Source organism: Macaca fascicularis, chromosome X, assembly GCF_037993035.2.
Source record: "Macaca fascicularis isolate 582-1 chromosome X, T2T-MFA8v1.1".
In the NCBI taxonomy this organism is placed as follows: domain Eukaryota; kingdom Metazoa; phylum Chordata; class Mammalia; order Primates; family Cercopithecidae; genus Macaca; species Macaca fascicularis.
The window spans coordinates 112,302,462-112,590,819 of record NC_088395.1 but is presented as its reverse complement, the minus strand read 5'-3'; the positions used below and the strand labels follow the sequence as shown (position 1 = coordinate 112,590,819).

Genomic DNA, 288,358 nt, shown 5'->3' with positions numbered 1-288,358 from the left:
CAGCCCTCTATCTTTGCCTGAATCTGGATTGTCAGCATCTAAATGCATTCTGCTTGACTGGCAATTTTCCACTGGCCAAGCTGTTGAAAATTCAGCACTCCCTTTAAGATTTCCAAATCTTTCCATTTGGGTTCCTAGCCACTTCCCCTGAAGTGTCTTTGTCTCCTAACATGGGAAGTCTGTGTCTCCTAAGACTCTCCCTGGGGAAGTCTTTGTCTCTACAGAGTCGTAAGAGACAAAGACTTCGGAGTAGCCTTGAGAGAGTATATTGGAATTCCGTTCAGCTTTTCAGAGGACATCTCTACTTATATTTAGCCTCCAGTCCTGTACAGCTTTGGAAATCAGCAAATGCCTTGAGCAAGGTTCTGGTTGTGTGTTTGAGTCCCCCCGTGTCTTCGAATTTGTCACTCATTTTCCTGTGAACACCAAAAGCTCACATGGATTATTGATTCCCCAGGTGCTGCCCTCAGCTGGAACTGGCAAAATCTTCCTGGGGTGCTGGTGGTTGGGGGGTGGGGACAATAAATTACAGATTCTCAATACAGCTTGGAAAGATTTTTTCTCTGGAATCTTTTTCCCTTTTATACTAATTGCTTCTGCAGTTTTCAGATATGTTTAAAACTAGATTTTAGTAATCTATCTGACTTTTCTAGGTGTTCTTTATAGGAGCATTGACCTACCACGAACTACTCCATCTACATGAAATGAGAAATATTTATGCATTCTTTACAATTTTTCGATGTCATTCGAATATGTAGAACCCGTTGAGAACTACGGTCTTAGAAAACACTTGCAAGTGTATACTTAGAGACATGTGCCAGGAAGTTCATGGCAACAATGCTGTAAGGGAAAGCTGCAAAAACTGAAATATCCACCAATAAAGGAATGGATGACTAAATTGTATAATAGCAATGTTCATATGATGGAATAGTGTTTGAGCACCCAAATTGCTAAATTAGAACTACATGTCTAAATATGAATATATCTCAAAAACTCAGAAAATAATGTTACTTTGTTACTGGAAAAGGGCCCTGATCTAAATCTCAAGAAGGTGTTCTTGGACCTCTCTCAAGAAAGAATTTGGGGCGAGTTCACAATGCAAAGCAAAAGCAAGTTTATTAAGAAAGTAAAGTAACAAATAATGGCTACCCCATAGGCAGAGCAGCAGCCTGGCCGCTCAGCTGCTTATAGTTATTGTTATTTCTTGATTATATGCTAAACAAGCTGTGGATTATTCATGAGTTTTCTGGGAAAGGGATGGTGAATTCCCTTGAAGCTGAGCGTTCCTCCCCTTTTTAGAGCATATACGGTAACTTCCAGATGTTGCCATGGAATCTGTAAACTGTCATGACCTGGTGAGATTGTCCTTTCGCATGTTAATGCATTATAATTAGCGTATAATGAGCAGTGAGGAAGACCAGAGGTCACTTTTGTCGCCATCTTGGTTTTGGCCAGCTTCTTTACTGCGTGCTGTTCTTTTTTTTTTTTTTTTTTTTTTAATTATACTTTAAGTTCTAGGGTACATGTGCACAACGTGCAGGTTTGTTACATATGTATACTTGTGCCATGTTGGCGTGCTGCACCCATCAACTCGTCAGCACCCATCAACTCGTCATTTACATCAGGTATAACTCCCAATGCAATCCCTCCCCCCTCCCCCCTCCCCATGATAGGCCCCAGTGTGTGATGTTCCCCTTCCCGAGTCCAAGTGATCTCATTGTTCAGTTCCCACCTATGAGTGAGAATATGCGGTGTTTGGTTTTCTGCAGCTGAAAACCATCATTCTCAGCAAACTGTCGCAAGAACAGAATACTGCATGCTGTTCTATCAGCAAGGTCTTTGTGACCTGTATCTTGTGCCTACTTCCTGTCTCATCCTGTGACTGAGAATGCCTAACTTCCTGGAATGCAGCCCAATAGGTCTCAGCCTCATTTTACTCAGCCCCCTATTCAAGATGGAGATGCTCTGATTCAAGTGCCTCTGACAACCTTGTAAGAATAAAGTTGAAGAACAAAACAAAGTATGACACTATTTACGTCACTTAAAAAGCCATACAAAATAATACTTAAGTAGTTCTGGAGAGCTCTTGTACAGTATGGTGACTATAGTTAAGAATAATGAATTGTATACTGGAACATTGCTAAAAGAGTAAATTTTAAATGTTCTTGCCACAAAAAAATGATAGCTGTGAAATGATGAATATATTAATTAGTTTGGTTGTACTCATTTCACAATGCATATGTATGTCAAAACATTGCATTATATACTATGAATCTATATTTATTTGCCAATTTTAATTCAAAAATATTTTTAAAAACAATACCTAAACAATTCATGAATACACATATATGAAGTAAAAGTATAAAGATGTGAACTGGAAATACATGCATTAGATTTATGTTAATGCTTCTAGAGGAAGGCAGGTGATGATGAGATTGAGTAAAGGAATAAAGAGGAAGTCAACTATGTCTATAATTGTTTGTTTCATTTTTATTTATTTCTTAAGGAGGAAAATAAAATATAAACTTTTTTTTAGCACTGTGTGACTGGCATCTGGGTGTGGTTATATTATTCTTAGTACTTCTCTGCAGGCTTGAAATTTTTAAGCCTTAAGAAAGAAAACTCAGTTTAAATATAACCTTTCCCGTGAATGAGTCCCTCAAGAAAACTCAATAACTTGCGTCAAAAAAAAAAAAAAAAAAAAACCTCTCGTCTAGCTATGCCCACAGGTTTTTCTCCCTGACATTTATTTTTATAGCACTAATCACAACCTATTTTAATAACCTATTTGCTCACATGTTGCTACTTCTATATTAAAAATTGTATGAGGAACTATCTCACAATAAGGTGAGTAATTTAGGCCGGATGCAGTGGCTCATGCCTGTAATCCTAGCACTTTGGGAGGCCAAGGCAAGTGGATCACCTGAGGTCAGGAGTTTGAGACCAACCTGGCCAACATGGCAAAAGCCAGTCTCTACTAAAAATATACAAATTAGCTGGGGATGGTGTCACACGCCTATACTCCCAGCTACTTGGGAGGCTGAGGCAGGAGAATCACTTTTACCCAGGAAGCGGAGGTTGCAGTGAGCTGAGATCGTGCCACTGCATTCCAGCCTGGGCGACAGAGTGAGATTCTGTCAAAAAAAAAAAAAAAAAAAAAAAAAAAAGAAAGAAAGAAAGAAAGAAAAAGTGAGTAATTTAAGAGAATTAAATCAGAATAACAAGAGGTAGGGTCCAGACATGAATATTTTTTAAGCCTCCTAGGTGATTCTAAGGTGCAGCCAAGGCTCACAGGTAGTCCTGAAGAGAAAAAATTAGGTTGCCCTTGTTACCTTTTGTGTCTAATACATATTACAAGGAATGGCATAAAGCTAGTTGTTTGTCCTCTGTCATCTTGGAATAGCACCTGTGGTACTCCTGTTACTATTAACTTGCATTCATCCATTTCATAAGACAATTAAGGAACAAAAATAAGTCCCTAGCAGCTACAGACTTGGTGAAGGCAGCATGCTCCTCTGGAAGGTCATGTAAGTCACGGCTTCTCTCCTTGTTCCAGGGAGTTACATCCTTGAAAGATCTGTCCTGGTTCTGATCAGAGGTCAGCAGATCATTGCCTGCTTTGCATATAGCTTCTGCCTTGGAAAAGGTGATGGATTATAGCATACAAAACAAATGTGACTGTATTTTCTGAGGCCAAATAACTTTCACATGTAGTTCTCTGAAATTCTTCTCTCTTATAGTGAGTATATTGGCTAATTTTTTGTCAACTTGACTATGATACTGTTTTTTTTTTGTTGTTGTTGTTAAATACCAGTGTAGATGTTGCTGTGAAGTTATTATTTACATGTGATTAACACTTAAATCAGTAGAATTTGAGTACAGCATATTATCCCTCATAATGTGAGTGGCCCTTATCTAATCAGTTGAAGGCCTTAAGAGAAAAGATTGAGGAACTCTTTCCTGGGTCTCCACCTTGCCAGCCCTGCTGATTTCAGATTTGCGTACCACACAATTGCATAAGGCAGTTCTTTAAAATAAATCTCTCTCTCTCTCTCTCTCTCTCTCACTCTCTCTCTCTTTCTCCACATATGTTTGTCTCGAGCAACCTTAGTTTGGGGACATCTCCCTGAAGTAGCTTATGGAAGTTTAAAAAAATATTACTTTATTTTCCTATAACTGCACTGTACTTCGCTCTTGACCACACAACCCTTTTAATAGCATATCAGTGTATCTAGTGACTTCAAGGCAAAGTTAGTCGTTTATGAACTCTTCCTCTCTCTTTTGGATGATACATTGCCACATTCAAGGATTTCTCCCACCTTTTTCCTACTTCCCAACCCTCATAATGATTTAAGTAACATAGAAGGAGGGAACTTGTTCACGTATTGCCTTCATGTCAGGGGAGACACTTTTTGTCCAAAGTGGGTAGCCCCTGTCCACATTAACTTCTGCTGCTATTTCCTTTCTGTGCTGGCTGCTACCCATTTCTGCTGGCATTGGCTCAGTTGGTTCCTGTCCTGCCATGATCTTTAATTCATAGAGGCCCCCTTATGGCATTGTCCTGATGCCAATATCAAGTTTTCTTTCAATACTCTGGCTCTCCTTCAACCTTTGAGGAATCCCCTCCCCTAGAGACATGAAGACCATACCACATAGGGATGCCAGCATTTTTATGAGGTTGTTCTAATGTATATGCTCCTCAATACTTCCCTCAGCCATTGCTACTCTTCTGAAACACTGTATTGGATGTGTGGCTTATCCACACAGGTTGTAGATTTCCAGGATGACATTCTGGAATTAAAGCAAAGTCCCTAGACTTATCTGGAGTCTCTTTTGTCCTCTCCACCTGGAACTCAGCCAAGGCAGGTAAAGGAAGCAGGGTAGGAATAAGTTATAGGTTTCTTCCTCAAAGAGTGGTGTATCTGCTAACCTCTGCTGCCCACAGTGGGTATTACACAAAAGCAATTTATGCATACAGTCTGATGCTTCCTGGAATGTGGGAACATATGCTATCCTCAATAACTGAGATTAAGGAAATACTTCAGTAGACACCATGCCTGAGACTCATAACCAAAAGGAGAGGGTCCTTAGATAAAAACAAAGGCTTTTCAAAGATAATAGACCTGTCCTGATAAAAGATGCATTATAGATCATAGTCAACACTGTTGTGTACATGTGCCTTAGACACTGAGCTATCAGAGAAGCTACCAGGAGGGTATTTGGGTGAAAAACTCAAGGTCTCCTAGGACATCAGGGTAAAGGTGACTTTGGAACTAATAATCAGATCTTGGGTAATTAGGACTAAGGTTCTACAAGAAGGACACAAAGGCTTTACTGGCCACTGGTGGAAGGTCTCTTGGTGTATAGAGAACTCAACCTAAGTTAATGAATAAGGTAAATTATATCCTTTCTGAGGAATCACCTTGACTTGACTTTGTGTGATTCCTTCACAGTGCTTTTGAATCTGGTTCTTAGAAAATGTTTCCAAATTCCTTGACAGACTGGGTTAATTAAGCAGTCTGAGAAAGTGATATACCACGCTGAGGCAAGATCACCTAATGTGGGCAACAAGAGTGTGTTTTGAAAAGTATTTCCCAATATTAACCCTTGCCCCCAAGAGTCAAGAACAAAGCATTACAGGAAAAAGTGGATAAGTGGTAGTGGGAGAGAAATAGTACAAATGAACAGTAGGAATGACCAGAATAATAGATGATATGCTATATCAAGTTTTAACTATGTGCCACGCACTATGCTAAGCATTTTAAAAGTATTATCACAATTAATTTTATGAAAACCCTATGGAGGAGTGTGGCAGAGTCAGCTAGCTGTCCTGCTTCTACCTCCATAGTGAAGGATTGTCTCTGGGAAGTGGCAGTCCAAGGAGGGGCTACATTTTCCATCCACATCCATGCAGTTAAATGGAGCAATGTGATTGTTTCTTGTGATAGACTGAATAATGGTCCTCATAATTACTTCCTAATCTACAGAACTTGGGAATTTTAATTTACATGCAAAAAGGACCTTGCAGATAAAGAAAGTTAAGTCTCTTTAGATGAGGACATTATCCTGGATTATCCAAGTGGGTCCTAAATGCAATTACAAGTGTTCCTTTAACAGGAAACAGAGAGATTGGAAGATGCTATCTTGCTGGCTTTGAAGATGGAGAAAGAGGCTCAAAGCCAAATAATGCAGAGGATGCAGTACTAGAAGTTGGAAAAGGCAAGGAAATAAATTCTTTCCATAGCCTCCAGAGAGAGCACAGCCCTGCTGACATCTTGGTTTCAGTCCAATAAATCTCCTTTGGATTTCTGGCCTTCAGAATTGTAACAAAAAATACATTTCAGTTGTTGTAAGCCAATAAGTTTGTGGTAATTTGTCACAGCAGCCATCAGAAACAGACACAGTACCCACCCAAAAACTACGAGCCAAAATATCACAAAGCCCACATAGTGATTTGCAAAGACCCTAGGTATTCTGACTTCATGACCATTTTCCTCCATAAAGAAAAAAAAATATATATTTTTTTGAGAGGGAGTTTTGCTCTGTCACCCAGGTTGGAGTGCAGTGGTGCAATCTTGGCTCACTGCAACCTCCATCTCCTGGGTTCAAGCCATTCTCCTGCCTCAGCCTCCTGAGTAGCTGGGACTACAGGCATGCACCACCATACCTGGCTAATTTTTGTATTTTTGGTAGAGACGGGGTTTCACCATGTTGGCGAGGCTGGTCTCAAAGTCCTGACCTCAGGTGATCCACACACCTCGGCCTCCAAAAGTGCTGGGATTACAGCCATGAGCCACTGCGCCCGGCCCATAAAAATATATTTAATGACTACATTGATATACAGATGCATATAATCCTGGCTTAATCCACAATTATATGTTTGTTATTATTATGTTCATATTTTTCTTCTGTTTTTAACAGAAATTAAAATTAAAACCTTTTTTTATGGGCCGTTAAGACTCTCATGAGTTCTAGGTCTTATGAACACTGTACCTAATAAGGTAAGTCAGTACTGCATATCACTTCTGGACCATGGATTTTATGAAGCTAGTATGCCATCTCCAGTTTCTCTTTCTTGGAAGAGGTCTCTCCTAAGAAAGTCCAACAATGGAGTCCAGCAATTGGTGGCTGTCTTAGTCTGCTCAGGATGCCAGCATCATGCACAAGATTTTGTTTTCTCTGAATCGTCAGGTGGAAGAAATTACCTTCTGTCTCGGAATATCTACATTATACTGTTACATAAGTGAAAAATTAACTTTTGTTGCTCTAAGTCACAGAAATATTGTGGTGTATTTTAAACAACAGCTGACACTATGCTAAGGAATATAGAAATTTGGTGTTTTGAAGTGGAATTCACCCATAATTTAAAAACTACATTGTATGGCTTTCCCTTAGTAGTCAATTTGTATGAAGTAAGGAAGCTGACATTGGAAACTGGAGATATGGATACCCAAGTTGTACAGTGACAAATGCTGGATGAATTTATTATCCATGATAATTTGGAAGTCAGACAAAAGACCTACTAAGCCTGAACCTCTAGGAAGAGAGATTGAATAACAGAATGTCAGTAGTGTGTTTTGTTTGTTACTTGCTGCATTTAGCAAGGTGTGTCAAAAAAGGGATGCACACGGCCGGGCGCGGTGGCTCAAGCCTGTAATCCCAGCACTTTGGGAGGCCGAGACGGGCGGATCACGAGGTCAGGAGATCGAGACCATCCTGGCTAACACAATGAAACCCCGTCTCCACTAAAAATACAAAAAAATTAGCCGGGCGTGGTGGCGGCGCCTGTAGTCCCAGCTACTCGGGAGGCTGAGGCAGGAGAATGGCAGGAACCCGGGAGGCGGAGCTTGCAGTGAGCCGAGATCGCGCCACTGCACTCCAGCCTGGGCGACAGAGCGAGACTCCGTCTCAAAAAAAAAAAAAAAAAAAAAAAAAAGGGATGCACACAAGCAAGAATTACCTAGTTTGAGATTTAAAATAGAAAGCAATACAGACCAGCAATTGGTGGTTGTCTTAGTCTGCTCAGGATGCCATAATAAAATATTACAGACTGAGTGGCTTAAACCACCCAAATGTATTTTCTCACAGTTCTGGAGGACTGAAGTCCCAGATCAAGGTCTGACAGGGTTGATCTTTGGTGAGGACCCCTTTCCTGGCTCGCAGACAGCTGCCTTCTCACTGAGTCCCTACATGGCCTTTTCTCTGTGCGTGTGCATGGAGAGACATAAAAACTTCTTTATTCCTCTTTTCATAAGGCCACCAATCCTATTAGATTAGGATCCCATCATTATGACCTCCTTTAATCTTAATTACGTCCTAAAATCCCTGTCTCCAAATACAGTCACTTTGGGGCTTAGCATTTCAACATATACATTTTGTGTGGACACAGTTTTGTCCATAGTAGTGTCCTTGCATGATTTAAAATACCAACTATTGCTGTACTCAAAATAGAAAAACTCAGGCTGAAAGGTTATTTAAGCAAAAAGGCTCAGTAAAGCTCATCACTTAGAGTGAAAATGGCAGAATATATAACCCCAAAGCTGCATGTCTCCACAAAGGCAACTAATAAACCGGCAAAACCTGTCACAATCAATTTTTTCTGAACTCTGAAAACTAACCAAAAACTTGTAGCAACTAGGGGAATGCTTAATCAGGAAAAAATCAGTTGAATATGAATGGAAAGAGAGAAGTTTTTGGAATTTAAAGTTACCTTGATGCCATATCCCATTGCTTAGCTAGATGGTGACCTCAAAGACAACAGCCTACCTTCTAAGTAGAGACACTGGTGGTACCAAAGAGAGCAGAACAGACCTTTTTCTCAAAAGATTGTGGTTGTTTGCTTTGACATGTTTGGTGGCTGCCCAGAAGATAGGCTAAAAGGCTTTCCTAACTCTCCCACTGCTGAGGTGATTACTCAAGGAACACTCGTTGAAAACATTTAAAGGCAAACACTTTGCCACTGTTGCCTGAGAAAATAGGTAACAGCTGGAGCAAACAATAACCAAAAAGCTTGGGAAGAGTCTGGGGAATTACATGCTTTGGGAATAAGGACTTTCAAAACTCTGTTATATTCCTAGGAATACATAAGTCCACACACATGCCCAGGTTGGTTACATTCTCATGAAATTCCTGAGGACCTAAAAATCAGCTCTAGCTGACCATCCAGCTTTGTGCAAGCAGGAAGTGAAAGCTAAAGCAGAGTCGTGAATGGCCAGGCTGGGTATTGAAGACAGGCACCAATATATATGGTGAGCTCATTTGCAAACACTTTTTTGTTTTGGTTGCAGGCATATAAAGAAATCTGTGTCCATTTACTTGCTGACTACTAAGCTAACAGAGCAAAGATTTTATTGGTACATGAAAAAAACACAGACTTCACAAAATTAGTTCAGAAAAAGTCATTAAACAAACAATAACAACTACAACAAGCAGCATCTACAAATCCTGGAAATTGGAGAATATATGATTTCTAAAATTGCCACATTATGATAATTCTCAGGTTTTAACTATATTTATATGTATACATTTATACACACACACACACACATATATACACACATATATATGGTAATGAACTAAGAAAATGTAGCCAATATGTTATAGACAAAAAAGAATTAATAGAAACTGTAATGTGGAACCCAGGCATTATAATTACTACACAAAGACTTTGAAGTAACTGTTTTAAATATACTCAAAGAGCTAAAGGAAACCACGTAATAATAATGAAAGAAAACCAAATGATTAGAGAATATCAATAAAGATATAGAAATTATAAACGGGAAACCAATTAACATTTTGGAGTCAATAAGTACGGTAACTTAAGTGAAATTTACTAGCAGATTTGAGCTGGCAGAAAAAAATGGCAAACTTAAATAAAGGTCAGTCAACAATCAGAAAGTAAAAGAATGAAGAACGAAGAAAGCCTGAGTCTTTTAGTACATGATCAAGTATACCAAAATATGTATAATGGGAGTCCTAAAAGAGAGGAGGGAGTAAAAGGGACAGAAAGGATATTTGAAGATATAATAACTGAAAATTCTTCAATATGATGAAAGATATGACCACACATCTGAAAAGATTAATGAATCCCAAATAGGATAAACTGAAAGAGATCAACAGTGAAATATATTATGGTCAAATTATCAGAAAACAATAACAAAGAGAATCCTGAGAGCAGCAACGGAAAAGCAACTCATCAATTCTAAGGGATCTTTAATAAGAGTAAGAACAGATTTTTTATCAAAAAACATGGAGGTCAGGAGGCAATGTGATGACAATTTCAAAATACCAAAAGACAAAAAATTGTTGACAAATAATCTTATATCCAACAAACTATCCTTCAAAGTGAAGTAAAAATTAAGATAGTAGCAGAGTAAAAAAAAACAAAAACCTGAGGGAGTTTTTTTATTAGTCCACCTGCCATACAAAAAATGCTAAACAGTTCAGGTTGAATTTAAAAAAAAATCAGGTGGTAACCATGAAGAAATTAAGAATCATTAAAGATAACCACAAAGGAAAATTAAAAATTCAGTATTAATGTAATGTTTGGTTTGTAACTCTTCTGTTTTCCTATATTATTTAAAAGACAACTACATAAAACAACACTTATAAATCTATGGTGATGGACACACAATGTATAAAATAAAGATGCAAGATGTGGCAATAGCCTTATAAAATAGGAGACACAGCTATATAGAATTTTTTTGAAATTGTAAATATGTTGATATTAATCCAAACTAGATAGTTATAAATTAAGGTGTTAATTGTAATCCCAGCAACCACTAAGAAAACAAATAAAATATATAAAGTAATATAAATTACCAGAGAATTAAAATTATACACTAGAATATATCTGTTTAGCACAAAATAAGGCTATATCTGAGCAATTATGGAGCTAAAAAGCTGTAAGACATATAAAAAACAAAAACCATAATGGCAGATTTAAGTTATTTCTTATTAGTTATTACATTATATAAATGGATTAAAATCTACAATTAAAAACTAGAGGTGGACAGAATGGGTAAAAAATCACAAGCAAACCTTATGATGTCTACAAGAGACTCACCTTAGATTCAAATACACACATAGTTTGAAAGTAAAAAGGTGGAAAAACTCTTCATGTGAATAGTAACCTGAAGAGAGTGGGTATGACTATATTATTATCAGATGAGTTAGACATTAAAACAAAAGTTGTTACAAGAGAAAAGGGACATTATATAATAATAAAATGTCAATTCATCAAGAAAGTATATAAATTATAACCATATATATACACTTAACAAAAGAACTCAAAATATATGTGGCAAAAATAGAATTTAAGGAAGAAATAAACAGTTCAACAACAATATTGGAAAGTTTGATACTCCACCTTTAATTCTGAATGAAAGAGCTAGACAAAAGATCAGCAAGGAAATAGAAGATTTTAATAACACTGTAAAGCAGCTAGAACTAACAGACATGTACAGAACACACCATACAAAAACAGCAGAATACACATTCTTCTCAGGCCCTCATACAATATATTCTAGAATAGGTCATGTGTTAAATGACAAAGCAAGTCTCGATAAACTTTAAAAGATTGAAATCATACAAAGTATCTCCTCTGGCACAATGGAATAAAATTAGGAATCAATAATAAAGGGAAATGTGAAAATTAAACGTCACACTACTTTTTAAATTTTCATCAACAAAAATACTTATTACGAGATAATTGAGGGAGCTTTTCTATATCATGAGATTAAAATGATGTTGAGCCAAGAGCACTATCACCAGCCAAATCATTAAGCAATCATTAAATCAAAGACATTTTTAGTTTGCCCAGACAGAACCTTTATTTTCCCAGAATATTTCTGAAAACATTGCTTAAGGAATACATAAGCAAGCATAGCTTGAAAATCAAGAATGACATAGGCATGAAGTGACTACTCAATTAGAACGTCCATATCATCTGAAATTCCCTTTGCTACATGAAATAGGTTGTGAACTAATAATCTTTTGATGAAAATATGTTTTTCCACAGAATTTGCTTTCAGTGAAGTAGAAGACATTTTTGAATTCTTATGATTATAGCAGCACAAAACTAGTATGTACATTAGTATTGGGGCATTAGAATTTGGTCTCACATCAATTTGGATCTGATCAAGGAAGTGGAGCCACTATAAATGATATGGAATAAGGTATTTATTAGAGGATGTAAAATTTTGAAGTTGATTTAAACAAAAAGATTCTCTGGAACCCTATTACTTCTGTATTTGCAGGAGGGCCTAAAGTTGCTGTAGAACAGTGGGCTGGTATCAAGAGAAAAGCCCCAAGTGAAGCAGAGGAGAGTGCAGACAAAATGGAATACAAGAAGATAAAATGAAAGCTATATCCTTTGGTAACTCTCTCCAACATCAACAGTGAAGGGCGGACTGTAGTAGCAGGCATTCTTTGCTATGGTGCTACAAAACATCACAGTATTAAACAACCAACGAGTCAAAGCAGAAATCTCAAGAGAAATTAAAAAATATTTTGAGATGGGTGAAAATAAAAAGCACAACATATTAAAATTTATAGGAGGCGGCAAAAGCAGTGTTCAGAGTTAAATTTATCACTGTAAACACCATATTGACAGAATGAGAAATAAAAGCACATTATCATTTCAATGGGTGAAGATAAAGCATTTGACAAAATCCAACACTCTGTCACATTAAAAACCAGCTAGGAATGAAATGGAATGTTCTCAACCTGGTAAGAGGCATTTATTGAAAACCCAAATCTAACACTATGACTAATGATAAAAAATGACAGGATTCCCCATAAGACCTAGACAAGGATGCCCATTCTCACCACTTCTTTTCAACATTTTACTAAAAGTTCTTGCTAAAACAATTAGGCAAGAAAAAAAGAAATAAATGGTGTACAGGCTAGAAAGCAAGAAGTAAACTCTCTCTTTTCTTAGATGCCATCATCTTATGCTGAAAAATAGCTAGAGATACACACACACACACACACACACACACACACACACACACACAACCCTAGCAGACACCAGAAAGGCTTCAAGATGACTTACTAGTAGTATCTCGTACTGGGTTCCTGCACTAAGAAAAATCAAAATAGTAAATCGAAAATATTCCTTTGAATAGATAAACAGGAGAGAATACTAGTGTTCAATAGAAAAGTGACAGGAAATGCCTAAAGCAAAGAAGAGGGAAGTGAGGTAGCCTGCTTCACCAAGATTGGCTCCAGCCTGGGATAGACTCCTTAGTGCAGAAAAACGGTGAGAGACCCCAGTGGACTACATTCCCACAGTGGAGTTGTGCAGTTCTAGCCACAGAAGAGTCCCTTGACCCTTACAGGCCCTGAAACTAACATAAGGAGTTTCCTAAAGATGGTGCAGTGGCACTGCTACAGAAAGAGACCTTGCACTGGATCCCACACACTCTCCAAGTCCTAAACAGCCACAGCAAGGGGCCATTTTGAAAGCCTACCCCACAACAGACTGCACATTGTCCTGGGGCCCAGCAGTGCTGGGGCTGAGGCATGAGTGAGGTGCAGGCTGCCGTTGCTGGGGCTGAGGCATGAACAGAGTCCACATTCCTTACCTGCTGACCTAGGCTGCCACCACTAAAGGAGTTCCTTGCCTCCCCAGTAGCAGGGATACAGCATAGCCACTGCTGTTCCCAACCTGAGAATTCCACTTGGGGCCTCAGGATAGCCCCACTCCTGCACCTGCACACAACATTGAAGGGCCTGAGGATAAGTCTGCCTGGTCTGGCTCCCCACACCCTCAAAGCCAGAGCATGCAGTCTGGGGTCCTAGGAGCTGCCCACCCAATCCACCAATACTGGCACCAGAGCAATCCTCCTGGAGGCCTGAGGTTGGGCTTACCCACCTGGCCATTATCACCTCAGGTGCACCTGCCTGCAGGTGCCACATGTGGGTCTGGAGACTGGCCTGCCTAGCACATCACAGTCACTGCCAACACCACCACATACTACTCAGGACCTAGATGATTATCCTGCCACTGCTACTGTCATTGCCCACACCATACCAGCTTCCCAAGGGCCCAAGAACCCACCCATCCACCCAGGCCACCACTGCCACTATCAGCATCCAAGAAGTTACAAGTATCATCCCATCTACACTTGGTGATACTGGTGCCAGTATATGCTGCCCTGGGGCCCAACGACAGGCATGGTCAGTGCACTGTAGCTACCACTGTGGCCTGAAGACTGGCTATATTAGTTTGTTTTCACACTGCTAATAAAGACATACCTGAAACTGGGTAATTTATAAAGGAAAGAGGTTTAATTGACTAAGTTTAGCATGGCTGGGGAGGCCTCAGGAAACTTACAATCATGGTGGAAGGGGAAGCAAACATGTCATTCTTCACATGGTGGAAGCAAGGAGAAGTGCCAAGTAAAAGAGGGAAAATCTACTTATAAAACCATCAGATCTTGTGAGAACTCACTGACTATCAGGAGAACAGCAGCATGGGGGTAACCTCCCCCATGATTCAATTACCTCTCACTGGGTCCCTACCACAACAGGTGGGGATTATGGGAACTACAATTCAAGATAGATTTGGGTTGGGACACAGCCAAACCATATTATTCTGTCCCTGGTTCCTCCCAAATCTCATGTTCTCACATTTCAACACACAATTATGCCCTCCCAAGAATCCCCCAAAGTTTTAATTCATTCCAGCATTAATCCAAAAGTCAAGTCCAAAGTCTCATCTGAAACAAGGCGAGTTCCTTTTGCCTATAAGCCTGTAAAATCAAAAGCATGTTAGTTACCTCCTACATATAATGGAGGTACAGACATTTGGTAAATATGCTCATTCCAAACGGGAGAAATTGGCCAAAACAAAGGGGCTATAGGCCTCATGCAAGTTCAAAATCCAATAGGGCAGTCATTAAACCTTAAAGTTCCAAAATGTTCTCTTGACTCCATGTCTCACATCCAGGTCATGCTGATACAAGAACTGGGTTCTGATGGTCTTGGACAGCTCCACCCCTGTGGCTTTGCAGGCTACAGCCCTCTCCAGGTTGCTTTCATGGGCTGGCACTGAGTGTCTGTGGCTTTTCTAGGCACATGGTGCATGCTGTCGGTGGATCTGAAGGATGATGGTTCTCTTCTCACAGCTTCACTAGGTAATGCCTCACTGGGGGCTCTGTGTGAGGACTCTGATCCCACATTTCCCTTCTCCACTGCCCCAGCAGAGGTCCTCCATGAGGGCTCCACAACATGGCAGAAGTCCAGCAAACTTCTGCCTGGACATCCACGTGTTTCCATACATCCTCTGAAATCAAGGCAGAGGTTCTGACATCTTAATTCTTGTCTTCTGCAGACCTGCAAGACCAACACCACATGGGAACTGCCAAGGCTTGGGGCTTGCACCCTTTGAAGCAATGGCCTGAGCTGTACCTTGGCTCCTTTTAGCCACAACTGGAGCTGAAGCAGCTGGATTGCAAAGCACCATATCCTGAGGCTGCAAAGAGCCAGGGACCCTGGGCCTGGCCCAGGAAACCTTTTTTCCCTCTTAGGACTCTGAGCCTGTGATGGAAGGTGCTGCCACAGAGTTTTCTCACATGCCCTGGAGACATTTTTCCCCTTGTCTTGGGGATTAACATTCAGCTCCTTGTTACTTATGCAAATTTCTGCAGCAGGCTTGAATTTCTCCCCAGAAAATGGGTTTTTCTTTTCTACTGCATTGGTGGGCTGCAGATTTTCCATAATTTTATCCTCTGTTTCCTCTAGAATGCTTTGCTGCTTAGAAATTTCTTCCCCTAGATACCCTAAATCATCTCTCTCAAGTTCAAAGTTCCGCAGATCTCTAGGGCAGGGGCAAAATGCCACCACTCTCCTTGCCAAAGCATAACAAGAGTCACCTTTGCTCTAGTTCCCAACAAATTCCTCATCTCCATCTGAGACCACCTCTGCCTGGACTTTATTGTCCATATCACTATCAGCATTTTGGTCAAAGCTATTCAACAAGTCTCTAGAAAGTTCCAAACTTTCCCACATCTTCCTGTCTTCTTCTGTGCCCTCTAATCTGTTCCAACCTCTGCTTGTTACCCAGTTCCCAAGTAGCTTCCACAGTTTCAGGCATCTTTACAGCAGTATCCCACTCTGTGGTACAAATTTACTGTGTCAGTCCATTCTCACGCTGCTAATAAAGACATACCTAAGGCTGGGTAATTTATAAAGGAAAGAGGTTTAATTGACTAACAGTTCAGCATGGCTGAGGAGGCCTCAGGAAATTTACAATCATGGTGGAAGGGGAAGCAACAACATCCTTCTTCATATGGTGGCAGGAAGGAGAGGTACAGAACTAAAGGGGCCCCTTATAAAACCATCAGATCTTGTGAGAACTCACTCACTATCACAAGAACTGCAGCATGGGGGTATCCTCTCCCATGATTCAATTACTTCCCACTGGGTCCCTCCCACAATGTGGGGATTATGGGAATGACAATTCAAGATGAGATTGGATGGGAACACAGTCAAACCATATCACTGGCTCACCTGGCATCCCAGTCTTCAGCAGAACTTCAACACAGCCTCCACTATTAAAACAATTGAAGAAATCACAGATACTAGTAATGCTGTTTACAGCCAAAGTAATCATATAGAGATTACACTACTGCACTCACCCAGAATCGAAGCCAAAGTGCCCTACCCAACCAATAATATTGATACATCTTGAGGAAAAAGCCCTTCCGAAGAAAGCAAATTCAAAATATTGGAATAAGTGACTATTATACCAGATACACAGATATCAATATAAGGACATAGAAAATATGAAAGAAATGAGAAAATATGATGCCCTCAAAGGAATATAAGAATTCTCCAGTAACAGACCCCAGTCAAAACAAATTCAAGAAATCCTGGAAAAAGAATTCAAACTACTGATTTTTAGGAAGCTCAGTGAGATACAGGAGAATACTGAAAAACAATACAAAGAAATTCAAAAGACAATTCAAGATACGAATGAGAAATTTATCAAATAGATATCATAAAAAGAAGCAAATAGAAATTCTGAAACTGAATAATTCATTGAATAAAATATAAAATACATTTGAAAGCTTCAACAATAAAGCAGATTAAGCAGAAGAAAGATTCTCAGAACTTTAAGATAGGTCAGAGAAAAATAAAGAAATATGACAGAAAAATAAAGAAAAAGGAATGAACAAAACCTACATGTGGGACTCCCAAAAGCAACCAAATATTCGAACTTTCAGAGTCACACAAAAAAATCAATCTAAATAGAAAATGTTCAGAATGAAAAAGTTTGTGAATAAAAAAGGCTTATTAAGACTTGTCAGTTACAAAGATGGACTCAGTCCTTCAGCAGATATCAGATTAAGGTTCTTTCCTTCTCACTTGATCCAACTGTTTCAAATGGTCTCCATTAAGAAAAGAGAGAGCAAGAGGATGAGGAAGCAAAGAAATAAGGCAGACAATAATTTTATCAGGGAAAAAAGTTGGGTTTGGTTACTGGCACACAGAATTGAATATAAACTGACTGAAAGCTTTCTGAATTTGAGATAATTGCACTGCCAAAGAAACCACAAACTAGGTCTACAAGAGCCCACCAATGTATAGTAATGCCCTGGCCTCTAAACCTGAAGCAGCAGAAAGATGGCTATGGAAAATTATGTATCCACTAAGGAGGGAAAGCTCCCCTAAACCCACCTGAGATATAATCATGGAGAGGAATGGATAAGAAAGTTTCCCACAGAGAGAAGAATCAGGGTCTAATCAGAGAGTCTCCCCAACTGCCCTGCCAGGCTGTCTTCAGAATGTGTCTGACCAGTAAGATTCCATTATCGCCATGGGCCACCAATCATTGTATCTTTCCTTCTATTTTTTAATGGGTGTTTTAACTGGGGTTTTTCTGTAGCTATTCCACCATCATGCATTGAGGATTTGGGGGAGACAGATCACTTTTATTTCAATAGGAGCCGATAGATGTTGAGCTGGATGTAGCAACTAGATAGTACTTTGGCTTATCTCCCTTGGGAAGAGAGTGAGTGTACTCCAAGTATGAGAAGAAATGTGCATACAGACATTTGATGGCCAGAGGAGCAAACAAAGATAAATGTCCTCTAAAAATCTATGCCCTGCCCTCCATTGGATAAAATTTCTGAGAAACAGCTGGCTATCCAGGGACTTTATTTTACAAATATTTGACAGATATTTGTGGTTCTTAAAAATGTAATATGAGTAGAAGTGATCTGCGTTACTACTGAGCCAAGAAGCTTAACAGGCCAATATGCTCTTTCCATTATCTCTCTTCTCATTTTGCCATTTGGAAGTGGGTCACTCAAGAGCCTGAGGGTGTGGAGGAATCACAAGACATAGAGGAGCTGGGACCTCTGAATTACTATGTGGAGGAAATCACTTATCTCTCACAAACAACTACTTTGGACTCTGGTGAGAATGAAACAAAGTTCTGATGTATTAAGCCATGAAAATATTCAGTTTTATTTGATAAAACAGTAAGTGGGCTGGGCATGATGGCTCATGCCGGTAATCCCAACACTTTGGGAGGCCGAGGTGAGAAGATCACTTGAGGCCAGGAGTTTGAGACCAACCTGGGAAACACAGGGAGACTCCTGTCTCTACAATTTTTTTTATAGCTAGGCATGGTGGCACATACCTATAGTCCCAGCTACTCCGGAGGCTGAGGCAAGAGGATCACTTGAGCACAGGAGTTCAAGGTTACAGTGAGCCATGGTCGTGCCACTGTACTTCAGCCTGGGCAATAGAGGGAGGCCCCGTCTCTAAAAAACAAACAAACCAAATAAAAACCGTTTAGCATTACCCTTATGTAAAAATGTACCAATACTTTGTACAGATGAGGAAATAAAGGCTCAAGAGGGTAAGAATCTTTTACAGAGGTACATGGCTATTTACAGGTGAAACCAGGATATTTACCCAGGCTGTCTCACTCTTGTGTCTCTGGTTTTGGCTAGGATCTTACTTGCCTCCTGGAAAATGGTAGGAACAAAGGCAATGAAAGCAGCACTAGCCTCTTTGTTTTTTTCTCTTTTAGACTTAGGATTTCTTTTTTTATTAATTTTAATTTTTATTTTAAGTTCTGAGGTACATGCACAGGATGTCCAGGTTTGTTACATAGGTAAATGTGTGCCACAATGGTTTACTACACCTGTCCATGCAACACCTAGATATTAAGCCCACTATGCAAGAACTATTTTTCCTGATGCTATCCCTCCCCTTGCACCCCACAACAGGCCCCAGTGTATGTTGTTCCCCTCTCTGTGTCCATGTGTTCTCATTGTTCAGCTCCCACTTATAAGTAAGAACGTGTGGTTTTTGCTTTTCTGTTCCTGCATTAGTTTGCCGAGGATAATGGTTTCCAGCTCCATCCATGTCCCTGCAAAGGACATGATCTCATTTATTTTTATGGCTACATAGTATTCCATGCTGCATATGTACCACATTTTCTTCATGCAGTCTATCATTGATGGGCATTTGGGTTGATTCCATGTCTTTACTACTGTGAATGCACTGGCCTCTTTCTGAAGTTACATCCTGCTGCAGCAGGAAACTGCCTACAAGGTAAATAGTAAACAATAAACAAAAGCAGAAAGTTTTACCAGTTTTTAAGAAGGAGCCACAAGTTTCCAAGAAGCCAGTTGGAAAGTTGAAACTGGATATTAGAGTCCTAACATCTCCATGAGGAGGGGGCATCACAAATTCTTTTGATGACACATTCATTTATTCACATCCAATAAACATCAACAGAGGGCCTACCATGTGCTAGGGCATGTTCTTGTAAAACAAAACAAAAATCCTCATGGAGCCTACATATTAAATGAGGGGAGATAGACAGTAAACTAAATAAGTAGAATATACCACATGTTCCAAGGTCATAAGTACTATGGAGAATAATAAAGCAGGGAAGAAAGAAAGTACAGCAGTTCAGCTATAATGGTTCCTTTCTGCAGGCTGGAGAAACAAGGGTTACTCTTTCTGTTTGATGCACTTCACTTCCCAGAACCTAGATGAAACGCCCCCACAAGAGGTCTAAGTTGATTTTTGCTACCCCTATCAATTGTTTGTTTTATGTCCCTGCAAATGATTAACTTTGCAAGGTGAGATTTTGCAAGGGCTTGTCTGAGCATGCAACCTCTTCCCCCCACCCTGTTGTGGCAACTGTCTTATCTGCTTTCCATTTTGCTAATACCTAAACAACAGGCCTGCTCTTTGCTGATTGTGGGCCTACCATAGGAACAACTCTCTCTGATGTTGCTCCACCTTTTTCCTGACTTCTGTCTCAGTCTCTTCCTATGTTATCAAGGAGCAAGACTAGCATCATGAGCGTGAGTTTTGGAGTCAAAGGTACCTCAGTTCATACCTTGGTTCTACCACTTACTGGCTATGGGAACTCTGACAAATTACTTAATGCCTGAGTAGCATGAAATGTGTACAATGCTAAAGAAACATTCTGGAGTGTTACATAGATTAAGGAGTTGGCATCAGAATGTAAGTCAATGAAACTCTTCTCGGTCAGGACATTCAAGGGATCAGATCTACCAATAATTAAAGTTTGGGTATACCACTGAGCAAAGAACCACTACTGAGATACTGGTGAAAAGAAAAGCAGATATTAAGTGAAGAGTGGAGGAAGGAAGTCATAAATACTAAATATGACCTCGAGACCTGCTACAGTACTGAGAACTTTGGTCTTCACAAACTTGTCCTTCCTTCATGGTCATGGATATATACCTATATATTTTAAATAATATGTATTCTATTTTTCCTAATCTGTACATAAGTTGTGATTATGGTGGCTAAATTTAGTCTACAGGTTCAAGAGTATCAAAACATAATCACAATGGATCTAGAGGGGGTATGAATATTACCCACAGATCCAGGAATTAAAGCCCAATGAAGTGACCAATGAGTTATTGGGAAGTGGCAGGATTTGTTTTGGGTTGTCCATGAAATAACTGTGTATTTTTAGGCAGGAGCATTTTTCAGAGAGAGTCTATGGGAGGAAGGTGTGTAGATACTGGGCAGCTGTAAGCATGGGTTCTAGTTGACATGTATGGCTTTTTAGGAACTGGAGCATCATGTTTTCCCTTTTTAATGGTACTCCAATTTCCTTTTAAATAACTACTCCTTGGCCTTTATTTAAGTCTACTTAAATCAATGGCACTTCTCTTCTGTAACCAGGAGGCAGGCATATGACTTAAGTGAGGATAATGTAATGCTCTATGGCTAGATTTTGAATTTTAGTCATAGGGATAGAAAGACTAAAAGTGTCTGAGGTCCAGGCAATTAATGTGTCAGTGTCCTAATGAGACCAATTGTTCTACAACACCACTTTAGCTTGTCACTAACTCAGTTCTCTAGTTTCCCATCGGTTCTCTGAAGCCTTAATATCATTATGATAAATTTACTTCTGCTTGAGTTTGTCTGAGTTGTCCATTTTATTTTTCATAACAACTTTCAAGGAGTTTCATAGAATGGCCATATATAATATGCCAATGTTGTACGTGAGTACTAACATCAGAGCAATTGTTTGAATTCTGGCTCTGCTGCTTATTTATCCTCTCTGGGACTCAGTTTTCTCATTTGGGAAAAGGAGATGATAAAAGTGGCACCCACATGCTGGAATTATTTTGTGATAAGTGTCCAAAAAATCTTAACATTTAGTAGTAGGTAACAGCTACTTTAAAAAGTTAAGTTTTCCTCTTTCACTATCATGTTAAAAGAAGAATGCCCAGTTTCATGGGCAGTACCCAGACATTAGATTTTATTGTGCTGATTGGAATAATGGGTAGAAAGTAAAACTGAAAGACACTGAAAAGATCAGCTCTGTTTATATAGGATAGGGCTAGGAGCTACTCCTGGGGGAAAATAATAAATGTTTAAATTGCTTTTCAATGACTTTTGGCTACTGGCCTGGAGTCTTTTGTATGTAACTGTAACTTACCAGAGACAACAATGTTTACTTCGTATTTATTAAAATAAGTTAGGTGTGTATGTGAGGTGGAGGTGTGTTCTTCCCCTTATCTGATACTGAGAGCTTCAGCTGAAGCATTCTTGCCTCTTCCTCTAACCATTTCTTTTCCAGGAGATGCGGATCAATACTTCCCCTTTCTGGGTCTATTTTCCAAATGTTTTCTGTAATCAAATCTTCATCACCAACACATATATAGTTAAATTTTTGACCTGAATAGTTCCTACAGTTTATCACATTCCCATTGGCCTGCCTCAGAGTTCTAAAGCATTTTATCAGTATTTTTTAACAAGTGTTTACTTTGACAACACTGAGGACCTTTAAACTTTCCCCATTATCCACTTTCCTTTTTACATCTGGCAACTCCAAGTTTTGCTCCTGACAGTATTCAAATACCTCTTTTCCCTGGTGCTAGAGCAGGACTACCAGAGAAAAATCTCTGCTCTTAGTACAAATAACTAACAATTAGAAGGACAACTTTTCCAATTGCTTATTCTAATGTATTTTTCCAGAATTTGATAAAAGTGTGGGAGTCTGGATTTATTATTTGTTTTTTTATTTTTATATTTGTATTTTATATATTTGTATATTATTATTATTTAAAAAGCCACGAATCTCTTTTTATGAATGCAGTCCTTTTACTCTTCAAAAATGCTGTATTTTTAAAGAGAGGGTTTTTAAATCAGCTACATTTTTTACGTGTACATATATATGCAAAGCTATTAACAGTAGTTGGCCCTGAGTATTGTTGGGGTGGAGGTGGAGATGTGGACATTGGGCATTGTATAATTTGTTTTCTTTGAACAAGGAGCATATGAGGGTTTACAATTACACACTTTTTTTGAAGCTATTGATCCTTTATTCTTAAGGCATTTTTAAAGGAAGTTCATTAAAATAGTCTCTATATCTAGGTATTTTATTCCACTTAAGTTCCATGGTCAATCGTTATAATCATTTTCTTGCATATGCCCTTGGAACTCTTACCCTTCTCTCATTTTGTCACATTTACTTGGAAAAGCTGCAACCTTGATCAAATGCAACTGTCCTCCAAGCCTATACCTGAGATCATAACTGGGGAAAAAAGTGCACAATGCAATGATAAATTAATGACCACACACTTAAAAGAGGGTTGTAACGCTTCGAGAATATCTTATTATTTATTCCTAATCCATTAAATCTCCCATATCACACCTTCTCTGTCCTCAAACCTCCAATATCATCTCCTTCATCTTCTCTCTCAGGTGATGATTTTGCTTCCTTCTTTGAAGAGAAAATTTTTAAAAATTAAAGGAGACTTTCCACAGACTTGTTACCCACTTAGCAGCATCAATACCTGTATATTGTAACTTCCTGCTTCTCACAAAGATGAACTTCCTTCACTCTTCTCTAAAACCATTTTTTTTTTTGCCCTAGATCACATGTCCTTTAGCCCACTTTTGCCTTCAGCTCCAGCAAATCTCCCTTCGCTCTCCTATATAACAATTTTGATTTTTGCACTGTAGTGCATCATTCTGATAAACATACAGATTTCCTATTTTCTCCCATCATGAAAAAAAATATTCCTTGATCTCAATTCCCTGTTAAATCATACCAGATTCCTTTACTCAAGTTGCACAGCAAAACTTTAAAATGTGTCAACACTTGAGTTCTCCAATTCCCCTCATCCCATTCTCTGTCCCCTGCACCTCTGTATCTCTCTCTCTCCCTCCATCTCTTTCCCTCATGTGAGCACATGCACACATTTCATTATAATTTACAGAGTGAAATAATTATATTGAAAGTGTGTACTTCAATGAGTTTTCACAAATGTGCAGCCACAAAATCCATCTCAAATCAAGGTATGAAATATTTGCATCAATTCAGAGTTTCCTCATGCCCCTTTCCAATTATCACCACTCTCACATCAAGCAAACATTTTCATTTCCATTACCATAAATTAGTTTCATATGTTCGAACCTAAATGTAAATAGACTCAAGAGTCCATAGATGGATTCTTCTATGTCTAGCTTTTTAAAAATATGCTTTTTTTTTTTTTTTTTTTGCAGTTGCAAGATTTAATAGAGTAAAAACAGAGCTCCCATACAAAGGGAGGGGACCCGAAGAGGGTAGCCATTGTCAGCTATCCCTAAATCCTTGGGGTAAAACAGTCCAGGTGAGTTGAGACGTTGAGTTTGAAGGATCTTCAAAGGCAAACAAGAATTGAGAGTCAGGATGTACAGGGATGCAGAAAAAGGCATCCTTAAGGTCCAGGACTGTAAACCACTCTGCTTCCTCTGGTATTTGGGAAAGCAGAGTGTAAGAGTCAGGTACAGCTTGGTATAGAGGGACAACGGCCTTATTGATAATCCTGAGATCTTGCACTAACCTCCACTGTCCATTGAGTTTCTGTACTTCTAAAATTGGAGTCTTGCAGGGGCTATTGCATGGTTTTACTAGGCTTTGAGCTTTTAGGTCCTTAACAATCTTTTGGAGTCCTTGTTGGGTCTCGGTTCTAAGGGGGTACTGCCTTTGGTAGAGAAAGGAGGCAGAATCTTTTAGTTTAACTTGAACAGGACGGGCATTCCTTGCTCGTCCATATTGTACTTCTGTTGCCCAGACTTTAGGATTAACTCCTTCCTCAAGCAGGGGACAACAAACGGGTGTTCCTTCTCCTATGTTCAGGTGTATAATGGCCCCTGCTTTTGCTAGGATGTCTCTCCCTAACAAGGGAGTGGGGCTTCCAGGCATAATTAGAAAAGCATGTGAAGAGTAAAGTTCCCCAGTCTCAACTTAGTGGCTGGGAGAAGTATCTAGTGACTGACTGTCCTAGGACCCCTCGGATAATGACAGATCTGGAGGACAGTTGTCCGGGACAGGAGAGTAAGACTGAGAAGGCCGTGCCAGTGTCCAGGAGACAGTAAACTTCCTGGCCCTCAATGGTCAAGCATACCCGGTGCTCTGTGAGGGTGATGGCATGGGCTGGCGCTTGCCCAAGGCACCCTCAATCCTGCTGCTGGATCATCTGGCTAGTGGCTTCTGACTCAGAGGACCTTCCTTCCCTGGGGCAGTGGGCCTTCCAGTGATTCCCTTTTCTACGTGCCACCTTGACAGTTTTGAGCCTCACAGGGCCCCAAAGTCTTAGCTGTGAGTTTCCCTGTTCTTGCTGGGTATGCTTCTCATTCAAGCAGGAAAATTCCCCACCTGGCTTGTCCGCCTATCAGCTGGAACAGAGGCACCTCATCAGCTCCTCAATCGAATGGGCTTCATTTCCCTGCCAGCCAGTAAAACTAGTTAAATAAGTCGATCACATCCTCCTGTGGGAGCCATCCTATTCTTACTAAAAAGCCTCCCTGCCACAACCTCTTCTGGTTCACTCTGCTCCTAGGTGCAACCCCCCCCCCCCGCCCCATGCACACTCAGGTATACTCCTCCCCCAGACAGTGAGTGTATATGACTAATAAACTGCTGCCAAATGCATCTGTTAAGTGTCAGGTGTCTTGTGTTTGGCCATTCCCAGAACCTTAGGGCATGACTCCCTCCCTCACTGACAGAGTGAATAGAAGGTGATCACAACAAGCTGAAATTAATGTTTTTGCAAATCATTATGTTGTTGCCTGTATTATTAGCTTATTCCTTCTATTGCTGAGTAATATCCCATTGTATGAATATGACATAATTCTCAATCTTCATATTAATTGACCTAGTGACAGCATTTAACACACTTGATTACTACCTTTTCACTGATAGGCATTTTTTACTTGATTTCCAGGACATGGAACTCTCATGATTTTTCTCCAGCTTCATTGGCAACTCCTTCTCACTGTCCTTACTAGTTTCTTCTGTTCTCCCTAAACTGTTAACATTGGCATTCTCCAGGGTTCATTCCTTATTCCTCTTCTTTATCCATACTCACTCCTTTAGTTACATTGTCTCCTAGCTTTAAATACCATCCATGTGCTGAAGACAAGAAAATTTATATCTTCACCATACCCCTCTTTCAAACTCTGGATTCATATATCCAACTGATTCATTCTCTTCTTGGATGTGTTTTATACGCCTCAACTCAACTTACCCAAAGTGGAATTTTTAGTAATCTACCTGATACCAGGTGTACTCACAGACTTTCCTATCATAGTTAATAGTAACTCCAAACCATAAAGTTCATCAATGACTTCTTTATTTCACAGCCCATATTCAATCCATTAGAAAATTCTGTGGCTTTAACTTCAAAACATCCAGAATTCGAACACTTCTCACCACATAGACTGCTACCACCCTGGTTCAAACAAGCATTTTCTCTTCCCGAGTTATGGTTAACCCTTTTATGCCTGAGGTTGCAAATTTTTGAATTTTTGCAGTTGGACTTGAAGATGACCTTGAGCAGTGGGATATAAATATCTCCCACATGCTTAGTGTTCCAAAAATAGAACACTAGACATAAATAGTAGCCTCCTTATTTCTCCCTCCTTCCACTTTTACTCATTCTCCTCTACGATATATATAGCCTAATTTTAACACGACTTTCATGGTGATTTTTCTATACACACACTGGATTATGTTTGCTTAAAAACCCTTCAATAGATTCACATTTTACTCAGAAAAAGACAGTTTTTACAATTACCCACAAAGGCCTTTACCCACAAGGGCCTTTATATTGTGTTTGCTCCACCCACTATTCTTTATCTGATATTTTCTCTTGGTATTATCCTCTTTACCCTCTCTATTCCATCCACATTTGTCTCCTTGAGATTCCTCAAATATGCTAAGTACACTCTCACTTTTTGCTAAGTACACTCTCACTTTTAGGGGCTTTGCTCTGGCTCCTCCCTCTGCCTGGAAAGTTTCCCCAAGATACTCACTTGACTGTCTTTCACTTCCTTCAAATCTTTGTTTAAAAAATCACTTTTCAATGAGATTTATCATAACAAACTATTTAACATTTCAAACTGCTTCCTCAAATTGGCATTTTTTTCCAACTTTTATTTTAGGTTCATGGGGTACAGGTGCAAGTTTGTTACGTGGATAAATAGCATATTGTGGGGGTTTGATGTACAGATTATTTCATCACCCAGATAATGAGCATAGTAAGTACCTAATAGGTAGTTTTTCCATCCTCCACCTCCTCCCATGCTGCAACCTCAAGTAGGCCCTGGTATCTATTGTTCCCTTCTTTGTGTCCATGTGTACTCAATGTTTAACTCTCACTTATAAGTCAGAATATGTGGCATTTTATTTTTATTCCTGCATTAGTTTGCTAAGAATAATAGCCTCCATCTCCATCCATGTTCCTGTGAAGGACATGATCTCTTATGGCTCCATATTATTCCATGGTGCATATGTACCATATTTTCTTTATCCAGTCCCCTATTTATGGGCATCTAGGTTGATTCAATATATTTGTTATTGTGAGCAGTGCTGCAATGGACATACATCTACATGTGTCTTTATGGTAGAACAAGTTGTATTCTTTTAGGTATATACTCAGTAATGGGATTGCTGGGTCAAATGGTATTTCTATTTTAAGCTCTTTGAGAAATCTCCAAATGGTTTTCCAAGTGGCTGAACTAACTTACACTACCACCAACAGTGTATAAGCATTCCCCTTTCTCTACAACTTTGCCAGCTTCTGTTATTTTTTTGACTTTTTACTAATAGCCATTCTAACTGGTGTGAGACGGTATCTCCCTGTGGTTTTGATTTGCATTTCTCTAATGATTAGCAATGTTGAACATTTTTTCACATGCCTGTTGGCCACGTGTATGTCTTTTGAAAAGTGTCTGTTTACATCCTTTGGCTATGTGTGTGTGTGTGTGTGTGTGTATATATATATATATATTTTTTTTTTTTTTTTGAGATGGAGTCTCTGTCGCCCAGGCAAGAGTGCAGTGGTGCAATCTTTTGGCTCATTGTAACCTCTGCCTTTTGGGCTCAAGTGATTCTCCTGCCTCAGCCTCCAGAGTAGCTGGGATTATAGGTGCCCAAAACCACGCCTAGCTAGTAGAGACGGGGTTTCACCATGTTGGCCAGGCTGGTTTTGAACTCCTGATCTCAAATGATCTGCCCGCCTCAGCCTCCCAAAGTGCTGAGATTACAGGCATGAGCCACTGCATCCAGTCCCTTTGGCCATATTTTAATGAGGTTGTTTGATTTTTGCTTGTTCATTTAAGTTTCTTATAGATGCTAGATATTAGACCTTCATCATAATGCACAGTTTGAAAATATTTTCTCCCATTCTGCAGGTTGTCTGTTTCCTCTGTTGACAGTTTCCTTTGCTGTGCAGAAGTTCTTTTGTTTAATTAGGTCCCACTTGCCAAGTTTTGTTTTTGTTGCAATTGCTTTTAGCAAGTTTGTCATGAAGTCTTTGTCAGGGCCTATATCCAGAATGGTATTTCCTAGGTTTTCTTTGAGGGTTTTCATAGTTTTAGGTTTCACATTTAAGTCTTTAATCCATTTTTTGTTTGTTTTGTTTTTATTTATTTATTTTTTATCATACTTTAAGTTCTGGGATACATGTGCAGAACGTGCAAGTTTGTTACATAGGTATATATGTGCCATGGTGGTTAGCTGCACCCATCACCCTGTCATCTACATTAGGTATTTCTCCTAATGCTATGTCTCCCCTAGTCCCCCATCCCCAGACAGGCCCTGGTGTGTGATGTTCCTCTCCCTGTGCCCATATGTTCTCATTGTTCAACTCCCACTTATGAGTGAGAACATGCAGTGTTTGGTTTGATGTTCCTGTGGAAGTTTGCTGAGAATGATGGTTTCCAGCTTCACTCATGTCCCTGCAAAGGACATGAACTCATTCTTTTTTATGGCTGCATAGTATTCCATGGTGTATATGTGCTACATTTTCTTTATCCAGTCTATCTTGAAGGGCATTTGGGTTGGTTCCAAGTCTTTGCTATTGTGAATAGTGCTGCAGTAAACATACGTGTGCATGTGTCTTTATAGTAGAATGATTTATAATCCTTTGGGTATATACCCAGTAATGGGATTGCTGGGTCAAATGGTATTTCTGATTCTAGATATTTGAGGAAGCACCACACTGTCTTCCTTAATGGTTGACCTAATTTACACTCCCACCAACAGTGAAAAAGCATTCCTATTTCTCCATGTCCTCTCCAGCATCTGCTGTTTCCTGACTTTTTAATGATCACCATTCTAACTGACATGAGATGGTATCTCATTGTGGTTTTGATTTGCATTTCTCTTATGACCAGTGATGATGAACTTTTTTTCATATGTTTGTTGGCCGCATGAATGTCTTCTTTTGAGAAGTGTCTGTTCATATCCTTTGCCCACTTTTTGATGTTTTTTTCTTATAAATTTGTTTAAGTTCCTTGTAGATTCTAGATATTAGCCCTTTGTCAGATGGATAGATTGCAAAAATTTTCTCCTATTATGCAAGTCCCCTGTTCCTTTAATTCATCTTGAGTTTATTTTTGTATATGGTGAAAGGAAGGGGTCTTCTGCATGTGGCTAGCCAGTTATCACTGCACCATTTGTGGAATAGGGAGTCCTTTCCCCATTGCTTCTTTTTGTCTACTTTGTCAAAGATAAGATGGTTGTAGGCACCTGACTTTATTTCTGGTTTCTCTAACCTGTTCCATTGGTCCATGTGTCTGTTTTTGTACCAGTACCATGCCATGTTGGTTACTGTAGCCTTGTAGTACAGTTTAAAGTTGGGTAGTGTGAAGCCTGCTGTTTTGATTTTTGCTTAGGATTGCTTTGGCTACTGGGGCTCTTTTTTGGTTGTATATGACTTTTAGAATAGCTTTTTTTTTTGTAATTCCATAACAAAATTCACTGGTAGTTTGATAGTAATAACATTGAATTTCTAAATTTCTTTGGGCAATATAAACATTTCAACAATGTTGATTCTTCCTCTCCATGATCATGGAATACTTTTCCATTTGTTTGTGTCATCTCTGATTCCTTTCAGTATTGTTTTGGAATTCTCATTGCAGAGATTTTTCAACTCCCTGCTTAGCTGTATTCCTAGGTATTTTATTCTTTACTGTGGCAATTGTGAATGGGATTGCCTTTCTGATTTGGCTCTTGGCTTGGCTGTTTTGGTGTGTAGGAATGCTAGTGATTTTTGTACAATGATTTTCTGTTCTGAAATGTTGTTGAAATTGTTTACCAAGTCTAGGAACCTTTGGGAAGAGACTATGGGGGTTTTTCTAGGTATAGAATTTTACAGTCAGCAAAGAGTGATCATTTCACCTTTTCCCTTCCTATTTGGATGTCTATTCTTTCTCTTGCCTGACTGCTCTGGCTAGGACTTTTAGTACTATGGTGAATAGAAGTGGTGAGAGTGGGTATCCTTGTCTTGTTCTGGTTCTCAACGGGATTGCTTCCAGCTTTTGCCCTTTCAGTGTGATGCTGTGGGTTTTTCATAGATGGTTCTTATTATTTCGATGTATGTTCCTTCGATGCTTAGTGTGCTGAGGGTTTTTAACATGAAGGGATGCTGAATTTTATCAAAAACTTTTTCTGTGTCTATTGAGATGATTATGTGGTTTTTGTTTTAGTTGATTATGTGATGAATCACCTTTATTGATTTGTATATACTGAACAAACCTTGCATTTCAGGACATGATACAACATGGAAGAACCTTGAAAACATTATGCTTTGTGAAATAATGTGAAATAAGCCAGTCACAAAAAGAGAATTGTTACATAATTCCACTTATGTGAAGTATCTGAAACAGTCAAACTCTTAGAATCAGAAAGTAGAGTTATAACTGCCATGTCCTGGGAGGAGGAGGAAAAGGGGAGTTGTTACAGAATTTCAGTAGGTATAGGTTTAAGGTTGCAAGACGAAAATGTTGTAGAGATCAGTTGTAAGCAACGTACACATATTTAATACAACTGTACTGTACATTTATAAATGGCCTGTAATCACAGCACTTTAGGAGGTGAATGCAGGTGGATCACTTGACGACAGGAGTTTGAGACCAACCTGGCCAACATAATGAAACCCCGTCTCTACTAAAAATACAAATTAGCCAGGCATGGTGGCACACACCTGTAATCCCAGCTACTCCAGAGGCTTGAACCCAGGAGGCAGAGGTTGCAATGAACCAAGATCGCACCACTGCATTCCAGCCTGGGTGACAGAGTGAGACTCTGTCTCAAAAAATAAATTAAAAAATAAGATTAAAATAGTAAATTTAATGTTATGGTTTTTTACCAACATAAAAAATAAAGAAAAAGTTATCTTTTTAACATCTACCAAATTAAAGAGAAAAATATCAATTTTGACTTCTGGTTTCAAATCCGACATGTAAAAAGCTTAAAAGTCATCATTCTCATACATACAAAAAGAAGAAAGCTGGACAAACTAAAAATGAATTACTATTCTTGGACTTATCAGAGACCTTCATTTGTAGGGCAAATGTCACCCTTAAATCTGGAAAGACAGGAGAATCCAGTGAGTTGCAGCCAAGTTCTTACATGGAGCAGAAGCCACTAGAATCCAGAGAATTATAGCCAAGCTCTCCTTACCTGGAGCAGAAGCCAATAGAACCATAAACTGGTAGGAACTCATAAATGATTATTTTGAGTGTGCAAACGTGAGAGTGAGAAACTTCTGGAAGGCAACAGTCTTAGGGATGCTCTACACTTTCGAGAGTGTTCCTCCAGGAATTCCTTTAGCTTATCAGAGTGCAGATCTGAAAGACTCAGTCTTGAATGTGGCAGAATGAGAAGGAGGGGGAAGTAACTATTGTCGAGATGAGAGGAAAAGACTTTACCAGAGTTTTCTCCCACCTTGTGTTGTAAGAGCATTTGCCCTGCTTCTGCCCCTCTAGCCTTCCTGTCTTACCCAAGGGGAAGAAGGCTAAAAAACATTTCTAAAAGTCACAGCTCAGAAATACAGGCATACCAAAATCTGATATTAAATTATAAGATTATAGAATTCTATTTTTAGTTCTTTTTTTTCCCTTTGGAAACTCCATACAGTTTTCCATAATGGTTGCACTAATTTACATTCCCATCAATTGTGTACAAGGGTTCCCTTTTCTCTTGACGTCTCACCAAAACTTATCTTTTTTATACTAGTTATTCAGACAGGTGTTCAGTCATATCTCATTGTGATTTTAATTTGCCTTTCCCCAATGCTTAGTGATATTGAGCATTTTTTTCATATATCTGTTGGTCATTTGTACCTCTTCTTTTGAGAAATGACTCTTCAGGTCTTTGCACATTTTTTAATCAGGTTGTTTGGGGATTTTTTGCTATTAAGCTGTTTGATCTCCTTATATATTTTGGATATTAATCCCTTGTCAAATGATCCTTACATCCTAATGACTTGAAATCAGTATGTCAAAAATACATCTGCACTCCCGTGTTCAAGGCAGCATTGTTCACAATAACTAAGATACAGAATTAATCATTGTGTCCATCAACAGGTGAATGAGTAAAGAAAACATGGTATATATGCATGATGGAGTACTATTCAGCAATAAGAAAAATATTTCTGTCATTTGTGACAATATACATGAACCTTGAGGAAATTATGGTAAATGAAATCAGCCAGGCACAGAAGGACAAAAAACACTTCTTCTCACTTATGTGTGCAGTTGTTACAGTAAACTCATAGAAGTGGAGAATAGAATGGTGGTTACCAGAGACTTGGGGGGAGGGATGGGAAGATGCTGGTCATATTGTAGAAAGGTGCAGTTTGACAGGGGGAATTAAGGATTAGTTAATGTGATGGATATGTTGCTTATCTTGATCCAATCATTCCACACTGTACACATATATTATAACATTACTCTGTAACCCATAACTATATGATTATAATTTGTTCAAAAAATAAATGAAATAAAATATTTTCTAATAACTGAAGAAAAATGGTTTTAGAACTCTTCTGTTTTCCCACACCTTACCACTGCACCAACAGTACAACCACATAACACAATGGATTATATCAGAGCTGCAAGATGCAGACTGTACCTAAGAAAGAGTTCCTAGGAAAGCCCAAAGAAAACATGAGAGACAAAAACAAAGACACTAGAAGAGTTCGTAGCTTCTGATATCTATAGGTATTACATATAAAACACAGCCCAACTCCTAACCAAATTAACATAAAAAACAGATACTAAAGGCTTATTTATCTTAGTTTTGATTATCTGATATATCATGTCTAGATTTCTATAACAAAAAATTTTAAAAGGCATGCAAAAAAGTGAAAACACACAGTATTCAGAGACAGAGCAAGCACCAGAACCAAAATTGAATATGGCACAGATTTTGGAATTATCAAAAAATTTGAAGGAACTGTGATTAATATGTTAAGGACACGAAGGAAAAAAGGAGACAACATACAGGTACAGATTGGTAATATAAGCAGAGAGATAGAAATTCTAATAAAGAATCAAAAGAAAATGAAGAGAGATGGAAATTCTAACAAAGAAATTAAAAGCACTGTAACAGAAAAGAAGAATAGTTTTGATGGGCTCATCAGTTAGCTGGGTACGGCCAAAGAAAGTATCACTGAACTTGAAAATATGTCGGTATAAACTTCCTACACTGAAATGGAAAGAGAAAATAACAAAAAGAAATAACATCCAAGAACTATGGAACAATTTCAAAAGATGCAACGTATGTGTGTGAACCCCGAATAGATGAGACATGTGTCAGTTAATTTAGAAAGTTTATTTTACCAAAGTTGAGGACACATACCTGTGATACAGCCTCAGGAGGTCCTGACTACATGTGCCCAAGGTGGAGACATGAGACATCAATCAACATATATAAGATGAGCATTGGTTAGGTCTGGAAAGGGTGGATAACAGGGACTTCCAGGTCATAGGTAGACAAGAGACAAATGGTTGCATTATTTTGAGTTTCTGATTAGCCTCTCCAAAGGACAATCAGATAATGCATTTATCTCTGTGAGCAAGGGGTGACTTTGAATAGAATGGGAGGCAGGTTGGCCCTAAGCAGTTCCCAGCTTGACTTCTCCATTTAGCTTAGTGATTTTGGGGCCCCAAGTTTTATTTTCCTTTACCATTCATAATTGAAATATCAGAAGGTGAAAAAAGAGATAACAGATTGGAAAAAAAATTGAAGTAAGAATGTCCAAAATTTTTCAAAACTTAAAGACAGACCACCTACCACAGATCCAGGAATTTTAGAGAACAAGGAAGATGAATAGCAAAAAAACTACACTTAGGCATATTGTAATCAAACTGCTGAAAACCAATGACAGACAGAATTTCTTGAAAGGAACAATAGGACAAAAAAGACCTTACCCATAGAGGAACAAATATAAGACTTACAGTGGGCTTTGCACCATAAACCATATATGAGAGAACAAAGTTGGGTGAAATATTTGAAGTGTTCAAAAAAACCTACACCAATATAAATTTCTATATCCAGTGAAATTACGCTTTTAAAGTGAAGGAGATTGCCCTAGCCAGAACTTCCAACACTATGTTGAATAGGAGTGGTGAGAGAGAGCATCCCTGTCTTGTGCCAGTTTTCAAAGGGAATTTTTACAGTTTTTGCCCATTCAGTATGATATTGGCTGTGGGTTTGTCATAAATAGCTCTTATTATTTTGAGGTACGTTCCATCAATACCGAATTTATTGAGCGTTTGTAGCATGAAGGGCTGTTGAATTTTGTCAAAAGCCTTTTCTGCATCTATTGAGATAATCATGTGGTTTTTGTCTTTTGTTCTGTTTATATGCAGGATTACGTTTATTGAAATGCATATGTTGAACCAGTCTTGCATCCCAGGGATGAAGCCCACTTGATCATGGTGGATAAGCTTTTTGATGTGCTGCTGAATCCGGTTTGCCAGTATTTTATTGAGGATTTTTGCATTGATGTTCATCCGGGATATTGGTCTAAAATTCTCTTTTTTTGTTGTGTCTCTGCCAGGCTTTGGTATCAGGATGATGTTGGCCTCATAAAATGAGTTAGGGAGGATTCCCTCTTTTTCTATTGATTGGAATAGTTTCAGAAGGAATGGTACCAGCTCCTCCTTGTACCTCTGGTAGAATTCAGCTGTGAATCCATCTGGTCCTGGACTTTTCTTGGTTGGCAGGCTATTAATTATTGCCTCAATTTCAGAGCCTGTTATTGGTCTATTCAGGCAAGAGAAAGAAATCAAGGGTATTCAGTTAGGAAAAGAAGAAGTCAAATTGTCCCTCTTTGCAGACGACATGATTGTATATTTAGAAAACCCCATTGTCTTAGCCCAAAATTTCCTTAAGCTGAGAAGCAACTTCAGCAAAGTCTCAGGATACAAAATTAATGTGCAAAAATCACAAGCATTCTTATACACCAGTAACAGACAAACAGAGAGCCAAATCAGGAATGAACTTCCATTCACAATTGTTTCAAAGAGAATAAAATACCTAGGAATCCAACTTACAAGGGATGTAAAGGACCTCTTCAAGGAGAACTACAAACCACTGCTCAGTGAAATCAAAGAGGACACAAACAAATGGAAGAACATACCATGCTCATGGATAGGAAGAATCAATATCGTGAAAATGGCCATACTGCCCAAGGTAATTTATAGATTCAATGCCATCCCCATCAAGCTACCAATGAGTTTCTTCACAGAATTGGAAAAAACTGCTTTAAAGTTCATATGGAACCAAAAAAGAGCCCGCATCTCCAAGACAATCCTAAGTCAAAAGAACAAAGCTGGAGGCATCATGCTACCGGACTTCAAACTGTACTACAAGGCTACAGTAACCAAAACAGCATGGTACTGGTACCAAAACAGAGATATAGACCAATGGAACAGAACAGAGTCCTCAGAAATAATACCAGACATCTACAGCCATCTGATCTTTGACAAACCTGAGAGAAACAAGAAATGGGGAAAGGATTCCCTATTGAATAAATGGTGCTGGGAAAATTGGCTAGCCATAAGTAGAAAGCTGAAACTGGATCCTTTCCTTACTCCTTATACGAAAATTAATTCAAGATGGATTAGAGACTTAAATGTTAGACCTAATACCATAAAAACCCTAGAGGAAAACCTAGGTAGTACCATTCAGGACATAGGCATGGGCAAAGACTTCATGTCTAAAACACCAAAAGCAACGGCAGCAAAAGCCAAAATTGACAAATGGGATCTCATTAAACTAAAGAGCTTCTGCACAGCAAAAGAAACTACCATCAGAGTGAACAGGCAACCTACAGAATGGGAGAAAATTTTTGCAATCTACTCATCTGACAAAGGGCCAATATCCAGAACCTACAAAGAACTCAAACAAATTTACAAGAAAAAAACAAACAACCCCATCAAAAAGTGGGCAAAGGATATGAACAGACATTTCTCAAAAGAAGACATTCATACAGCCAACAGACACATGAAAAAATGCTCATCATCACTGGCCATCAGAGAAATGCAAATCAAAACCACAATGAGATACCATCTCACACCAGTTAGAATGGCGATCATTAAAAAGTCAGGAAACAACAGGTGCTGGAGAGGATGTGGAGAAATAGGAACGCTTTTACACTGTTGGTGGGATTGTAAACTAGTTCAACCATTATGGAAAACAGTATGGCGATTCCTCAAGGATCTAGAACTAGATGTACCATATGACCCAGCCATCCCATTACTGGGTATATACCCAAAGGATTATAAATTATGCTGCTATAAAGACACATGCACACGTATGTTTATTGCGGCACTATTCACAATAGCAAAGTCTTGGAATCAACCCAAATGTCCATCAGTGACAGACTGTACTAAGAAAATGTGGCACATATACACCATGGAATACTATGCAGCCTTAAAAAGGGATGAGTTTGTGTCCTTTGTAGGGACATGGATGCAGCTGGAAACCATCATTCTTAGTAAACTATCGCAACAACAGAAAACCAAACACCGCATGTTCTCACTCATAGGTGGGAACTGAAGAAGGAGATCACTTGGACTCGGGAAGGGGAACATCACACACCAGGGCCTATCATAGGGAGGGGGGAGGGGGGAGGGATTGCATTGGGAGTTATACCTGATGTAAATGACGAGTTGATGGGTGCTGACGAGTTGATGGGTGCAGCACGCCAACATGGCACAAGTATACATATGTAACAAACCTGCACGTTATGCACATATATCCTAGAACTTAAAGTATAATAATAATAATAAATTAATTAATTAAAAGAATAAAATAAAGTGAAGGAGAAATTAAACTTTATTCAAACAAACAAAAACTAAGAAATTTCATTGCAGCACATTTACCCTTCAAGGAATGTTAAAATATTTTCTTTAGAGAAAAGAAAATTGTATAGGTGAGAATCTTGATTTATGTAAAGACAGGAAGAGTGTCAGAGAAACAATAAATGAAGGTAAAATAAAATCTTATTTTCTTATTTTTCTTTTTCTTAATTGATCTAAAAAGAAACGGTTTTTTAGAGTAATAATGATAATAAAATATATTGAGAAATTATAGTGTATGGAGACATAAGATGGATGGTACCAATGACATAATAGGACCGAAGAACTGAAAATACTCTAAGATACTTATGCTACAAGTGGCATAGTGTTATTAGAAGGTAGCTATAGATCAGTTTAAAATGCATATTGCAAATCCTAGGGATACCACTAAATGTTTTTAAAATAAATAAAATTGATATGCTATCAGAGGAGATAAAATGACAAGCTGAATTAAGGCCAGGCATGGTGGAATGTACTTTCAGCACTTTGAGAGGATAAGGTGGGAGGATTGCTTAAGCCCAGTAATTCAAGGATACAGTGAGCTATGATGGCACCACTGTACTTCAGCCTGGGTGATAGAGTGAGATCCTATCTCTGAATAAAAGAAAAGAAAAAGTAGCTCAATTAAAATTAATGAAGGTTGCAAAAGAGCAGGATAAAATAAAGAACAAGTACAGTGAATAGAAAACAGTAACAAGCATAGTAGATTGTAATGTGACTATATCAATAATCACTTATAAATGTGCAAATATGCCAATTAAAATACATAGATGGTCATAGTGAATAAAAAACAAGACCTGACCAGGTATTGTCTATAAGAAACCCACTTTAAATATAAAGGCTCAGCTAGGTTAAAAGTTGAGTTGATGAAAGATATATACTCATAAAAAAGCTGGAATAGCTATTAATTTCAGACAAAGCATATTTCAAGATAAGGAAAATTATTAGAGATAAAGATGGACATTGCATATGATACAGGGGTCAATTATCCAAGAACACAAAACACCTTTAATGTATATTCACTTAACAATAAAGCACCAAATTACATGCAGCAAAACTGATAGAACAAAAATAGAAATAGAAAATTCACTATTGTATTTGGAGACTTGGCTGGGCCTGGTGGCTCATGCCTGTAATTCCAGCACTTTGGGAGGCCAAGGTGGATGGATCACTTGAGGTCAGGAATTTGGCACCAGCCTGGCCAACATGGCGAAACCCCATCTCTACTAAAAATACAAAATTTATCCAGGTGTGGTGGCACGTGCCTGTAATCCCAGCTACTCTGGAGGCTGAGGCAAGAGAATCCCTTGAACCTGGGAGGCAGAGGTTGCACTGAACCGCGATTGCACCACTGCACTCCAGCCTGGGTAACAGAGCAAGACTCCATCTAAAAAAAAAATAATAATTAAATAAAATAAAAGTAAATATTTGTAGACTTCATAAAATCCTGTCAACAACTGATAGATCAAGCAAGCAGAATATTAGTATGGATATAGTTCATCTGAATAGCACAATCATTCAACTTGATCAAATTGATATTGATGGAATGCATCTAACAACTATAGCACACACATTCTTCTCAGGCTCACATGGAATATTCACCACCATAGACTACATTCTGGGCCACAAAACACACCTTAGCAAATTTAAAATGATAGATATCATACAAAGTATGTTTTCAGAGCACACTAAAATTGAACTAGTAGTAAATAACAAAAATATAGTTGAAAAATTCTCAAACATTTGGAAATTTAAAAATACACATCTAAGTAAAACATGGGTCAAAAAGTCTCAGGAAACATTTTAAAATATTTTGGGCTAAGTTAAAATGAAAAGAAATTTTATCAAAATTTTGATATACTGCAAAAGCAGTGCTTGACAGAAATTATGGCATTAAATGCATATATTATACAAGAAGAAAGATCTACTATCTGTAATCCAAGCTTCCACCTTAGGAACCTGAAAAAGAAGAGCAACTTAAGCCTAAAACAAACAGAAGAAAATAAAAAATAAAAATTTGAGCAGAAATTATTATAAAAATTTGAAAGAGTAATAAAAATAGAAAAAAATCAATGAAATGAAAAGCTAGTTCTTGGAAAGGATGAGTAAAATCAATAAACCTCTAGCCAGGCTAAGCGTGAGAAAAAGAGAAAAGGCGTAAATTACCAATGCGATGAAATGAGATGAAAAAATGAAATAAAGTGAAATGAAATGAAATTAGAGGTCATCACTACTGGTCCAATGGACATTTAAAGATAATAATGGAACACTATGAACAACCAAATCTATGCCCACAAATTTGATAACTTAGATGAAATGGGCTAATTTCTTGAAAGCCACAAACTAAAAAAGCTCACACAAAGGGAAATAGATTACTTGGTAGGCCTGTACCTACTGAAGACATTGAATCAGTAATTAACCTTTCCCCCAAAATCACCAAACCCAGATTATTCTGTGGTGTATTCTGCCAGACATTTAATGGAGAAATAATATCAATTCTCCACAATATATTTCAGATAATAAAAGCAGAGGCCTTCAAATTGATACATACTCCTGCTCCCTCCAAATGCATACATTTGCCTCCTTCCAATTTCCTAGAAAGTTGTATGCCTGTTCAGCCCATCTTCTGGAATTGACTTCCACAAATTATAGGGCTACATATACATCAGATTTGGGAATAAGAGCATCCTTCCATTCTGTGTCTTCCTGTCTCTCAATATACAAACCATGCCAAAGCTATACTCTTATTCAGTGTCCTAATTGTATTAAAAAGTATTCTATATTTGCTGTTTCTAATTCCTCTCCTCCCATTTCTCTTGAACCAACTCCAATCAGATTTTTGTCCTCAAGATCCCACTGAAGATGCTTTTGTCAATGTTGCTAATTACCTCCATATTGCTGTAGCCAATGGTCAATTCCCATTCTTCATCTTACATGATCTATTAGCATTTGATATAATTCCTCACTCCCTACTACTGGAAATACTTTTTTTACTTGATTTCCAGGACGTCGCTCATTATTGGTTCTTCACCTATAACATGGTCACTCTTTCTTAGTCTTTTTTGTTCTTCCTACTAATTTAAATCTCTACAGATTAGAGAGCCCCAGGACTCAATTCCTAGACCACTTTTCTTCTCTATTTACTTCATCTCCATGTAATCTTTCTCAACTTGTGGTTGTATTACGATCTATACAACTCTTCAACTGTCTGCTTGACATTTCCTCTTGCCTGTCTGGTAGACATTTTAAATTTAACACATTTGAAATGAACTTACTGATCTACCCTTAAAGCAAACAGGAAACAAATTACAGCAACAAAAACCAGGCAAACAAATACCCTGCTGCATCGTTGATTTTCTTCATCTTAGTTGATAGCATTTTTTTTTTTTTTTTTTTCTGAGACAGGGTCTTACTCTATTACTCAGGCCGGAGTGCTGTGGCACAATCATAGCTCACCAGCGTCGATCTCCCAGGCTCAAGTGCTCCTTCAAATTCAGCTTCCTGAGTAGCTGGGACTACAGGTGCATGCCACTGCACCCTGCTAATTTGTTAAATTTATTTTTCTTAGAGGTAGGATCTTATTATGTTGCCCAAGCTGCTCTTGAACTCCCAGGCTCAAGCAGTCCTCCCAACTCGACCTCCCAAAGTGCTGGGATTATAGGTATGGGTCCCCATGCTCCTCCAGTTCATGGCAATTTAATCCCTTCAGTTGCACAGAACACAAACCTTGAAATAATCCTTGACTCATCTCTTTCTTTTACTCTTTAAATATAATGAATCTGGACATTCTGTTGACTCTACCTTCACAAAATATTTCAAACTTCTCACTCCTTCCAATGCTACTACCCTGGTCCAAGCCATCATCATCCCTCAACTTGTTCATTGTAATTGTCTTTAACTGATTTTACTCTTACTCTTCTACAGTCTTTTCTCAAAAATCCAGAGTAATCTTTTTAATGCCTAAGTCTCTCATATGTTTCTTCTCCACAAAGTCCTCTAATGACATCCATCTCACTTAGAATAAAAGTCAAAGTCCTTCAAACGGTCTACAAGACCTTGCCTTTCTGACTTCCTCTTGTGCTACTTATCAATTCAATCAGTTACAGCTCCTCCGAGCTCCTTGATCCTTGAATATACTGGACATGGTCCCATCTCAGGGTCTTTGTACTTGCTATTTCCTCTCCATGGGATGCTTTGCTTCCTCACCTCTTTCAAATTTTTTCTCAAATATCACCTCAGGGTGATTTACTCTGCCCATCCTATTTAAAATTGCAACCAACTACTCCAGCATCCTTCCTCTGCTTTAGCATGCTTTATATTTTTCATAATATATCATTAAAATAAAATAATGTATAATTTAAGTAGATTAATTTGGTTTCTTCAGTGTCTCACACTGCTAGAAAGTAAGCTTCATAAGGGCAAAGGATGTATCTCTTGATCGCTGTTATATCACCGGTGTCTAATACTAGAGAGCCTAACAAATAATATATACTCAAAAAAAGTTGGTGAATTTTAAATCATGTTATACCTGGACTGATTTCAGGACTATTCTTAACTAGACATATAATACCTCCAAATTCATTCATTTTTACCATATTTGTCTCACTGCCACTGAAGTCAGGTGATTGCTATTGCTGATTGACACTCTACCTATAAGTCCTAGTTTCTACTTCCATCATATAGGGCAAACTTGTCCAATACTCACCTTTATGGGTCTCTTATATGCTTGAATGCCACTGGTCATTTCTGCAACCTCAGAACTACAGACCACAACTCATAGTTTACCATCATAATGTGCCTCTAAATAATGTATCCCTGCTCCTCCTGTGAGGCTTGCTTTCTTATAATCATGTTTTAGGCTTAAGTTTCTAAGGTCTATTAGGAAAAGCCTTTTAATAATATCTGTATGCTACTTTAGAGGGGTCTGATAGTAAATATACAAGGAACTCTTGTGCTATAATATCACACATTTAATTTTATTCCTGCAACTACTCTGTCTCCTAGGACAAAAAAAAAAGTGCTTCTTGGGAGTGGGTTTGGGGTGAACTGAAGACCGTGGACTGAGTATGCCTTAATGTTTTTAGAATACCATGTATTGTACCAATACTTACTCTTCTGTAATCTCAGTCTCTATTGCATGGTTTGACTCATGTTGCTAGACTCTATATTCTACCATGTTGTATTCATTTGCAGGGCACTGCAGTCATTTCTATTGCGCTTTCATCATATTATTTGACAGATTTGCATCTATGCATAGCATGTAAAGTCTTAGTGTACAGATAAGCCAAGTTATTTTCTAGGAGAGGAATTGCATATAATGAGGGTCTTATAAAGGATGACACTGCTAAGGTCTAGTCAATACAGACAGTCTCCTCCACCTATGTGTCAGATATATCTATGAAAGTGTGTGACGAAGTGAAAGCAGCTTTATTTTCATGAAGCCAGGATTCTTTTTTCTCAGGAAGATTGTGTCCTAACAGTATGAAAGAATAATGAATTCTGGGGTATCTCTTCAGCTGTATCTGGGGAAATATTGTTCGTAAAAAGTCACTATACACTTGCAGACTGGTGGCACTGGGAAAGTAGTGTTCTGATATAGTCAATAGGCTCTGAGACCTGACTGTATTTCACACCTTTAGTTATCCATTTGAGAAACACTTTATCCTTATAATAGGATCAGGATCTGCTGCAAGTTTTAAGCTTCTCCAGCTCATTATCCACCATGCTGAGTGTGGCCCCCATTCCCAGGTTGGAAGTATCACCTGAATTCCAGGAAGTAGGATAGAGAGAAAGGTGAAGAAAAAGACACAAAGTGTAAACTCTAGCACTTTTAAGGAAAATGCTCAAAAGTTGTCACATAATGCTTCTACTTTTATCTCATTGTTCAGAACTTAATTACAGACAGCATGTAGAGATGTTCAGAAATCTATTCTTTATTTGGGCAGCCTCATTCCTAGCTAAAAGTACTATTATTTGGGTGATTGAATATAAGAGTCAGGGCTATGACTTGAATGACTGTGTCCCCTCTAAAGTTTACCTTGAAACTTAATCCCCACTGCAACAGTAGTAAGAGGTGAGGCAGTATTAAACGATTAGGCCATGAAGGAACCCTCATGGATGTTATTAGTGCCATATAAAAAGGGTTGTAGAAAACTAGCTAGGCTTTTTGCCCTTCTATCTCTTCTGCCATGTGATGACACAGAGTTAGTTCCCTCCAAAGGATGCAGCCAGAAGGCACCATCTTAGAAGCAGAGAGCAGTTCTCACCAGATGCCAAATCTGCTGGTGTCTTGAGCTAGAACTTCCCAGCCTCCAGAACTGTGAGAAATAAATTTTGATTATCTATAAATTACGCAGTCTTTGGTATTTGTCATAGCAGCATGAATAAATTAAGGAAGCAAGTAACACACTTAAGAAGAATGGAGCCTTCTTCTGCCACAGTCCTTCTCAATTAAGCTACTTTTTAGTCATATATGTGTAAGACAATGTCAGTGTGCATGTGTGTGTATATGTGTGTATGTGTCTCCAGTAGCCTTATGAGAGAGGCAGTATCCAATGAGATAATAGCTACAAGCATGGACTTGTTTCTGCTCAATTTTGCTGTGAACTTTAAGCTATTCTAAAAATAAAGTCTATTTAAAATTTTTTTAAAGCATAGACTTGAGTCAGCACACCTCAGATTTAAACTCCAATTCTTCCACTTACAAGCTCTTTGACCTTTGGCAAGTTATTTCACCTCCTCAAATCTCAGTTTCCCATCTATGGAGTAGAAATAATACTGCCAGCTCCTGGGATTACTGTAATTTTCATCCCAGTAATGTATATAAATTGCTTAAGCACATTGTTTAACATACAGTTCAATACATAGAACCATCTATTGGGGGGGGGCGGAGCAAGATGGCCGAATAGGAACAGCTCCAGTCTCCAACTCCCAGCACGAGCGACACAGAAGACCGGTGATTTCTGCATTTTCAACTGAGGTACTGGGTTCATCTCACTGGGGAGTGCCGGATGATCGGTGCTGGTCAGCTGCTGCAGCCCGACCAGCGAGAGCTGAAGCAGGGCGAGGCATCGCCTCACCTGGGAAGCGCAAGGGGGAAGGGAATCCCTTTTCCTAGCCAGGGGAACTGAGACACACAACACCTGGAAAATCGGGTAACTCCCACCCCAATACTGCGCTTTAAGCAAACAGGCACACCAGGAGATCATATCCCACACCTGGCCGGGAGGGTCCCACACACACGGAGCCTCCCTCATTGCTAGCACAGCAGTCTGTGATCTACCAGCAAGGCAGCAACGAGACTGGGGGAGGGGCGCCCGCCATTGCTGAGGCTTAAGTAGGTAAACAAAGCAGCTGGGAAGCTCGAACTGGGTGGAGCTCACAGCAGCTCAAGGAAACCTGCCTGTCTCTGTAGACTCCACCTCTGGGGACAGGACACAGTAAACAATAACAAACATGGCAGAAGCCTCTGCAGACGCGAACGACTCTGTCTGACAGCTTTGAAGAGAGCAGTGGATCTCCCAACATGGAGGTTGAGATCTGAGAAGGGACAGACTCCCTGCTCAAGTGGGTCCCTGACCCCTGAGTAGCCTAACTGGGAGACATCCCCCACTAGGGGCAGTCTGACACCCCACACCTCACAGGGTGGAGTACACCCCTGAGAGGAAGCTTCCAAAGCAAGAATCAGACAGGCACACTCGCTGTTCAGAAATATTCTATCTTCTGCAGCCTCTTCTGCTGATACCCAGGCAAACAGGGTCTGGAGTGGACCTCAAGCAATCTCCAACAGACCTACAGCTGAGGGTCCTGACTGTTAGAAGGAAAACTATCAAACCGGAAGGGCACCTACACCAAAACCCCAGTACGTCACCATCATCAAAGACCAGAGGCAGATAAAACCACAAAGATGGGGAAAAGGCAGGGCAGAAAAGCTGTAATTTCAAAATATAAGAGTGCATCTCCCCCGGCAAAGGAGCGCAGCTCATCGCCAGCAATGGATCAAAGCTGGATGGAGAATGACTTTGACGAGATGAGAGAAGAAGGCTTCAGTCCATCAAATTTCTCAGAGCTAAAGGAGGAATTACGTACCCAGCGTAAAGAAACTAAAAATCTTGAAAAAAAAGTGGAAGAATTGAGGACTAGAGTAATTAATGCAGAGAAGGTCATAAACGAAATGAAAGAGATGAAAACCATGACACGAGAAATACGTGACAAATGCACAAGTTTCAGTAACCGACTCGATCAACTGGAAGAAAGAGTATCAGCGATTGAGGATCAAATGAATGAAATGAAGCGAGAAGAGAAACCAAAAGAAAAAAGAAGAAAAAGAAATGAACAAAGCCTGCAAGAAGATGGGATTATGTAAAAAGACCACATCTACGTCTGATTGCGGTGCCTGAAAATGAGGGGGAAAATGGAACCAAGTTGGAAAACACTCTTCAGGATATCATCCAGGAGAACTTCCCCAACCTAGTAGGGCAGGCCAACATTCAAATCCAGGAAATACAGAGAACGCCACAAAGATACTCCTCGAGAAGAGCAACTCCAAGACACATAATTGCCAGATTCACCAAAGTTGAAATGAAGGAAAAAATCTTAAGGGCAGCCAGAGAGAAAGGTTGGGTTACCCACAAAGGGAAGCCCATCAGACTAACAGCAGATCTCTCGGCAGAAACTCTCCAAGCCAGAAGAGAGTGGGGGCCAATATTCAACATTCTTAAAGAAAAGAATTTTAAACCCAGAATTTCATATCCAGCCAAACTAAGTTGCATAAGTGAAGGAGAAATAAAATCCTTTACAGATAAGCAAATGCTTAGAGATTTTGTCACCACTAGGCCTGCCTTACAAGAGACCCTGAAGGAAGCACTAAACATGGAAAGGAACAACCAGTACCAGCCATTGCAAAAACATGCCAAAATGTAAAGACCATCGAGGCTAGGAAGAAACTGCATCAACTAACGAGCAAAATAACCAGTTAATATCATAATGGCAGGATCAAGTTCACACATAACAATATTAACCTTAAATGTAAATGGACTAAATGCTCCAATTAAAAGACACAGACTGGCAAACTGGATAAAGAGTCAAGACCCATCAGTCTGCTGTATTCAGGAGACCCATCTCACACGCAGAGACATACATAGGCTCAAAATAAAGGGATGGAGGAAGATTTACCAAGCAAATAGAGAACAAAAAAAAGCAGGGGTTGCAATACTAGTCTCTGATAAAACAGACTTTAAACCATCAAAGATCAAAAGAGACAAAGAAGGCCATTACATAATGGTAAAGGGATCAATTCAACAGGAAGAACTAACTATCCTAAATATATATGCACCCAATACAGGAGCACCCAGATTCATAAAGAAAGTCCTTAGAGACTTACAAAGAGACTTAGACTCCCATACAATAATAATGGGAGACTTCAACACTCCACTGTCAACATTAGACAGATCAACGAGACAGAAAGTTAACAAGGATATCCAGGAATTGAACTCATCTCTGCAGCAAGCAGACCTAATAGACATCTATAGAACTCTCCACCCCAAATCAACAGAATATACATTCTTCTCAGCACCACATCATACTTACTCCAAAATTGACCACGTAATTGGAAGTAAAGCACTCCTCAGCAAATGTACAAGAACAGAAATTATAACAAACTGTCTCTCAGACCACAATGCAATCAAACTGGAACTCAGGACTAAGAAACTCAATCAAAACCGCTCAACTACATGGAAACTGAACAACCTGCTCCTGAATGACTACTGGGTACATAATGAAATGAAGGCAGAAATAAAGATGTTCTTTGAAACCAATGAGAACAAAGATACAACATACCATAATCTCTGGGACACATTTAAAGCAGTGTGTAGAGGGAAATTTATAGCACTAAATGCCCACAAGAGAAAGCAGGAAAGATCTAAAATTGACACTCTAACATCGCAATTAAAAGAACTAGAGAAGCAAGAGCAAACACATTCGAAAGCTAGCAGAAGGCAGGAAATAACTAAGATCAGAGCAGAACTGAAGGAGATCGAGACACAAAAAACCCTCCAAAAAATCAATGAATCCAGGAGTTGGTTTTTTGAAAAGATCAACAAAATTGACAGACCACTAGCAAGACTAATAAAGAAGAAAAGAGAGAAGAATCAAATCGATGCAATTAAAAATGATAAAGGGGATATCACCACCGACCCCACAGAAATACAAACTACCATCAGAGAATACTATAAACACCTCTACGCAAATAAACTGGAAAATCTAGAAGAAATGGATAATTTCCTGGACGCTTACACTCTTCTAAGACTAAACCAGGAAGAAGTTGAATCCCTGAATAGACCAATAGCAGGCTCTGAAATTGAGGCAATAATTAATAGCCTACCAACCAAAAAAAGTCCAGGACCAGATGGATTCACAGCTGAATTCTACCAGAGGTACAAGGAGGAGTTGGTACCATTCCTTGTGAAACTATTCCAAACAATAGAAAAAGAGGGAATCCTCCCTAACTCATTTTATGAGGCCAACATCATCCTGATACCAAAGCCTGGCAGAGACACACACACAAAAAAAGAGAATTATAGACCAATATCCCTGATGAACATCGATGCAAAAATCCTCAATAAAATACTGACAAACTGGATTCAGCAACACATCAAAAAGCTTATCCACCATGATCAAGTGGGCTTCATCCCTGGGATGCAAGGCTGGTTCAACATTCGCAAATCAATAAACATAATCCAGCATATAAACAGAACCAAAGACAAGAACCACATGATTATCTCAATAGATGCAGAAAAGGCTTTTGACAAAATTCAACAGCCCTTCATGCTAAAAATGGTCAATAAATTCGGTATTGATGGAATGTACCTCAAAATCATCAGAGCTGTTTATGACAAACCCACAGCCAATATCATACTGAATGGGCAAAAACTGGAAAAATTCCCTTTGAAAACTGGCACAAGACAGGGATGCCCTCTCTCACCACTCCTATTCAACATAGTGTTGGAAGTTCTGGCTAGGGCAATCAGGCAAGAGAAAGAAATCAAGGGTATTCAGTTAGGAAAAGAAGAAGTCAAATTGTCCCTCTTTGTAGATGACATGATTGTATTTTTAGAAAACCCCATCATCTCAGCCCAAAATCTCCTTAAGCTGATAAGCAACTTCAGCAAAGTCTCAGGATACAAAATTAATGTGCAAAAATCACAAGCATTCTTATACACCAGTAACAGACAAACAGAGAGCCAAATCAGGAATGAACTTCCATTCACAATTGCTTCAAAGAGAATAAAATACCTAGGAATCCAACTTACAAGGGATGTAAAGGACCTCTTCAAGGAGAACTACAAACCACTGCTCAGTGAAATAAAAGAGGACACAAACAAATGGAAGAACATACCATGCTCATGGATAGGAAGAATCAATATCGTGAAAATGGCCATACTGCCCAAGGTAATTTATAGATTCAATGCCATCCCCATCAAGCTACCAATGACTTTCTTCGCAGAATTGGAAAAAATTGCTTTAAAGTTCATATGGAACCAAAAAAGAGCCCGCATCTCCAAGACAATCCTAAGTCAAAAGAACAAAGCTGGAGGCATCACGCTACCTGACTTCAAACTATACTACAAGGCTACAGTAACCAAAACAGCATGGTACTGGTACCAAAACAGAGATATAGACCAATGGAACACAACAGAGTCCTCAGAAATAATACCACACATCTGCAGCCATCTGATCTTTGACAAACCTGACAAAAACAAGAAATGGGGAAAGGATTCCCTATTTAATAAATGGTGCTGGGAAAATTGGCTAGCCATAAGTAGAAAGCTGAAACTGGATCCTTTCCTTACTCCTTATACGAAAATTAATTCAAGATGGATTAGAGACTTAAATGTTAGACCTAATACCATAAAAATCCTAGAGGAAAACCTAGGTAGTACCATTCAGGACATAGGCATGGGCAAAGACTTCATGTCTAAAACACCAAAAGCAACAGCAGCAAAAGCCAAAATTGACAAATGGGATCTCATTAAACTAAAGAGCTTCTGCACAGCAAAAGAAACTACCATCAGAGTGAACAGGCAACCTACAGAATGGGAGAACATTTTTGCAATCTACTCATCTGACAAAGGGCTAATATCCAGAACCTACAAAGAACTCAAACAAATTTACAAGAAAAAAACAAACAACTCCATCAAAATGTGGGCAAAGGATATGAACAGACATTTCTCAAAAGAAGACATTCATACAGCCAACAGACACATGAAAAAATGCTCATCATCACTGGCCATCAGAGAAATGCAAATCAAAACCACAATGAGATACCATCTCACACCAGTTAGAATGGCGATCATTAAAAAGTCAGGAAACAACAGGTGCTGGAGAGGATGTGGAGAAATAGGAACGCTTTTACACTGTTGGTGAGATTGTAAACTAGTTCAACCATTATGGAAAACAGTATGGCGATTCCTCAAGGATCTAGAACTAGATGTACCATATGACCCAGCCATCCCATTACTGGGTATATACCCAAAGGATTATAAATTATGCTGCTATAAAGACACATGCACACCTATGTTTATTGCAGCACTATTCACAATAGCAAAGACTTGGAATCAACCCAAATGTCCATCAGTGACAGATTGGATTAAGAAAATGTGGCACATATACACCATGGAATACTATGCAGCCATAAACAAGGATGAGTTTGTGTCCTTTGTAGGGACATGGATGCAGCTGGAAACCATCATTCTTAGCAAACTATCACAAGAACAGAAAACCAAACACCGCATGTTCTCACTCATAGGTGGGAACTGAACAATGAGATCACTTGGACTCAGGAAGGGGAACATCACACACCGGGGCCTATCATGGGGAGGGGGGAGGGGGGAGGGATTGCATTGAGAGTTATACCTGATGTAAATGACGAGTTGATGGGTGCAGCACACCAACATGGCACAAGTATACATATGTAACAAACCTGCACGTTATGCACATGTACCCTACAACTTAAAGTATAATAATAATAAATAAATTAAAAAAAAAAAGAACCATCTATTGGTATTTTATTATATACATGTATGGTTATTCACATAAAAACTTTCCCATATATCCATACAGAAGCTGTTCAAGCAAGATAATATAAATTGGCATACATTTTAGAGATTCTGGCAAGATGGCTGACCACATGCAGCCAGGTGGAACAGCTGCCACCAAGAGACCGAGAAGACTGGCACACTCTTTAGAGAGAAGGCACTGAGAGTCGGTGGAGGGAAGACACAGAAGCTGGGCTGAACGGGGAGGAAGCTGGGAGCTGCATGGGGCTACCACAAACCATAACTCCTTCTTGGCTCCCCAACAACTCCAGGATAATGGGTGAGGGTGAGTTGAACTGACAGGAGCAACCCACTTTCTCCAAAGGTCTCTGGAATCCAAGCAGAAGGAGACCCCTCAACCACCATGGACACTTGAGTGGGCAGGGATAGCTGCTTAGAAAAGTAGTAGGGGCAGCACACCTGCCAAGGAAGAGCCCAGAGGTTTTGCTGTGGGAGTGTCTGCAGCTGAGCATGGCCAGGGATGCCCATGCCCCCAGGCTCCACTTGCTCCCACAGGTGACTTTAAGCCTAGGGAAACTGTCAGACCTGAACTCTGCCAGGTGGTCTTGACCATTAAAGGCGGCCCAACCAACCTGAGCACCCCTTGGTCTGCTAGCCTCTCCTGGAGTCCCAGTCTAGCCATGCCTATTTGCAGTGCAGCCTCAGATGCTTTGGGGACTCACATGACAGCTCCTGCACTGGTCAGTGGTGCCTGGCAGGGGAGAGATACTGAAGCGTGGAGACCAGGGCCTCACACCAGCCCAGCCTCTCTCTCTCCCCACTTCATCTTCTCCTAGGCCCACCTCCAGCCCCCACAATACTTTGCCAGTGTGTGTGAGTGCAGGTGAATTTTTGCCTTACCTGCCCTACCAGGGCGTGTGTGCACGTTTCCCCTGCCTTGACTGCTGACGATGGGAATGAACTCTGCCGCATCTCCCCGCCTTACTACCATTGTAGTCTGAGCCATGGCAGCCACAGAGCCTGCCAGCCTAGACCAGCCAGAACCCCACTTCTGCCCCAACACTGCCGAGCCCGGAGAACAGCAGACCCTCCCCCATCCTGAGTGGCCAAAGAGGGCACACACAGACCTGAGCCTGCCAGGGCCCTGCCCCTGTGCTAACACCACCACCAGCACATAGCTACCAACTGGTTCCCTGCCTCCTCGAGCCATGGTGCCTCTATTGCTGCTGTGAATGCCTGGATGGAGGCAGGCACCAACTCCTACTAGTGCTCTCCTGTCATGATTCTGTTGCTGCTGCTATTGCTGGCATGTGCAAACGAGGAGAAACTTTGCTGCCATCACCCTACAAAATGCTTTGGCTGGCACCATCCATCAGAGTGTGGTGACCAGCACTCTGAGAGCATCTTGGCTCCCCAAGTGTGGTGGGTTTCTAACCTTGAGGAGCCAGAGAACAAAGATGGCCCTGATACTAGTCCAAGAAGTTAGAGCACACAGTATAGGAGTTGGTAGTTGAGCCTTGGTCCCCTAAAAACTTCCATAAACTAAGCCATTTGACTGAATACATCTTAAACCACAACCAAACCTCAAGGTCATCAAATAGTATAAAAGAAAAAAAAAATCCAAAGGACAGCAACTTCAAAGATTGAAAGAACACCAGCCCACAAAGATGAGAAAGAACAAGTGCAAGAAGTCTGGCAACTCAAAAAGCCAGAGTACCTCTCTTCCTTCAAACAATTGCACTAGATCTTTAGCAAAAGTTCTCAACCAGGCTGACATGTCTGAACTGACAGAAACAGAATTGAGAATATGGATAGAAATGAACATCATGGAGTTGCAGGAGTATGTTGAAACCCAACCAAGGAAGCTAAGAATCACAATAAAACAATACAGGAGCTGATAGACAAAATAGCTGATATAGAAAAGAATGTAACTGACATGATAATGCTGAAAAAAAAATACAAGAATTTCATAATATGATCACAAATATTAATAGCAGAAATTGAAGGAAGAATATAAGAGCTTGAAGGCAGGATTTTGATATATGAAAGTCAGACAAGAGTAGAGAGAAAAAAGAAAATCAATGAATCAAACCTCTGGAAAATATGGGATTATGTAAAGAGACCAAATCTATGACATATTGGTGTCCCTGAAAGAGATGGGGAGAATGGAAGCAACTTGGGAAACATATTTCAGAATATCATCCGTAAGAATTTCCCCAACCTAGCTAGAGAGGTCAATATTAAATTTCAGGAAATGCAGAGAACCGCACTAAGACACCACACAAGAAATCATAGCCAGGATGCATAATCATCAGATTCTCCAAGACTGAAATGAAAGAAACAATGTTAAAGGCAACTGGAAAGAAAGGGCAGGTCACCTACAAAGGGAAGCCCATCAGACTAACAGTAGACCTCTCAGCAAAAATCCCACAAAGCCAGAAGAGATGAGGGGAAATATTCAACATTCTTAAAGAAAAGAAATTTCAGGAGTCGGGAACAAGATGGCCGAATAGGAACAGCTCCAGCCTCCAGCTCCCAGCGCGAGCGACACAGAACACGGGTGATTTCTGCATTTTCAACTGAGGTACCGAGTTCATCTCATTGGGAAGTGCCAGACAATCGGTGCTGGTCAGCTGGTGCAGCCCAACCAGTGAGAGCTGAAGCAGGGGGAGGCATCCCCTCACCTGGGAAGTGCAAGGGGGAAGGGAATCCCTTTTCATAGCCAAGGGAAACTGAGACACACAACACCTGGAAAATCGGGTAACTCCCACCCTAATACTGTGCTTTACCACAGGTCTTAGCAAACTACACACCAGGAGATTATATCCCACACCTGGCCCAGAGGATCCCAGGCCCACGGAGCCTCCCTCATTGCTAGCACAGCAGCCTGAGATCTAACTGTAAGGTGGCAGCCAGGCTGGGGGAGGGGCACCCACCATTGCTGAGGCTTAAGTAGGTAAACAAAGCCTCCAGGAAGCTAGAACTGGGTGGAGCCCACCACAGCTCAAGGAGGCCTGCCTGTCTCTGTAGACTCCACCTCTGGGTGGAGTCTGACAGTTGTCTGACAGCTTTCAAGACAGCAGTGGAGTCTCCCATTATTATTGTATGGGAGTCTAAGTCTCTTTGTAAGTCTCTAAGGACTTGCTTTACGAATCTGGGTGCTCCTGTATTGGGTGCATATATATTTAGGATAGTTAGCTCTTCCTGTTGAATTGATCCCTTTACCATTATGTAATGGCCTTCTTTGTCTCTTTTGATCTTTGATGGTTTAAAGTCTGTTTTATCAGAGACTAGTATTGCAACCCCTGCTTTGTTTACTTCTCCATTTGCTTGGTAGATCTTCCTCCATCCCTTTATTTTGAGCCTATGTATGTCTCTGCATGTGAGATGGGTCTCCTGAATACAGCAGACTGATGGGTCTTGACTCTTTATCCAGTTTGCCAGTCTGTGTCTTTTAATCGGACCATTTAGTCCATTTACATTTAAGGTTAATATTGTTATGTGTGAACTTGATCCTGCCATTATGATATTAACTGGTTATTTTGCTCGTTAGTTGATGCAGTTTCTTCTTCATTTCATTCATTTGATCCTCAATCGCTGATACTCTTTCTTCCAGTTGATCGAGTCGGTTACTGAAGCTTGTGCATTTGTCACGTATTTCTCGTGTCATGGTTTTCATCTCTGTCAGTTCATTTATGGCCTTCTCTGCATTAATTATTCTAGTTATCAATTCTTCCACTCTTTTTTCAAGATTTTTAGTTTTTTGCGCTGGGTACGTAATTCCTCCTTTAGCTCTGAGAAGTTTGATGGACTGAAGCCTTCATCTCTCCTCTGATCAAAGTCATTCTCCATCCAGCTTTGATCCATTGATGGCGATGAGCTGCGTTCCTTTGGAGGGGGAGATGCGCTCTTATTTTTTGAATTTCCAGCTTTTCTGCCCTGCTTTTTCCCTATCTTTGTGGTTTTATCTGCCTCTGGTCTTTGATGATGGTGACATACTGATGGGGTTTTGGTGTGGGTGTCCTTTCTGTTGGTTAGTTTTCCTTCTAACAGTCAGGACCCTCAGCTGTAGGTCTGTTGGAGATTGCTTGAGGTCCGCTCCAGACCCTGTTTGCCTGGGTATCAGGAGCAGAGGCTGCAGAAGACAAAATATTGCTGAACAGCGAGTGGTGCTGTCTGATTCTTGCTCTGGAAGCTTCATCTCAGGGGTATACCCCACCGTGTGAGGTGTGAGGTGTTGGTCTGCACCTAGTGGGGGATGTCTCCCAGTTAGGCTACTCAGGGGTCAGGTACCCACTTGAGCAGGCAGTCTGTCCGTTCTCAGATCTCAACTTCCGTGCTGGGAGATCCACTGCTCTGTTCAAAGCTGTCAGACAGCTGTCAGACTCCACCCAGAGTTGGAGTCTACAGTGACAGGCGGGTCTCCTTGAGCTGCGGTGGGCTCCACCCAGTTCCAGCTTCCCTGCGGCTTTGTTTACCTACTTAAGCCTCAGCAATGGCAGACTTCAACACCACACTGTCAACATTAGACAGATAAACGAGACAGAAAGTTAACAAGGATATCCAGGAATTGAACTCATCTCTGCAGCAAGCAGACCTAATAGACATCTACAGAACTCTCCACCCCAAATCAACAGAATATATATTCTTCTCAGAACCACATCACACTTATTCCAAAATTGACCACATAATTGGAAGTAAAGCACTCCTCAGTAAATGTACAAGAACAGAAATTATAACAAACTGTCTCTCAGACCACAATGCAATCAAACCAGAACGCAGGAGTAAGAAACTCAATCAAAACCGCTCAACTACATGGAAACTGAATAACCTGCTTCTGAATGACTACTGGGTACACAACGAAATGAAGGCAGAAATAAAGATGTTCTTTGAAACCAATGAGAACAAAGATACAACATACCAGAATCTCTGGGACACATTTAAAGCAGTGTGTAGAGGGAAATTTATAGCACTAAATGCCCACAAGAGAAAGCTGGAAAGATCTAAAATTGACACTCTAACATCACAATTAAAAGAACTAGAGAAGCAAGAGCAAACACATTCAAAAGCTAGCAGAAGGCAAGAAATAACTAGGATCAGAGAAGAACTGAAGGAGATAGAGACAAAAAACCCTCCAAAAAATCAATGCATTCAGGAGTTGGTTTTTTGAAAAGATCAACAAAATTGATAGACCGCTAGCAAGACTAATAAAGAAGAAAAGAGAGAAGAATCAAATAGACACAATAAAAAAGGATAAAGGGGATATCACCACCGACCCCACAGAAAAACAAACTACCATCAGAGAAAACTATAAACACCTCTAACCCTAACCCTAACCCTAACCCTAACCCTAACCCTAGTTATGGTTAGGTCAAGTTATGTCAGAGCCACACTCTCTTACAGACTAAGAGTTTTTAAGGATTCAGGGTGGGAGAAATTATCAGAGGCTTGGACTGCTTCTGTGTCTCTTTGTTGTGCTTATCTGGGAGGGAGACTTGTGTGTTTGTTCCCATACATCTTTCTGCAGCTGTAGGCATATCCCCCAAGTCTGCTTTAGCTTCCCTATCTGCACCTGAAGGGAAATGAATGTGCTTATTAAGGCCCACTGTTTTAGTGGGGCCCAATGTATGAGAGTGAAGTTTGGCAGTTTCCCAAGAGACCTTCCCCTTACTTCCCTCCGTGCCGGAGCTGTCTAATCTGTGTTTTACTGTCTGCTCTTTCTGTCTGCTTGTAGTTAGAGGAGAAGTGATTTCCTTGAAATGCATGAGACTAGAAAGGGAGCTGGAACTTAAAGTGGCAGTGTTTGTCCAAGATGATGGTGCTCCTGCTCTGTCAGCTACAGTAATCACAGCAGCATGGAACTGGGAAAAAACCACATAGACAAATGGAACCAAATAGAAAGCTCAGAATTAAAGCTGTACATCTACAACCATCTGATCTGCAACATAGCTGACAAAAACAAGTAATGGTGAAAGGACTCCCTATTCAATAAATCATGTTAGGATAACAGGCTGGCCATATGCAGAAGATTGAAACTGGACCTCTTCCTTTCACCATATACAAAACTAAACTCAAGATGGATCGACGACTTCAGTGTCAAAGCTGAAGTGATTAAAACCCTGGAAGACAACCTAGACAATATCATTGTGGACATAGGAATGAGCAAAGATTTCATGATGAAGACACTGAATGCAATTGCAACAAAAGCAAAAGCAAAAATATACAAATAAGATCTAATTAAACAAAAGAACTTTTGCACAGCAAAAAAAAAAAAAAAAACTATCAACAGAGTAAAAAGACAACTTGCAAAATGAGATAAAATTTTTGCAAACTATGCATCTGACACAGGTCTAATATGCAGCATCTATAAGGAACTTAAAATAACAAGAAAAAAGAAACAATCCCACTAAAAAGTGGGCAAAGGATATGAACAGACACTTTTCAAAAGATGACATACATATGGCCAACAAGCATATGAAAAATAGCTCAACATCCCTGATCATTAGAGAAAAGTAAATCAAAATCACAATGAGATACCATCTCACACCAGTCAGATTGGCTATTATTAAAAAGTAAAAAAAAACAACAAATGTTGGTGAGGTTCTGGAGAAAAAGGAACATTTATACTCTGTTGGTGTGAGTTTAAATTAGTTTAACCATTGTGGAAAACAGTGTGGTGATTCCTCAATGACCTAAAAACAGGACTACTATTAGACACAGCAGGCCCATTACTTAGTATATACCTAATGGAATATAAGTTGTTCTAGCCATAAAGACACATACTCGTGTATGTTCATTGCAGCACTATTCACAATAGCAAAGACATGGAATCAACCTAAATGTCCATCAATGATAGACTGGATAAAGAAAATGTGGTACATATGCACCATGGAATATTATGCAGCCATAAAAAAGAACAAGATTATGTTCTTTGCAGGGACATGGATGGAGCTGGAGGACATTATCCCTGGCAAACTGCAGGGACAGAAAACCAAATATCGCATGTTCTTACTTACAAGTTGGAGCTAAATGATGAGAACACATGGACACATATAGGGGAACAACAGACACTAGGGTCTGTTGAGGGGGGAGAGTTGGAGGAGGGAGAGAGTCAGGAAAAATAACTAATGGGTACTAGGCTTAATATCTGAGTGACAAAATAATTTGTACAACAACCTCCCATGACATAAATTTACCTGTCTAACAAACCTGTACATGTATTCTTGAACTTAAAAGTTTTAAAAATCAGCATTTTATATGATTTTTCAGAGATTGTCAATTTCTGAAATGGCCTTAAAGTCAGGAGAGCAGAGTTTTAACTTAGATGTCATTGGGCAATTCACTTGCTACTTTTTTCTTTTTCTTCTTTTCCTTTCCTCCTTTTCTCCCTCCTTCCTTTCCTTGCTCTGTCTCTTTTTCTTTCTTTTTTCATTCCTCCTTTCTTTTTCCATTAATTACTACTTTGTAGTGAGGTATCAAGATCAAGTGCTCCCCTCTTTAGCCTCTACCCACTAGATGCCAGTAGCACCACCTCCTACCCAGTCACAACAACCAAAATTGTCTCCAGACATTGCCTAACCCCCTGGGAGGCAAAATTTCCTTCCATTCTCACCACTACTTTAGGCAATAAAATGTTGAAAAGTTAAATAGTAGATTTATCAAATATAAATGTTAACCATTTAACAAAAATTGTATTGAAAAACAGGACTACTATAAACCCCAGGCATTTTTTCTTTCCAGTCCTCGAGTATATAAAGTTATGATATAAATTTGCAATGATCACAGAAGCATAGAGGGATGACAAGTGAAATTCAGAAAGCTAGGATTTTAAATAAAAGGACAACGTTCTATAATGTTGCAATTGTTGTATAATCTATAGTCCTACAATTGTTGTAAATAACATGGTATGAAAAGAAATAATGAAACTGAATGGCTTCTACGTATCCCACTCCTTCTAAATGACCACACCCAACCCTTCAAAATCCCAGGTTCTGAATACTTCGTTAAGCAAGGAAGTAAAATTTTAGGAGAAAAATGAAGCTGCAATTTTTCATTATTCTTGGTGAACTCTCAGAACCTCATTATATCTATTTCCACAAAATAATTGAACTCATGCCACACATTTCTCATACTTGAGCCTATAGCTCCACTTAGTGGTTTGTATGGTTCATAAACAAAGGAAGTTTAAGTAGTTTTAAATGGTCCTTAGTCTAGTTGAAAAATAAATCCTGTTTTTATCTTCTCGATATGGTAAAACATTTTAAATAATCAAGTGTAGTAGAACTATAATCCAAATATAAAACGGTTTTAGTTTCCTTGATGCTTGGGGAAAAATCATGTTCCCTTTGATACATATAGCATTGAAAGCCTAATCTCAAGTATCCAAGTCAGAGAACTCCTTTTCTCCCCATCCTGCCCTTTCGACTCCAATAGCTGTGATTAGATCACAGTAGAGGAGTCAAAGGAAAAAAATCAACTGAAATAATAAGATAAAGAAACTTTGGCATTAAGTTTTGGATGAATGACATCCAGACATCCCATGCAGAGTTTATAAAAGGTATTTTTTATGGAGAGAGGCTTTTATTATTTTGTTGTTAATATATCCACATTACAAGTAAGACAACTATAAAGCAGAAGAAAATCATGTGTATTCCTATATCTATGTAGATATTCACTTTTAACATTTTGGTGTGTCTTTTTCTATGTATATTCTCTACATAACAAACTATTTTTCTACCTAAAACCAATAGTTAAACTGAAGATCAATCAATGGTGTTAAAAGTCAGAATAGTGATTACCTCAATACAAGGGTAAGTATTAAATGGAAAGAAGCTAGAGAGAAATTATTGGAAGCATTAGGAATGTTCAATATTTTGATATGAGTAATGGTTACACATACATATACACATATATATGCATGAGTGTATGTTTGTGTATAACTGATCCATTAAAATTAATATCTATAATTAGTGTATGTTATACATCAATAAAAATAAATCTAAGAAAAATAAATTGAAGATTAATTTCAATCCTAATTGAGAAACAAAGCTCATTATTTATTTTTTCATAATTAAAAATTAATACTTGCATGACTAAATATTCTAAGAGTACAAATAAATACAAAACAAAAATGAAATATTCCACCCCAGTCAGGCACTGCTTTCTTTCCTTATTGGCAATATTTATTACTGTTAAAAGCTACTGTGTAATATAATATATAATATAGACAATATAATTCTCAATTATATTGTGTACATTTTTGAACTTCACATTATCTCTTTAATAAATCTGAGGAATGTTTCTGTATTGACATACACAGATATGCTCTGTTTTTGTTAATGGCATAGTGTTCTACTGGATGGATTCACCATATATTTTAAAACCAATTGTTTATTGATGGAAACTCAGTGTTTTTTTCTCCTAGTCTGGTGCTTTACTACAATCAATGCTGCAACAAACATTCTTGGGCATATACCTGTCCACATGTGTGAATATATCTGTTGTATTTATTTCTGGAAGTAAAATCGCTAGATCAATGGGAATGTGTGTACTAAAAGATATTTTCAACTTGCCTTGCAATGGGATTGCAACAATAGCATATGTAATAGCACATTGCAAGTGGTATGATATAAAAATATGTAACCTTTGCTAATCTGACAGATGAAAAATGCTACCTTTGTTCTCATTCCCATTTATTTTGTTATGAGTGGGCCAAACATGTTTTTGTAAGTTTTAAAGTTATTTATATTTTTTTGATGATAAGTTTGTTCATATTTTTAGCTTACTTTTTTTTAAGTTTGTCTTAGTTTGGGTTCTACTGAAAACCAAGCCTGCTGCAAGAACTTGGATTCAGAGAGTTTATTTGGGATGTAATTTCAGAAAGTAGGAGTTGGAAAGTTGATAGAGTGAGATGGAGAGGAAGAAAGGACAGTTAAAGGATACATCATGTGGATCACTGCTATAGGCTAAATTCCACCAGGACCTACTGAGAAGTGTATACAATGTCTCCAAGCATTGTCCATCTGAGGGTTCAGAGGTTGAAAATATTTCTTTGTTAGTTTCTGTCCCCCACTGATTGAGCATTACTCATAGGTAGTGTTAAATCTGCCATATATTCAGGCTGTGCTTGCATCTCACGGCATTGGAAAAGGCTATGAGACAGAAAGTAGAGATAACTCTCTTTCCCTGCTATGCCAGAGACTTCAGTCCTGCACTGGGAGATAACCAGGGCAGCCTAGCAACACAAGCAAGGGGGCTCCACTCCAATAATCAACCCAGCGTGGGAAGCTTCTTTTTCTCCATGGACACGAGACACCCCTTCCTTATCCAGAGACACTGGTTGTCTGTGTGGCACCGGGAAGAGGCATTTCACCATAAGAAACATTCAGGCTAAAAGTCTCTTTACCCCTATAGTCCTGAGATTCCCCTTTCCCACCGAGAGAGACTAGGGCACCAGCAAATGAATAACCGCAATGTCAAGGGCTTAGCTAAAGAAGTGCTCTTCATCTTCCACAGTCAGGGAAAAGAATGCCACAGCAACCTCCTTGCCAGGGAAACCCATTTACCTTCACGGCCTGAGAATCCCTTGCCCCACCCAGCAACACTAGGCACCCAGGCCTAGGGAAACCTCTTCCACTCCACTGAGAAGTACGAGTGGGAGCTGTGGCAGCACCAGATAAACTAAGCAGATCATAATAATACTACAAAGTCTCTAAAAATTAAGCTGTCATTATAACCACAAACCACAAAAGTTGGCTAGTATCTGCATGCTAAACCTAGGCACGGTGACTGCCTGCTCACATCAAAGATATAAATAGAAGTCACAAAACACAACCAACATGTCTAGGAAGCAATAAAAAGCCTGTCATATCAAGAACTAGGGAAATCAGTAATTGAATTGGAAAAGACAATCAACAGAAACCAACAGCAAGATGAATCTAATGTTGTAACCGTCTGACAAAGATTTTAAAGCAGTTATGAAATACTTCAATAATTAATTATAAATTATCTTGAAATAAATGTAAACTTAGAAAATTTCAGAAAAGAAATAAAGTTATAAAAATTCCCAAAAAGAAATTATAGAAATAAAATATTAGAAATAAAAGGGAGCATGCTGGATTGGCTCAAAGATAAAGATGACACAAACAGAATTAGTGAACTTGAGGAAAGATCAATATAATTTATACAATCTGTATAATAAAGATAAAATAGATGCAATAAAAATGAACCAAATCTGAAGGACCTGTGGGAGAATAAGAAAAAGCTAACATTTGTGCCATCAGAGTTCCAGAAAAACAGGTGAGGGAGACAGAGAGAGAGAGAAAGAGAGAGAGAGAGAGAGAAAGAGAGAGAGAGAGAGAGAGAGAGAGAGAGAGAGAGAGAAACAGAGATAATTGAAAAAAGATTGAATTCTTAATTAAAGGAGAAGCCAAATGTAAAAATTTAGAAAATTCTCAGACTGGCCATGTAAATATATATATTTTTATTGCACTTTAAGTTCTAGGGTACGTGTGCACAACGTGCAGGTTTGTTACATATGTATACTTGTGCCATGTTGCTGTGCTGCACCCATCAACTCATCAACACCCATCAACTCATCATTTACATCAGGTATAACTCCCAATGCAATCCCACCCCCCTCCCTCCTCCCCATGATAGGCCCCGGTGTGTGATGTTCCCCTTCCCGAGTCCAAGTGATCTCATTGTTCAGTTCCCACCTATGAGTGAGAACATGCAGTATTTGGTTTTCTGTTCTTGCGATAGTTTGCTGAGAATGATGGTTTCCAGCTGTATCCATGACCCTACAAAGGACACGAACTCATCCTTTTTTGTGGCTGCATAGTATTCCATGGTGTATATGTGCCACATTTTCTTAATACAGTCTGTCACTGATGGATATTTGGGTTAATTCCAAGTCTTTGCTATTGTGAATAGTACCGCAATAAACATATGTGTGCATGTGTCTTTATAGCAGCATGATTTATAATCCTTTGAGTATATACCCAGTAATGGGATGGCTGGGTCATATAGTACATCTAGTTCTAGATCCTTGAGGATTCGCCATACTGTTTTCCACAATGGTTGAACCAATTTACAATCCCACCAACAGTGTAAAAGTGTTCCTATTTCTCCATATCCTCTCCAGCACTTGTTGTTTCCTGACTTTTTAATGATTGCCATTCTAACTGATGTGAGATGGTATCTCATTGTGGTTTTGATTTGCATTTCTCTGATGGCCACTGATGACGAGCATTTTTTCATGTGCCTGTTGGCTGTATGCATGTCTTCTTTTGAGAAATGTCTATTCATATCCTTTGCCCACTTTTTAATGGGGTTATTTGTTTTTTTTCTTGTAAATTTGTTTGAGTTCTTTGTAGGTTCTGGATATTAGCCCTTTGTCAGATGAGTAGATTGCAAAAATTTTCTCCCATTCTGTAGGTTGCCTGTTCACTCTGATGGTAGTTCCTTTTGCTGTGCAGAAGCTCTTTAGTTTAATGAGATCCCATTTGTCAATTTTGGTTTTGTTGCCGTTGCTTTTGGTGTTTTAGACATGAAGTCCTTGCCCATGCCTATGTCCTGAATGGTATTACCTAGGTTTTCTTCTAGGACTTTTATGGTTTTAGGTCTAACATTTAAGTCTCTAATCTATCTTGAATTAATTTTTCTATAAGGAGTAGGAAAGGATCCAGTTTCAGTTTTCTACTTATGGCTAGCCAATTTTCCCAGTACCATTTATTAAATAGGGAATCTTTTCCCCATTTCTTGTTTTTCTCAGGTTTGTCAAAGATCAGATGACTGTAGATGTGTAGTATTATTTCTGAGGGCTGTGTTGTGTTCCATTGGTCTATGTCTCTGTTTTGGTACCAGTACCATGCTGTTTTGGTTACTGTAGCCTTGTAGTACAGTTTGAAGTCAGGTAGCGTGATGCCTCCAGCTTTGTTCTTTTGACTTAGGATTGTCTTGGCAATGCGGGCTCTTTTTTGGTTCCATATGAACTTTAAAGCAGTTTTTTCCAATTCTGTGAAGAAATTCATTGGTAGCTTGATGGGGATGGCATTTAATCTATAAATAACCTTGGGCAGTATGGCCATTTTCACGATATTCATTCTTCCTATCTATGAGCATGGAATGTTCTTCCATTTGTTTGTGTTCTCTTTTATTTCACTGAGCAGTGGTTTGTAGTTCTCCTTGAAGAGGTCCTTTACATTCCTTGTAAGTTGGATTCCTAGGTATTTTATTCTCTTTGAAGCAATTGTGAATGGAAGTTCATTCATGATTTGGATCTCTATTTGTCTGTTACTGGTGTATAAGAATGATTGTGTATAAGAATTTACACATTGATTTTGTATCCTGAGACTTTGCTGAAGTTGCTTATCAGCTTAAGGAGATTTTGGGCTGAGATGATGGGGTTTTCTAAAAATACAATCATGTCATCTGCAAACAGGGACAATTTGACTTCTTCTTTTCCTAACTGAATACCCTTGATTTCTTTCTCTTGCCTGATTGCCCTAGCCAGAACTTCCAACACTATGTTGAATAGGAGTGGTGAGAGAGGGCATCCCTGTCTTGTGCCGGTTTTCAAAGGGAATTTTTCCAGTTTTTGCCCATTCAGTATGATATTGGCTGTGGGTTTGTCATAAAGAGCTCTTATTATTTTGAGATACGTTCCCTCAATACCGAATTTATTGAGAGTTTTTAGCATGATTGGCTGTTGAATTTTGTCAAAGGCCTTTTCTGCATCTAATGAGATAATCATGTGGTTTTTGTCTTTGGTTCTGTTTATATGCTGGATTATGTTTATTGATTTGCATATGTTGAACCAGCCTTGCATCCCAGGGATGAAGCCCACTTGATCATGGTGGATAAGCTTTTTGATGTGCTGCTGGATTCAGTTTGCCAGTATTTTATTGAGAATTTTTGCATCGATGTTCATCAGGGATATTGGTCTATAATTCTCTTTTTTGTGTGTGTGTCTCTGCCAGGCTTTGGTATCAGGATGGTGTTGGCCTCATAAAAGCAGGAACGATCTAAAACTGACACCCTAACATGATGATTAAAAGAACTAGAGAAGCAAGAGCAAACACATTCGAAAGCTAGCAGAAGGCAAGAAATAACTAAGATCAGAGCAGAACTGAAGGACATAGAGACACAAAAACCCTCCAAAAAAAATCAATGAATCCAGGAGCTGGTTTTTTGAAAAGATCAACAAAATTGATAGACCACTAGCAAGACTAATAAAGAGGAAAAGAGAGAAGAATCAAATAGACGCAATAAAAAATGATAAAGGAGATATCACCATCGACCTCACACAAATACAAACTACCATCAGAGAATACTATAAACATCTCTATGCAAATAAACTAGAAAACCTAGAATAAATGGATAATTTCCTGGACACTTACACTCTCCCAAGACTAAACCAGGATGAAGTTGAATCCCTGAATAGACCAATAGCAGGCTCTGAAATTGAGGTAATAATTAATAGCCTACCAACCAAAAAAAGTCCAGGACCAGACGAATTCACAGCTGAATTCTACCAGAGGTACAAGGAGGAGCTGGTACCATTCCTTCTGAAATAATCCAATCAATAGAAAAAGAGGGGATCCTCCCTAACTCATTTTATGAAGCCAACATGTAAATAATTTTTAAAAAATAGTGTTTAGGAGAATCAAGAGTGTGGCCAAGATACCTTTGATAATGAGGTTATTATGAATAGAAGAAAGCCTGCTGCTATCTTTTTTTCCTTCATCTTTTATTTTAAGATCTGCGGTACATGTGCAGTATGTGTAGGTTTGTTACATAAATAAATGTATGCTATGGGTGGTTTGCTGCACAGATGAACCTATCATTTTGGTATTAAGCCCAGCAACCATTAGCTACTCTTCCTGATACTCTCCTTCTCCTTACCTCTGACTGGCCCCAGTATGTGTTGTTCCCCTCCCTGTGTCCATGTGTTCTCATTGTTCAGCTCCCATTTACAAGTGAGAACATGTAGTATTTTCTGTTCCTGTGTTAGTTTGCTGAGGATAATGGCTGCCAGGTCCATCCATGTTCCTGCAAAGGACATGTTCTGGTTCTTTTTTATGGCTGCATAGTGCTCCCTGGTGTATATGTGTGACATTTTCTTTATGTAGTCTATCATTGATGGGCATTTGGCTTGATTCCATGTCTGCTATTGTGAATAGTGCTGCAATGAACTTATACATGCATGTATCTTTATAATAGAATGATTTATATTCCTTTGGGTATATACCCAGTAATGGATTGCTGGGTCAAATGATATTTCTGCTTCTAGATATTTGAGGAATCACCACACTGTCTTCCACAATAGTTGAACTAATTTACATTCCCACCAACAGTGTATAAGGGTTCCTTTTTCTCCACAACCTCACCAGCATCTGTTATTTTGTGACTTTTTAATAATAGCCTTCTGACTGGCTTGAGATGGTATCTCATTGTGGTTTTGATTTGCATTTCTCTAATGATCAGTGATGTTGAGCTTTTTGTCATATGTTTCTTGGCCACATGAATGTCTTATTTTGAGAAGTGCCTACTTACGTCCTTTGCCCACTTTTTAATGGGGTTGCTTTTTTCTTTTGAGTTTGCTTAAGTCCCTTATAGACTCTGGATATTAGACCTTTGTCAGGTGGACAAATTGCAAAAATTTTAACCCATTCTGTAGGTTGTCTGTTCACTCTGATGATAGTTTATTTTGCTGTGCAGAAGCTCCATAGTTTACTTATATCCCATTTGTCAATTTTCACTTTTATTGCAATTGCTTTTGGCATTTTTGTCATGAAATTTTTGCCTGTGCCTATGTTCTGAATGGTATTGCCTAGATTTTCCTCTAGGGTTTTTATACTTTTGGGTTTTACATTGAAGTCTTTGATCCATCTTGTTAATTTTTGTATAAGGTGTAAAGAAGGGGCCCAGTTTTAATTTTCTGCATATGACTGGCCAGTTCTCCCAGCATCATTTATTAAATAGGGAATCCTTTCCCCATTGCTTGTTTTTGACAGGTTTGTAGAATTTCACATGGTTGTAGGTGTTTTGTCTTATTTCTGAGTTCTCTATTCTGTTCCTTTGTTCCATGTGTCTATTTTTGTGCCAGTATCTTCCTGTTTTGGTTACTGTAGCCTTGTAGTATAGTTTGAAGTCAGGTAGCATGATGCCTCCAGGTTTGTTGTTTTTGCTTAGGATTGTCTTGTCTATTCAGGCTGCTTTGTGGTTCCATATGAAATTTAAAGTAGCTTTTTCTAATTCTGTGGAGAATGTCAATGTTAGTTTAATGGGAATAGCATTGAATCTATAAATTACTTCAGGCAGCATGGCCATTTTCATGATATTGATATTTATGAAGACAATAGTAAGATGACCCAGAGGCATTTCAGAGATCTTGGAGGCTGCCATGTTCATCACAGGCCCAGAGTGCCAGGGCCTTGAGGGCAGAATGGCTTCTAGGGAGAAGCCCAGGTTGCACGTAGGACCTCAGTGCTCACTTCCTAGGGTTATCTCAAGTCTCTGCCCCCTGCATTCATGCACAAAAGTCTTCAAATGCCCCAGCTGGGGCTCAGGTGGGCCCAGCTATGGCTTGGGTGACCACTCTGGAGGGTGCAGGCAGTGTCTTGGTGGAGTTCATGTAGTACTAGTTCTGCAGGCATACCAAGTACATGAGCTATGGAAGCATGGTTACCTCTACCTAGATTTCAAAAGAATGCAATGGAGAGCTTCAGGATCCAGGCAAAGAACTGCCTCAGGGTCAGGGCCACTGCAGAAAGCTCCCTCTAGGGCAAAACCTAGTGGAGATGTGAGTTTGGGGCCACCACAGAGAACCCCCACTAGGCCAATGCTTAATGGAGCCACGAGGGCAGGCCTATCCCAAGACCCGTAGAGCCACCAGGATACCTGCCAGTCTGGGAGAGCCACAGGCACCCGACCAGTCTGTAAGAAGTGTGGTGTGGGTTGCACCCAAGAAAACCATGGAGGCAGGATTCCCCAGAGTCCTGAGAACCCAACTCCTACCCTAGTGTGTTTGTAAGGCAGAACGTGGAGTCAAATAAGTTTATTCTCAATCCTTAAGATATAATTTTGTTTGCTGTATTGGGTTTTGGACTTAGTTGAGACCTGCGACTTCTTTCTTCTTGCTTATTTCTCCCATTTGGAATTGGAATGTCTATCCCATGCATGTCACAACAGTGTACATTGGAAGCACAAAACTTGTTTGATATTACAGGCTCTCAGCTGGAGAGAAATTTGCCTAAGAATGAATCATACCTTGAGTCTCTCCCCTATCTGATTTAGATGAGACTATGGACTTTAGACAGGTTTGTGCTAGAATGAGTTATGAGTTTTGGGGCTATTAGGATAGAATGTATGTATTTTACGTGTAAGAAGGACATGCATTTTGAGGGCCACGGCCGAATGTTATTGTCTTAACATGTTCCCCCAAATTCATGTGTGGAAACTTAACGGCTGATGTGCGGTCAGGCATGGTGGCCCACACCTGTAATCCCAGCAATTTGGGAAGCCAAGGCAGGCAGATCACCTGAGGTCAGGAGTTCAAGACCATCCTGGCCAATATGGTGAAACCCCGTCCCTACTAAAAATACAAAAATTAGCTGGGCGTGGTGGCGGACACCTGTAATCCCAGCTACTCAGGAGGCTGAGGCAGGAGAATCACTTGAACCCTGGAGGTGGAGGTTACAGTGAGCCAAGATCATGCCACTGCACTCCATCCTGGGCAACAGAGCAGCACCCTGTCTCAAAAAAACAAAAGAAAAAAAATCAAAGAAACTAAAATCTAGGTTTTTTTTTTTTTTAAACAAACAAGATTGATAAACTGCCCCTAGGGTGTGGGGATACAGCCCAAAGCCAGGAATTGGGCAAAGTATGGTGCGCAGCTCTGTGGGGCCCCATACCACCACTGCTGGCTGGACTAGCACTGTTGGGCATAGCATAGTCATGGGTAATGACAGGTGGAGGCTTCAGCCCACACCTGCAACCTGTGACAAGGAAGCACTAGCACAGCCCCCACTCCAAAGACCTCTACTACAAACTATTGGGGGCCCTATGACTGTTTGGGACCTTAAAAACTAAGGTAAGCTGTGCTCCCTCCACCCTATAAATTTCATTTAAGGCACCATATCCCTGATTGAGGAACCTTAAGAAAGTCTAAAACAAGTGGTCTCCAGACATAAGTTTCACTCAAAGAAGTTAACCCTATCACCTACATGCACACAAGACCAGAAGGCTGACAGATCTTTGTCCTTTGCTTCATTATAATACTAAAATCTCCACCCAAAGAGGTGCTCATCTGTCGTTTTCTAATCATGTGATATATGTATTAGCATGACTCCTTACTACACTTGTGCACCATGTATTCCATCACATCATGTTGTAAAGCTTACTTACCTCATGAATTATGCATGTCACCCTCCTTAAGGCACCACAATGCCCTCCCCTTGGGGAGGCAGCCGGATAACTTTAATTCCAGTGCTGGCTCCCTTGTATTTGAACAAAAACCCCTAAAAACAGCCTTGACTGAGAAACTTGATGGGCCTCGTGCCAATTTCCATTACATGAGAGTCTAAGAACCTGTGGTCTGTAACAGTATTACGGTTTGAATATTTGTGTTCCCTCCATAATTCATGTTAAAACTTAGTACTCAATGCAACAATATTAAGAGTTGGGGCCTTTAGGAAGTGATTTGACAATGAGGGCTCTGTCCTCATGAATTGTATTAGTGCCTTATACAGGGGTTTGAGAAGGTGAGTTCACCCTTTCCACCCTATTTTCCCCTTGCATCTCTTCTGCCATGTGAGGTCACAGTGTTCATCCTCTCCAGATGATACAGCAATGCACAATCTTGGAAGCAGAGAGCAGCTTTCACCAGACAACCAAACCTGCAGGCACCTTGATCTTGGATTTTCTGGCCTCCAGAAGTATGAGAAATACATTTCTGTTCTTTATAAGTTACCCAGTCTCAGGTATTTTGTTGTAGCATCCCAAATGGACCAAGGAAAGAAGGAATGGTGTGGGTCTATACAGGACAGCAACAAGGAGACATAATAGGTATTCTAGTCTGATAGCAATAAATTCAAAGGTGGGGGCTACTAGGGAGAAAGGAGGGACAGTGACATAAGAAGGGACAATTGTTTGGAAGCTGTAATGACACAGAGGAAAGAATAAGGGCACTAAGGAGATTATAGAGATGATAAAAGATGATTAGAAATTTTTGGCCTACCTCATCAATAGCAATAATGTCTCATCTTTTAAAGTTTTAATTTCTTTTATTACATTTACTTGATTTTTTTTCATGTGTAGGTGACAGCATAATTAATTGTGTTCTTCATTTGTTCTCACTAAATTTCCCCTCCTCCAATTCATGGAGGGTTTCATAGTAGAACTTAAAGCAAAAGTTTTCTAAAAACCTCCTGCTAGATTTTTTTTTTTTTTTGCACAATTATATGAGGCCATTCTCAAAGGATAAGGGAAAGAGGTAAATACGTTTTGTATTGAATGGAGTGGGACAGAAATACAAGAGCCTAGGGTAGAGAAGGAGATTCACTAGGCATGGGAAGGGATAGCAGGAACTATGGTTTTTAAAGCATCGGGGCCCGTGCCCACTCAGCACCCATGGAAGTAGTGGGACAATAGTGAATATAACCCTAAGTGTCTGGGCTCCCTGTCTTGACAAATATTTCCACGGCCACACATGCTTCAGAGGCCACTGTAAGAAACAGTGAGCAATAAATGTATCAATGTAGAGAAGTGTAAACTATAGGCCAGTAGGGCACCCCTGAATTATCTGATCCATAAAAGATACCCGGGACCTTTCTATAACCCTAGTGAATGAAAGAGGAATTATTGAAATTAAATTATTGAAATTAAAATGCTATCATATCGGATGGAAATTAGTGTTAAAAAAAAAAGATTCAGTCAATAGATTTGCAGCATGGACGTCCTTAGACCCCATTGCTCCTGCAAGTTACTAATAGTGAATAACTAATGACTTCTAGTCACGACCTATCCTGTCCCCAAGCTTTGGTAAAGAGTCCCCAGAATAATACCCTCTCTCAGCCTTAGGGACTCACCCTGTCTGAGCTAATTCCAATTTGTGATGATACTTCTATTCCTTCGCTCATAACACTGTCCCTTAAAGTAGCTGAAGTCAGTGTACCCTACAACAAAGTTGAGTAAAACAATTTGATTGTAATGAAACATTTTGAATTCAGCCCTTAACAACCTGGATAAGCATGATGTGTCCAGGTAGCCCAGCTCCAGAATGCCTGGCCACACAAGCCAAATTAGGACAATACCCAACAGGCTCTAATGAGTAAGCCTGATGAACACCTTTCCAAAATGTCCCGAGATGACAGGATGTGCATGGAACTATACTTTTAATACTCCTTTGTCAAGACCTGCTGAGGGAAGTTCTGTTCTTCTGGTCCTAAAGAAAGGACTCAGCTTCTTTTAAAACCTGCCATGATTACTCTGTCTTCTGTATTCCGCCATCAGCCTGCACTAAAACCCTTCTTAAATGAAAGACACTCTGTGGATAGAGTTCTTCACCTTTCCTCTCCTTGGGACTTGAAAATACTGGGGTGGGATGGGAGGGAAGGCAGCATTGAAACTTGCTTGAGTTTTACCCATACCATGTGAATCTATGCCTATGTGTAAAGTCCTATATATTTAGAGGAAAATTAATCAGCTTCTAATTTCACCACTGTAGCCAGAAGGTATTTTTAAAATCAGATTAATATATCCCTCTTTGGCCAGAATTCTGAATGCAACAAGCTGAACCCCTAACATATTCCAATCAGATCATTATTATATACTTTAAAAAAATGAATATTATTTGAACAAGTCCTAATTCCGTCGTATTAGATAAGTATATTTCAAAAATGACATCAACCGATGATTTACAAAACTTTATTTTTCAAGGTTTAACAATGATTCATTGTAGACTTTCAGACGAAACAATTAGCAGTCTTGAAGTACACATTGATTACAAATTAATTTGATTTCAGTAGGCATATTTCTTGAAACAAACTGAAGAGTACCTAAAAGATCCCATTGAATGCATGTGGCATTATTCCTAGTTTATGGATAGTGTTTCAACTAACTGAATCTTGGGAGATGGCACTTAGTAATTAATGCATCTAGAAACTGATAGCACTAAAATATTAAAACATGCATTCCAATGTTTACGTGTGTGTGTGCACATGTGATTCTGCTTTGCCTGTTTTACTGTCTTAATGATTATCCCTTCTTACTGCTTACTGTTTCTTCTGGGGCTCTTACCTTACTTTTACTGACAGTCACTCAGAAATTTTCTTGTTTTTTTTTTGGGGGGGGGGGAGGATGGAGTCTCACTCTGTCTCCCAGGCTGGAGTGCAGTGGCCCCATCTCAGCTCACTACAAGCTCCGCCTCCAGGGTTCACGCCATTCTCCTGCCTCATCCTCCCGAGTAGCTAGGACTACAGGCATCCACCACCGCACCCGGCTAATTTTTTGTATATTTAGTAGAGGCGGGGTTTCACTGTGTTAGCCAGGATGGTCTCGATTTCCTGACCTCATGATCCGCCTGCCTCAGCCTCCCAAAGAGCTGGGATTACAGGTGTGAGCCACCGCACCCGGCTCAGAAATTTTATCAGTCCTTTTATCCATCATTTTCTAATTTTCAAATATTTCCAATAATGCCTTTTGTTTTAGACAAGGGCTTTGTTGAAAAAACTAAATTACGCCAAAATAAAACCATACTCTATCTCTAGTGCTGCTCATGACCTGCCAGAACTTTCATGCTTCAAATCACAAGGCTAGGGAAATTGTCCAGTCAGGAGCCCCCCTCCACATTTCTGTGATGGGCTGGGGCTTCCAGGTGCTGCTGCTACAAGGTAATGTATAGATATAATTTCTTCTGTCTCTTACAAAATAAACTGACCATGAAATAGCATTGTCCCTTCACTGTCTTGTTTCAGCTGGCAAAGGATGTAAAGATTCCAGATGGATTTACATCTAAGTCGGAAATATTCATTACGTATGAGCCACTTTAAACATTTTCTGTCCTTTCTACACGATTACCTAACATTTCAATCTCCCTTTTTGACATGTGCCCAGCTTCCTTTCTTTATTAACACTTTATCCTTTAAAGCTCGGTTTATCATTTACAATCTCTCTTACTTGGTTACTTTGGGACATCTTTGTAGATTCAGGTCACTTTTGCCTATTTTTACTGGAATAACTGCCACAGAGCACAATGGGAGTTGACTTCCTAAAATAGTTTACTGTCTTACTGTCTTCAAATATTATTTTAAGATAAAACTTATTTTTAAGCTTAACTTTGAGTAAATATTATGAAGAAAAGAATGAATTATTAAAAGACTTGGTTCTACACACTACTTATATGAGGAAATTATCTGAAATTAAAACATAGCAAGCTCCATTTGCTCAGCGATGAGGTACTTGCACAAAGTTCCCCATGGCCTTTTGGTGTACAAATTTATAATAATGAAGACTACTTCTAAGAAAAAAAATTTGACATAAAATTTGTTTTTTTAAAAAAACTACTGCATTCAAAAAGTTGTTTGAGTTGTAAACACTCAAGGATAAGCCAGTTTAAGGATCACATTATTGTGTCACAGTAAAAGAAATGTGAGTCACATTTATTTCCTTAATTCATGGATTCAGGCTTTCCTAAATTCTCAATAATGAACTACACTACATTCCTGATGTGAGTTGTTAGGAAAATCCAAATCTTCCTTTCTGGCACTAAGTGCCAAGAAATGTGCTATTATGAAATCACACATAGTCAGCTGCTTTTGTATTTTGGTTAACCAGGTAGTTTGAAAATTATTTTCCCACTAGCACTGTTCTCAGATTTTAGAAGCAGAACTAGAGGAATTATATTGAGGTATACTTTGTGGCAGTTCTGTTGCTTCTCTATTGCCCCAGAACTTACCATGGTATTGAGGATGGATATGCAGAAATTATGCTCTTCATCAGGTAGCAGTTACCATAGGTGACCAAATATCACCTGTTTATGGCGTCTATAACATATTTGGGTGATGGACTAGCATGACTTTCACTACTCTAATTTTGCAGGCTTATATATATGGTGAAAGTTGTACATTTTGTGAATTTTTTTTAACCTTTAACATTAAGTCCTTACATATGAACTTATCACTGAATATGTTTAATTTCTGATTGTACAAAAACAGAAACCTGAAAAACACAGATATTAGCAAAGTTTTTTCATTGTTATGTTTAATTCCTTTTGTTTAATATTGGAAGGAAGCTTTTGTGTAGTCTAATCTTGGATTGGGAAAATATTTGATGCTGTCTGATAGCCACACTGTTGGCCAGATAATAATTTTGATAAATCAGTCTATCTGCTTTGGGGAGCAGAATTTGACGCCCACCTTAAGGTATTAAAAAGTACTCATTCTACAGTACATGTGTATAGGAGTTCAGTCCTGTATTCAGGCTCACAACTGTATTATTTGGTGGTTTGTAACAACAGCTATTGCACATCTTTTGGGGGTCCGAGAAAAACCAAGCATCTGGGGCTTTCTTCCTTTCTTCTTATCAAGAGAAACCAGCTAAAAATGGGTGAAAAGAACAAAACTGGTCTTTAACTATAGGCTTAATTGTCATGAATCAGTGAGAAAAAGGGTGGTGGCCTTTTTCCCTTTGTCACCATAGTTTTCTCTGGGCATGCAGGTTGTTCAACCTTAGTCTGGGTTAAAACAATCTTTAAGATTTTTGTTTCTTGACTAAACCTTTGGTTATTCATATAACTTTGGAAAAATCACATACAGTTTGTCGATATTTTTCTTTTTCTGAAAAATCTTATCCCAGTGCCAATTATTTTGAAGGCTGTTTGTAATCTAATTCATAACAGGTTTCTTTACTCCATGTTGTAAAATCTGAATACAGATACTGTCCAAACTGTCCAAAGAGTAATGTTTGAATTCACAGTAACAAAAGTTACAAAGTTTGTGCAAAAGTTATTGTACACCATTGGAGTACATAGAGCTTGCTATAGTTAATTTTATACATAAAGTTTCATTTCTCATTAAAACTATTCTGTGCTACATTAAAAGTTTTGGATTTAATCTTTACTAAAAATAAAACTGAATGCTCATTTAATCTCTGAAATCTGAAGATGCAAATTGCCTATACATGATGTTTATAATGTGGTAATAAATCACTGGAAACTTTTAGACACCATAATTGCTTTGGAGCTCTTCAAGTTTTCCAAGCGTCATGAAGTAAACCCGGCTGTGGCGATTGCGCAGGGTAGAGGTAAAGAACAGCTTGAAAAAGAAAGAAATACACTGTCAACAGATATTTAATACATTGCAACCAGATATTTGATATAACTATAATTTCATCTGCATCTGCTAATTAAAACATTAAGCCTTACTGTTTTGTGGAATAGTTTGTTTTTCAAATGAAAGAATGAGTTTAAATTAGTTTGGAGTCTAAATTATATATTTTTAAGACAATTTTTTACTATATTCTACATAATTATAATTTATATGGTTAAATAAAATTAGTAATTTTGTAGGTGACCTTCATTTGCTGAAGTTCTTGATAATTTGGGGGCAATAATTCTTTGCTTTTTGAAACAATCCTCCACTTATATTCAAGATGACTTTTCTTTTAATATAAGGAAACAAATTATTTAGGTGTTGTTTACCATTGCTGCTTGTATTTAAGAAGCCATTGATATTTTCTACTTGGTGTAGTTTTCTTTTTTTTTTCTTTTCATTATTTTTTAATATTAAAAAATTTAACAAACAGATAATACTGTATGTTTTATCACATACAAAATGATGTTTTGAAGTTCATATACACTGTGGAATTGTTAAATCTAGTTAATTAACAAATGTATCACCTCAAGTGGTTATCATTTTTATGGTGAGAGCACTTAACATCCACTCAATTTTCTATTTCAGCAAAATGGACTGACATCAGTAGATTGATAAAATGAGTTAAACCCAGTGGCTTAGAGAGGGACATGTTGTGTAAATGTGGGCTGTACCATAAAGAAAATTAGAATAAAATATGCACATAAATATCAAACAAAGGCCTCCTTGTTAAGACTAAGGCTTCTGACATCCACAGTGACTATATTTAGGAGACTTTGTGACATAATGATGATGATAAGATATACTAAGTGTGACAAAGGGAGGCAGGGAGTCTCTAATTTGTGATACTGTGAGCTTACAGTGTATGTAACTGTACATGTTGCTTGATAAAAGAAAATATTTGAAATTATTACAATTTAAATATTAAAAGTATTTAATATTAGACAAAGGCAGCAATCATAGTTACTTCGGTTAGTAGTCATCAATAAAACAAATAATCTTTTAAGAAAAAATTATATGACTATACTGAGTTAAATAAAATTTAAAGTGCCCTCGCTTAACTCTTCTAAGATCTGCTTTATACCTAATTAAATAAAAGTCTTCATAAACCTTTACAGAGTTTCACTGTAGCCTTACAGTTGAGGGGGATGCAGGGATTTAAGTGTATATGAAAACAGTATTTTACATTTCATAGTAAGTAATTTAACCTCATAATAAAGAGACAACATTGTAAAACTTTTAAAAATACATGCTAGTCATTCTTGACTTAACATATTTGATGTTACAGGCAATCTGTGAGATGCTTACGGATATGATTAGTTGTCACAATTGCTCCCAAAGCAGTTATTAATATTTCTAGTTTGGAGATGAAGGAACTAAGGATCAGAAAGATTAATCAAACTTCTCAGGTTCTCTAACCTAGTTAGTCCTGGTTAGAGACAGGACTGCATTCTAGGTCTCGCTGACCTGAAACACAGGTTTTTGCCATTGCATTTCTTTACATGTAAATTGGCAACTTTGCTTGATGTACAGTGCTTTATCCTGGCTGTTCTGATATTAACTCAAACCCTCTGCAATCTCTTCTCAATATGAATGTTTCCTAGTCCTATTAGGACTATTTCTTCACACTGTTATTTCCTATAATAGGTAGGAATGGTAATAGTCTTATACCACAAAATTTTCCATCTAAACTATTTGAATTAGTTGTTAAAATTGATCAAATAATACAAATAATTGCCAAATCTTGATTTTATTTTTATTTTTTGCAAAATAAACATCGTAACACCCACTTATGAAGACAAATTGAGATAACTGTTAAAGTACCAAGCACAAGGCCTACTATACAATTAGGTGCTCAGCAAACATAAGTACATTTTCCTTCTGTTATTGAATTTTGTTGAAAGCTACAAAAGATTTGCTCAAGGATTTTGTTTAAAAATATCATTTTAGTATGAACATGAAAGGCACTATGAATCAAAGACAATAAAGTATTTTGAACCAAATAAAATAATGGCTAAGCTTTGCTTAAGACATAACTAGAATTTTTTCTTATTTTTTCAAAATGAGCTTCTTTCGAAACCAAATTTCATTACTTACCATATTAGTGTTTTTACTGCAAAATATAAAATTGTTTTTTAATCAATAGTATGCTATTTTGAAAAATATACCACAAATATATTTATTGCCAGAAGGAAAAGGACATAAATTTCTTTTGTTCATTTTCAATGGTTGCGTTATTTTTCCTGTAACTGGAGGGTGTAAGCTATACCTTGTCACCCCGGGTGCATAGGAATCTCAGCTTCTTAATTGACCTGCGCTTCAGCTCACTTTCCAGAACCCTGGATTGCAAAGAGCGCACTTCAATGGCCTTTTGGCCCCATCCTGTGGTTCGCTGTGTACACTCAAAAGCTACAATACAAATGAAAAAAAAAAAAAAATCAGAAAAACACAAAATCTTTCCGGCAGTCATAGAAAATTATAACTACGGTCAGTGTTTGTTTATTAAGAGGCTCACTGTTACAGTTCAGGTTAGCACATCCTGTTTTTCCCGTCTATAGTCAGTTGTTTGACCATTTTGCTGCTCAAGAGTGGTGTTCAAACTGGCTATCTAAAGGCACCATTGTAATCAACATTTAATTACCAGGTCTCAATTATTTAATTCTTGTATTCATATCCTCTAAGACCACAGAAAAAGCTAAGGACTAATTCTATCCCGTTTGTAGACATTGTAATCTACTCACAGCCACTCTTTATTTTATAGTATAAGTGACATACAGCATTCTTAATAAGGGCTCCTAATAAGGGTGTATATTTGTGCTCCAGTGACATACATGAAAACCTGACTCCTAAAAAATTAAAATTGTTAAAAAATGACTTGCTCAAATAATGACTGTAGCAACCCTAATGCAATTCAATAAATTATCATGTTATAAGCAGAACCAAAGCTACTTTGATATTCTTAAGGTTTTTTTCCTGCTCAGGAAATATTTATTAAGATTTTAACTTTTTGACTCTATTTTATAATACTTTGTGACAAATATAGATTATGACAATAATTGCCTTAAACCTAATTATGTAGTCAGTCAGTCATTTGGTGCTGTAAAGTATTTTTTGACACAAGGAACAGCACTATTACTACATTTTTAACTTTCAATTTAATATTCTTTATGTACTTCAGGGGGAAAAATTCCATAAGTAAATAAAATCCTGACATGTAAAATAATATCAAGATTTTAAACTCAAGTTAAAATAGTCTAGGAAACAACAAAATAAGCCATCTTCATTCTCATGTTAACATGATTAAAATCAGAATTCAATTAATTACTTTGATTTTTCATTTTTTCTATTATAAAAGGAATAAATTGACTAAGAAAAATGGTTATCCCGGAAGAAGACTTTATAAGTCAAATTTCAGACTAGAATTAAAATAACTCCAGATATAAGGGAAATAAGGAAAATTAGTCTCTAGAGGGTTGGGAAGAAGTAACAGATTTAGTCTCTCTAGAGTTGAATTTCTTCACCTATGTGACTACTTTATTAAAAACGGTATTTTTGTCAACAACAACATAGACTAAAAATTCCAAACTTAAAACTCAGGCTATTTGCTGAGTCCAAGTACATAGTTCATATGGCATCACATAATTTCCACCTTAGTCCCAAAACACCTACATCTGCCACTTAATCTAGCTACTGAGAGCTAGCTTGCTTTCTAAGATGAAACACAATGATTTGGAAGTGGGAACACTTAATAATACCTGATGCAATTGTTAAGCCTGTATATATTTGTTTGGAAACGGAGAGTGATGATTTGAACACATTTACTATAACTTAAGAAAACGTAAAATTTAAATTGGGGAAATCTTGATCTGGATTAGTTTTAAATAACAAAGCAGTTGTTTTTAGACAGAAAAATATGGTAATTGATTTCCTTAATATCAGTGTTATATGGTAGTCTTTAGCATACTTTCAAAATATCCTTAATATACAAACTAAAATATCATGTTCTTATAGTACTGTAATTTATTTCACATGTAGCTGTCTTTCAAATTCTAGCAACTTAAAATAGCTTTTTTTTGTTTTAGGTCAGAAGTTGTGCTGCCTGAGGACAAGAGCTGTACCAGATGACTTCGCAAGTTCCATTTGACCCTTATAATTGTCTACTGGCATAAATATAGGGGTTTGCTCAGTTTCCTATTTGAACTGAATTTCCTTATGACCATTTCTGATTAGCATATCGATCACAAAAGTACCACTGTCAAGTATAGAACACGAGTCGTTATTTGTACTTTCTTTTGCCCCAGATATGTCAATTATACTGTAAGCATTTATCTTCTGTCACTTAAATCTGGTTTTAAACCCTCTGTGAGTTCTTACTTGTTTGAGGAAATTGGAAATTGGAGCAGGTTTTCAGGACAATCCTTAACACTGACTATACATGCAAAAAAAAAAAAAAAAAGGATTCTGCAGATGCAATGCAAAGTGCCATTATCTCATATAAAAAAAAAGTTCATTAAAAAGCAGTTCTTTTAAAGTGGTCCTTAAAGCCACATGAGGATCATATTTAGTCATTTTATAGAGATTACAGAAGAATCTGCCTTATCATTTGACAGACCATCTCTCTCTCTCTGTGTCCCTATGTTTTCAACAACAACATAGACTAAAAATTCTAAACTTAAAGAAAAGGTTATTTGCTGAGTCCAAGTACTTAGTTCATATGGCATCACATAATTTCCACCTTAGTCTCAAAACACCTACATCTGCCACTTAACCTAGCTACTGAGCTAGCTTGCTTTCTGAGATGGGACACAATGTTTTGGAAGTGGGAATCACTTAATAATATCTGATGCAATTGTTAAGCCTCTCTCTCTCTCTCTCTCTCTCTCTCTCTCTCTCTCTCTCTCTCCACACACACACACACACACACACACACACACACACACACACAGCTTTCTTTTTCCTTTATTTGCTCCATTAAACTTCTCTTTTCTATAATAGCTATCCTCCAGCTAATCATTCTACTCTCTCTAATATTTTTACTTTTCGTATGCATTATGTTCCCTATCTAGAATCACGTCTAGGGTCAGTGAGCCTCAGAACATATACAAGAATCTCAAATTATTTGGATTTCCCAGATCAGCAGTCCTGATTTGGCTAGGAAGAAAAAAATTTCCTGGTTTGATGAAGATGAAAAGGCATTTTTCTTTGTTGCCACCTGGTTGGTACCTAACAGGCACTCCAGTCAGTCATATCTATCACTTTTCTAAATGATTTGATTCTTCACAGGAATATCACTCACAAAATAGAACTCTACTGACTATAAAAAATGGAAGTATTTGGCTCTTTTGTACTAGTTGGCAGTCTCCTAAGATAAAGATAAACCCCACAATAAGTGTGATGAAAAGAAGCATTTCCAATATCTGTGTAAATTCTTCAAGTAAAGGGAGTTACAATAAAATTATAGATTTTTGTGGAAAGGAATTAGCTCTCATTTCAATTATACAATATTGCAAATAACTCAGATAACCAAAATGAATCTCTTTGTGGTACTCTTCTGAATTCATTAAGCATAGGACAAATACAGGCATCATCTTACTAAGGGAATAATTATGCAGAACCCCAAATTAATCTTATGTGTCTTAAGAAAATGTAATAATTCAGGAAATCTTTTCTTAGGACACTTTTTTTACCCATGAAAAGTTTCTCTGGGGTCCCGAAGAAGAAAGAAATTGTATACATACCTATAGAAGATGGTATGTCTTTCCACATTTCAAGGATCTTCTTGAAGAGTTGTTCATTTGCTTCCACAGAGAGGGCTTCAGCATTGAAGGTGAGCATCATGCCAATTCCCAGGCAATCAGGTAAAATGATGATATTCTGTGGTATAATGATTTCCAGGGGCTGGAATTATGTTTCATAAAGATTTATATGTCCAATATTTTATCACTACTACTTTAATTGAAGCAGCTTGGCAGAGCAATAAAGACCAAAAGAGGTTCAAAGAGCAAGGAGGAAGAGAAACCTCTATTTACAAATTAATAAGTATGCTATCCAATATTTGAAAAAAGCTGCTTTCTTTATGTCATAAAGTCATAGATGTTAAATATTCTTCTTTATAATTAGGAGAAAGCCTTATTTTAAAAAAGCAAAGATGTATTTCCAACACAGAGAGATTTCTTGACATTTCACAAATTATTATGTATCATAATAGAAGAAACACTACTTGTTACAGACTTGGGTTTAAAATTCATTTCAGCACATTAATAAATACTTTGGTAATTAATGTATAAACCAAGTAACAAATATATAATACTTGCCTATCAACCAACTCATTCAAATTAGAAATAGAAAACTAATCTAAAAAATAGCTTGAACTTAAAATGCTTACAAGGGACAGCTTTATAATAGTCTCCACAGCTTGAAATATAACTTTAAGTCATTTCCCCCTTTGCAAAAATGTTAGAATTTCTTTTCCAATTAATATAATTTCAAATGCATTTAAGATACACAAGGACGTATTTGGTGACATAATATGAAATACTAAGAAATATCTAAGCATTTCTAAATTTCATGATGTACAAAACAATGCAACAAAATTTTCTTAAACTACAGATATTGTCACATTAACAGCATTTCCCTGCAGATGAAAAATTGTGTTCCTCTATGGTTTCTCCAAACTAGCACATTACAAAAAAAAAAAAGTCAGAAACTATACTTGCCAACCCCAGAGTACTCAGGCCAGGTGCTTGAGGCCATGTCCCAGCAACAACAATCCTGATAACTAAAATGGGGATCCAGAGACGAAAAGCAATTTTAATGCGTTCCCTGGGCACTTGCATGAGCAATTGAATCAGAAAAAAACAAAGATAAAGGAAGAGAGTAAAAGAAATTGCAGAAAAGAAGGTCGTCTCAATAAAATCTGTTTAGAGAAAAACTGGACTGCTGCAAATTCAGACAGCCTCAGATGCTTCTCAGATGATTCCTGAAGTAACCAGATATTCTTCAGCACACATGATTCCCTTGTATCATTACAGCTTTTGTAATCTGGAACTCTTGGAAAAATATTATTTTTAGTACATTCTTTCTCAGAAGACACCCACCTCCCTGATAATAGAGTCCTTTTCTCTTTTAATGGGTCAAGACACTAGAGTATTTAGCTAAAAATATTTTTTAATATACACAAGTTATCCTAATTGGGTCAGAAAGTGATTTTTAAGAACTCATCTCTAACTAACAAATTGCTTCAAAAGGAAATGACTTTCCTTGCTTATTAATCATGTGAAACACAGGGGTCAAAATTCCTGAATTACTTTTCAAATAAGTGTAAACATGGACCAATGCTGCAATGTTCAATACTGCACTAGATTCTTAATAAAAGCTATCTGACACAACATTAAAAAAATGCAGGAAGCTACGGAAGACACTCCAACTGAAGAGTACAATAGCTATATCAAAATTAACCTGACCTCATGTTTAAGTGACTTTGGCTAAGATTGGTTCTGTATTTTCTACATTATCAACAGTGTGATTTCTATATATCATGGGCAACAACTGAGTAATAAGCTAATTATCTTTAATATGACCAAAAGACTTTTACAAAATTGTCCCCACTAATGTCCTGACAATTGATTTATGTAATTTGTTAGAGACATATGAGACAATTCTGAGAGCTGCTCAAAATATCACACAACTATAGTAATTTGAAAATACATCAAAGTTTTCTCCTGGACTTTTTGTATAATGCAAAACTGTTAAAATTTTGGTTGTCTAAAAAGTGGGAATTTAAATATAGTGAAGCAGAGAAACTGTTGGTTTAGGCCTTTCTTTTAAATAAAAATTTCAATAGGACAAACATCATTTCCAATATCAAATTTGAGACACAGTAGAATTATATTTTGTATGGTATGTGTGAGGGATATTATAGTATGTTCAAACTCTTTATGTAAATGATGTGTATAATATTTTTATGACAATCTATATTTTAGATGTTGTGCCACATTTTCACAAAATATAATTGTTTAAGAGTTGAGGAGTATCTGCTTTTAAAATGCTGAATCTTTTGATCAGAAATACTAACTATAATTAACCAGATAAGAGAACATTTTATGATAATTTGCTGTTATGTCACAGTTGAAGTAATATAATAAAGAATAGGGATACACATAATAATGCTGCAATACTGGTGTTGTATTTTTTAAAAATTTGTTAATGAATTGTGAAGTGAAGAAAAATAAAGCAAGTACTGCAAAATCAAATACACTTTATGGTCAGTTATTATAAATATATAAACATAAATGGGTAGAAAATGTAGAGCATATATCCTATCCAAAAGGAGCCATGAATGAATCAATTCCAATTGATAATGGTTAGATAGTAATGTGGCACTGATGCTATCAGGTCTTCTGATGTATCAGTAGAAGTCCAGATTTTAAGTGTAAACTTTATTCATTAAAAACAAAAAAGCATTGGGCAAGACAAGCAAAATCTATCTGCAGAATATACTCAGCTTTCTAAACTAAGGGATCATCAGTGTTTTTTGTTTATGCAAGACCACTTTCTGGCACTCTGTACTTACCTTTTATGTCTCAGTTCCGGTATAAACATTGCTAATCATATGCATAAACCTTTCAGAGTTTTGACAGTTGGAAAAACTCAAATGGTGGTATGCAATAATTTCTAGGAATCTGAAGGTATTATCTTACATTATTTGGCAGGGTCACATCAGACATAACCTCAGATTCTGCATCAATGATGTGATATCCATCTGCTGAGCTGAAGAAAATCTTTAGTCTTTTTTCAGAACCAATAGCCAGGTCAACTGTCACTGGCTTATGATCAAGTGTTGGAAATACCTGTGAATATAAAACCAAATATGGCCAAAAGGCCAAAAATGACATTCTAACTAAGGCAAAAATTCCCTCACTCTTTTGTCAGGTTTATAAGTGTATAAACCCCAGGTGGATTTTTAAAATGGCATATTGTATTTAGAGACCTGTGAATTACAGTTTTTCTTAGATCTGTTATTACAACAAATAAATAATTATGTTCAACAGCTTCAAAATATTGAGTTTCTCTTCAAAGGTCAGATTGGCAATGATCATAAGAGCCTTGTATGGCCCTGCATTCTGTTTGCTGTCTTCAAGTTCCTTGCCTTGAGCTTCAGCAAATGAAGGAGCTCATCTGGTCTCTTAAACCGGTTCGCTGGATCAGCTGCCTGTATTTTTGCCAGTATTCGTATATAGGCTTGATAGGACATGTAGTCTCCTTCAGAGTCTGCTGATTGATCAATGCACACTTGGTAGGGAATGAAAAGGGCCAGATAGGTTAACTTATCATATACTGGGTATGTACTCTAGGCTCCTATGGTTTCTAGTACAAAACAAAAGGCCGAATGCGATTCATTGCCAAGATCAGATCACAGTAGAGGATTGAGCATCACAGGATTCACCATACTGTAATTGTGAGGTGGGAGTCAAGAACTGTAGTAAGGACTTGGACAAGAACTGTGTATCGGGCTAGACAGATTGCTGGTACTTATCTCTTCGCTTTCCAGCTCCATACCAGGCAGCTCTGACCAATCAGCAGACACCCAAGAATAAACTCATATCCAAATACTGACAGCTGAACCAAGGCCCAATTTAGGGAGATCAGATCAGGGATGTGATTTGTTTTAGGGTTGACTTAGACTGTATATACAGTCATCTGTACTATTTATAGAAGAACATAGTTATTATGCAAATAGACATTGGCAGGCAGTCATAAGAATTTGCTCATCTTTATTGTATACATGTGATGTGTTCCCTTAAAAAATGTACCATGTAAACAGATCCTGACTTAAGATACAGAAGTATTTCATGAATACTTTGCTGCATCTGTCAGGATGGGTCCCTATCAGTGCTTTGTTAAAACCTGTCTATGGATCAACTAGTTAAAACTCACCTGAAACCTCTGCTAAAATTATCAATTCCCAGGCCCTACTCCAGACCCACTAATTCAGCCTGGTGTTGGGTCTGAGATCTAAACTTTTAACAAATGTTCCAGCTAATTCTGATATACATCCCAGGGTAGAAGCTACTGGACATGATAGAATGCTGCCGGTTCTTTAGTCAACCCTCATTACTGTGGAATAAATACAAAATAATTCCATTTAAGTAGAATTCTGGAGCATTACAAGTAAGTTACTCTAGATAAAAAAACAGTCCCTCATTTTTAAGGTTAGTTGTTTAAGACACTATATTGTTAATTTATGTGGCCTATCCATAGAAGTTCAGCCAAACGGTAATAAAGGTAGAAAGAGTACTAGTAAGCCTAACCACAATATTAATAGTTCTAGAGAGAAATGTGTTTAGAGTTCCAGCTTGGAAAGAATATAGATCCATCCAACCCCTTCCCATACCCACATATTGTGGCCAAGGTAACTGGAGAAAAGGCTTTCTTTTCCCTCCTTTTTCTTCCAAGGGTGTTTCCCCTCTATCGTTGCCATACCTTTCTTTACCTTCCCTCGGCTCTCTACCCCCCACTAAGAGAAAACAGGGACTTTCTCAGCTTCAATTCATTGGGGTGGCACCCAAAGCCTGTGTTTGGGGCTGTAGAAGAGAAGGTCTTCATATTGACTACAGGAATTGGGAGTAAGGGGCTGGTGGGAAGGTCCTATAAGGGGAGGGGCCGGGAATTTCCCTCGCATTCTCCCTTGCTGTGGTGCCTGTGAATTGTCTAAAAAAGGGTTAAACAGTAATTACTGACATGGTATATTCAAGTTACATTAGTGAGACACCATCTGTACAAAATATTTAAAAATTAACCAGGCGTGATACGTGCCTGTAGTCCTAGCTACTTGGGAGGCTGAGGTGGGAGGATGGCTTGAGCTGGGGAGATCAAGGCTGCAGTGAGCTATGATCATGCCACTGCACTCTAGCCTGGGCCAGAGTGAGAGAGCGAGACCCTGTCTCTAAAAAATAAACAAACAAACAAGCAAGCAAACTAACAACAAAATTCCATTAACTATAGAAGAATGCCATATACTTCTGCATCTGTATTCCAAAGTATGATTCTGTTCACAATTTCTTCTCAAAATAAAAAAATCATATAATCCAAAGAAAAAGGAGATCACTCACTTTAATAGCAGTGCTTTCATCGAAGGACTTCGGTGCCCATGCATAAAGGTGAATTGATGATTTCAAAGCAATTGCAATATATGTTGTTTCTTCATGTTGGACTATAATGATAAAACACAAAAAAGTAATGATGCCACAGAGTTAACAAGAACACTCAAGTATTTGTATTTGTCATAAAAAATGCCATAACCACAATTTAAGGGCACAGATGGTATATTTTGGGGAAGTTACTTGGTTACAATTTGATGCCCACAAAAAGGTGACAAAATTATTGTATAGTTTTATGGAGTATACATATTCACCTTCGAGAGCACTCTAAATTGTACACTAAAACCTTGATGAAAGAAATTAAAGAAGACCTAAACAAATGGAAAAAAGTTCTCCTGCTCATAGATAGGTAGATTTAACATTGTTGAAATAGCAATACTGTCCAAAATTGTCTCCATAGGTTCAATGCAATCCCTATTAAAATCCCAATGGCCTTTTATTGAAGAAATGGAAAAGTTGATCCTGTATTTCACATAGAATCTTAGGAAGCTCCTAATAGCCAAACAATGTTGAAAAAGAAAATCTAAGTTGGGGAACTCACACTTTCCAATTTCAAAGCTTACTACAAGTTACAGTAATCAAAGCAGTATGGTATTAAATAACATAAGGAGAGACATAGAGATCAATGGAATAAAATTGGGAGTTGGCAAATAAACCCATACATCTATGGTCAATGGTGTTACACCATTCAATAGGGAAAAAGCAGTCTCTTCCACAAATGGTGCTGGGACAAGCGGATATACCTATGCAAAGCAGTAAAGTTGGAGCCCAAATCTCACACCATATACAAAATTAACTCAAAATTGATCAAATACCTAAATGTCATAACTAAAACAATAAAACTCTTGGAAGTAAACATAGGGATAAATCTTGATGACCTTGAATATAACAATGAATTCTTATATTTGACACCCAAAGTATAAAGCAAGAAAAGGAAAAAAAAAGATAAATTAGGCTTCATCAAAAATTAAAATTTGGGGCACCAAGGGAAACTATCAAGGAATCGAAAATACAACATACAGAATAGGAGAAAATACTTGCAAATCATATTCTGATGAGAGTCTAGTATATGGGTTGGGCACAGTGACTCACCCCTGTAATCCCATTCCTTTGGAGGGCAGGGTGGGTGGATCACTTGAGGTCAGGAGTTTGACACCAGCCTGGCCAACATGGTGAAACCCCATCTCTACTAAAAAAAAAAAAAAATACAAAAAATAAGTGGGTGTGGTGGCAAGCACCTGTAATCTCAGCTACTCGGGAGGCTGAGGCAGGAAAATATCTTGAACCTGGAAGGTGGAGGTTGCAGTGAGCTGAGATCACTCCACTGCACTCCAGCCTGGGCAACAGAGCGAGACTCTGCCTCAAAAGAAAAAAAGAGTCTAGTATGTGGAATACTTAAAGAATGCTTACAACTCAACAGCAAAAGGATAAGCAAACCAATTAAAAAACAGGCAAAGGACTTGAATAGACATGTCTCCAAATGGTCAGTAAACATATGAAAAGATACTCAACAACATTAATCATAAGGGAACTGCAAATTGAAACTTTCATAACATCCCACTTTACACCCATAGGGATGGCTAAAATCAAAAGACAGACATCTACAAGGGCTCACAAGTATATAGAGAATATAGAACCCTCATACATTACAGATAGCAATGTGAAACGGTGCAACCACTTTGAAAAACAGTGTAACAATACTATCCAAGAAAAAAAAACCATACATATCCACATATGAAGATGTATGAAATGTTCATAGTAGCATTATTTTTAATAGCCAAAAAGTGGAAAGAGTGCAAATGTCCATCAACTGATGTATGGATAAACAAAATGTGGTATATCCATTCAATGCAATACTACTCATCAATAAAAAGGAATCACTGATACATGTTATATATAACATAGACAAACCTTGAAAATATTACGCTAAGTAAAAGTCCGTCATAAAACACAACATAATATATGGTTCCATTTATAGTAATTGTCCAGAAGAGGCAAATCTATAGAGAAAGAAAGTCCTAGGTAACCATTTATCAGTTTATCATGTATACCTAGGACCGTGAGTGGTAGAGGGGGAAATAAAGAAAGATGGAATGCGGGATAACTGTTAATGAATATGGGGTTTCTTTGGGGGATGATAAAAATTAGATCATGGTGATTGTTACATAACTCAATAGGCCTCCTAAAACCCATTGAATTGTGCACTTTAAACAAGTGTATCTCATGGTATGTACATTATTTCAATAGGGCTGTTTTAAAAGGTAAATTTAAAAGTACAATTAGGTATATGCTTGCTCTTGATTAGCCCTTCTGGTTCTTATGGAATATGTTGTCTTACCTGATAGATTTATACTTTGTGCTATAACGCCCTTCCTTGGCTGCAATTTCTTCTGCCATCCCGACGCATTCTCTTTCTCTCTCTCTCTCTCTTTTTTTCTCTCTCTCTCTTTCTGGGTGTAGCTTACTCTCTCTCTCTCTCTCTGGGTGTAGCTTTCTCTCTCTCTCTCTCTCTCTCTGGGTCTAGCTTACTCTTGCATTTTCTTTTGCATTGCTCCCAAGTAGGTCAAAGGAGCATGATTACTAATCCTCCAACAATCAAAAATATTCTCTCTTAAAACACTTCCTATATATTTAATATAGGGTAGTAATTGGTGCCAGTTCACTGTCTTGTGGATCTTGGAAGGCTATGAAAATACCAGGCAACTATGATCTGTTCTTGTCTTCCTGTGTGAAGATGCTACTAATTCCACCTGTCAGTGGGACGAATGCTTTTTGCTGTTCTGAGAGCTTAGGTGGACTGGAATGGGGTCAGCCAGGAAAACTAAACTTAACTATTCCACCCCTTACAAAGAGCACAGATTTGCAATATGAGTACCTTTGTGACTATCTCTTACTGAACTAATATTTTACAAGTTAGTAGGAGGTAGTTTTGCTATATAAACGCCCAAGTTAACATCTGGGGATATCTTTCACCTCTGGGACTATCATATTTGCATAATATGATCTGGAGTGAAGTAGTGATACCTAAACCTAGAAGAAACTAGTGTATTTATTTAATGCTTAAGTTATCTGGGTACTCATTTCCCTCTTTAGTGGTGTATGTATACATATGCACACACATACAAAAACCTATCCTGAGAAGGTCACTTTATATGCAGAACAATAATAGTTAGTCAGGATAGAAGTATCCCATTGCAATTTATATAATGTGATTCCAGTTATTTCTCACCTATGCCACCAGTTTTGCCTGAAGAGGCAATTAATGAAGAGGGAAAGAAGCAAAAGAAGGCCGAGAGTAGAGGAGGATTTGTTTCAGAAATAGAACAGAATGGGATGACATTAGCTCACAGTTTTTTACAGCTGAGAGCAGGATTCTGAACCCCTAGGATTGTTACCACCTTTCACAGTGGATGGTTGTGAAGAGAAAGGGTATATGAAAACATTCTAATCAGATGGAAAATAGTGATTATACTCATGAATATCAACAGTGGGAGCGAGAGTCAGTAGATCATAGAATTTTCTTTCTGACTCATTGTTAAGTTTCCTGGTCAGTATTAGGAGGGATTCAATCTTACTGTTATTCCAAAAGAAAGAGAGTATCATATGAGTCTCCTCAAGTTTGTGAAGATAAATCTCGATCATTTATATAGCGAAGCTATATAGAGGCAGGAAAAAAAATACCAGTTTATCTGGAATATTCAGGGTGACTGGGAAGGAAAGTAAGGTGAGGAGGTAAACCAAACCGAACACCAATAACTATTTTAGTCAATCAATGTTTTCTCAAAAAAAAACAAAAACAAACAAACAAAAAAAAAAAAAAAAAAAAAAAACAAGATTGTAACATAGAAGACCTGGAAGACATGTCAGTGAAATTTACTCTTCTTTGATTTGAAGTTGCTGTCTATAGCCATACCACCCTGAACATGCCTGATCCCGTCTGTGTTTGAAACTGCAAATTGTTTCCTTTCTCTGCATTGCCTTTCATAATTATGTACTTCACCAAATGAAAGGATGCAAAATTTATATTGCCGTACTAAACACGAAATGTGGCTTACGGACACTGAAGTGTTCACAGCCTGTTAACTTATCAATAGCTTTGCAGGCTTCCTCTGTCTTCAGCATTTCTTCTTGCCTTCTTTTACTTTCTGGATCATTATTCAAAATCTTGTTCCTCAACCAGGTCAGATGATACACCCGAAGTCTGTTCTTACGACCTAATAGATAAGAAAAGATACAGTATTTAAAATCAATCTTTCTTTTAATATATTAGAAGAAAAAAATGTAAAGATGTTTTGCCTTTTAAAAAATATTTTTATTAATGTAAAAAGCACTTGTAAAAAAACAGCATTGCATCAGAATCTCCCATTCAGGGTTTGGAAATATGACAGATTATTTTAGTCTCTCAATTTCAAGAAATAGTCAAAGTATCTACCTATGTGTCTCTCTGAAGGGGATCTAAACCTTTTTTGGGACAGGGTTAAGCCTTTCATTATGCAGGCAAGATAATTACCATCCATTCACTTGTACCTTGACTATTCACTAAGTCATGACTCCTCTGGGGTTCAGAGACCTAAAAGCTGTCCCTGGTAGTGTGTGTGTATGAGTGGGATGGCTGAATATTGACTGTTAAGGTATTCAGGGACAGCAATATGGGTATCTTTGTATTCTGTCATTCCAGCATGCTTGTAAAATAGCTGAACAGTTTCATTATATATTCCTCCAACTAGATTTATCGTTAATATTAATTTCCTAATTGTAAATCCCATCAAATTCTTACAATTCAGTCAGGAAACACAGGACATGAAAAAATCACACATTTCTTTTCCCCTATATAGTGACTTTATAATCATTTTTCTTTGTCATTTTTATGGTTTATTATTACATGATTTCTAGGGCCAACAATAGGATTCTTACTTATGTGATTAATCTTTCATATGTTTTTAATATAACATTTTTGAAGCAGTGTTAAGGTTCAGATATCTACATTTATCTGATATGGTCTTGAATTGTAATCCAAATTGTAATCCCCATGTGTTGAGTGAGGGACCCATTGGGAGGTAATTGAATCATGGGGGCAGTTACCTTCATGCTTTTCTCATGATAGTGAGTTATAAACCACAAGATCTGATGGTTTTATAAGGGGCTTCTCCCCTCTTCGCTCTGCACTTCTCCTTGCTGCTGCCATGTGAAGAAGGACGTGTTTGCTTTCCCTTCTGCTGTGATTGTAAGTTTCTTGAGGCCTCCCCAGCCATATGCAACTGTGAGTCAATTAAACCCCTTTCCTTTATAAATTACGCAGTCTCATGTATGTCCTTATAGCAGCATGAGAACGGACTAACACACAATGGCTATTCTATTTCTTAAATGGTAAAATAAATTTGTGCTTTAAACTACTGAGTATCTTCTTATACTGATGTTCTCAGTACTGTTTGATGGAAAAGTATTCCACATTTCAGAGAAGCTCAAGAATTAGAGAAGAACACATTTAGATTAGAGGAAGTTGGATAAAGAGTAAAGAAATCTGTTATACAGATATGTAGTCTATAAGCCACCCAGATGTTTTCAAACAACAAATATTACTTCTATGTACCTTAAACCATTATAAGCAACTGACTATAAAACATGATTTAAAAAATCATGAAGTCTGAGCATACCTCTAAAGGGATTTCTCCTCTAACCAAAACATAAAGCAAAGTTAATCATTTTAGGAATAATACACAATCATTAGTGTGCAACATGGGAATTTGTGCACTAATTATATATAAAACATGTTATATATAATAAAAATATATAAACTCATATAAAGTCTGTAATTAGCATCATTTCATTCCATAGACAAGCCATATTTTCTTACTTTTTCTCTCCTTTTGTCAATCATCTTTTGCTTATAGTCAGCTTTAATATTGGTGCTTTCCTGATACTAAATGCTGTTTACTAATCGCGATCACTCTTAACACTCATTTACTTGCTCTCTTGCATTCTAAGGTTCAGGCTGTGACTGACCAAAACTAAGAAATTTAACTACTATTTGGAAAAGGTGTAAAGATCTTAATGGATCCAGTCTTGTTACAAACTATCTGTAGGCCCTTGTGATAAGGTTAAATACTAAGGACAAGTCTCTTTTATATCTGATTATTATTCACTTTGTTCTTTGTTGCTTCTAACACATCACAAGAATGAGACATGGTGGATGTTGATGCAGTCCTGTGCATGAGTGAATGAAAATTAGAGATCTGAAGTTGTAGGAAGCTGCACTGGAGAGAACATGCAAGGATGCAAATGTTGTGGTTTTTCTTATCAGTAACCTAGGTTAGGTACTTTATAATAAAAGGAAATTACTTTAAATTGTTAATAGATAAGAGAATACAAGTAGGAAAGTCTGGTGTCCCAATTAAAGGTTATATTTAAAGTGCTCTTCTATGAACACTTTTACCTGAGAAAGTCTTTAACCCAGTTTGCAGACTAATTAATCTGCATAATTACTCAGCTAATTTTAGTTCTTTAACAAACCTGAGATGGTAATCAGCAAATTGAGTGGCTCTAAGACTTGAATCTGGCGGAATGGTCTTCGCCTTATAAGTTTAGTAATGTCAGCCTTTCCACTTCTGTCCATCAGATATAGATTAGATCGGGTTCCCAACAGCAAATTGACTCCTGTTCATATATAAAAAGTGCTATATTAGCTCAGATTATTTTTCATAATTGCATCTATATTACTATTTTTGCTATTCCAGTATGCTGATCTATGTAAAGATGACTTATCAGTTCAGGCTATATTGACCTCATACTGTGTAACTATGTACTCTCTACCAACAGAACAAATTTCAACGAAATACATAAAAATATAGAAGATAATTCCCTCTGGCAGTATTCCACTGGCTGGCATCTGGTATGCCATCTCACAAATGGAAATTTATGTATATCTTAGCACCCTTTAGTAGTGTTCTGAACTTTATCAAAATCAATCAACATTTTTGAAAATTATCATTAAACATTCTTAGTCTAGCACATGCAAAGAGTTCAATTCAGCTCATTTCTCATTTCTAAACATAAGTAAATGTTTGAATGTTTTTAAAATAATTATATGTAAGCAATTGTTTTTAAATTGAATGATTCTCTGTTCATGAATTTGTTAAAAATTTACCGTTGTCAAATGCCTGTGAAATTAATTCCTACCTTCATGTATCTCAATTTCTACACTCTCTTTTATTTGTTGACTGGCTCTATTGGTTCAAACATGAGCACTGTTTAAAGATCAAATAAGAGGACTGAAATAGAAGACAGAACTAAAGTTAAATTACACTTGAAACTACTATGGGAGCTTTTCACCATAAAGTGATATAGGAAATAACCAGCCAAGTAATGTAACAAGATAAAATTTCACAGTCCTCCTTGCACTTGGAGCATACCTGTGCTCCCTGAGCATAAGGAGAAAACTTAAGTGATTTTGCCTTCATTTTCTCACCCTATCGTTAACCAGTTCTCTAACTTATGGCCAATGGCATGTTTAGGAGCTGCATCTTCTTCGAACAGGGGAATCAGAGAAGGAGGAAGAAGTATAGTCAATTTTTACCATAATTTTTTATTTTTCAAAATATAAAATTACAGGTTATAACAATGAGTTATTAGACATTAACTACATTTCTGGGCAGTTGCCAGACTGAAATATTCATGCTATCTTGTTGTTTGACACACTAAATTAGCAGAACTTTGAGATGATTTTTAAAAATTCTTTAATCCATATAATTACAATGTTTGTTACCATTTCTATTTTTAATTTAAAACCCTGTACTTTGTTCAATCATACATTAAGCAAAATCTATGAAAGTGCAAGACAGGCTGGGTGCTGTGGCTCACTCCTGTAATCCCAGCACTTTGGGAGCCCGAGGCAGGTGGATCACAAGGTCAGGAGATCGAGACCATCCTAGCTAACATGATGAAACCCCGTCTCTACTAAAAATACCAAAAAATTAGCCAGGCGTGGTGGCGGGCGCCTGTAGTCCCAGCTTCTCAGGAGGCTGAGGCAGGAGAATGGTGTGAACCCGGGAGGAGCAGATTGCAGTGAGCCAAGATAGCGCCACTGCACTCCAGCCTGGGCGTCAGAGCGAGACTCCGTCTCAAAAAAAAAAAAAAAAAAAAAAAAAAAAAAAAAAAGAAAAAAGAAAAGAAATTGCAAGACAGAGATTGTCAATTACTTTGGATTTCTCCCTTTCTTGCATTTATTTATTCTGTTTCATTTATAATTCAGATTGGCTTGAGGTAAAATATTGTCTCAGCATTGCCAATGTGGTTATAATTCTTCTGAAACAAAGGATTTTAAAAAGTCTATCTGAGTTAAGACATTATAGAAGGAACTTTCTCTACAAATTTCCAAGGCTTTTTAAAAACAAGATCCTGAAGAAATATTTCTTGGAATACCTCATAAAGTATCATATGTTGAACACTACCCTAAATTAGAAATATGAATCTTTTTTTTAAGTTTTATTAGTTTTTATAGGTGTATCAAATAGCCACATTTTTTTTCTTTCTTTCTTTTTTTTATTATTATACTTTAAGTTCTAGGGTACATGTGCATAACGTGCAGGTTTGTTACATATGTATACTTGTGCCATGTTGGTATGCTGCACCCATCAACTCGTCAGCACCCATCAACTTGTCATTTACATCAGGTATAACTCCCAGTGCAATCCCTCCCCCCTCCTCCCTCCCCATAATAGGCCCCGGTGTGTGATGTTCCCCTTCCCGAGTCCAAGTGATCTCATTGTTCAGTTCCCACCTATGAGTAAGAACATGCGGTGTTTGGTTTTCTGTTCTTGCTATAGTCTGCTGAGAATGATGGTTTCCAGCTGCATCCATGTCCCTACAAAGGACACAAACTCATCCTTTTTTATGGCTGCATAGTATTCCATGGTGTATATGTGCCACATTTTCTTAATACAGTCTGTCACTGGTGGACATTTGGGTTGGTTCCAAGTCTTTGCTATTGTGAATAGTGCCACAATAAACATACGTGTGCATGTGTCTTTATAGTAGCATGATTTACAATCTTTTGGGCATATGCCCAGTAATGGGATGGCTAGGTCAAATGGTATTTCTAGTTCTAGATCCTTGAGGAATCACCACACTGTCTTCCACAATGGTTGAACTAGTTTACAGTCCCACCAACAGTGTAAAAGTGTTCCTATTTCTCCACATCCTCTCCAGCACCTGTTGTTTCCTGACTTTTTAATGATTGCCATTCTAACTGGTGTGAGATGGTATCTCATTGTGGTTTTGATTTCCAAGAAATATGAATCTTAAACTCTGTAACAATCATAACCTAGTCCAATTGTGTATATATATTATATATTATATTATTTATGTTATATTATATGTAATATATGTTATATTATTTATATATTATATTATATTTATAATATATATTTTATTTATATATATATAGGGGGGGTCTTGCACTGTTGCCCAGGCTGGAGTGCAGTGGCATGATCTCTGCTCACTGCAACCTCCACCTCCCAGGTTCAAGCAATTCTCCTTGCCTCAGTCTCCCAGGTAGCTAGAATTACAGGCACCTGCCACCACACCCAGCTAATTTTTTGTATTTTTAGTACAAAGTTTCACTATGATGTCCAGGCTGGTCTCAAACTCCTGACCTCGTGATTCGCCTGCCATCCAAGTTAACTCAGGTTTAAAAGAAATAGAATACAAAGGAGGGGGTTATCAATTCAAACATCCAACTGCACTGAGTGAAAAAAAATCAGCAAAACTAATTCTGAGTAAATTAACTACTATAAATATATTTTTATTTTAATGACTTGGTAAGAGTAAACAAATATTCTATATCTATGATTTTCACAGGTTTGCTACATAAAAATATATTCTTTAAGAAAACAAACCAAACTCACCCCACAAAGAACCACAGCAGATCTCAGAAGTGAACTCCTTTTCATACATGTGGATTAGTGGTTTTTTACATGAAGGAGAGACATAGCGTGGGTTAACATTGATTTCAGAGGGTTGCTTAGGTGATTCCTCAGGTACTTCTACAAATCCAGCATATACTGCAAAGATGTAAGGGGAGATAATAAGAGAAATTACTAGTTCTGTGTCTGATGGATTATAGAAAAATAATTTTTTTTAAAAAAGAAAAATCTGCACCTGATGGAGTTATAGAAAAAAAAATTAAATTACTCATCTATTCACCTTATATGCTACAGTGCCTCCACAAATGAGGCACGACTTAGCCAAATTTATTTTCTTTGGCCAGGTGGTGTGGCTCACACCTGTAATCCCAACACTTGGGAGGCCAAGGTGAGAAGATCATTAAGAACCAGAGGTTGAGGCTACCATGTACCGTGATCATGCCACTGTAATCCAGCCTAAGTGACAGAGCGAGATGTTATCTCAAAATAAAAAACAAACAAATTTCTTTCCTTTTATTGTATTTTATTTTTTACTGAAAGTATAGTTTCAGTAACTCTGAAACCATCAGATAACACAAATCATGACGGTTAAAATACATTGTTGAGCATGAATATATTTTCAGTTATTGTGATTAGAAAACACACATAAATCCAGATAAGGGACTCAATTTCTCAATTGTAGTTCAAATTTAGGTACCATAAAGATTCAGTAAAGCATAGATGTTTTAAAAGCATATACCAATCTGAGTTTATTTCAACTGAATGTGAGAATAATAATTTGATTCCTAACAGATCATGAAACAGTGGTTAAACACTATTTAATATGTGAACAGATAGTAGCATTTGGAGATTATATTGAACACACTCACAGATGGCACTGGCAAAGTTAGCATCAGCAGACCTCCCAAAACCTTTGGAAGGAGATGAGTGATTGGCAGAAAAATCTGATTGTGTTGATGATTCTGGTATGTCCTTATTGTCGCTCTCATCATCAGGTGCTGACAGTGCAGCACCTAAGTCAATGGCATTTGAGGCCTCATTTCCACCACCTGGCTCCTAAAAGAAGTCCAAAAACCGATTTTTATTTCATTAATAGGTTAACAGTAGGAGAAATATGCCTAGTGAGGGGTCATTTGGAAAATAAAATGCAAGATCTATAACATCTACATTCTTATAAAATCCACATTTACTAGAAAAACTCAACAATGTCATCAGAAGAGAGAGAACTAATCTATTATTGAGATGACTGATGGTACAGGAGAAATGCAAGGCGCTATAGGTACAAACTGTACAATTTGGGACTTAACATTTGTGGAATTTTTACCATGTATCAGCTACTTTGCTAGGCATCATATTTAGATATCTTTGCGACTCCTTACTATAGCCCAACAAGTAAGTATAATTATCTCCAATTTACTTATACAAATTTAAAATTTAGAGATAGTAAATAATTTATTCAGTCATAATACTAGTAAGTAGGGGAAGCAGAGTTTGAAGTCAAAGTCTGTCTGATTCCAAAGCATACATCCAGCTAGGCTATGCGAAACAGCCTCTTGAAAAAATATAAAGCACAGTGTGGGGATGTCTGTTCCACTGCTTTAAGGTACCTTCACAAAACTGAAAGCATGAAAACCCTGCAGAAATAATTTTCAAATGATAAAGAAAATGAAGGAAAATCAAACAACACAAATTCAAGAGTGTAAACATGCATCACTGAAAATGTAGCTGGCTTTCATCAACTTACAAAGAAGATACTCAAGGATAAAAACCACAAAATGTGACAATTTATGTGGTATGCCCTGTCCTGTGGGAAAATATGTCAACTATTGTTGGTAATTTCTTCTGATGATAAGCTCATCTTTGTGTCTAAACAGCGATTCTTGGCACTGAGAGAGCTGTGCTATTCTGTAAAAGACTGGTTTTTATGACCTTTTCAACCACAAAAACATGGCATGACACCATGTCCTTTTTAAATTAAAATGAAAGGAAGATCCACTTCCTCTATAAATTTCCAAAACATTCCTTGAGATAACTGGAGATAACCAGGTTTGCTATGAAACTTACATTGGGATATCCTGTTTTAATGTCTTTAATTAATTAAGATAGATAGATAGATAGATAGATAGATAGATAGATAGATAGATGATAGATAGACAGACATAGATATTTTCCCACTGGCACTGCTTTCCCATTAGAAACCATCCACGAAATTTCCTTCCTTCCTTTTTTTCTTTCTTTTCATCCTTTATTGATTTATTCCACAATTACTGTGTGCCTATCATATGCCATGTCCCAGGTTAGACACTGAAGTTGGGTGAGTTGGTAGACAAATAATCAAGCAAGGATTAGATATAATTCTTTCCTTTAAGAGTTCACAATGTAGTGTGAAAGCAAAAAAAAACATAACTAACAATAATACCGTAAGTACTAAATTGGAACTATGGACAAAAGTACAGAGGAAGGGGTATATAACTCTGCCTTGGTAAGTCAAAGTTGATACTTGATTTGGCCCATGAAGGATTACTAATTCACCAAACAGAGAAGAGGTGAGGGGGCAGCCTTCCAGAGGAAACAGCTTGCACAGGAGTTCTGATTCATGAAAGAGCATGGCATCTCCAAAGCCAGTTTGTGTGACAAGAAAATAGGCTAGGGGAGTAGACTGGCATAATCTTTTTTCTGTCTGGAGTTCCACCTATGTTCTCAGATATCCAGATACTCCCCATTTCTCAAGAATGAGTTCAAATACCACATGGTCCAGAGAATGTTATCTGTGATAATTTCTATTGATGTAGCATCTGTGAACTACTTGAATATTTTAAACCTATTTATAAAGTCAATAAATGTTTTGTGAATGACAAAATCATTGTATAAACACAGTATATTACTTGAATTAAAATTTTATGTTATCGGTTGCTCAAGAAGTTAAGCATAGACTTATTACATGATGTAGCAATGCCACTCCTAGCTATATACCCCCCCAAAACCTGAAAGCAGGGACTCAAACAGATACTTGTACATCAATGTTCACAGCAGCGCTATTTACAATAACCAAAAGGTGGAAACAACCCAAGTTTCCATCAGTAGATGAATGGATAAACAAAATGTGGTATATGCATAAGATAAAATATTATCACCCTTGAAAAGGAATGAAATTCTGACCCATGCTACAACGTGGATAAACTCTGAAAACCTAAAAAGTGAAATATGCCAGACACAAAAGGACAAATATTGTATGATTCCACTTATATAAGTTACCAAGAAAAAAAGTAGAATAGAGGTTATCAGGGGTTGGAGGACGGGGAAACAATACTTATAGAGGTTATCAGGGGTTGGAGGATGGGGAAACAATACTTATAGAGGTTATCAGGGGTTGGAGGATGGGGAAACAATACTTGTTTAGTTTGTTTGGGATGGTAAAAAAAATAAGTTCTGAAAATGGATAGTGGTGACAATCCCACAATATTCTTAATGTAATAAATCCAACTTGTTGGATTGTAATAAATCCACTTAATAAATTGTAATAAATCCACTTGTAATAAATCCACTTAAAAATGGTTGAAATGATAAATTTTATGATATGTATATTTTACCACAATAAAAAAACTCAGAAAAAAATAATTGGCTCTGATTGGAGTGATGTCAGTAAGATAGCTATTGGTGGCACCTGGTGCTTGTTCGCCTCACAAAAAAGGAAAAAGAGAATGAATAAACAGAGTTCAACTGGTGTGTCTGAGGGAGAGTGCTGGAGTGCAGTGATGGGGTGGTGAGGTCACTGTATAGCATGGAATCTCAAAATGGCAGCAAAGAGAGGGAAGTGAGGTACTCTGCTTCTGCTGCCCCATCTCCCCTACCATGATCAGCTCAGAGCCCGGAAGGAATTCTCCTTATTGGGAAAAGGTAAGCAGAAGACGCTCATCAGCCCCAATTGCCACTACAGACAACTGCAGTACTTACTACAGGAGAATCTCATAGTCCTGACAAGCCCTGAGTTCAGTTTGGGAAGGTGCCTGAAATTCATGTGTCTGCATTGCTCCAGATAAGGAGCAAAGGTTGTGTATTTCCCAACAAGCTGCTGCAGCCTGGTGCCATCTTAAATCTAGAGCCACTGCTGAAGTGCACTATGTTCTGGGGGCCAGTAAACACTGTGCCTCTCCAGTCTTGCCGCTCTACTGTCATTTCACCAAGCCCCCATTGATGGCTGAAATGCTGTGACACCGACTGCTCAGATCTTGGGCCCAGGAAAGGTCAGCCATAACTCCAGTACTGCACATTGGTGAAGCCAACTCTAGGCTAGCTTAACTGCTGTGCACTTGCACCCTTGACCAGAAAAACAGCTCAGCAGCTCTGATCCCAGTAAGCCAGGCCCCAAGCCAGCTGTCCCACCCTGTGTGACCACACTCTTGCCCAGAGAAGTAGTCTGGTAGTTCAACCCTGGAGGGCAAATTCCTGAGCCACTCAACCCACCGCATGTGCACTTTTGCCTCTGGCCTGAGAAACAGCCTGGCAAGCCCACCCCTGGCAAAGGTGTGCCACCTTTGCCACAAATTTTTGCTGCCTGGGCCAGTGAGGTACTAGCAAACATTGCTAATGTATATTACAGCATAGAGACCACACTGCTGCATCTACCTAGAACCAAAGTTAATGCACCCCACCCAACCAACACCCCAGGACCCATCTATGGAATAAGTCTTTCCTTATGAAAGCTACTCCATAACATTATAAGAAGCAATTGCTCCACCAGATGGACAGATATCAACACAAGGACACAAGAAACATTAACAAATAAGGAAATATACTTTTAAAGGAACATAGTAATTCTCCAGTAGCAGACAACAGAAAAGAAAATGTGAAGTGCCAGAAAAGGAATTAATAATAATCATCTTAAAGAAATTCAGCAAGATACAAGAGAATACAGATAGACAAATCAATGAAATTAAAAAAAAAAAAATCACGATCTGAGTGAGAAATTCAACAAAGGAATAGATATCATTAAAAAAGAACCAAACAGAAATATTGAAGATAAAGAATTCAACAAATAATATTAACAAATACAATACAGAGCTTCAACAGCTGACTAGACCAAGCAGAATAAAGAATTTCTGAACTTGAAGTCATGTCTTCTAAAATGATTCAGGCAGACAAGAAAAAAGAGAAAAGAAAAGAATAAAGAGAGCCTATAGAACTTATGGGACAACATTAAGAGGATGTATTTTTGAATTATGGGGTTCCAGAAAGATGTAAAGATGTAGAAAGCTTATTTAATAAAATAACAGCTGAAAACTTCCCACATCTTGGGAGAGATATGAACATCCAGATTCAGGAAGCTCAAAGGTTATCAAATACATTCAACTCAAAAAAGTCCTCTCAAAAGAAAATTACAGTAAAACTGTCAGAAGTCAGTGACAAAGAGAGAATACTAAGAACAGCAAAAGGAGAGTCTTATCACATACAAGGAAATCCCCTTTGGACTAACAGCAGATTTCTGAACAGAAACCTTACAAGCCAGGAGAGAATAGGATGATATATTCAAAGTGCTGGAAAAAACCCTGCTAGCCCAAAATAGTATTACCAGAAAAGCAATCCTTCAGAAATGGAGAAATAAAGCCTCTTCCAGATAAGCAAAAAGCAGAGGAATTCATCACCATTAGAGAGGTCTTACAAGAAATGCTTAAGGGAGTCCTACATCTGAAAGGAAAAAGACAATAACTACTATCATGAAAACATGAAATTATAAAATGTGTAAAGCAGGTATAGAAAGGTGAAATACAAATGAATCAAACCTTATTACTACAAAAGATTATATAACAACAAAGATTAACAATAAGAGAATAGAAAAAAAAGGATACACAAAACAACCAGAAACAGTTAACAAAATGACAGGAGTAAGTGTTCACATATCAATAATAAACTTGACCATAAACAGACAAAATTCTGTAACCAAACATATAGACTAGTAGAATGGTTAAAAAAGTAAAAAATAAAATAAAAAAATAAAAACACCCAATTATATGTTGCCTATAAGAAATTCATCTTACCTGTAATGACACACACAGATTGAAAATGAAGAAATGGAAAAAGATATTCCATGCAAACAGAAATCCAAAGCAAGCATGAATAGCTACACTTATATCAGATAAAACAGGTGTTAAAGTCAAAGGATGTAAAAAAGAGAAAAACACAGACATTATATTATGATAATAGGATCAGTTCAGCAAGAGGATATAATAACTATAAACACATATGAACCAAACACTAGAGTATCCAGATGTATAAAGCAAATATTATTGGATCTAAAGAGAGAGATAAACTACAATATAATAATAGTTGAGAACTTCAACACCTCACTCTCTGCACTGGACAGATCATCTATACAGAAAATCAACAAAGAAACATTGGATTTAAACTGCAGCATAGACCAAATGAACCTAACAGACATTTATAGAACATTTCATCCAACAGCTGCAGAATATACATTATTTTCATCAGCACATGAAACATTCTCTAAGACTGACCATATGTTGGGACACAAAACAAGTCTCAAAACATTCTTTTAAATCAACATTATTATCAAGTATCCTTTTTGACCAAAATAGAATAAACTAGAAATCAATAACCAGAGAAACATTCAAAACTGTAACAATACATGGAAATTTAAAATATATGCTCCTGAACACCAATTGGCCAATAAAGAAATTAAGAAGGAAATTAAGAAATTATTTGAAGCAAATGAATATAGAAACACAGCACACCAAAACTTATGGGATACAGTAAAAACAGTATTAAGAGACAAGTTTATAGCAATAAATGACTACATTAAAAAAGCAGAAAGAATTTGAATAACAATCTAATGATGCACCCCAATGAAATAGAAAAGCAAGAACAAACCAAATTCCAAATTAATAGAAATAAAGAGATAATAAAGATCAGAGCAAAAGTAAATGAAATTGAGACTCAAAAACAATACAGAAGAAATACAACATGAACATTTGGCTTTTTGAAAAGATAAACAAAATGGACAAACCATTAGCTAGATTAACTAACAAGAAAGTACAAAAGACCTAAATAAATAAAATCAGAAACAAAAAAGCAGACATCACAACTGATACCACAGAAATACAAAGAATCATAAGAGACTATTACGAAAAAATACACAGCACTATATTAGAAAATCTAGAGGAAATGGAGAAATTCCTGGACACATACAACCTAGCAAGATTGTACCAAGAAGAAATAGAAAGCCTGAACAAACCAATAATGAATAATGTGATTTAATCAGCAACAAAAAGTCTCCCAACATAGAAAAGTCCAGTACTCTATGGTATCAGTGCTACATTCTACCAAAGATTTACAGAGGAACTAATGTCGATTCTCAAACTATTCCAAAAAAGGTGAAGGGAAGGGAATTCTTCCAAACTCATTCTGTGAGGTCAGTATGACTCTGATCTCAAAACCAGATAAGGACACAACAATTAAAACAAACAAACAAACAAAAAACTACAAGCCAAGATCTCTGATTAAGACAGATGCAAAAATAATCAACAAAATACTAGCAAACTGAATCCAATACTATATCAAAAATATTATATACCATGATCGAGTGGGATTTATCCCAGGGATACATGAGAGATTCAGCATATGCAAATCAAGAAAGATGATACATCACATCAATGGAATCAAACACAAAAATTATATTATCATGTTAAAAGATACAAAAAAAAAAAGCATTTGATAAAATTCTACATTCCCTCATGATAAAAACTCTCGACAGTTTGGGTATAGAAGGAACATACCTCAAAACAATAAAGACCATATATGAAAAACCCACAGCTAACATCACACTGAATGAGAGAAAGCTGAAATTCTTTCCTCTAAGGACTGGAATAAGACAAAAATATCCACTTTCACCACTCTTACTCAACTTAGTTCTGGAAGTCCTAATCAGAGCAATTCGGCAAGAGAAGGAAACAGAAGACATCCAAATTGGAAAAGAGGAAGTCAAATAGTCTCTGTTTGCAGATGACATGATCTTATAAATAGAAAAACCTTTAACACCACCAAAAAATTCTTAGAATTGATAAACAAATTCAGTAAAGTTGCAGGATACAAAATCAGCATAGAAAAATCTGTAACATTTGTATATACCAACAACCTAGCTGAGAAAGAAATCACAAAAGCAACCCCATATACAATAGCTACAAAATAAAATACTTGGAAATAAATTTAACCAATGAGGTAAAAGATCTCTATAAGAAAAACTGTAAAACATGGATGAAGGAAACTGAAAAGGACACACACACAAAAGGAGAGGCACCCTATGATCATGGACTAGAAGAATTAATATTGCTAAAATGACCCTACTATCCCAAGCAATATACAAATTCTATGTATTCCTTATGAAAATACCAATGACATTCTTCACAGAAATAGGAAAAAAATCCTAAAATTTGCATGGAATCAAAAAAGACCTAGAATAGCCAAAGCAATCCTGAGGAAAAAGAACAATACTGGAGGCATCAGAATATCAGATTTCAAAATATATTACAAAACTACAGCAACCAAAAAACAGACCCACATACCAATGGAACAGTATAAAGGACCCATAAATAGATCCACATATTCATTTATCTCATTGTGGCTGATTTTTGATAAAGACATCAAGAATATTCATTGGGGAAAGAGCAATGTCTTCAATAAATGGTGCTGGGGAACTAAATATCCATAAGCAAAAGACTGACACTAGACCCCTATTTCTCACCATATAAAAAAAATCAACTCAAAATAGATTAGATACTTAAATGTAAGACCTGAAACTATAAAACTACTAGAAAATATAAGAAAATGCTTCTGGACATTGGTTTGGGAAAAATGAATAGGACCTCAAAAGCACAGGCAACAGAATAAAAAATAGACAAATAGAATTATATCACACTAAAAATCTTCTGCACAGAAAAGGAAATGATCAACAAAGTGAAGAAACAACCTGAAGAATGAGAGAAAATATTTGCAAACTATTCGTCCAACAAGGGGTTAAAATCCGGAAAATAAGAAACTCAAACAACTCAACAGATAAAAGCAGATAATCCAACATGCATACATATGTAACAAACCTGCACGTTGTGCACATGTGCCCTACAACTTAAAGTATAATAAAAAAGATGGGCAAATGATTTGAATAGACATTTCTCAAAAGAAGACATACAAATAACCAACAGATAGATGAAAACAAAAATTCAACATAGTTAATCATCAGGAAAATGCAAATCAGAGCCACAATGAGATATCATCTCATCCTAGTTAGAATGGTTATTATCAAAACACAAAAAATAAATGTTGGTGAAGATGTGGAAAAAAGGGAACTCTTATATACCGTTGGTGGGAATGTAAACTACTACACCCATAATGGAGAATGGTGTTGTGGTTCCTTATAAAACTACAAATAGAACTACCATATGATCCAATCATTCCACTACTAGGTACATATCTACAAAAAAGAGGAAATCAGTGTATCAAAGAGCTATCAGCACCTCCATATTTACTACAGTACTAATCACAATAGCCAAAATAGGGAATCAGCCTAAGCATCCATCAAGAGAGGAACTGATAAAGAAAACGTGACATATATACAGAAATAAATGCTATTTAGCCATAAAAAAGAATGAAATCTTGTGATTTGCAGCAACATGGATGAACCTGGACTCAATGTATGTTAAGTGAAATAAACCAGGAAGAGAAAGGTAAAAACCACATGTTCTTACTCATATGCAGGTGCTAAAAAATTGATATCACATAACTAGAGAGTAAAATAGTGGTTTCTGGAGGCTGGGAAGAGGAGTAGGGGAGAGTGATAGAGAAAGGCTGGTTAAAGGATCCAAATGTATGACTATATAGGATAAATAAATTCTAATATTCTATAGTACTGTAGGATAACTATAATTAACAATAATTCATTATATATTTTCAGATAGCTAGGAGAGAGGATATTGATTGTTCCCAACACAAGAAAACGATGAATGTTTGAGGTGATGGACATGCTAAATACCCTGATGTCATCATTACAAATTGTATATGTTAAAATATCACTCTGTACCCCATAAATATATACAATTATTATATGTCAATTAATTTTTTAAAATATTTTTTAAAAGCATGAGTCAAGAGACACTACCCCAAATATGTGATCTGAGTAATAAAGACAAACAAATAAGAGATTTTTGCCTTTGGAAGTAAATAGGAACCACGCAAATTAGAAGTAATAAGGATCCACCTACAAACCTATAATTAAAAATGTTTAAGGCTTTGTGGTATATGATTGAAATCTATTTGGAACGGCTGGAAATGCTACATGTCCCATGAAGAAACACATTTGCAATGAGAGGAGTTCAATCTGCTTTTCAAATGGTGCGTTACCTCCTGTAGATATTCAAAGTCCTGAGACACAGCTCTCTTCAATCCTGGACCACCTGTCTCTGAGCAATTTTCTTCTCCATTGGGTCCAAGGGCTCCACTCTCTTCACTGGTTCGAATGACTGCCTTATCTCCATCACCCCCACTGCCTTTTCTTTCACTGCCTATATTGGCTGCATGTTCTTCCTGATCTCCAGTGGCTGCATTGTCCTCACTGGCTGCACTTCCTCCATGGCTTCTATTGGCTCTATGGCTTCCATAGCCTCTGTAGGCTTCCTCTTTTCCACGACTTCCATCATAACCATCTTGCTTGCAGCTTCCATCTCTGCCATAGCTTGCCCTGATAACAAACTTCAATTAATGAAAGAAAGCCACGCAATAAAAACACATTTGGAAAGTTAGCAAGTAGAGCAGAATTAGGATGTGTCTTATACATATCTACCATGCCCAGGCTTGTCTTTGCTCTATGTGAACACTACTGGTATGATACAGGAAAGAAAAATGCCGCTACGTCTTGTCAGTCTTATGTAATGAATTAATGCCACAGCCGCCACCAATTTCCCAGATGCATTTGGATGGCAGAGGGAAGAGAACTTGTATTCTTTGTTAGGTGCATGTATTAGGTTAGCAGCAAGAATATGTAGTTTTTTTTCTTAAATATATACTATTTCATGCATTAGCAAGTTCACAGACACATGAATGATTAAGCCTATGTTTTTAGCTCAACCACAACATGATTAATTCTTCTTGCAATATATCTAGTTTGTATTCATTTCAACATCTGCCTTGATTTTCTAACATTTGTACTGACTGCTTTGCTACAGAACTTCATTGGTCTACTACTCCCAACAAGGAAGTTCAGCAATATAGACCTCATGTCTTGTGGAACTAAGTTATTTAATTGCCAAAAATACTAAGCTTAACAAAATGTGTCAATGCTCTCTTTTTGCATAGAAAACAAAATTAAACGTACGTGCCTGTGATAATTCTAAGAGTAAATTTATTTCATAATGGAATTCTTTTTTTTAATTTATTTATTATTATTATACTTTAAGTTGTAGGGTACATGTGCATAACGTGCAGGTTTGTTACATATGTATACTTGTGCCATGTTGGTGTGCTGCACCCATCAACTCGTGATAATGGAATTCTTGATAGACTTTTTTGGTTGAAAAAAAATCAAAAGAGCTCTTGGTAATTTCTCCACCAATTAACCAGATAAAAATCATCTTAAATGTATTATACATATGGTGATATCACAAAAGTTTGAGAAATGAATAGCTATGTTTGCAAATACCAAGACTTCATCTTAATGCTTGTTAAGTTACACACTTCCTTTGTTGTCTTTTCTCATACTCAGTATAGTTTTATAGAGTAGGATGATTCAGTGGCAGTAATTTTAAAAGAAACATCCAGACAATTCCAGTTATAAATTAATTATAAACTAATAAATACTTGAATGCTTATTTTAAAATACACAAATGACACAAAATTAGATGTTCTGCATTAGAACAATTTAAAATACATTATTGACCATCAAACCATTTACCAAAATGCAAGTGAAATTAAGTCAATCTCTTGGTAATAAATTTTGAAAATAAACCAAAGATGCAAATAGCTCTGCAGTCATAAAACATGGACAGTATAAGTAATTTTAAAAAACCAACCTTGGACAACTAGGTGCCTCATAATAACTATTATTTACATCATCAACAGACTTATTGTTGTCATCATCATGGTCTTTACAAACATCATTAACCTGATCAACCTGGTTATCCAATTCATCATTGCCATTGGTATGATCATAGGTATCTTCATAAGTATCATTAGACTCATCATCATCATCACCATCAGTATCAGCACCGGCATCATAGAGTTCAACATAATCACCATCCTCTTCAGGTGGCTGAACGACAGGTGCAGGAGTTAACCAATCATTCCGGAAGATTTCAGAGAGTGCATTATAGCCTACCCATTCGTTTGTCAAGTATACAGGGGGTGATATTTTTCCTACTTTAAATCCATCTGGAACCTGTGTGCACAAGAAAGGTTAATGTAGTCTCTAGTAGCCTTTAATTTTCTTCTAGATTGGAAAGTTTCCAAGCTGACAACATTTTGAAATACATTTTAAATTGAAACAAGGATGTTCACTCACTAGATAGAGCCAAAATTTTAGTGAGGATGAGATGTCAAAACCCAAACATCAGACTGTGATTATTAGTGGATCACATAGGGCAAAATAAACTCACTTAAAAAAATTACCCATACTTGTCGGCTCAGGAGTGGACATTTGCTTTTGATGCTGGAGAGAACAGGTGATCTGATGCTCTTTAAAAATGGTAACTTTTGTTACCATTTTGTTTTACCTTTTGTTTTATGCCCTGACATTGGGATTAACACACAGCTCTTGAAATTGATATGTTAATTTCCCAGCACTGGTTTTACGTGCCATGGGTTGTCTTAAAGGATCTCAAACACTTCCAAAGTGCGAATTAATCTAAATCCATCTTTTAAGTATGGTATGTATCATTTAACAACTTTTGGGCAATCTGGAAGGGATGTGTGTATGGTAGCATAGAGGTAATTACAAAATTGAAATAGAATAATCTGAAAGCCCATTGCATTAGGACAATTTAAAATCTGCATTAGAACAATTTAAACATGTTCACAAAGAGTTAGAAGACTTTTTGTTTATGCCATCAGAGGACACTCTGTTTTTTACTAAATGTCTGATATTTATGCATTGCCTCATCACTCAAGGATTGCTATTAAAAGTTGGACATCTAACCTGTACCCCTTAATCTGAGATTAGGTTTTACAAATAGCTTTTTATTACTACTCTCCCAGACATGTTCTAAATGACACAAGAATGTGAAAATAAAATATTCTCTGATTGGTTAAGTGTTTTCCCATTTCAATTTTAATTTCTAAATTTTGTGTTCTATGTATTGACAAAGCAATGAGAATATATCTTTAAAATATTAATTAAAAAACTAAACTCTTTAACCTTTCTCTCAAGTGAAGGTGAGAATGTGTAAGTCAAAACAAATGAAAAATAAAAAAAAATAGACATTAATGTGTTAAGATGGAAACTTACATGGATGTCAACCAGCAACTTCTGATCAATAGTAGAATAAGGTGGTGATGACTGAGACCTCCTTCCAGTCACAGGTCTCTTTTCCTCAGAAGAAGATTCTATGGAATGCCAAAAATACATTAGTAACAATGGTGATTACAGTCATTGTCTTCATTTGTATAGTGTATCAGTTAAATCCCTTATTTTTTTTCTGTTTTTTTTTTTTGTCATTTTTATGATTCCATTCAGGAAATATCACCTGAAAATTCTCATGGGGCCAGGATCTTAAATTCTCTTTTCAGGGGTATTAGCAGGGGTTCAAGTTTTCTTCCATCTGTAGACCTACATGGCTGCTCTGTTTTCAATATTAAGTGTACACTTGCCAAATATCTCTATCTATGTAAGAAGATACATGGTCCGAATGATAGCCAGGTAGACACATTTTTAAAAAATGTATCAACAGTAGGAAGGGCTGGGAGTACCACTGGCTTCACATACTGACCAGTAGAAAAAAAGCCCAACAGTGTATTTATCAGAAGATGATAGATCAGCCAAAACTCTCAAGAGGAGAGTTCATTCTTCAATCTTAACCCCCACAAATTTCCACCCAATGATATATCCAGATGTATTTCAATACAGTTGTGGAGTGAACTACTGAAAAGAGATAACACCCCTTTCTATAAAGCTGGGAACCTTTCTATAGTAGCAATGTACAACAAAACTTTCTGCAGTGATAGAAATTTTCTCTATCTGAACTGTCCATTAACAGTAGTCATTAGTCACCCATGACTACTGAGCATTTGAAATGTGGCCAGTATGCCTGAGAAATTGACTTTTAAATTTTATTTAATTTTCATTTTACTTTTTATTTTAATAGCTACATGTGGCTAGTTGCTACCACAATGAACAGCTCAATTCTATAGTGTAAATATTTCCATTTAAAATACAAATGTATCTGGTTTGGAGATTAGGTTTTATTTTTGAGTTGTGGTATGGTGAATAACCCCTGTGATTAAAATACAGTGAGAATATTTAACAGGCTCAAAATTCAGGTCTGGGTGAGTGTACTTAGAAAAAGCTTCACTAAGAGAAAACTCAGTTCCCTGTTTAATGTTTTTGTGTGCGTAGATTTTCAAGATAAATACTATTGTCCCTCTTATTTTCAGTCTTGGTATACATAGCCAAAGTATAGATACTGCAACTCCAAAAGACATATATTTATTTGCAAATACTGCTGTCCTTTGAGAACATTACACCGAACACATGCTAAAATTTGTGCCCCCATCTTCTGGCACTATTGTACTTGTGCTTTTTTTTTTTTTTTTTTTTTTTTTTTAAGGAAACCATTTTCTTTTAAGTCTTTTGGTATGTTAGTAGACCAAATAAGTTCAAGTGACTGCACTAAGATTTTGACACAAATTTGTAGTAAGGTGCTCTGAGATTTCCTCCATGATAAAGCATGTAATTTCATGGGAATATCAAATGGTCTGTGTAGCATAAACAATAAAATAAAATAATTTTGGAACTGAAAAGACATTTAGCTATTATCTGCACAGATGCCTTCTCCCTTCTATCAATGTTATGACTGCTTTGGGATCTAATCCAGAATTTCCTTATTTCAAAAACGTCACATGAATAAACCTTACATTTTTAGTTGTTTGCCCAGTATTAGTAAAATTAGCCATAGTCAAGCCAGAAAGAAAACACTTTGGGGAAAAATTTTTAAAAGTGTGCTTTTCACTCAGGCTTATCTAATTTTCACAACATAGTATTTGTGTATGAGAGGACAGTGCTATTTAAAAGAATTCTGCCTTCGTCTGAGTCACTTAAGAAGAATAATGTGTTTTTAAGTTTTGATCTCCAAATATTCACTTTTCAAAAAGTGAAGTACATCTGTATCATTTTTATTATTAACATTAAAAAAAATCAGTATGCTACGTTTTTACATATGACTCAGAGACTCAATCAGCCATTTTTCCCTTGCTTAACTTACCTGGATTGCTTAAAACTGGATAATGCCAGATTGCATGATCTATGACACAACTTTTGGCTTTGTTTACCCTAATATTTCACAAATCTATAATTCATTTAAATTCTCTCAAAAGCACATCTTAAATAGTTTTTTGAAATTCACATCACGACTTTTGAAGTTATTTTCTATGATTTGATAGATTAATTGTTCATGTATTTTGAGTAAAACCGTCACTCTGTAACATTTAGGGATATTTATTAGATATTGTCCGATTTTGGAGAGGTGAAGTAACCAATTGATAAATGAAACACACACTCACAACACCTCCATACAATATTCTAATTGCTGCCTATAAATTTTAGACTGCTGGAGAGGCCTCTCTCAAGTTCCTTTACCATATTTTTCTTACGTGGTATAGAAACTTAATAAAGTTGACTCCCCCCGCCTCCTTAGACACATTCCTAACTGCTACCCAACAAAAAGAAGAAATTTCAGAAAAATTGTTTTCCATTTCTTAAAGGCCACCACTGACCACCCAATTGCCAAATACAATGGCTTTCAGGTCCTAATCCTACTTGGGCTCCCTGACACTTTTGATTCATTCCTTCTTGAAATTCTTCTTTCTTGACTTCTGAAATATAAATTGTTAAACAGTAGCTCTGTGTTTTGCCCACGGAAATTTTGTGCTTTGAATCACCTGATGCTGCCAGCCAATTCTGACGATTTTGCGAACTCCTTTGTCTGATGTCAATGGGCTTCTGAGCTTGTTCCAAAAGAGACCGCTGAAGAACGCTAATGAAAAGACAGAAAAGCATGTGCCATGTCCTAACATTCATAAAGGATATGTATAACTCAACATAAAGTCCAACAAAAAGTTTTGTTTAAACATATGGGTAATATATCAAACTGAAAAAGAAGTATAGCTTAAGTAATAATTTCCAATTTCCATTTTCCCCCAAACTTGCTATTTTGTCTAGAATAGAGTAATAATTTCCAAAATAAGAAAAAATATGTTTCCATAGAGTGTATGTTTCCTTTATATATATATTAATTTCTAAAAATTTCTATAAGCTTTTAAAGCTAATATTGACAATATTTTTACCTGAGTAACACAGCAATAAACATAACCTTATAGTGTATGTGAGTATTTTAACATAATAAACAAGTTACTGCTATGTCATATATTCTATTGTTATTATCCACATTTTTAAATGCTTGAAATTCATATTCTTAACGTCCCATTCCTGATTTAAATAGCTACACTGACAGACAAATAAAGCACTTTCATTCTTACTATTCAAATTTAAAGAATATTTAAAGAGTTGTTTGGACTAGTGCTGCTAAATTTTACAGTTATTTTGATATTTCTATATGGGAAGGACTTTGGTTACTGATTTAGGCCTGGAACAGACAAAATTCTTTCCATGGCCCCAAATTTCAGAAAAGACTTGAGTTTCATTTAAGTTAACTTCATAAATTTAACTATATTTAAAGGCAATGTATTTGTTATTCATAAATTCAAAATCCTTTTGTAAAGTGAACAATTACTCTGAGTTTAACATCAAGTATGGATTTTCTATATTGGATTTTATTAAAGTCATGTTCCATGACACCAAAACCAACTACTCAAAACTAAACTGCTTTCTTTCCTTTGAGGTCAGATCAACCATGACAATCCATTCATTGAGTGCAGAGAAAAAGAAAGTTCCCAGTCTTGCTTTACAATTTTTCAAGATTTCTGCACTCCAGTTAAATCTAAAGACATAATTGTGTGTGGTTTTTAAAGTAATGAAGCAGGAAAATATATACTACATAACATTAATTGTATGCCATCTGACCATACTGTCCAATATCTTGAATATAGTGAGTGTTCAATAAATATTTACTAACTGAATCAATATAGGCTAAGTTCTCTCTATTGTGAGTTGGGGCTGGAGAGGGTGTGATTTTCTTTAAAAATCTACCTTAAAATTTGGTTTTAAAATATAACAGAATGCATACAATATCTAAAATATGGAATGTGATCTTTGAAAATTACTGAAGATCAATATTACAAAGATTAAAAAATACAGTGACTGGTATCAATATTATATATGATATTTTATTTATATAATGTTGAGTTTTAGATTTGATTTTGACTATAGGACATTTTTAGGCTTATCCATTCTGTGGCATTAGCTTCTGAAGTTAAAGATAATTGGTGTGTGTGTTTTATCATGCAGCACATGTATGAAAATTCACTTGAAATTTCATGTCTTTTTATCATCGACTACTAATTGAATACTGTCAAAGTATTTGTTGTTATTGTTTCTTTTTAAAATTGTGAATCTTGCCATCTATTTATCAAACTAAATATCACAGACACTGCAGTATGACCAAATATGAAAGATATAGGTAATGGGTCATTGCAGTTAAGGTTTTAAATGTGGGCCAAGAAAGTCAATGGTGATGATGTTGTCACGGATATTTTAGTTGACTTCACAAAATGTGGTATCAATGAAATAATTTTTAATTTTCCATTTGATAATTATGAATAATTTTAATATAGAAATCAAAGACACATACCTTGAAGAGAACTCGACATGATGTGCATGATCCTGGTTGTTAGGCACAGAAGGGGATCTCTCTTGAACCTTAAAGACACAATGCAATACTTCAGTAGAATTCTTGATCATAAGTTGTTCTGAACTATTAATTTGTGGGAAAATGCCTGTTTTCATATATATTTTCCTAAAATCTAACATAAAATATATTTTTAATAAAGAGATTCTATTTTATAATTACTTATAACATTAGACTTGCTTAACCATAATTTCTGATGGTATATTTGATCTTTAGTATAGGAACAGATTCTGGAGCTCATATAATCAAAATCTTAATTTATTGTTGAGGAATCTGTAGCCTAAAGAGGAAAAATGACTTTTCTAAGAATTTTATGTCAAGTCAAGGGAACATCTAAAATCAGAATGCAGGTCTCCCAACGTCTAATTTAATGTTCTTTCCATGTTATCACATTGCTTTTTATATCAAGTTTAAACTTCTCACTCAGAATTTAAGTTCTAATTCTTACACACTCATCCTTTTATGCTAACCCTAGATTTTCAAAAGCTGTCACACACACATACATATATTTCATTAAAATCTCTCTAGTCAAAACTGTCCCCTCTTTAAGAAAGTATGTTTTTCTGCTTTACAATTTGACTGTACTATCATAGTTAGTGTTCCAAGTACTGTTTCAACTCTAAATAGATTAATCTGCATTTTACTAATCATACAATCATTGAATGTAGCCAAATACTCAAGAAAGGGTGCGTATAATAAGCCAGCTTCCATCAATGGAGGAATTTTACTTACTGCCAACATTGGTAGACAGGGCCAGGGAATGTTGCCTTGCCTCACTAAGTCTTGTATCACCAGGTTTCTACTCAAATAAGTTTCAGCTGCCCAAAACATAGGTCATTCTGACATGCAATAAGGCAGTCATACTAGATTCTTTAAAAAGGAAATTTAAGTGTGTTACTTTTTTAATCTAGCATATTCATGCTGATAAACTCATTCTATACTTTCTAGAAACTAGAGTAGCCTTAGTACATTATTTTTTCTTTATGAAGTGACTTATCAAGGCTCTCTCTACACTCTGAGAGACAGGTAGGTAAGGGTAAGCATCTGCCTATTTTTTTTCCATTTTCAATTGATATAATTGGTATCATATGACCCAGTCTGGGACTTTTGGTTTATGAAGCTGATCTTTGGAAGTTTATTGACACTACTATTAATCTACAAAAAGATTGTTTTAGATGGCTGGCTATTAGGAATACTGGCTATGATGATGATGCTTCCTTGTCTAGACAAGAAAACCTACAACTCTGGCCTCACCAATATATGTACTAAATAGTATACTATTAATATAGTCATGAAAACGGAAGTCAAAGTGGACACTAGGACTTAATTATTCTTATAATTGTAAAACAAAACAAAACAAAACACAGATTAAATGACCCAGACCCTGTCACAAACTGCATCCCAGACCAGAGCTAATCAAGGAAAAAATATTTGTGTGTTTGTGTTACAAACTGAAACTGCCAGCATTTTTCATGTACAATATTTTTGCTTAAAGAAAGACTGACAAACTATGATTATTCAAACTCTGGGTATTTGGTAGACATTTTATTTTTAATGAATAAAGTAAACCTGTCAAGTTAAGGAGAAAAAACACATGCTACAATTTAGCAATGATAAAATTTGAGCTTACAAAGGAAAATTAGAATTTTCAAACATATCTGCCACCAAGCATTTGACAACTTAACAATACTCTTAAGTAACTTTTATGATGTACTTGATGGTAACATTAACAAATGCTGTTTTTTGATATTGTATAATGAAACATATAAATGTCTGGGAAGATCTACATACAAAGTAAGCTAATATTTTCCAACTGACCAATGCATGAAGTTAAAAATCATGCATAAAACAAAACATCTATTTATAGCATAAGATAGACAAATTGAGTTTTATTATTAACTGAATATACAACATTTCATTGATATGGTTTTAGATTCCACTTCTCTAGTTTTGGTATATTATTCAATAATTTACTCAATTATCTAAACAATCTATGAAAATTGTCCCTTTCCAACTACCTATGTGTGAGAAGTCAGCTTTTATTCGTATACTTCAACCAAAACAACACATGGCAACAGATTGAATGCAGAAGCACATGTGAGAATCCAGCTGTCTTTCATTAAGCAAGATAGATTTAACAGACTTACAAAAATGTAAAACAATGTCAATCTCTCTAAAATTTTGTTTTGGGAAAATACAGGTTTTTCATTAAAAATGTGTTCTTATGTTAACATGTAATAGTTTCATTACTTTTAAATGAATTAATATTTTAAATGTTTTTCAGTTTTAACTTTTAATAAATTAAATATCATATGACACAATCCATGTAGTAAATGAAAGCTTTTTGAGGTCCTCATTGTTTAAGAGTATAAAGGGACACTGAGACCAAAAAGTTTAAGAACCACTGTTCTAGGTTCTTACTAATGTCATAACAACTCATATTGAAAAATTCACCTCAATTTTTTTAGGATTTGAAATGTGTGGCTGCAATGGCTCCATTTGGACTTCAGCCTGAATCGAATGAAATACTTCATCATTGTCTGATGATTCATCTTCTTTGTCCTTTGAAGTAAAAAGGAAAGTAACTGTTTTAATTGCTGTTAAAATGCAAGTGATAGGAACAACTTCATCATCTTAATGTTGAGTTGTTCATATGTATTATATAATATATAATTTAAAACAATACACAATTTAAAAGAACAATATCCAAATACTAAAAATGATTTAAATCAGTAGTTTCTAATAGTATTTGGTTCTGGATCCCTTTCAGAATCTGAGAAATGCTATAGACTGTCCACAGAAAATTGCATATAGACACACCTATTATGTATATTTTCTGGTGGATTGCTGACCTCCTGAAGTTCATCTACAGGGTCCAGGTTAAGAATCTGTGGCCTAAAACTTGATTAACTCATAACACCAAACTAACTGTCACATTTAGCAAGCTATTATAACTTCAAAGTTTGGTCTTCCTGAGCAATGGAAGATCTGTAATACAGTGGTGCAAATATTTCTCCCTAATTGAGCTCTAGGAGTTTAGGAAACTGTTTTCTCCTTTAATCCAATCAATATTATCTCTTCAACTGAAAGATTAATAAAAATGCATTTTTTGTTTGTTTCTTGCTGGTGACTTAAAGCACCCACCTATGTCTCTCAACTCTAATAAAATTTCAGGTATTATGAAAGATCTGTGACTTTGACTATATTATCAATAATTTTCTTTTCCTTTATATTTTCTTCAATGACCACATATAAAGATATAAATGCTTGTACAAGAGCCTAGAGTCATGAGATTGGTAACTATTATTTATTGACTTTTAAAATTTTTAGAATGGCTTTCAACATGTATGTTTAAAACAATAAATGACAATAAGTATGTGCCATGCTGGTATTACTGAATCTTTCAGAGATCAATGAAAGTCTTATTCATAAATGCGAAACCCATTAGATCTAATTGATTACTAGGGCTCATCAAAAATAATCATTAGCGTTTTAGATGAGCTAGTTTTTGCCAAATGTCACCATTCTAGACTTAAACCTCCCCTTTCTCCATCTAGTTTATTGCCCTTTATAGTTCCCTTTTTCTCTGAGAGCTAGACATCCATTTTCCCTTTTGGGCCTTGCTTCTCTTGCTGTTCCTACCTTTTCTCATGTTAAACATGTCAACAAATTAGCATTTGTTTAATTGGTTCAATGTGCACAAACTCAAAGAATTTCTTACATAGATACTCAGATAAAATTCATTTGTAATTACTGCAACGATTATTATTAGGTAAATAGATGTGGATAAAAGGGTATAAGTTAGGATCATCACAATGATTCCTTTTACACAAATGGATGTGGGGAATATTAGAAAACAACTGCTCCCCTAATCTTATCTAACTTCATTAATTTGTTATCAAGCCCATAATTCTTCATTATCAGTTGAGACCTACCAGATTAAATTCAATAACTCCAGGAAAATCATATTCACTTTTTATTAAATGATTTTTGAAACAATTACGTTTTAGTGACTGTTCCTAGATAAAATGGAATTTGATATACTGTAATCTACATTTCTAAAGGGTACAGATGAAACCACCCTTATTAACTTATAAAATTAATCACAGAAGAAGAGAGGGGAAGGAAAAAAATATACCAAGTTTGCAGCACGTTTAGCATTAATCTTTAGGTCAGCTTGCTCTCTGACCTCCTTCCTCAATAGATGTTTGTTGCCTATTTTCCTAGAATCACGTAGACCTTGTTGCAACATCATCATTCCCCTTAACTGCTCTGTAGATAACAACTTGAACATTATGAAATGTTGTTTTCCCTTCGAGATATTTTTTCAGGTCTTGCATACTAGTGAAACTATTGTCAATCAACTGGTTTGAAGGACCCCACTGACGCCAACTGGTCTGAAGGAGCCCACAAGAGGCTGACTCACCAAAAAATGCAGTTTCCACATCCCGATGATTTCAAGGACCATCAACCTTACCCTGACCAATCAACAACTCCAATTATCTAACACTTCACCCTCTACAATCCCCTTAAAAACCCCAACCCAGAACTCCTCCAGGAGATGGATTTGAGGGTCTCCTCCCCACCTCCTCACTCCATGCCCTGCTGATCATTAAACTCTTCTCCTGCTGCATCCCTGATGCATGTGTACTTGGTCTGTTACTATGCAGTGGGCATACGAACCTGTTGGTCTTATAACACAGAGAATAATTTGTAAATTGTTTCATGTTCTGTGAAGCCACATAATTGATTAATTATGTAAAACGGGCAGCACATTAGTGAAACAAGTCATAAATATGGTAACCATATACAAAATATTTTGGAAACTGCTTTGCCTTCTCATTTTAACCTTGATTTAAACATCCTGTAGCACAAAAATGAGTGTAATTCAGTTAGTATAGTTCAGCATTCTATTGGAAGAAAGAATAAACTAACTTAAAGGTTAGAGTAGCAAAAGCAAATTTTGTTTTGTGCTTATTTTTGATGAGTTATCTTTGAAATTTTAAGTTATGAAAGTAATTTTTAAAGATCCAAAATAGTAATTTTAAATGTGCATTTGTTGACACTTTATTAGATAAAGAATAATAGGCAGAAAACTAATAATTAAAGCTATATTTCAGTAGAGATATTGAAAAATATTTTTCTCATATTTAGTCACAATTATCTAGAAATTTCAGGAAAATTTATTTGAAGTACAAATTATTTATCTTCTGTGGAACACAAGGAATATTTATTTCATTTGGTTTTATTGAGAAAAATCATCAGCATGAGCTATCACATTTTCTCCTCATTTTTGACTCAGAGTAAAAATATCAAAAATTCTTACTTTATCAACTTGTCTCAATTCTTCCTCATGCTGATTAAAGATATCTTCCCATCTGCGTTGGCGCCTTCGCCTGCGGGCTTCTAAATCTGAGAGTTCAAGCTCTTCAGGTCTCCGTGATGACTTTGCCCTGAACCTCTTTGGTGATAGTCTTTTTGCCAGTGCTTGCCTCAGAGTAGAAACTTTTGATTTTTTCTCCCGTGCCTGTTCTGGTTGTGAGTAAAACCTATTTGATGACAGATTTTCCATCAGGGTTTGCAACGGACCAAGTGGCTTTGAGTTATTTGAGTTTGGTGCTCGAAGCAAGTCTTTTGATAGTCCCTCTATCAGTGCTTGAACTGAGCCAATTGCCTGTGGGGGTTCTAGTGTCCAAGCCTGTGCCTGAGGTGATCTTTCAGTTTGACCCTCTACTGGAATGAGCACCTGAGTATCCAAATGTAGTGGCAACAGCACATGGTGATCCTGTGATAGCAGGGGCAGGAATATCTGGGCATTTACTCGTAATGACTCAGGTTCCTCTGCCTCAGTCTCTGCCTGTGCAGGCTCAGCAGCCTGTTCCCGTACCTCTGGCTGTTCAGGTTCCTGGTTCTGCTCCAGCTCTTGTTCAGGCACCTGGTCGTGCCTCTGCTGTTGTTCAGGGGTCTGGCCCTGCCTTTGTTGTTCAGGTACCTGATCTTGACCCTGAAATTCCTCTGGTACTTGGTCCAGATCTTGTGGTTCTGATGTCTGGGTCTGGGCCTGCTGCTTTTTGGATACCTGGGCCTGTACCTGCAAAAGCCTAGGTGCCCTAACCTGTGCCTGTAGTGGCATGAGCACCCTGGCTGCCCTCCGTAGTCGTGGAGGTGCCTTAATCTGCATTTGTAGAGGTTTAGAGGCCTTAGCCTTCACCTGAGCCTGTAGTGGCATGAACACCCGAGCTGCCCCTTGTAGTCGTTGAGGTGCCTGAGCCTGCCCCTTTAGAGGCCCAGGTGCACTGTCCAGGGCCTGAAGTGGCATGAATACCCTGGCTGCTCCCTGTAGCTGCTGAAGTGCCTGGACCTGTGGCTCTTCTCGATCAGGAAGCCACCTTGGCTGAGAGGGTTCTCCATGCAGGACTCTAAGTGGTCTGCATCTGCTGCTGGTTGGCAATCTCAGAAGCTCATGAGTGCAAGAGGGTCCTCTAAAATAAACACACAAATTATTGGCATACAATTAGAATTTTTAGTGGAATGGAGTCATTCAGGGGCATTGTTTTTACTTTAAAAGATGGACATTTTCTGCAATGAAGATATCTCTAGTAAACCTTTCCGAAATCATTCCCTTAATGTCTGAAATATTCTGCAGGTAACATTTGTATTACTAATGTATTCAATTATTAATGAAATCTGATATCTACTTGATCATTCACTTGCCAGATATTAAGGAGTCTTTGGGTAGTAATAAAGAATTCTCCTCACATTTTCACTCAATATCTCTTAAAAACAGAGATTTGTTATTTGTTGTATCAGAAAGAATTAAGTCTTTCTGAGTCAAAGGCAACAGTATGGAATCAACTGCCTTATGTGAATTGCTATCATCAAATTATATATGCAATTTGTGGAACGCACCTGAATCTTCTCATGGTGTACTGTTCCTTAATAGCTTCTTCTCTTTCAAAGATCAAAGGTATTCCTTTTTTTATGAAAGAGAAAAACATAATGCATAAACAGTCAGCAGATAAGCATGTTATCCACTTTAGTCAAGTTGTTCCCTCTGCTTCTCAGGATGTGGAGTGATTTACAAGGGCAAGAAGGTAGCCCTTCAGACGTACTTGGTTTGTGATGTAGACCATATTCTAGTTTCTAGGCCCACTTTTGCAGCACAATATAGCTATTGCATGCAGATTAATTTCTCTGAACAGAGAAAAGAAAATTTAGCAATCTGATTTCTGCAATTCTAAAGAGAAAGAAGAGAGAATGTGACAAAGGGAGAATGAGACAAGAGAAACTCTAAATAATGGTAAGCAAAACTTAAAGCTGTGGGCTCTAGATGTAAGGACTTTATGGCTTGAGACTGATATTTGGTCTTTTCAATGAGAAAGCAAATTCTTAATTCTGTGTTTTACACTAAACACATTGAAAACTTTCAGCTTCTTTCCTATCAGCTGTACTACGACTACTGAAATATAGAAGCTTACAAACAAGAGTTTTCTTCTGAATTTCCTGTATTAAAATGTTTAGAGCAACTATATTTATATCTTTAGTGTAACTTCCATATACATGGAACTTTTCCTACAGGTAACATTTCGGAAATTTTGCAACTCTGGAAACTAGCAAATTACCAAGTAGATGTGTGGTTTTCCTGAACCCATTTGAAACTGGCTGGCCTCTGTAATGTTGGTTCAATAACTTCATTACCACAGGCAAATAAATTAATTCTTGCTGCTCCTTGCCTCAAAACATGATACATGTACAGATACAACAAGCCCCACTGCAGTCAATCCCACAGCTGATCTGAGGATGCCTGTTTTTACAAGTTTTCCCTTTTACATTCCATTGTTACTCTCAACTCTGCCTATGGTCTGCAAAGTCAAATGTGGAATATGTAACATAACATATAAAGTTAGAACTTCCCAGGGGCTTCTTCTGGACTTGGTGAAAATCCATTCAGGCACTTTTGTTTTTATTTATTTTTTTTGAGGCAGCATCTTGTTCTGTCACCCGGGTTGGAGTGCAGTGGCACAATCTTGGCTCACTGCAAATCCTGCCATTTTTAACAGAAGTTCACTTTTATTAATAGACAGAAGTTTATGTTTATTTGTATAAATTAGTTCCTTTATATTTTATATTTGGATTTAGTACATAAAACAAGCTTTATATGATGCACAAATACTACTTCAAAATTAGCAGTCAATAAATGGTTAATTATAAATCCATTTATCTCTTGTAGAGTCAAAATGCCAGCTGAAAAAAACAGTAAGATATACATTTTTATCTTTTATCTTTTATTTATTTTATTTAGTTACTTAAAATTGGCATATCACAAAATTTTATTGGATGCTTTCAAGGTCTTCGTAAATATGAACATTTGCCAGGTGAAACTGGCAAGAATTAGTAACTATACACACACAGACACACACACACATACACACACACGCATGTAAGAGATAATCAAATAAGAGCACATGGCATATTAATGGAAAAACTAAATATCGAAGGCCTCAGAAGTTTTACTTTCAATCTAATTCTTAAACAAATATTTTTTTCCTGGAAACAATACATGAATAAACTCTGAATATTCATTTCAGTAAAATAAAACTTCACAGATTCTACCTTTTTTCTGTCTTTTTTTAATGATTCCAGTAAGATGCCTCGTTAATGACTCAACAACGTGTCGTTCATTTTTTATTTCCCGAACAAATGGGTGATGAAGCATGTTTGCAGAAGTAGGACGAAACAGGAAATTTTTTATCGTACACTTTTCCATGAAATTGTGGAACTTACGGGACCTAAAAAATGAGTCAAAGAGAGAAAAAATGTGTTCTCAGGCCTGCCAGACCTCTTCCCACCACTACCCACATGCCTCTTTGAAAATCCTATTTGGAGAGAGTTGCCTTTAGGTATTATTGTCTTTTCAATTGCCAAATATCCTGCAGTTTAGCAACATACATTATAAAGTGAGGCCATTTAGACCTCAGAAAAAGAAGCAAGAGTAGTCAATAGCATATTCCATCTAAATTACAGTAGAAATTTCAATGAGTTAACTGTATGTACTTGGTAAAAACTCAAGTGCAGATATGATGATTAAATAGTTAATGTGATATATGAGTCTGCAAGACTAGATTGATTGGCCCACAGCAGTCATATTCTGTATTTTTCATTTGACTATACACAGTTTTAACTACAGAGGAATGAATATAATGATGTAAAAAGAGGGTGCTAAAAGCACCAGGACTAACTAATCTTGTAAAATGACCCATGAAAATAGATGTGGCCATAAAAATTGAACCCATGGAAAGGGTTAAATTGAATTTCAATGCAGAATGTTAGCAATCAAATCATAGTCACCACTTCTACCAGGGAAAGCAATAAAAACTAACAATAAACAAAAGTTTCAGGTACAAGATCAACAAGCTTCAGAGAGAAGGATTCCCAAGTTTAGCTGGCACGTAAGTGCCCTGGGAGAACAAGTCTTCTGCTCTAGGTCTGTGTGTGTTTAGTTTAAAGGACTAATCAACAGGGCTGCATATAACTGACTGCCTATATAAGCACCACAAGAAACTTCACAAATAGTTGCCATCAGTTCATCCCATTACTGGGGAAACAACTGAACATGCCCATTAACGGCAGTACAGTAATATCATCAGAAAATACTATAGAGGATATTACTTATTTAGAGTTGGCTAGCTACCTCTTAATGAAAACTGGTCATTTAGACCTCCCGGTTAAGATATTAGATTTTAGGAAATATTGTTCAACAAGGATGGTGGAGCAGGACTGACCAAATGAATTAAAACTTTTTTGCTAACATAAAAATGTCAAGTCAATGTAATTAGGAGATCAAGACATTCATCTTTACCATCCGCTGGATTTGACTGTGGGAGCAGATTCACGCAAAATAACGAAGAGAGCTTCCAAGGGTTGAAGGTTACACAGAGCTGCAAAGGGAAATAGATAAATTTAGAAAGAATGAGAAGGGTAACTAAAGAATGCACTCCTCATTCCAGAGGGCATTCTCAGTGATCTTTCACATATTATGTTGAGTAAACACTAAGGGACAAATAGATACAAAAGAATGTATTTCAAAAGAGAAAAACTTGTTTTAATGCAATGTTGCAATATATAAGATTCTCAAGTTTCACTATCATCAAGTAGGATAAACTAAGAGTAAACTAGACAAAATATTTGAAATGTATAGTTGATAATTTACATCTAGAAAAGTTAACTGAAAGTGAAACAAGCACACCTCTATGTTTTTGTATTGCAGGTATTTAGTTATAAAATTGGAATATGCAATTATAGACTGAAAAATTAAACCAAACTACTAGCTTAGTACAATAATATATAAAGAAAAATGATTTAGTAGTCTAGAAAGCTTAGAAGAATCTGTTTTGGAAGCTGAGAGTTCTAGAAAAAAAATAGGTATAGTGCAACTGTTAAGAATACACCCCCTAGAGTAAGACCATCTGGGTTCAAACCTAGCTCTACCTTTGTGACTTTGGGCAAATTACTTAACCTATCTGTATCTTGGTTTCTTCATCTGAAAAACAGGAAATGTAGCAAAGGGAATTCCTTCAAAGAATTGTCATGAGGATTAATTAGCAACTTACAAGTAGAAGTGTCTTTACCTCATAAACATATACACCTACTATGGATGCACAAAAATTTTTTAAATAATATTTTTTAAATCCCCCTCAAAAGTATCTGACATGTAGTAGATGCTAAATAAATATCAGCTATTGATATTATAATAAAGATGTTGACTCTATGGCACTCTGAGACTGTGCCAAATTACTGGACTTTCATTCTCTGTTTCATACACACAGGCATAAAAATAAAAACCTATTCCAATACGTGCTATATAAATTAATTACCTCATTGGTTTGAGAATTTTGATTTTTCCTGTAAGTGTTTAAATATGCCTCACTTTACTTATTTCCTCTTGCGTTTTGATTAAAGAAAGTTGGCAGCGCAAAAAATCCCCAGTGGAGAACCATAGTGTCAATTTCATCTAACATTACAAGTGTGTCATTCTTGTGAGGATAATTTGATATTAATGACTCTTGATAGAGCCATCCTTTCTCTCCCAAAACGCATCCTCAGAAAAACCTAAAGTGACAAACTGACCTTTCATAGTAGTAGACAAAAACTCCACAGAGTGATTTTATTAGGGCTATACAAAGGCAGTTGTTAAAAGGCCAAGCTTTGTTTTCAATTACATGGGTATAAATTAATAGAAGGTGCATTTTTATAATTGAGGCAGAATTAGCTCCAAGCACAAAATATCAGGATCATATTTAACCCTTTTTATTCTTTTACTATGTCCAATCAGTCTCCAGGTTCTCTCCTTTAAACTTATTGTAAGTGAGTTTGTACAATATTAAACAGTTGTCATTTATTAACATCTGAGCAACAGTCAGTCCACTGACAACATCTTCAGGGGTCAAGAGCTAGGACACAGAATAGGTAAGTTTTCTTTAACAGAAAGGAAAAGTTCACAAAGGAATGGAGCATAGGGTGGGTACAACAGCAGCTGTTTATGGTTTCCTATATAGTCTAATTTCAGTAATGTCAGTAACTGCCCCCTCCAACCCATATCTCATAACACTACCTAAATGTTCATCATTAGAGGTTCATTCCTTTGAAACAGCAAGCCTCTCTTAAAAATCACATTATCTCTTGAAGGGTCGGACACATATTAAACTGGGCTTAGTTTGAATTAGGTTAAATAACGTGGTTTATTCTTAACACACTTTGAGATCTGAGGCAATCTTCTGAATATTGAAGGAATAGGCCTCTTGATGGGACAGGGGTAGATTTGAGCCACAATGCACTCAGGTAAAGATAGATATGGGGTATGAGAGAGCGACACTACAAGGAATAGAAGTAGGACTATAAAGAAGCAACATTGAGGATATTTAAAATGATCTACAATATCAAGGATAATGTAAAATAGGGGAAAATATGGTCCAGGTTAAGGCAAGTTGACTACTGTACAGCTTTACCAAGAAAGGGGTGTCAGAATTAACTGCTGATCCTATCCCGCTTCTCCTCCAGGCACAGATTATCTTTTCTATAAAAGGTAGAGACTAAAAACTACATCTATTCAAAATTAGGCTTTGATACTCTGATGTTTGGATGATTATTATAAAAGTTCTGGCCTCGGTTTAAAGGTCCCCATATTGTTTGAATTCCTACCCAGAACCTAGGGACTGAAGGGGTTCCTGGTTTACAAGTGTCCAGTTCTCTCTTTCTCGAGCCACTACAACAGTGGTCCCCAAACTTTTTGGCACCAGGGACTAGTTTTGTGGAAGACAATTTTTCCATGGACCTGGGGGTAGGGGGTTGGTTTTGAGATGAAACTGTTCCACCTCAGAACAGCAGGCATGAGTTGGATTCTCATAAGAAATGCACCACCTAGATCCCTTGCGTGCTCAATTCACAATAGGGTTCCCACTCCTAGAATAATCTAATGCTGTTGCTGATCTGACAGGAGGCAGAGCTCAGGTGGTAACGCTTGCTCACTTGCTCGCTGCTCACCTCCCGCTGTGTGGCCCAGAGGTTGGGGACCCATGCCCTATGGCATCCTGTCAGGGAGAAGTTATTCTTTCTTTCTCTTTACTTCTCTGGAAAAGACTCACCAAAAGAAGACCAAAGGAAGAGAATTTTGTTACCTAGAACTCAGAGGATGTTATCAGATAATTGGTACTTTGGAAGGCCATCCCTTATGATGGCCTTTCCATGAAAAAAATAATTATAACCTGGAGGATTTCTGCAGTTAAACTGATGACAATTATTTCCACACAAAATTAATATTCCAGGCAATAAAGGACACCGATAAAAGAGAAATGTTTTAGTAGGGAGGCTATTTAGGGCTGCTCTCGACCAAAGTTGTACTATTCTAATTACTGATCCAGGCAGGCCAGCCCTATTTTCTCTCTTTGTGAGTTCCACATCTCCTGGCCTTCACTTATCTTTTGTAAGAAGCTTGCCATTTGTGTAATCTGTGCAAAACTCCTTCTCTGCACTCCTGTGAGTTTGTTCACCAATACTTTTTCCCATAACTTAATATTTCGGAATAAAAAAAATTAAAACAAACAAAGGTGACCCAGGAAGTACAAACTGCAAAACATAGAAAGTTGGTTTTCCGAAAAGGCATGGTGAGCATTCAGAAACAATGGAAAAAAGATGCTACTCAATGCAAGCATGTATCCTAACCAAATCCATGCATCATCAATACTAATATGAAATATTAGTTGCTGCTGCTCAATTTAACATAATCTAAGTAGGTTTCCAAAACAGAAATAATCAGGAGATGATGAGGAATAATCCACATCCCCTCAGTATCGTTTCAATTTTATGTGTGTGTCATATGTAATCTTATTACATTTTAACATTTTCCATTATTAATTTTTTATTCACCCAACTTAGGTACTTTGCTGATTTGGGGGCACTATAATACAGGCAGAAGTAACATGATATCCACAGGTGTCCTAGCTTTATCCCAGCCCCTCTTTGATATTCCAAGGGATATCAGGAATTTTCAACAATTATGTTACCGTTATTTCTATTTCTTGAAATTCCTCTCATTGGCCTTGAAACGAAATGCTAAGATCGTTCAAGCTCATAAAGCTTGATGAGTGGACATTTTGCAGATAGAGCATACAAGAACATGTGAACCTATAGAATCTGCTTTGGAGAGGGGAAAGCAAAGCAACCCTCCCCATACCCCAGAAGGTATTACTTTACACTTCTCATCCAACAATACCAGAGATGCACTGTCATTTATACTTTTAGATTTCAGGTACTAAGGACAGCAAATATGCTGTGCTCTGGAGTCACACATTAGATGGTTATCAATCACTTACACCCAAGTTTACATTCCGTTTTTACTTTCCTATCAGAAAGCAGTGCCTTGAGAGAACAGGATGCTAACAGGTCATTTAAATAATGGGGAGGTAGAGAAAACAAGATGAAATGGGCACTGAGGCAGCTGAAAGGAGTAAAGAGGGCACCAAAGGTAAGCTGACTTGACTCCAAAGGAAAAAAAAAACAGGCTTACTTCCTGATATTGCTGAAGATTAGCTCAATTTCAATGAAATGCTGGAGAATTTTCTCAACTATCACAGCCTGAGGCAGTAGCAGTGTGTGACTGTAAATGTTCTGGAATCTAAATATTCCACCAGGAAATATAGACTGGAATGCCAACCAGAGTCCTTACTCTGGTTGCCTAGGATTGTCAGGACCAAATACTACTGAGACTAAACTGAAACAACACTCAATCTAAAATAAGATATCATAAGAAAGAAAAGCACAAGCTGATTTATATACCCACATCTAGCTATCCTGAAGAAAGCATTTGGTAATCACTGAAAAGGCCACCATTGGTAGTTTGGCACATAGTATGACACCTGTGTGGCCAGTGAAAACTGAGTGGTACAAGTGACAATCTCATCTTCTTCCACAGAGAGAGATTTGTACGATTTGTACAGTACATTTCCCTAATCTTTAATAAATATCAAACATTTTTACTCACGAGGGGCTCCTTCAGCCATTTCAATGGCAGTAATTCCCACAGACCACACATCACTCTGCAAAGAAAAAGATGACAAAAAAGTCACTTAAAAATAGGAAATTTGTAGTATTTAGAATGTCAAAACAGTGTTTAGCTGGGGATGTGGATGTCAATGCCAGAGCCCTTTTATGGGTTTCCTATAATGAAGCTTCATTACAGAGTGACATTATAGGAAGACATAATCTGAGCTTGTGATCAGCCAGTACCTCACTGCACAACAGGTTGATAGGGAATGGGGTTAAGCGCAAGGAAAGTTCATCTTGGATGCATTGCTATTATTGCTTTACCTGAAATACCAAAATAAACTTGTCATAAAGACATTTTATTACATAGACCCACAAGTTGTATCATCTTGGGCAAATGTTTTAACTCCCTGTGCCTTAATTCCACTTTATGTAAAATGGTGATAATAATAGCATACACTTACATAGGACTGATATATATATGTGTGTGTGTGTGTGTGTGTGTGTGTGTGCATGTGTGTGTGTACTTCAGCAGTTCCTGGAATATACTAAACTAAGGCTAGAATTATAATGAGACTAGAAAATTATCTTCGGTACCAACTATTTAGTATTTTTTTTCTTCAGATTGTGGAAAGGGCACAGGGCTAGAGATACACTGGCTGGCCAAATGACTCCTAAACAGGTTTTCTGAATTCTTTTTTTTTTTTTTTTTCCTTGAGACAGAGTCTCACTCTGTCACCCAGGCTGGAGTGCGGTGGCGCAATCTCGGCTCACTGCAACCTCTGCCTCCTGGGTTCAAGCGATTCTCCTGCCTCAGCCTCCAGTAGCTGGGATTACAGGTGCCTGCCACCACACCTGGCTAATTTTTTTGTATTTTTAGTAGAGACAGGGTTTCGCCATATTGGTCAGGTTGGTTTCGAACTCCTGACCTCAGGTGATCTGCGGCCTTGGAGGTTAGCTGGATTTTTAGAACCCTAGTTTATAGATTTCTTAGCTTCAGTTGTGATAGTCTATGCTTAAGATTTCTTTCAGTTACATGGTGCTAAAAACTAAAAATAAATAATGAATACAGGTGAAAGTCCTTGGAAGACTGCAAAAAGTATGCAAATATAAAGCATTATTTTTATAAAAAGCCACTTGAAGAACATGCTTCCATAATCTTCATAGCTCCTAACAGCACTGAACATAATAGACTCTCAGTAAATAATTATTTTGCAGATCATGTAGAGGGCACTTAAGGAAAGGGAAAAGAGATGAATCTTAATCAACTTCAAGTATTGAGTCCTAGGTTCCACTCAGGGAGACCACAGTGAATTGTTTGGATGACTTACGTGGAGAGTGAGTGAGGTTTTTCCAGTCTATAGCAAATGGAGAATTTTCTTTCCACATCAACCTTTTGAAATGTGTACATGGATATACGTATATTGTTCAAATTGCAGTTTCAGTGGAAATTTTAATAAATAGCATGAATTGTTACTTAGTTTGTCTATTCCACTGATTTTCTGTGGTTTTGGAGGTGAAATATGCCAAGGATTTTCTCCATTACTCTGAGTAGTCAAATTATATTTTGTCTTTTCTGGAGCTAAGTTACTGTGGAGGTTAATAATTGGCTTTACATTTATTCATTTTTAAGTTTACAATGCCCTTTGTCCCTGGAAGTTAAATTTTTATATGCATATAAATCCACATTATATAATATTTTTACCAATAAGTGACAAGCAACATAAACTACACATTCTGCCTCAAATTCAGGTAACTCTCAGTGGTATACTTTGTCCACATTCTTAGAAAATATTATTTTATGAATATAATCAAACCACTTACTGAAATAAAGGCTTGTATTTCCTACTAGCATTTAACGTAAAAGGAGGAGCTGCTTGCTTTTTATTTTTTGTTTTATCATTAAAAATAAATGTTAATCAAAAATCCCTTCCAAATTGTAATTTCCACTGAATTCTCACACTCACTCTGTAATCATAGGAGCGTCTTGGGTCCTCATCACAGTCAATCACCTCAGGTGCCATCCAGTATGGTGTCCCAATGAAGCTATTCCTCCTTCCATTAGTTCTGCTCACCTGGGCACTCACTCCAAAATCAACTGCCAAAAATCATTATATGTCAAAATAACCAATCAGGAAGAAAAAGTTTAATAAGTTATTGCTTTAACTTGGAAAGCTGATACAAAAGCCACAATGAATAACAGATTTTCATTCCAGCCTAGCAAACTTTACCATGAAGTCTACTCCAGGAATATTGGAGAATAAGCTTTTGCTGCTATTTATTTTGGAATGAGACTCAGCAGTGCTGTTATAAATCTACAGTAGGTTTGGCTGAATGTTTACCATGAATATTAAAAATAATGTTCTGTCAGGACACTCTGAACCTCCAAAATGATAACATATGTAGTGTTTGGACCTGGAACCAAGCTGAAGGAAGACCAGAACCATAAGTAAGATCAAAGAAATCTAAAACCTATTAGCACTTTATCAGGAAGCCTCACATATCATATGAGAAGGCTCTATCACACTGATAAAGAAAAATGAGTTTTCTGCTAGAATTTAGTTTAAATTCCTACATAGATCTTTTGAATCAGATGCAGGTATTTACTGTGGTATCTATATCTCAGCTTAGATTATAAAAGTTCAGTCTTCATCTGTGGGATACATTATAAGAAAATATTTGGTATGGTATCCTCAGAAACAGAAAAAAAGGCTAAAGTAGGCTGGGGTTATTTATTCCAGAAAAAATAAAATACGGATAAAAAATGAAGTAGATTTTCTAATTTAGAATGGTTTCCAGGAATCCAGAGGATGGCGAACAAAACTGACTGAAAAGAAGCTTCAGGAATTTAGGGGAAGAGAAGAAAAAGGAAAAAGAAAAACCTAAGCGTTTAAGGCAGTTTTAAAGGATCTAACAAGAACGACAACAACAAAAAAAAGTCCACAATATTTGTGAAGATCACCATTGGGTGTTGTACCATGTTTTTATCTAGATTTTTTAAAGAAACAGGTTTAATAATAGCCCAGCATTCTCACTATCCCTGTGAACTGGTATTAGGGGCCAAGAATTACCTAGGAAGGCCATAAGTTGGTATAAGGCATATATCCAGAGGAGAAAATGAAAGGAGAAAAGACTAGAAGACTGATTAATAGAAGAAAAGAAAAAAGAGCAAGAGAAAGAGAAATGAAAGCCAAGACGAGACGAAACCTCAACAACGGCATAATTTAAAGCTTTCTTTCATGACCTTACAGGCTGGAATATGAAGATTATTGAGCAATTGCAACTGCAATAGAATCATTTTTCCATCTCTTTTCCTTCTATCACTTCCTTTGGCTGTCATTAGGTTTGCTTTCTGCAACTTTCTTCTTATACTACGTTGTTTAAAAACAACTATAATCTTAAAAATTTAAAACAAATTGTACAAGAATTAAGTGTAAAAGGTGTGTGATTAAATTTTATGTGTTACTTAAAAATAGTGATAATCTGAGAAATCTAGAATAAATTGTACACAGACTACATGTAAAGTAAATCTGATTAAACTCTAATCCAGCAGTAGAAGGTCTCTCCTCCAGAGGAAAGTACATGAACTTTAGTGCATGGACATTGTGACAGATATTTCAGTGGCTTTTCATTTACGTACAATTTCTCTTTTGTGTTGTAAATGTTTGCGTTGGCCAGCAACTTGACACAAGTATATGAGAGTGTTGCTCTATATGTGAACACAGTGTTTAGCCTTGTGATGAACTATCTATTCTGAGTATTTAAATGTGAAATATGTATGCCTTTCATGTATTTTTTACATTTTTATTATTTCTTCATTTCTTGTTTAGAGACAAAGTATCCCTCTGCTGCCCAGGCTAGAGTACAGTGGCACAATCATAGTTTAATGCAACCTCAACATCCTAGGCTCAAGTGATCCTCCTGCCTCAGTCTCTCGAGTAGCTGGGACCACAGGTGCGCACTACCATGCCCAGCTAATTAAACCTCTTTTTTTTTTTTTTTTGTAGAGGTAAGGTCTTGCTATGTTGCCCAGACTGCTCTTGAACTCCTGGTCTCAAGTGATCCTCATGCCTCAATCTCCTAAAATGATGGGATTACAAGTGTGAGCTACCGCACCTGGCCTCTCCTTGTGATTTTAAAATTGTGTTTCTAGCTTTATAGCTTTTAGACAGACGCAAAATAAATAATACACTGTCTTGAAACTATTTTCACTTATTCCAAGAGTAAACAATTACTACCTCATGCTTCTTCCAATGTTCCTAATGAATGAACAAAATCTCTACTATTGTTCTATCTGTTTAGCAAGAAAATGGGAAACATCTTAAGGTCATGTTCAGACACATGTTTACAAACTGTTGAAAAATAATGCAAGTGACTTATTTTCTATATCAATGGGGTTATCTGCCACTACAATGTACTGACATAATTTTTATGGCATTATTCTAATAACTACTGACATTTATTTTACACATTAAAGGGTACAATATATTGTTCCTTATGTGCTTAAGGACAAGAAAATGAGAAAATATGTGTGGTTATTTTCAAATAAATTATATAACTCTGAACTCTGGCATAGAAAGCTAGGTACTTCCAGTCTTTTGATTTGTAATTCTGAACTTGACTTGCATATTATTGGAGCATCAATTCTGATCAATATCATTTCTTTACATATCTGAAAAAATCCAAATAAGCAATTCATCCTTACATAATTTAAAAGTTCTTTGATATTCTTGAGAAAATACGAGTCTGTCATGTAAAACAATTTTTTTTTTAAATCCTTGCCCATGGCATCGAAATTTGTACATGGTAAATACTCAATTCAATTGTTGAAATAAATATAATAGCTCTTTCTAATAGAGGGTAAAGCGATGACCAAAAAGTAAATCCCCATTACAATTCAAAAGTTGTTTTATCCACATGATTTCAAAGAAGCAGGTAGGTGCATCTTCTTTCTTTTGCCCCGCCTCCTCTCCCAAACAAATTTTCAAATTTTGACTGGTTTTGCAGGCAGGGAAAATCCAGCTCAAATAAGTAGAGGATATTGACAGGGACATGATAGAAAACATAGTTATCTTAAAGGAGCTTTCTCCATTAAGATGCTTTGGACTTAAAATACTATAAGAATAAACTTACCCAGTTTTACTTCAGCATTATGAGTCAGCAGCACATTCTGACCTTTGATGTCCCGGTGAATTACTCGGTGTGCGTGAAGGTGAGCTAAGCCCTGTATATATTTTTTAAAAAGCCACATCAGTATATATTTCTTTCTTTCTTTCTTTCTGGTACAGTTCTTAGTATTTTTGGAAAAACTTTTGATAAGAGAAACAGCTTAATTTTGATGTTTCAGACACAATTCTTTCTTTAGGCTGGAATCACTACAACCCGTTCCCAGAAATATGACTTTTGGCTATAAGGAAAGGAAAATAAATCAGGACACCCATGAGAAAAAAGAGTACCCAAAGTAATGTTTGTATACATTGGGCCACTTCACCTTCCTTTCTAGCCTCCGTATTTCCAACTAACCATAAGAGTAAAGACCTGGACATCTTGAATATCATAGCTCAGCCATTGTTTTGCTCTATTTCTTATCCAACCATTTGTTTAGTCCAAAATATTTTCTAGTCAGCCTTGTAGACTGAGAATTTAGGGGAATGTGGAAATTCATTTTACAGCATTTGTAATCTGTGTTGGCTTCACACTTTGGCTCTAGCCCATTCACCACTAAAATTTACCCGTGACCTGGCTAACCCATCACGTGGTATGCAATGTTAAGCTGTAGTGAGATTGCCTCAGACACTAACTGGAGATTCATAATAAAGTAACAATAAAACTGCTAACATTTATTGAGCCCTTATTCTTTGCCAAGGATTATACTAAGTGCTTTACATGGACTAAATTACTAATTCCTCTCAGAAACCCTTTGAGAAAGGTGTTAATATCACCCTTATAATATAGATGAGGAAAATGAACCTTGGAAAAATTAAGTAACTGATTCCAAGTGATAAAATTTATCCATAGTAAACTAAATGTAAACTCAGTCCAGAGTTTGAACTCTCAACCATTTACACTGTCATCACAAGTGAATCCAACCAAAATGACAGGTAGGACATTCTAACACTGTATGAGTAGTACTGTTCAATTCTGTTAATATCCTTCTTGGATGACCCTAAGAACTTAAGCCACAAAAGATGGGATTTGGTAGATCAAGAAGATTGTTGCTCTCATCCAATTGGGTGTGGAAAATAAATAAATTTAAAATGGGGGCAGTAATCAAAGAAAATGTTTGTCTGCCAAAAGGCTACAGATGATTTGAGGCCATTCCATAAAATACTGACTTCTTCTGACTCACCTTCATCTTAATCTATGATGCTTGTGCTATGTTTTTGTTTAAAGAACTGTAAAATAATAACAACATAATAAATAATCCAAGTGGTCATTTCCATGATCCACTGAACACAGTAATCTTAATCTGACAGTAGTATTAAAGGCCATGATTTCAAAGAAGCTCGTTACCTAGCTTATTTAAAGGCGTCAGCTGCAAATCGGCTTTCTCAAAAGCTTTTTGGCCTTTTCAGATATCCTGATGTACAGGTTATGTTTAGAATACCTAAACTATCTGATATGAGCAGGTATAAGGTGCATTGTATATATTACTCCCAGGTTCTTAAAAGATCAGAAGAGAATAACTATATGAAGACTCACCTGAAGGATTTCTCGGCAGATATAAGCAATCCAATCTTCTTTTAAACTCTGATTTCTGGTCATTCTCACTACATCAGTGACCGAACCTGCTGCACATAACTCCATCACCATCTGCAGGAAAGCCAGCAAAGTATAAAAAATTAGTGTTCAATTTTCTGAAACTATCTGGAGAGTTTTAGTCCATATGGTTTGTATCTATATGTAATGTTTAGAGATTAAGGCACTGCAAGTACTGCTTCAATTGTCTGGTGGAAGACTCCAAAGGCTAGCGAAATTAGAGAGAGTTGGATTAAAACCAAAGATTTGTGGAGGGAGAGAAGCCAGGTATTTCACCAGAGATATTTAACTGGGAGTTGGGGTTTGAGCTATGTCTTGAAGGATAGGTGGTGTTTGGACATGCTCAAAAGGAAGAACATTCAGTTTATGAAAAACTAAATAAACACATGCTTTTAGAAAGAAGTTTATGCAAGGAACAAACCTAAGTGATGAGTGGAATGGGAAGGAAAGGATGGTCAAGGAAACAGTTTAATTGGGGGTGATGAAGCAAAATATGGAGGGTCTCAAAAGAGTTTACATTTCAACATTAAGGCTAGGTTTGGTTTTTGTTGTTTTGTTTTTATTTTCAAATTCCAAACTATTTTCCCCAAGATACTGGCAAGCTACAACTCCAAGGGAGAATTTGTCGATTGCATTCCTGTGGGATAATTTCATCCAAATGGGATTACTACTAAGGAAAACCTATTTTAAAACTGGTATCTTTGATAATATTTCATTCAGATTTTATTGTATTAATAAACTCAGTTTCTCAGAAAGTTTATTTTTGACACAAATAAATTGAGGGCCCAACTAGTAAATTTTCTTCCAGGTAATATGAGTTAACTAGAGGAAAGAGCGATGTACAAGAGCATGTAACTATTATAATTATCCTAGCAATATTTTCTTTGAGTACAGGTTTACGTATTACTGCCCACGTCAAAAACACTTTATCAAAAGAGCAAAATATGTCTTTTTTTAAACTTCATGCAAATTAATTATCACCATAGATGAATGGAAGCAAAAGGATAAACTCAAAATCATGACTATCCAAAAAGTCTACCTTACTTCCTGTGGAATATTAAGATCTTCTTTTCAGAAAACTACTCCTCTAATTTACAGTTATTCACCATTGATATTATTGCATGACTTTCAACTAAGTACACTTTCACCAAAAAGAAGAGGCAGCCAAACAAAATGAAAACAGATAAGCCACAAAAAGTTGATTTTCATGTGGAGAATTAAGCATTGACTATATTGAATGGGCACAACATGTACACTGTGGTAACTCCTCATTTGGAAACATGACAAACCAGAATTAAAGCCATTCAACTAACATAAACCCTGGAAGATCTTGCTTATGTGAGTCAGAAGAGTTCAACTATACAAGGAATGTAAGACATTCTCAGTAATTCTCCTAACTTTGTAAGCATGGGGCCTGGTACATACACTTCTTCATTAATGGTCATTATTAAGCTACTTACTTACTTCCTATTTGTTTTTCTGATTCATATAGGCAAAAATTTGTGAAGTGTCCCATGAAAATTCTTATCTTCACAAATAATTTATACATTAAATGTTTATTCATCCTTCAGATCTCAGTTCAAGCTTTTATTCCTCAGGGAAGATTTTCTCATTTCCCAGCTTAATTAAAGTTTGCTGTTCACCCACAGACAGCCATGATATTTCTCTTCTGACCAATTATACATTTATGCGTGAGATTATTTGATTGACGCTGGTCTTTGCAAATACATTGTAAGCACCAATGGGTCAGGAGCATGTCTATTCAGCTTACCGTTTTATTCTCAGCATCTAGCACAATATCTGACAGATAGTATTCAATTGATACATGTTGAATGCCTGAATGGAGTACTAATACATATCCAATAAGGAGACTGCAAAATTTCTCACATTCTGCTATACTATCAAGAGGAAAAAAACTTGTAAGTGAAAATATATAAAAAAGACAAATAGTGTATGCCAAAAAAATTCCTCAGTAACTAAACTATACAGCCATATTTACTAAAATCTCGACTGGAATTATCAGAGAATAGAGGATGCATCTTAACTGGACATTTGAGAGAAAACAGGGTTAAGCTGAAGGTCTATAAATTTGGTGGTTCTCAAAGTGTGGTGATCAGTCCAGCAGTAGCAACAGCATCACATACGAACTTATTAGGAAAGACAATTTATTGGACCTACACCCCCAAATCTACTGAACCAGAAATTCTGTGAGTGATGCCCAGCAATCTGTGTTTTATCAGGCTCTCTGGGAGATTCTGATGCCTGCCAAATTTAGAGAACCACTGTTTCAATTCCACCCCTTGTTGAAAACCTTTCTATAACATCCACTGTCCTATTCTCTGAAGTCCATTATTTAGAATGTAATAGAATATTTTATTGTCACTTGAAGATACTGAAAAGTTTTAGTCATTATTTTGAAAAAATACTACTAACTTGGACATGGAATGGAAATGTAGCAAGTATAGAGATTCAAGTATATACTAACCCTACCTTATATTCTATATATTCCATTTTTAATAAAGACATCCTTGACCAAAACTGATTTTCTTGTGATTTAACTATTTTTACCATAGTGGAAGGCAGCAAAAATTCTGGTAACTTAGGTAGCATAGGTTACACTTAGCCTCTACAATTTATATCTTACTGATCTAGAATTTGTGTTACTCCAGGCATAATGACTAAGAAAAGGATAGGTCAACTTACCATTTGGAAAAGAGGTTCTTAAGAGTTATGTTTATCCGTAAGTGCATATACTTTGCAAAAACTTAAAATGCACCCATATGCTCACGTCAAGTGCTAATTAGAATTTATCCTTATCCAGTCATTATTTATTAGTTCATTGGGTAATTTCTGTAATAGCAACCATAGTAATCACATAAAATATTTGAAAATGTTTATGTTTAATATTTCCGGTATTCATTTGAGTCCTCCCCCATTCCACCAGTAATCCCCTTGTCAGGCACTTAAGTTATTTTCCCATATTTTATCGCTCCCATCTCCAGGAATCAGAGTATCTTTTGCCACATGATATGGTTTGGCTGTTTCTCACCCGAATCTCATCTTGAATTGTAGCTCCCATAATTCCCACATGTCATGGGAGGGACCTGGTGGGAGGTAATTGAATCATGGGGGCAGGTTTTTCCCATGCTGCTCTGGTGATAGTGAATAAGTCTCACGAGATCTGAGATTAATGGTTTTATAAAGGGGAATGCCCTTGCACAGGCTGTCTTGCCTGCCACCGTGCAAGACATGACTTTGCTCCTCCTTTGCTTTCCACCATGATTGTGAGCCCTCCCTAACCATGTGAAACTGTGTCAATTAAACCTCTTTCCTTTATAAATTACCCAGGCTCTTTATAAATTTCCTTTATAAATTCCCCAGGCTCTTTATGAGCAGCGTGAGAACAGACTAATACAGTAAATTGGCGTCAGTAGAGTGGGGCACTGCTGTAAACATACCTGAAAATGTGGACACAACTTTGGAACTGGGTAACAGGCAAAGGTTGAAATAGTTTGGAGGACTCAGAAGAAGACAGGAAGATGTGGGAAAGTTTGGAACTTCCTAGAAACTTGTTGAATGACTTTGATCAAAGTGTCGATAATGATATGGACAATATGGTACAGGCTGAGATGGTCTCAGATGGAGATGAGAAATTTGTCGGGAATTGGAGCAAAGGTGACTTTTGTTATGTTTAAGCAAAGAGATTGGCAGCATTTTGCCCCTTCCCTAGAGATATGTGGAATTGTGAACTTGAGGGAGATAATTTAGGGTATCTTTTGGAAGAAATCTCTAAGTGGCAAAGGGTTCAAGAGGAAGTAGAGCATAAAAATTTGGAAAATTTGTAGCCTGATTATGCAATAGAAAAGAAAAACCCATTTTCTGAGGAGAAATTCAAGCCGAATGCAGAAATTTGCAAAAGTAACAAGGAACGAAACGTTAATCACCAAGACAATGGGGAAATGTCTACAAGGAACAAAACGTTAATCACCAAGACAATGGGGAAATGTCTCTAGAGCACGTCAGAGATCTTCACAGCAGCCCCTGCCATCACAGGCCCAGAGGCCTAGGAGGAAAAATAAATGATTTTATGGGCCAGGCCCAGGGTCCTCTTGCTGTGTGCAGCCTAGGGACTTGGTGTCCTGTGTCCCAGCCACTCCAGCTATGGCTAAAAGGGGCCAATGTACAGCTCGGGCTGTTGTTTCAGAGAGTGCAAGCCCAAAGCCTTGGCAGTTTCCACATGGTGTTGAGCCTGCGGATGCACAGAAATCAAGACTTGAGGTTTGGGAGCCTCTGCCTAGATTTCAGAAGATGTATGGAAACTCTTGAATGTCCAGGCAGAAGTTTGCTGCAGTGGCCGGGTCCTCGTGAAGAACCTCTGCTAGGGCAGTGCAGAAGGGAAATGTGGGGTTGAAGCCCCCACACAGAGTCACCACTGGGGCACTGCCTGGTGGAGCTGTCAGAAGAGGGCCACTGTCCTCCAGAACCCTGAAAGGTAGATCCACCAACAGCTTGCACCATGTGCCTGGAAAAGCCACAGATACTCAATGTCAACCTGTGAAAGCAGCCAGAAGGGAGGATGTACCCTGCAAAACCACAGAGGCGGAGCTGCCCAAGACCATAGGAATCCACCTCTTGCATCTGTGTGACCTGGATGTGAGATATGGAGTCAAAGGAGATCATTTTGGAGCTTTAAGATTTGACTGCTCTGCTGGATTTTGGATGTGCATTGGGTTTGTAGCCCCTGCGTTTTGGCCAATTTCTCCCATTTGGAGCAGGCATATTTACCCAATGCCTATACCCCCATTGTATCTACGGTAACTAACTTGATTTTGATTTTACACGCTTGTAGATGGAAGGGACTTGCCTTGTCTCAGATGAGAATTTGGACTGTAGATTTTTGAGTTAATGCTGAAATGAATTAAGACTTTGGGGAACTGTTGGGAAGGCATGATTGGTTCTGAAAACTGAGGAGATGAGATTTGGGAGGCCAGTGATGAAATGATATGGTTCGGCTCTGTGTCCACACCCAAATACCTTGAATTGTAGCTCCCATAATTCCCATATATCGTGGGAGGTAACTGAATCATGGGGGCATGCTGTTCTCATGACAGTGAATAAGTTCATGAGATCTGATGGCTTTATAATGGGGAATTTCCCTGAACAAGGTCTCTTGCCTGCCACCTTGCAAGATGTGACTGCTCCTCCTTTGCCTTCTGCCATGATTGTGAGGTCTCCTCAGCCATGTGGATGAGTCAATGAAATCTCTTTCCTTTATAAATTACCCAGTCTTGGGTATGTCTAATGGCAGAAACCATGATTACTTTTGCACCAATCTAATAGCATTGTGAGAACAGATTAATACACCATACTACTTTAACAGTTGTGTGCTAAGTTTTCCTGTAGATGCACAAAAGTGTCAACTCATAAAAACATACATCCTTGGGTAAAACTTATTCTTATAGAATAAGAACAGCGTAATTAAAAACATACCCAAAGTTGGTGCCTCTGACCAGGGGGACTCAGCTTGAAAAATGCACCATAGAAGGACACAATGTTTTTGTGGAAAGAGTACTTCCTCAGAAGGTTGAGTTCAGTCCTGAGATCCTCTTCTTCATCCTATGGAATAAGAATAGACAGCAAAGCTCCTAAGCTGTGCAATCAATGACTGTGGGTCCCCAAAGTACAGTAGATCAATGAGGGAGAATCCTACGGCAACCAATTATATCCAACAGCAATTTATAATAAAATCTCAACTAAAATGGTCAGTGAACGAAGATTTCTGGTTAACTTGGAATCTGGGGGAATAAAAAGGGTAAACTGAAGATCTTTTAGTTCAGTGGTTCTCAAGATGTGGTCCCAGGACCAGCAGCACCAGCTACTGTATAAAATTTTCACTGAATGGAGTCGTTATATTTTTGTTTCTTTTGCAACAGTTTTATTGAGATATAATTCACATACTATAAAATTCACTCATTTGAAGTGCAAAATGCAATCGTTTTTAGTATATTTATAGAGTTGTGCAATCATCACCACAATCAATTTTAGAACATTTTTATCACTCCAAAAGGAAATCCCATGTCCTTCAGTTATCATCCCCCAGTTCAGCCACACACACACACACACACACACACACACACACACACACACACTCTAAGCAATCACTAATTTACTTTATGTCTAAATAGATTTATCAATTCTGGACATTTTATATAAATGAAGTAATATAACATGGTCTTTTGTGACTAGCTCTTTTCAAAATTCATCCATATTGTGGCATGTAACAATATTTCATTGCTTTTGGTTTACCATTCATCAACTGAGGGATGTTTGGGCTATTTCTACCATTTAGCTATTATGAATAATTCTTCTATGAACAGTCATGTCAAGTAACTCTATGTTTAATGTTTTGATGAAATGACAGATTGTCTCCCACATTGGCTTTACCATTTTGCATTACCAAGAGCAATGTATGAAGGGGTTCCACTTTCTCTATACTATCACCAACACTTGTTATTTTCTGTTTTATTATTATAACCATTCTAGTGGATATGAAGTGGTGTCTCATTGTGGTTTTAATTTGCAATTCACTGATGACTAATGATGTTGAGCATATTTTCCTGCACCTATTGCCCATTGTATATGTTCTTTGAGAAATGTCTAACACAAAATTCTTTGTCCTTTTAAAAACTGGGTTGTCATTTTATTAGTGAATTGTAAGAGCTCTTCATATATTCTAGATACAAGTGCCTTATCAGATAAACAACTTGTGAATATTTTCTCTCATAGTGTGGATTGTTTTCTCACTGTCTTGATAGTGACCTTTGAAGTACAAAAGTTTTTATTATAATGAAGCACGATTTATAAATTTGTTGTTGTTTTGCTTGTACTTTTGGTGTCATATATAAGCAACCACTGTCAAATCACAGGTCACAAAGCTTTATTATTGTTTTCTTCTAAGCATTTTATAGTTTTAGCTCTTATACTTAGGTTTCTGATCCATTTTGAGTTAATTTTTATATAAAGTAAAAGTCCAACCTCATTATTTTGCATGTGGATGGACAGTACCATACTATCTTGATTATCTGGTAATCCTTTACATTTTAAAGGTATTAGTTTGTTCTGTGCTGACCTTTTAAAACATTTTATTATTTTTTCACACTTTATTTATTTATTTTTATGTTTAAAAGCTATGTTTAAGATAATTTATTTTTATTAATCACAACAATGGTACATGTATACCAAATATAGATAAATATACTAATAAAATATGTAAGGGGTCTACTCTCACTGAACATTTTCCCCAAGCAATATTAACAGTTTAGTGTATATTCTTTCAGACATTTGTATATGCTAATACAGTAACTAGAGCTTTGAAAGATAGAGATAAATGCATAATGATATGATCAACACATACACACACATACACGCACACATATATATGTGGCATTTAAAAAATCCAAATACGCTCTTATTATTTTTAATATTCTGCAACTTTCATGTTTTAATCAGTATATAAAGCACGTCTTTCCAAATCAATAAACAAATGCATGTCCTTGTTATGGCTGCACAAGATTGCACAGAAAGGATATATGGGTCTGGCACTCAGGGGACAAGTCAGGTCTAGAAGTATTGTTTTTGAGAATCGTCTATATAGTGATAATTGGAGCCATCTGGTTAGATGAGATCACTGAGGTACAATACATAGCTTCAAGACAGCTCTAGCAGAAGACAGTGTGATGTCAGTCAGAAAAGAACACCTACCCTGGGCATTAGGACACTGAGGTTTAGCACTGATAGCCCAGAGTAGGAAATTCACTTAATCTTCCTAAAGTTCAATTTATTTTAAAAGAATGATGGAAGATAGCAGCCATTACCTATCTTCATGGAATGTTAGTGGGACCAAATGGGATAATATAGATAAAGTTCTTTGAAATCTTTAGAAAAAAATTCTATAAATGCAATATATTATCACAAAATATCATTGTTACTCGACTTCTTTGAATCACTCTGAGCTCTGTCAGAACTATATACTTTCCTCCACTGTTTACCCTAATCTACAAACATCAGCCTCCTTCATTCTCAGCATATTAATTATAGTGGAGTGAAATGGAAAGCAATTCTCTCTAAGTTTCAGTGATGTCTGCTTGTACCATGATAACCAAGTGGTTTTGATATTCCTTCTGTAACTCTTATTTCTCAGCCAATCTAGAAAAAGCTCTTTGTTTCTTAATAATTTGAAAATAATTACACTTTTGTGTATACAGATGCAATACACTTGAGAAAAATAACTTAAAATGTTAACTTACAAAAAGGCAACTTAAATTGTTAAAAATTTCAATGAAAATATAATTGGCTTGTGCATTTAGGTGTTATGATCCTAACTTAAAGGAAATTACACATCAGGAAAATAAGATTCACATACGTGAATGACGCAACCAATGTTGAATATAAAATAGTGCATAAAAAGTTGAAGGTGAGGTGAGATGACTCAGAAAGTGATTCTGCACTTGAAAAATGGATTCCTCACTGGCCTCCTTTGAATTCATAGTAGCTCTAAATTTTATTTGACTGTAAATTAAAAAGCTCTCCTATTTCATCTATAATAGTTCAATTTATAAAAATTATTAAGAAATATTCTTATTGTCAAAAGTGAAATATATTTGTAGAGTGTAAAGAAAAGAAGACTTTTGACCTGGTGTGGTGGCTCACACCTGTAATTCCAGCACTTTGGGAGGCTGAGGCAGGTGGATCCCTTGAGGTCAGGAGTTTGAGACCAGCCTGGCCAACGTGGTGAAACTCCATCTCTACTAAAAATACAAAAATCGGCCTAGCATGATGGTAGATGCCTATAATCCCAGCCACTCAGGAGGCTGAGGCAGGAGAACCAAGTGAACCCAAGAGGCCAAGATTGTGCCACTGCACACTAGCCTGGGCAACAGAGTGAGACTTTGTCTCAAAACAACACAAACAAACAAACAAAAAACAAAAAACTTTTGAATTAAAGATTTCCTGTTCTGAAATCCAGTGAAAAAAAGATACCTTTAACTCTTTTGAGCAATGACCTAGGAAAGGGACAATTGACATGGAAAATAATTAAGGAATTAACCACCAATTATCTTTCGTTCTCGCCAGCATTTCCCTCAAACTATCCTGACTTAATGACTTTGAAATACAGAGAAATAAGTCTCTCAGCTGAAATGAATTGGTAGCTAAACATATCTACTCAGTTATTACCTCCCCTCTTAGCTAATTCTCTAAGACCCAGCAGGAAAAATAGGCAACTATTTTCTATATTTAAGTATAATGTGGCTAGGCTTTAAAAATACTTATGACATAAACATAAAGCAGTGAACTAGGCTCTGTAGTGTCTCTAAGTTGATTTAACTTCTACTTATAAATTATCTTTCCTAAATTTATATCTTGTAAAAAAAAAAAAAAAAAGCTTGCAATGTCAGAGAAAATGGCTGCCAGTTGCAGAACAATCTTTAGTATTTCCCAAGGATTTCCCACTGGATTTACTTATAAACATTCAACTACTGGAAAATACATCTCTAGACAACTATTTGTCTTATGGGGGAAAGGGGTAGGTCCTAATATGTGCAGCTGAAAATCTCAGTGACAGGTTCCCTCTTTCTGTTTATTTGTGTAATAAAGTCATGACAACTTGTGGTATGAGAATTGCATGAAAGCTCAGGCTAGAGTCTCAGCCCAGCCTTCCAGCAAAGTTCAGTAAATAAGTTCCCTTCAAATTATCTTAACCTGTTTTCTAAAAAGGTAAAAATCCTGTGGCTTTCATTCTTGTCATGTAAGATCCTTAAACTTTCTACTTCCCCTGTGATGTGGCCCTCCTTTGAAATGGTAACAATACCTGACACCGCATAAGACTAGCAAACTACAGGGACTAGCTATTCTATCTGTGCATATGCACTCTCAGTTTCAATTAAGTTGCCAAGGTTCTGCTGAGAGGAATATGAACTCATAAGTAGTCCAATAAATAGAAATGAGAGGATAGTAGTAGGTTAAGAATACAAAGAACAAGTGAAAGAGAAGCAGGGGCAAGACTGAATCCTTTCACCCGTTTGGTAGCTTGATGTTAAGGAGATTCCTTTTCTTTCTGAGTTAGAAAGCTTATGTGTCCTGGAAAGAACAAGAGATGTGCTGGGCTCTGGGCAGCTATGTAGTTGCATTTGTGATCTCTTTTTCTATGAGGAACCTGAGGCATGGAGAGGTAAACCACTTTCCCAAGTAGTTTTTGGCTGTTTAGTGGTAGACTTGGGATTCGAACTCATGTTTCTGGACTTACATATTATTGCTATTTCCATAAACCCCTGGCATCTAAGAGATGTGTGTGCAAGTCACATACTTTTTATCCCAAAGGATTCAAGATGATTTAGAGATGCTAACTGGATGATTAGCTAGCAGTTATTTTTTCTTACTAAAATACATAATCAGATAATTCAAAGTCCCCGACTAGAAAAACCTTTTAAGAGTGGGTTTCCCACATAAATGTAAACTCCCCCAAAACAAATAAATGAAGATCAGATATGTTTGGAAAGCATTAGTGTGTTTGCCACTCTGAATTAACAGGAAGCTGAGCTTGTGAGAAACACATAAGTACATTATATCCATCAGGCCAAGTGGGTAATTTAAACCTCTCACACATCTTCCAGTAATATGATGCTACAGCATTTCCTGGCTTAGGGCCAGTTGATCACAGACTGGCCTGAATACCCTGTGTTTTGTCAAGAAGAGGCAGTTCAAGGATGCCAGAACTTCCTTTGTAATTTCATCCAATTCTAGAATCAAAATCCTTTTCTCTAAGGAAAGTGTGCCAGAGAGGGTTTGGGACAGGTCTTTAAAAAAGTTTTATTAGCACAAATGTTTGATGAAACCAAAATTAATAAAATAATCATATTTCCCATACCTTACCTTTAGCGGCTTCCTAAGCTACAAAAGCATGATACTATCTGTTTTATCTGGTCCTTTGGATATGCTTAGTCTCCAAACATGAGTTACAGACACAACAGGAGCCTAGTACTTAATAGATGAGTCATGAGGTTGTTTAGCAATACCTTTCTAATATAACTAGAAAGTTTCTGAATGTGATTCTGTTAATGAAAAGGGTTATTTTTAATGTGCCTGAGAACATATTTACTAAGTCACAACATGCTAGAAATATTTGAGTCCCATGTATAGCTGACTGCAGGAGAAAAGTAGGAAAAAATATATCAATTCATTATATTGACAAGAGCAAAAATTCAACTTTTGGGCCCATACAATATTTTATAGAGCACCGATATCTACTGAAAAAGAGAAATTATCTTTGGTTGGTTTTATTCTGGAGCCAGAGAATTGTTGGTATCAGACAAACTGCTCTGAAGGGAAGTCAAAAAGCTGTACGTAGAAAACATGCTCATATTCTTTCGTGTGTTCAAGTATGGTACCAAATGTCTGAAGACTTTGAGGCTGAGTGGTCGGTTTGTTTTCTGCCTGCTATTGCTCTTACAAAAAAGCGGGGCGGGGGGCATTCCTCATTTGGTTCAAACACAATGGTAATGTTTGTTAGAATCATAATGGAGGAAAAGCAATTCAGTCCAGAATGTCATGATAACATGTGAAAAGGACCTTTCCAAGGCCAGTTTTAAGCAAAATTTGATGTAGATCCCATCACCTCCTTTTTTGTTGCTATTCATCCAGAGGGCTCTATGCTCTGTAAATTTACGTAATTCCTCACTGACAGTCAATGCATTCCTATTCAAGGGACCTTTTCTCCTATCTCCTACTCTCTGATATATGCTAGTGCTTATATATGATGATTTAATCTACGTGAATATATTAAAAGATAAAAATATGTTATCATTTTCAAGCAAGAACACTTTTAGTAGCGGTCTTCTAGAGATAATGACACAATGCAAAGGGATAAGTTAAAAGCTGAAAATGAAAGGAAAGACTACTTGGGTATTAACGAGAACTTTTAGTACTCACGCTGTATCTCCACCCAACAGATTTTTGATATTTATTCACTCTCACTCGCCTTCCTATTTCAGGTAAAGGTGTCTGTAACCAAGAATAAAATGTTATTAATTAGATGTACTGGTACACTCTAAAAATGATTTATGCTTAAGTACTTTAAGTTCCGTTGGCACTCAATGGAAGAGTAAGATAACATTATTCCTCTCTCAGTTTTCACCAATAGTTTTAATTTAAAAAGCCAAATTTTTATGACAAGCAGAAATTTGGCAACAAATTCATGGTAGTAGATTTAACTGCTGTAATAATGGGAAAAATTATAATCTGGTATTAGTAAAGTGCTTTTTCCTCCTTATAAAACCAGTTAATTGACACTAAACATCCATGGGTTGAACACGATTTTTAAATATTTTAAAAGTCAGAGTATCTGAAATGTAGGTTAAATGTATGTCAAGGTATCTTAAGTTAAAACAAGAAAATAAGTGTTTTAGAGAGTCTCACTCAAAAAGTAGAAGTTTGATGATTTGGAAGCCATGGATTGTAGGGCAAAATAAATCTACAAAACCTCAAAATCCCTCGAAATTCACATTGGTTTGCAACATTTGACATTTACTGGCAAAAATAAAGCACACAACTTTTTTTTTTTTTTTTTTGAAAATTCAGCTATCATTTCTTTTATTATTATTATTATACTTTAAGTTCTGGGATACATGTGCAGAACATGCAGATGTGTTACATAGGTATACATGTGCCATGGAAGCACACAGTGAGTTGCTGAAACTCACTTTTCCTGCACAAATTGGAAAAAGCACAGTTTACGGCCTTGACAACAGTTCAGTGAATGTATATAGCTTTTCAAACATAAACTTCCCTTTAGGGTATAGTAAAGCAAAATTTTTTTTGACCTTTGCTATGTTTATGATAATATTACCCTAAGAAAGTGTGGTACACATGTTAAAGAAAAAGAACAGAAATCAGTGCTAGCAAATTCTATGCCAATATGTTATGAACCGTGACATAACTTTATGAATGTTACCAGGAACAGTGCCAATTAAACTGTTTCCTTTGCTCATCTGTCAGAAAATACATGAAAAATGTGCATCTCTGATAAGTCTCTTCCTTCTACCTGTCATTGAGAATCTAATGGCCTCTATTATCAGAGGAAATCATTGGAGAGGGAAAATAACATGATGGAACACAGCAGGATTAACCCAGTATTAGAAGCAATCTTTTCTTTGCTATCCCTGGAAACAAATAATCAACTAGAAACAGAGAGGAGTACAGATGTTTCCTCATTGTTATAGAATACCAAAATATGTGGAACTTCTGCTATGAAAGAAGCATTGTTTTATGTGGATATATAATAAAGCAATAGATGTAATACACTAATGAATAAAAGTAATATTAAATAACTATAATAAATCCAGATGAATGTAATAATTATTATATAAAATCATGATTTAAAAACAAATACAATATTCTCTGAGTTGTTTATCCCAAGAACACAGTCCACTAAGGGAAGATAATACAGGTAAATTATAATATTACCTTACGAGCGTTCATCACTTTAACAGCTGTAAACACACCAGTCTTCTCATGAAGTCCCTGAAATACAGGACAATGACAAACATCAGATGCTGGCTAGGTAATCCAGCTATCAAGAAGCAATCAAAGTAGAGAATATTAAAATTAGTCTCAAATACATTGTATGTTATGAAATATAAAATATATACAGCTGAAATATATAGTATTATATAGAAAACAGAAATATTAAATTATCAACATTTTAAAGAAATCACCACTCCACTCAAAACACTCAAGGAAGGTTATGGAAAAGTTTGGCTGTTTATGTCTGTAGTAACTAGTGGACATAATTGCCTATTTAAAGTTATTGCTTACTTAGTGTCTTTAATCTACGTTTGCATGGCATCAAAGCATTTAATCTAAATGAAAATTTTTATTTAAGTGAAAATTTCCTATTGAAGATGGGGAGTTGTTCCACTAAACATTTTTTCAATTGATTATGTGATACTATGCAGACATCTTTTCATTGGACTCTTCTTCAAACACAAAATATTTATCATGTTAGCAAAAATATTAGCCATATATTATCTCCATAATGATCACTAGTGAGAGTGATTCATAATTAATTCAACAGCCTCTAAACTGTTTCATATGTCCTGAATCATGTGAACCAAAAATATTTATAAAAGGAATAAGTTATAGAAAATTATCTTATTGAAAAGATGATGAGTTATAAGAGCTTAATCTTATCCTAAATGAAAGTATAAGCTACAGATTTGTGATTTTTAAAGGTGAACATATAGGTTTGGAATCAGATCTCCTATTTTGTGGCTGGTACCTTCTAGACATATTCCAAACTGTAGTCATAGTTTGAGTAATAAATAGAATGTCTTATCTGATATTTCTCAGCAGAAGGTTTGATTTGGGGGCTGTACTGGGTTGAACAGTGTCCCCTCGAAAATTGAGGTTCACCTGGAACCTCAAAATGTGACCTTATTTGGAAACAGGGTCTTTGCAGATGTAATCAAACTATGATGAGGTCATATGGATTTGTTTGGTCAATGTCCAGTTTCTTTATAAGAGGAAAGGAAGGGAGATTTGAACACAGAGACACAGGGATACACAAAGGGGTGATAGTCATGTAAAAGATAAGAAGAAATTGCAGCGATATAACTACAAGCCAAGAAATGTCAAGGATTGTTGATAACACCAGAACCCAGGAAGAGGCAAGGAACAGTTCCTCCCTAGAGACTTCAGAGAGAGAATGGCCCAACAGACACCTCAACTCAGAATTCTTATGTCCAAAATTGTGAGGGAATACATTTCATTTGTTTTAAGCTACCCACTTTGTAGCAATTTTTTACAGCTGACCGAAGAATTTAGTACACAAGGCAGGAAAGATGGAAACTGAGCAAGGTTATGTGTTTGACTTGGGATAGGGTTCAGAGACTAGTAATCAAGGTACAAGGAAATGTCCAGAATTGGGTGAGCAGTTTAGGGTGGAGCATGCCAGCCACAGAAGACTAGAATTTTTAAAGGAAAGGAAAAAGTTACAGGTTATTGATTGATCAGGGAAAAGTAGGAACCCAAGATCAAGACCTGTCTGTTTAACCTAAAGTCTTAGGAAGCAAATGCAAAGGCAAAAATCAGATTTACATGGGAAGTGGAAATGAGGCAGAGTTTGTGAGGCTCAATCCATGAAGTAATACTATCAGGTTCTAGGAACAATCTTCTCTTTTATCAGACAAAACGCATTATTTTTGCAACCTCCTTAGCTTCTTTTAAATTTTTCAAAAGAACATGAGCTTGTGTTATCTTCTGTCACTTGTCTTAATTGGGGCAGCCTGTTTGGATGGAGTCAGATTACTTTTGATGGACAGTTATAATAAAACAGTTTTAAACAGTTCTTTTTTGTAGGATTGTAATGACACCTGAACTTTAACCGAGTTTATAAAAATTACTGAGGATGTTGGGTACCCTTCAGATTTTTTTACATCTCTGGGAGGAATTATATATTAATATTTTTATTTATTCAGTCCTTATAACTTAGGAAGCATTGTTTTCATAATTATTCACACAAACACTTCTTAGTAAAATTTTTTCCACATCTGTATGCACAAATACAACATGTTGGAAATTGATTCACAGGCATCCCTTTAAAAAGTTACGATGTTTCCTTCCTTGATTCTAAGAGATTATTTATGAGCCAACTATTATTTTGTGCAATACAAAATATTTATCAAGTTATCAAAAATATTAGCCATACATTATTTTATTTAACTGATGATCAGTAAAATACAAAATTTTTGAAGTCTAAAATCTATAGATTATAACACATTAGTGAGACAATTGAATGTCATTGAAAGATTCCAGCCATTGCCATAAAGCAGGAAAAAAAAAATCAGCTTGTTTCTACCCTCATTATCTGTGATTTATTCACCCTTGAAAATTGAATGAAGTTATTTCGTCAGACAATGTATCCTAATATTGGGTTTGAAAAATATGCTCACTGAACCTACAGAGGAATGAAACTCCAGGTCTTGGAACCATGTACTCAGTTAATATGCCAAATCACTATATAAGCCTCTATAGAAGTCTGGCATATACAGACAATAGATCATAGAAATTTGCTACTGTTAAGATAGCATTTCAGAGAGTTCCCCCTGTATCTTGACTCTTCAAAAATTGTATTTTGAAATAATTTTAGACTTATAGAGTAGTTTCAAAGATTGCACAGGGGGTTCCTGTATATCTTTTCCCCAGTTTCTTATAATGTTAACATCTTACATGGCCATGGTACAATTGTCAAAATGAAGAAATTAATATTGGTATAATACTCTTAACTAAATTACAAAATTTATTCTGACTTTCCAGCTTTCTCACTAAGCTGTTTTGCGATCTTAGCTGAAGGACTTGTCATAAACAGATTGTCTCCCTAAAAAATCCAGTTTTTAGGATGTGCTCTTTTTCAGTTAGAATGTGACTTTTATGGCAAATTACGTTAAAACAACATTTGTGTTAAACACACAAAAGAACACTAAGAAAGGAATTTAGTGGCCGGGTGCGGTGGCTCAAGCCTGTAATCCCAGCACTTTGGGAGGCCAAGACGGGCGGATCACGAGGTCAGGAGATTGAGACCATCCTGGCTAACCCTGTGAAACCCCGTCTCTACTAAAAAATACAAAAAAAAAAAAAAAAAAAAAACTAGCCGGGCGAGGTGGCGGGCGCCTGTAGTCCCAGCTGCTCGGGAGGCTGAGGCAGGAGAATGGCGTGAACCCGGGAGGCGGAGCTTGCAGTGAGCTGAGATCTGGCCACTGCACTCCAGCCTGGGCCACAGAGCGAGACTCCGTCTCAAAAAAAAAAAAAAAAAAAAGAAAGGAATTTAGTTTTAGATTCCAGATTGGGTGTTTATTCTCACAATTGCCCTTTCTCACAATTGCCCTTTACCTCAGTGAATATTATTTACTACAAGGACAGCAGTAAATTATAAATGTGGATTTTGGGGCTGTTTTTCCTATCAGTAATATCTGGAGTATCATACAGCTCCACAAGATTAATAATGCTTCATTAACTAGCATTTGAGTACAAAGAATGACCTTTATATTTTTAATTGCTAAATAAAAATTGTATATATTTATGGTTTATAACAAGATGGTTTGATATATGAATACATTGTGGAATGGCTAAATTGAGCTAATTAACATATGCATTACGCCACATGCTTATCATTTTTCTGTGGCGAAAACACTTAAAATTTACTCTTTTAGTAAATATATTTATAACAATATATTGTTATTAACTATAATCACCATGATGTGTGATAGATCTCTTGAACTTATTCTTCAGTCTAACTGAAATTTTGTGTCTTTTGACCAATATGTCCCCAATCCCCTTTCCCCCACCGTCACCAGCCTCTGGTAACCACTATTATACTCTCTGCTTCTATGAATTCAACTTTTTAGAATCCAAATATAAGTGAAATCATCCATTATTTGTCTTTCTATGTCTGTCTTATTTCACTTAACATAATGTCCTCCAGGTTCATCCATGTTGTCACAAATGACAGGATTTCTTTCTTTTTAAATAATTTTCAAGCATCGCAGAGCTAGGAGAAAAAAATTCTCTTAGCTCTCATTCCTATCATAAAAGCAACTGCTGCTAATACAGTTTGTATAAGTTCATAGACTCTTTCATATTTGAGGAACAGAAGACAATAGGTAGTAGCAATACTTTGTAGTCATTCCTGACTCTAGATTCAAGTCTATTGGCATTTGAAATCAAGAAGTCTATCATCTTCACTTAAGGAAACTCTTTATCTTGTTGTCAAACTCATTCCACACATTCAAGTTTAGTTATTAATAAAGCTACTATGTTATGATTTGGGGGGCAATAGGTCAACTATTCAAAATACTTCCCTGGCACTACACAATCTACAACAAGGTATAAAAATTATTTATTAAGTCCTGTCCTCCATGTTATTAAGATAATGAAACTCAATATTAGCTCAGAGAAGGACACATTAATTTGTCATTAACATTTTAGCATGAGTTACACTATCAGATGATGCAACTACAACAGTGGCAATGAACAGTTAAGTACTGATGGAATGAGAAGGTGGAGTAAAGAAAAGGCTGGAGCCTGAGGAGTTCCAGAAGGGGTTGTTCTTCGGCCATATTGAAAGAAGCAGGTTCCTGGAATGGAGAGCAGGGAAACTGTGAGTGAGCAGGGAATTTCAAAAAGTGAAGGAAGTTTTAAAAAAGGGAAGAGGATGGAGAGTTGGAAAGATAAACTGTTCTATTCACAGTTTATTGGAGAAATTTATAGTTTTTAAGATGTATACACCTGAAACAATTAGAGAATAGAACCAAATGCAAAGACTAGTTATTAACATAAATTATTGGATCTCAAATACAGTATGTTTAAACAGTTCTAGAGAAAAAATATATGCTACCATGTGAAGGACTTAAATAAAGTCCTAAAAAACTTCCCTGATTAATTTATGCTGACACAACTAAATCTGTTTTCTGGGGTTGCATTCCAAAGTATAGTAATTAAGATGAACGTATATTCTTTTTGCAGTATCATTTCAAACTATCCAGGAGAGAATACATATCCCTTAATGTGTTGATTTCAATTTGGCAAGAATTTGTGTTCTTAATTAATTAATTGAGATAATCAAATAAGCAGCATCATTTAGTCCACTTCCCCCAGGAAAAACATAGTTTATTATGGTGCTGTTGCTCTTCATGGCTCTAAAATTAATATTAGCATTTTAAATCTGTCATATGAACAGAAAATGTTGCATGTCCCTGAATTTAAGATACTGCTCACATACAGGACATTGTTAAAAGGTATATGTGCCTGCTTTTAACAAAAACTAATGCAGGAAAATCTTGTTAAATATAACAAAACAAATAAAAGAACAGTCATAAAAAATTTCTAGTTTACAAAAGGACTTGCACTAGTATTCATGCAACACCAAATTCCCCAAATTTATTTGTATCTCAAAAGTAAGGAAGCAAGGTCAATTTTTACACTGGGGACACAGAATCAAATACAGGTTACCCAATGATTGTAAAGAAGAGTTATGAATTGTCAGTGTCCTGGTCACCTGAGACTTAAATTTGCTGACTTCCAACTGATCAACAAGTCTACCATAGTCTTTAGTCCCTACTTCCTTTGGGCACACAGCATTTAAAGATTTCCACTTTTGTTTTATAGATCTGTTGTCTGCCTTTGGGCATGTTTGGATAGAGGTAAGTGGTTCTTCCAGTTACTCACTATGATTTCTGTCAGCAGAACTAGGAGATAGATGTAGGAGTGTGGGGAGAGATGAGAGAGAAGGGTAGGGGTAGAGCAGAGACCAGGTGATGACCCTAGGTGGAGCTCAGTCTTCTCAAATCTGGACCACACTGACAATATTGAGTAAGATATGTGGGCAAATTTATTAAATACAGAAAATGACAGAAAAAAAAACCCCAATAGGGCATTAAAGCCTAGTTATCAAGCACATCACTGTATCAAGGATTTAGTCACTCTATTAATAAAATCAGGTGAAACATAAAAGTCCTTAAAGTCTAGTAATATATTTATTTAATCTTGATATCTCTAGTGCCTAGCATCATAGCTGGTACACAGGGCCCTTTTGATGAGTACTAGTTAAGTGAATGATGAATAGAGTAACTAGGAACACTTCACAGAAGAGGTAAAATGTCAAATGGACCCTGAAGATGGCATAGCATTTGAACAGATTCAGAAGCAGAGGTTGGGCCCAGTGGGTGGGACATTATGAACAAAGGCTATGAGGTAATGCTGAGCAGGAAGGCACAGACACTAAAGAAGGGAGGAAAGGAAAAAGGGGGAAATGTCACAGAGAGAAGACAGATGAAAAGGAGAGAATGCAAGAGGGCACCTGTTTTTGTCATGCCAGAAATTTCAGTGTAAAAATTTTTAAATAAAATCTTGTTTAATAGAAGACAGAAGTCATCACTGAGAGATGAGCCATTAGTAATTTAGCACTTTATGACGGGATTTTGTTAGTTAATGGTCTGATGCAAAGCCCAGGGTTGTTAAGGCACTGAAAAACCAGCATTGAATTGCAGTAATGATCAATTTCTTGGGGATTACACATTTTAAACCATAACAAATGATTTAAAATAGCAGTTGTGACAGCTGTGTTAGAAAGATCCACCATTCTGCAGCAGTTAATTACCATGTTTTTCTCTGGAAAGAATACAGGACAGTCTTTGATGGCCTTGTAATCTTGATTAGGCTAATTTTTAAAAAATCATGCAGTTAAAGAAACTGTTGTAGGAAGACTGCTGACCCTTCAGCAGTTCCTACATAGTCCTTCCCATTATTTGCTTTGCCTTCTGTTGGCAAATCTAAACCACATAATCCCCCAGGGCATTCTTTCATTCTTTTCCATTGGTTTTGTGGTGGCAGAAGGCCATGAGGCACTTACTACATTCATGTCCATTCTGTAACCTTGTTTTTCATTCATAGAATTTTGTCCTTCTAGTCATTTGCTTGGGTGCCAGCTTTCTCATAGCAAACAAACTAAGTGACCCTTCGAGGCCACCGAGAATGTGATTGTAAACAGCATCTGGGAGTACTTGGTGCTGTGCCGGGGAGGGACAAGACAACATGGCCAACAAGATGGTTTTGGTCAGTGTCAGGTCCATGCAGAAAAACAAAGACGTGTAGCTAGAAAGGACTTTGAAAGGCTAACAAGTCCTTATCAATGTCTCTAAGCAAGGCCTTTCCTTCACCAGTGCTTGAGATGGGAAGTAATGGTGATTTGGTTCTTATTTGAAAGCTTTCATTTTGTTTCTCCCTTCTTAGTCTTCATCACCACCAACAAGCTCAACCAGCCCAAAGGGACAGATGGGATCAGAGCATTCAGGGTTTGGAGGTGTGGCTGAGATTGGAGTGGATCTACCACAGATTGGTAGTAGTGGTGGGAGGAAAGGTTTGGGGACATATAAGGGAACATGGCAATTACTCTCCATCTCACATCTTATCCATCAGGAAGATTTACTTATTACTAATAATAACAATTGTCCAAAGAGGAGATGTAGCCTGTTTTTGAGATCCTCAAAGTTATTTTACAGACATTAACTTTAGATTTGTTTTAAGGAGGTTTAAGCAACTCAGTGATGTTTAGATGTTTGACAGGCACTATGTGGTAATTGACAAGATTATTAAGCTTCACACTTATTAACTCCCACAAAGGCTTGTATATACTGCTAGGCCACAGGCTGTACTCATTACATTAGATTGAAGGACAGTCATTTAGCTGCTAAAGGACACCGAAGAGTCTGTTATTTGATACCTGTGTAAGCATTCCATCATTACAAAGTTTTGATACACCTAAGTGTATCAAATCTGGGAAATTCTTCTTAGGTGTGATTTTCTCCTTTTGGAGAAAACTCAGAATAGGCAAAAGTAGATATTTCTGGCTTTCGGCAGATGGATCCTGGAGTTGAATAAATACTATTTTAACCTTGACACTTTAAGATTGACAAAGACTTCTATAATCAAGCTGCTACAACTTTCAGGTCAAACATTGCATGTTAATGGGGGAGGAAGAACATGATCGCCTCTTCCTTCAAGAATAGTAACAAAGAGATTATTACTAGACTTTATAAATATTGCTTATGACACTGCTGTCACTTTTAAACCTCTATGGAGAAATGTCCTATCTTCACATATACCACGAAGGTAAATTTGCATTCAAGTTGTTTTAGCAACATAAATGAAACTTACATGATCAGTTGGCACTTTATATTCCTGAGCCATCTTAAGTTCCTTTTGCCACCTAATCTATTTACCCTTCTATCTCCCCTACTGGATTGGCAGCTTCCTAAGTGTAACTTTCCTCTCTATCTTTAGGGTCTGGCATAGTACCTGGCACATCATAGGCACTCAGCAAATATGTGCTGAACTTACCAAGTCAATTGCAACATGGAGCACTAAATAGGGAAGGAGCTGCATAGGCAGAGTTGTTTCTGTGTTTTTTTTTTTGTGTGTGTGTGTGTGTTTTGGTGGGGTGTACAAAGATAATCTATATACCAAGCAATATGGGAGAAGAGTTAGGGGGAGCCCAAAGCCCAGTGGACTCCATTATATGCTGGAATTCCCTGACAAAGGTTGTGAAAGTACTGTGGCTAAGTACTCCAGGAACTCAAGGGCCATTATTTGTCCATAAGTAAATGGTATTTTCATTGACCCTAGGTTGCACTGTGATGCCACCCAAAATTTTTCACTACTCTATCCAGTCAGAGGGCCTCAATGAAGAAGCTGGTCAAGGTCAGAGGGCATGAGCTCACAAAATAATCGAAGTGCCAAGGCTCTTGCCAAATTGACAAAAGTTTGTCAGGTAACATTACTTAATATTTATCCATGCTTCCCCTAACCTGTGGCTACTACTCTGAAATCTTCACTAAATACTTGCAGTTGATACCCTCTGTGGTTTTATCAACTATTGGGACATGTGATAGTGAGAGCTCTAAGTTCTTTACTTCTACATTTTTTTTCTTAATATACGCCTAAATTTCCCAAACCTTTGCTACATGTAGTCAAAAGATTTGTACGGAAACAGATTTTTGTAGCTAAAAAGCTACAGAATCACCAGAATAATCCAACAGAATAATGTTTTTCCTCTTCCAGAAATCTGGGACAGTCATGGTCATGCTTATTAGAACTGTGAAAGGAGTCGGAAGATGGCCTTCGTGGTTTCAGTGGCTTTGTAGCTTTGAAAGTGCCCTGTAATTTGAGACAGTTATGTGTGCTTATACAGCAGGTTCGACTGAGTTTTATTGCCCTTGTTATTACTCCTGCAGGGAAACAATAGGTCAAAATACGTAGTAACATCATTTGCAAATGGAGCTGCCCTCTATTATGCCGTAGCATTCAAATGATGAATTGTACAAAATGGACAATAAAGTTCAGTGTTCTTGGCTGTGGGATACATACAACATTTGTGGGAAAAAAATGAATAGCTACTAGTAGGCAACTAAGGAAAGACTGCAATATACTGCTATGTGGCAAGCCAGATCTACAGGGGACAAAAATACAAAGTCATTGAAGCTTGCTGTTACAAATGGGTGACATCATAAAACCTTCATTGCTCGTCACTAATTCAAATTTAAAGTCACAGACTATAACTGCACATGCTGAGGAAACTACATAGGAACTCCATGAGACTAGGGCCCACACTATTTCAAACCCTCTGATAACACTTCCAAGCAGCATTATTTATCAAAGTATATGGAAAGCATGATTAAGCGAGTGATGACTATTTAGTTCTCCATGTAAGAAGCTTCCTCACAATGACATTCTCTTTTTTTCCCTGCAAATGAAAATACACCACAAAAATAAAAGGGAACTCAGCTACTAGAATGACTTACATACTCAGGATTTTCTTTTTCTTTCAGTTACTATTTTCTCCCACTATCATAGATTATATACCTTTTTCCTTTAAGGTTTGTCTGGGCTTAACCATGGGGCAGTGGGTGAGAGTATGGCAAGAGCAACAAAACCCTCCATAAGCAAACAGGTTTCAGCACAGAGCAGATAGTGTTTTATTGCAATGTCACAATGTTTTAACACAGATTGCTTTCTTTATGTAATGCATGAATCAGTTAACACTCATGCAAAATGCATTCCATCTGCTCAGACAGATGTAAGCTGCAGTGTTTCCAATTCTATCAAACAGCACAATTAGTTGAAAGAAAAGCACTGAGACAGATGGGTGATGAGTGAGAAGAGGGGTTCAACGAAAAGAAGCAACTTTGTCTTAAAATCTACCCAGTCAAAATGGAATTCTCAACTTTTCCAGGTCTGTCCACAGAGGTACAAACACAACATCCCTTAATATAAAGATAAGGTGAAGAGGGTGTTGATGCATTTTTTCAAAAGTCTTTATAAACTGAATTGTCTCTACAAACCATAGTAGTAACTAGTAGTACACAAAGGCACTTTAGAAGCACTGAGGTTGACTGGGATGGCTGCTAAGAATAAGGGAAATGCCAGGGGGGAGGGAAAATAGAGAAGGAAGGAGTAGAAGAGAAAATGAGAGAAGCAGCAGGGAGTAGAAAAAGACTAGAGAAAGAAGATGATGAGGAAAAAAGCATAGTTTCCATTTAAGATAGTACAAGAAATACCAACAACAGCCCTTAGGGTCTAGTCAATGCTTTTAAACATAGACATGAAAGAGCAAAAGGACATCTTCTATCAATATCAATTTACTTCTGACTTCCGTGCCCTGCCACCCTCAAAAGGTATGAGTCCTCACTGTAGCCCCTAAGTTGATGGAAAACTACTTTTACATGTAGTGTGTTGCCTTGAATTGACCTTTATGGGTAAACTCTATGCCTCACACATTCCCTTCCTCAACATTCTACCCTGCTGTCCCATTCCTTCAGCATCTGGCTTTGGCCTTGTAAAGCCAAAGCACTAGCTAATCGTCACTTACTAACGTATTGCAAAGATCTTATCCAGTGACCTCTTTTCTCATCATGGTACAACATGTGTATTTTAACTGGCGCTGTCTGTTTCTTTTTTTTTTTCTTTCTTTTTTAATTACAAACTTGAGTTTTTAAATTTAATGCTTTTTTTGAGAGTGTTTTTTTAACTCTAAGGAATTACCAAGGCAGTGGGAATTTCAGAACATTTTGGCTATTATAATGCTGGATTTGCCTATGACATGCTGTTTACCTCAAGCCTGCAGAAATGAAATCTGAAGAGTGTGAAATCAACTGAAAGGCTCAGAGTTAAACCCCTCAATAGATCCCTTACAGTTGTGTGGTGCACAGAGTGGTGGGGGGGCAGGGGAAGTGGATGGGGGAAAGTATGGTGGGATATAGCCACTCAAAGAATGTCAAGCTGAAAAATGCAGCATGATAAAAGTAGAATGGTACTATTGCACAGAAAAATAGAATCCAACTACAGGAAGATTTGAGTTAAGGCTACTCCAAACATAAAAGTCACTGAGGTAAGGAAGTCAAATCTAGCAAGGCAATATGGAAGACTAACACAATCATCTAGATAAAACTACACATTTGTATCAATTATCTGGTTGTTTCAAAAAATGTGTGTGTATATGTGTATGCATGCATGTAGGAGGAGTACGTGGAGGGAGCAGTGTGTATGTGTAGCAATGACAATTCCCAGATTTGGAGGAAAGGAAAGAAAGAGATCTAAAGGATCATGGGAGCATGTAGAAACCAACTGTGCCTTGCTCAAAACTTTGTTTTTTTTCTTTCCTCCTTCAAACAGTTTCACCATTCTTTTCTGCTGAATTCTCCACCACTAATTTTCCAAATTCATTGATTCCCACTGTCCAAAGGCATAGAGGTAGTAGCAGAAGCAAGATTAAGCCCAAGACCCTGGTGCTCTTTAACCCTTTCACACTACCTCCATATGTATTTATTAAATACTACCTATATGATATGCAGGAAGCAAGGAATTATAAAAATTAGTTATAGTTTCCGTTTTTAAGGATTTTTAAATATAGATAATATAGATAATAAAGTTACACAAACTCCCATAATGCAAGAGACAATGTGGCAATTTTCACAGTAAAAGTGAAAAGTTACAAGGTCTTCGAAAGTATTAGAATGAATTTAAGATTCTCCTATTGAAAATTTTCACAAATCCAGGTCAGCAGTCTCCCAAATTAGAGAGATTCTAGTATATTTGAATATTTTCAAATTCTCAGTTTAGATTTTGATTCACACATAACAACTGTATTTTGTTAGGTCTTAGGTTCTGTATGTTTTCAAATTGATTTCAATGCCATAAATTACTGCTATAATAATAAGGTTCTGGATGGATCCATGATTAAATCCTATGGAACAAACTGCTAATATTTTGGAGATATAAGGAAAATACCTGGTAAAACAAGCTGATTGAATTATTTTAATGTTTATGCAATATGGAAGAAAGAGTTTCACCTATAAATATGTGAATTCAAATGCAGGCACAAATGCAGTCTAAATATTATTTTAACCATTTATGTGTTACTCAGACAATGATGGAACTTATTAAAAGATAAAAATATATTTGATGAAATTTATTTTCAGTTTGGGCTTGTATAAGTCAGGAATTGGGGCCTAATTCTTAGTCTGGAATTATAAATAAATTTAGATGGTCTATCTATAACCTTAGCAAGTTCACCCTGGCTAATCAGTTTCAAAAATCATGTATCCCCATCTGGCTTAGATGACAGATTATGGAGTCCAGAGAAGATACTTCACCCACATCTGACCGAGGCAAGAGAGTATCTGTGGGATGTGGCTTTGAGATTTACTTTGTGTTTTTGAAAAGATTAACCAATTATGTTATGCTTTGTTTATTTAGCAGTATTATCAGGAAGGTCAATCTGAATTAATTTAAAATCTAAATTGAAGCAACTTCAATATATTCATCCTGGCTGCCCAACAGAGAACCTTAGAGAACCTACTATGTTGATTGGGTAAGAATAATTTTTAATTAACTCATCAAGACTATACCAAGGTATATGTTTTCACTATCCTCTACTGCAACCAATACAACAAAAATTCATTGAATGCCTGTCTGCAATACACTGTGTTAGGAAGTGTAAATTGTATTGAATTTTGGTCAGAGAGTATGTTCTATAGGATACAGATTCTTTGGTATTTAAGATTTTCTGTACAGCCAAGATTATAATAAATTTTTCAAAATGTCCCTTACGTGCTGGAAAAGAATACAGCACATAAGAAACATTTATTCTCTAACTTTTGATTATTTCGTTAGTTTATTCTCTAACTCTTGATTCAGAATTCAATATATTTCCATGGGTCCAAGCTTGCTAACTGCATTCTTATGAAGGTTTTTGCCAACTTGATCTATAAAATTCCGAGTCAGATGTTAAAGTCCTCCAGTCTGTGATTATGGAAGTATCAATGTCTTTCGTAATTCTATCAATTTAGCTTCACTTATTTTTAGGGTATATTTTAGGCATATATGCATAGAAGTTCTGATATTCTAATATTTTAATAATAGATTTTTAATTTCATTTATGAAATACACCTCCTCTATCACTAATAAAAATAAATTTAAGGTAAGAAAAAATATTTGAAAATTCATAACAGAGGTTAAAACCTATCCATGAAAAAAGTGTACCGACTTTTATGTTTTTTTTTTTTTTTGCTTTGTTTTGTTTTAAGCACCTGACTTACATTCTTACATTTTTTGAGAGCTATGCCACATTAAGTGCTCCTGAGGCTAAGCAGTGTTCCTTGGGCTAAACTTTGAACACAAAATAACTGACTGAACTGGTTTTCCCCTGAACTGACCGACAAATGGCTGTCTTGGCAGAATGTAAATGAGGAAAAAATTATCTTGCCATAGCAATGCCTACAAGGCTGTATGACCAATATCTTTGTCCTAAATAAGTCTTTGAGAGATACAGAAATCAAGCTACAGGCCTGCAAAGAAAGGTGGCAAAGATAGATGGTTTATTTTCTTTCTTTACTCCAATTTTATTTATTAATATACAAAATCTAATTCCTTTCAGGCCCAAATTACAATATCTACATAAATAGCAGTTCACAACCTTTGCCACTTGTGTGGGTTTAAATATTTGTTGCACCCCTTAACAGCTGCTGAAACATTGCAGGGTTTCCACTTCAACAAGATCACTACAAAAAAAAGATCTGACTATCTCTCTAAGCCCACACCTGGGAATTCACGCAACCAAAGTACTCTGGCTCCAAGGGTCTTTTCTGGTGCAGTGGTCATGAGTCACTGTTACTGTAGTAATTTACAGTTTGTTCTTATTTATTCTTTTGTGAACTATGAGAAGTTAGAAAATGCCTATACTCTTCATCTGGAAGTACCCAAAAAAGGGTGAGCTCAGGGGCCTCCTTAAGGAGGATTCTGTTTCTGCCAAAATTAAGCCTTTCCTCTAAGGAATACACTGCTACTCTCCACTACTTCCTCCCCCACTATCCTCAACCCACCACTCCAGGTGTGGGCCTAGGAGATAGTGAGATTGTTTTATAATTGTTTCATCGGAGTGGAACCCCTGCAATATGTTTCAGTAGCCGCTAAGGGGTGCAACAAATGTTTAAATGCAGGAGAGATTCACAGTTTAAAATAAACATCAAAGGCAATCGTGAAGGGGAAATATGTTGCCCAACAGGAGCCTGAAGGGGGGCATAAAGAGTTGTGTATATGGCTAGAAGAATAAAATCCTACTTTTCATTGGGTGATACTAAAAGTGCTAAGGTGCTGATTTGTTATAAGTTGCTTCCTGCCTAAACTGTTGGGGTGGGGTACAATGAGAAAAGGGGAGAGAAGGGAGAGGAGAGAGAAGAGAAAAGTTTATTCTCCTGAAAATTCATCTGATTAATCCTTTTTGCCTAAACTCTGTGAAGTTTACATATTATCTCAGCAAATTTCAGACACCCTAAATGACCTAGTTATATTCTCCCAGATTAACTGTGACATGACCAAGTTTTGCCTCACAGAAGGCCAAAGGGAAACTAGTATTTCTCTCCTGACAAGTTTAACCACCAAATTAAATCATAAGATTATTCAAGTATTGAGAACCATACATATGTGTGTGTGTGTGTGTGTGTGCATATGTATGTGTTTTACTTAAGATATATGTATTCATTTAACTTTACAATTTGATCCATCTTTGCTACCAGTTAAAACAAACAGTGATTTTCTGGAAAGATCTGATTTCTTCCTCTACTTGGTGCATTTGATTATTTCAGAGTTTGTTTATTTTTTTTATTTTAAAAGATTTAGAATTTACCAGCTCAAACAACAGGAAGAGATTTTCCTAATAATAGAGTGAGTCCATTTGCAGAACTGGCAAGTTGTAATGGTGAAGTAGCCCACAATCTCAAGACCTCTCCCTATGTTTACAGGGTAACTAGATGTACTATACAATATTGCAGGCTAAATGTCTGTGTTTAGTTGATATCTCATTTAGATTTTTGATACTAAGCAGCACTGAGAGCTGTGGAATCCTTTCTATGAAGATTTGTAAGTGTACACTCTGCCTCTCGTTATATGAATTAAACTCAGCATATCTCTGCAGTATACACTCTAAATAAAGTCATAGCAATAGAAAAAAGGTCTTTTAAGTCAATTTTTTATGCCTCTATCTGAATTACAACTTTTTATTATTTTCATGCAACTGAATTACTTTGGATAAGATAAAGCTTGGAAGATTATCCTCTTACAAAAAGTGACTTAAACAAGTCATTCCCATGAGTTGATGACCAAACTGACTCCAACAGCAAAAGCCTTTGAGAACTGCTTTGGCATAAGCCTTGCTTATAGAATTTTCATAAATTACCACATAAGATGATGGAAAATGACAGTCTGAGAAATGTCAGCGTAAGAAATGGAAGTCTCTTAGAATTCTGAGATTGTCAGGCTCCCACTCATGTATAAAATGTATAAAAAGTGCAAAATCTCCTGAGGAAACTCTACTTAAGTCAATCTGAGCATCATTACCTTTAAAAGGAAGAATACTCTTCTGCAGAGAATAACAGAAGTGATTGAAGTAATGGAAAATGAATCTTTCTAGGAAAGTTTAGAGGCATTAGTGTTATTAAGCTGAGAGAAGAGAAGGCTCAATGGTAACCTGGACTATTATCTTCGAATATTCAGAAATTTATGGCTGCTGCTGTGACTACAGAAAACTGATAAAAAGAAAATGGGCTTTAATGAAAGCAGAAAAGATTATTAACTAAACATCAGCAAGGATTCCTTGACAATTAAAATGATAATACATGGGAATGGGTAACTGCCTTTTCACACAGACTTTAAAATAGTGCGCGCGCGCGCGCGCGCGTGTGTGTGTGTGTGTGTGTGTGTGTGTGACTATTTAACCTAAAAGTTTGAAGTTTGGCCAGTTTAAATAAAGGGTGTTAAACAAAACTCTTTATTCTCCAGTAGTGATAGTATTCAATAATACAACTGCCTTCGTACCTTCTGCAACTTCAGCATCCTTAAAACCATCCCTAGTGTCTTCACAGTGGCTTTACTTCTTGCGTTTCAGAAAATGCAATTAATATGGTGCAAAAGCCTGGGCTGAGGTTTCATAAAAATCACATACCATACCATCGCACAGCTTAAGTATTATTCCTTGTCCACCATTTATACAATATTGGTTTTTGTTTCTTTCAGGCCTGTATGGAAGATAAATGGTACATAACTTCTCTTGCTACTTTCTAACTTTTTAGTGACTAAAGTCTTAATTCTCAAACCAGCCACTCATTATACGGAGTATTTAAGAATCGTTAAAGTATAAACTTGCTAAACTCTATGCAGGGCCTCTTTGCCTCAAGTGTATTGCCCATTGAAAACAGATTTAATCAACTTGCTTAGACCATTAAAAGGACAATAAGCACAAGCCCCTTCACCTTAGTTTTAACATCAACCACTAATTGTATGCATGGTAAATATTGACTTTGGAAAGTGAAAGTCACAAACACACCCATTTCAAAACCAATATATTCTCTATATAGTTTGTACATCAAATGGTCCATATCATAGTACCAAAATATTTTGTTGTCCATTGCTATTATTTGAAGGAAATCTGTGGATAATCTCAACCAAGATAAAATCATGAGGAAGAAAGAACTTCAGAGACCTGAAAATTTATTTCATTTTGGAAATGGATGATGACTTTCCTTTTATTTTTGTTTTTCAAAATGTCTTATGATTAGCTTTAATTTGTGTAGGATAACTTCCTGGCTGGCTTTTTTTTTTTTTTTTTTTTCTCATTTGAAATTTTAGTGGCTAACAAGTAAAAAAATAATTCTTCTTAGATTTAATGGAAAGCAGCCAATGATGACATCTATATATTACCTTATTCAAAACTAGCTCTTGAGTAATCTAGTTCACAGTTAAAGTTAGGCTGTAGTAGAGAATACTAATTTATTATAATAAAGACTAAATTATATTTATTTTCAAAGAAAGAAACCATTCACTGTTGCTTCCTTGATGACAAAATTATTTCAATAACTGTTTTACAGCAACTAAGCCCAATTTGTATCTTATCACTGTCATGTTTTATGTGAAACTCAAATATATATGTGTGTGTGTATATATATGTATATATATGTATATATGTAGGTGGAGTCTTGCTGCGTCACATAAGCAGGAGTGCAGTGGCACAATCTTGGCTCACTGCAACCTCTGCCTCCCAGGTTCAAGAGATTCTCCTATCTCAGCCTCCTGAGTAGCTGGGATTACAGGTGTGCACCACCACACCCAGCTAATTTTTTTTTTTTTTTTTTTTTTGTATTTTGAGACGGGGTTTCATCATGTTGGTCAGGCTGGTCTCAAACTCCTGACCTCGTGATCCACCTGTCTTGGCCTCCCAAAGTGCTGTGATTACAGGCATGAGTCACCGTGCCCAGGTGAAATTCAAATATTTAAATCAAATTCATGGCAAGCATAATTAACAATATTAACTTTTCATAATTTGATGAAAATACATTAAATAAACTCTTACATTTATATTTATGGGCAATTAATCTTTAACAAGAATGCCAAGACAATTCAATGGAGAAAGATTAAGTCTTTTAACAAATGGAGCTGGGGCAACCTGTAAAAAGAAAATAAAGTGTGCCCTTCCCTTCTACCACACACAGAAATTACCTCAAAATGGATCAGCTACCTAACGGCAAGAGGTAAAGCTAAAAAACTCCTAAAAGAAAACATAGCAGAAAATTTTTGTGACATTGGATTAGGTAATGATTTCTTATATATGATATCAAAGGCCCAAGTAACCAAAGAAAACAGATAAACTGGACTTCATCAAAATTAAAGTGAAAAGACAACCCACAGAGTGGGAGAAAATATTTTTAAATCATATATCTTATCAGGGACTTCTATTGGCAAATGATTTGAATGGATTTATCCAAGGAAGACATAAATGCCCAATAAGCAACTGAGATGTTCAGCATTATTAGTTGTTAGGGAAACGTAAATCAAAATCACAGTGAGACACCACTCCATATCCACTAAAATGGCTATAATAATTTTTAAAATTGGAAAAGTGTTTTGGTGCAGGTGGAGAGAAATTGGAACTTCATACACCCTTGGTAAGAATGGAAAATGCTGTAGTAATGGTGGAAAACAGTCTTGCAGTTCCTCAAAAAGTCACACATAGACTTACCATATGACCCAGCAAATCCATTTGGAGGTATATACCCAATAAGATTGAAGAGATCCATCCCCACACAAACTTGTATATGAATGGTCATGTCAACATCATTAATAATATTTATCATGGTTGCACAGTTTTTGTATACACTAAAAACTACTGAGCTGTATACTTTAAATGGTGACTGTTATATAAATTATATCTTTTTTTTATTTTGTTATGACTTTTATTTTATTTATTTTATTTTATTTTATTTTTTTATTATTATTATTATACTTTAAGTTCTAGGGTACACGTGCATAACGTGCAGGTTTGTTACATATGTATACTTGTGCCATGTTGCTGTGCTGCACCCATCAACTCGTCAGCACCCATCAACTCGTCATTTACATCAGGTATAACTCCCAATGCAATCCTTCCCCCCTCCCCCCTCCCCATGATAGGCCCCAGTGTGTGATGTTCCCCTTCCCGAGTCCAAGTGATCTCATTGTTCAGTTCCCACCTATGAGTGAGAATATGCGGTGTTTGGTTTTCTGTTCTTGTGATAGTTTGCTAAGAATGATGGTTTCCAGCTGCATCCATGTCCCTACAAAGGACACAAACTCATCCTTGTTTATGGCTGCATAGTATTCCATGGTGTATATGTGCCACATTTTCTTAATCCAGTCTGTCACTGATGGACATATAAATTATATCTTAATAAAGCTGTTATTTTTAAACGAACATAAGTTAAATAATGACTGGAGATGTTAAATATGAATTTCCTCTAGTCTTAAAAAATTTTTGAAAAGATACATTTTAATAATAATAATACTCATATATTAAAGGTACAAATTAATGCAAGGTCAATCTCTGGACACTGAAGAAAGTTCTGGTATGGTAGAAAAAGCATTTTTGTCTTTGAATTCCAGCCGTTTATCATTAGCTAACTCTGTGACTATAAGGCAAGGTACTTGACTTCTCAACTGTAAAAGGGGAATAATGATACCTTCCCTCGCAGGATTCTTTTAGAGATTAGAAGAGATAACCTACAAGAAAGGAGTAGCATAGTGCCCGACACATAGTAAGCAATAAAAAAATACAAAGCCAAACAGAGATATTTCATTCAAGGCAAGGTACTGGGCGAGGGCTTCAAAAACAAATTAAGTCAAGGACTTCACCTTCAAGGGGTTCAGGGTCATCTAAGCTATTACAAAATTACCATTGACCAGTTTTATTATTCTTTTCAAGCTTTCTGTATGGCAAGGGATCCCAATTGCCCATCTGCCTTCTCAAAAGGCTTCTGCATCCCTTTCACTCCCCGCCCCACTACACGTGTGATTGAGGAGGCATTGCATAAGGTAGTGCAAAGAATTCTATTTATGTGTGGCTATTAAGTGAACACTAAAAAGCAGTCATCTCTTACTGGGGATAGCTGTGATATATTTTCCAAAAGCATTGTATTAATATATTAAAAGCCTGGCTTCCACACACACTGTGGAGGAGCATATTCCAGTGTATTTCTGAGATGTAGACTTCTCAGCTGCTGCTGATTTCCAGGTTCAAGCAGCATATTATGTTAAACATACCCTTTTTGGGTTATGAATCATAAAATCATGCTGATACTGGCTATATACAATGATTTGGCAAGTCATTGGCATAAGAGTAGTCTAGTTTATCACTGGAGAACCTTATCTGTCAGGTTCCATCTATTGATGCTTCTTGCAGGATGAAAACAACCAAGGTCAATCATAGAACATGGTTTACCTTGGCTCTTATTATTTCTCTTTCAAAATCATCATCTTATCAATTTTACTATTCTATATAGGTCTGTTTGTGCTTGGAAGTGGAAATTCAGCTCCCCCAAACATAATCAGGTTGTGTTATAAAGCACATATCAATATTACCAAACAAATTACTCTTCCCCATTCTATATTATGCAATCAATGATCCAGGTTTTTCTCTTTTATCTAACGGAAAGAGATCTATTTGAGCAAGCAATTACAGTAAAGCAAGACAGTAAAATATTTAGAAAATAATACCTACTCTTCTTAGAAGGCAATCTTTACTCTTTTAAGGTGAGTATATTCTCTTGCACTGAGATTAACTTTATTAATTAACTTTCCCTCTTCCCCAACTAGCTCCAAAAAATAACAATTACCCAGAAATTAAAGAAAGTGAAAAAACCCCTAAAAACTGTAAAACTGATAACAGTCTTGTTTTACACTGACCAAATCATCTTGGGTCAACAAGACACTGATTTTGGCAATCTGATACATCACTTCAACCCAGGTGGCTCCATCTTGACCCAGACACTGATATAGGCGAACAGATGTTTCTCAAATTTCACATGACATTATCCATTCCACCTGTTTTTGTGATAGATGATTTACTTTCTGACACACAAGCAAATCTGCCTACTTGCCCCTTCTACCCTTCCCCCAAATCAGACCACCTCACCAGAGGAATTGCCTGAGCTTAATCAGATACTAGTGCAATGCTTTCAGTTTAGAGAGGCAGAAACGAATTTCAGAAAGGGAAAGTAACTTTACTGGTGACACTTTGAGGAGACAGTATAGCCGGCAATATAAGTGAGCCTGAAATTATACCTCTGGGGTCTAAGACTCAGTGTTTTTCTATAACTACACAATTCTATCTCTATAGCATTTTGGTTATCTATCCATTAATCCGTCCACATATCTTTCAAATCTCTCCTTTTATAATATGAAAAAGTAAAAAAATAAATAAATAAATACCTGGAGATGGTACACATTTTTTTTTGGTCAGGTTTACTGAGGTATAATTTACATCAGTAAAATTTGCCCATTTTCGTGTGAATTTCTATGAGTTTTGACAAACACATGCAGTCACAGAATCACCACCACAATCAACATGTAGAATAGTCTCACTACCCCAGAAAATCCCATCAGATGGCACTTTATTCTTATTATACTGACTGTGCTGGTAATGGACTTATCAGTTAATGGAAAATTCTGTTTGACTAAATGTTTAGCTTAACCAAGAGGCATCTAAAACACACTTTTTGCCCCATTTTTTGCTGAAAAGTTTTCTAAAATGCTAGAGTTATTTGCTGCCTTATAGAGAAGATAGAGAAGAGAACAGTAGGATATATCAGCCAGCTTGGTCAATCAGGTAGGGTTCCTCAGGTGACAGGCCTGGGCAATCCAGGGATGCAAGGGATGGATACTAGCAAGCAAACAAACAGCAGATAGAGAGAAAGAAGACACATAGAGAGAAAGAGAGAAAAGGAAAAAAGTGGGAAGAAAGACGAAAAGGAAATCTTGTTTATGCATATATTTTGCAGAGTCAGTTTTAACTACTGATTATAGACACAGAAGATTTGTGAAACCCTGCTGAATATGTGCCCATGTGTCTGCAAATGCCTGGAAATAGCTTTTCAAATTTGTTTGGTTATTTTCTTAGTCATGCTATTAGCTATGTGTGTAACAAAGTCCCCAGTAAATTAAGGGTCCCTTTGAATTGGCTTAACCAATCAAGATCTGAATGCAAAAAAAAAAAAAAAAAAGGATTTTTTTCTTTAAGAAACAAGGTTCTCTGCAAATTAATATAAATACTATCATAGGTTTTGGGTATTTATTTATTTGGCCTCAGACGCCAGGAAAATCTGATCTTTATTATTCAACTGAGCTCAGTTTCACATCTTAGATTATTGGGATAGTTATCTTTATTGCTCTCCTGATTGGTTTCTGATCTCTCACCTCAATCTCAGCAATGCATATTAACTTTATAAATTGCCTCAAATCTTCTGACAAAAGGTGAGGTTTAATTTATAAATTGTTTGCATCTGGTTGCTGGGTAACTGGCTAAAAGAGTAATGTGGAACATGGATCTGTACCAACCTTTTGCTTCTTAACTGATAGCCCATATTTTAAGAGGAGTGTGATTCTAATCAGAGATTATAGAGCAATACTACTTTCTTAATAGTAGAATAGAGCAATAAAAAATGATTGCTTAAGAAAGAAAATGAATCAATTGAAATTTCTTCAATATGCTGGTTATTGTCTCAAAATTACTCCCGGACAAAGAACCATTAGACTCAAGTAACTAATAACAATGATAAATATAAATGCAAAATTGTGGATGGCTTATTATGTAACAGGTTCCTAGATCCTGTTACATTGACAAACTCAGTTAACTTTCACAACTATCCTATAGGTTAAAGAGTATCATTGTGCCCACATTGCAGATGAAAAAATTGAGAGGTCATATGTCCAACATCACACAGATACTTAAGTGGCACAATCAGGATACAAATCCAGAAGATCTGACCCCAGATACCACGTTTTTAAAACATTATACAATACTTCCTTTCACTACATGTTGGGTCAAATAACTTTCGTAACCGACCCTCAAAAACCCACTCACTGATCAAATCTATTTGATTAGCATCTATTCGAAACATCCTCATATATATGCACAGAGAAGTTTAGATATTGTTGTACCTAAGAAAATCAGGTCCTTTCATCTTTATAAGTGGTCCCAAGGTCCCTATTTCTGCCCCTAAATAGTCAGCGGTCCTGTGGCAGTGGTATCCTTAGCCTGGTATATTATGTTCCTCTCCTTTACTGAAATTGGAATGACCTACAAGCATACTAAATATTGACATTGTTTTCTGCTGCTGTTGCATCCATAAAGATTCTAAAATAGCATGCACATTGGCAATATCAATATGATGTTATAACATTCAAATGTTATCAAATATTCAGATGTTTAGCATCTTACAGGAGCACTAACCCTATGACATAATAAAGTAAAATGAGATTTTTCAAGACATTCAAGGAGCATGAGTGTCACTTTATTACAGACTGTTTACATATCATTGAAGATCAAGTGGCAAAAGTGAAGAATAAAAATTTAGAATGCCTTTAAGGACAAAGATTCTAATGAGAGTTCTTTGTTAGGTACATAGGCACTTCCTCACAGAGTTTTCTCTTAAATGTCTTGGTTGTCAAATTTGTTGTAAGCAACTGTTAATGTATCTAAATAACATATTTAGATATATTTTCATAAAATATCAATTAAAGGATTTAGCAAAACTGTCAAAAGACATTTTTTTAATCAAAGAATGAACGATTACAGGAAGCTGATCAATAGAAGCAATAAAAGTGTTACAACCACAAATTTTCCTTTTGAGTGTGGTTGATAAACATTAAACTTGAAAAGAAATTGGTAAGATAAAAATTATTTTCCTTACAGGAAAATTATAACTATTGTTGATTGTCTAAGAACTGTAAAGAGACTCTCCTACTGATCCTTAGTTTATTTAGAAAATTTGTTGTACACTTAATGTTAGGTACTTTAGAGTGGTTTTAAAAAGTGAAGCATGAGTTGATACCTTACATATTTTATCTTTCACATAGTGGATCTCATCTTCTTTCTGTCAGTGTCAGAGTAAAATTTAAAATATTACTATCTCTAAATATCTATAGGTCCCTACTGCCAATAATTTCACTTCATTATTTTGTTTTATAAATTAGAGATAAAGATCATCATTTATAAGACCATCACCTGAGGAGATAATCAATTATGTATGCTGCAAATGCAGACTTGTCTCCCAGCTAAAGGAGGTGAGAGGGCCTAAGGAGAAAGCTTTCAAAAACTGCCTCACCCCCAATCTTCTCAATCAGAATGATTTCAATATGTCTCTCCTTCTTTGTCTCCCACATTCCCACTGTCATTTGTAGCTCCTTAATAATACTTCTTACAGTATGCATTGTATTACAATTATTTCTTGGGCCGGGCACGGTGCCTCAAGCCTGTAATCCCAGCACTTTGGGAGGCCGAGACGGGCGGATCACGAGGTCAGTAGATCGAGACCATCCTGGCTGACACGGTGAAACCCCGTCTCTACTAAAAAATACAAAAAACTAGCCAGGCGAGGTGGCGGGCGCCTGTAGTCCCAGCTACTCAGGAGGCTGAGGCAGGAGAATGGCGTAAACCCGGGAGGCGGAGCTTGCAGTGAGCTGAGATCTGGCCACTGCACTCCAGCCTGGGCGACTGAGCGAGACTCTATTGAATAAAACATCCTTTTGTGCTTGTTATTAAATCAGAGCACAGACAGGCAACCTAAGGCTCTTTTCCTCTCTTCCCCTCTGTTCAACAGCTTATATGTTATCTACACCCACAACTCATGATTGACCTGGTAAAGGCAAGCAGGGTACTTCCTCCGGGTCACTGGAGCAATTCCATGTTTATGCCTCTTAATTAAGATTAGATTCTCAAATGCAACTTAAGTCCTTTACCTGCAAGGGGATAGTTAACATTTACTGAGCATTTCTTATGTACCAGGCACTATGTCCTGTAAGGTAAGCATTATCGTGCTTAATTTAATAGATGAGAAAACCTGAGGCTCAGATAGTTTAAGTAATTTGCCTAAGATCACACAGAAAGTGGCAGAGTTAAAGTTAAAATCCTGGTCTCAGCGATTCCAAAGCTCGTGCTTACAGTAATACACTACTCAGCTTCCCAAAGTAATCTAGGTTTTATTCATTTCAAATAAGAATAAATGGAGCTAATTACAACTGAAGATTCCCTTGTAAATCCTGAAACTCGGCCTCAGAAAGAACAGAAGAACATTTATCACCTGACATATCCACTTGAAATATTATGGACCAGAACATGGTGAACCTGGGTTCAGTCAACTTGGGCTCAGGTTAAAAGAAATGTAGGTGAAATATACTAACTTATGAATGTTTGCTTCCTGTGACTCAAATAATTATGTTTAATCTGAAGTCCATTGACCAAATATATAAAATTGTATGCATGTGGCTTGTAGATGCTAATATTTCCTCACTTTCTTAACAGGAATATAACAAACTTAGGCTGTATTTTGAGGCTATTTGTTTTCAGTGAAATAACCAGCCAGTGTAAGTTAACGGAGAGTTAACTTACAACCCAGTCAAACAACTGGATTGACAAGGTTTATTTATTGTTAAATTGACCAAGTTGACTGGAAGAGACCAGTTAGTCTGTTTGGCAGCAGACTAACAAAGGTCCTCAAATCATCTGCAAAGTATCTCACTATGTAAATCCTATCAGGAGAGGGAATCCTACAACTTTCTATATCACCATCCTTAACTTCTGCCCTTTCTGAGAAATCTTGCCCAGGTTTCCAGATCTGAAAGTTCTGCAGAAACATTTAGCAAATTCTAAGTCATCATCACTGGGAAATTTACTGCAGAATGCTGTTACAGTACTCCAAACCATTGTATTAAGCTGCCATCACCAACTTGCCAAAAAGGAACTTTGTGAAGGCAGCCCCCAAAATGCTACTCGACTGTGTATTAAGATGTAAGGAACAAATTTGCTTAAGTTTCCAGTTCACTAACAGGATACATATGCAAAACAAGGAAAAGTAACTAATTCTATAATCAAAACCAGAGCTACATGTATTCCTAAACTTTTAGGGATTTGTGGTATGGGAGTAGAAGACTCAGAATATTTGCTTATATTAATTCATGAATACATGCTTTCATAGTTTACAGTATATTTTCATTGTGAAGGAAAGTCTTAAATACCTTCCTCAAATCTATATATCCTAAGAACTTAATCTGGAGGATAATCTATATAAACTTATATGCCTGACATGGGGAAATTTTGCCCTTTCCTGGGATTCACCCAGTGGGAGAGAGATAGGCAACACACTATCCCCTTCCTAGAATATTCAAGTAATGATTAATATTTTTATTTCCTAAATTTGTGTGTGTGTGCACGCGTGTGTGCACACGTGGTTGGTGGGGCAGTGTCAGGAATCAATGTTGCCAAACCACCTTGAAACTCCAATGAAATGTGATATTCTTCTGTTAGTGCCTAGTTCTAAGTGAGGATAATATGCATAATGAAGTAACAAAGGAGCACCTCAAAGGATGGGCTATAACTGAGGCAGTGACTCTTCGATCTGGTGCATGCATCGGAAATACCTAATCTGTTAAAACACAGATTGCCTGCTTCCCCAACCAGTACTCCTACTTGAGTTTGTTTCTGATTTGCTACTTCTGGAGTGGCTCCCAAGAATTTGCATATCTAACAAGTTTCTGGGTGATACTGACACTGCTAGTCAAGAGGCCAAACTTTGAGAACCACGATGCTAAGGGAATTAACATGTGAAAGTAGAATCTGTGAATCAACCATACCAAAAGATCATAAAAGAAAGATTAATGAGTCATTCCAAGGACAACAGGGACATGGCACTGAACTTTGCAGGAAGAAACTGGTAAGCCAGAGGAGGCGGAAAAAACCTAACTAATTTCATGACTTGGCTGACAGATTTGAAGTTCACTAGAGTGTAATAGGAAATTCAAAAATTTTTAAAAAGTCAGTCCATCCTCCTTTGCCATCAAGACTGTTAAGATATAGAGGGATTGGTGAGGTTTGTGCAGATTTCCAGTAAATCTATAGTGACTAGATTTTAATTCCACTACATTATCTGCCAAGATTTTAGTTCTGGCTTCTAGGCTTCCTTTAAGAAAGTGGTTCATATCCTTTGCCCACTTTTTGATGTATGTTCATTGCGGCACTATTCACAATAGCCAAGACTTGGAATCAACCCAAATGTCCATCAGTGACAGACTGGATTAAGAAAATGTGGCACATATACACCATGGAATACTATGCAGCCATAAAAAAGGATGAGTTTGTGTCCTTTGTAGGGACATGGATGCAGCTGGAAACCATCATTCTTAGCAAACTATCACAAGAACAGAAAACCAAATACCGCATGTTCTCACTCATAGGTGGGAACTGAACAATGAGATCACTTGGACTCGGGAAGGGGGACATCATACACCGGGGCCTATCATGGGGAGGGGGGAGGGGGGAGGGATTGCATTGGGAGTTATACCTGATGTAAATGACGAGTTATTGGGTGCTGACGAGTTGATAGGTGCAGCACAGCAACATGGCACAAGTATACATATGTAACAAACCTGCACGTTATGCACATGTACCCTAGAACTTAAAGTATAATAATAATAATAATAATAAAAAGAAAGTGGTGCACACTCGTGCCACTTCAACTGGCTTCCTTAATTGAAAACACTGGTACTGTTTTAGGGAATGGATGCTAACTTTAAAGGGGGAGGACTAAGAAAGAGAGTTTATGCATTTGGCATTGTTCAAATCCTGCTACTTAGATTTGATATGTGTTTAATACCTCTTTTAAAGGGCCAAATATAAAAAAGAAAAAAAAATGAAGGCCAAGGCTCAAGTTATCCAACCAAAGAGCAACTGGATAATCCAAAGGCAGATTAATCAAAACCACATTTTTTTAAGGGAACACAGTCCCTTAACTATATGCTGCTCTAAGGACATGTGGACAAGTGGGCTTTATTGAAATCTACAGAGATAAAAGGAATAGTAGAATTTGTGGTTGCTAATGTCCCAAGTACCAAAACTTCTTTTATAGCCATGACCAGAACTTTCACCATTTCCCTATTTGTCAGTTAAATTAAAACAGCCAAATCTACATGACTATTTTCCCTATCACCTCAATCCTGCCTTCCTGTGCTTGCTACCACTTCAATATTCTCAACATATTGAAAGGTTCTGACAATATTTGACCTGAAGTCATTTCTGCTATCCACCAGAGGACTTAGAAGGCTCCACAACTCTGGCTAAGTTTCAGGTGAGCAAACAGAAAATGGCATTTGCAAAAACATTGAGAAAGTTGTTTCTCCATTTATCTAATATGGTTTAACTGTTTTCCCAAATAAACTCGAACAGTTGCTTTGAATGTACAGTGTGTGCTTTCTCTTCACTGAATGGGCCAAATCAATCAGATGTTTAATACTGTGTAGCCTAAATGGTAGGATTAAATCCCTCCAGCCTTTCCCCTTTTGTTGTTTTGCATTTAAATGAACCAGGGTCAGTGGAGGGTCATTGTAACCAAGAGAGACTTGATCCTATAAGAGAAAAAAGCAGGCTCCCTTCATCAAGGGCAATTGGATAACCTCTGGCAAAAGTGTACCTTGCCTTCAGTCCCCTCCCCTCCCACGGTGCCCCTAGGGTTCTCTCCTTTTACAGAGGTGCTACATCTCGCTTTGCTTTGTTAAGGAACCACTACCCTTTTTACAAAACTCTCTTCTCAACTCTCTCACACCCATCAGAAATAATTTACCTGCCATGTGCCTCGTTTCCCTTGGGATTAAGGTGAGACTCACTCTTATCTGTGCTAAAGTATTAATTAGTGGTTTAATGCATTACTTAATTTATAATATAGACTTAAACAGGTGATTTCTAATAAGAAATCCAAAAGAATGACTCTAATAATTGGAATTTTGAGAAATGTGGAAGGCTGGTCTGTGGAACATATTTTTGGTCTGAGATATCTTTCCTGCAAATCACACCACAATAAGTCCAATCTCTTCCTTCCCAATACATATGCGTAATTTTTTCACCATCTGAACAAGGTAATAAACCCTCTCTGACATTTCTAGTTTACACATAGAATCTCAAATTCAACTAAGCAGTGGTTCCCAATCAGAATCTTTTAGGGTGGGTCGTGAGCATTTGTATTTTCAAATAATTCCTCCAGAAGATTTTGGTGTGCACCCTTACTTAAGAACCACAGAAATACAGAAATAAGGGCATTTTGTTCCATCAGAGGGCAGCAAGTCCAGGCCTGCTGCTACCTCTGCTCACAATGTTGCTGAAACACACTTTCTCAATTCATGTCAGATTGTGGATTACTCTGGAAAGAATGCAACATTGAGATCCATGATCTGTTCATTCATGCTCTATCCCTCACTGCCTCCTACCACCCTGCCTATCTAGTATTAGCAATTATTTGACCAGTTTCAGGGTGATATGGTTTGGCTGTGTCTCCACCCAAATCTCAACTTGAATTGTATCTTCCAGAATTCCCACATGTTGTGGGAGGGACCCATGGGGAGGTAATTGAATCATTGGGGCCATTCTCTCTCATGTTATTCTTGTGATAAGGAATAAATCTCATGAGATCTGATGGATTTATCAGGGGTTTTTGCTTTAGTTTCTTCCTCACTTCTCTGTCACCACCATGTAAGAAGTGCCTTTAGCCTCCCGCCATGATTCTGAGGCCGCCCCAGAATCATGTGGAACTGTAAGTCCAAGTCCAATTAAACCTCTTTTTCTTACCAGTCTGGGGTATGTGTTAATCAGCAGCATGAAAATGGACTACTATTACAGTAAATTGGTGCCAGTGGAGTGGGGCATTGCTGAAAAGATACCTGAAAATGTGCAAGTGATTTTGGAACTGGGTAATAGGCAGAGGTTGGAACAGTTTGGAGGGCTCAGAAGAAGAAAGGAAAATGTGAGAAAGTTTGGAACTTCCTAGAGACTTGCTGAATGGCTTTGCCCAAAATACTAACAGAAATATGGACAATAAAGTCCAGGCTGAGGTGGTCTCAGATAGAGATGAGGAACTTGTCGAGAACTGGAGCAAAGGATTCTTGTTATGTTTTAGCAAAGAGACTGGCAGCATTTTGCCCCTGCCCTAGAGATCTGTGGAACTTTGAACTTGAGAGGGATGATTTAAGGTATCTGGCCGAAGAAATTTCTAAGCAGCAAAGCATTCAAAAGGTGACTTGGGTGCTGTTAAAAACATTCCATTTTAAAAGGGAAACAGAGCATAAAAGTTTGGAAAATTTGCAGCCTGATGATGCAGTAGAAAAGAAAAACCCATTTTTGAGGAGAAATTCAAGCTGGATGCAGATTTGCATAAATAATGAGGAGCCAAATGTTAATCACCAAGACAATGGGAAAAATGTCTCCAGGCCATGTCAGAGACCTTCATGGCAGCCCCTCCCATCACAGGCCTGGAGGCCCAGGAGGAAAAAGTGGTTTTGTGGGCTGGGCCCAGGGTCCCCATGCTGTGTGTGCAGCCTAGAGACTTGGTGCCCTGTGTCCCAGCCACTACAGCTATGGCTTAAAGGGGCCAATGTAGAGCTCAGGCTGTGGCTTCAGAGGGTGCAAGCCCCAAGCCTTTGCATCTTCCACAAGGTGTTGAGCCTGCAGGTGCACTGAAGTCAAGAATTGAGGTTTGGGAACCTCTGCCTAGATTTTAGAAGATGTATGGAAATGCCTGGATGGCCAGGCAAAAGTTTGCTGTGGGGGTGGGGCCCTCATGGAGAACCTCTGCTAGGGCAGTGCAGAAGGAAAATGTGGGGTTGGAGCCCCCATACAGAGTCCCTACTGGGGCATCACCTAGTGGAGCTGTTAGAAGAAGGCCACCATCCTCCAGACCCCAGAATTGTAAATCCACCAACTGCTTGAACCGTGCACCTGGAAAAGCTGCAGACACTCAATGCCAGCCCATGAAAGCAGCCAGGAGGAAATACATATGTACCCTGCAAAGCCACAGAGGTGGAGCTGCCCAAGACCATGAAAACCCACGTATTGCGTCAGTGTGACCTGAATGTGAGACCTGGAGTCAAAGGAGATCATTTTGGAGCTTTAAAATTGACTGCCCCACTGGATTTCGGACTTACATGGGCCCTGTAACCCCTGTGTTTTGGCCAATGTCTCCCATTTGCAGCAGGTATATTTACACAATTCTGGTACCCTCCTTGTACCTGGAAAGTAATTAACTTTTTATTTTACAGGCTCATAGGCAGAAGGGACTTGCCTTGTCTCAGATGAGACTTTGGACTGTGGACTTTTGGGTTAACGTAGGACTGTTGGGAAGGCATGATTAGTTTTATAATATGAGGACATGAGATTTGGAGGGGCCAGGGGTGGTATGATATGGTTTGGCTGTCTCTCCACCCAAATATCAACTTGAATTGTATCTCCCAGAATTGCCACGTGTTGTGGGAGGGACCCAGGGGGAGGTAATTGAATCATGGGGGCCAGTCTTTCCCATGCTATTCTCATGATAGTGAATAAGTCTCATGAGAGCTGATGGGTTTATTCAGGTTTCCACTCTTGCTTCTTCCTCATTTTCTCTTGCCGCCACCATGCAAGAAGTGCCTTTCACCTCCCACCAGGATTTTGATGCCTCCCCAGCCATACAGAACTGTAAGTCCAATTAAACCTCTTTTTATTCCCAATCTCTGGTATGTCTTTATCAGCAGCATGAAAACAGACTAATACAAAGGGCCGCATAAGACACAATACAGAGAGACATTTTAAGGCAAGGCAGGCAGGCTAAACTTTGATTTGATTCAGTGCTTTCAAATGTTCATCAAAATCTAATATACCAGAGACAAATTACCAAAATTTTACATAATAACAAAAAGCATATGAAGATAAGAATGGTGGAAACAGATTCTGGAAAATCAACTAATAAATCATTAATATATTTCCAGATTCTGTCCAAAAATATTGAAAAGATTCCTATCAGTCACAGTTGTTAACCACACTGAAATTGTCAGTATCTAAAGAAAGACTGAGGAGGTGAGATATAAAATTAAAATGAAATAACTTAAAAAAAAAAAAAGAGATGTGAAGTGGGGCTGATATGAACTGAACATAGAGGTTCATTTGTTAGAAGCTGCAGTAACTTAAGGCTGATTTATGAGATATTTTTCTCCTTGTATTTTGATGAACATCAATAAGCCTCCTTAACTTAAATTGAATAATATCATTTACTCATAGCTGTCACTCATAAGATTCTGGAGGTACATCTGAATCATCTCTGATTTGAAAAATATTATAGTTTCACTGTTATAATAAGAATAGCTATTACTATCAATCAGAATTACCATTTTAATTATTCACAATCTTATGTGAGAAGGAAAAGTAATGAGATATTTCACCTTCAGATTCCTAGAAGTAAGATACTTAGAGGATGAGTACTTGGAAATTAGAGTATTAGGTAATATCTGGGAAACCTTGAGTAAGTGGGAGTGAGTTAGGGAAGGAGAAGGACGTGGTATTTCTATAGCAAAGGAACGCTCTACATCTTTAGTTATTTGACCTCAAGGAAGTCACTTCCCCTCTCAGGGCTTGAGTTTTGTTATCTATAAATAATGGATTGACCTATGACCTGAATGGAGTCCTACCAGCTCTGTCCTGTGGTAAAGTTTGATTCTTCCTCATCTGCCTCAGCTTCAGATTAGGGAATATTAAAATAAACTTTGTATTAAAGTCATTTATCTACCAATTTGTCCACTTGTGATGCTAATAACATTTTAATACTGGTCTCCATATTGATAAAAAACTTTTGCCTGTTTTTTCATGGGATGGTAAGAGATACATTGCATAATGTGTTTTATTGTCCCCATTATTTTTGTGAAACTGTGGCTTAGGGAAGTTAGGCAACTCACTCCCTGGTCACTCACCTCATGGAGCTATGAGTTAAAGTCAGATCTATGTGACACCAAAGCACATGCTCCCACTGTGGCATGGCAGGGGACTAGTATGACATGATTATAGAAAGATGGAAGCTGCATACTCTAAACATGTCAAAGTAAGTCTGTACATGAATTTTCAGCTGACGACCTAGAATGTATTCCATGAACCTAAACTGATACCTTCCTGGTAAGGGCTCTTATCAAAGTGATTAGTCTTTTAAATGCTTCAACTGTCTAGTGTTTTTCAGAGAAGAACTTTCCGTTTTGAAATCATGTAGCACAATATCAATAGCATGCCTAATTTATTCCTGTTCTGGTTGGTTCCAAAACTATATTGTGCACTGGGCATGCTGCTGTTGAAATATTTTACATAAAACTTATTCTGTAATAAAAAGCTAGCTCTTAGAAAATTGACTTGAATCTTTCTTAAATATTTACTATTCAGAACAGGCACTTCATGAATGGCTAATTATTTTTTCAAGTAGCTTCTAATATTCCCCATATAATGTGCCATGTAATTTGGCTTTATCAAATGACTGAAAAGATAATTCATTAATTCTCTCTGTTTTCATTAGAAAGTCTCTTTGACACAGACTAGAGGAAAACAATAACGGTACTGGAACTAGGAGAGTTGTAGACATTGGATCCTCATTATAAATGTTTCTTGGGGGCCTGGTGGAACTACCTTCCAGTTCTTTACTGATTTGAGTATATCATGTACAAATGTACTGCTTTTTTTTAACTTGACAATTCTTCTGTAGTTTTATATGGCACAGTTAAAAGTGAGGGCTTTACAGGCCAGGGATATCTCATTACAGACCTGGCTCAGACACTTACTGCATGACTTTAGACAAGTTATTTAACTTCACTATGCCTCAGTTACATATACAAAATGAGAATAACATTTATAAAAACTACTTCATGGGATTCCTATGAGGATCAAATGACTTAATGCCTATAAAGCATATAGAATAGTATCTGGTATACAATAAGCTCTTAATTAAAGGTATCTTGAACTGTAATTGGCTAGAATCTAAGACTTATTTATTTTGTATCTGTACATTACAGCAAATAGTCTCCCCCACTTTTTAATGAGAAACTAATTTTCCTGAAGAACTAGAAAGAGAGTTGATGATGGTAGAAAGTACAGCAAATGAAGTTCCCGAGGGCTGAGAGATGGTGACACTGTTTCTGACTCTATCTCTCTCTCCACTAAGACCCTTAGCAAATTCAGAGAGGACATAACTAACAATATTACATTATCTGGAGATCTACAGTGTATTGCTGCCTCTTTTGGAATCTTTTTAGGATCTAAAGAAGTGTTATTCCTTTGCAGATTGTCATTTATCCTCGAGGAACATTATTTACAAAACAGAAAAAAAATAGTATATTCTCTGAGCTATGTTGACAGAATTAAGAGCAGGGTGATATGACAGTTGAATTTAAGCAGTTCTGCTGGCAATATGCCTCAATTCCACTTCACACACTGACAATTCATGTCCTACATATCCTTCCTTAAGGTAAATTTCCCAATATCACAGATAAAATGAGTAATTTAACTTAAAAATCACAGAGATGGACCGCATGCAACGGGGCTCTAAATGACACAAATGGTCTTTCTGTGAGAAATCTATAGATTAAAGCCAGTGATAGCCTGGCCTGTGAAACAGAAGAACATAAGATCTTTCACCAAAAAAATTAACATCATTGATTGATATTGATTGCAATCACCCTAGAGGCTTGGGCCTGTATTAGGTATAATAAAACTGGAGAGTGACTAATCAATTCAAGTTACCAACCCTGAGCCCTTTCCCTTATGGGGTAGGAAAAAATAAACCCAGAGTGACCTTGATTCTCTTCTGCAGCCTAGGGGACTGAGCAGGCAAATGCTCTCCTTGGCATGTCAAGGAGAAAACTCTTCTTTTTTTCTTGACCCAGCCCCTCAATTAGGCGAGAATTACTCACCTGGAGTCAATGATCCCTACAGCTGCCAGCAAAGCAGCATTCCTATAAAGCCCTGAAAGCACCACAAAACATTTGCCAGAAGAAGCAGGGAGGAGTAGCAGCTGTTCTGGGACCAGAAGACCACCTCCTCCCCACCCTTTGGCAGCTTCTTAGATAGGCTGATCTGGGATTCTCTGCCACACCACAGCAGGTGGGAGAGTCAGTTTCTTTCTTCTTTCTTAACATGACGTTGTCAGGTGGCAAATCTGTGACGGGGGTAAAGTTGGTTCTGTATAAGGTTGGCAAATAAAGTACAGAACATGCCCATTTAAATTTGAATTTCAAATAAACATTTTTTTTAGTATAACTATATGCTGTTGGGAAATACTCACATTAAAAATGTATTTGTTCTCCATCAAAATCAGATTTAACTTGGCATCCTGTATTTTTATTTGCCAAATCTGGCAACCCTAGTTCTAAGGTCTCTTGTATCTAATTTCTCTCTTTCCCCACTTCCCAGGATCTATTCCTTCACCCCTCTATCTGGTCATCAGGGCCCTGGAATATAAGATTTGAATAAGGAAAACCACAAAATATAGAATTAACCAACAAAGTTTGATTCAGCACAGTGCTACTGCACGGAATATAAAAGAAACAATGAATATTATCTAGTCCCTGCCCTCATATCTTTTTTTAGAATGAAAAAACTTGACTGAGGCTAAGGAAATTGCTTGGGTCCACATCTCATTCTGCATGTTTCAACGCAAATAGAGGGCAAGTGGCATCATTAGAAACTCAAATGGTGGGGCGGAGCAAGATGGCCGAATAGGAACAGCTCCAGTCTCCAACTCCCAGCGAGCGACACAGAAGACCGGTGATTTCTGCATTTTCAACTGAGGTACTGGGTTCATCTCACTAGGGAATGCCGGACAATCAGTGCTGGTCAGCTGCTGCAGCCCAACCAGCGAGAGCTGAAGCAGGGCGAGGCATCGCCTCACCTTGGAAGTGCAAGGGGGAAGGGAATCCCTTTTCCCAGCCAGGGGAACTGAGACACACAACACCTGGAAAATTGGGTAACTCCCACCCCAATACTGCGCTTTAAGCAAACAGGCACACCAGGAGATTATATCCCACACCTGGCTGGGAGGGTCCCACGCCCACGGAGCCTCCCTCATTGCTAGCACAGCAGTCTGTGATCTACTGGCAAGGCAGCAGCCAGGCTGTGGGAGGGGCGCCCGCCATTGCTGAGGCTTAAGTAGGTAAACAAAGCTGCTGGGAAGCTCAAACTGGGTGGAGCTCATAGCAGCTCAAGGAAACCTGCCTGTCTCTGTAGACTCCACCTCTGGGGACAGGGCACAGTAAACAATAACAAAAGCAGCAGAAACCTCTGCAGACGCAAACGACTCTGTCTGACAGCTTTGAAGAGAGCAGTGGATCTCCCAACACGGAGGTTGAGATCTGAGAAGGGACAGACTGCCTGCTCAAGTGGGTCCCTGACCCCTGAATAACCTAACTGGGAGACATCCCCCACTAGGGGCAGACCAACACCCCACACCTCACAGGGTGGAGTACACCCCTGAGAGGAAGCTTCCAAAGCAAGAATCACACAGGTACACTCGCTGTTCAGAAATATTCTATCTTCTGCAGCCTCTGCTGCTGATACCCAGGCAAACAGGGTCTGGAGTGGACCTCAAGCAATCTCCAACAGGCCTACAGGTGAGGGTCCTGACTGTTAGAAGGAAAACTATCAAACAGGAAGGACACCTACACCAAAACCCCATCAGTACGTCACCATCATCAAAGACCAGAGGCAGATAAAACCACAAAGATGGGGAAAAAGCAGGGCAAAAAAGCTGGAAATTCAAAAAATAAGAGCTCATCTCCCCCGGCAAAGGGGCGCAGCTCATCGCCAGCAACGGATCAAAGCTGGACGGAGAATGACTTTGACGAGATGAGAGAAGAAGGCTTCAGTCCATCAAACTTCTCAGAGCTAAAGGAGGAATTACGTACCCAGTGCAAAGAAACTAAAAATCTTGAAAAAAAAAGTGGAAGAATTGATGGCTAGAGTAATTAATGCAGAGAAGGTCATAAATGAAATGAAAGAGATGAAAACCATGACACGAGAAATACGTGAGAAATGCAAAAGCTTCAATAACCGACTCGATCAACTGGAAGAAAGAGTATTAGCGATTGAGGATCAAATGAATGAAATGAAGCAAGAAGAGAAACCAAAAGAAAAAAGAAGAAAAAGAAATGAACAAAGCCTGCAAGAAGTATGGGATTATGTAAAAAGACCAAATCTACGTCTGATTCGGGTGCCTGAAAGTGAGGGGGAAAATGGAACCAAGTTGGAAAACACTCTTCAGGATATCATCCAGGAGAACTTCCACAACCTAGTAGGGCAGGCCAACATTCAAATCCAGGAAATACAGAGAACGCCACAAAGATACTCCTCGAGAAGAGCAACTCCAAGACACATAATTGCCAGATTCACCAAAGTTGAAATGAAGGAAAAAATCTTAAGGGCAGCCAGAGAGAAAGGTCGGGTTACCCACAAAGGGAAGCCCATCAGACTAACAGCAGATCTCTCGGCAGAAACTCTCCAAGCCAGAAGAGAGTGGGGGCCAATATTCAACATTCTTAAAGAAAAGAATTTTAAACCCAGAATTTCATATCCAGCCAAACTAAGTTTCATAAGTGAAGGAATAAAGAAATAAAATCCTTTACAGATAAGCAAATGCTTAGAGATTTTGTCACCACCAGGCCTGCCTTACAAGAGACCCTGAAGGAAGCACTAAACATGGAAAGGAACAACCGGTACCAGCTGTTGCAAAAACATGCCAAAATGTAAAGACCATCGAAGCTAGTAAGAAACTGCATCAACTAACAAGCAAAATAACCTGTTAATATCATAATGGCAGGATCAAGTTCACACATAACATTAACCTTAAATGTAATGGACTAAATGCTCCAATTAAAAGACACAGACTGGCAAACTGGATAAAGAGTCAAGACCCATCAGTCTGCTGTATTCAGGAGACCCATCTCACATGCAGAGACATACACAGGCTCAAAATAAAGGGATGGAGGAAGATTTACCAAGCAAATGGAGAAAAAAAAAGCAGGGGTTGCAATACTAGTCTCTGATAAAACAGACTTTAAACCATCAAAGATCAAAAGAGACAAAGAAGGCCATTACATAATGGTAAAGGGATCAATTCAACAGGAAGAGCTAACTATCCTAAATATATATGCACCCAATACAGGAGCACCCAGATTCATAAAGCAAGTCCTTAGAGACTTACAAAGAGACTTAGACTCCCATACAATAATAATGGGAGACTTCAACACTCCACTGTCAACATTAGACAGATCAACGAGACAGAAAGTTAACAAGGATATCCAGGAATTGAACTCATCTCTGCAGCAAGCAGACCTAATAGACATCTATAGAACTCTCCACCCCAAATCAACAGAATATACATTCTTCTCAGCACCACATCACACTTATTCCAAAATTGACCACATAATTGGAAGTAAAGCACTCATCAGCAAATGTACAAGAACAGAAATTATAACAAACTGTCTCTCAGACCACAGTGCAATCAAACTAGAACTCAGGACTAAGAAACTCAATCAAAACCGCTCAACTACATGGAAACTGAATAACCTGCTCCTGAATGACTACTGGGTACATAACGAAATGAAGGCAGAAATAAAGATGTTCTTTGAAACCAATGAGAACAAAGATACAACATACCAGAATCTCTGGGACACATTTAAAGCAGTGTGTAGAGGGAAATTTATAGCACTAAATGCCCACAAGAGAAAGCAGGAAAGATCTAAAATTGACACTCTAACATCGCAATTAAAAGACCTAGAGAAGCAAGAGCAAACACATTCGAAAGCTAGCAGAAGGCAAGAAATAACTAAGATCAGAGCAGAACTGAAGGAGATAGAGACACAAAAAACCCTCCAAAAAATCAATGCATCCAGAAGTTGGTTTTTTGAAAAGATCAACAAAATTGACAGACTGCTAGCAAGACTAATGAAGAAGAAAAGAGAGAAGAATCAAATAGACGCAATAAAAAATGATAAAGGGGATATCACCACCGACCACACAGAAATACAAACTACCATCAGAGAATACTATAAACACCTCTATGCAAATAAAGTGGAAAATCTAGAAGAAATAGATAATTTCCTGGACACTTACACTCTTCCAAGACTAAACCAGGAAGAAGTTGAATCCCTGAATAGACCAATAGCAGGCTCTGAAATTGAGGCAATAATTAATAGCCTACCAACCAAAAAAAGTCCAGGACCAGATGGATTCACCGCTGAATTCTACCAGAGGTACAAGGAGGAGCTGGTACCATTCCTTCTGAAACTATTCCAATCAATAGAAAAAGAGAGAATCCTCCCTAACTCATTTTATGAGGCCAACATCATCCTGATACCAAAGCCTGGCAGAGACACAACAAAAAAAGAGAATTTTAGACCAATATCCCTGATGAACATCGATGCAAAAATCCTCAATAAAATACTGGCAAACCGGATTCAGCAACACATCAAAAAGCTTAGCCACCATGATCAAGTGGGCTTCATCCCTGGGATGCAAGGCTGGTTGAACATTCACAAATTAATAAACATAATCCAGCATATCAACAGAACCAAAGACAAGAACCACATGATTATCTCAATAGATGCAGAAAAGGCTTTTGACAAAATTCAACAGCCCTTCATGCTAAAAACACTGAATAAATTCGGTATTGATGGAACGTACCTCAAAATAATAAGAGCTATTTATGACAAACCCACAGCCAATATCATACTGAATGGGCAAAAACTGGAAAAATTCCCTTTGAAAACTGGTACAAGACAGGGATGCCCTCTCTCACCACTCCTATTCAACATAGTGTTGGAAGTTCTGGCTAGGGCAATCAGGCAAGAGAAAGAAATCAAGGGTATTCAGTTAGGAAAAGAAGAAGTCAAATTGTCCCTGTTTGCAGATGACATGATTGTATATTTAGAAAACCCCATCAACTCAGCCCAAAATCTCCTTAAGCTGAAAAGCAACTTCAGCAAAGTCTCAGGATACAAAATTAATGTGCAAAAATCACAAGCATTCTTATACACCAGTAACAGACAAACAGAGAGCCAAATCAGGAATGAACTTCCATTCACAATTGCTTCAAAGAGAATAAACTACCTAGGAATCCAACTTACAAGGGATGTAAAGGACCTCTTCAAGGAGAACTACAAACCCCTGCTCAGTGAAATAAAAGAGGACACAAACAAATGGAAGAACATACCATGCTCATGGATAGGAAGAATCAATATCGTGAAAATGGCCATACTGCCCAAGGTTATTTATAGATTCAATGCCATCCCCATCAAGCTACCAATGAGTTTCTTCACAGAATTGGAAAAAACTGCTTTAAAGTTCATATGGAACCAAAAAAGAGCCCGCATCTCCAAGACAATCCTAAGTCAAAAGAACAAAGCTGGAGGCATCACGCTACCTGACTTCAAACTATACTACAAGGCTACAGTAACCAAAACAGCATGGTACTGGTACCAAAACAGAGATATAGACCAATGGAACAGAACAGAGTCCTCAGAAATAATACCAGACATCTACAGCCATCTGATCTTTGACAAACCTGAGAAAAACAAGAAATGGGGAAAGGATTCCCTATTTAATAAATGGTGCTGTGAAAATTGGCTAGCCATAAGTAGAAAGCTGAAACTGGATCCTTTCCTTACTCCTTATACGAAAATTAATTCAAGATGGATTAGAGACTTAAATGTTAGACCTAATACCATAAAAATCCTAGAGGAAAACCTAGGTAGTACCATTTAGGACATAGTCATGGGCAAAGACTTCATGTCTAAAACACCAAAAGCAACGGCAGCAAAAGCCAAAATTGACAAATGGGATCTCATTAAACTAAAGAGCTTCTGCACAGCAAAAGAAACTACCATCAGAGTGAACAGGCAACCTACAGAATGGGAGAAAATTTTTGCAATCTACTCATCTGACAAAGGGCTAATATCCAGAACCTACAAAGAACTCAAACAAATTTACAAGAAAAAAACAAACAACCCCATCAAAAAGTGGGCAAAGGATATGAACAGACATTTCTCAAAAGAAGACATTCATACAGCCAACAGACACATGAAAAAATGCTCATCATCACTGGCCATCAGAGAAATGCTAATCAAATCCACAATGAGATACCATCTCACACCACTTAGTATGGCGATCATTAAAAAGTCAGGAAACAACAGGTGCTGGAGAGGATGTGGAGAAATAGGAACACTTTTACACTGTTGGTGGGATTGTAAAGTAGTTCAACCATTATGGAAAACAGTATGGCGATTCCTCGAGGATCTAGAACTAGATGTACCATATGACCCAGCCATCCCATTACTGGGTATATACCCAAAGGATTATAAATCATGCTGCTATAAAGACACATGCACATGTATGTTGATTGCGGCACTATTTACAATAGCAAAGACTTGGAATCAACCCAAATGTCCATCAGTGACAGATTGGATTAAGAAAATGTGGCACATATACACCATGGAATACTATGCAGCCATAAACAAGGATGAGTTTGTGTCCTTTGTAGGGACATGGATGCAGCTGGAAACCATCATTCTTAGCAAACTATCACAAGAACAGAAAACCAAACACTGCATGTTCTCACTCATAGGTGGGAACTGAAGAATGAGATCACTTGGACTTGGGAAGGGGAACATCACACACTGGGGCCTATCATGGGGAGGGGAGAGAGGGGAAGGATTGAATTGGGAGTTATACCTGATGTAAATGACGAGTTGATGGGTGCTGACGAGTTGATGGGTGCAGCACAGCAACATGGCACAAGTATACATATGTAACAAACCTGCACGTTATGCACATGTACCCTAGAACTTAAAGTATAATAATAATAATAATAATAATAATAATAAAAGAAACTCAAATGGCTTTTGCTTCCATATAAACCTACAGACACATCCTCAGGCACTAAATCTCTGTTACTGTAATTCATTCAAACTGAATTGTAGTTTTCTACCAAGTGCATAATGATATATAAAACACAAGTCAATGGCAAGGCGATTCACAACGCCAACAGAACTCAAAAGATATGAGCACTTACAATGGAGATGGGAGCACATTACTATATACACCAGCTGCTGAGAGGCAGAAACTTTGCCTATTTAAAAATTACAAATTCTCCTGTTTTGTGGAGTGAGGAAGGCTTTACAGGTCAACCTCAATGGAATAATGAAAATAGCTACTTTGCTATTTATTTTTTTAAACAAATTATATTTTATACATTAGCCAGCCATATGGATTTCTGTAAAGTCTCTCCTGATGCAACTCACCTATCACTCATACCACTGCCAGATTCATAAAAGTAGAGGAAATGGGGGGAGGTTTATCTGGAACGTACTGGCCTCATTCCCGGGTATCCCATCTGAAGGGCCTCAGAAAGGTAGGTTGACAGTGAGTTATACTTCACTAATCTCCTTCCCTTGAATCCAGACATTCAGATCTGCCTGAGAAGTCCTGAAAAGCATTTGGATGCAATGTAAAAGAATCATTTTCCATTTTAGTAAGGCTATGTGTCCCAGATTCCAACAAACATTTTGGTTATTTCCATCTAATAACCAACTAATTATGTCTGTATATTTTGGGGTGGGGGCAGTAGTGGTGGTGGTGAAGAAATCAGTCAAACCAATTTTCACATCGCAATGGCTGGGATATACACAGACTCTGCTCCCTACCAGTATCACCTCTCGATTTCACACTTCTTTTAAACTAGTAGGCACCTTTCTACTCACGTATGTTCCTCCTTGCTCTTAGTGCAGTAGAGGGGAAGATACCACTACCTCTTATAGAGTAAAATATGTTGTTAAAGTATGAAAAGGCATAAATCAAGCATATACATATGGTGAGCAACTGTTCAGACTGACAGGGTTTTCCTAGGACATGGGACGGAAAAAGCACCCCCCCCCCGCCCACCACACACACATATACACACACACAGTGCAGGACCTGCAAAATAAACATTACTGAAGCTTTTAGAGTTTAACATTTCAAGCCATTTAATTTTCTTTTTTTGAAATTTACTAAAATGTAAGATAATTTTAAAAAACCATTACAGCAACTGCCAATCGTAGGTAGAAGGCCACAAGAAGCAAGGGCATTTGTAGGCTCTTATTTATATGTGTTTTTCTTTCTAACAGCTGCCAATCCTCCAAGTCAGGAAATATTTACACATATTCTAGACATCTTCCTGAAGGTATGAGACTCTCTTGAAGCCATCCTTATACTTGGTCATGCCAATAACACTACAGCAAACTACAGTACCCAGAGAAAAAATATACTCTTTCAAGCTTCCTAAATGACTCATTCAGCAGAAAGTAATAAAAAAGTAAGGCTAATATTTCCATCCTTTGGAAATATTTATCTCTACACAGTGCCACCTTTTTATAGTCAGAATAGAAAGTTACTTAGGTGGTATAATTTTGAAAGGCCAACCTGTCTCCAGCATTGGCTTAACAGGGTGTCATTGCTCAGTCCTTTCCATCAAGGCACATCTGCAGAGAGCCCCTGTAAAAATAGTCATATGGGAGGGGGGTCACTTTTGCACATATCATTTTAGTTCCAGAAGAAATTGTATCAAGCACCCATATGTATACGGTATTGTGCTAGTCCCAAAGAGATCACAAAGGTGATTAAGATAGATTTTTTGAACATAGCCAATGTTTCTCATAACATCTGCTTGTGGAATGATAATACTACTAATAAAAGGAGCATATGAGTGTGGGTAACAGAAAATATACAAAACAGTCTGCATTGAAATTTCTGCTTGCAATTTATCCCTTATGCCCTGCTGCCTAATATGTACAACGCATTTTACTAGGTATTCTAAGAATAGATTTGAAATTAAACAGTCCAGGTTCCTGCCCTTAAATAAATTCATGAACTATAGACTAATGAATTCTTAGGCATCCACCCCAAGCTTTGTAACTGGTTTTCTACTGTCATTGCAACACTTCATTTTGTGGAAAGGTGGGAGGAATTCAGCTGCTTGCAAAATTCTTGTAGAGGTTAACCATGAGGAAAGTCTTAAAGCTGTAATTTCTGTTCAAACCTGCATGCTCATCTGATGAGAACAATATAAGAACAATTTTACTTAAATAGCACACCTTGTATTTACCTCCTCACCTGCAAACCCCTACTGTTTCCATCCACCTGCTTAACTCTCTGCCTCTGCCACCCTCTAACCTTCTAAGCTATAGCCACTTAGACCTACATGTAATTTATTCAGCCCAGACTCTGGCATCTCTGTTCTCAGGCAGGGAACAAATGAGGGTCCCCTAAGTTTTACATATTTTAATCTTCACTCGTTTTCAGAAATGCATTCATTAGAAAATACACAAACTGTTTTTTAATGTGTTGATTTTTAAAATTCCTACCAGTCTGAAACCAATCATCTACAAGGGAAGCACTAACTTTCAATGAACCTTTGTTGTTTCCCTCTTTTCCAGGGATCCCAGTAGAAGCAATAAAACAGGAAAAACACCCTTGCCTCAGAGATGGGCCTCTGCCCACAAGAAGAGAGTGAAGAGGTTGACAGTAAGTACTTCTCTACCTTCTCATGGCTTCCAGGAGTCTGAGTAGAAATTTAGTCATGAGCTTTGAATATCCTGTAAAGACTATCTGCTTGTCCACACCCATTTCTGAAATCTATTAAATTCCAGAAAAAGACCCTAAGACTAGACTGTCTTAGTGCCCATCAGGAAGGAAACAAATATGTTGGAGGGACACATCATTAATGATCTTCATTACCGACCTCAGCTCAGCAGTTTCTTATAAATTTTTGCACTTGGGCAGATTGTTTTTTCAACTGGCTAATCTAATTGAATGCTTTTTGACTTTGGCTTGTATCTGTTGAGCTCAATATACTATATTATGGTTAAGATACAGACCTGGGGTCAAGCAAATTTTGGTTTAAATCCTGACTTTGCAAGGCAATATCCTAGCTTTGTGAACCTGTTCAGTAACTCAAGTTCTTGAATCCTATTTCCTCATTTGTGAGATGGTAGGATGATGAAAACAGTGGCAGTCACCTCGTAATGCTCTTATGAGCTGTAAGCACTCAGTAAATGTTATCCGTTTTTAGAACATTGAGGTCACTATCTCTAAAGTGACTAATATTTAAATCTCCATCTTTTTTTCACCCAATTCAAACATTCAATAATTTAATTTATTTTATTTTACTTTTCTCAGAGTCAAGAAAAGCTGTCTTTCTCTGAGGATTCTTGGACTTCTCCTTTTAAATCATGGTAGTATTTTTGTTTTGTTTTGTTTTCTTTTCAGAGTTAATGATTTATACAAAATGTTACTGGCAGTGCTTAGAATATAATCAATCTTCTTTCCCTCAGGGGACCCTGAACAATCTAACCTTCTTTTCCTAGTCATAAAGGGACTCTGCCTAAGAAGTACAAACCCAAAAGGAGCTTTCTTAGTTTTCTAACACAATTACACATAAACTACCACCATATCATAATTTCTCCAATTGAAATAATACACAATTCACACTTCATTTTCCCTCTCTTTATCCTCTGGTAGAGGAGGAACTTATTACAACCTGGGTGTAGGTAAGCAGGAAAAAATAAAACTGCAGGATAAAGATCTGTTTATGTCTTTTTATATTCTTTGATATTTTAATTTAGTCTTACTGATAAGCTTCTTTTTAGAAGCCTGCCTTCAGAGTAGCCTCAGCATCATAAAATTATAAGAGGACACCCTCAGAGAGCTACAGCAGCACATTAATCTCCACGGGCAATTTTGGCACCACCCACACAACTACCTTAGACACAGATGCACAAGTATGGTACATTGCTGGAAGTCCTAAAATCAGGTTAGGACTATTCTTATTTCAAGAGTAACAACTGCTGAAGTGCTATTTTCCAAAGAGTGTTTTATGAAATGTGATGAGGACCTAGTTAACTAGTTTTTAGTGGTCAACTACTAGAGGATAAACTAAAGGAAGAACTCTTGATACTTTAACCACCTTAACAGAACTTACTCTGAAAATCTGACCATAATTATATATATATACACATACATATATATGCAAAAGCAAAATAAAACAAAATTTGCTTTTTGATACACTAAAGATTACATTATTACTTCTAACACTGCCCAACCCACCCTCACCACTCTTTAAAGTGGTTTATAAAATAATATACAGATAAATTTTCCTAAGACTGATACATTAAAAATAGCATTAAATATATAAGTTTAGCAGCAATTAGGCAATTTTGTATGCCTATTTTTAGGTAACTGCATTATTTCCCCACAGAGATTTATACTTACGTTTCATAAGGATTTTCATAATTGGGATGTTTTTATCTGGTTGACCAAAGCCACCATGCTATAAAGAATTTATTAGTTTTGGCTTTTGTTTAGAAATGTGTATTTGTCTCCAAATATTTAAATTTATTTTTTCCTGCTCCTGGAAGAACTTTATAACAATCAACTGGATTAAGCATCTGCAGAAATGACATAATATATTTTGTGTTACCCCAATACACCAAACACATAATTTGAATTCCTTCTCAATATATATCTGTGAACATATTAAACAGATTAAAGTAGTTGTGAAAAATAATTATGACCTCTTGGGAGCAGAAATCCCATGACATTTACTTTCCCCTTTCTTACCTGTCAGCTACTAACTGCTTCATCCTCCCTCAAGATTTATTGGGAAGCAAAAGAAAATTTTGGTATAACATATTAAGAAAAAGTCAAGCCTGCAACTCAGAGGCCTGGATTTTATTCCACAGTTGGAGAGTTGTCACGGCCAAGATAGCAATATTCCATTTTTCTCCAAGGCCTGTAAGCCTCAGCAATTTCCACTAATTTGGCCCCCTGAGTCTCAATTTATTTAGCCTATGCTGTTTTTTTCACCCCCATTGCAAATATTCAACCTGTTCTCTTATTGAGGAAAAGCTTCTTCTTGGAGTCTTATTCTTTAGAAGCTTCGTTAGACTTTCTACATCCAGGAACAAAAACAAAAAAACTATGTCCCAATTTCCTCTTTTCATTTTTTCCAACCTCTCTGATTCCTTTCCATTACCCATCACTCCCTCTTCAAATAAAGCAGTCACGGTCATACAGAAAATACTTCCTTCCTTATCTCTACTAAAACTAACTTAATAAAAATGACCACTCCTAAAAAATGTAGTCTGATCATTCTAACTAGCACCTAGTATGTAACATGGTACTTGGGATATAGTGTGCATTCAATAAATGTATTTTTTGAATTTTTATTACAGAATGGTTTACACATTCAAAGCAATGTTATTTAATAGGTAAATTTAATGTTTCCTATGCTAGAGTAGCCTGAGGGTTCCTTAAGAAAGACTAATCCCTACTCTTGAGGCACATTATCACAATGTCACAGGATGAAGGTGGAACCAAGACATAACTCTGGACTTGTAGCACTGTACTATGAAGGCACAATAGCCTAGTATGCCTGTGGCCTCAATTCAGCTTCAGCTTCAGCTCCTGCTTCAGAAACTTGCAATGTATAATGCATAGTGCTATGTGCTTTATGGGTGCTCAAGCATTATTTGTTGGCTGACTTAATTAAGCTATATTTGCAAAATGGCAAGGATGTGAAGAAACTTTCCTACCTAAAAAAAAAGCATTCACAGTGCTAGACATTTGGTAGGCAAATAAACAGTATAATTTCAGCCTTAAAGGAAAAATACTCAAATCCCCATCCAATAGGCCCAGTGGGTAGGCAACCCAAATGTCAGCACTGTGTTTCTGAAACGTAATTTAAAACATCATAAATTGTACGTCATCAACTTTGAGGACAACATTCCTTTCCTTCCTTTCCATTCCCATTCCCTGCACCAACTTCAAATCCAGAAAATATAACTAATAAACCTAAATCTCACCTGTCTGGTGAAGTTTGCAAGTAAAAGTGATGTGTCAGGCGTTGATTTATAACACCAAATTTAAGGGTGATGCATTGTTTTGAAAAGAAATTTCCATATTTAATGTTAATACTTTCAGAGTACAAACAATTCAGGAATTTGCTCCTGACTGTGACCTTCATATATCTCACTTAATCTACTCACCACCAAGAGACAGATGACTCCTGTGATTTCTTTCAAGGATGGATGCTTACTTATGGCCATGGTGTGTTTTTAGGTGTTAGAACAATAAGAAACTTGGGGTGGTCCCTTTCTTCCACCAGTATTTAACTGAATTTCAACTAGGCATTAGCATACATGGTAATTAGGCTCTATGCCCAACTGTAGAAGTTTACTCTATTTCAGGTGAATTTTTCCTTTGCTTGAAATGGTTGCCTTGAATCCTTTCCCATTCCTTTTTCTGTCCTCACCACCTGAAAATGGTAACGTAAGAGTAGGAGATTGATATTAGGGGTGCAGTCAAGACCTCACGAAGGGCCAAGGCAAACTCGTTCATTCTGGATATCCAATTCATTGTCTCACCTCACTAGTATTATGCTTAACAAAATGGTGTTAGATAACATATAACATACAATGTAGCATTCCTACCATCCCAATAAACCTGCTACCCAGTTTTACCTTCACATTGAGTGTCTTATTAGTTACTGAGCTAAAAATCAGGTCTCACTGTCAGGTGGTGAAATAGAAGAAAGAATAGAAAAACATGTTAAAAATAATTTTATTTGGTAAAAAGTGGAACTACTCCAGCTCATAGCCAATAATCATCTTCTACTGTGTAAGGTAGAGAAGCGACGATAGGATTACTATAATTATGCTGACGACAGTAAGGTTACATTTTACTGAGTGCCAGGCACTGTACTAGGTGCAATATCTCAGAGCCAGAAGAAAGCCTGGAGATTATTGAGTCTAATACTCAATAATCTTTTAATTTTATGTTTTATTGTTGAAGGAATGGGCCCAGAAAGTCAAGAGCACGTTTACTGTCAGTTACTGGGAGAGTCAGGTTGCCACCTCCAACTTTGCCACCCTAAAGGTCTTGGTCTATTTCTTAATACTGTGGTCTTTCTGTGTCTATTGCTCTTGGGGAAATTATTTGTTTTTAATAGTACCATTAAAAATGAGTTCCAACCTATTTTCTTTTTTCTAATATGGCTTCACATGGTCAAATACTAAACATTCCTCCAATTAAAGTGACGACCCATAAACTATGAGACTAGCAGTTAAAGGTGAGGAGAAAACTATGTTCTTTAACCCTACTGGGGCAAAAAAAAAAAAAAAAAAAAAGAAAGAAAGAAAGAAAGAAAAACAGTACCTTCTCTCCTAAAAAGAGAGAAAAATAGAACCCACAATTTCAAGTGAGGTTTGAACTGGCAGGAGGTGGGAGAGGGTGAGAGGATAGGCATCTAATTAGAGGAAAAAGAAGGAAAGGAAAAGGATTACAATAGTAGTGTGAGACTCAGCCTTCATTTCAACGTGCACAGACCTCAGCAGACAGCTGGAAACCTGCCAGGGAACGAGGTCTTGGAAACAAGCTGGAAGACATTGGAGAGACTTTAACCAAAACAAACTCCAGCAGGGGATGTGGTTGGCAGCACTGAAAAAGCAAAGGACTCTATGAGTCACTCTGACATTAATTTTGAATGGTATCATGCTTCTATTTTGCAGTACAGGTTATTTATACAACATTTGGTACTGTCTAACACACACATATATATATGATATGTAAAATATACATACAGATATAGATGTTCTGTACTTATATATTATATTACAGACATTAGAAAAGAAAAAATCCAATATCTCACTATTCTAATCATTAATTCACCATTTTTTAATCTGCGTGTTTTAACATAGCTGTAATTGGGGCACACATATAATACGGAATACTTTACTTAAGACCTTAAGCATGGTTCTATGCTGTTAGATAACTTCATAAATATTGCTTTATAGGACAATGATATATTAACTTTTTAAAAAGTAGTTTACTTCCATCTTTTTAAACTATTGTCATTGAACTTTTTAAAAATAATAGAAACAATAATGATGACAATAACTGCCATTTAGCAGATATTTACCATATTCCAAATATAAGTGTGTATATATATGTATATTGTTTTGATATTTTATAGCAACTCCCAAGGTAGGTATTATTAGTCCCATTTTATAAATAAGGAAACTTAAACTTAGGTTAAGTGACTTGCTCAAGGTTATAGCTAGTTAATGGCTAAGTAAGCACTGAATCAGGTCTGCCTGGTTCAAAGCACGCCTTTTTTTTTTTTTTTTTTTTTTTACCAGAATATGCTACGTTTCTTCTGCAATGTATATCTACATGTTTTTCTATGTCTGGGATGTTTATCATATATTTCCAAAAGTTGAATTATTGGTGTAAAGAGAATATTTTTAAAGTGTTTATTTACATACTCAAGATTGTTTTCCATGAGGGTGTTATCAGTGTATAGCACCACAATCCCAAACATTTTTATTGTAATTAGAGGTAGAAAAAAAGAGGTAAAGTCAATGAGTGACAGAGGAAAATCATTCTGATGTAAATAAAGTTTCTGTAAGCATCTAGCTTCTATAACACAGAAGTTTGTACTTTGAAGATCTGATGTTAGAAATTATTGTCTATCTCTGGATCTGAGTAGGTACACAGAAAATTCTTAGGATTTATAAATGTGTACAGGAGGATCTAGCATATGGTAGATTCTTCAAGAACATTCAATTAAAAGGAATTAACGTGGACTTTTTGCTTTTGGTGAGGATGTGAAAGTTGGAAAGAGTGCCACATCCAACCTCACAACAAGAATAAGCTGAATAATCTATGTAGTCAAAACTTTTCTTCAATCTAGAGAGAAGTCTCAAGGCAACCAACTAGATTGAGGTCTGAAGAAAGACAAGCACCTGCAAAAAGAGATGGGACATAAGCACTAGCTCACCTGTGGCTATAGGCTGTAGAGGGAACACAAGGTCACAACAGAAGCAGGTATAAAGAATTCAACTAAATTTTTCTTTGTTTTTTTTTTTTTTTTTTAATTTTCGTGGGCACATAATAGGTGTACATATTTATGGGATGCATGAGATATTTTGGTTACAAGCATGCAAATTTTTTAGTGAATGGCTAAAGAGCAAACGTGGGTTAGCATGAGAGTATAGAACCCTTGGAAGCCTTAGACACGGACAAATTTATACAAACACGCAGATTTATGGTACAGATCTGTTGGAGATGAGTAGCCACTGCAGTGGAAAAGGTAGGAAACCAGATCCACTTCCTTTCCCTTTCATGAATAAAAGTCTTAAGTCCTAGGGGAAAGGCAGCAAAGTGTATTCTCCCCAGAATAAAGATGAAGACCTACTGCAGCTGGGGAAAGGTAAAAAAAGAAAAAAGTCCTCCAATTCTGGGGGAAGGACAAGAATTAGTTGTGGGCCCAAACAATTAGAAGTATCCTACCACTAGAAGAGGGAAAGGATAACTAAGAAAGTCCCACTCCTGTGACACAGAGGCCCAGGATCTTACAAGACTGAGGTTGAAGCATAAAAACAGAGCATTTCTCCCTGCCCACACCACCAGGCCAATGAGCACTTAATAAGAAGCAATAGCAGTATACCATCAGGGGAGGGCAACAACATGGAGAGAGAACCTGTCTGAGGCACAGATAGACAGGGAAGATGGAAAGTTGAGAAAAGAACAGGGATATTCAGAAAAACTCTCCAGAAGACCAACCCCCACATATGCACAAGGTATTAGAGGAATCTGAAGATGGTAGTGAACTGAGAGTAACCATATCAAAAACATAACTCAAATGTGGTTTATCTTTTTATTACATTGAGTGAATTCTCATATAAACAACCTAGCTGAAACAGGGTGCCCATTTCAAGAAATAAGTACTATTTACTTTAGTCTCTACTGTTCTACAGACTATGTCATTTAAATAAAAATTATGAAATAAAGCAAAATAAAAAACATTCTCAAGAAAGCAATCAACATAACCAGCCTCAGAGATGACTTAGATATTGAATCCATCAGAGAATTTAACATAACTATGATTAATGCGTGAAATGTTTTAATGAAAAATATGAATAGACAAATAGGGGATTTAAGTACACATGTTAACTATTAAACAGTCAGGTAGAAATGCTAGAAATGAAAAACAGTAGTATTGTTGAAGAATGTCCTTGACAGTCTCATAAGCACACTTGAAACAGCTGAGAAAGGAATAAGTGAAAGTGAAGATAGAAAAAGAATTGATCAAAATTGAAACACAAAGAGAAAAAAAGGATGAAACACACACAAACACACTCCAAAACAGAGCATTTAAGAACTGAGGGATAATATCAAAGGCCTAACACATATGAAATTGGATTTCCAAAAGAAGAAGAAAGCAAATAGAGTAGAAAAAATATATTTGAAAAGATAAAGGCCAAAAATTTCTCCCAAATAATGAAATATGTCAAACCACATGTCCAGGAAGCTCAGAGAACCCCAAAGATCTCTAAACATTATCTCAGATAAATATCCTTTCAACACACACACATACACCCCTCCAGACATTTCATATTTAAACTGCTGTAAAACAAAGACAAAGAGAAAAATCTTAAAGGAAGCCAGAGACAAAATACAAAGGAGCAAAGGTAAGAATTACAGCAGACTTCAGAAACTATGCAAGTCTGAAGACAAATTGGCATGTTTAAACTGCTGAGAGAAAGAAAAAATAATAACTCTCAATCCACAATTCTATACACAGTGTGAATATCTTTCAGAACTGAAGGAGAAATTAAGACTTTTCATACAAAAGCAGAGAATTCATTACCCAGCAGCCTTGGACTATAAGAAATATTAGAGGAAGTTTTTCAGGCTTAAGTTCTATATACCAGAGAGAAAGTTGGATCCACACAAAGAAATGAAGATTCCAGAAATGGTTAAAATGAAGATAAATGCAAAAGACTTTTTCTGACTTTTAATTGCTGTAAAAGATAATTGATTGGCTAAATTTTAAAAATAGTAGTAGTGAAAACAAGGAAAAGAATGAGTATAGGGAAAGTACAGTAGTTTTGTAGGTTTGTAGCAAATGTAAAAGCAAAATAGATGACAGCCATAACCCTAGTACACCAGTTGGGACACCACACAGTGAAGAGGTAGAATACTCCTTGAATCTAGACTGTGATTAGTTTAAGATGTACATTGAAAATCTCGATTGTGGTGGCAGTTATATGACTGTATGCATTTGTCCAAACTCATAAAGTTATACACTTAAAAGAGTTAATCTTACCAAATATATATTATACCCCAATAAACTCTGAGTTTTAAAAAAGGATATTCACATGCATAACTTACCTTTTTACCCTCTTACTTTTCTTCTTTTGGTGCCATCACAGTTCGTTATCACATGAATGATAATGAGCAGCCATCTTTCTGTGTTGCCTAATTTTAACCTTGCTTCTTACCTTATATGACTCTGTTTTTTATTTCTTACATCTGGTGACTCTGTACATTTGAATCAGAACAAGTATACACACACACACTTACACACACACCCTAAGGAACTAAAATGTGCATAGAGCCATGGAGACTGTAAATGTACCATAAATATTCTATGTATGAGATGTAGGTATCTATGTATAAGGTGGCAAAACTGACCTAGATCACATAAATGTTAAATAATCGTTCAGCACAGGATGCAATTGAGGTAGCATAAACAATATATTTCAGTCTATATCATATCACCGTCTACAGCTTATTGGATCTGTTAATAGATATGATCAAAATGGTTTGAAAAGATTTGGTCATGAATACTAACATTCCCTCTGTTCCCTATATTCACCAAGGTTCCTTCTGTTTTTAAGACCTGTCCACATGCTATTTCTACTACTCAGTTTCTATGCTATGGGTGCTTTATTTAATTTATTATTTTATTATTTTTATTTTTTAAGAGATAAGATCTTGCTCTGTCACCCAGACTGGAGGGCAGTGGTGTAAACATAATCCACTGCAGTCTCAAGCACCTGGGTTCAAGTGATCCTTCTGCCTTAGACTCTTGAGTAACTAAGACTACAGGTGCACACCCACTGCACCGGGATAATTTTTTCTTTTTAATTTTTTGTAGAAATGGTGTCTTGTTTTGTTGCCCAGGATCATCTCAAAGCTCTGGCTTCAAGCAATCCTCCTGCCTTCATCTCTCAAAGTATTGGGATTACAGGAGTGAGCCACAGCAGCAGGCCCTATAGGAGCTTTGTGCAAAGTTTAAAAAGCATCCTCCATTCCTACTTGGGCAGATGAATAAGAAAAGAAGCCCCTCTGTGTAGATTAGTCCCAAAGTTGCAAGACTTGGCAAGAAAAAAGGCACCCTTTTCTGAACAAGAAAGAAGCCCCTTCCTCTGGGCTTATATTAAGACACCTCTACACAACCTATATGTAGAGGACCTGTGATCAGTCTGCTGTAAGGATCAGCCTAAGGACAGTAATCCGTTTTTTTAGCAACAGGCCTGGGAAAAAAGAGCACTGCAATTGTATAGAACATTACACAAGATTGAGAAAATGTCAATTCCCCTTATTAGAGAGTAGAAAGGTACCTGATCAGTGTGATATGGCTACTAAAACACTCTGCCCCAAACCAGCACTTAACACTGTCCATACCTCCACCTAGAATGTAGTAACATCATCCTCCACAACCACACCTTTTTTTGGTTACCTCACGTTTATCCTCCTGATATCAGTTTAATGGTCACTTTCCCTTTCCAGGGAGTGGGAGATCAACACTGACCTTTCAATCTAAATTAAACCCCCTTGCTTTATGCTTTTATATCACCAAGAATTTTCTTATAGATCTTATATCACAGTTGCAATTACAGTCATCCCTCAGTATCTGTGGGGTACTGGTTTCAGGGCCTACCGTGTACACCAAAATCAGGGGATGCTCAAGTCCCTGATATACAATGGCATAGTAATTTTTTTTGCATATAACCTACGCATATACTCCAGTATAATTTAAGTGAGACTAGATTACTTATAACATTTAATTCAATGTAAATGCTATGTAAATAGTTGTTACACTTTATTGATTAGGAAATAATGACAAGAACAAAAGTCTATACATTATGCATTTTTTTAATTTTTGATCCAATATTGGTTGAATCCATGGATGTGGAACCCACAGATACAGAAGTATACAGTTATTTGTGTGCTTACTTATGTAATGCGTGGCTCCAACAACCCCCACACATATAACATATACAAACTTAATCAACACATTTCTCAACCATAAGCCACAAAAAAGCAGAGACCTTATCTGCTTTGTTCATCATTTTATTCCCAGAGACTATCACAGCATCTGCACATACTTAGTGTTTAATAAGTAATCACTAAATAAATTCAGACTTTTTCTTGTTAGATTCTTTAGCAAATTTTATCACACATGTGCACACTCAAGTACACAGTATGATATAGAATGTTATGGAAACATTCCTTTTAATAATATTCAGTTTTCAGTTGAATGTGAGTAATTAGAATGGTATGGATATATACTATAATACGAGTGATATCTTATTGGGTATATCTTATTTGAATTACTTCCATTTTACATTGGTGACTTTATTTATTTTCCGCTAATTTTTAGATGTTATGTTTGGTTGGTTGGTTCACTACAGATTAGCCAATCCATTACTTTTGTGATAATAAACAGTAATTCTTACAGGTGTCACTGGGCTATCTAATTTGGTTTATCTCTCAAAGTGAAATGCCATATTTTGACATTATGTGATTTGCATTGTGAAAGTCTGACTCACAATCTTTGTTGTCATTAGAAAATGAAGAATGAATAAATAATGTAAGTCAACTTACCAAATAGATTCTGCCATAAGTACCAAGGCCAATGGTTTTATCTAGTGAGAATATTCCAGTTGGATCCTGCAAAAAAGTAAAACAAAAACTGTCAATCTTTGTAGGAAATTAGGCGAGCATTCAACTATCTTAAGCAGTATTTCCGATCTTCCTTGTTCTGTTTAAATTTACATGGGAAGAACCTAAATGTCATTTACCAAAAGAATAGACATGTCACAATCTCCTTGAACTGACTATATTCATTTATTAAAAAGAATAAGCAGTATGGACATTAAGTAGTCATGTAATTATTTATCTTAAAACTGTAAAATGCACACAATTATGTAAGACTGAGGCATAACAATGAGGTAATTAGAAAGATAAAATAGAAATAAGTTCATTTACTTGCAATGGAAGTACTCTTTTATTTTAATATTACTTTTTTTTTTTTTTTTTTTTTTGAGACAGAGTTTCACTCTTGTTGCCCAGACTGGCGTGCAATGGCGCGATCTTGGCTCACTGCAACCTCCGCCTCCTGGGTTCCAGTGATTCTCCTGCCTCAGCCTTCCGAGTAGCTGGGATTACTGGCGTGTGCCACCACACCCAGCTTATTTTGTATTTTCAGTAGAGACGGGGTTTCTCCATGTTGGCCAGGCTGGTCTCAAACTCCTGATCTTGTGATCCACCTGCCTCAGCTTCCCAAAGTGCTGGGATTACAGGCGTGAGCCACCGCGCCCAGCCGATATTATTCTTTTGAGTGATAACTAGACAAGCAGAAAATTTAACATGCAACAATAATGACTAGATGTTGGATACAAAGTTTAGATGACTTACTTGAATTACAGGTTGATGCAAAAGTAATTGTGGTTTTGGCATTAGAATAATGGCAAAACTGCAGTTACTTTTGCACCAACCTGTAACAGCTCTTAAGAAAGAAATACCATCTCTAAATATGAATGACAAAGCAAGATCATGATATTAAAAGAGCATCATTTTAAGAAAATTAGACAATTTTTTAAAAGTTGAACTTTGCATCTGCTAAATATCTGTTCATGGCACAAAGTGACATTTTCTGTGACTTAACCCTAAATGTGGCATCATAGGAAACAAAACATAACATGTTTTGGGATAGAGTTGTGAGGCTTCCATAGTTATCTTCAAGTATTGTTTTCTTACTTGTAAAGTAAATATGGGTACTCCTTGATTGTTCACCACAAAACACGGTTTCTTGAATTTTATCACTGTTTGAACTTTTAGTCTAGCAGCCTATTTTGCTATTTTAGTAAAACTTATATGAGGCATGAGTAGATGCCAATTTATACACAAAATGGTAAGAACATTGGCAAATTCTTGGAAATTCACATACCTTATTGAAAGTTTATTTTATATACACAAACGTTGTTTAATCCTGTTTGAAAACATTTTGATTGCTGTGATAAATACAAGCTAAACAGGAAAACTACTGAGCATATGCAACTTAGATGAATGAAATTATAAACTCCTTAAAACTGCCATGATATTTGTGTAATCTAGCAAAACTCTCATAGGAAAATGACACAGCTTTGGGATTACATCATTCAATAAGTATCCAACTGGACAGAGAGTCAGAAGACTTGAATTTTAGCCCCAGCTCTACCATTAATTAACTATATGACTCTGGGTAAGTTATTTATTCTCTCTGGGATTCAGTTTTCACATATATAAAATAAAAGTATTGGGATAGGTAATCTCCCAGCTCTAAAATTCTACAGATGAAAATCACAACCTATCAATCATTCTAAAATCTAGATGTTTCCACTGAATTGATAAAAGCATTGTTAGATAAAGCAGAAGCCTAGCAGCTTAGTTTTTCAAAATGATCATCAAAGATCACAATACACAGTTATTTCAAACAAACAGTTCAGGAAATATACTCCCAACAAACATGTAATTTATCTAAAAAGACAATTTTTAGGATCTAAGAAGTAAAAATAGATCATTATATTATCCTTATTATTAAGCGTATCACTTTTGTTATAACTCATTGAAAGATTTATAAGAGAAAAGCCAACAAAAAAGTTACTAGGGACTGACTTGAAGACTTTATCACCGTAGCATATTTATGTGATGGATATCATTGAGGGATTTATTTTAGACATTGTTAATTCTGGAGAAACAGTCTTCGGCCATCTGTCAAAATAATCAAACATGTTACCTGATTCCTATTGGTAAACTATTCTTTGCTATAGTTAACGCTGCATTTTAGCTGGAAAAGATAACGTATATTAGAGAATTATTATAACATCTGTACAACCTGTATTTTTGAATCTTTGAGCACAGTCTTAAATTTCTTTATTCCTTTCTCTAGTCCTCAATAACATAAAAACTTTACCCTGATTTGAATACAGTTATCTAACTATTCAAAAAAGACACCAAGGAAATAGACTAGAATAAAATGCCTGTAGAAATTCATGGAGGCCTCATATCGATGTCAGGAAACTTGTTTTCTGCTCTCAAATGACCAAACCATCTTTCATACTCATGTTTAATAAAAGAACATTTAAAAAATTTAACTTTAAAGGCAGCTCAACTTAGTATTCATATATTCTAAGACTATATTGTTTTCTTTAGTCCTATATGCTATTTTTTGTTCCCCATCTCCATGCTACTCCCTTTCAAAACTAAACATTAAATTGGGGAAAAGAGGAGAAGGACTATGCTTAATACTAGGTTAACAATGCCAAATTCCTCATATATTTTGGACTTACAGTCAGAGCAAGTTTATTTTGGATTTCCAAGGAAGGAAGAATTGGAAGGGAACAATCTTTTTGGTCACTGTGAAAACAAAAGTTTCATGTCAGAGGGGTCTCCATAATTATTTGGTCCTTTCCTCTGCCCTGCCACCTTGGGATAAGAAAAACAGAAGAGGATAGATGTTCGTATCTATGACTGCTATACCAATTTGGAGATTATTTGGGGGGGTTGGTGTGTCTTGATGTCCCATTTGGGTATACAAAATGGTCAGTAAAGAAGAAATTAATTTCTAAAGTTTGTCTTACAATAAATTACTAAAAATCTAAGTCTTAAAACATTTTTGAACCATAGACAAACCTGTTGTACTTTCGTTATCTCTTTCTATGCATCTAAATTATCTTCTGCAGTTTAAAAGTCCTAGTCTCCCTGCCCACTGAAATCTCAAATTCTCGGGCGTTGTTTCTGTCTCCTGAATTCAAGAGCAGGGAAGAAAGACCATCTTGATGGCTAATCTTAATAAAAGCCAGGGATGGGAGTAACTGGAAGGAAAAGAGCCAATAGAAAGCAGTGTTAACTGGTCAAGGGAGAGAATTTCAAAGCAGAGGCTGATCCACAGAACCAAATACGGCAGAGATTAAGGAGAAAAGGGAACCAAAAATGGTCAACATGAGTAGCAAGAAATTTCAAATTTAGGATAGTAAAGGAGAGTGAGGAAACACTCTCCAGCAGTCAGGCTGCAAAAAGAAGGAGACTGCACAGTACCTTGAAGGAGATAGCAGAGGCTTTTCTCCTTTTACTTGTAATATTAGAAACAGCAATCTTATGAAAAGAGTTTCTGGAGAGAGAACATGAAAGGGATGGATATGGCAAGATGAGTGCCAGAGTGAGTTTCAGAGATAGAGGAATGGGCTTCACAATTTACATGGTGGCATTAAAGGGGAAATCTTTTCCTCCAGACCAGTGTTTCTCAAACTGTAGACTGTATAGACTCTCGCTACATGAGAATCATCTGGGTAATACTGTTAAAAATACAGATTCCTTGGACCTATCATAGAATTATGAAATCGGAATTTTTGATGATGGGTCCCAAAATCTCGAAATTATTCTTAATTTTTGTGCACTGTTCTTGTGCACTACCATATGAAAACCATTGCTCTAGAAACTGGAGAAGAAAAAAGACAGAAAATAAACTGATGTGCAGTGTTATGCGGAGGTGATGCTCTATATATATGCAATTGAGGATTATGCTGAATATTTCAATCATAGTTGACTGAAATGAAGGTAAAACTGCTTCTAAACAGGGGCTAAGGAACTTGGTAAAGTGTGAAATTTCTCATGACCAAATGTGGATAGCAGGCTTGGTCTGGGTAGAGCTGGAAGTCATACTTAAATATAAGCCTAATGTATTTCAAATATAGTTTTTGGATCATGTGCTATTTCAGATAACCTCTGCCACTACTGTCCCCTCAAGGCCTGTCTAATCCTGACCCCAATATAGATTAGGACTACACATGGCAGTGTCAAATACCAAGGCCACAGCCGTGAGGAATGTCATTACCATACTGGGCACAGAAGGCAAAGGGGATAGTCATAGTGAAAGACATGACAGATTTGGAGAGGAAGAAATAGTTTCCAGTCTCAAGGACACAGGCATACTAGGAATATATATATATACACACACACACACACACACACACACACACATATATACACACATACATACACACACACGGTCATATATATATATGATTATATATATATACACACACACATCAAAACAAACATATATATGCGTGTGCATGTGTGTGTGTGTATGTATATATATACACACACATAGAGAGAGGCAAACACACACATCCCTAGGTATTGCTGGTGGGCAAGGTGAATATATATACATATATACACACATATATTACAAAGATATATATCAAGACATAAAGCTTTATACTTCTCTTTTCAGAAAGGAAACACAAACCACAAATCTCTGCACTTTCTTTTTTGTTTTTTCACCTACAGAAAATATTTATTCAATAGAAAATCAGAAAATTATAGTAACCCATTAATTAACAAACATAATGGAATTGATCTATTGTAATTACATTGGCTCTCTTATTTTGTCTCTGACTTTAGTGCATTATGTGAAAAAGTTATATCATTGTATAAAAGTGAAGGTTTTAATTTTGAAAGTTATATAATTTTCTCACCCTTTCTTGTTTCCCAGTTTTCACTCCTGCTTACTCTTTTGGGTTTAAAAATAATATCTATCTAATAACAAAAATACCAAATAACCTACCAATTTCTTCAAGTCTCAATTTGTAAAGCAAGTTTATCCTCCCTCAAGGGTCTTTGTCTTGTGGTCATTTAGCTGGCTAGGCCTGCAAAGGACATAATGTGTCCATTTTAAACTAGAGCCGTATTTATTTATTCTTCCACATTCTGAATGTTTTTTCTCGGTTTGCAACTCCAAGGTTTGAATCTTCCCTCATTGTCTGGCTGCTGCCAAATTGATATACTTGGTGTTTACAGATGGCAATTTTCTGACCTTCACATATGTCCTATTGAGGATAATTACTGCAAGGGATACCATCATATGAAGGTTTCTTTACTTGCTTTATCAACTCTACTTTGCATCAAAATGCAAACTTCAACACAACTGATTCAGATTTCTCTTCACCTCTTCATTTGCTTTTATTTCTTCAGAGTCAGAAAATAAATCAAATGTAAAGAAACCCCAAATCGCTGAAAAACGTAACTCAGTGACCAAAGCAACAATAACTTTCCATGTCTAAAAATTTGATAGTAAAGAAAATTCTAAAGGGCATGCTACTGCTCTTCTGCTAGATTTCTTAGGGTTTGAATCTGGGTGTTTGAGGACAGGGGAGAATTATGCATAAATTGCTCAGAGAGTGAAAACCCACAAATGAAACAAAATGTCTCATGTATAAAATTTAGAAATTGTTAGAATCTGAGGACTTTATGAGACTTTCATGAAGTCTGGAAAATGAGGCCAAGCATCAATGTCCTGAAGTTTTGTATCGTCTCGCTACTACTCCCCTTACATTAAAAACCAACCTTATCTTTCTACCCTCCCCACACACCCACTCCACCAACCTCCAGGAAACTAATATTCCACTGAACTGCAATGTAAAGACTGCAGCCTTTCCTCTTATCTCCTGGGCTCCACCAAATTCTTATGTCCAGGGCCATGACCGGGTCAGTTAGTCTGGGCCACTTCCCCCATTTTTTCTTTTCTGTGTGTGGCAGTAAAACCTTTTCTTCTTTTTTTCCCTTGGGTTTGGAATTCCCTGCCCTATCATTTCTATGAGGTCTTTCCCATTCACCCGTTTAGTGATATTTAGAAGGGAGTTTATTTCAGTTTGCCCACCTGCCTGCATCAGTTTCACATATCTGCCCTAGTTTGCTTTTTTCTCTTTTCCCAACCATAGGCAGAGAATGTTGGAGGAAGGGTAACATTTTATTCCTTGGTTTTATACTTTTACTTGGGTGCAAATCTAGTCTGAATATAAAAGTTCTGCTTAGAAAGGAAACCACCAATTGAGGCCTCCATAGTCTGGAAATCTCATGCATCCACACTGAAAGGAAGAAATTCTGGGTGCATGCAGAATGAGAAAAGATTTAATTTTTAAAAGTTCTGTGATATATTTTATGAAGCTACATAAATAACCGCAACACTAATATCTGTAATTCACGTTTGCACTGATTTTTTTAAATGGCAGAGAACAATTTGGTAAAATGTTACCCGTGTGTACCACCTTACCTCTCCATATACAGCATCTAGTGTAAAATCATATAGGGAAGGCTTTGGGAATGCCCTATTTTTGATCGAGACAGGCTTCTGTCACAATCAAAAGCACATTCTTTAAATGCCAAATATGTGTAAAATTAAGTCAATCGACTTTGAATAGTCCTATAACCTTAAGGTTAATATTTAGCTTTTTTCAAAGCAAGCAGGACACTGTCCTGAACTACAGTTGCCTGGTGATCATTCCAGCGCAGTGCCTGCTTATTCCCTTTCGGAGAATCCTGGGGCCTTTTGCATTCAAGACAGGGTGCGAGTGAAATGCCAATCTAAAAAGGGAACTTGAAACACGGATTTGGGTGGAATCCAATATTAGCCACAAACCAGATGCCAATGAAATAAACTGCGCTGCCAAAATAATAAGTCTACTAATTACGATGGCGATAATAGTTTACCAATCAATTACAACTCTAGAGGAAAGCGGGCATTCGGGAAAAGAAGAGCCCACAAATTAAAACCACAAGAAAAAGCTAAATCTGGTTGGGCAAAGAACACAATATTTAAAAAAAAAAAAAAATGGAGTGTGCAGAATTCACTCCTTCCCCAAACGGCGTCGACTTCTTTCACTCTCAACACTAAATCAGGAACATTGCCCTGGCAAGAATAAGGTTTTAGAAAGTGTATTAGAAAATAAGAAAAGTGGGACTCAAACGCCTCAATTTTCTAGTCGCTGTCACCTAAAAGTAAAGGTCACCCCGCAAGTAGGCATCTCCGACGGCAAAAGCAGCAGCAAAGGACGGGGCGGCGGGATAACAGGGAGGAGTACTCAAGAAGACACGCGACGTTGCACTTTTTGGCCTCTGTTGGAACAAGCGGGCTAGGACAGGTACTGGAGCTCCGCTAGACAAGGCGGGTCACATATTTAAAATGCCCCGCTGTTTAGGGCCCGCAGCACCCCACTGCCATCTCTTCTCTCGGTCTCCCCTTCCCACCACCCTGTGCCTTTGCCTTTCGTTGGAGTTTGGTGCGGTCCGGGTGCCCAGGGGGCGCCTTTTCCGCATGCCGGCCCAGGGGCCCCTTCCGCGCCCGCAGGACCCGTCGAAGTCCTGGTCTAGCCCGTTTTGAGGGCGTCCGCTCCCTCCCGCTGGTACTCAGAACCCACCAAAAGAGAGCATTTCGGGGGGCGATGGGCGTCCTCTACTCACCGGCAAGTGGCCCAGATCCGTGACCTCCCTGTCCCTCCAGCCCCCAGGTCCCGCCATGGCTTCGAGGAGCCGAACGGGAGTGGGCGACTGAATTGGGTGCGCGCAGTCTGAGGTAGAAGCGGATGAAGAGTTGAAGGGAGGAGAGGGAAAGGGGGAGGGCGGGAGAAAGGAGCTGGGGGATTGGAGTTCGTGGCGTGGGAGATAGAGGAGGGGAAACGTGGAGTGAAAAGAGTTGGGAGTGGAGGGAAACCGGAGTTTGTGAGGCGGGAAAGCAGGTTGAGCTAAGGCAAGAGAGGAGCCTGAGCGTCTGTCCTGGAGATGAAGAAGCTAGAAGGGTGCTCCGCGGCGAGAGCGCTGTGTCTGCCCCGTCAGGGTGCGCCTCTTTCAGGGTAGGGAGGGGGGCGGTGCAAGGAGAAGGGACCCGGGAGCAGCTCGAAAGGGATTGGTGCAGCGTCACGTCGCCAGGTGGGCAGCCGCCCGGCGGGGAGGCAGGCTAGGAGGGCCACCGGCCGAGGGAGGTGCTGAAGGACTATAACGGTTTGCGAGCAGGCCCTTCGCGGCCTCCCCCGGCCCTCCCGCCCCCTCCCACATCCACTGCTGCGCCAGCCGCCCCTGCCCCCACCCCCGCTGGCGAGTGTTCCACAGGAAACTTTTTCCAGGCAGCTGCCAGCCCCGGAAAACCGGTCCCGCTCCGCGCCGCTCCCAGTCTGGGCCCCACAGCCCTGCCACAGTCCAAACAACCCGCGCCCTAGACTTCCCAAGAAACACTTGTGACTTTTCTAGTTGTCTGTTTTCTCTTTCTGTCCCTCTGATTTTATAGCCCAATTTATTGCAAAGACCCACCAGTTATAGAAGGAAATGACTTGCCACGGGTTGGGAATCAGTCCTAGGCGAGCACCTATTTGAGCAGAAGAAGGCACCGAGTGCGCCCCGGGGCTGTCACAGCTTGGCCTTCGAAGCCATTAGCCGAGGGCAAGAGCAGAATGGACAGAGCTTGGAACTCTCTTCCCGGCAGGCCTTATCTCTTCTGGCCCCAGGCTAGTTCGTGCCAGGTCCCAGTCTCACTCAGAACCGCACCTGTTCTCAGGTGTTCAGGGTTGAGTAAGACTGAGTGTCTCCAAAGCCCGGCCTGCCCTGGGTCCTAAGTTTTGCATACGCTGTATTCGCAGCGCGCGGAGAAAAATCCTGCTTCCCTTCCAGTCTCCAGCGTTCCGGCCGGATTTCATTCATTCGCTCATTAATTGCAAAACTTTTCCAAGTGCCCAAGTTGTTTGCTTCCGTTTTGCTTTAAAGCGCTGGGGGACTGACACATGGCTTAAAACAATCTCACAAACGTGATTCAACTTCCAGAAAGAGCCCCTTGAAACATTCGTGGGAAGGGGAGTCGGTGCATAAACTAACCGCATTCTAAACTCATGCTCTGCAGAGAGCACTTAGTAAATGTCCCGACACTGCTTACTTTCTCTGGAGCTCCCAGAGGGCATTCTGCGCACCCTAACTCCGGGATCGGAAAGCGATGTGGGGGGACTTTTTTCCTGTTTCTTTATTTTTTAATTAATAATTACCTACTTCTTTTAAGAAGAGTTATACGAATAATTCTTCCCACTGACCTCGAGCTCTCCGCTTCTGACTCATTCTTCTAATTTCTGTAATATCTTTACATATTGGTAGATTTTGTTTATTTCCTGTCTGTTTCAATGCCAGAGTTTGACCTCTTTACATTCCTCAACTTCCAAGTCTCAGTGAGCTGTGTAATGGCCACAGCCTGTCTGAGGAACCGGGTTTCGCTAAATAAAGAAAATTCTCTGTTTACTGTTGCAGAGAAAACCAACCATTACCTCCCCCCAAAAACAAACCCGGGTGTGCTGGATCGAATTTTCTCGATAATTCAAATATGATACATACCACCACAGAAATTACACTTTCCAATAATTCAAATCTTGACAATTTTACCACACAAAATAAACCCTTTTAAAACACACTTTGAGAATTCCTGGATGATCAGTAAAACTCTTCTGAATCTTCCTAAATGTGAGTCTGAAATTAACATTTCTTAACTAGAGAAGGGCAGGTGAACTAGTTAATAGAAAATTACACTTTTACATACACATTTAGTTTTTAGAAATAAGACACGGAATCAAAAAATACAACATTTAAAAGAACTCTGAAGAGAATCTTTGCTACAGGGAAGGGCTGTTCATTAGTCAAGACTTTTTGTTTGTTTGTTTGTTTTGTTTTTTGTTTGTTTGTTTTTACAACGCGATTTGCTGAACCTGGGGTGTGGGGATGGGGTGTGGGGAAAAATGCCCCGTGGCCCCTAATGGCAAAGACTGTTTTAGACTGAGGGGCAAGTCCAGGCCAGGAAAACAATTCAGGCTAGACCATTGGGCTAACTAGTTGCAAGGCTCTGTGGGAGGCTAGTCACTTGGAAACCACGTGTTTGACCAGAACTTGACAGAGAACTTGCACATTTTAAACTTTATTGTTATTTTCAAGGGGGAAAGGAGGCATGGAAAAGCATGGAAACTTTACCTTGTAAGCTGGCATTATGGGAATTTTCGTGACCAGCCTGGGGAAGGTCAGCTCCTCTAGCAGGACAGAAGGCAAATAGATGGCCTCCAGTCATGGGGCTGTGACAGGAGCACAGCCTTGAAATAGGGCATTTCTTTTCCAACTTCAGGACTTCTTTTCCTTTCACCCTATCAACCATCATCTCCCTGCCTCCTTCCAAGATGTTCTTATTTATGTCTTTCTTTCCTGACTTCAAACTGCATGAAAATAACCCTAATATGTCGCTGGTCTAGAAATTTATCAGATTGTGTTTTACCCTGAAACAATCTCTCTGCCAACATTACATATCCCATATTTGTATCATCCCCTTCTTCTCCAATCCATTCTGTTATCTTAAGGCTATTAGCCCTTTGGAACTTTTAATTGTTGTTATATTTTAATAGCTAAAATTGATTAAGTGCTTACTGTATGCACCAGACTAAGTGCTTTGCATGTATTATCTCATTTAATTTTGTTGACAATTATTCTAGGTTTTAAATTATTGCCCCCAAGTGTTTAGTCAAGGAAATTGAGGCACAGAGAGATAAAGCAACTTGCCTAAAGCCTCACAGCTAGTAATTGGAAGAGCCTGGCTTCCAACTCAGGCAGTCTGACTCCAGAGTCCACTTGTCAATGACTGTTGAAGGGCCAGTGAGGTGCATATTTTGAGACTGTGTGAAGAGGAGCCAAATTCAAAAAAGCCTCGGGGTAAGAGAGATCAGATGACATTAGCTAGGCCCCTGAGCTATCCAGTTCCCCCTTCCCCTTTCAGCCCTCAAGCCCTCCTAACAGAAATAACAGGATTTATAAAAAGAAATGGAACCCAGTCATTGCCTAAGAGTAGCTAGTGACTGCTTAAGCAGATATCACCAAGTGGATCACCTCAGAGCGCAAAATCATGGTTTTCCAGCTAAGAAACTTCCAGAAAGTAAAACAGCAACTTTTAATGCTAAAAAATTAAAATATATTCCCATTCCTTCCCATGAGGTTTGTTTGTTTTTTTTGGTTTTTTTTTGTTTTTGTTTTTTTTTTTTGGCTGGGAACAAACTTTATTCAGTAAGGATTTGAAGGAGGCTGCGTTTGTGAGCAATAATGCTTAACAGAACTGAGATGTTACATGGCAAGGTTACAGACAGTAGCTCAGTTGGTAGTAGTACCATGGACATAGTACCAAGGGCATGGGTTTGATACCCTAGAGGACCAGAATGCATCTCTCTGCTCTTTGGCCCTTAATAGCAGCTCCCCTCTTGCCAACCCGCATCCTTTTACTGGGAAAACAACTCCAAAGTCAGTACTTCCATCTTTGTATACAAAGAACCACATACTCATTTTGATATATAAGTTGTTAATCACATAATCTGAAGAGATTATACTTCGAGGGCATGTGTGTATTATGAAAAATATAGATTCAAAATATTCTTGGTTGTTTCTTCTTTTTCATTTACACATTTAAGATTGGCAATATATACCTTAATAGACACTTATTTAAAAATTTTATTTAAACTTGTTTAAAATCTCATAAAACACTTTATTAAAATTTTCAAGCATACAAAAAAGGTCTGTCATTTACTGGTTTTCCTCTACTTTGACACTTCATATATGAAAATTACTTATTCTCTTAGCACAAGCTTGCTGTGTACATTACTGGGCCCTGAGTGGGAATGGTGACATAACGTTATTTAGCAATCTTTTTGAAAAGAAGAGTCCCACATCTGTGATTCCAAACATTTCAGGTCTAGTATCTTCCAATATACTTGTGAGTGGCTGGATAGCCTCTCTGAAAGACCCTCAAGAAGTCCTAGTAGGAGGAGAAAACTTTTGGGAACCCCTAGGCTAAAGGACCTTCTTGAGTTTTCTTTCTTCTTTTTGGAGACACCTTTGCAAACCGTAGGATTTCCACCACAGTTCGTAACACTCCCGGCACCATTACTTTTGATTTTTCTTACATGCCACTTCTCTGGGGACAAAGCAACAAGCTACCTAATGTTTCTCAAGCTAGAGGTCATTAAATGTGCCTTCTGACCATAGTTCGTAAAGCTTCTGTTGCTTGTCGTGGAATGCTCTTAAGCTCAGCATGATTAGAGCTATGCTTGTTTGTAAAATGAGGCCCTGGAAACCTGAGCGTAGCTGAACACGGGTCTCTTTGCTATTGAAAACCGGAATGCTACTCTAAAAAAAAGACAATTGTTTTATGAAGACAACTGAAACAGGGAAATTAAGACCAAAAGTCAAATTGATTTCTGAAGTTGGAAAGAGGCTTCCTTTTTTTTTTTTTTTTTTTTCCTTAGTCTTTCCTATCTTTGGAGGCCATACCATCCTTTTCCAAGAATTCCCAGCCCAGCAACTTCAGGCTACCCATCCTTCCTCACCTGGCGCAGATGCACATGGGAATTTATTTACTGTGACACTAATGAAGCTTAAGCTTCAAGGCCTCTCACTTGCACTTCCAATGCCCTAGGAGTGGCCCTAGTAATTCTGTATTGCTAATTTTATATTCTTTACTTTGATGTGGGCTCCTCAAATTATAAAAGCTTCAGACTCAAGAAAACTCAAATCTGTCCCTGAATGCACGACATCTAGAGAACACAGTAAACTTGAAATATGTGTTTGTGTGTGTATAATCTCCATAAATCACTAAGGTTTGACAAAGTAGGAGTTGCAACTAGCAATCCACAACTAGAGAATATGTACTTTTAAAAGAGAAAAAGCCCAGGGTAGCAAAGGAGGAATAGCACTGAATATTAAGAAGTTATCCATCTATGTAGAAAGGAATATATCACTTAAGCAGGATAGATATCCTTTCAATTGACAGTAAAATGGAAAGAGGAAACAGAATTAATATTGTTATGAGTGTATGTTACAGACTGATGACAAGAACTATATGGGCAATACTTCTTAACTACAGATCACAACACTGTGGAGGAGAAAGTAATAACGATAGAAAGCATATTATATCATATATTATTTAATTAGAAAAATTTACAAAATAAATATATGCTTATTTTACAAGTCAAAAAAGTCAAAAGTGAATGCAGAAGAAGGTAATAATAGTCTCTGCCTTCTCCATCCAATCGTATACCACCACCAATACTCCCTCGACCAAAATAATCAAATTTTGAAACAGGAAGAAAAGATTCCAGACAGTACATATCAGTAAATTTCATGTTGCTTTTAGGGGAAATTGTAGCAGAATATTATACAGATGGCTCCTGAAATATGCTTCCCAGAAGCAAGTAGTGGTTCACTAATAATGAGCCATGGCAAACTAGCTCATTTCCTATTTTGATTTTGTTTTGTTTCGTTTTGTTTTGTTTTTGTTTGTTTGTTTTTGGTTTTTGAGACAGAGTCTCACTCTGTCACCCAAGCTGGAGTGCAGTGGAGTGATCTCCACTCACTGCAACTACTGCCTCCCGGGTTTAAGCAATTCTCCTGCCTCAGCCTCCCAAGTAGCTGGGATTACAGGTGCCCATCACCATGCCTGACTATCATTTCCTATTTTGAGTAGTGATAGCAAATGCAATGTAACCTCCTCGATGTAACCCCCAATGAACCAGTCATCATGTTATTCACTTTGTGTGGTCTCCCCCTACATCAAATCAGGACTGGCTTTTTGTGGCCAATAGAATATGGAGGAAGTGATGGTGTTGACTTGTAAGGCTAGATCATAAAAGAAACTGAAACTTCTGGCTAGGTCTTTCAGATAGTTTGATTTAGGAGAAATCACTCTCCAAGCCTTGAGGACACCAAAGTAGACCTGTGTTAATGCTTACATGGAGAAGAACTGAGGCCCATGCTAAGAGCCAGCACCAGCTTGCTAGCCACATGAGTGAACCACTCTAGAAGTAGATTTCTCACCTCCATTGAAACATTAAGATAAAAACATTCCCAGACAACATTTGACTGTAACTACATGACAGACCCTGAGTCAAGCCACTCCCAAATTTCGGATCCATAGAAAACATGAGGTATAAGAGAAGATTATTGTGTTAACCAACTACATTTTGGGGTCATATGTTAAAAGGCAATAAACACCTCATAAATGGGTTTCTCAACCAGTATGGGCAACATGACAAAATCCTGTCTCTACTAAAAATACAAAAGAAAAGATTAGCTGGGAGTGGTGATACATGCTTGTCCTTCAAGCTACTCAGGAGGCTGAGGTGGGAGGATTGCCTGAGCCTGAGAAGTTGAGGCTGCAGTGAGCCGAGATCATGCCACTGCACTCCAGTCTGGGTGACTGGAGGGAGACCCTGCCTAAAAAAAAAAAAATTAAAAAAAGGATTCTCAGCAATTAGACCAGGATATTATTATAGTCAATGTATTTTTATTTCAGCAAAAGATTTTGTGGTATTCTCTTGGACAAGATAGAAAAATGTGAGAATGTAAAGCAAAGATAGACATATTCATGACTAGTTGAACAAAACAGTTAACTAATGAATCAATGGCAAAATGAAGAGAACTTGCAATATTGATATAAGGTTATGCTGGACATAATCAAATAGAATTTTCTATGGTGGTGAAAATGTTTTATATCTATATCATATATTTATGATAGCCACTAGAACTGTGTGGCTACTTGAAACATGACATCTTAGGAACTGAATTTTTAATTTTAATTAAAGGAAACTTAAATTTATATGGGCATATGGCTAGTGGCTATTGTATTAGTTAGTGCAACCCTGTACAATTAAAAAAATCAGATCCATTAAACTTTAGAGAAAAAAAGAAATAGAAACCCAAGGACAGATAGTCTAAAAGGAATGTGGTACAGATTTTCTGTCCTTGGCGCAGTGTTCAACTTACTTATCAATGTTTTATGTGACAACATGAAAGACATGAACATAACTTTTGTTGATGAACCCCAATAGGGAACAATTATTAATTTATATGTTGACAGTATTTTTCCCAAGTTTGGCACTCCAAGGTCAGAGCAAGAAGGGAGTTGAGCTAGGGAAGTGATTGGGCTGAAACATAAGGTAGTTTTTAGGGTTAGTTCAGAGGAAAGGGTCCCAAGGCCAGAACAGGGTAGAGGAGACAAGCAATAAATTGAGCATATAGGCTTGGGAGGCAGCAAAGCAGACAAGCTGAGAAGATAAAACTAGAGATGAGACTGGAGCTGACAGGAAGCTAGAATGATGAATGAGCAGGGGGTTAGAAAAGGGAGGCAGGGGCCAAACTGACATGGATCAAGGAATAAGCATAGATGAAGGCCAGTTCATGCTTGCTTATGGCTGCCTAGTTCCTCCTGTTGTTTTTGCTGTTGGCTTTTTGCATTCCCTCTGGGCATGGGCTGAAGCCTTAAAGAAGCAGATCCATTCTTCAGAGAAACAGATAATGCAAGAGCCTGGAATTGTTAGCCTAAACCAACCAGATGACATTTTACAGTGATGAGTGTGAAACTCTGCAGCTAAGTTAAAAAAAGAAAGAAACAAACAAAAGCAAGGAATCGATTCTATAAGCACGGGATGTGAGAAACCTAGCTTAAAAAGTAATGTTAATCCAGTGTTACAGTGATACCAGAGAGACCAGTAAAATATCCAAATCAAGGGCAATCATCTTAACTGCACTCTATACCAGGCAGACATCTGAAGAGGTGTATCTATTTCAGAATATTACCTTTCAATCAAATTAAATAGTTTCCAAACTAAGGAAAGTAGTAGAATGGTGGATAATTCAGAAATCATGACATAATTGGAAAGTTTTGAGGAACGAGTACCATGTAGAGTTTTGGAGGGGAAGGCTTAGGAGACAGAGTAGCTATTTTCACATATTTTTAAAGGGAAGTCACAAGGAAAAAGGATCAATGGATAGGGGTTATAAAAAGGTAAAATTCAGAGTAATTAGAGTATTATAACAATTACTGTTCAGAGCAATTAAAGGAAGAATATTCCAACAATTATCACAGCTGCTTTCTAAAGGAGAGAGTTCTAACTGGAAATAGTTCATGCATAGACTAGATGATCATCCGTACCAGATTTGCATTAAAAACTCATGGATTAGAAGACAGATCGAACTAAAGCAATTCTAAGTCCTTTCCAATTCTGAGAAATTATGCAACTACTATTCTTTTCAAAGGGCATTGCTATTCTGTTTCCAACATAGGGGCATGTACTATTCTTAAGTCACACCCAGGAAAGTACGTTTTATATAAGGTCACAGAACAAATGCGACACTTGGTTAGAATGCAAAGACATAACCAGCTATTTTTATATGTGGTGCAAGTGCTAAGCAATGCAAACATTGCTACCACTCCTTCCATCTCCCCTTAGCCCTCTCCCACTCCTATTCATTACCATGCAAAATGCACTATCATTACAGTCTGCAAATATCTACTTCCATTTCCTTCATTTTTCTCTTTGTGTTATTTAACATTGAGAAGAGTTTTCAAGGTCAGATAGTGTGTATGTCAGACAGGGGGGTGGATATTGTGTCAACCTCTGGGAATGTATCTGAGTGATTGTGCTACTCACCCAACCATAAGTTATGGGACATATCCAATCAATTACTTCTCTTCTAGTGATTCCAAGGGGAATCTGTGAGAGGGTGGTTCTTGCCCTATGTGATATACATTCTCCTCCAAGGAGGATGATGAAATTACAGCAATATTATTCTTTAAGACTTTTTTTCTTTACTGGAATTTTTAACATTACAATAGTTTTTCAAATTGTAACAAGTCAAATGATAAAAGGACATGTAAAGAAAAAGTTAATAAATTGCCTCCTCCCATCTCACCCCACTGTTAATGTTAAGAGTTTGAGTTTTTATCTTTCCATAGCCTTATATTTGCTAATACAAATATATGCAAATATACACACATATTTTCCCCTATTTTTCAAAATAGGAAGAGAGGATCATACTATACCTATCATTCAGCAACTTGCCTTATTTTACTTAATATGTTATGTACATCAGGACATATAGGAGTAAGTTACTGTTTTAAGAGCTACACACAAAGATTCACGGATTTGATCACATGAAAACTAAAATGAATCAATTAACATGAAAAGATATTTGCAACACATATGACCAACAGATGCTTAATATCCCTACTATGCAGGAACACCTACAAATTAATGAACTATCTAATAGAAAAATGGGCAATAACAATGATCAGGCAATTCACAGAAGAAGATATATTAGTAGCCAATAAATATAAGAAAACTTGCTCAACTTTACTAGTAATCAGGGAAATGGGAACACAAATAAAAAGCAAATTTTATTAAAAATTACAAAAGGAATAAAACCTCACTTTATAAACAGAGTAATAGTCAAATAGAGGCGTATAAAGAAAAACTTACTAGTTTACCTTTGTACCTGCTGTCTCATTCCCCGCAAGGTCATCATACTTACTAGCTACCACACAATTTTCTATGATCTTACAGACATATACAACTCACAATAAAGGTATTTTAAATAAAAATAAGATCTCCCAGGCGAGGCTGGCAAAATGGCCAAATAAGAACAGCTCTGGTCTGCAGCTTCCAGCAAGATAAATGCAGAAAGCGGGCGATTTCTGCATTTCCAACTGAGGTGCCAGGCTCATCTCATTAGGACTGGTTAGACAGTGGGTGCAGCCCATGGAGGGTGAGCCGAAGCAGGCATGGGCATCTTTCCTGATCAACATGCAAAGATCCAGCTCATTGTTTTAAATAACTACCTAATATTCCACAGGCTAGGTCCTACGTCACTATTCATCCAATATATCAGACTTTCAAGTAGTTTCCAGATTTTATTGTTTTATAAATAATCCCTCAAAAATATCATATAGACATATTCTATGTACTGGTGCTTTTATTATCTAGTACAGATTTCCAAAACTGCAATTTCTGGATCAAAAGATATATGTTCATTTCAAATTTTAATAGCAATTACTAGATTGTTTTCTAAAATGTTTGGTAAGAAACACGTTCCCAACAGCAATTTACAAGGATATTCACATATCCATACTTTTGCTCCAACAGATGTTGCCAGTCTTCTTTCTTTCTTCTTTCCTTCCTTCCTTTCTCCCTCCTGTCTTCTCTTTCCCCTTCTTTTTTCTTCCCACCTCCCCTCCCTCTACCCCTCCCTCTTCTCTTCTTCCTCTTCTTCTTCCATTAATTGCAATGGGATTTCCATGTTACTTGGTTCATGAATTATAAGCCTACTTGATTATGGTGAGTATTTTACAATGTATCAGTTTGGCTTGTTCTTCTGATTTTAAGATAAAGCCAAATAGAAAAGTTATATGTTATTCAACCTCATGTGCTTAAACCACTTTGCATGATCTTGAATCATTTTATCTTTTTCTTTCAGTTCTATGGGATTATAGGAGGAGGTGATGATGGTGGAAATAATTATTGAAATATAGCAATGTATTATTATACTGAGGCCTATCACTCATTTCATTTTATCTAACTGTAAGATTCTTGTTTCCACCTTATTCTTAGGTGTATAACTTAACCTCAGCCCTCTGGTAGACTGACGAGGAGACTTTCAATTGACACTGCCAATGTGCCAACTAAAATTAAAAGCAGCTATTTTTTCACCCCATCCAGCCAGACTAACATGATAATCATCATCCCTGACAAATTAAATTACCATTGTAGTAGTATGCTTTATGGAGATCATTGTGAAGATTAGCAGCCTACTAAAACCATGGTCCTGATGCTAAATTTGGGCTAAAAGTAAGAATAGCAAATAATGATGTTTTCCAGATTTCAGTGTAGAGCTTCTGATCAGATGTATCTAAATAAAACCATCAGAACTGCCACCTAGGACTCTTTCATGGTCCGTATTTCCCAACATATGTCTCAAACCTAGAGATTACTTGTAATAGGTTTACTGAATGCTTAAAGCATGACAGGAACTGTGCCAATGTTTTTACATTTATTATCTCATGAGTGTACTATTAACATCTCCACTTTTCTAGGAAAATTGAAGCTCACAGAAGTTAAGTAATTTGCTTGAGGCAGAGTGAGGACTTGAACCCAATTCTGTGAAACTTCAAAGCTACGACAGTCTATGACAGACGTCAGCAAACATTCTCTGCAAATGACCAGGTAGCACATATTTTTGGCTTTGCAAATCATATAGTCTCTGTTGTAACTACCTCACTCTGCCATTGTAGCATAAAAGCAACCAGAGACAATATGTAAACAAATGAGCATGGCTGTATTCCAATGAAAGTTTATTTGCACTGAAATTTGGATTTTCCTGTGTCATGAAATATTGTTTTTGATTTTTTTCAATCATTATAACATTTAAAAATCATTCTTAGCTTGTGGGTCATACAAAAATAGGTGATGGGCCAGATTTGGCGTTGTGGGGCCTTAGTTTGCCAATCTCTAATCTGTGGCATCTCAAAGGGTACAGAGCCTATCAGTCACATAATTGAAGGGCTTAACCAACCATTATACTTTCCCTTTAATAACTCAATATGGGTCAGTTATTCAGGCACACATATGAGTCTTTTTTGGATCTATTTGTCTATTCAGTACCGTATATGTACTGATTTTATCTGGCAGAAAGTAATCCTTTTCTAAGGTTCTATTCAAATATTTTAGCATCCACTGAACAAGCCTGTATTTATTAGATTCTTTTATTTTTATTTTAACCTGACTCTCCTTCACTTCACATACCATGCCAAAGATTTGTCTACTTTGCCAACATTTGTTCTATAATATATTCATCCTCCAACAGCTTGGGGGCATCTTCTACACAATAACTAATAACTCTCATAAAATAACAAATATGCAACTTTTTAAATATTAAGAGTGATTGAAGGATTATACTATTTTCAATGATTTCAACAATGGACGACATTACTAAAAAGCTCTTAGACATTGCAGTACATTCCAAGACATGTCCTTTTTTTCTTTCCTGGTCCCTTTAAACATTAGTGACAGGGGGATCCATGACAGCAAAAGTGGTGCTCACCAGTGCCTACCACAGTGCCTGACATGTAGTAGGTGCTTATCTGTTGAATGACTGAATCATTAGGACTCCCTGCTTAAGGGAGTAAATGTAAATGTGTGCAACCATCAGAAATCATGGACCCTGATGATTTGGTGAGTCACAATATAAGGTAATTAACCTTTTCAAAAGTATTTACAGATCACCAAAATACTATAAAATTATGGATTTTCTAAAGGTTTGGATGAGAGAAAAATAGTGCATGTTTTCCAGATTTTTTTTCTTTGTCAGAAGAATCTCTGGGAAGCCAGATAACTACTTAAGAATGGTACTGTCTCATCTTCCACACCTGCTGGTTGCTGATGGGATGAGGTGTCCTTCAAGCTAGTCTATACTTTAAGATCAGGAATTGAGCCAGAGTTTCCCTTTGGTGAGGAAAATGGCACAGTTATTTCTCAGTACATGTGGGTTTGGCTTTGTGCCCTATATACTCCAGTATCTGAATAAATGTGTGTGTGGTGGAGGGGGTGGTGGTTAATAAGATCAAAATTATGGATGTAGTTTCCATGTGGTTCTTTAGCTTTGTTGTGTTCCAGAATTGTATGCTTCAGTACTCACTGTCATCAACTCTATGGTGTAAATATGCCTTTTATCATAAGATGGGCAAAAATAGTGTATATAAATAGTTCAATACAAACTTCTCAGTACTACCTTAAAATAAGTTCAAAGCCTATGTCTTTCTAGTCATGGTGGGTCCAAAGTGTCCATCACCCTGGAAAATATTTCCAAAGGTAAATACAAGTAATTGGGGAATCAGGGAAAGTTATTATTTCAGCATGCAAAATAAGGTCACTCTCTGCAATATGTCTAGACACAGATGTACAAAGACAAATAGAAATGGGTTACAAATGACATTTTATTTTCTTGGAAAGAAGTAGAATGCATTTATTTAAGGAATATATAAAATATATGAAACACCAATTATTCTCCAAATAGATAAACAAAAAAATAAGTATTTCTTTTGACCAGTGCCAGAAAAATAATAAAAAGGATTTGAGAAAGAGAATAATAATAAAAGGGACTGCCCCTATATAAGGTAGCCATATAAAGTCACAATGAAAAGGGGACATTTACCTGAGAATGCTATCTGATAACTGTACTTCAGTTTGCCAGATTCAAAACCCAAATGTTTTATTCGGGTGGAGAGAACCTCCTCTAAATAACCATTTTTTGATTAAAGGAATAATCCTCCTGGGACATTAAAGAGCAGCTGGTTAAATGCAAAAGGGAAGGGAACTGGCATTTATTGAACATATTCTCTGAACCAGACCCTTTACACATAGCATTTCATGTCATCTTATTCTATGTTATTATTTTTGTTTCGTGGATGAATAGACTGTGATCCAAGAAGGTTAAATAAGTTGCTCAAGGTAACATAAGAGACTAGGACTGAAAATTGAAGTTTTTGCCTCTGAAATCCATGTTCTTATCATTATACCATGATGCTACTCATCAAGAATACTAATTGCTACCACTAGTGAGGAAATACTATACTAACGGCTTTGGGAACATTATGTCACTTAATCTTCAATTAGTTACTGGAGGAACTACTAACCCACTTTATATATGAAGAAATTAAAACCTAGGGAGCTTAAGCAACTTGCTCAAGTCACATGGCTTGTCAATTACGTATATCCACATTCAGCACGTGATGATTTTGCTTTTCAAGTTTCAGAATTGTGACTGGACCAGTCTGATGTTTACAAAGTGGTTTACAAAGTGATGTTTACAAAGTGGTTCTGCCCTGAAGTCAGCTTGAAGGAAATACTAGTCATTCATCTGAATCATAATATTACTTCAGTCCACGTCCAGCTTCTCTGGGACCAAAGTGAAGCAGTAAAACAAGGTCACCCCTCAAATGCAAGGCAAATGGAATAAGACATGGAATACTGCTTGCGTTTCCCTTTTGCCAAAGAAAATGCCATGGAAGCCAGAGGTCACCTGAGAGTCTCTTCAAGAGAGTTATTTTAACCTGCTGTGAGATGTAAAATGCTCACCTCTGACTTCCTTTCTTTTTTAAATATCTTTCAATACAGTCCTTCTTTTTCAGATGTATATTTGAACACTTTCGTCATGAGGACAGAAGTTTTACAGTTCCATCCAGTTAACTGATTCTCGTAAACCTGATGTGCCTAAGCAGGTAACAAATATCTGAGAAAAGAGGGAAGGGTTGGGCCTTAGCATGGCAAACGTGTGGTTAAAGAGATATCTTAGGTTCTGTGTTGTTCTTCATGCTTTCCTCCCTTCACCTAGACTGGAGGTGCTCCCCTCATCATATATAATCTCCTCAATATCGTAGGGTCTTCTATGCATTTTTACCTCCTCAAGAACTACCCTGAGGAAAGAAACTGCTAAACTCATCAGAAAATGACTGATAAAGCTAAATATGATATGTTTGCTATCCATGGGTGTGACTAAATTTTAATAATACTAATAGCTAACATATAAAATTGACCCTTAAACACTAGTTTGAACTGCATGAGTTTATTTACATGCAGATTTGTTCCAGTAAAAATTATACCTACTTAGTCTGCCTCTCCTGCCTCCTCTTCCACCTCCTCCACCTCTTCCAGCTCTGCAACCCCTGAGACAGCAAGTCCAACTCCTCCTCTTCCTCCTCCTCCTCAGTTTACTCAGTGTGATGATGAGGAGGAGTAAGATCTCTACGATGATCTAATTCCACCTAATGAATAGTTAATATATTTTCTCTTCCATATGATTTCCTTAATAACATTTTCTTTGCTCTAGCTTACTGTATTGTAAGAATTCCATATATAATACCCCTGCATTGTTCAAAGGTCAACGATATAGTGAACTTAGTCTATTCCTGGCACTGTGCTACCTACATTTTCTCATTTAATTTTGATAATCCAGTAAGGTGGTATTATTATTAGTATGCTACAATTAGAATATGGTTTGCCCCTACCAAATTTCATGTTGAGGCTTGCTCCCCAATGTGGTGGTGGTGGGAGGTGGTGCCTTTAAGAGGTAATTAGCTCATTAGAATGGAATAATGTCTTTCTCTGGAGTCTGGATTAGTTTCTGAGAGAGTAAGTTGTTGTAAAGTGAGGTTTGGTCTCTTTGCACATGTCTACTTTCCCTTCTGCTTCTCTGCTATGCTTCTTGAACCTCCCAACCTCCAGTGTCATGAGCCAAATAAACCTGTTTTCTTTATAAACTACCCAGTCTCAGATCTTCTGCTATAGCAATACAAAATGTACAAAAATATAATATCACTCTCATTTTATAAATTTTTAGAAAAATAGGCCCAGAGAGAGTCAGTAATTTTCCCCAAGGCCACCCAGTTGATTATTGGTACAAATATGAGTGGAACACAAGTTTTGCTGATTCCCAAGCCTGTATTCTTAACCAATTACTATGGTGCCATAAGACAAAAAAGATAAAGTAATAAGTGGAAAATTTAAGTATCAGCAAGCTGGATGAGAGAGATTTTGTGGGGGTAATGGGCAAGTGGGAAGGAGACAGATGGTATCTTCATGAAATCCCCATAAAGACACCAAAATTAGGCTGCGTATTCCACTCACTGTTCATAATGATAAAGAACAGCTTTTCCAAGCCCAGTGTCTCTCAGTTTATATCATTACTGAATGCGTGTAAATATGATTCATATATATATATACACACACATACATATATATACCTTTTCCTCACCAGATTAGCCTCCATGCTCAAAGCCTGTCCCACAACATCATGACATTATTTCTCAAGTAACGCTGGTCATTGGAGGTTTTCTGATTACAAACATACACTCACACAGTGCATTTCCCTTTGGGACAAATTTCAACTGAGTGTGTGTATATATATATAAACATGTATATATATATTATGTGTATATATAAAATATATAAAATATGTATATATATAAAATTTCAACTGTATATATATACTATATATATAAAATTTCAACTGTATATATATATATATAAATATATATATATATTTGCACAGGATTGTCTAGCAAGCAATGTTTTTAAGGCTTATTGTACTAGGGTTTGGCTTCCTTGGATCTATGCTCTCAGCTTGGAATTCAATTTAAACTATGCAAATGAGGACCTCAACTAATGAACTTTTCTGTTTTGGGCTAAAATTCTTCAAATAGTATTTAAATATTTTAAATTTATAAATTCAAATTTAAAAATTAGGTAATATTATATATATATTTTTTGAGATGGAGTCTCACTCTATTGCCCAGGCTGGAGTACAGTGGCATGATAGCAGCTCACTGCAAGCTCCCACCTCCCAGATTCAAGCAATCCTCCTGCCTCAACCTGCCAAGTAGCTGGGATTACAGGTGCCCACCACCATGTCTGGCTAATTTTTGTATTTTTAGTAGAGACAGGGTTTCATCATGTTGGCCAGGCTGGTCTTGAACTCCTGACTTCAAGTGATCCAATTGCCTCAGCCTCCCAAAGTGCTGGGATTACAGGCATGAGCCACCACACCTAGCCTAAATATTTTTAAAGTGTCTTCAAAGCAAACAACTTTGCCATAACAAGAAATCCGTCAAGCTCATTAACACAAATACTACATTTTATTGATTTATAAAGGATAAAAATAACTTTCAGGTCCATTTAATGCAATTTCACTTTGACATATAGCTGTTTGTCTTCTAGTGTCCATGTTTTGAACGTTCACTATCATTGAAGAGCCAAGTCTATTGTTATATATGTACTATATGGGATCAAGATAAACCAAATTGCAGTGAAAGTGCTCCCTAATCATATGTCTTTGTTTTTCTCTAAAACATATAAATTGAATATATCACAATGGTGTCTAAATGTTTTCTGAAGACATTCTCATAGAAAAAAAAAGTCACCCTATTTGTTTTTATTTTCATCTTAAATTGAGACCTTTTAACTTTTTTCATTTTTATTTGGTTGTTTGTGTTTTGCCACCAATATCACTTTCTACATGAACTATTTGTTCACTTGGCTGTTAGCAATGTGGTGACAGCAATTTTATGAGGAAAATATGGGTCATGATAACCCCCATTGTATCTGGATACCTATACATGGCTAGCTAGCTGGCCTTGGAAAGTGAAGTAAGAGACTTAGCTCTGTCAGTGAGAACATCCATTTAAGGATAAGTACATTTAAGTAAATGGGTGGTGCTATGTGTTTGCTACATTTTGGTTAATACCCTGGTCCTCTTGGGCAACGAAGTTGCCTTAATTTTCAAAGCCTGATTCATTCATTCTTGATTTAGTATCTTGGCCTTCTTTGGAATAAATATTATCATTATTGTTTTGTATTTTTATCTAGAAACTCATGCCATATTTTTCTTTCAGTTATCTATGCCCAGTGATAGGGAGATCAGTACTTGAAAGGGTTTGGGTGAGTATAGGTTGAGAAGAGTCAAGGTGAAGGAGCAATGCTTCTGTGTTTGATGGCATTCAGACTGTTCTCTGATCTTTAATCTGCCCACTCATAGTTCCTTACTTCTAGATGCTCCTTCTGCTCTTTCTCTGCAGGTGCCAAAAAATGAGTTGTCAGGGACAGGGGGTTATTGTTTTATTGGAAAAATCTCTCTCTCTCTCTTTCTCTCTCTCTCTCTCTTTCTCTGTCTCTGTCACATCTCTCTTCTCTCTCAAACCCTGAATATTATTGAACCTGTAAGTTCTCATCTAGTGCAGTCCTTGAAATACTATTGTATTATTGTATTTATTTTGTCATATAGTTTGTCAACTTTAAAATGGCCCTCTTTCTCAGCAATGTATACATTCATAGCAGGAACATCACATGTATAGGCCTCCATAATGTGAACTGAAAGGTGTGGAATCCCTCCCCGACCCCAGTTTTTCTCTAGTCAGCCTGGGACAGTTTCTGAAATTCCCACCAGTACATTATGTTTTAATCCTTTGGATTAAGTCTTTTTTGAAATCTTTTGCTAAAATGTACCTGGAGGTTAATAAATAATCCTGAGACTTTAATTCTCTAGCTTAACTGAATTTCAGATTATATCTCATAGACAACAGGCTACTTAGAGGAATGGAGCATAGGATAAGGAAGTTTTAACAGTAAAAACTGGAGGAGTAAAATATATTGAATATTTCTGGGGTTTGGGGAGCAAACTGGGAACCCAGGTTGGATAATCATAATAATTTTGTCAATTCATTCTAATTCAAATCACACCCAAATAGGCTAATTCTGTTTGTCTGGAAGAATATTGCATTAAACATTGCCCATCTCAATGGCTTCTACATTATTGATGTTGCTGTTCTTATTTGATATTTTTTTCCTATGTTCTCATTTTGAAAACCATGTTGGGGATCTTTACTGCTAATTTTTTTCTCTCTCTTTTCAAAAAACTCATTTGGATTCTCACCTGAAGGCCATTTAAATCTCCCCAAATGGTTTCTAATTTTGTATACGAAGATGAGGTTGGAATTTGTTTATGGATAGGTTAAGGCACTGAGATAGAAACTGAGAAAACTTATTTTACTCTGTTTTAGAAAGCTACCTTTTGGACATTGTAAAAAGCATTCATGGACTAATAGTGATTCTTAATTTTTTCTTTTCCTCTCAAACAAAAGAAATTTGATCAGTCTGCTAGCCTCTTAATTCACTGAAGTGAAAAGCTGTAGGAGACCTTAACTATCTCTGTTCAAAGGTTAACATTTTCCCCCTAATCAATAGACTTTACAATAATCAGGCTTACATTGTAGTTTCCAATTTCTCACCTTTCAGGTCACAGCAGTCTCCTTCCAAAGCTTCTTGGGTGGCACTTTTAATGATGCTTGATAAATGAGAGTACGTGGTCGAAAAGAGGAAGAAGCAAGTTGAAAAACAGTGCTAACTGGGAGGGGTACTTTTAACAAGAAATAGAATGTAATATAATGGAAAGAGAGAAGGACATGGACATTCTAGAAATAACTTCTGAAGGATTTTCTATTTAGCTTTGAGTTTATTTTTGGTAATTACATCACTTGACTCAAGGGTTATTGTGGGAATTAAAAGAGAACATATGTAAAAGCATTTTGTAATAAAGAATCACACAAAACTTTTTTTTCCTTGAGTCTTTACTGCTCACTCTTTTTAAAATTTTATTTTGTTATTGTACTTTAAGCTCTAGAGTACATGTGCACAATGTGCAGATTTGTTACATAGGTATACACGTGTCATGTTGGTTTGCTGCACCCATTAACTCGTCATTTACGTTAGGTACTTCTCCTAATGCTATCCCTCCCCCAGCCCCCCACTCCATGACAGGCCCCGGTGTGTAATGTTCCCTGCACTGTGTCCAAGTGTTCTCATTGTTCAATTCCCACCAATGAGTGAGAACATGCAGTGTTTGGTTTTTTGTCCTTGTGATAGTTGCTGAGAATGATGGTTTCCAGCTTCATCCATGTCCCTGCAAAAGACATGAACTCATCCTTTTTTATGGTTGCATAGTATTCCATGGTGTATATGTGTCACATTTTCTTAATCCAGTCTATCATTGGTGGACACTTGGGTTGGTTCCAAATCTTTGCTATTGAGAATCACACAAATATTATTCTAAAAGTAAATCTTTCAGCCTCCCTCCTCTGTCTCTTTCTCTGTCTCTCTCTCAAGAGGCTAGAGAAAAACTTCATGATTCTTTCTTTTTGGCTGAGAATTTCTCAGCATGAGCATTGGTTCTGTAGTCAGGCTGTCTTGGATTTGAATCTGAATTCTGTCACTTTATAGCTGTGTATTATCACTGGACCAGTGATTTAATGTCCGTGGGCCTTAGTTTGTTCTCCCATAAAACAAAGATCATATCTGCCTAACAGTAGTATTAAGAGAATTAAATAAGATGATATATGAAAAGCACATGCACAGTGCTTAAACCATAGTAGGTACTTAATACAGCGTACACTGGTCCCATTATAGGTGACCATTAAAAGCATAAAGAAAACTTTGTCTAAGTAGAACATCTATTTTGTTCTACTTATCAAATTTCAAAATGGCAAGGTCTCCTAATTACCTTTGTCTGGATTTTATGTTTTGGTTTTAATGACTACAAAGGCAAGTAAATTTACAATGGAATCTGCAGCGTTGTTCAGTCTTCCTTGTGAGTCACTTGTGGAACTGCACACTTGTTGGAAGAAGCTGACTTTCACAATTCTTTGGTTCAGATTATAGGAAATACTGTGCACCCCTATGGAAAGCTTCCAAATAAATGCATTGTAACTCCTAATAACCTTTTCTCGACATGTTTACATTTCTGTTGGCTTTGAATAGCTCTTGATATTTTAATGCATTTAGGCAGAGTTGATAGGCCATTTCCTAGCAAAGTGGACTTACCTACAACAAAACTTGGGGCTTTCCACATATGAGCCTTAATATACTAATTTTCTTTCAAGGTTTAGTTTTAAAATGCTTGGCAGGTACATAAATTTACTGACATCACCTCACCTCTAATTATAATTCAGAAGTGAGGTTTTCATGTCTTAGTTATATCACCTTCCAAGTACCCTATGTATGCTCAAGATTTCTTGTCTTTTAGAACCCTCACCTATGCTCTGCCAGAATTAAGGAGCTGTCAAAATTCTACTAAAAGCATAGTCTTATTACTAATATGGGGCAAAAAGTAAAGAACATATCATAGAAGTTATAGGCAAAGCTAAGTCTTCTTACATTGTAGCCCAATTACAAACATTTTTCTGTGATGCTTATAAATGTTAGGAATTTACATGTCAATCCAGCTTTCAAAGATAAACTTGAGGGCTTCTGCAAGCAACTAAGTGGAGATGGGAAACTTAACATGCAGGAGTATATAGGCAGATTGATTAGGGGACTTTAACATTTTTTCCCCTTTAAAATGTCCCAAGGAATTTATGGAGACCTTTATTCTCTAAAAAGCATTCTGTCAGGTTTAACCAGAACTGAGGAATCATTTAGGCCCCAGACCATGCTCACTGGGTACAAAAATGGACATATTTTAGGTTGAATGCACTTGATATGGGGGTAAAAGTAACACGAGTGAGGTTTTTTTCGTTTTTAATTCCTTCTGTCACTAGATGTGATGTGCTCCCTACTGTCATAGGAGGGTCATGCAGAGGGGAAAAAAAAAAAAAAAAGAAAGAATGGGAGAAAGATAAAGCAAGGGAAAGGTAGATAAAAACAGAAGTCAGAGAATGGAGAAAATATCATGATAGAACTATGCAGGGTGTCACAACGGGATCTGGGAGGCAAAAGGAAATGAAAGTTGGAACCAGGAACCTTAAGAGACCAGAGTGGTTTGAAGCATCTAGGTAGCAAAGGGTTAGTTTAGAAAAGGATCTGGGAATTTGATCTCAGTAGAGAACTATAATTTCATTTTCTTTGTGCAAACCAATTTTAAGTCCTAGTTTTTGCTACTTGGTTACAAAGATGACTCCAACATTTTACAGGACAAGACTCATCTATGGAAATCATTTTTCTCTTGTCTCAGATGCCCATTCTGCTGATTCTATTAGGGCAGCTGTTTAGTTAATCAAGGTCATAAGTATTTCGTCGATAGACATTTATTTCTTCTCATTGCATTTGTCTGTGCAAATTATCAATGTGTCAGTTCAAATATCCTGATCAGCTTATAGAGAATAAACCCCATCCCACCCCAAGGCAATTGGGGTGCATGCTATCACTGTACATTTGGGAATAAAATAGTAAATCATGTATGCTACTCTCAAATTTACAATCCATCTGATATTCTACCAGTCAATTAGCAGCTTGTAGAATCTCCTTGGTTCCTCAGTTCTTTTTCGGCTAGGTTAGGACATAATGAAATGGCAAAATCACAATACTTATACAATGGCTGACTTTTATGCAAGATCTCACACTCATCTGCATGGAAGCTTGAGGCACTTGACCCTCATACAGATTAGATTAGAGTGATTGACACTCTTCCAGCAGTGTTGTTCCATCCCTTATCTCCTTTCTTCTCTCCATCCAATCTAATTGGTTTTGTAACTCTGAAAATATTACTTAACAGAGACTGAGTCTCAACATCCTAATTTGTATAATGGGGTAATATTATTTACCTTACAGGGTAATTGTGATAACTGACGAGACAAATGTATAAAATGTCTTTGGTAGAAACCAGGAATTATTCCCCAATATTCTGTACTACCTTTATTTCTTTTTGTTCTTTCTTTTTAATATTTGAAAATTTGGACAGATAGATATGTAATAAAATAGCATAGAAACACTAATGGTAAGATCTGGGAAGCAGTGTATGGGTATTTCAACTTTGTGTATGTATGAATATTTTCATGGATCAATAGCTAAATATGGTGAATCCCTGCATATTAGACAGCACAGCTCCACAACATGCTCTGCAGTGCCAGAGTGCACCCTCAGCCTCAGACATACCTTCACGCCCTTGACCACATAAGGTTGATACTTCCTTTGAGACACCATTCGAAAATCAGATCTTTTCTGATACCCCACCCCAAAACAGATATGATCAGGGTCATTTTCTTCTGCACTGTGCCTTGTATACTCCACCTTTGTAGTTTTTTTTGTTGTTATGAAATGTTAATAGATTTTATTTATTATTATTTTTTATTATGCCTTATGTTCTAGGGTACACGTGCACAACCTGCAGGTTTGTTACATATGTATACATGTGCCATGTTGGTGTGCTGCATCCATTAACTTGTCATTTACATTAGGTATATCTCCGAATACTATCCCTCCCACCACCCCCCACCCCACAACAGACCCCAGTGTGTGATACTCCCCTTCCTGTGTCCAAGTGTTCTCATTGTTGAATTCTCACCTATGAATGAGAACACACGGTGTTCAGTTTTCTGTTCTTGTGATAGTTTGCTGAGAATGATGGTTTCCAGCTGCATCCATGTCCCTACAAAGGACAAAAACTCATCCTTTTTTATGGCTGCATAGTATTCCATGGTGTATATGTGCCACATTTTCTTAATCCAGTCTGTCACTGATGGACATTTGGGTTGATTCCAAGTCTTTGCTATTGTGAATAGTGCTGCAATAAATATACATGTGCATGTGTCTTTATAGCAGCATGATTTATAATCCTTTGGGCATATATCCAGTAATGGGATGGCTGGATCAAATGGCATTTCTAGTTCTAGATCCTTGAGGAATTGCCACACTGTCTTCCACAATGGTTAAACTAGTTTACAGTCCCACCAACAGTGTAAGAGTGTTCCTATTTCTCCACATCCTCTCCAGCACCTGTTGCTTCCTGACTTTTTAATGATCTCCATTCTAACTGGTGTGAGATGGTAGCTTGTTGTGGTTTTGATTTGCATTTCTCTGATGGCTAGTGATGATGAGAATTTTTTCATGTGTCTGTTAGCTGCATAAATGTCTTCTTTTGAGAAGTGTCTGTTCATATACTTTGCCCACTTTTTGATGGGGTTGTTTGGTTTTTTCTTGTAAATTTGTTTGAGTTTTTTGTAGGTTCTGAATATTAGCCCTTTGTCAGATGAGTAGATTGCAAAAATTTTCTCCAATTCTGTAGGTTGCCTTTTCACTCTGATGGTAGTTTCTTTTGCTGTGCAAATGCTCTTTAGTTTAATTAGATCCCATTTGTCAATTTTGGCTTTTGTTGCCATTGCTTTTGATGTTTTAGACATGAAGTCCTTGCCCATGCCTATGTCCTGAATGGCATTGGTTAGGTTTTCTTCTAGAGTTTTTATGGTTTTAGGTCTAATAGCTAAGTTTCTAATCCATCTTGAATTAATTTTTGTATAACGTGTAAGGAAAGGATCCAGTTTCAACTTTCTATTTATGGCTAGCCAGTTTTCCCAGCACCATTTATTAAACAGGGAATCTTTTCCCCATTTCTTGTTTTTGTCAGGTTTGTCAAAGATCAGATGGTTGTAGATGTGTGGTATTATTTCTGAGGGCTCTGTTCTGTTCCATTTGTCTATATCTCTGTTTTGGTACCAGTACCATGTAGTTTTGGTTACTGTAGCCTTGTAGTATAGTTTGAAGTCAGATAGCGTGATGCCTCCAGCTTTGTTCTTTTGGCTTAGGATTCTCTTGGCCATGCGGGCTCCTTTTTGGTTCCATATGATCTTTAAAGTAGTTTTTTCCAATTCTGTGAGGAAAGTCATTGATAGCTTAATGGGGCCGGCATTGAATCTACGAATTACCTTGGCCAGTATGGCCATTTTCATGATATTGATTCTTCCTATCCATGAGCATGGTATGTTCTTCCACTTGTTTGTGTCCTCTTTTATTTCATTGAGCAGTGGTTTGTAGTTCTCCTTAAAGAGGTCCTTCACATTCCTTGTAAGTTTGATTTCTAGGTATTTTATTGTCTTTGAAGCAATTGTGAATGGGAGTTAACTCATGATTTCGCTCTCTGTTTTTTTGTTACTGGTGTATAAGAATGCTTGTGATTTTTGCACATTGATTTAGTATCCTGAGACTTTGCTGAAGTTTCTTATCAGCATAAGGAGATTTTGGGCTGAGACGATGGGGTTTTCTAAATATACAATCATGTCATCTGCAAACAGGGACAATTTGACTTCTTCTTTTCCTAATTGAATACCCTTTATTTCTTTCTCTTGCCTGATTGCCCTGGCCAGAACTTCCAACACTATGTTGAATACCAGTGGTGAGAGACAGCATCCCTGTCTTGTGCCAGTTTTCAAGGGGAATGCTTCCAGTTTTTGCTAATTCAGTATGATATTGGCTGTGGGTTTGTCATAAAGAGCTCTTATTATTTTGAGATATGTTCCATCAATACCGAATTTATTGGGAGTTTTTAGCATGAAGGGCTGTTGAATTCTTCAAAGGCCTTTTCTGTATCTACTGAGATAATCATGTGGTTTTTGTCTTTGGTTCTGTGTATATGCTGGATTATGTTTATTGATTTGCATATATAGAATCATCATTGCATCCCAGGGATGAAGCCCACTTGATCATGGTGGATAAGCTTTTTGATGTGCGGCTGGATTCGGTTTGCCAGTATTTTATTGAGGATTTTTGCATCGATGTTCATCAGGGATATTGGTCTAAAATTCTCTTTTTTTGTTGTGTCTCTGCCAGGCTTTGGTATCAAGATGATGTTGGCCTCATAAAAGGAGTTAGGGAGGATTCCCTCTTTTTCTATTGATTGGAATAGTTTTAGAAGGAATTGTACCAGCTCCTCCTTGTACCTCCCGTAGAATTTGGCTGTGAATCCATCTGGTCCTGGACTTTTTTTGGTTGGTAGGCTATTAATTATTGCCTCAATTTCAAAGCCTGTTATTGGTCTATTCAGGGATTCAACTTCTTCCTGGTTAAGTCTTGGGAGAGTGTATGTGTCCAGGAATTTATCCATTTCTCCTAGGTTTTCTAGTTAATTTGCGTAGAAGTGTTTATAGTATTCTCTGACAGTAGTTTGTATTTCTGTGGGGTTGGTGGTGATATCCCGTTTATCATTTTTTATTGCGTCTATTTGATTCTTCTCTCTTTTCTTCTTTATTAGTCTGCTAGTGGTCTATCAATTTTTCTGATCTTTGCAAAAAACCAGCTCCTGGATTCATTGATTTTTCGGAGGGTTTTTTGTGTGTCTATCTCCTTCAGTTCTGCTCTGATCTTAGTTATTTCTTACCTTCTGCTAGCTTTTGAATGTGTTTGCTCTTGCTTCTCTAGTTCTTTTAATTATGATGTTAGGGTGTCAATTTTAGATATTTCCAGCTTTTTCTTGTGGGCATTTAATGCTATAAATTTCCCTCTACACACTGCTTTAAATGTGTCCCAGAGTTTCTGGTATGTTGTATCTTTGTTCTCCTTGGTTTCAAAGAACATCTTTATTTTTGCTTTCATTTTGTTATGTACCCAGTAGTCATTCAGGAGCAGGTTGCTCAGTTTCCATGTAGTTGAGTGGTTTTGAGTGAGTTTCTTAATCCTGAGTTCTAGTTTGATTATACTGTGGTCTGGGAGACAGTTTGTTATAATTTCTGTTCTTTTCCACTTGCTGAGGAGTGCTTTACTTCCAACTATGTGGTCAATTTTGGAATAAGGGCCATGTGGAGCTGAGAAGAATGTATATTCTGTTGATTTGAAGTGGAGAGTTCTGTAGATGTCTATTAGGTCTGCTTGTTGCAGAGTTGAGTTCAATTCCTGGATATCCTTGTTAACTTTCTGTCTCGTTGATCTGTCTAATGTTGACAGTGAGGTGTTAAAATCTCCCATTATTAATGTGTGGGGGTCTAAGTCTCCTTGTAGGTCTCTAAGGACTTGTTTTATGAATCTGGGTGCTCCTGTTTTGGTTGCATATATATTTAGCATAATTTGCTCTTCTTGTTGAATTGATCCCTTTACCATTATGTAATGGCCTTCTTCGTCTCTTTTGACCTTTTTTGGTTTAAAGTCTGCCTTATCAGAGACTAGGACTGCAACCTCTGCCTTTTTCTGTTTTTCATTTGCTTGGTAGATCTTCCTCCATCCCTTCATTTTGAGCCTATCTGTGTCTCTGCATGTGAGATGTGTCTCCTGAATACTGCAATCTGATGGGTCTTGACTCTTTATCCAATTTGCCAGTCTGTGTCTTTTAATTGGAGCATTTAGCCCATTTACATTTAACGTTAATATTGTTATGTGTGAACTTGATACTGTCATTATGATGTTAGGTGGTTATTTTGCTTGTTCGTTGATGCAGTTTCTTCCTAGCATCAATGGTCTTTAAGTTTTGGCATGTTTTTGCAGTGGCTGGTACCAGTTGTTCCTTTCCATGTTGAGTGCTTCCTTCAGGATCTCTTGTAGGGCAGGCCTGGTGGTGACAAAATCTCTCAGCATTTGCTTGTCTGTAAAGGATTTTATTTGTCCTTCACTTATGAAACTTAGTTTGGCTGGATATGAAATTCTGGGTTGAAAATTCTTTTCTTTAAGAATGTTGAATATTGGTCCCCACTCTCTTCTTGCTTGTAGAGTTTCTGCCAAGAGATCCACTGTTAGTCTGATCAGCTTCCCTTTGTGGGTAACTCGAGCTTTCTCTCTGGCTGCCCTTAACATTTTTTCCTTCATTTCAACTTTGTTGAATCTGACAGTTAAGTGTCTTGGAGTTGCTCTTCTTGAGGAGTATCTTTGTGGCATTCTCTGTATTTCCTGAATTTGAATGTTGGCCTGCCTTGCTAGGTTAGGGAAGTTCTCCTGGATAATATCCTGCAGAGTGTTTTCCAACTTGGTTCCATTCTCCCAGTCACTTTCAAGTACAACCATTCAGATGTAGATTTGGTCTTTTCACACAGTCCCATATTTCTTGGAGGTTTTGTTCATTTCTTTTTACTGTTTTTTCTCTAAACTTCTCTTCTGGCTTCATTTCATTCATTTGATCTTCAATCACTGATACACTTTCTTCCAGTTGATCAAGTCAGTTACTGAAGCTTGTGCATTTGTCACGTAGTTGTCGTGTCATGTTTTTTATCTCTATCAGGTCATTTAAGGACTTCTCTATGTTGGTTATTCCAGTTAGCCATTCGTCAAATCTTTTTTCAAGCTTTAGCTTCTTTGCAATGGGTTCAAACTTCCTCCTTTAGCTTGGAGAAGTTTGATCATCTGAAGCCTTCTTCTCTCAATTCATCAAATTCATTCTCTGTCCAGTTTTTTTCCATTGATTGCAAGGAGCTGTGTTCCTTTGGAGGGGGAGAGGCACTCTTTGATTTTTAGAATTTTCAGCTTTTCTGCACTGCTCTTTTCCCATCTTTGTGGTTTTTATCTACCTTTGGTCTTTGATGATGTTGACGTACAGATGGGGTTTTGCTGTGGATGTCCTTTCTATTTGTTAGTTTTCCTTCTAACAGCCATGGCCCTCAGCTGCAGGTCTGTTGGAGTTTGCTCAAGGTCCCCTCCAGACCCTGTTTGCCTGGGTATCAGCAGTGGAGGCTGCAGAAAAGTGAATATTGCTGAACAGCAAATGTTGCTGCGTGATCATTTCTCTGGAAGCTTCATCTCAGAGGCATACCCGGCTGTGTGAGGTGTGAGGTGTGTCTGCCCCTAGTGGGAGGTGTTTCCCAGTTAGGCTACTTGGGGTCAGTGACCCACTTGAGCAGGCAGTCTGTCCATTCTCAGATCTCAAACTCCATGCTGGTAGAACCACTACTCTCTTCAAAGCTGTCAGACAGGGACCTGTAAATCTGCAGTGGTTTCTGCTGCCTTTTGTTTGGCTATGCCCTGTCCCCAGAGGTGGAGTCTACAGAGGCAGGCAGGCCTCCTTGAGCTGAGGTGTCCTCCACCCAGTTTGAGTTTCCTGGCCGCTTTGTTTACCTACTCAAGCTTCAGCAGTGGCGGGTGCCCCTCCCCGAGCCTTGCTGCAGCCTTGCAGTTAGATCTCAGACTGCTGTGCTAGCAATGAGGGAGGCTTTGTGGGCATGGGACCCTCCAAGCCAGGTGCGGGATATAATTTCCTAGTGTGCCGTTTGCTAAGACCCTTGGTAAAGTGCAGTATTAAGGTGGGAGTGACCCGACTTTCCAGGTGTTTTGTGTCACAGTTTCCCTTGGCTAGGAAAGGGAATTCCCTTCCCCCTTGCACTTCCCATGTGAGGCGGTGCCTCGCCCTGCTTCAGCTCTCACTTGGTGGGCTGCACGCACTCTCCTGCACCCACTGTCTGACATGCCCCATTGAGCTGAACCCAATACCTCAGTTGGAAATGCAGAAATCACCTGTCTTCTGTGTCACTCATGCTGGGAGATGGAGGCTGGAGCTGTTCCTATTCAGCCATCTTCCCTTTATTTCTTAATAGTAAAATGATTAATTTTATCTTGGCACATGGCCACCTGGAATAAAGACTTTATTTTTCTTGCTCTTTTGCATTTACTTATGGCCATGCAATTAAGTTCCGACCAATGGATATCAGGTGACACAGGCAAGAAACCAGGGGGCAACTCCAAGCAAAGAACTGAATCCTGCCAACTGTTATGTGAGTAAGCTTGGAAGCAGACTGGTTCCCAGCTAGGCCTTCACGTGAGACCACAGCCTCACCCAACACCTTGAATGCAGCCTTGTGAGAGACTGTGAGACAGAAGATGCAACTAAGCCATTCTCAGATTCCTGATGCATATAAAGCTGCTTAATTTTAGAATAATTTATTACACAGCAATAGGTAATACAGGGACAAATGTGGCAGTGGAACATGTGACTTTCTGAAAGTGCCCTTCAGTAGAAAGGGTGTGCCCTTCTTCTGTTCCTTCCTCTTGATAGCTAGTTTAAGGCTATAATGGCTGGAACCCCAGCAGCCATTTTGAACCATGGAGCAGAGCAACAGGTAAAAAGTAACCTGAGTTCCTGAGATTATTATGTACAATACCATCCTGGATCACCTACACCTACATTTACAACTTTGGGCTTTTTGGTCACTTAAAGACAAGTCTAGTCCTATCTAACAATTGTGTCTAATATTACTGTTAACATCATATAAATATTTTTTTGAGCACTAGCTTTCTTTCTACCCCAGCATCATGGAAGAATAAAAACTAATACAAAATATCTTGTGGCATACTCCTTGTATTTCAGGAATACGTAGTCTAATTTCAAAATGATTTTAATGGCTTAGCTAAATTTTTCTCACTAAAGTCCATCTCCAGCAGACTTTCCTTACTTAAATATATACAATTCTCTAAAGAATGCTGAATTGTTTTTGGTGATGGGAAACATTTATTTTGTGATGGCAATGTTCACTCCTATTTCTGTCCATTGGTCAGAAAATTGAAGTTTTACACTTATTTTTCTTTTTAAGTAAGAAATTTACATATATAAGTTTTGGTTTTGTTCCTGGCAAGTTGTATAAATTTGCCCAAGTTCTTTACTAACTTAAAGCCTCAGTCTCTCAGTTGGCAAGAGAGGAATAATTATATTACCCTCCTCCTAGTGTAGGCTAAATGAGATAATATACCAAAAATATTTAACATAGAGCTCTACCTAAGTAATTACTCCATAAAAGGTGACTTCAATTATATTTTTGAAATGTTATTATTAATACATTTATCTACAGCAAAGATTTCATGTTGATTCTGGCCTTCTTTGGTTCTATTAATATGTTGGCTTTGAAGTCCTCTGCAGATAATGCCTGAACCTGAAAAAAAATTGTTTAAAGTTGAAATTCTCAGGCACCAAGGCAGACTAAGAGGGTAGATATTTTTTTTTGTCTGAGGGATGGCCTTTCAGGCATCCCTCACATTCTTCTCTATGCAGGGAGTGACCTTTATTCTTATATATATGGCAGGCTCAATAATGACAACAGTTGATTACCTTCTTTTTCTTGAATAACTTCACAGGTGAATACTCTCCCCAAATGCCACAAGTTTCTTCAGTCCTCTATTATGTGATTCTTAGCTGTTCAAGAAGCTCTTCCTTAGGTTTTGATTTACATAAATGAACTCACAGAAAGACCTAGATACCTAGAAATTTTTTCACTAGTTGACTGCTGGTATCATTTGCAGCTATACTAGGTATATATTTAAGGGCAAAATATTGTCCAGACTTTGGTCTCTCCTGTGGATTTTATGTAGCTTTTTGCTATGGAGGTCATCTGTTGAGATATTAGTTTTGACAAATGCTTGCTGGTCTAGTTTTCTGGAACACAGGGCTACTCATATAATCCAGTCCCAGGTTCATATGAATTTTTCTATGCTGCTCACCCAGCTGCTTTGGTTTGCCAGAGACTGTTCAATACTAGAATTTTCATACAAAGCTCTACTCTCCACCCCACCCAAGAAGCTTAGTTCCCTCAGGGATGTGATCAGAATTGAAATCACTGGAAAAATATTGTAGCTCTAATTTGTGTTAAAGAAATCCTGAGCTGCTTCCAGGGTTTAGCAAGCTCAGATAGCTCATAAAAATGAGCTTTTGGGCTGGGCGCAGTGGCTCACGCCTGTAATCCCAGCACTTTGGGAGGCCGAGACGGGCGGATCACAAGGTCAGGCGATCGAGACCATTCTGGGTAACACAGTGAAACCCCGTCTCTACTAAAAATACAAAAATTAGCTGGGCATGGTGGTGGGCGCCTGTAGTCCCAGCTACTCGGGAGGCTGAGGCAGGAGAATGGCGTGAACCCAGAGGTGGAGCTTGCAGTGAGCCAAGATCGCACCACTGCACTCCAGACTGGGCGACAGAGTGAGACTCAGTCTCAAAAAAAAAAAAAGAGCAAATAACATCTATAAGCTTTAATGTTTAATGTTAGTGAAGAAATATATCTCTCATTGAAGAAAAATATGTTCTATCTTGTCATCATGAGAGTTTAGTGGGTTTTTTTGTTTGTTTGTTTGTTTTTTCCTAGTAGTGTGGTTAGATCGTCGAGCTGCACAATTTCACCACTTAGTCTTCTTGTGAACATTTGGGTTAAGGATACGTGTGTGTGTGTGTGTGTGTGTGTGTGTGTGTGTGTGTGTGTGTGTGTGTGATGTGGTGTGTGTCTCTGTGTGTGTATAAATAAATACGTAGATTTTTTTAAAGAATGATATTTGTGACTTATTGGTCATCCTAGTTTTAACCAATAGCGCTAACTGTCCATGGATTTTAAAGCTCTAGGAAGAGAAAAATCAATATTTTCCAAGTTGATATGATAGCCTAGAAAAGTTGTGTTAAAGTAGATTTTCTCTATTGTATTGTGGCAAATTCTACCTTGTTCACACACACTAGAATAATCAAAATTTTCAAAAATTAAAAATAACAAGGATATGAAGAGTTTGGAATCCTCATACATTGCTAGTAGGAAAGTAAAATGGTGCAGCCACCATGGAAGAAAGTTTGACAATCCCTCAAAAAGTTGATCATGGAATTAACATGTGACCCAGAAATGCCACTCCTAGGTATGTATCTTAAAGAATTGAAAACAAGTATTCAAACAAAACCTGTATATAAATGTGCACAGCAGCACTATTCACAGTAGCCAAAATGTGGAAATAATCCAAATTTCCATTAATTGATGAGTGGATAAACAAAATGTGTTATATTCATACAACGGAATACTACCCAGCCATAAAAATAAATGAAATACTGACACATGCTACCACATTGTGACCCTCAAAATTGTTATGTGAATGAAATAAGCCAGTCATAAATGTCACATATTATATGACTCCATTTATATAAACTATCCAGAATGGGTAAACTCATATAGACAGCAGATTGGTGGTTTCCAAAAGCTTGGCAAGGAGGGAAGTAGGAGTAACTTCTTAATGGGTGCACGGTTTTCTTTTGGTGTGATGAAAATATTTTGGGGCTAAATAAATGTATTGGTTGTAAAATGTTGCAAATGTACAAAATGCCACTGAGTCGTACACTTTAAAATTATTAATTTTATTTTATGTAAATTTCATCTAAAAAAATCGGTTTAGTAAGGAAGTCTACTAACTTCCGTAAAAGGTAGTAGGCAATCACTATTCATGTTGTTTTCATGGAAATCTGTGTTTCAGCAGTGAGGCTGACATTTTGCATTTCTGAGATAAATTGGGTTTAGAGATATAATATACAGAAAAAGACCTCTTTAAGGCATATATTTTTGAAAAGTAGTCTTGCCCATTTTTCAGCCCAATATCAAGTTAAAAGATTCCTTGAAGTTCCTCTAGGTCAAACTACTCCCTTGTGATAACTCTCTTGGGTATCATTTAAGTTTACATTTAAGGTACATTTAAGGTACATTTATGGATCATGGCCATTGAAAATCAATGGATCTAAGTGAAAGATCAACTTTTTTTCCATTTAACTTGTTACATGTTATGCTCTAGTAACAATATCCCATTTGTAGTTCCTCAGACATGCATGTTATTTCATTTCTTGATCCATTTTTATCTTCTGTTCATTTTGCTTGGAATGCCCTTCTTACACTTGACTATTTAGCAAACTTCTACTCCTCTTTCGTGTCCTAAGTCAGTGTCACCTCCTCGAGCTGACTTACTTCTTCCTTCCTCTGTTCTACCTGATATTTTATACATCTGTTTCTTAATGTGTTTAGAACAATTATAATTATAACTACATGCTTGTATGTCTTTTTTCCCCACTAGACTTTGAGGTTTTTAAGAATAAGATCCATATCAATTTTACTCTTGGCTATGTTTCTAGTGCCTAGAAAAGTGCAGAGCCTATAAGATGAACTGAGAAAAGTTTGTTGAGGCACTTAATTATACAAAAGACAGTATAATATTGACTTTCTTGGCATCAGGAGAATAATGAAAAGACCCTTGGAAACCCGGGGATATCTGAGGTTGATTTCAGCTTCCATAGAATTATTTTTGAGAATTTTATCCACAAGGAATCCTGTCTCAAAGTCTCAATCATTTATCTGTTCCCAAGATATAATGTCTCTGCTGTTTTGTTCCCAGCCTCTCCATTTGAGAAAGGTTCCTGATTATTTTTGCTGGCAAAACTATTTCCTGTAGATGCTCTTAATGTAAAATACAGCATTCTGAGATCATGGGATCTACACTGAAGAACTTTTTTTAAAAAATTTTTACTTGTATTTGCTGCCATGGCTCAATTGTTCTGAAGACTTGGACACTTTTCTGTAACCTGATTTTCTCCAAAAAAGACAACTCCCTCATCCCTAGAGCCCTTGAAAGTCTCTAGAAGCTTTAGCAAGGCAGATGAGTCCGCCAACTTCAGCACTCTGCCAGTTTCCATCATGTACATGTTTTTAACCCTCAGGGTAGAGTGAATGCCTGGAGATATTCTTTCATAACATTTGTTTGGCAAGAAAAATAGAAAAAAAAATGATAGCAGCCAAGGGTCACAGTTTCTACATTCTGCAAGAATATCTTTAAGCATATTCTGCTTTTATTTTTGCAGAGTAAAAAGCTCATAGCTTTGTGACAACTCCTCACATTATCATTTTTTTTTTTTGCTTTGTTACTGGGTTGGGGCTATCACAGCCATAATTCTAGACTGCTCACATTTTTTCATTTGTAAGTGTTAAATTATATCCCCTACCTTCCTTTTTCCTAAGCATCCCTCTAACTACTTTCGGTTTTCAAATTCTGTAAAGGAGATACTTTTAATCTGGGGACCACTTTTAATGGCACCCATAGAGGGGCTTCTGAAGATACACAAACCCTTTCAGATTGTGAGCTGAGCGAAATTATGTACATTTTTATATTTGTGCATTTATTTCTGAAAAATAAGATCTGTAAATTTTACCAGTTCTCAAAGTAGTCCAAAAGTGTGTTCAAAACTATTATGACGTATAAACCTAAGCAGATATGCTTTAAGGGACTCTTCAGATAATAAAGTAAGGGTCTCTGCCTCAAAAAGAACTTTCCTTTTAAGAGGGATGTCTCTTTGTTTAGGGAGTGAGAGCTTTGTTTAGGGAGTGAGAGTCTCATGAAGTGAGATTAGAACTTTCTGGAATGTAAAAATTGGTTTTGGGATTGAACCCTTATACCTTGAAATTGAGTCTCCTTATTCAAGCTGCTGGAACTTACAGACCACTAGCTGAGCTGTTGGAAGTCACATAAAAATCACCAGTTGTAGCTCCTAAAGGAGAAACAGCAAAGAAACTGTTGCTGGACTTATAAATCTTTTTCAAATATTTGAGGTCCAGTTGTTATTTGTAGGTTGCTGGAGAAAATGTTCCAGCATATTAATATCTGTAAATTTATATGTGTAAACCTGTGTACATTTCTTTATCAATCTGCATTTATTCAGCACTCTAAGATGATTTACACCCTCCCAGTCTCTGAAAACCCTGAGGACAGAGTGTTACACATACTCTCAATTATTTATGCATAAAAATATGAGGTTTGGCTATTGGACCCACTGACATAGCTAAACATTTTTGGCCTCCTCACAAGGTAAAGAGTGGAGATGTGGTGGTTTGTGGACTTACATTCCATAGTCTGCATTGGTCTGTGGGGGAAGTGAAGAGTGGGGATAAAAAGAGCTCCTTCAACTTCTCAAGGTTGACTGAAAACTCAACTCTCAGAAACAGGGTTTCATCCTTTGAGGCACAATATCAGAATTGGGATATTTTCAGGTTTCATCAACTTGGAACTCTCATTTCTGCCCTTAAGTAATCTCCTTTCCCAATATTGTTCGTAATACATATGCTTGATTTGGCTTATTGGGAGGAGGTTACATATGAAGTGCTTATGTTTCCCAGTTGATATTCTTATATCTACATTCACCATTCGCCTATACTTTATAGACTTTCTGTTCTTCTACATTTCACTTCTTGTCTAGCATTACTAAAAGCAGGGGCCATGACTTATACTTTGGAATCCCTGCATGTCTGGCACAATGCTCAGTATATGATATATACTCAATATTACTGATTATTTTAATTTTCATGTTAACTAGTGATTTCTGGCCTTTAGTGACTTCAAATAATATCTCTAACTCCTAGAGGTGGTGAGGCTGGATTTTCATTTAAAGGTATACAGCCAAAGAAAAGAGTTCATTGGTCAGATGTGGCTTTAGAGAACCAAATTCGGCCTTTCTGTTCTTAGTGGTGGTCAACTAAGTTTGGATCTAGTTAGAGTGGACATGGCTCTTGTTAGACTGGACAAGATTCGTGTTAGACTGGACAAAACTGGAAGCTTCTAGGACATACTTTTATTCATACAAGTATGACATATGACCCTTCTAATGGGTACATTAAGACACAGGGAAAATAATGCAGTTTCTAAAATTGTTCCACATGGTAAGTTCAGTGTTGTTTAATTCAAGTCCGTTTGGGGGTGCGCAAGAAAGTTTTACATAAGGGCAAGTCAGATAAACTCTTCTTATGACAAGCTCTTCTCCTCTAGGAGTTTATTTGCCATACATTGGAATGTAATCTCTATAGGACAGGTATTTGTACTGGTTTTGTTCACTTCAACACCCCAATAACTGGAACAGTGCCTGGTAGATAGGGTTCCCAGTAAAACTTTCCAAGTAGACACAATCAATGAATAAGAGCTTACTGAGCAGCAACCATGTGGTTAACAAAGTGGTAAGTTCTCTGAAGATACAAAGAAAACTTTTAAAATGGAGAAGTCATTATTATTCATGAGTTTAAAATCCACCTGAGACGAAATGAACAGAAAACAAAGCAATTGCACACTAAAGCACCCAGACGAAGAATAGAAAGATTTAAGTTCTTTTTCTCACTTTGCTGTTAATCAACTGGGTTAGCTTGGAAATGTCACTTTTTTAGGAGCATTAATATTTTCTCATTTGGAAAACTGAGTAGACAAACTTAGATACTGAACATGTGATAATTCTATGTTTACAAATGCAGAGGAGCAATAAACACAGTGGGTTGTAATAGTCAAAGAACATGTCAGGTAAAAGATGGACCAGAACTTATATGTTTTAGAGAAGTGGGCAAAATAAGATTGCCTAAAAGGAGGAGTTCAGGTAGCAGGATGTACAAAAAGTTAGAAAAGATACTTGTACCCAATGCAGTCAAATATGAAGTGTGTATGTATGCATATAGTGCTTAGAACAGTGACTGGCACACAATCAACTTGATATATGCCTCAACTATTAAATGTGTATGGGGGAGGGAGGTAGGGAGAAAGGAGAGGATGGGGAGGGGAGATGAAGAGGGGGAGATAGCAGAGAGAGGAGAAGAAGATGGAGAGGGAGAGATAGAAATAAAAGTCAAGTAGAAAGATGGGTCTGACAGGAGTGGTCAGGGTGAATTAGAAGACAAACCAGCTAGATAGATATTTTAGTGATCTGAGCAGTCAGAAGCTACAGTAATATATATGAATTGGAAATATTCTTACATATCAACTATTTCAGCCTCACACTTAAACTCGAAATCCTTTCTGCATTCTTCCAGTCAGTCTCTGACGGTTTGCAGTGACAAAGTATACTGTTTTTCAAGGCAGCATATTTGGTTTATGGGTAGTTTGTGTCCTTAGACAAAACTTTCTGATTCTGAGCCTAAATTTGCCTTCTTGGTGAGTTCCACTCATTATCCTGGTTCACCCCTTGGGGCCACATTGATTATGTCTAATTTTACTTTAACGTCACATTTTGGCTAAATTTTCTCTTTTTCAGGAAAAAATAATATCAATTCATTCAATCATTTATTCCATGGCATGATTTCAGATACTTCACCATCTGAACCATCTTCTTCTGAAATCTCTCTAGACTGGTAAAGTTCCTATTAGAATGTGGGTGCCTAGAAATGAACACAGGCTACCAGAAGTGGTCTGACTAGTGCCAAGCTCCTTCCTTGAACTGGGCGTTGTACTTGTATTGCTCTGTTCTGACACTACATTTGCTTTCTAGGCAGCTACATCACACTGTTGAATCATTTCAACTTGTAATTGCCTTTAAACCAGAACTATGCAATGGCTTGTTAACCTGGTAAATTTCCTCTTTATTATTTTGGCCTTTCAGGTCTGGTAATTTCTTTTTGAGTGGAAAATTCAGGGAGCTTGGCAGGTTGAAAAACTACTTATTTCTTTAAAATGTCTAGGGTTGCTATTATTTTGGGGGAGAGGTGAGTGCTGAGGTACAGTCACAACTGACTGTCGGAGGGTCTATTAAATGACTGAATTAGTGAAAAGTCTGGATCACATTCTAATTTGAAAGAGAACGTTCTTTAATATAAAAGTATTAATTGGAATAAAGACTGTGATGATGTTTTCAAGGAAATAATGTGCTTGACCAACTATAATGAATAGGCATGATGAGCAGCACCCTTCCCTGTATACATTTCGTGGTTAAAATCCTTTAAAACTGTCCTTGTAATGCTCAATATTGGGCATTAATTTGTCGAGACAACTTTTTTTTCCCTCCATACAACAGAGAAGAAAATACAAGTAATAGCTGACACTTTCACAGCATCTACTATATATACAAGACTCTCTTCTGAGCATTGTGTGTACTTAATCTTCTTAATAATCCTATGAAGTAGATGCTACTGTTATCCTCATCTACCTTATCCCTATTTTACCACTGAGAAAACTGAGACACTGAGAGCTTTAAGTAATTTACCCAAAGTGAAATAGACAGTAAAAATTAGTGAGGAATTTGAATTCAGGAAGCCTGGCTATAGAGTTGGTGCTCAAAGCACCTCTCATATCCAAACACTCATCTTAGTCAGAATAGTAGAATTCAAAAATGTCTCCAACTTGCTTTAGCTAGGAGACCAAATTTAAGGGTGAGTTAAGCTCCCATACTACAGACTAATATATCTTCTCTCCTGCAAATGATGATGATTATGCGGGAAGAGATTTCACAATTGATTCTGCTTCCATTGCATATTTAGCGTATTTGGTTAAGCGTTTGGGACCTTGCAGATAGATCTATGTGACATAAAGATGTTTGAAAGGATTTAACATTTTATGATTTGGCAAGACATTGTCTTCCCTCCACCTGAAAAGGTAGATGGATGGATGAATATTTTAAGAATTGAGTCTGGCCAGGCCCGGTGGCTCACACCTGAATTCCCAACACTTTGGGAGGCCAAGGCAGGCAGATTGCTTGAGCTCAGGAGATCGAGACCAGCCTGGGAAACATGGTGAAACCTTGTCTCTAAAAAAGAGTACAGGCTAATACAAAAAAAATTAGCCTGGCATGATGGCGTGCACCTGTAGCCCCAGCTACTCAAGAGGCTGAGGTATGAGGATCACTTGAGCCCAGGAGGTCGAGGCTGCAGTGAGCGAGCCATACTCTTCCCATTGCATACTAGTCTTGGTGACAGAAGCAGACCCTGTGAGCCATACTCTTGCCATTGCAATCTAGCCTTGGGGACAGAGGGAGACCCTGTCTAAAAAAAAAATCCAGTCTATGATGAAGATGAAGATAGAGGAAAGAGTATGGAATCCTGGATTCTAGTTTTGGCTGTCACTAATAAGATTTTTGGCTTTGCATAAATGACTTAATATTTCTGAGTCTCAGTTTCCCCATCTTTAAGAGGACTAGATGATCTTTCAGAGCCCTTTCAAATCTAACATTCCATGTTTTAAGTGAGTAAAGGAAAGCAATGGTGATGAAGGAGAGAAAAAGTTTAAAGAATTTTCATGGATGAAGAAATAAAGTCAAGCCTTGGCTTTACCATTTTTAATTATCTTTGGATTGTGGCTGAATTGAAAAGTAAAGAGGGAGATCAATGACCCTCATCCTCCACTATATGGCTCAGAACTGGGTTTGTGCACATTAGAGGACAGGAAAAGAAAGAAAGAAAAAGAAATCTTTCAAACCAAGAAAGCTAATTTCATGTGAATTGGCATCAGTGCAAAATAAATTAGATGAATAGTTTACAGTATATTTCTCATAATAATCTGGCTTGTCTTGAAACATCGAGCTTTTTAAACAAATTTTACTGCCTGGCCTATGGCTTTGTGGTTCCATCATGTTCAAGAAAAAATGCTGACAACTTGTTTTCTGTTTCCACTGGCAGCATTACTGTTTTTAAATTGAAATGATAAATGGTTGGTTATGGTGCAATGGCTGAGCTTTGAATTCTATAGTGATATTCTATATTTCTCTTTAATGCACACACTTTTATTTCTAGGTAGATTTCCACTGTGTTAAAAAATGCTCATCACATCATAATTGTAATCAGCAAACTATTACATGAATTTTGGTCCTAATATTCAATAAAAGATACATCCTAATTTAGGCTTCTCTTTATTACCTGGGAGTGCTTTTGAGAAGAGCAGAGAACTCTGAGTAGAAAATTCTTCTTTGTTTTTCCTGCTTGGGGGAACCAAGGTGTGCCGAATATTTTCCCCATTTATTTTTATCCATGCTTTTTGAAGCATTTGAGAACAGTTGATTTGTATTTTCTCCACACACCCTTGCCAAAGACAGTGATAGAGACCTGGAAAGACTCACTTTGATCTGAAGGTAGTTTTGCTTGCCATGTGCTTGTGCAATTGAGTACTAGCTGATAATCAAAACCAACTCCCCAAACCTGAGCTTAGTCTTTGACACCGTATTTGATGCTTTGGGAAAAAGCCTAAACCTTTATATTTTTACCTGTCAAATGAGCTTATCCAGGTCCCAAAGAACATTATACTCAATGATTTTTAACCACTGTGGAAGATGGGGCAATCACAAACAGTCACTATTTGTGTTAAAGTGTTGCATATATTAACAAAATTATTCAGAGATGAAGCTTAATTAGGATGTCTATGACTCCTCTTCTTGGTGCCTACCTAACTTCTGCTCCTAACCTCAGCATATTCCTAACATTCGCCATGTGCCAAGTGTGTTTTTGAATTTTTGAATCCCTCCTACTTTCTGTTTCTATCTCCTTCTACCTTTATCAAGACATAACCATGAGTTGCTTCATAATTGTAGGTTTCTGTACTCCATGGCACCATCTGATATTCGATCAAGTCACTTGGTCTCTGGGCCTCAGGTTTCCTAAAGTAAAATGAAGGGATTGAAATTGATGGCCTTGAAGTTCCCATTCATTTCTAAAATTGCCTGAGTTAATATCCACATTAATGTGTTATCTCGAAAATGTGCTTCCCTTCCTGATAGAGTAGTTTGGTGGAATTATAAAGGCTAGATTTTGGCAACTCCATGGGGACATCATGATTTAACCTAGTTAATATGATTTTAGGACACCGGTGATAGGCATTTTGGGGACTGCCTTCCTCATAAATTTTGATTTCCTTCAAAATGTGCTCCATAAAAGGCTACCAATTTTGCGTATTCCTATAGTTAACTCTCTCTGTTGGTTTGCAGGTAGCAAGTATTTCATAAACATAAAAAGAGATTTACATGTATTATTTCAGATTTAACTCCTAATACATTTAATTGAGGTCATATCCTCTTAGGAAATAAGCAATATTTCTGAGGAACTTCTTTAGCAAATTTTCTTTTACTGTTGGTATCATCCCAGCCATACTTTCCTGGAGAATTCATTGTGATCAACTCTTCCAAGATACTGTCTCACTCTAAAAGCAATTGCCTCTCACAAGCACTACTCATAGATCAGATGCTTAAGTTAAAAAAAAAAAAAAAAAAGAAAAAAAACTCCTCCTGAAATGCAGCTTATCTAGCGATATTATCAAAAAGCTTCCTAATCAACTTGTAAGCATTTTAAACTTCTATAACAAGAAACCAGTTTGATTTTACCCAGGTTAAGGAAAAAGACAAACTATGGTGATTTTTTTTTTTTTTTGGCTTCTCTTTCCTTTAAAACAAAGAACAAAATGACAAATCCAAATTTGAGACATCTGGATGTTTCCCATCAGTGGCTTAAACATCTGTATTTTTTCACTTCTCATCCAGATGTTTTGGTCTTATGTAAACTTAGCTAAAGTGAAGCAGAGTATCAAGCAATCATCTGGGGACTTTGATTAACATGGACAACAAATCTGAATAATCCATGTTCTGAGAGTCCTGGTTTTTGTCTAGCTCAGAATACATTACTAATGAGGTCAAAGTTACTGTAGGTTTGTTCCTTGAATCGGGCCAGTTAGCTGTGATCTGTTCCATGGCCACAAAATGCACCTCTAACCTCAGCCAGCTGTCTTGGAAAATGAGTGTCCTTGGTCATACAGGCAGTCACGCAAGAAACCTAGTAACCAATCTCTATCACTTGGAAAGTAAAATAAAATGTATTTCCTGTGGACAGTAGGTCAGCAGTGACATTTTGTGTAAAATAATAATTGTAACAATAATTCCTACATAGCTCTTACTCTGTGCCAACACTGTTCTAAGCACTTTGCATACATTAACTTACAATGTTCACACTCCTGTGTATTATTGGTATCTGCATTTTACAAATGAAGAAATGGAGGCACAGAAAGGCTAAATAATTTGCCCCACATACAAATAGATGACATTTTAATATTTTCTGGTATTTTCCTACTCTATCAAGAAAGTTAAGGACTGTCAAGCTATTGGATGCTTAGAAAATGTGTCAGAGGAGGACAGAAACTCAGATATCTCTGCATCCTGAATTCATTGGTGGAATTGCTACTGTGCCCAGTAAAGTAAGTTAATCTAATCCCTATTCTTTGACCCAATATGATAATTATAGGCATAAATTACCTTTTGCAAAAAACAAAAAAAGAGAGGCAATGTTTTTATTGGCAATGTCAGCATATAAAGTATGTATTTAGGAAAAATGACTATGTGGTTAGGAGCAATGAACTATGTTGGGTGGCCTCAGAGAACTAAATTGTATAAATGCTCTGAAGAAGAATGATTTGTGTGACTGGCAGAATGCTTAGGAAACTTTTATCTGCAACCACAAATTGACTTAGATCATAAAATGCTAGACCTAGACAGGATGTAGATAGATAATCTAATATACTATTTTCTTTTTAAAATGTTGTAAACAATAAAAAAGTTGCTTGCTGAAAGAAGCAAATGGAAAAAATAAACTCTCATATTTTTTAAGGATTGTAGGAATTTAAACTTCACAGTGCTCCCAAATCCACTTGTCCATTTAATTCACAAATGAGATGTGAGCACCTACTCTATGACCAGGACTATTATGGATGCTTGGACTATAATAAGGAGTAAGAAGAGACCACTGATCTTCAGCAACTCTTCATCTATTCTGGCATTTTCTATTTTAGAAAGTGGTGTGCGGTGGCTCAGGCCTGTAATCCCAGCACTTTGGGAGTCCGAGGCCAGTGGATCACGAGGTCAAGAGTTCGAGAGCAGCCTCACCAACATGGTGAAACCCCGTCTCTACTAAAAATACAAAAATTAGCCGAGCGTTGTGGCACACGCCTGTAATCCCAGCTATTCAGGAGGCCGAGGCAGGAGAATCACTTGAACCTGGGAGGTGGAGGTTGCAGTGAGCCGAGATCACGCCACTGCACTCCAGCCTGGTCCACAGAGCGAGACTTCATTTCAAAAAAAAAAAAAAAAAAAAAAGTAAAGGCCCTCTTTCCTACAACTTTCCTGCCTAAATTGTGTTTCATCTTCTGGTGTTCTGGAAAACAATTGCTAAGCATCTTAGTAATAGAGACTATGTATGTTCATCAAATCCCATATCCTGCCGATTTCTCTCCCTCCTCAGATCTGCCTTTTTCTGAGTATCCAGGTCACCACCCTAGCTCCATCATTTTTCACCTCACACCTGAACTATGATAACAGCATCTTAGCTGGTCTCCCTGCCTACATTATCTCTCCTTACCTACTTTTTCCTGCGTCTGCTATCAGATGAATGCTCCACCACATTTCTCAGCCTTAGTTCTCTCTCTCTCTCTCTCTCGACAAGGTCTTGCTCTGTTGCACAGGCTGGAGTGCAGTGGCATGGTCTCAGCTCACTGTAACCTCTGCCTCCCAACCTCAAGTAATTCTCCCACTTCTGCTTCATGGGTAGCTGAGACTACAAGCATGCACTACCACTCTCAGCTAATTTTTGTATTTTTTTGGTGGAGACAGGGTTTTGTCATGTTGCCTAGGCTGTTCTCAAACTCCTGGACTCAAGTGATTCACCTGCCTCAGCCTCCCAAAGTGTTGGGATTTCAGGTATGAACCACTGCACCTGGTTCTTATTTCTTATTATGTTCTCACACAGAGTCTGCTCTTGCCAACCAAATGTGCTCACTATCAGCTAAATAAGACTGACTTATTCTTTGTTGAATCTTCCCATGTGCTATTCTCTGCACTTGAGAAATTCCTATTCTTCACCACTCTTGGATCTATTCCAAACTTTTATCTTGCCACAGTCAGCACTGAATTGCCCCACCTCACTTATCTGCTCTGCATGTACAATATTAATTCCTATACTTAAACGTGTTTTATAAATACCCACCTTTCTTCATGTACATGATGTGTACACTACTTGAGCACAGGGACTTCAATTTTTTAAAATGATTTCTATTATACTTTATGCAGTGGCCAGTACACAGTGGGCACTCAATAAATACTCATGATTTACTTTAATACCATTTGGAGAAAATGTTGAGCAAACAGCAGTGAGCATTTGGAAAGACAAGTTATATGAGTGTAGGTGACTTTACAAGTTCTGATCGCACAGTAATTAAATGGACTGCCAAATAAGCTTACATTTCTTGTGGCTGATTCCAGTTCTAAACCAAGACAAGTTTGATGTAAGAGTTTGAAGTGAATGATTATTGTTTATCAAACTACTCCATACATTCATCAGAAAGCCTTAATGCTCAGCACTGTGATCTCTATCAGACATAGTAGAACAAAAATGCATGAGTAATAGAGAAATTGGAGCCAGACAATTTTCAACATCAAATTCTGTCCTAGAAAAGAGCAACAACAATTGCAAGTATTCAAACTTAACTGGTCACTATGGAACTATTTTCTGTCTTGAGTCTGGTTTTATCAGCAGACTACCTCAACTTGGGAAATCAATATCAGGAGTGTAAAGATTTATATGTGTAATTTTCTGGACATTTCCCTTGGCCATTACTCAATTTTCTAGAAAATACTTTGTAAAAACCAACCAATTTATTTAAAAACAAAATGTCAAATGGCAGTAAATGCTTTATAGCAGTGGTTTCTTACTCTTGTAAGCCCTTCAAATACTACATGGGTCAAAGACGCTCCTTCTCTTTCCTGCAAGAATTTTTTTTCCTTTTCACACTTTCTATTCTCCAAACCTGTTGTGGAAGTTATCCGCAGGATACTACTGATTCCCATGTCCTCTTGGACACCTCTATAAACTTCTCTTTCATAACTGAACTCTGTTCACCCTCTGATTTCACCATTTCCTCCAAAGCCCTACCATGTTAACCATCAATCCTCAGACAAAATATCAACCTCTCACATGATGCTATTTTTGGTTCAAGCCTTACCAGAAACCTGCAACTCTCTTTGTACTTATATTTTTGAGTGAGTGATTGAAATCAGACCAGATTTGGACCTAATTCAATTAAAGCTTAGAGGCAGTGAGGACAGACATCTTCTTTTCAGGTACCATCCAGCCACTTTTTAGAGTTTCCATAGTTATGTTGGAGTCCATAGATTATCAATCCCACCATATTTCATGTTTTGTCTAATTAAACCCATGTACACATTGTCCATATCCTTGAGCATTGTTTGTTCTCATGCAATTTTAATTTCCTGTTTGTGGTTTTGTACATTTCTTATATTTTCTGAATGTTTCACCTTAAAATAATCTGTCTTAAAAAGTATACATTCTTGCATACAATAATATAGCAATAAATTTGTTATCAATATATGATAACTAGTTGTACCAGTGTTTTCCTAGATTTCCAAAATCAATTTCAGTGAAAAATTGAGAAGAAATATTTTTCCCTCTGTGAATGTAACTAGGAAAATACTTCATGTTCTAGACTAAATACCTATTATACCCTTATGGGCTATATATTTTAGAAATCTGAGATGAAAATTAAATTTTGAATTGCCATCTAGAAATAAATTTTTATAGATAGTGTACACATTGGTTCCTGAAAATTGTAGAAAAGGTTTCTTGTCAAGTTCCCCAGCACAAGTGTGAATGCTCTGTTTTTGAGTACCTACTAGTAGTGAAAGGACACATTGTGGCCAGCCAACTCAAATTGCTACCCACATTTAATCATTGTAAATAGAGGAAGCAGAGAGACTCATGTTATATTTTCAGAACTTACATGCTCAATACAGAACTATTAATTTAAAAATACCACCAAACATTATATTTGAATTAATCTAGATTTCTGTGAAAAATAATATAATAAAAAATACAGTTGGTAACTTAAACTTATATTACACGAGTATATGAGTTCATGCAGATTTTTAACTTAGTAAATACACATAGCATTAAAGAACAACCAGAGTAAATACAACTTTATAACACTTGGAAACAGTTCAGAATTGATAAATTTTCATTTTGAAAGACTTATAGATTTTACAGAACAAAATTATCTTTCTCAGTGGAAAAAGTACATCTATAAAACATAGACATGTGTTGAACAGGGTTTTTCAAAAGAGCAACTAATTGTCCAGCTGTGAAATGAACATGTATCACTGCTAAGCTTTCACCCACTGTAGGTGCAGAATGCATTTTCTGAATGGCTGGACAGAGAAAAGCAACAGAGAAACAAGTAATTTGAACAAAACTCGTGGATCACAGAAATTCAATAATGAAAAAATACTGAAAGAAATAAAGCATTATCTGGTGTTCTCTTATACATTTGGGATTCACAATTACAAGGGGTGGGCAAATTATTAATTTTTACACATTGTGTACATTTGTCCTTGTTTTATGTTTGTCCAAGAACATGATTTAAGAACTATTGCAAAATGCCAAAATTGACCTTGATTAACAAATGACCCTCACAGGCATCTAGGTGGAGAGCACATCTAATTTGATTAATTGGAAAGAACATAAAGTAGTAATCCATAATAAATACTAGAATAGGAGCACATTCCTTACAGCAAATAGGCAATACTTAGATTATTTACAGGGATTTTCTGGCATGGTACAGTCACAGTCACTATGTGAGGATGGAGAAGTTTAGCCTATCAAATATACTCTTCAAAGCACCAGGAGTAGACATACTTGTGCAGGAGCCTTGCACAGATGGCCAAATATTATACATACAGAATAGTCTGTTTTATAACTACATTGCCAGTGAGAAACTGTGCAATTGCTGCTCTACCACTAGTAAACATAAATCATTTAGCACTTCATCTGCGAATATTGTTGCAGTACTTCTTTTCAATTGCTGACACTTGCAGTCAATATGTATTTAAATTCAAACGTCAACGATGTCGAAAAAAAGCAGGAAGATGTCCACATCTTCATATAATACTTACAGCAGGTCAAGGAAAAAATCCAAATGTGAATTTGTTAGCAAATAATGAAATGTGTATTTCAAAATGTGTTTTCAAAGTTGTAAAACTTTTGGAATTAGAAAGCCACGAGGGCTGTTCAAAATCATCCTAAAAGAACACACAGCCTGTCTATTCATTTGCTTAAATGCACATTGTTTACCTATCTACCAATTTGCCTACAGAAGATGTGTTCCCTAATAAAACTAAAAGCTGTTATTATGAGCTGTTGATTTAGTCTATAGAAAGTGTCCATTATGTTGAAGAAGTTTTAAACATTTCAATCACATTTTTTCTCAACTGATCTTCCTCTACAAACAATCTTCCAACTGGAGTGCATCAACATTTCTTTCTTGATAATTCCTGAATTTTCAGAACTCTATAGAAGTTATTTTTCCCCTTAAACTTGGTGGAGAATTTTCAAATTCAATTAAAAATCTTTAAATTTTCTTTATTTCAAATACCATGTGAATACTGAAATCTTTTTAAATATGGGCAAGACAGCTTACCTACTAAGCATGCAGTCCATGTGCTATCATAAAACCTACTCTAAGACAACAGGATTTTAAAATTTTGTTTTCAGGAAGAAATCAAAACTGTACATTAGAACAAGGCGCCATACTACAAAAGCAGGTCCTTCTTTCCCCCCCACTATTCTGGAAATGTAAACAAAAATATTTAAGTATAAAAGCCATTTTTGTACCTTTTTCTTCAAACACTTTTTTTTAACACCTCAACGTTATTAGGTGTACTTTATGCTTGGTATAGCAGAAATTCTCTATGCTCATCTAGCTGTTCAGAGGAATTCCTATTTTTCACTACCAAATATCACTGGTAAAGCTAAGCTCTTTGGAGGATAAAGGCAGCAAAGAATTGTTCCTATGAAATTCCTGGGTATCTTTCAGGGTGTTATTAAGGGGTAGCTGTCCGTTGAGTAGCGTCAGAGGCAGGTTACAATAAGTATGGTGGTTGCCTAAAGAAGGTACTGGCAAGGTCGTGGTTGGTATCTCATGTTTATAACCTCTGCAACAGTGCCTCATTTGCATTGAATCTGAATGGTGGAATTCAGGGAGATCAGCTTGAGATGACACCAGAGTAGCTGAAGTAGTGGTCATGGCAATGGAGGGTATAGGCTGGAGTTCTCCAAAAAGTCCTTGTTCTGCGGAGTCTAGAACTTGGCACCGAGAGAGCATTTCTTTTTTCTTGATGGGCATTTCATATACTAAGTGCTTCCAAAACTTAGAATTTAATTTGCTGCTTTTGGGTCCCTTCCACTTGATCAGGGACAGAAGTTTGATACTGCGCTTTAGTGATTCCACTTCCTGGCAATTCACTTTCCCTTTTAATTCTGTACACTCAATCAAAATCACTTTGATTTCTCCACTGACTAGCATGTTATGGAGTCTGCTTTCCAGTTCAAAAATACTCCATCCCCGTCTGAGAATATAGTCTGGAGTTAGCACGATAATAAGTCTTCTGCTTTGTTCAACATATCTTGTGAGATCTTCGATGTATGCTACAAATCACAGAAAGAGAGAAAGAGTAAAACAAAGACATTGCCAGTCTTTAAAGCACCAGGTTTGCACACTAGTATAGCAAAGATCCAGTCTCTCACTAAAGTCCATCACATTTTCTTTTCTTGTATTGCACATTTCCTTCCCTAAAACTGAAAAACAAACTGCTTATAATCATTATTTTATTTTCCCTTACCATTACTTACAGTGTTTTTTTGGCTAACATAAACTCTGACTTCTTCAGAGCTTATGCGTATTTCAGTGATTTCTATAAATGCATTCATTTAATTAATACATTCTATTAATGTATTAATTTAATTCAAGTCAGGCTTCCAAGCTAGTGAACAACTAATCAAGGAACCGATGAAAAGAGAAATGGAGCCTTTTAATAAATGCAGAGTTACCGTATTTATGGGGTTTGTTTGCTTTTCTTCTCTAATTTTCTTTATTTTTATTACTATTATTTATTGTAATTGACAAATACTAACTGTATGTATGGCCCCTAGTTCTCAACTACTAAACAAGGAGGGGGCTATGTATACTAACTACTTGAGAGATAACTGTGATATAGAGATGGTGGAAAATCTCTTCTAGAATCATAGCTTGTTTCTCCAATTATTTCTGTCATTTGCAAACTTAGGTTCACCATTATGCCCTTCAAACCCAGAGACAGGGAAGTGGTTTGTGTCCATGAGTTTAATTGGAACTAGCTGCTTTTGTTCCAAGGAAGAGTGAAGAGTAGAGTCGGAGGTGGGGGGTGGTGTGAAATGAACAGTGAAGGAGTCTACCAACTGAAAAGTAAGTATTTGCCCTACTTTGTGGAGCAATTCTGAAAGTGAGGTGAATATGTTATCTGTGGCTTTTACATGGTAGAAAAACACTCAACTAACTCCGGATTTATTTATCACATGAAATAATCCCTTTGGAATCATGCTTCCCAAAGTCTTATCTGCCAAAAAGGGAAACACACACATGTTTTAACAAATGGAGACTTAGACACAGGTGCTACACCAGAGAGCTGTCTTTCCGAAGCAGAACACAAGGCCTTGTCTAATGTACAGTGCCCTCTAGCAGAAGCAGTGCTTACAGAAAGAAGCATAGCAACATTTGTCACCACAAATCTGCCCAAGGTTACAGACTGCTTTCAAGGAGTCACACTCAGCACATATCGTGGGGCCACCAAACAGCTCAGTACAAGCAATTTGAAAAGAGAAACTTATTTTACAGATGTGTATTTTACAGATGATCTCTCTTTTCTAAAGTTTTATTTTCACTACTTGGCAGCAAGAAAACTTTTGCAAGTGAAAATGAGCAAACTTTCTATATACCCTACAGATAAATAAGAAACTTTTAAGAGATACACATAGATTTGCCTATTTAACAATTTGTTGTTACTGTTCTTTGGGTTTTGACTTAATACATTTCAGGATCTTTCTCATGCAGTAGTTACAATGACTGTATCTGTCGGGATAAGGCAGTGTCTAAGTAGAGAGGGAACTTTTAAGAATTTTGAGTGCTTTATTTTAGAGATTATGCATTCAGGGGAAAAAATAAGCAGTGAAATCTGCAAAAACAAAATGAAACAAACAAACAAAAAAAACACCACACAAATAGTAACTGGGGAGTTATCACTCTGTAATTATCACTTAGAGAACTGGTGAAACAGAAGGGAAGGAAAGGTAGAAAGTTTCAATAGAGTGGAAAAATATTTTCCCAGTGTATCAACAGCTCTGACTCTTCATTTTCTTCCTTTATTTCTGCTCCCAAAAAGAAAGAAGTTATGTGGGAAGCTTCATCATTAGAAGTTGGATCTGTAAGATACAGTAAAATAAACTATCATGCATTTTTCTCATTATTCTTTTTACCTTTTCTCCAAAACAAAACAGAACAAAACCCAAACCCAGAATCATGATATCAATGCAGGAGTCAATGAAGATACAGTTTTACCAGATGAATTATGAATTCATAATTAATTTCATAGAATCATTCTTCACAAAATAATTTACCAAGGGGTTACTTTGAGTAGTATTGTTCCCTAATTAATTACAGCTTGTAATTTCATTTTAAAAAATTAAACCTTGTACAAACCTTGTCAGTAGCACTCTGTCACATAAAGTGTACCTCTAGGAACAACAGAATTTGTATGTGTTAGTTTGTAGTCTAAATGTACTTTTATTTATTTATTTATTTATTTATTTATTTATTTATTTATTTATTTTGAGATAGAGTCTTGCTGTGTTGCCTAGGCTGGAATGCAGTGGCACAAACACAGCTCCCTGCAACCTTGACCTCTTGATCTCAAGCAATCGTCCTGCCTCAGACTCCTGAGTATTTAGGACCACAGGTGCCAGCCCCTACGCTTTGTTAATTTATTGCTATTGTTTTTTATAGAGGTGGGGTCTCACTGTGTTGCTCAGGCTGGTCTCAAACTCCTGGCCTTAAGCAATCCTCTGTTCTCAGCCTTAAATGCACTTTTAAACTATGCTTTTAGAAACTAAAGCTATATCTATACATGAGTCTATCAACTCAAAGAAAAGAAATTACAATCCAGGTATCTAAACTTATAAGAGAAACTGTACGCACATGTACTAATTCATTTGATTGGGGTGTCATGGGCTTTGGCTTTGCTAGCTTCTTTTTGGGATGAGGAAAGGAACAGGGTGACATTTTCCCTCCATTAGTATGGTTCTCCCCTTTCATCCATCTATTATATTTTGCCATCTGACAGTTAAGCAGTATGCAATATTTAGGGTTCTTGGGGCTTCTTAGAGACTTATCAGACAGAATTTACATTTGCCCCCAGAAGGAATGCCTGTCAGTACAGGTCCCACTATACTCAGCTGCACAGGGTGTGGGAGTTAAAGGGAACCTTGGAGAGAGGGAGTGGTCCCTGTCTCCTGCATACTCCACTGGCTGTGCTTATTCTGGCAAAGCCTAGTGGAGAGTTGAGGCAACCATCCAGATAATTCCGGCTGAAAACCTCCTGTAGAAGAAAAAAGGTCTGAATTATCCTGGTTTGCCCTATATATACATTAATCATATGCACTAGAGTCAGTCAGTCAGTACATCAAAATTTTCCCTGGGCAGACACAGCCCTAGTGTCCCAAAGAAAACATAAGCCATTTGCTTGGGCCCTGAATCTCCTGTTCCATTTCACTTGGTGAAAAACCAAGTGGAAGTTTTCAGATGTGAAGCCCACATTTCACTTCTTGGGATGATGATCAGTGGCTGGGCAGCAACCTCAGTGTTTGAAAGCAGCTGGGGAGGTGCCTCTAAGGGCTGACTGGCTCTAAGGAAAAGAAGGAGAGACTGTGCCCTAGCTTCCATATTCTGGCTTGCTTTCTGTTTTTCTTTCTTTTTCTCCCCATTCCCCTCTTTCTACCTCTGTCTTTATCCCTTTCTTTTTCTGCCCTTTTATCCTCTTTTCTTTTTACTTCCCTCTTTGTTTTCTTTCTTGCTCTTTCTTTTTACCTATCCCATTCTTCCTCTCTCTCCTACCTCCCTCTGCCTCCTTCTTCCTTCTCTTCTTAAGTTTTCTTTTGTTGTCTTTGGGAAAAGATAAGAACCTAGCCATCAAGGAAAATAAAAGTAAATGAGGAAGAGACCAAATAGGTAGAGTTCATAGTTTTTACTTGCTAATCTTTAGCCAGGGAATTGTTGCTGGCTTCTATGAAGCAAGTGCCCCAGTTTCCCCTTCACCTCGGGGTTGTATGTCTGCATCCAATGACTGTGATCTGCAGACTGATACATTAGGCCCATGTCCTGTTTTTGCATAGCTTGTGAGCTAAGAATTTTATATATATATATATATATATATTTATATTTATATATTTATATATATATATATATAGAGAGAGAGAGAGAGATATAGATATATTTTAAAGAGTTGTAAAAGAGAAGAATAAGAAGAATATGATGCAACAGAGACCATATGTAATCTACAAAACCTAAAATATTTACTATCTGGATCTTTACAAAGAAGTTTTGCAACCCCTGAATTAAAGATCAAGGAGGGCGGTTGGGTTTGGAAAAGTTCCAAATAATATAAGCAGAAACAGGTATCAACTTAAGACAGTGCCAGTCCATAGTTAGTAGTAGTCCCTGACAGGCAGTGGGGTTTGCCCTCATAGGGTTGTGGGTTTTTGGGAAGACATTTTAGAAATCTTCAAAAAACGTTTTTAAAAGTGTGTTACCACGAAGAGATAATAAAGCAATGTTTTCCAAAAAAAAAAAAAAAAAAATCCCTAAATCCACAGCACATATGAATACTCACTAAATCTTGCCCTGACTTGTTCTGGCAAATTTAGCAACTGAGTAGCAGGAATCCCTTAAAAGACTTTTTCCGCATAAAAATATGAGATATCCCTTAAATAAAAGGTCACTAATTCATTTCTTTGCAAGTTGTGGTTTGATGTAACTACTGATGACAGAAAAGACCAAAAGGGGCTGTGTCTCATAGCCTTCTGTTTCTCTAGACAAGTCTGCGAAACCACAGCAGATTATCAGACATGAAACAAAGCCAAGTACATTTAACCTATTTATAATCTTCAACAATTAGAGAAAGAAAAAAGTCTCCTTGAACATAGTTTTGATAGGGTGCTTAAATTGATATAAATTCATTTTTTCACATTGTCAGTACAAATGAAAGAAAACTATTCCTTTTGTCTCTGCTGGGAGTTGACAGAGAGTTAGGAAAATATTCTGGAATAAAATGCCTTGCCACTAGACTTCTTGGGATATGTACTTATTAGAGAGATGAAAAAATATCATTCCAGTAGCACCAGTATTTGCAAAAAGCAAAGAAAGTTGCTATCTAAAGCCTTATTAAGAACAAAGCAAATTCAATTTTAAAATCTCTTTCAAGGGCCATTGTATAAAACAAAATTCTAGTGCATTTAGAGGAGAAGTAGAATTAGATCTAGAAAAGTGACTTAAAAGCAAATTATGCCATTCATTAACAAAGGAAAAAGGCAAACTGAAGGAGGAAATAGAAGCAGAAAGAATGGCAGCCCCAAAAGAAATTGCTTCTAATGGGAGACATACACTTTTCCAAAAGAACTCAGTACTTTCTTAATTCTCAGGCCACTCTACTGCAGATGTAGACAAAAAGGACATGGGAGAAAAAACTCTATATTCATGAATTTTTATGTGGTCTTACTATTGCCTACTAACCATCTGATTTCTCAAACTAATCAATTAGCTTCTTATAAATTATTTTTGTGTTGACACCTCCATTAATGTCAAGGTCATTATCAGCAGCATATAGGATATATTTTTTAAGAAGTTAAAATAAAAATACTTAGCCTGTAAACAAAAGCATAAGTTCTTACTTTCCAGATTCACAAAATAGTAATTTGATACGCTTAAATTCACAGCTATGCACAGCAGCTATTAGTTAAAAAGATACATCATTAGGCTGAGACAAGATGCATCAGAAGAGATAATACTCCACTAATTTTTGGTGAACATTAGCTAATTTATAGCTATCAGCAATATTTATAAAACCTATAGGTTAATATATCAAGATCTAAAATCAAGCCTACATATGTTTCCTATATATCAAAGAAAAATATATTATTCATCACTACATAGTTGGGGAAAACATCTCACATTTGCTATAACTAGAGGCTTACAGTGGGTTACTTTATAATGTAGTCTCACTAAAAATACTATCTGAGTTTTATATAATGATGCTAAAAATTAACCTATTGGCATAGTTATACACGTTGAGTCTATCTTGGCTGATGTTGCTAAAGATTTTAGGTCTTGATTCTGTCTCTGACAGATGTAAGATTCTGTATCTATTGTTTGCCGTGGAGATTGAGGTTATATAATGTTAATTTAGCCATGTGTCTCTGTGTGTGTGCATGTGTGTGTGTGTGTGTGTGTATAGGAAGCCTTTCTTATTTTTTTTTTTTTTGATAAGCCTTTCTTATTTTTATTTTTATTTTTTGAGACAGAGTCTCACTCTGTTGCCCAAGCTGGAGTGCAGTGGCCTGATCTTGGCTCATTGCAACCTTTGTCTCCTGGGTTCAAGCAATTCTCCTACCTCAGCATCCCAAGTAGCTGGGATTACAGGCACCTGCCACCATGCCCAGTTAGTTTTTGCATTTTTAGAAGAGACGGAGTTTCGCCACATTGCCCTGGCTGGTCTCGAGCTCCTGACCTCAGGCAATCTGCCCGCCTCAGCCTCCCAAAGTGCTGGGATTACAGGCATGAGCCACCGTGCCTGGCTGGGAGCCTTTCTAAATACGTGTGATATTACTTGTCCTACAAAAACCTTTCCCGCCCTCTTCCCTTCCAAATTCTTGGCTTGATAATTTACAGTTAGCTGAACTAAATTTCTTAGGAGGGAGTTTTGTTCTTTATAGTATGAGGGTCTTAATTAATTTTGATTAGTCATTGACTCAGCAGCTAACATGAATTTGCTGAGACCTTATGACTACTGGGAATTGTATGTATTTACAGTTCTGGGTTTGGAGGTTATATTTCTAGTAATGAACCCTTTACTTTCACATTTCACCTGTGGGTGAGTGGGGAAGCATGGCAGTGTGAAGAATCCACTCTGAATGCTGTCCACATTTCTGTCTTTTTTATCTTCTCTCTTCACCTCTTCACAGAGAGTAGAGGTAGGGAATGGGACACATTTAGAGACGATTGAAAGAAACAGAAAGTGGAGAGCAGCAAAGAAAGCGAACCTGCAAAATACCCTTCACCTCTTTCTTTCTCCCTTCTGAAACCCTAAAAGCTTGTAGTGTAACTAATTCTCACTGGTGCAGCCTTAATGAATATGGAACAAAGCCACTTACTACTTACAGTCTTTTCTGTGTTTCCTTCAGTACTTAAGACAATCTTATCCTGGTTTTATACTATTTTTTTTTTGAGATGCCTTTTCATTGTGCCACCCAAACAGCAGATTTTCTGAATGAAATTCTACATAATCAACTCTAACCTCTACCTCAGACTTTGATGAGAAACATTATTCTGTTGACCTCAGTACACTGCTGGACATATTGAAGTACAATTTTTTTCTCTCTTGACTCTAACATGAAAGGGATGGTGGACACGTACAATTTTATTCCATGTGAGTAAAGTTCACACAATATGTTAAATTTCCATGGTTGTTCATGTCACCCCTGCCTCAAACGTTTTAGGTCACAGACATCAGATTGTCTGGAAAATGATTTTATTACTCCCCAAGGACAACTTAATTAAATGGTGTCCAATCTGTTCGGCTATCAGAGGAACTAGTGGCAATGAATACTTACAGATCCATGTACAAAATTTTTTTTTTTGCATGCCTCACTTCAGAAGTGACTAGGGATCATCTGACACCAGATGTATTCTCCAATCATTTGTCATTTCATTGTCAGCACAATCACATGGCTAGTACTAAGCATTAAAGAATTGAAGATTAGATTAGTGAGGAAGGTCTACCAAATGCAAGAATGTAATCAGACATTATACTTTTTCCCTTAAATTACTGAAAGTCTTAGGATTCCTTCGTGGAAAATTGAGCATAAAGACAAATGAAAAGATAATTTGACATGTGAGGCTAAATTCATAAATATAATCTTAGTAGATGTGGCCGATAAACCATAAGCATGATAATATTTTTAGTTTTCTAGTGTATTTCTTGAATGCAATCATGCATGAACAACTCACATAGGGATCCTCATAGTCCTTCTATAAATAGAAAGGAAAATTGAGGTAACAGCCTTCCATGGATTTTTTTTTTTCCTCTTCAAAGTCCACTTAGACATCTGAAGCTTTTTCTAAAGCTTCATCCAAAGCTGGTTTAATTTATAATTGTTAATAAATATTGCATATGCACCTTTCAGCACCTTACCTTCTTACTTTTAAAGGGAAACACAGAGTACAGGATTGGTTTGTTTCTACTGTTAGTTTTAGAATGCTATTTTCTCCATCTGACCAGTGGCCCTCAGCCTGATTCAATAACTTTTTACATTTTTGGTTTTTATTTCATCTCTACAGAAACACTGAGATAAGATAGGCCCAAGAGCCTAAACGGTACTCATCCAAAAATGTTCCCAATCTCAGGATCTCAATTGCACAGCTGAGTTCTGTTGGTCACATGTCAGCTTCAGAGCACATCTGTTCATTCCTCAAGGATCCTCTAGGCCCCATGAACACAATGTGCTCTGTGTAGAGTAGTTTATACCACAAAACCCAGCAGCTGCATGGGTGAGAAAAATCTCTACTTCTCAAGTTTGTGTCTCTAGGCAGTTTGAATAGGGTGTTTTCTATCTGGCTTTCTTCTGGTTGCCTGTCACTTCTGACATTCAGATGCCTGTTGGCAACAAAGTTGCTTTCACTATTCTCAGGGACAGATGTTTCTAGTCTGGGAAAAGACAGACCAAACTTTTACTGGAAAGTAAGAATTCTTGCCATATTTAGGCACCCAACCTGAGAAAACATAAGGAAGATCCTGGCCACAGGCTCAAGAATGGAAAGGTAGTCACTGCCAGGAAAATAATGTCCAGATTGGAACACTCAGTTTCAGCATTTAGGAAAAATATTTGCATCAAATCTCCCCATCTCTGCCGGTTCATAATGGCCAAAGGACAACATATCCCTGGTAGGGCATGGGTGGTTCAGACACCTCCAACTCACCTTGGAAAGTGACATCTTTGAAACCAAGATTTCTGAGAATTCTTGGTTGTGTGTGTGTGTGTGTGTGTGTGTGTGTGTGTGTGTGTATGTGAGAGAGAGAGAGATTTTCATGTACTTTTGAAACTGTGTACATTGGAAAGGTTTATGTGTTGATGAAGTTGAGTTGGAATACCGTGAGAGTAGTACAAAAAGACTGAAGATATATCAAAAGTGAAGACATTAAATACGAATGGGTTTATGTCATAGATGTCATTAATTTGATTCATAGAAAATTATTGTTGTGGATCAAGAACGATTTTATGAAGTCTGCTTTCATAGTCCTCAAAGGCCTCATTGCTAGTTTTCAGAGGAAGGAGTAGTCTTAGGTCAACATGTTTTAAATGAGATGTGAGGGACAAACACAGCTTATAATACTGTAACTAGGTTTCCCTCCCTCCCCGCCCCCCACAGGAATGTGTCTATATTTATATAGTATAAGCGTTAAATCTGTACCAATGGTTGAAAATACAGACCACAGAAGCTTCTTTAATAACACATATACACCAAGTCAAAATGTTCTACTCTGTCATTCATGTGTAAATCAAGTATATTATTCATATACTTCATTGACTTCCTGAATGCGTGCTAAAAATGCTAAGGAAAAACTCGTTAATCCTGACATGGTGACTGCTCAGCTAACTCTAAAATGTTGATGGAAAAGAAAAATTGTCAAAGGGCCTTTTTAAGAGCCTCTGTAGGTTACACTCGCAAATCGGAATTCAGAGAACATGAATTTCCTCGTTCAGGAAGGAAGGATTAAAATCAAACACCCTCCAGTGGTTGCATCTAAAAACTGCATAGTTGTCCCAAATGGTTTACTTGTAAAAGGAGTCTTCCTGTGCACCATTTAGAACCTAAGATCCAAGCCCCTACTCAGTCTGATTTTAAAACATTAAAATAATTTTCTGTGGACTATAAAATCTCTGCCCATCCTGATGACATTTTTTCAAACAAAATCAGTAAACATCTATGAAGCACCTAATGAGCTCAAGTCTTCTGCTAGATGACTATAAGGATACAAAAATAAATGAGATATAGTCCTTGCCCTCATGGAGTTTATAATCTTGCTGGCTAGAAAAGACATAAATAGATGAAAAGCTAATAAAATTATTTTAAAATGCAAAATGTCACAGGAGAACAAATGTACTGTCGAATAAGTGATTATACACCATAAATTCTAGGGCTGGAGAGATTATTATGAACCTTTCACAGAGGCAGTGATATGGAGAAGGATAAGTAGGATTTCCAAATTCATAGAGGACTAACATTAACAAATGCATTACAAGGACATACAATGTATATCAAAGGCACAGTTTGGCTAGAGTGGAAAGTATGAGTAGAGGAAGTGGTAGGAGATAAATTTAGGAGATAAATTTGGGTTGGCAAAAGATTGTAGAAGTGTTTAGCTAAGGGTTATAAATTTTATCCTGTAGTAAATAGTGAATGATTCATTTGTTGAACGCGGAAGTGACATGATCAAGGAGATGTACATGATATTAGTGGGGCTGAATGGATGGGAGGAAAGATAAGGAAGGTAAAGGGATAATTAACATTGAAGGAGTTAGATAATTAGGGCCTACACTAAGATGGAAAAGTGAGAATGAAAAAAATGCAAGGGACACTGGATTTGGGAGAAAGACACAGAAGAATAAAAAATAACTCTGAGGTATCAGGATGTTCCTTGGAGAAACAACAAAAGTAGAATAGTATTTCAAGTCATAAAAATGGGGTATCAGGCTGTTCCTTGGAGAAACAATAAATATAGGGTAGTATGGGGAAAACTGCAGAAAGAAAAGAATGAAGGACCATGATAAGAAGCTTGGGGAATTCTTTCTTACATTTGTGGAGTAGGAAAAAATAAACCAGTAAATATTGCCTTCTTTGTTCCTTTCTATGCATGTCTAAATGTGCATACTAATGTGCACACATCAACATATACAGACATAAATGAACCCTAAGAAAAGAGATGAACAATCAAAACCCATTTGTTTCCATTTGTCTTCTGTCAGCTTAGTGACCAAGGTAGCCTGCTGGTAATCTGAATAAATATTATTGAGGAGCAGCATGATCTAGCAGAGTGAGAACCAAAGTCAAATAAATCTAGGTTCCACTGCCACCTCTACCATTTGCCAACTGTTTATCTTGGACGATTTGGGGGTTTTGCTTCCTCAGCATAAGGACATAAGTACCTACTCTCTCACAACACAGGGTTACTGTAAAAATGAAATGAAGTAATGTATGTGAAATTATTTTATACACTGTCAAGTACTGGAATATAAGTTTTTTATTTTGTTATTATCACATGTTGAAATTAACATGTTATGATTTGTAGTTACCAGTTCAATCTTCCCTTCTCAAGGATATCAGTACTTATATGCAAATAAGTTCTAGCACTTATATTTTCCTCAATGGCATTTTAAGCTCTTCAAAAACAGGGACAATGTTTTAGATTTCTCTGTGTTTTCCTTACACTTTACTGTGTATGTGTATGCACTCTGGACATTAAAGGGAGAAAAGTACATATTTTGACTTGAAACTGAATTTATTCTGAAAGCCTCAATATAGCTTTCAATATGTAGTACAACTTAAAATGGCATTCAAGCCTAGCATACAAGTGTCTTGAAAATAATTTAAATACACAGTGAGAGTGCTGTACCCAATGGCCTAATATACCTTTTTAAGTGGATTTTTCCATAAATCTGGAAATAAGTGACAAGGCGTAATGAATAACAAGGTTGAAAGGCATAGATTCAAAGCCATTAGTGACAATAATTGTAGGTATAAGTAGAAACACAGTGACAGAAGACTAGCTTTGGAACTGAAACATATTGAAAAGGCTTTAACTAACTTTTACAGATATTTTTTTAAAGATCATAATGCTTTTCAGGATACTAAGGCAATATAATAAAAATGACCATTATGGCACAATTTAGAAATCATACTCAAAATATTAGTGAGAATGCCTTTAAAAATATTCAGATGCTAGAAATTCAGAACACAGGCATATGGGAAAGATTTGGATTTAAGAAACTCTACTATGAGAAACAACTGTCTAAATACTTGGCTCTGATGTTTGAAGCCTTCACATAACATCCTAAAAGAAACAGAACATTTTAAATACAAAATTTGAAAGTACTTACTTCCACTTGGAATCAGGTCTCTTTCTGGGATGAAGAGTTTATATCCATAGTGTTTTTCCAGGACATCTGGCAGTACTTCAAGAGCAAACTGCTCTTCCTCAGGATTGTCACAGTCTAAAGTATCTTGGTCCACTTTTGTGTAAGAGAGATAGGCATCATATTCCTTGTTGTCTTAAACATAAAGAACAACAAAAGGGTTGTAACTATTAGCAGGTTCTCTTTGAGTACTAAGAGGCAGGGATAGCACAATAATTAGTGACTGTCTTTAATAATTGGAAAAAAATAAGTCACATGCCATGTTATAGGAAATCTAATCCCTTTCAAAATAACCCAGTCATATGATATGAATTGAAACCTATGCAATGGGCCACCTATAGTCTGAACAGAATAAAAGAGAGAATTATTATTTGTGACTTTCAGTGACTATACGCATTTGTAATACTCAATGATGTATGAATGATTAGCTCAGTGTGTTTGAATGCAGGACTAAGTAGACCAAAGTCATGGATTTAACCCCTTTATTTTCCAGTTGGCTTGGCTCTGTTACTTGGGCACAGACTATACCTTGTTTGCACAAATATGTGCAAAAGATCCAACAGGGGCTGGGCCCTAGAGTGTGGAAAATTGAAATAATCCAGCCTCGCTCCTGGAGACACTGTTCACAGCACATGCCATAGTTCCAGTTGGTTAGTGTCGTCATCTTCATATACAAAAAGCAGTTCATTACCAAATATTAGAGACAGCAGCTGGGTTTTATACAAGTGCATTGCCTGTTATTCTTGTTCAGTTCATGGCCAACTAATATGACACAAGCTTCCAAAAGAAGCCTTTGTTTCAAAATATACATCCTTCCAGTATTGCCAAATTAGATTTTTCCTCCACACATTTAGTCAGGGAGTTAACTGTGCTTTGCAAGTGTATTTTTTCCTCTTTTGCTGTATTGGCTCAGAGCCAGTCTCTCCAGAGAGAAAATGTGCATGTATGCATACAGTTTTTTTCCTGCAAAATGTTAATGAGCATAGCTACTTGAGGTATTAGTTTCTGAAGGTTTTAGATGGGCCACATCCACACTGAAAAAGTTATAGTGAGATTTTCAAAATTTCCTTATTAAAAAAAGTTTTTAAGTTAAAATAGTGAACACAGATTCATGTGGAACTATTAGTAAACCCAGTTACTTACAAATAATAACTGCAAAAGACTGGTAAGAATTTCGGGATTTGTTTCTCAAACACATCAATATTTTCTATTAAAACATGCCTAATTAGAACATACCTAAAACCTGACCAAAATGTAATTTATAAAATGAAGCAGCCACTCATTTATTTCCACCATAACCCACACCATGACTTCATTCTACATGCTGAAGGAGGAATAAACTATAGACATATGATGAGCTGTAGATACCCTCTTTTAGGAGTAGATGAGACCTCCCTATCTCTGAAGTAGGATTATGTTGTTCTAATTTTAGTAAGATTTTAGCCTTCACCACTCCCAAATGAAAGAAATTCTGGTTATTTATATTAAGATGGTGCCTGAAAGAAAGAGAAAGAGTTAATACTCTTTAGCATCTTTTCTGGCTGCAAAAGGCTTCCATAAACCTTGGTTGGATTACTTGATTGCCTGGAAGCAGATGTACATGAAGGACTGCCCTGGGTAGTTGAAGAGATCATTTCGCTTACAAGTTGGGCGCATTCCACTGTCGTGCATAAAATTCTGCTTGGAAGTGAGAATGTTCATAAGCAATGCTAATGTAAGAACCTCCTGGTAATCCTAGCACCTCTGCCCTTGTTCCAATCACATGCAGGATACACCTGCAGGCCCCTGACTTTCTCCAGCTATAATTACTCACCTGGGACTCAGAGCTGCCGATGACACACAGCTGGAAGAATAAAACAGGCCAAAGGACAAATAGCTCCGTTCATATGAGCAGAATATATTTCATTGTTCTTGATAGTGTTGCTGCCTCAAACTCCATAATGTCAGACCAGACCCTGTTACTCTCTCTGACTTTGATAACTTTCCTATTTCACAAACCTCCCTAAATTCAACCACTTATTAATTCATTCAACAATTATTTGTTGAGCATCTGCAATGGCTACTTGACTTCTTTACTCATCTGACCAGACCTTCTAGACTCCTCTCCTATTGCTTGTACTGACTATGATTATTTGTCTTCCAAACATGCTAAATTCACATATTCTTGATTCTGTCCTTACTGGTTCCACCTATATTCTGATATTGCAGTTCAATGCTACAAACACTTACCCCTAGAAAGTACTTCTATACTTACATTTCCTAAGTTGTGGCAAAGAGCATGGATGTCTTTGGTACGTGTTAACACCCAACACATCGGGATTATAAATTTTACCTCGCATTCTAGAAGCACACCATTCATTGAAAAAATGAATGCTCCTGGTTTCATTCATGTCCCTTTAAGATGAACTAAAGGTGAAGAGCTTATGGTGGCTGGCCAGAGCAGGAAGAAAGCTCTCAAAGTCACCATGTCAGATGTCCCAGACGCTTTAGAATACCAACTAGTGAGCCAGCAGTGACACAGATGCTACAGTTTAAATAATGCACTCAACCTTATGTAGACAGCCAAGAAAACCTCATGAATAGCTGCAGCTGTTGCTCACAAAGAGGAGCAAGATAGATAAACCAAAATCAACAACATGATGCAAATAAGGTTAACAGCAAGGCCTGAAAATTGTTTCTAAACCAAAAGGCTGTTCAGCAGCACCACTTTTCTAGGCAAGGCTAATGAGCCTTCCTCTGTGCTAAATCATGCTGACTAAGCTTATCTGAGGAACCAGAAAATAGAGCATAATGCAGACAGAACAGTGTAAGGAAGAGGGCTGGCACAGTGGTTACCATAGGTATGCTGTTCCTAATAAAGAGAGAAGTTATAAGGAAGAGAACCAAATGTTTTGTAGAAGAATTTTCCTATTGTCACAGCTGTCCTTTTCTGTTTTAAAATCTAATTTGAATCCTGCTCCCTATCAAGAAGCCATCCATGTTTATAACTCAGTTGTTCTGCAGCTGTGCTAAGCAGAGTGCTAAACTCCTAGTTTCTACAGAGCAAAGACTGTGTAATCTTGTTGATTATTATATACCTACTACCTACTATAGTATATGTGTGTGTGTGTGTGACTGTAGTGTTGATCCAGATGCAGAATATAAGTAAATGCATCATGCATAGTCCCTGCCACTTAGTAGACACTTAAATATTTAATGACTGAAAAATTGAAAGGTTAAATAAATGAAGCAATCATTGGTGGGTTGAATTAAAATGAATTAAATTTTAAACATGGCTAAGAAATTAAAGTTTGTTGGATGGATTTTATTTTATACAAAATCAGGCATTTTTATAAGAACTTTTAGGAAATACCATTATAGATATTGTCAAAGAGAGAGCATGAAGAAAAAGCATATGGTTAAAATTAAGTTGTGTCTATGATATGTCAAAATATTTAAATGGTGAAATGAAAAATGTGATAGATTATCTGGCTGACATTTGGCATTCTGTAACTGTAAAAATTTATTCATTTTCACCATATACATATTGACTTTTTAGTATTCCACTGAAGCTAATATAGAGGTTATATACTTAAGGTCCAAGGTTCTATGCAGAAATATAAAATATTTTAACCATCATTCCTAACGAAAACACTTGAAGTGCCCTCTCCCCATATTGCATTTTCCCCCCAACACTGAATTTGGAATCAATACATACAATTAGGTAATCAAAATGTTCTATATTACTGGACACCTTTGAACACATGAACCACATTGCAGATAAAGAGGCAAAGTGGAATATTTAATTCCTGAAAAATTCTATCATATCAGCATAAAATTAATCTTACAAATATGTACTACAACTGAGCAGTTAGTCTAGGTTATTGGGTATCAGTGATGAAGGTAATTAATTATTGTAGATTAACATAATAAATTGTATAATCTCAGAGATTAACAAATTGCATATTATCAGGACTCAAAACATATTAATCACAGAAGCCTCCCTTTCATATTTTTATTTATTTTATTCTTTTTTTTTTTAGAGACAGGGTCTTACTCTGTCATCCAGGCCGGAGTGCAGTGATGAGATCATAGCTCACTGCGACCTTGAGCTCCTGGGTTCAAGCGATTCTCTTGACTCGGCCCCCATGGTTATCCGGTACCACAGGCATGCACCACTATGCACCACCATGAGGCAGGAGGATTGCTTGAGTACAGGAGTTTGAGACTGCAGTGAGCCAGGATTGCACCACTGCACTTCAGCCTGGGTGACAGTGACTCTGTCTCAAAAAAAAAAAAAAAAAAAAAAAAAAAAAAAAAAAGGTAAAAGAAAAATAAAAGAAAGAAGAATTTCTGTAATTTACTATGAAAATATGAAAGTCAATTAAAACTCATCCCAAGGCTTACAGCAGTTTTGGGATGAGAACTTTATGTATAAGAAGCTACGTGCCATGATTTCTTATTGATTTTGATTGGAAACATGGCAGTTTGTACTCTTGAAAAAAATTAAATCATTTTAAATGTTCAAAGAAACAAGGCTCAGTATACTGCTTTATTGATATTTCTCTCATAAGATTTTCAAAATTCATAAACAGCAAATACAAGAAAATTATGAGCTATACTCTGAATTTTTATTCTTTCAGGTCACCTTTGAGAATGGTGCTATAAGCATTCAAAATATGTAGGTACATGTACTTTGAGCTTTAAAAGGATTGTCTCCATAGCTTTCAATCTGTTTCTTGCATGATTGCTTGTTTTGTAGATGGCAGCAATGGCTAAATTGATCTGTACTTAAATTTGCATTTTCTGAAAAAAATTGGAATTGATTCTTAATTTGCTTCTTACTAAGTGGGAGGGATTTGACAGCAATTGTTTTATCTCCTGAGCAACTAATGTCTTATTGTTAAACTTTTTATTGGAAATAAAGTCAAACGTATAGGAATATTATAAAAATAAAACTATTTCAAAAAACATACATAGCATTTACTCAGATTTACCTATTGTTAATATATTCTCCTCTTTTCTCTTTTTCCTGGTAAGGTTTCTAAACTATTTAAAGGTAAGTAACTTGCCATAGCCCTTTACCCCTAAATATTTCAGCTTGTACTTCCTAAAAATAGGGAAGGTCTCTTACATAATCACAAATGCATGCCATTTAATGGAATTCGAACAATAGGAGACAGCTTACCATCATTAGTTTCATCAGCGCCAAAGTGCTGCCTGTAGAAGAGCATTAATTCAATGTTGTAGCATTTATAAATGACCACCAGCAGTACAAGGAGGAGGAAGATTGCTCCCAGGCCCCCTGCAAGCTCAATTTTGTAGATTAAATCTGGAGCGAACAGAATAAACAGGAAAAGGTAATTAAATCAGCAACACTTGGGATCTTCCCATATTTCTAGTATATAAGATGTACTACCATTCTGTTTTCCTGTCCAGAAAATTCTTGCTTAATGCAGTAGCTTTGCTCTTGATACATTTGTATGAATCAAAGTTTTCTAAAATAAACTCTTTAAAATTTGATTAATTTACTATTAAAAGTGGTAAGTCTATCTGAAAAGGAATAGTTGCTCCCAGTTTGTTTTGAATGCATCTGAGATGTCATATATATGCTTTTGCTTTAAATGTATTTCAGGGAACTATTAAAGCTACTTTATTCTGGGTCCAAGGCCAATATTTTCTTATTTCTGTTAAATTATCATATTGGTTTAGCAAGATTACCATCTAGTACTTCTCAGGCCACAGGTCCTATTCTTTTGCAGGAGAACATCATCATAAAATTACTTTCAGAATCAAATAAAATCTAATGAGTTTGCAGGATTTAACTGTTTCATTTAACCCCAGTAGAACATAATCCAATATAAGGTAAGCAGGTAAAATTAGCTTATCCATTTCCCCTACTTATTTGAATAAATTACTGTAATATATATGTGATATAATATGCCCAATGGAACTAAAACATAATGAGAAATCCAGGCTAATCACTTGGCCTCTTCAGCCAACACCAGCCTACCTGATAGCAGACTTAGGCTGCTCCAGTGGGGCATCCCTAGAACTCTTGAGCATTGGAACAATGAAATCAAAATATAATGGAAGAAGACATAATGTCTCCCAGGTTCAGGGAACAGTGACTTAACCTGTAGTAAATCAGTGATATTAATAAATCTAAAGAGTGTATCATCAAAAGAGGGTATGGTATCATGAAATTTAGAGAAAGGGGAAGTCGGAGGAGAATTTAGAATGTGAATTCAGCAATGTCCAGGGGAAAAATACTGAATCTGAGAGACATCAGACTAGAGACATATTTTCCACAGGGACATTATTGGTCTCATGATAATTAGATAAAATTGCCTACAAGATAAACTAACCTTCCTTTAATGTAATTACATAATTACCAAGTGACTATTTTATTACTAATTCAGCTTGCCATGTAACTGGAAACTAGAAAAGAGAGAGACAATCTAGTTTATACATCAATTCCTTGTGAGTTTAGTTGGCATCAGTCAGTCTTCCTGGATGGATCAATTATGGGGCACTGTCAAAATCAAATTGCTGACCATTGACAGGCTGTCATTCTTCAAAGCCAGACTGTCAACCTTTCTCTAGGAATGTCCCTTATCTCTATACAGGATTATTGCTTAAGAGAAATTAGCCAGGCTCAATATAACAATTAAGATCCATTTAGTAGTTTATATTTTATAAAAAAGAAATATATATATATATAATATATAAATATATAAATAAAATATAAAATATAAAAATATATATTTAAAAATACATTACACACACACACACACACACACAGAACAGCCAATCAGGAGAGTCATAGAATGGAAATGTAAGAAACACAAATAAATGTCACTCTTTTTGAGTATGGAGAGAGGGGGAAGGATAGAAAAAGGAAGAGAGTGGGGCTGCTGTGAAGGACAAAATATGCCAACAAGGAATATTGTGAGGGCACACACAATGAATAGGGGTAGGAAGTTGGAATCTGTGTCTGTCATGCCTGATGCAAGAGGTGGTCTTTTTAAAAAAATAAGCCACAAAATTCCGGGTTTAAAAAAAAAATTCACGACATAATTAGCAATGCTTCCTGCCCTCTATATAAAACGTGGCTGTCCAGGAACCTCTACATTCCTCTGCCTCTGCCCATGTTGGGGACAAAACAGGCTTTCTTAAGAGATCTCTGTGGGCTGCAAATCACAGTTTTTACTTGTTTTCTGACCGTCTTATATACACCATCAATCATACATTATTAAAAGCCAATTTTAAATAGAGAAACCAATACGATTTACTTTGTTACTCTGAAAACTGACTTCTCTTTCATCTTGGGGCATTAATTGACTTGATTCAAAAGGTTTTTCCTGTTTTAAGATGTTCACTTTACGCTATAAATTTTTTGATCTTTCTGTCTGTCTCTCTCTGAGGTCAGAAGAGCTTTCAAATGTTTTAAAAGTCGTGGAATGGGAAATTTTCCAGCAATTTCTATGTTATTTACAGAGCAGAGTTGCTATTAGGTAGATGGAAAACTTCAGCAGCAGGAACAATTTGTGCTCTCAAGTAGCAGACATTTTTTTCAGCAGTAAATTTATGGAAGAAAACCATGGTGAAAAAAGTACTTTTGTTATTTTGGGGTCCGTTTTATAAAAAATATCTTTGAAAGATATTATGTAATGATGGCTGTTTAAGTTGAAAAATGTGGACCTAGGCCCAGAGACCCAACCAGCATTCTTTGATTCAGCCCAGGCAGTCACATCAAAAGGGAAACATCTATCCTATAATCAGAGGGCACAGTTGCCATCACCCAAATGCCACCTGGATTTTCTTTTGTCTTCTATTTTCAATTGCAATTTTCAATCTCAGCAGGATCTATACTTCAAGGGACACTTACTCACTGAGAAACTGAAAGTCATTTTAGTTGGGCTGTGTCTTGTATATGCTTCACAAAGAGAGCTGTAGCAAGAACAGCAAATATTTATGGGCCTGTAACTTTTTCTAGGTACCCAAAGTACATGGGTAGTTCTTTTTACCTTCTTAGTTTGAACCCACCTATTTCTTCACTGTGAACACAAAGATCAGATATTATAGAACGGGACAAATAGCAACTGAAGCCAAGGGACTGGAGAGAGAGAATGCAGGGAATGTTTAAGCTTGCTGCTCTGATTCACAAGATGGGAAGCAGTTTAGGAGATCCCACCTGAGGGCTTCTGTCATGGTCTGAATGTTTGTTCAAAATGCATATGTTGTAACCTAACCCCCAAGGTGATTATATAAGAGGGAGGCCTGGCCAGGCACAGTGGCTCAAGCCTGTAATCCCAGCACTTGGGGAGACCAGGGCAGGAGGGTCGCTTGAAGCCAGGAGTTTGTGACCAACCAGGTCAACAAAGTGAAGCCCTGTCTCTACAAAAAATTTAAACAATTAGTTGGGCATGGTGGTGTGTCTGTAGCCCCAGCTACTCTGGAGACTGCGGTGGGAGAATTATTTGGGCTCAGGAGTTTGAGGCAGCAGTGCACTATGACTGAGTCATTGCATTCCAGCCTGGACAACAGAGTGAGACCCTGCCCTGTTTCTAAAAAAATAAAAAATAAAAAACGAGGGAAGCATGTGAGAAGTGATTAGGTCATGAGGGTAGAACTTTCATAAACGGGGCCTGGTATATGAGATGCCTGAGGAAACCTTTTTGCTGCTACTGCCATGTGAAGACACAAAGAAAGTGTCGTCTATGCGAAATGGGTCCTTACCAGATACCAAATCTGTTGGTACCTCGATCTTGGTCTTCCTAGCCTCCAGAACTGTGAACAATCCATTTCCATTGTTTATATACTATCTAGTCTAAGGTATCCTGTTATAGCAGCCCAAATGGACTAGGACAGAAATTGGTACTGAGAAGTGGGGTGCTGCTGTAACAAATACCTAAAGTTGTGGAACCAACTTTGGAACTGGGTAATGGATAGAGAGTAGAAGAGATTTGAGGTATATTGCCATGAAAAGAGCCTTAAGGGCAATTCTGGTGAGGGCTTGGAAGAAGAAGAGAGCTACAGAGAATTCCTCAGTCATCTTAGAGATTGCCTAAATGGTCGTGATCAGAATGTTAGTAGAAATATGAATGGCAAAGGCCATTCTGATACCTCAGACAGAAATGAGTAATAGGCCCCTACCAGACATGAATCTGCTGGTGCCTTGATCTTGGACATCCCAGCCTCTAGGATTGTGAGCACTAAATTTATAATGTTTAAAAATTACCCAGTCTAAGGTGTGATCCAGAGCAGGCTCAGAAAGTTTTCTATTCAGATATGGTGGGACAGAGTGAAGCAGCAGCACTGAGAATGAAGAGAGACAGATTCAATGATATGCCTCTGTTTTATGAGAAAGGAGGTATGTACAGGGAAGCAGAAATAATTATCAGAATTTCTGGAACCTAAGTTCAGACTCTTGGCTCACCAAATAAAAAATTTAGGATGAACTTCTTACTGAAATGCTAGTTGCACGTACTGCAAATTGTTCATCTGAGAATAAGGAAGTGGTAGGTGCAGACAGAAGATAAATAGGTAAGAAGAGGGATAGGTTACAAAACTTGATCCTGTTAATTGGATATGTTAGATGTGAGTTTTCATTTTACAAAAACCCTTTTCACTTAATGAAAGGATTCATCATGTTTCTTCTCCATAATGATCACTTAAGGCATATTAAATATTTGACTTACAGCTTATCAAGAAGTTATTGTTCCATAAAACAATCCATACTAGTATTCCAAGTGGGAATACTACTGCCAATGAGGCCAGGCTATGATGTGATAAAGCTTAAAAGGTCCAACTCTAAAGAAAATATCTTAAGTTTCTCAAAACTAGCTAGAGCTTGTTCTGACTTAAAAAAAATACGACAGGTCCATAAGGATTTTTGCTCTTTCTTGGGCTTCCACTATATCGTCAGAAGCTCCTAAGGAGACCAAGTGAGGGAAGATTAACTGCATACTTTTGTAAAGCACAGTGAAATCATTTAACTGCTACCTAGAACAGAGAGTACAAACTGGTATACTATGGGCCAAAAAATTGGTTTTGTTGGATCACACAATGTTTCAAAAATGAATACTAATATTTTAAAATTAAAAGACTTCGTATCCAGTCTTTCAGCTTCACTTGAAAACTTCGAAGCTCTCATATCCCTGGGCATACATTCCAGCAAAAACAGCAGTAATCTTATAGAACAAAGTAGTTGTTGCCCTTTTAAAGCAAGGCATGTTTTCTCTGGTCTATGTTTTGATTTTGTCTAGTATCCAGCCCTCTTCTTAAAAAAATTCAGTATTTTCCTGGGACCTGAGGTCTTTGAGTTTGCAATCCCTGGAAAGTAAATAATACTTGAAAAGAAAAAAACGCATTTAGGTAATCCAGGGCAGATATTAGTCATGACAAAATCACAGATCAAATCTTCTTTTTATCAATCCCTGTTATTTATTGCTCACCTGATTGTGCTTGTCCTCCATGAGGAGAATTTTCATTCAAGAAATAGTTTTGAGCACTTACTATGTTTTATGCACTGGAGATACAGCAGTAAATAAGGCAAGAAAAGTTCCTGTTCTCAAGTATTCTATATTTTAGTGGGGGGAAGAAAACAGGAAGCAAACAAATATGCAATATAATATCCAATAGTAATAGACAAAACAAAAAGAAGTGGAGACAGGTTAGAAGAAAAATAAAATGAAAGGTAATATCATTTTATATAGGATGGCCAGAAAATACCTATCAAGAAGATAACATTTAAGTAGAAATCTGTATGACGGGAAGGAGGGAGTCATGGAGACAGCTGGAGGCAAGAGTGTTATAGACAGATGAAATAGCAAGTGCAAAGGACCTGATGCAGGACTGTGTTTGGTGAACATGAGAAACAGAAAGGAGGCTAGTGTGTATAATGTATGAGGAAAATTGTGGTAGAAAATGAGATCAGACGTAAGAACAGATTGTGTAGTGCCTTATAGGACATGGTAAAGATTTGGGATTTCATTCTTGGTGGAACAGGGAAAGAACTGTAAATGGAGGGTTCTGATCAGGGGGATAACATGACCTTGCTTACATATTTAAATGATCCTTCTGACTGTTGTGATAAGAATAGACTGTGAGAGGAAAAGGATGGAAGCAGGGAGACCAGTTAGGCTGTTACCATGATCCGGGTAATTGGTGCTGGTGGCTCAGAAGAGGATGTGGGTAGTGAAGGTGAGAAAAGTGTTCAGAGTCTGGATAGGCTTTGAAAGTTGAGCCATGGGATTTGCTGGTGGAGTAGATATAGGATGTGAGTAGAGAAAAGAAAAAGTGAAGAATGACTCCAAGGATTTTGGCATGAGCAACTAGAACAATGGTGATGGAGATGGAGAAGGAGACTGGAGGATCAGGTTCGTAGGCAGGAGAAATTAGGAATCCTGTTTGGGACAAGCTAAATTTGATACGCCTACTAGATCTGTAAGAAGAGTTGTTTAGTAGGCAATTGAGTATACAGGTGGGAAGTCCAGGCTAGACATAAATTTGGGAGTTGTTAGCATATAAGTGGTAAGCAAAACCATGAGATGGAGATAGAATGAAATCACCTACTGAATGAGTGAGAAGAGGGGACCTGAACCCTGGGGAACTCCAATATTTAAATATTTGGAAGATGAGAATTAACATTGTCAGTTATCATGATTTAGACCAGTTTCCTTGTAGAAGCCATGTGAGGTAGCAGAGTATTATAGTGTGTCTTAGTTTGTAGTGTCAAATTCTTAGAAACTTTTAGGTGCTGCCCTGTGTTGCTTTACTCATTAAAGACAAATGGATTTATTTTAAAACTCAAATGAGGTTATTTCTGTCCACACAGGCCGATTGATAAGACACCCCCCATTATTTTTCCTCATAGCAGGTTTTTAATTATAATACTATATATCTTTTGCGGAATTTTGAAAAATGTTTAAAGTTGGTCTTTCTTTGCATTCTCACTCCTCCAAAAGGTATAAGCTCCAAGAAGACCTAGGTAGGTCTATCTTATTCAGCATTCTATTCCCCAGCATCTATCATAGTGCTGGCTGTAGCTAAGTGTTCAATAATAAAAGAAAAAATTAACCACTTATTTGACCAGAATGGGTTCTAAGTGCTTATTACTAGCTAGACACTGCTCAGGTTGATATTTCTGAGGATACAGAGGTATAACAGCAGGCTCTGATTGGAGGATCTCTAAGCCCGAAATAAGACTAAGATGAACAGAAACAAAGTGATCCTTGCCACAAGGTGTTTGGGCATGATCAATACCTGCCCTTCATGTGGTTCCTAAGTGGTTACCTAGGATAAATTATCCAAGTTCAGTATAATAATAAAGACTGGTTATGGCATATTTCATACTCATTATATCATTATTATTTGAACCTCAAAGTGACTCTGCAAGGTAGATACTATTAATCCTATTTCAAAGATAAGAAAACTAAGGTTTAGGGAGTCTAATAAGACAAGTCAGTCCTACTGAACCAGGATCTCCTGAATCTGGATCTTCTGACTTTACTTTCTCTATTAGACTCCTTTACACTTAAATACACCTTTATTTTAAGACAGAATCAAGTCTAATGGAGTACGAAGTGGTGCTAGAGATATAAATGCATTATTTTCAGAATAATGATTCCTCTCTGCTTCTTCAAGAGCTGCTGGTCATTGTCAAGTATTAGGGCTGGCTGGAAAATATAAATTCCATCCTGGCCAGGAAGTACAACTAAGTGACCTTGCTGATTGAATCTGTTCTATTATTGCTCTAAAACCTAGGCAACAAGGACACTGATTGAGAACATTTGTTCTGCTACATTTGCAAAGCCTTTGCCAGATGTACATATACAGAAAGTATTTAGCCTTTTGCAGCAACCAAAAGTCATAGCAAGGTAAGAGCCAGTTCAGAAGCTACTCTAGCTGCTGAGATTGCTTGTTGTTTGTATATCTGTTTTTATCTCCTTTATATGTAAATTTAGAGTTTCTTTTCTTTGTTCATTATATACAATTTCCACCCTGTCTGGAACCAACTTGAGAAAGAGATCTCCATAAATGCCAAAATATTTAGAAATATATGCACCTGATAAAGACCTCTTAATACCAGGTCATATCATAAAATATAGTTTATAATTTCTATGATAATTATAAGAATATTATATGGGATTATTAATTTTTTATTTTTTAATCAGGGAATAAAAAAGCAACTGTGTTTCTCATCCAAAAAACAATCTCTTGCATTTCATTTAAGCAATATAAGATATAAGAAGGCAAAATATGGAGAAAATATTGAATGTCAAATATATATCAAATTTTATGTAACACTAATAACTAAGGTACACTTTATATCACTGGATTTAACATATAACAATACTTCATTTCATTTATCCACTTCCTAATGATATTGAAGATCATAGGCATTTTATGTTAATATCACAGCAAGAGAAATATCTTTCCTTAAAAAGACAAAATGGTTAATAGAAGTTTACACTACATGATAAAATAAAGCCAAGAAATATCTCTAACTTCAATAATTGTTGATAGCTAAGCAAACCATAGTTATAGTTATAAAAATAAATACCCTTTTTACGCAGCAGAACACTGGCATGTTTCCGTCCATTTCGGTTTTCAACATGGCAGGTATAATTCGCCAGGTCAGCTTCCACAACTGAGTCAAAGATGAGTGCCAACTCAACTTCTTTTTCTCCAAGATGCTCTTTGAGAAGCCTGAAATAAAGAAAGTATTCTTGGCTGAATTAGCTTGATTTGGGCAGAAAGCAGCCATGCAAAGACTACAGATGGTCACACAGCTCACACAGGTCTCTGATGATGGGTGTGGAGAATCCTGACTGGGTGTATATGTGGGTGGGACCTTCAACAAGAAAACACAAAAAGTGGCTCTTGACATGAAGATAAGATGGAAAAGAAAAGAAGTGAATAATTCACTTGGCAAAAAGAAATATTAACATGCCACTAGGCTTTGATAAATAAAGTCAACATGGCTTGTATGGTGAAAAGGAGGAAACACTAGGTTCCATGCTCTAAACTAAGATCATGAAAACTAATTGGATTTTTGCATCATGGCATGAAGGGAAAAAAATTTTAGAAGTATAGACTTTGTGGTAGAGGTTAGAGTTTTGATAGTAGTGAGGTAAAGATGTAAAGAAGGGGGCCTTGAATGTGGTTGCCTTATGAGAAGTAAACTGAAAATTTTTAGTGGCCTTCTATCTCCATACATTAGTGATAAGCCTACTCTCTGCTTTTCTCCTGGCTTTTGTCCAATGCAGTAATGTGCTCTGAGCCCTAATCCCCCAATAATGCTAACACGCCCATGACCCTGATCTCTCCAGACACTGCTCCCCATCTGTCCCTTTGCTTTCTGCCCTCACAGGAGAAGCCCTCTGTAACATTTTCTCTTAGCCTTGCTTTTTTTTAAAGCTGCAAAGGACCTTGTATGGCCAGGAACAGATGTTCCTTGCAGAGGGGCTGAATTGCTAGGGTTATTTCCTGAAGAGTGCGTCTCCTGTTTCTTTGGAGAGTTATATTCTCAACAACGACCAGCTACCTTCTGGGTGAGATGAAAGTGGGCACCCTGTCAACTTTTCTCTTCTTTCTCTTGCCTTTGGCCAAAGAAGGAGCGAATTATGAGTCCACATGGTGACAACCCTACAGTTTAGTTCTGGAGTAGGTTCTTAAATACGTATATGTTTCAATCATGAAATATTTTAGATGGAAAATTGGAGAAGCAGAAGTAATTCTCGACTTCTTTTTGGACACCTGGTTATAAATGCAGGGAATATCTCTATGACTTACTGGCACTCAGCATAAAATTGGAAACATGACTGCTCAGACAAAACTGGGCTCTAAGTACAGGACTCCCAATTACAAGCTCAGGCTTGGTCTTTACAAAATCATTAACTCAATGGTGCCTTAATTTAACTCATCTTGAAACTGGTAAAATAACTGCCATACATACTTTAACTTTGTTGTAAGGGTAAAATGGGTTAAAGTGATTTGAAAAGTAAATAGTACTATGCACATGCAAATGTATGTTACTAAACACAAACATTTCATTATCTGAAGGTAGATTGTATTTTAGCTACTCCAAAAATATTTGTATTTACATTTACTGACATTTAAGATTGGCTTGACTTAACCTCTTCTTCTTCCCATTTGAGAGCAGGAAGGGCTTAAAGTTGGGTTGGTGGAATGGAATTTCTAAAATCTGAGTCTCTTGTACTAAAATCTCAAGTCCTTTACATTTATGTACCATCATAGAACCAGACGAGTATAAGAATTTTCTTAACTGCATATGGGAGAATACATCTTATGGTTAGTTTTTCTATAAATTGTTTTTATTTTTCCTGACTGAAGTTGTAGTTTCTCTTTTTGTTTTCTCTCCCAACATGTACCTAACCAAGACAAAATTGGACATTTACTACTTTCATGGTTTATATTGACTTTTGTTCTCTGTTTTTCTCCCTGATGTTGGTAAATAACACCACACTAAATTATTTTAGCTCTGTGTAACCTGCTGTGGAAGAACCCCCTGTAGTTCCAGAAGCTGCATAGGCACCACAACTTCAGTTTAATTTGAAGCCTCACATGGAGGGCAGCCATAGCCTCTGCCAGGCACAGGGTGGAAAGCTGATCCTGTTCTTCCCGACCAAGCCTTTCCTTCTTCTAATGCAGTTTCCAAAAACAGCTCTTCACAGGCTGCAGAAAGAATCTGGAGAGAGGATTTGAAAAATGATCCTTGGTTCATCTATTAATATATATGAGGTGTCTTAATTATCAGCTCCTGAAAAACCTAGGTGACTTGTGTTTTTTAGAATTAAAGATCAAAATGGTGTTTATGACTACAAATCACTCAACGGAGCAGTCATAATTTTCTAGCAAATATATTGTTTTTAATTTTAATTTTAGGTTCAGGGGTACA

General features: G+C 37.2%; 2 protein-coding genes across 6 annotated transcripts in view; both read right to left on the bottom strand.

Annotated features, from left to right (window-relative positions):
• Positions 1-71,139: 71,139 nt before the first annotated feature.
• Positions 71,140-212,374, bottom strand: NRK (Nik related kinase). Of its 4 annotated transcripts, XM_065538739.1 has the most exons (29): positions 211,989-212,374; positions 204,312-204,377; positions 148,565-148,621; positions 147,032-147,103; positions 140,537-140,662; positions 134,990-135,100; positions 133,421-133,511; positions 130,255-130,385; positions 128,286-128,340; positions 123,609-123,687; positions 122,363-122,538; positions 120,659-120,722; positions 119,076-120,231; positions 116,204-116,311; positions 113,693-113,760; positions 111,825-111,919; positions 109,177-109,274; positions 107,747-108,111; positions 106,083-106,419; positions 96,545-96,731; positions 95,658-95,813; positions 92,266-92,409; positions 89,811-89,969; positions 85,704-85,808; positions 83,745-83,887; positions 83,296-83,445; positions 80,335-80,494; positions 76,866-77,005; positions 71,140-74,539 (listed from the first exon to the last, which is right to left on the bottom strand). In XM_065538739.1, the coding sequence occupies exons 1-29, from the start codon at positions 212,043-212,045 to the stop codon at positions 74,444-74,446; spliced, it is 4,752 nt and encodes a 1,583-aa protein (XP_065394811.1). In that variant the 5' UTR covers positions 212,046-212,374; the 3' UTR covers positions 71,140-74,443. The 4 variants fall into 4 exon arrangements, with proteins under 4 accessions (XP_065394811.1, XP_015299781.3, XP_015299782.3 ...); XM_015444295.3 differs by lacking the exon at positions 83,745-83,887 and having other exon boundaries at positions 85,708-85,808; XM_015444296.3 differs by lacking the exon at positions 83,745-83,887 and having other exon boundaries at positions 80,335-80,470; positions 85,708-85,808.
• Positions 212,375-257,831: 45,457 nt separating this feature from the next.
• The window catches only part of IL1RAPL2 (interleukin 1 receptor accessory protein like 2), a 1,296,718-nt gene continuing 1,266,191 nt past the window's right edge, over positions 257,832-288,358 (bottom strand). The window contains exons 8-11 of one of the 2 annotated variants that reach the window (XM_015443984.3): positions 286,001-286,146; positions 277,619-277,762; positions 272,416-272,586; positions 257,832-260,604 (exon numbers count right to left, since the gene is read on the bottom strand). In XM_015443984.3, coding sequence (XP_015299470.2) covers positions 259,907-260,604; positions 272,416-272,586; positions 277,619-277,762; positions 286,001-286,146 — 1,159 coding nt within the window. In that variant the 3' untranslated portion in view covers positions 257,832-259,906. Of the gene's footprint in view, positions 260,605-262,220; positions 262,414-272,415; positions 272,587-277,618; positions 277,763-286,000; positions 286,147-288,358 lie in introns of those variants that run through there. The other variant, XM_074029484.1, reaches the window with a different exon arrangement.

Bases quoted from the DNA above. Each gene is read 5' to 3' on its own strand.
- NRK (XM_065538739.1), bottom strand. From the start codon at position 212,045: ATGGCGGGACCTGGGGGCTGGAGGGACAGGGAGGTCACGGATCTGGGC. The intron at 120,723-122,362 runs GTAGAATCTGTG...TCATAAAAAAAG, and splicing joins TAAAAAAAGACAGAAAAAAG to GAATACCTTTGATCTTTGAA. The intron at 116,312-119,075 runs GTAAGAATTTTT...TTTACTTCAAAG, and splicing joins AATTGAGACAAGTTGATAAA to GACAAAGAAGATGAATCATC.